Raw genomic sequence first — 217,224 nt, 5'->3', positions numbered from 1 at the left:
GGGGGGGGGGTAGTTTACTCCTCTACTCTCAACCACTGCCCTAGCGCTCTCTGATTGCTATGGTAATGTTTAAACAACCCTTCAAAATAGGATACAGACACGCCACAATGAAGTGTATTGTAAAGGGCTGGGGAGGGGGGATGAAGTAAAGGGCCGGGGGGGGGGAGAAGGCGTCCTTACGGGCCGACCTCCAATTAGTCGAAGGACCACATGTGGTCCTTGGCCCACAGGTTGGGGATCGCTACTCTATTGGACACTTTTTTTTAAATGATGAAAATGTCCTCGGGGCTGAAAGGTTAGGCATATTCCTAGTTTGCAGCAAAGGTCACATTTTACATCATAGGGGTATAGAAAATGAGATTGGTCATCATGATTGCTTATTTGAAGTAGCCCATTGGGAAACGTGTCCTCTTTCTTGCTTTTCAAAATTTGGGAATGCTAACCAGGCCCGTTTTGCATGGGTGGGGAGGCCGGGATGGCTACATTAATCTGGGCCGAAGACTTGGAAATGCTGTGCGATGCAGCTCTTCCAAGCTGTGCCAAGAATGAGTTGGAGAGACAAGGTTTTCCTTAGATAACGGCTTGCTGTTTTCTTCTTCAGCCATTCTTTACATTCTTTAACCGGCCCTTGTATTACTCCAGTGCTCAGGGCAGATGGCCAAAAATATTTTTTTAAAGTTAAAAAAGTTAAAAGAGAGCCAGTTTGGTATAGTAGTTAGGAGTGTGGACTTCTAATATGGCGAGCTGGGTTCGATTCTGCACTCTCCCACATGCAGCCAGCTGGGAGACCTTGTGCTCACTGATAAAACTGTTCTGACCAAGCAGTAATCTCAGGGCTCTCTCAGCCTCACCTCCCTCACAGGGTGTCTGTTGTGGGGAGAGGAAAGGGAAGGAGACTATAAGTCGCTTTGAACCTCCTTTGGGTAGAGAAAAGTGGCATATAAGAACCAACTCTTCTTCTTCTTCTTCAATCCTGAACAAAACCAGATCAAAACCAAACCATTAAAAACAAAAGGATTGTTGTTGCTGTTACCCTTCCTTCCCCATTGCTCCCCCCCATTGCCAAGTTCTACAGTGCCTTGAGTGAGGGAATCTATGCTGCTGTCTCTGGTAAAGACCCCAGATCCATAACTCTCAGATCCTGATCAAGCAATCTAAACACTACACTGTTCTGTTTAAGGAAGCTTGAAAAGGGGGAGGGGGGCAACCACATCTCTTGAAGACCCGCAAGAGCTTCCCAAAAGGAACTACTAAAAGGGGCCACCCCAAAACGAAGAGGAGGGCTGCGAGCCCATAATCTGAATGCAACTTCTGAACACATCAGCAAAACATTGATGATGATGTCGTCTGTTCAGTCGTGTCCTACCCTCGGCGATCCTATAGGAAAGTTTCTGCCACATGTCTCTGTCAATGACCACTTCTTTTAGTTGGTTCATGGTCATCCTTGTGTTGGCTTTGATGGTGTCGAAACAGTGGATCCTTTGCCGACCATGATTCCTTTTGCAGCTGACCATGCCGAGCATTAATGATTTTTCTAATGACTTTGATCGCATGATGTGTCCAAAGTAAGTGAGCTTTATCCATAATATCTTCCTTCTGGTTTACTCCTCTCTAAAACTGTCTTGGTAAATTTGGCATTAAAACTAGAACTGAAAACCAGTGAGCCCCAAAGTCCCTCCTTGGAGAACCTCCTCCTGAAGAAGTGCATCTATGTGCATGCACATGAGCTCCATATTCTGACACCATTCCCTAGCCAAGCATAGATGGCAAACACCCCTGGGCATCATGTTCAAGAAGCAGATTGCACAGGGAAGCTGAGAAGTCAATCAAGAGCCAGAGCAGAAGTCAATCAAGAGTCATTTTCTTGGCCTCTAAGGGTGAGGCTTGATTTGTTGTGGTGGGCCTGACGCTTTCAGCACTAGGTGCTAAAGAGCCTACTTCTAGCCTATCCATAGACCAGTCTGATTCCCCCTATGTTTTTTTTAATGATTGAAAAGCTTGTTGAGTTATCTAAATGGAAAGTAAATTAGCTTGTGCTTAATGACCCACAGTATTAAACGTTGTGTCAATCGCTTTCGTTCCTTTGAATCGCCCATGATGCAATATCCACACTGCTAATACAGCTCCCTCTCATGCATTCTACTCTTTTATCGCCCTGGTCCAAAGGCATCCCATCACAACACCTCTATGTAAAGCCCCAAGGACAAATCTTTCAGAGTTTCCAGGTTGGCTGTCATCAACATGCTGACAATACTCAGCGCAATATATCTTTTTCCCAACCTCCTGGCGATGCAAGATTGGTCCTGAATCCCTGCCTGGCTGCTCCAGTCAACTGGCAAAAAGTGAACATGTGGAGATTAAACTCAGATGAGACAGAGGTGATGCTGGCTAGGAAGGTTGAAGCTTTGATGGACATTGACCTACTGACTTTTGATGGAGTTCAGCTGATTCTTGCAAGACTTAGGTCAAAGCTTTGAGGGTCATACTGGATCCAGCTTTATTACCGGAGGAACGAGTGAATGTGACTGAAAAATTAATTTATATCAACTCAGCCTAGCCCACAAGATGGCCCCTTACCTTGCGGTGGCTGGCCCAGTTACATTAACACTGAAACTAGACTACTCTCTTTCCACAGATACTCCATTGGTTGCTCATCTGGGCTGTTTAAACCTGAAGGTTTTGGCCATCACACCCTTCATGGCCTTGGCCCCTCTTATTTGCGGGGCCACCTGTCTCCCTGTGTTCCACCACCACCACCACCACCACCACCACCACATCATTCATCTCAGCAAGGGCTTCTGCAGGTGTCAACCTGCAAATGGTCAAGATCTGCAGTTCCCCGTCCTTGTGCCTTCTCCGTTGTGGTTCCCACCTTGTGGGACGGCCTGCCTGAAGAGGTCAGGAAAGCTCCCTCTCTCCTGGCTTTCTGCAAACTCTGCAAACCAGACTATTCAGGAGAGCTTTTCTGCGCAGGTAATAGGATTGTCCTGTACAAAACGGTCCACAAACTTACTTGGATGATACGATAAGGAACCACCGTCTATACTGCTGTGTACAGAGTGTTGTAGGTAGGATCCCATTATGTAAATCTTGTGCCACTTAATGCGTCATGTTAATACTTAAGCTATGCTTCAGTTCCTTCCAGTTGGTTCTAGACTTCTAAAAACCGAATGCGTTGGTTACTGACTGTTCATTTTGTTGACCGGACTAACTCATGATACGTAATTCACCTTGAGCCCCTATGAGAAAGGCAGACTATAACTCACATTTTAGAAAATAAAATATTGCTAAGCTGCACCTTATACCCAGTCTGTACTGATATCCTCCATGTGCATCCTGAATTATTCCTAGCCTTCGCACACTAAAGCAGGAGACTCCTGATAGAAAAACGAGCAGATCCAGAATCTGAAAATTGATATCCGGCATGCCCTCTGCATCCTCATGAAGTAAAAGGAGTCAAGGGAAAGGAAAGCAGAGCTCTTATTGAAATGGTCAGCCAGTGTCTGAGCTTCAGACTTCAGACTTCTTGTGGAGGTCTCCATAAAAATAATTCCCTGCATCTAAAAAAGCATCTGACGTGCTCGCTCACTGGGTGCTGTGATTCTTCATAAGGAGGAGCATTAAATCCTTTGCGCTCCCACAGGCAACATAAAATAGTATGTTCATATAAAACATATAAATGCAGGTCTGCCACATTTAGGCCCATGCATTAGTAGATGAAGCACAGGATTAATCCATTGGCCTACTCAGCCTTGATTGGCTGATTTATAACAAGCCACATGTAGCTATAAGTTTGCAGATAGTGCCTGTGTGGCATTTATGTTCATTACAGAAAGGCATCAGCCATCTGTTCCTCTGGCAAAAGAGGGATGACGATGAAGAGTCACGTGACTTGTAGTGATGCAAACAGGGTGCGATTTACACTCTACCCTCTTATGGAGAAGAAACCGATGAGGGTTTTAAATGGGTCTCAAGCTTCTTGGAGCCATGCAGTTGGCAACAGAACGACTGCTCCTTGGCATGGTTTAACTAGGAGACTGGATTATGATTCAGAACGTGGAGGTTTCTCACGGAATCCCAGGTTATGAGATCTAAACAATTTCATGCTACCAATTCACTCATACTCACCTATATGACTTATAGCAGGGGTAGTCAAATTGCGGCCCTCCAGATGTCCTTGGACTACAATTCCCAGGAGCCCCCTGCCAGCATTCGCTGGCAGGGGCTCCTGGGAATTGTAGTCCATGGACATCTGGAGGGCCGCAGTTTGACTACCCCTGACTTATAGTGATACATGGCCCACATCTGCAGATATCTAAATCCACTGCAAATATCTAAAGCCACACGGACATGAAACAGATTTCTCTGCAAACCTAGGGGACACCTCAGGTTTGCAGAAAATATGAAACTTTAAAAATAATTATTTGGGGTTTAAGTTCTGCCTCCCCAACTCCTTCCATTTGTGGGGGGTGGATGCAAAGGTAGCTGCTGAGGCCTGGAGTAATGGAGAGGTTGGGTTTCCTGCTCCCTCCCAAGTGTTGGTAAGGAGAGGAGGAGAAGTGGAGGTTGGGAGGGCAGAAAGGAAAGATAAGAAGGGAGAAGAGGAGGTTGAGCAGGGACATGATGGCTCTCTTGAAGTATTTGACACGTGGTCACTTGGAGGGGGGCAGGGAACAGTCCCAGTTGGCAGCAGAGTGCAGTCATGGCTTTAAACTTTGTGCAGAGCAGTACTGCCTAGATATCTGGGGGAGGGGGGAATTTCACAGAGTAGCTCTGCAGCGGAATCAGCTGCCTAAAGAGGTGATGAGCTCGCCCTCACTGGTGGTCTTCAAGCAGCAGCTGGACAGATCCTTCTCCTGGATGCTTTAGGCAGATCCTGCACTGAGCAGAGGGTTGGACTAGATGGCCTGTATGGCCCCTTCCAATTCTATGGCTCTGTGGAAAAGGAGATTGTCAAGGAAGAGGTTGGGAAGAAATGAAAGGGAAGCGGACAGAGGAGAGGGGGAAAGAATGGCCAGGGGAGGGGTGAGAAAGGGGGAATTGTAGAGGAGGGGAGAGGGGTGAAGAAGCAAAGGGGGACAAAAGGCACCCTTCTTGCAAGGTTCTTGTGGGTCCCCACTTGTGAGTATTATTTGCACATACACACCTTCGGCGTTCAGCAGAGGAGGCAAGAAGAGTGTATGCAAAGAAAGGTCCCTTGCTTGTTTTTCTATGACATGTTTTGAGGGCAGGTGCTCTGAAACCCTAATTATATTTAATTTAGAATAACCTTTTTGTTTTTTGGAGCTCAGTGGGGATGACTTCTGACTACTCATGCCTCATTTCAGGCTGTACCAGTGCTGGTCTCCCAGCCGAGTGTCCTGTCTTTGTAGATTCCTGGGGTCCGGAAGGTTATCACAATCAAGGGCCCTTCCTCATGAAGAACTGGAAAGACACCATAGCAGCTTGAGACCTGCTTTTGCTGCTGGGGCCACCACACGTTCCACGTTTCAGTGCTTGCCAGTCACGTTTGCATCAGCCTGTGAGCCCTCCTGGGGCTTGATCAGCTAAAAGGCCAGCCACACATAAGCTGATCAAACACCGCCCGCCCTAAACGACTCCATCCATTTTATTTATTTGCTGTGTGCAGATGGCATGGTCTGCAACCCCTTTTTAAGCAACATAGATTATAGGCAGGAACTCAAATGTCAGTGAGATTCAAGAGGATCTCAGTGTATGCAGCTTCCCCCCCCCCCCCAGCCACAGCACAGCCCATCAATCTAGGCATACTTGGGGATTTAGAGGCTGCAAGTAGGTTTTTGGGGTTTTAGATTTTGTGCAAGTAGGTTTTTTGGGGGTGCTGTTGCTTTTGTGTGTGTGTGTGTTTTTGTACAAACCTGGGGGGGGATACTATCAGCAGAAGCCAACAGGATCTCGATCTGGCTCCCACTCTAATTTTCGAGTCAAGGATGCCATTTCAAAGCGGCAGTCCAGATGAAAGCCTTTCCAGTGAGAATAACCCTGTGATTTCCAGCCTGAGTCTCCCAGGGCAACACGAGCACCAGAATCAGCTCAGTTGTATTGCACAGCAAAAGCCAGCGCTTGCCCATCCACAAAGCCATGCTGCAAAGGCTCAGGGCAACAGGTGCCATGCTAACATTTCCGGGGAAACTAGTGACAAGGAGAGGTGTGCTGAGATTGCCTGCTTGGAGCAACGTGTCAGAGGTGGAGTGGTGTGCTGTGACCGAAGTCTGACGACCCCTGTTCTGAATGTTTCTAGCCCTGAGATGGTTCGCTGTGCCAGTCTTTTGTGGGGGGGGGGGCTCCAATCAACGGCTTCAACACAATAACTTAGGAATTAGGACAGTTTGTCGATACAGTGGTCTGAAAACAACATTGTCGTGCTGTTCCAATGAATGGCCAGAAAGCATCTGATGTGTTTGTTCCTGGATGACTTCTTGCACAGGATCCCGCCCAATGACACAGCTGGTCATGCCTGCCTAAAAGACTCTGAATTAAGAAGAAAAGCTGGTTCTTTGTACCCCACCCTTTACTATTCAAAGGTGTCTCCAAGCAGCTTACAATCACCTTCCCTTCCTCTCCCGTGAGGCAAGTGAAGATGAGAGAGCTCTGAAAGAGCTGACTGGCCCAAGGTCACCCAACAGACCTCAGGTGTCTCAAAGCGGCTGACAACCATTTAGCCTTTCTCTCCCCCCAACAGACATCCTGTGAGGGAGGTGGGGCGGAGTGAAAGATCTGTGACTGGCCCGAGGTCACCCAAGACAACTCCTCTTGCAAGCTCAGGGTCAGACCAGATGAGACACAAGAAGATTGGCAGCTGGATCATCCCTGTCCATTTCAAATGGACGCTACCATGTGGGGGCAAACCCACATGAAAATGGGAAGAGTGAGAGGAAGGGTGAGAACCAAAAGGGATACTGAAGAGAATCGAAAGAACTCCCAGGACTAGATAAATAGATGACAGTGTGACAAATAAAGTTCAGTGTCACTGTCAAATGATGCACATTGGAGCAAGTAATCCTGGCCTTATCTGCTGTTGAGGGAGGAGGGTCTAAACTGGTGCTGAGTGATCAGGAAGGAGATCTTGGGGTCATGGTGGAAAGGCTGATGAAAATATTTACTTGGCTGGGAAAGAGACTGAAAACAAATCAGCATTTACTGTAATAACCTGTGTTGTAATTGCACTGGGAATACAGTGTACAGTTCCAGGTGACATATTTCAAAAGGATATTGTCGCTCCAGAAAAGAACCACCAAAATGATTAAGGGGCCAGAGCACCTTCTCCAACAGTATTAGAACTTCTAAGCACTCAATGAAGTTGCTGGGTATAAGATTTAGGACAGGAAAAAAGGATCACATTTTTTCCATGAAAAAGTAATCACATGTTCCACTGGTGCAGGGCCACCACCTGAGTTAGCTTCAAAGAAAAATTAGACATATTCATAGAGGATAGGCCCACCAATGGCTATTAGCCACGATGACTAAAGGAATCTCCAGTGTTCAGTAGCCTTCTGCATCCCAGTGGTAGAGAAGGGTAAAGGTAAAGGTATCCCCTGTGCAAGCACCGAGTCATATCTGACCCTTGGGGTGACACCCTCTAGCGTTTTCATGGCAGACTCAATACGGGGTGGTTTGCCAGTGCCTTCCCCAGTCATTACCGTTTACCCCCCAGCAAGCTGGGTACTCATTTTACCGACCTCGGAAGGATGGAAGGCTGAGTTGACCTTGAGCCGGCTGCTGGGATTGAACTCCCAGCCTCATGGGCAGAGCTTTAAGATGGCTGCCTTACCACTCTGCGCCACAAGAATAGGATAGGGGAAGAAATTCCATGCATTTTTTGTAGATAGTCCAGAGGCATCTAGCTGGCTATTACAGGAAACAGAACCCTGGACTAGACGGACCTTTGATCTGATCCAGCACTATCTTCTGCAGGGGTCCAGCACGATAGAATTTCTGTTAGTCCCCACAATCTCCAGCAGAACTGTTCCTAGGCCTCTTTCGGTCCAAGGAGGCTGAGAACAGGCAGCAGTTCTGAAATGTAACTGGAATTCAAATCTAGAGCCTTTGGATTTGGTCCTTTTGATGTGTGGAGCCCCAAACACTTGTGCATCCACCTGCCAGTATGGGGTAGTGGTTAAGAACTGCAGGCTCTAAGCTGGAGAACCAGGTTTGATTCCCCGCTCCTCTGCATGCATTTGTTCCATGAAAAAATAATTGTAGAATCTATTCATTCGTGGAGCGGACAGCATGTCTACACAAATGCCTAGCCACAGTTATTTCAGAGCTCTCTCAGCTCTACCTCACAGGATATCTGTTGTACAGAGAGGAAGAGAAAGGTGTTTGTAAACCACTTTGGGACTCCTTTGGGTAGTGAAAAGCAGGGTATATAAAAAAACATTTCTTCTTCTGAGTTGCGATCCAATTTGTGATGTGTCCAAATTATGCCCCGGTTGCTGCATTTCTGAACTATTCAAGTTGCATCAGCTGGCTGCAAAATCCCATTCAGGGCCCAGCCATCAAACCTGCTATTTAATTAGGGAGGAAGCATAGATAATTCACTTTAAAACGAAAACTCTATTCATTAAACAATATGCCCTTAAAATATCCACGTAAGATATCAGACTAATACCCAGCTTGATAGAAATTAATTCTGGATCTGTTTATCTCCACTGTGAATTTTATTTAGCAACTTACTCCAATGTGGTTGGATTAATTACACTTCATAAATTATAAAGAACTGTACTTATTAAATATATATATTTTGAAAAAAAGACCGCGTGCACAAAAGGAAGCAGCCCTTTCCAAGCCTCATCATTAAAATGAATTCTGTTCTGCTGCTTAGGCCTTGGCCTCATAAGTAGTTACTATCATGGCGCCTGCGGAGCGACTAAAAGATGGTGTCTCCTCATCGCCATCTTACACCTCTCGTTTTCTAGTGACGACAGCATGCAGATCTGCCCAGAAACTCGAGGGCACAGAGCTGACAGCATGGCTACACAAGTGATGGGTGTGGTGGGATGGCGAGCAGATCGCTGCACACTGGCCTGCTATTGCCCCCCGTTTTGCGGGGAAGCTGGAGAACCAATGCAAAATGAATGCAGGACTCTATTTTGGCTCCTGAGCTAAATCATGTGCCCAGTGCCGTAGGGACATATCCCTATGCCTCACTCCAGAGAAGAAGTTTGAGTTTGATGTTCTTGCCTTATGTGAACTGCCCTGAGCCTTAGGGGAGGGCAGTATACAAATTAAATAAATAAATAGATAAGAGTTGGTTTTTATGCCCTGCTTTTCATTACCCAAAGGTGCCTCAAGGCGCCTCAAGATGATTGCCTCCCTTTCCTCTCCCCAGTTCTAACAGAACCGTGACTAGCCCAAGGTCACCCAGCTGGCTGCAAATGGAGGAGCGAGGAAACAAACAGATGAGAAGCCACTGCTTTTACCCACCACAAGCTGGGTCTGTTGTGAGTAGGGGGGGATAGCTCACCTGTACCTGTGAATATACCAAATCTTAAATCTGCACTAGTGGGCGTTGACTCTCCAGGGTTTTCCGTAGCCTTGCTGCCTGAGTTCCTTTAAATTGCAGAGGCCGCTGATTGATCTTGGGACTTTCTGCTATTGAAGTATTACCTCTCCGAAGCCTACCTTGAGAAGACCGCCCTAAGCATAGCAGCCTGCATGGGCGTCTGAACTGGGTCAATCGTATGCAGATTTCAAGCAGTACCTCTATCTAGCATAGGCAATAAGCTCTTTTGTATATTCAGATTCTTAAAACTTCGCCTGTTTGGACTTGTCAGGCATCAAGCCAACCCTTTGGGGATTTGTGTATCTGAGTGTGAGTTCTCCAAGAGCAGGATACTGCTTTAAAAAAAGGAGAAAGAACCAGAGTCCAAAGTAATCAAAACCAGCCATATTAATGCCAACCTCAAAGAGCAATAATCAGAGCGAGACAAAAATCAATGTGCAACGATAAAGGACAGAACAGGCCCGGAAAGAAGATTTATAGGAAAAAGCTCCTGAGAAGGAAGTGCATACGAAGACGAATAAAAATAGTACTCGTGTCCTTTCAGGGCTTTAATATTCAGCATGAAGTCTATGGCTAAGTGTCTAAACAGCCTCCTGGTTACTGTTGTTTAAAAATAAAATCAAAATGCTGAGAAGCTTTTAGCCGTACTTCTTTCTGCGGTGGGAGAGATGAAGAGCTTCGAGGAAGGGGGAAAACGGCAACAGAAAAACCACCCCTCTCACCCATTGCTTTTGGTAAGGAAACAGGCAAAAGGGCCAATATTTTGGAAAGCCAAGAAAACCCCAAAGGTGCTGAGAAGCCCGAGGGGGTAGCACACGGCTCCTCTCCGTAACTGGCAGCATCAAGGATTTCAAAGAGGCTCTTGATGGCTGAAGAATGCAAGTAAGGACACCAGGGAGAAAGGAACAAAGTCCATTAAGGGCACACCGAGATTGTAGAAGCATTGTAGAAGCAATCATTGAAATAGTGTGCAGGATTTTCTGTGCTGCAAAAACACTGTTTTGCACTGGCAAACGCACTCCTGTTCAATACTTCCTGCTGTGAGCGAGCTTCTTCAGAAGGAGTGTTGGAACACGTCTCCCAACATGCCCCCAGAAGAACACCAAGATCACCTGGTGCTAACATATTGTAAGTTAACCATGAGCAGGCAGTGTGATGCAGCGGTAAAAAAGGCGAATGCCATTTTGGGCTGTATCAACAGGGGCATCACATCAAAATCACAAGATGTTATAGTCCCATTGTATACGGCACTGGTCAGACCACACCTGGAGTACTGTGTGCAGTTCTGGAGGCCTCACTTCAAGAACGATGTAGATAAAATTGAAAGGGGCCAAGGGACCAAGCCCTATGAAGAAAGGTTGAGGACTTGGGAATGTTCAGCCTGGAGAAAAGGAGGTTGAGAGGGGACATGATAGCCCTCTTTAAGTATTTGGAGGAGGGCAGGTTACTGTTTCCATTGGCTGCAGAGGAAAGGATGTGCAGTAATGGGTTTAGACTAAACGATATAGGCTAGATATCAGGAAAAAAATTTTCACAGTCAAAGTATTTCAGCAGTGGAATAGGCTGCCTAAGGAGGTGGTGAGTAGTCTTCAAGCAAAGGTTGGATACACACTTTTCTTGGATGCTTTAGGATGCTTTGGGCTGATCCTGCATAGAGCAGGGGGTTGGACAAGATGGCCTGTAAGGCCCCTTCCAACTCTATGATTCTGTGATATTGATGGCCCCTGGGCCAAAAGAACTGTGCCTGGCCTCAACCAGGACCGGGGCCTTTTTGGACCTGGCCCCAGCCTGGCGGAATATGCTTCCTGCGGAGACGCAGGCCATGATGGAACTCCCAAAGTTCTGCAGGGCCTGTAAAACAGCACCAGGGCAAACAAATAAAACCATTGGGCCTCCCCGCTCCAGAAACCACCCGCTCCAGAGTATAATAACAACACAGGTGGCCTAAAGACATAGGAGTAAGAACGAGGCCTAAAAGGTGAGATGACTGGGGCACTCAGGTTTATCGTTTTATGGGTTTTGCTGTTTTTATCAGAGTTTATATTTATGGAGAATGCTAAAATGTTTTACACCACCCTGAGCCTATAAGGGAGGGGAAGTTTATAACTCTAATTATTATTATTATTATTATTATTACTACTACTACTACTACTACTCCCAAGATGCTAACCAAGGTTTTCTCAGCCGAGCAAGTAAGCAAGCAGAAAAAAAGAAACCCCCAAATTGCCAAGATTCCTGTGTGCAAAGGCCGATGGTCCCCAAACCATCTCTGTTGAAATGCCTACCACCTTTGATGTCTCACCGACTGGCAGGTGCAGATCTATTCCGTTTATCAGAATTCCTAGAAACAGAGCTCATGTCAAACCCTGTGTGGGCGGGTGCTAAGCAAAGAATTCTTCCCAGCATTAAAATAACCTCTATAATTAAAATCCTAAATCAACCCTGTTTTCAACCGAGTACATTTATGATCATGGACTGCCAAGATTTACAGCAAGTGCTCACTAATGCGGCTCATGATGTTCTAGTATTACAACAACTGCCCTTGCTTTTGACTTTCCCTCCCGTCTTCCTTTACAACCCACTCAGGTGTGCAGCAGTAACCCAAACACCATCTAAGGTGAAGGCAACAGAAGAGCTGTTTTTTTTGTACCCCGCTTTTCACTACCCGAAGGAGTCCCCAAGCGGCATACAATCACCTGCCCTTTCTCTCCCCACAACAGACACCCTGTGAGGCAGGTGGGGCTGAGAGAGCTCTGAGAGAGCTCTGAAAGAACTGGGACTAGCTCAAGGTCACCCAGCTGGCTGCTTGTGCAGGAGTGGGGAATCAAACCCAGCTCTCCATATTGGAGTTTGCTGTTCTTAACCACCACACCAAGCTGGCTCTGGCTGTGTTTATTATGGTCTTCTGTGGAGCCAGGGACAGACTCCCAAAAAGGGAATCAAGCCAGAACGCATTGTGGGGCTGCTCCGCGCTGTGTTTATGGTCTCACGATCTCTTGCCCAAGACACCAATCGACCCACAGAGAAACACACTGAATAGCAAAGGAGGGCATAAAAGGTCCTCTCTGCATTAGAGTTCATAGCTCAGAGAAGCAATGGGGTCCTCAAGGGTGTCATCTGACGCTAAGCTATCCGAAAGCAAGTTATCTCCTCCTTGGGAGCTGTCCATGGTACTGCGGAGTCTGCCAGAGACCTCATCTCTGTTCCAGGCTTTTATTTTTATTCCTGTCCAGCTGCTGGAAGGGACCTGGCTTCGTCTAAGATACCTTCCTTTGTGTAGAATCGACTGCCCTTGCAGCTTAGCTCAGCCCCTCAAGCTGTGATCAGCCCAGCCTGCGTATTTTCTTTTTCCAGCCTATTCTTTCCCTTTCTACTATTCCTTTTTGAATTCTCTCCTTCCTTCCCGATTTCTTTGTATTCAGGAACACATGCACAACAGCTGCTAATTTTGCTTTAAGGCAGGCGTAGTCAAACTGTGGCTCTCCAGATGTCCATGGACTATAATTCCCAGGAGCCCCCTGCCAGCATTCGCTGGCAGGGGGCTCCTGGGAATTGTAGTCCATGGACATCTGGAGGGCCGCAGTTTGACTACCCCTGCTTTAAGGCATAGGCCACAGTCCTTATCGGAGAAGCACAGGTTTGAATACACACTACTCTGCTAATGGCTGCATCCCGACGGTAGTCTAGCGTGCTGTGAAAGGCTTTTACTTGCTACTGTTGTGCCTGAGGAAGGACAAGGATTCCCTCATAGCCAGGGCAGTGCAGTGGTTCCAAAGTCAAACTAGGCTCTGAGACACCCATGCTCAAACCCCCAGTCTGGCCTGGAAGCTTGCTGGGTGAGCTTGGGGCTAAGCTCTCAGCCTAACTAACCTCATGGGCTTGTGACTATGAGAATAAAATGAGGGGGGGGGGGGGAATGGAGGCCGCTTGGAGTTTCCACTGAGGAGAAAGGCAGAGTCTAAATGAAGTGGTATTTCCATGCTCTGTGTTTGTCTAAAATTGCTTCTCGTGTGAAAATACATCTTTTTGCAAGGACGGAACTCCCTCACTGTCAGTTCTTTTTGCCGGTACAGAACTTTCAGACTTGCCTTTCAGACTTGAGAAGACTCAAACGTGGTACGAATTATTCCTAGGCAACTAGCATGGGAAAGTTTTGTAAACAAAGAGCTGGTTCTTCAGCCCCTCCATTTACCACAAATGGCTCATATTAAAGATGTACAAAAAGGTGGCCTGCTAAAGACGTGTGGGCTGCTAACTTATTTAAAACTTGTCCAATGGAACTACTATTATCCCTTCTGTGCCCAGCATTTATTCTCCAGTAAAAACATCAAGAAATCTAAGTAAAATGCGTTGGTCATCTCAGAGCTGTTTCCTTCAGTGTATCTACACACAGTGGGTTTGCTAGTTACGATCCTTGGCAAAGCTCTGCGGGTGATCCACAATGAGGGAATGGCCCAGTCCAAAGAACAGGGCCCCTTGAATCCATCGCCATCTTGTCTGGTGACATACAATCTCTGCTGGGGCAGACGACTTCAGGAGAAAGTGAGCTGTCCAGATGTGGCATAGTAACCAGAGCTGTCAGTGGAGAATCGCTGAGAGAGGTAGACTGAATTCAGCAGCACATCTCCAAAGTAGAAGTTCTCAAACAGCTGAAATAAAAGAATAAGGACTTGTGAAAGGTATTATAAAAGGCATTTAAGGTTTTCTCGCAACGTTCAATGTGGTGGTTCTTACCTCTAAAACCCTTAATATCCTGGGACCCTCAAACCTGAAGGACCACCTAACCTGGTACACATTCACATGCCCATTTAGGTCCTCAGAACAGCACTTTTTGTGCCTGCTGCTTGACAAGTGCAACCCTCCTTAAGCCAGGTGAAGAGGAGTGTTATTTACAGCCTGCATGTTATGGAATGGCTTCCCAGGGAGGTCCACATGGTGTGGGCCACGGTTTCCCTTTGAAGGCATTGCAAGACAGCCAATGTTCTGCACCTTAAAGGTAAAGGCATCCCCTGTGGAAGCACCGAGTCATGTCTGACCCTTGGGGTGACACACTCCAGCGTTTTTGTGGCAGACTCAATACGGGGTGGTTTGCCAGTGCCTTCCCCAGTCATTACCGTTTACCCCCCAGCAAGCTGGGTACTCATTTTACCAACCTCGGAAGGATGGAAGGCTGAGTCAACCTTGAGCCGGCTGCTGGGATTGAACTCCCAGCCTCATAGGCAGAGCTTTCAGATTTCAGCCTCATAGGCAGAGCATTTCTGATGCTTACTACTCTGAGCCACAAGAGGCTCACACTGCACCTTATGAGCCGTTATGGCAGTATTGTAATTCTGAGGTTTTTAATTCGTTTTAAGTAAAGTGGTCTGTTCAACGTTCTAAAGGCATGTAGACATGAAGAATGTTTGTCTATAAACTATAATCTATACAAATATATAAAATCAAAATGGGTGAAAAATCCTGATGAAGGATAATGAAAATGGCAGCACAATGCATACGAAATACACATGCCGTTGCTTCTTCAAATAGGCTCTGGTTAAGGCATTCCATTCCAAGTCCACAGAGAGAACTACTAAAGGGCAGATTATTTCTGGGCCAAACTAGATGTTCGGGCATCCACAGTTCTGGCCCATAGGTCTCACCACTAGGGTTGTGCACTCTGGTGCACTTCGGCGATCACTGAAGCCCGAAGCAGCCAGCGCCACAGCATGGAGCGGAGGGGCAGCACTGGTGGCAGGGTGCCAGCTGGTGCGCTACTGGCACCCCCTCCCCTCTGTGCCATGGCAATGGCCACTTTGGGCTTCAGCAATTGCCGAAGTGTCCGAAGCACACCGGAACGCACATTTAGAGCTGCTTGTGGGCTGTTTAGAAATGCCATGAGGGCTGGGACAGGGTCATAGTATGGTGGGACCAGCTGATCTTGTTTCCCCACCCCTGGGCCCTTTCAAGTGCGGAACCAGAGGCTGTTCCTCTGGAAGTGCCATGTCGTGGACCCAGTTAGGATCAGGGCCTTGTGGCATTTTTTTAGTGGCCGGAGTTCTTGTCCACAGGTCAGACCTGCAGATGGCATAGCATCTAGTTTGGATCTCAGCTGGTTACCCTTCCAGGCAACAATTACTCATGTGTGAAAGTCGGGACAAAGTTTTCATGACATGTGAATTAAAATTCTGTAGGCTGGCCAGAGGCCACATATAAGAGCTTCACATCTGGTCAAGGGTCATCAATTGGCCGTGAATTGGATATTTCATGCCTTTTGCCTGCAGATTTCAAGAAAACATATGGGCAAATATAGAGAGGATCACCACTCAGAGGAACTTGTGGCCCCTTCCCTGGTGTCTCCTAAATCCCTCAGCGCTTAGAAAAGCAGCTACAGATGCTGTATCATACAATCACAGCTCAATTACCATGTTCCTAGTAGAAAAGTTAGACATATGGTGGTATCGGGAGGAAATTATATATTTGTCCCTTGGAACTATAACTGAATTGTGGTTCTGCCCTGCGCCTTTGTTCTTCATCAGGTCCTGCCTTCAGCAAATATTTCAACTTGGTTGGATGGAGTTCTCTTTGCCGATACCTTCTTTGACAGATTAAAGCAAATCCGGTTAATTTAAGCAGGTTCTCAACCTGCAGTTTGAAACCTTTGGCCACTCGCGTCCAAGATGATAGTGAATCGCACAGAAAGTGAATCTTTGTCCCAGTTCTGAAACCATGCGCGATAAAGCTCCTTTTCGTTCAACGAAAACCTTTCAAGGGCACTTAAACACATACACAACTGAAACCTAATTCAGAAGAAAGCTGCTCCAGTCATTAACACTGTTCAGGAGACAGATGAAAATATGACATCAGAATTCATTAGAAAGCGAGTCCTACAATATTGCTGAGAGGCAGCATCACGTTCAAGTGTAAAGTGCTTTCCCCCATCCCATTAAGACGCAGGAAATGGCTGTGCCTTATAATGCAAGTAATGCCTTTTGGAAAACCTTTCAACCAACACACTCATTTCAAAGGCAGGTTAATGCTCTTGTGTCAAGGGTCAACTAGGGCTGAGTCGCTGAGGAACCTGAATTCCATCTGACTCCTCTTGCATTCTGTTCCTACAGACCTGAGCTCAATATGGGTACATCCAGCTCTTCCTGCCATTAAGGATGCCCAGTGACTTTGGAAAAAAGTGCAGGTTCTTTCAACTCTGTTCATCCAGAGGGGATGAGATCCAGTCATTCTCCTACAAGTAATCACTGAAATCCAAACTTGGCAAGCATAAAGTCGGGTTTCACCACCTGCCAGAAATATATTGAGCTCTCTCCTGGCACAGACAGATTCCAGATTCCTTTTGACTGTGAACATTTGTTTTGCATTGCCATGGCCCTTTTATGCAAATCAAGGTTTTCCTAAATATTCTCCTGACCCCATAACCACTGACAGGGGAGCCTGAGGGGAGGAAGACAGGATCAGGACAGAGGGAGTAGCTTCTTGGGTCCTTTGCTCATGCCATAAGAGTGTGGATGGGATGGGCAATGGACCCACAAGGAGGGAAGTACGGAATTCGAGCAGATTCCGGTGAGCTGAGCAGAATATACTGAAAAATGAGGAAACAGGTAGAAGGCATCTCAAAGGCACTCGAGTCTCCGGGGAGATGGGATTTGTGGCAAGAGGTGGACGGGCAGGCTTTGGAAACAAAAATGCTTTTAAAATGGAAGTGTTCTCACTTTTATCATTGCACGAATCCAGTCCACGTGGAAAGCCTTCTCTCTCAATTGTTCCCCTCTACAAGAGATACCAGCTAGGGGCAGCAAATGAGAAGAGCACTGTATACGCAGTTCTTTCTATCTATTACATTTTTGTCCTGCCTGTCCACCAAATAATGAGCTTGGAGAAGTGTACATCAGAGCTCGACAAATCCCAGGCCCCCAGTCTCCAGGGTGCTAGGAGACTTCATTGTGGCGCCTGGTAATCTCAGCAATTATTTAATCGCTGTGTCTCGCACTAATTCTCAGTTAACGTACAAGGCATATTCTGATGTGAAATGATAAACGTTTTGCTGCCTGGTGCAAAAGAAATGAACGTGTGGGAAGTTCTTGGCATTTCTTGCTTATATGTTCTCTTTACAGCATTCAGTCATGCTGTAGATTAATTTCTCAGCCAGTTTCATTCTACACTCTCTCCAAAAGTCGATGAAATGGACCTTTTAAAATTAATAATGAAATTGTCAGAAATTGGAGAGAAGTTAGTTTAGGGCTAGAGGTTAGCTCGGCCTTTCTCAACTTTTTTAACCGTTGAGAAACCCCTGAAACATTCTTCAGGCTTTGAGAATCCCCAGATGTGGCACAATCGTGCAGAATGGGGTTGGGAAGCACAGCTGTGGACACACCCACCCGGGTCCCCTCCCCTTCCCACCCCCTCCAGGCCCATCATTGGCTAGTTTGGGAGGGAAGGGTGGGTCGACATCGCCATATATGGTCATATCACCCAATAAAAGTTTAACAAATTTTAAAAATATATTAAAAATTAATTAATTCCCACCCATTCAGGAAACCCTTCCAGAGTGATCAAGGAACCGCAATTAAGAAAGCTTGCATTAAGCAGTACGAAACTTACATAACCGGATCCTACTTACAAGGTGCTAAAGACATCAGCACAGACTAGCGGTCCCAGTCATTTATTCCGCTAAGTTTGTGAAGCCACTCTGTACTGGGCAGCCTTATGTTCTGTGCTGCTCTTGAATAGTTCAGTTTCATACAGTTTGTGAAAAACCAGGAGGGAGGGAGCCCTCCTGGCTTCTTCAGGCAGGCTGCTCCTCAAGGTGGGAGCCACAACAGAGAAGGCTACGCACGGTCAGTCCTGGTTAGGACTTGGATGGGAAACCAAAAAGGACATCTAGGGTTGCTATGCAGAGGCAGGGAGCCACCCCTTTCTTTTCCTGCCCTAGAAGCTCATATATAACCTTGAGCAGCAGAAAATTCCTAGATGTTCTATTTAGAACCAAAAAAGGAGAAATACATATTTAGTTGCAGCCAATGTAATTTTTTTTTACCACTGAGTAAGAAGAGTACAGTTTTCAGAGGGTGAGGGTGGGGGATAAGTGGCTGCTTAATAGGGGCGTAACGGCATGGGGGTTGGTGCTGTGATCAAAAGCAGCAGCTTCTAATGTGGAGGGACATGTTTGATTCTCCACTCCTCCACATGCAGCCCACTGAGTGACCTTGGGCTAGTTATGGTTCTGTTAGAGCTGTTGTCACAAAGCAGTTCTCTCAGAGGTCTCTCAGCCCTACCTACCTCACAGGGTGCCTGTTGTGGGAAGAGGAAGGGGAGGTGATTGTATGCTGCTGTGAGATGTCTTTGGGTAGTGAAAAGTAGGGCATTAAAAAACAGCTCTTCCTCTCTTCAATTTTCCTGCGTGTGGAACCCCACTTTGCATTGAGTCCATGGTGTGCAGTGGGAAGGGGGTCCTGCTTTCTCCTCTGACATGATCCCAACATGATGGCTTCTTGTGTAGGCCACTAAGATACGTGCGGCTCCCAATGGGGCAAATAATGTCCCACAGAGTTATTTCAGGCCAGGAAACCCAGTCGGGAGCCTCTTCTCCTTGTGTCCCATGGTCCTGATCCAAACTGGGGCTCCACACATTTGAGAATGTTGTTCCTGGAGGGGAACTCGCAGTCTACTCCATGGTGGATACACATAATGTGGCCCTGAAGCCGCCATCACCATCCAAGATACCATGACATGGTGGGCCCCGAGCAGTCTGCACACTTGGGGGACTCGCCCTTCCTAAAAGTAATTCCAGGTGTTCATTTCACTACACCCCTCAAAAAGGCAACCTGGAAGATGCTGAAATGCTTTGGGGGTGGGGGGAGTCCACATGGCACAACTGTGCTGATTGGGGAAAGCAATCATGTAAACTGGTCCTGAAAGATGATCCTACGAAACCAGAATCACTAAAATAGCAGGCGTGTGGCTCACATTTAAGGAGGTCTAGCCTTTGGAAGTGTTAGAGTCCTAGGACAATCAAAGTCAGGGTAATGAAGGCTCTCCGTTTATTTGTTCTTGTTGAACTTAGCAAGGAGAAAACGTTATTGAGGTCTTGAAAAAAATAACTATTTAAATATCATATTTAAATCTGGGGAAATGGGAGGATTTTAAAGAAAGGCTAAAAGGTTTCTTTTACACACTTAGAAATATGAATCATCATCTGGAATGAGGCTCCAAAAGCTTACGTTCACGCATTTGAGATATAAATATCTCACAGATAAGCAATAATTGTATATACGTAGAGGTGCTTTTAAAAGAATCACTTTTGATTGAATGGAACGTTTAGAGAAAAATTTTCTGTAAACTGCAGCAGTTTTCACAGGGCAGGCACTGCATATTCAGTGGCGAGGGGGGAGGAGAAGGATTTTAAGACTACACCCGTTTTTATTTTCCATATAGTTTAAATAAGTAGCTCTCATAGGTCCTCATAATACTATCGTTCTGCTTTCTCAGCAAACAGGATGCTCCCTGCGCAGCCGACACAACAGGAAATAGTTACGGTCGGGTTGTTTGTGAGTCTGAAGACGCTTTTAAAGCAAGGAAACACGGGAGCACTTCTCTGCGGTGTGGAGAGTGGCTCAATTTTAACTTCTAAGAGGATTATCTGCCTTGATACAAGCTAGAGGAGGAAGCAAAATGCATGCTGGATATTGCAAATAAATATGGTATAAATAAAAATAAATATTTTTCAATATAGGCAGTTTCTCTGTGAAAACAGATTCATACACAAGCTTTGATACCTCAGTGGTGCTTATTACAGGACGTATTTTACAAAACACAAAAAATAAGCCGAAGGCGGCAAACAGGAAGGCTGCAGCGTTATGTGTTTTCGTGTGGAAAGATGTCTAGCAGTTTGTCAAAAGTGACAGGAGGTCCTGCTTTTTCAGCCACGTGGGAAGTATCTCCAAGGAGTTTTCTTAGTCGAGAAGATTTCGCCACCCGGATCTGTCATGAACGCACCAACAGGACGGAGAGCTGGTGAAGTTCACAGGCCGGGTGTGTCATTCCGAGCTGTGCGGTCAGATGCGCCCTCCTAGCTGCCTGATCGGAGACCGCTGGCCCATCCAGTTTACTACAGTGTAATGGTGGCAGGTCTCCTAGTCAGGGTGGCTACTGAGAGCCTATTCACTGAGCTACCAGGGGGCGAACCTACAAACTCTGTCTGCAAACCACATGTACTAGCATTAGACTATAGTTGCGTTTCAGCCACATTTGTCCCGCATCACTGCAGACTACGTGTCCCTAAGTGAGTGCACAATTATCACTGGGAAAAGGTATCTGTCTTTTTATGGAGCACCTTATGCTGCAACTGAAAACATGAACAGCTGTGTCGACATGCTGTGGACCAGTGATCAGGTGATACACCAAGAGTTCTTTTAGTGAACCGGTCCAGAAATACAACATTCTTGCTGTCCTTTGACATTTCCCCCCTCCCCCAAGTGCCCTGTATTATTTAGGACCTTTCCTACTTGAGCAGTGCTTTTTAAAGCTATGTCCTATCATCTGAATAAGAAGCTACGGTAAGTGCCGTGGCAAAATTAAAAGACGTGCTTAACCAGTAAAGCTTCATAAGTTTTAGATCTCAAATATCCAATCTTTTATACAACGTATGACATATACTACGCATCTATAAAGTCCCAAGGAAAAAAACATCCTCCTAAGATTACATTCACGTATTCATAAAGGCAGGAATCTCAGCATCCTTTCCCTTTCTGTGTCATCCCACCTTTCCAAGGCAAGGAACAGATATACTTACAAGTGATTTCAATACTGATTATGTCAATCATCTTCTCCCCATCCCCCACCTCATCTCGGGCTGGTTGCCTTGTTATTTTTTTTAAGTCTGACTATATTTATTCAGTCATGCCCATTATCTTCTTTAAAAGGAGGAGGAGCTGGGGGGCTTGAACCCTGCTTTCTACTACCCAAAGGAGTCCCAAAGCAACTTGCAATAGCCTGCCTGCCTGTGACAGCTGTACCACTCCAATAAAATCTTGTGTGCATGTCTAATCCCTGCAAACCACCTCAGCACTTCCAAACTAACCAACCAGTATGAAGGAGGGTTTCCTTCCAGTTCTACTGCCGTTGTCCCATCTCTCACCATGAGACTCTTGGCTAGAGAAGTTGTGATTCAGCGTTGCTAGAAGTTCAGCCCACCTAAAACATACAGGAAGTGACAGCCATGCTTCCTTGCCCGGGTGTTGTCCGAGCTAAACGCGCACAAAACGTTACGCAGAGGAGGGGGAAAGGAGCAAGACAACATAGAGAATGCAAAAATGATCACATTTGGATCACCGTGAACCATCTGTTCCTAAAGATGGACGCTACTTTTAACTTATTTAAAAATAAAAGAGTGAGAGATAGTGAGAGGGTTCAGATGCATTTCCGGTGGATTGATTTTGGGGGAAGTAGTTAGGTGTATGTTAATCACAAATGCACAACGAGATTTAAGGGAGCACTACGGCTTGTTTTATATGCTGGTCTTCACTCCAAGCCTCCCGCTTTTATTATCTCATCTCTTTGTTCCCTCAGGCTTTGGGGGATGGAAGTCACTGGAAACCCCTGAGCAGGAAGAGGAGGGCAATGGTGTAGTAAAAAAGGACACAGAAACTCTCTCAGACATGACCACGGAAGAGGCCTTTGGGAACACAGATGGCAGCCGCAGTCTCCGGCACCTGGAAAGGCAACGGCGGATGGAGCCGATGAAAGCCTCAAAGAGGCCTCTCTCTGAAGCAAGGGATCTCTTCTGCGGCACTGTCCGCAGACAGGCCTGCCACCCGCTTCATGCACAACGTGTTCAGGTAAGAAGCCCAATACATTTGGAGAAGAGGTTCTTTTTACAAACATCCCTGGCCCCACAAAAAGAAGAGAAGTGACAGGATGGGATGGAGAAGTCTGGAAAAGAGAGGTCTGCAGACATAGGCCAAGAAGAAGAGTAGATCTTTATACCCCGCTTTTCACTGGCCAAAGGAGTCTCAGAGTGGCTGACAATTGCCTTCCCTGTCCTCTCCCCACAACAGACACCCTGTGAGGTAGGTGAGGCTGGGAGAGCCCTGATATTACTGCTCGGTCAGGACAGCTTTATTGGCGCTGTGGCAAGCCCAATATTCTAGCTCTCATGATTTATTGAGGATGGGACTGCAGTATGTGGTGTACAGAAACCAAAAGGCAACTCAAACAAAAGCCAAAGACTTGTTATTTTTGAAATGTTCCTACTTATTAAAGCAATACTATGACATTAGGGATCGAACCATTACTTTTGAACAGCAGGGGGTGGGCAGCGCAACGGCTGTGGGTTATTTAAATGAGATGGGATGCAGCCATTGGCTCCAACCTCTCCTTGGCAGACTGTACTTCCCTTTCCTCAGTGCCGGGCACGAATGACACCAGCATTGCTATGAACAATCCAGCCTCTTCTTCCCCACAGATGACGTAAAAAATGTCAGAATGCCTCAAATGGAAGCCTGAATACCAGCAATGTCAAGAACACGTCACTGTGGGCAACTTGGCATTAAGAGGCACAAATCTATTTCCAATGTGATGTTGTGCTACCCTATTCTATAAAGAGGCTGCTGCATAGGCCGTGGCTTGACACGATGGCATCTTTGTGCTCTGAGAAGCAAACAGGAAGGTTTGCTATGCAGGGGGATGAAGAAGAACCAATCAATTTTTTGTTTGTTTGTTTCTCCTGTACTCACACCTCTCCTCCAAGACTCAGGGTGCCTGTGCACAACATGTGGAAGTGTCAAGAGAACAAAGCATGTCCTCCCACAGGCATCCGTGTCTCAAGTGAAGGATGGATGAAACATAATGCTTGCAGCAAGACACGTGCGCTCCCCTGTGTTTGCATCCAATGGACATCACTGAATACCCATTGAATGCCAGGCATTTGTCTGAGGCCGGGTGGTGGCCCGGGGGCTAAGATTGGGCCCCTCTCCCCGGAGGGGGAGGTCAGTATTAGACTGGCCTGGTTCCCCAGATTGTTCCATCCTATGCCCCATTATCCATCCACTCCCTTCTGCTCATCCAGTAGGCCTGTATAGGAATAGTTTTTTCTTAATCACCATCGAGTCATTGTTTATGGGATTTTAATGGGGAATTTTAATGGTTTTAATGTACTGTATTTGTATTGAAATATTGTGAACCGCCGCGAGCTGGTTTCTGAGAGTGGCAGCCATACAAATCAAATAATCTTTACACAGCCCGCGGCACCGTGGGCACCGCGGACTGAATAAAGCTGTAAGGGCTTAGGGGGAGGAGTTAGGGCGGGCTCTGTCCGGGATGAGGAAGGGTGCCGATTGGCCCCTTCCTCCGGACAGACCATTGGCCGGGCCAATCGCCCTGCCGACAAGGGAGCGTGGCTCGCAGTTGCTCCCTTGCCGGCAGCCTGACACAGCGAGATGCGCGAAGCGGAGCGCGGCTGCTGGGGGCTCCCTGCAGGGAAGGGCTAGCGCCCGTTGTATTTCTGCATACAATGGGCTTTGCCTCTAGTAAATAATAAATAATAAATAATAAATGCAGTGAAGTGCTGAAGAGCAGTGGCCTCTAATCTGGAGAACCAGGTTTGATTCCCCACTCCCCCCCACATGCAGCCTCGAGTGGGCTTACATGCCAAGTAGGCACGGGTGGGTGTGTGCAGTTAAGAGCTTCTTCCCCCCCCCCATGGGAAAACTGATTGCTGCTGCTGTGCCTGTGCTGACTATCTGCATGTATGCCAACCCCTTCGAAGATCAAGCACAAGTACCGATATTGGTTTTTTACATATTGCTTCCGCCACAAGCCTTTAGGAGGCCTACAAACAAGAGGTAAAAGGTAAAATGTTCAGACACAGGCTCACAGAACACTGCAAAAAGGTGGGGCTCCCACAGTTTTGCGGCACTGTCTTTGGCGATGGGCATCAAAGACGGTTCCCGGCCCTTCTTCTCTAGTCCTGCAGCCCCTGACGGGAGAACTTTCCCCAAGCGAAGATGCCACTTCTGTTTCCAGCCCAGTGCTTGGAACAGCCACAATAAATCACAAGGCTCACGCATGCCTGGCTACCCAGGGCAGCCACCCCTGCTGCTCCGTTAGCGAAAGCTTGGACGTGCCGCCAGAAGCGGATGCTTTTTAAATAGGCTTGTCACAAGCACGAGAAGCACGGGCCATGTGAAGACAGCTGCCAGGAAAGGTGCTGGGCGGCGGCAGGGCAAACGCATCTGGCAGCGAGGAAAGGGAAACAGAGGCACTTAAAACTTCCTTCACGTAATCTTGGAGCGGCCTGGCCTGGATTTCACTGCTGCTGTCAGAGGTATTGATCGGTCTCGAAGCCTTCCTTTTGCCTAATGTGGAGAGGCCAAAAAGCACCGTTTGGAATGAATTTTTTAAAAAGCAACCCCAAAGAAAACCCAGCCGTTCTGCTGAGAATCTCAATGCTCCAGGTCTGTGGGAACAACAACTCACTGCAATGCCTTGCAGTTAAAAAAAGAAACCATGCCACCAAAGAGCAGCATTATCATGAGATGAAATACACACACTCAACCCCCCCCCGCCCACCCGCACGCACACACACACACACACACACACACACACACACACACACGCAGAGTCGGTCCGTAGGGAGTTCCGTCTGCTCAGAAACATCAACCGCGTAAAACGCCGCCTTAGGATAAGGGTATTGGAGATTAACAGTACAAAACTGTCCCCCGTGAATCGGCACTGTGTAGACTAGCGGGGATCTCATTAGCCCAGAACGGCTCGTCCACAGGAGTGGCTCTCCTCCTCTCCCAGCAAGAGGGGTTCAGCCTCAAGGTAAGAACTTTTGCGTGTGGTGAGGCGGAGTGGAAAGCAGTAATCTGATGATTTGTAGGTCTTGCCAAATGCATCTACTGTACAGTCCTCACAGACTAGGTGCATAAACACACCCTCACAGCAATGGCTTTCAGGGCAGCTGCAGGGCAGCACATGAGGAGAATTGGTTTTCGTACCCCAATTTTCTCTACCCGAAGGAGTTTCAAAGCGGCTTACAATTACCTTCCCTTTCCTCTCCCCACAACAGACACCCTGTGAGGGAGGGGAGGCTGAGAGAGCCCTGAGATTACTGCACAGTCAGAACAGCTTTATCAGTGCTGTGGCCAGCCCAAGGTCACCCAGCTGGCTGCATGTGGAGGAGGAGCGGGGAATCAAACCTGGCTCACCAGATTAGAAGCCGCTGCTCTTAACCACTATGCTAAGCTGGTTCACAGCTAGACACAGAGACACATAATGTCCTTGGACAGTAGTACGGTTAAGTAAGGTGCCATAAAAGAGCTCCAGCCTCTGTCATACAAACAATCCTACGTAGTCCGATCCTAACCATTCTACTGGGAAATTCGCTGCATTTCTCACACCTCAGCTGGGCCACTCGTAGATGGGGGGGGGAGCTTAGCCATTGTAGGGCCCTGGGCAAAAGTCCTGAGAAATCTGGCCGTGACTCATCGAACTGGCTGAGATTGCAGTGTGGGCGCCAGAGGGCCTGCAGGAGGCTTTCTTGCCCTCCCCAACCAGCCAGAGAAGGTGGGGGCCTCAGGGTACCACACTTGCTGGCTCCATGTCCACAAGGGGATGGCTCTGGTAGGCACGCCGGGGGTTTGTCAGGCTCTGACCTGAGCCTCACCAGGGCCTCTCAGCTGTGTCCTCAGCGGCATTGTGGTTTTTATTTGTTTATTTTGTACTGATATGCTGCCCTTTCCAGAAGGCTCAAGGTGGCTCACAATCTCTTAATCACCTCATTTCCCAAGGGAAAGCATTTGCCTGAAATCTTTTCTGCCCCACTGAGTAATCCCCCATGTTAGCACGCCTTCCATTATGAAGAAATATGGATATTGATGAGGGTTTGTGACAAGTGCCATGTTGGAGAAGAGCTCCAAATTATATGCCTCGCAAAGGGGTGCCCAGCCTCGGTACATGCTCGTCGCGATAACAAATGCATCGTATCATTTGCGCTCTTCTTGCGTTAGACACTTAACTTTTCAAGATGGCGGCAGTGGGGGCTATACCTGTTGCCAGTAAAACTGTCCTTTATAACAAGATATTCTGGAAACTTTGAGTCCACTAACTTCATCCAAGTCTTGCAGGAGTATGTTGCAGGGGGCCAGCCCACAATACATGCGGAATAGGAGAGATTACGGCGCCTTCCGTCTGCCTCTCATGAAAAACAGTCAGATATTTCCTAATGAATGTTGCCAACGAAAATAATTTCTGAACAAATATGGCGTTATCTGAACTGCAAATACACCGGCACCACAGAAGTCTCTAACGCGTGAATGTCCTCCTTCCCCAAACCTGCCATCATGGAAAACTGAGAATGCAAAATATTTTTACAATATTAAAGGTCCCTTAAAGCAGGGGTAGTCAATCTGTGGCCTTCCAGATCTCCATGGACTGCCTTTAAGGCAGGGGTAGTCAACCTGTGGTCCTCCAGATGTCCATGGACTACAGTTCTCATGAGCCCCTGCCAGCAAATGCTGGCAGGGGCTCATGGGAATTGTAGTCCACGGACATCTGGAGGACCACAGGTTGACTACCCCTGCCTTAAAGGACCTTAAAAACAGTGCAAGCCAAGGGATGGGGAGGGAGATCTACACAGTTCACCCATCAAGCCTGCTATAATTGATCAAGGGAGACAATGTTTGTTACGTTAGCCTGGAGCTCTCGTGTAGCCTTTTTGCCCGACTGTCCACTGCAAGACAAAATTGATTTTGAACCAAAGAAGGGTCAGCAAGCATAAGTAAAGAACTCGGGCACAGTCCTGTGAGAACTGCACATGTTTAGAAACACTCTACCCTGAGACAACAGATATTGATACCGTTTGAGAGCAGAGCCTGGGGGCAGGGGCACAGTGCAGAGAGAGGGAATAAATCACCGGAGCCGAGAGGACCAAGAAGATGGATTGGTGCAAAGGGGTGAATTTCAGAGTTCATGAATACGTGGGAGGGCTCTTGCCAGCCGGATGAGGCTCTCACCCTCTTGCCCCACATGAGCCTCAGTGGCCCCACAGAACAATCCTGATATCAAACATGAAGGGATCTAATAAGCCTGAAGAGATCTAAAAGCCACTACACTCCCTGAGTCAAAGCAAGCCCCCCCTCCCCTGCTCCTGCAGTTTCAGACACAAGTCATGGAATTTAGGTCTGATAATGCCACAAAGCCCCCAAAAGGGTAGGGGTGACCAGGCATCCATCTACACACGATTAACTGTTTAGTATGGCCTTCCTCAACCTTTTTGCCCTTGAGAAACCTCTGAAACATTCTTCAGGCTTTGAGAAACCCCACAAGTGGCGTGATCATGCAGAATATGTCTGGGAAGCATAGCTGTGGACACACCCACCCAGTGACCCTCCCCCGGGCGGAGGGGAGAATTGACATGACCATAAATGGTCATATCCCCAGATAAATGCTTAACAAATTTTAGAAACATATTAAAATTAATTAACTCCCACCCATTCAGGAAATCCTTCCAGAGCTGTCAAGAAACCCCAGGGTTCATGAAACCCTAGCTTAGTGAAACATTGTGAGTCGGGGAGGGGGGGGGGCATCATCCACGTGTACTTTGCTTTTGTAAAAAAAAAAATGCAGATAGAGATTTGGTCAGGAAGTTTTAAGAAGCCCATGTGATTACCATGTGGCAATGTGTGACAGTTTGTATTCCCGGCTGTATATCTCGGAGAATCATAGAACCATAGAGTTGGAAGGAGCCATACAGGCTATCTAGTCCAACCCCCTGCTCAACGCAGGATCAGCCCAAAGCATCCTAAAGTGCTTGACCATTTCCCAGGTGATAAAGGTATGCACTGAAGAAGGCAAGCAGGGAACAAGGCTTTCCGTCTCCATGATGCAACAAGAAACACAACAGAGCTTGTACTGCTGGATCCTCCATACGGTCATGACAAGACACTACATTTGGCCATCCCCCACTGCATTTCCAAAGCAAAGCCTGCTTAGGGCGGCAAATGGTAATAATTACACTCTCATTAAGTCTTAAAGCTAAGAGGCAGTCGCACACAGGTGATTAGAACCATATAAACAAGTGAAAAATAAGATGCCACACATACGTGTCTCGAGTCAGACCCATACGTTTGTGGAAGATGGTTCATGGTGGATGAGAGGTGCGTCTGCACTGAGCAAGCTCTTCTGGCAAAGGAGACAGCGTGAAGATGTTGGCTCGATTCATCGATTTTCTTTATTTCTCATTCCACATTCAGAATGTTTCCCAGAACATTTGCGTGCCAAAAAAAAAGAGACTGCGTCTGACTCAAGTCCCTGCAATTACCTACCACCACTTAATGGCACCTGGAAAGTTTCCAGCAAGGACCGTGAAAAGAGCAGGTAGGCGGGGGCCGATCCAGAGGGGGTGTGTGTGTGTGCAAGGCATGCCACCTTCTGTCACAAGGAGAGTGCTGTTCCTTTCTAATCGGTTTTAAAGCAAGCTAGTCCAATTACGGGGAGAAAGCCCACTTTCATTATCGCACAGGTGGTGTGCGATTAAAATGTGCTGCAGGGGTCCAGAAAAAGCGTAAGGGACAAGGCAGGAGTCCTTGGAAAATCCTGGTCTCTCTCTCTTCCTCCCCCACTTACTTTTGAGCTACCAAAGTCTGTCACACCAGGATTCTTGCCTGAAACAAAGCTGTGAGATGACTGATGCCTGTTTGATTGGCTTGGCCGATGGCTCGTGCTAAGAACGGCTGCTGTTTGAATCCAGAAGGATTAGCGGCCCCCGGGAACGCCACCTCCTACGCAGAGGAATTACTGCGCAACAGCATTCCTCCCCTGCAGGCTGTTTGGATGAGCTCAAGCCAAAGTGATCCCCTAGATCAGGGGTGGGCAAACTGTGGCCCTCCAGCTGCCCATGGACTACAATTCCCATGAGCCCCCGCCAGCATTCGCTGGCAGGGGCTCGTGGGAATTGTAGTCCATGGGCAGCTGGAGGGCCACAGTTCGCCCACCCCTGCCCTAGATGGTTTGGTTTAAAAGCTATCCCCAGAACGAGGCATGTTATGATTATTTATTACTATAATGTTCATGATTATAATCATGCAATGATGAAGATTCTAGTACGAAGACGTTTGTTTATATTGCAGAAATTATGGTGCAATCACTGAGGAAGTGTCAGGAAAGCGGGTTTTTGATACCTAAGATCCCGTTCTGATTGCCGAAACAAAACTAAGAAACGCAAGTTGTTGGAACTGACTGATTAACAGCCTTTGGTTTAGGCTGTTCGCATGTAGCCTATATCGTCTGCCCCTGTTTTCCACCCTTGGCACGTTATGCTCTAGTAGTCCAGCAGTTCCTAAGTTGTACCCCTGGGGCTCCTTTCCAGGGGCTGAATGAGGAGATCAGAAATGGTGAATGAGCTCCCACGAAAGCCAGCCTACAGTTCTCTGCCCATCTCCCCCAACAATGCACACACGGGATAGAATCATAGAATCATCATAGAGTTGGAAGGGGCCATACAGGCCATCTAGTCCAACCCCCTGCTCAACGCAGGATCAGCCCAAAGCATCCTAAAGCATCCAAGAAAAGTGTGTATCCAACCTTTGCTTGAAGACTGCCAGTGAGGGGGAGCTCACCACGTCCTTAGGCAGCCTATTCCACTGCTGAATTACTCTGACTGTGAAAATTTTTTTCCTGATATCTAGCCTATATTGTTGCACTTGTAGTTTAAACCCATTACTGCGTGTCCTTTCCTCTGCAGCCAAGCCAAGTTATCCTGGGATAACACAGGATATGTTCCAGACCAGTGGTCCCCAACCTTTTTTTGGCTGGGGACCGGCAGGGCGATGGCCACGCCCGCGCAGCGCACATGTGTGGCCATGCCTACGCACATGCACGCTGTGCAGCCAAAATTGCGTGTGCGTGGCACTTTCGCGCATGCGCAAAAATGCCGTGCATGCACGATTTTGGCTGTGCAGCGTGCATGTGCACACGTGCGGCCCTTATTCCCTCTCCTCCCCCCCCCCCCAGTAAGAAGCTTCCCGGGCCGCAAGCTTGCGGCGTGGGAAGTTTTTTACTGCGGGGGGGGGGGACGGGGAGAGGGAACCGTGGCCCGGTGCCCTGGCCTTCGCGGCCTGACACCGGGCCGCAAACCACAGGTTGGGGACCACTGTTCCAGACCACACTCAGGTTACACTGATAAGGCCCGGAGGGCCTGTCCGGCTCCTTGCATGAACTTGACATTTTGCATACCCTAAAATATTTCCCCAGGATCTCAAACACGGAAAAAAGATTCCAGAATATACAGGGCAGCCAGTGTGGAAGTGGTTCTGTGAAAGTTTACAAATCATTATTTTGGCTCATGGGTGGGCTAGTCACTTAAGGAGAGAGCAGTCACCCTTCAAGCTATTAAGTGAAGTTTTCTACCTCTCACTTTCTTGACCTTCCCTGAAAGTTCCTGCAGCATTTCCTCTCTTGTCTCTTTTTAGGGGCAACGAGAAAGAGACACATGAATTCATGCACACACTTTTGTTCTAGATTTATAAAAATGACAGCACAGCACCCTTTCCTCTCCTTCTTCATATGCACCCTTGCATATAAGTAGGAGTACCCTACTATTTCTACCTGAACTGAGCCTATTTGTCTCTTCAAACAAAGCATAGGAGTAGGGTTACCAGTTCTGGGTTGGGAAATACCGGGAGATTTTGGGAGCAAAGCCAGGGCAGGGCTGGCTTATCCATGGTTCCTCTATATATCCTTATCCATGGTTCCTCTATATATTTGTAAAACAGCCTGGGGGTGGAACGTGTCCAGCTGTCCAAGTTGGAATAGGGCCAATCAGGGTGCAGCCTGATTGGCCCTGCCCCTGCAGCTCCCGCCTTCTATCCCTGCACCCTAGCCTCTTTGCTCTCAGACATGCCTCAGTGCCTGGAGCCAGCAGCAGGTAAGGAGAGAGGGCCCTGGGCAAAAGGTCATAAGTGGAGGGCCTACTAACAAGTGCCTCTTGCCTGCTAAGCAGGGCCTGCTAATGAGGGCCTCCCGGCCTGCTAGGCTGGGTCTGCTAAGCAGGCCCTGCTAACGACCTGGCCAGCCCCCGCCTGCCCCACTTGATCCGGCTGTGAGCTGTGGCCCAAAGCCATCTTAAGCTGCCTGGCCGGGGACCAGGGGAGGGGACCCTTTCAAGACCAGTTCTTAGGAACGGGCTTTGAAGCTAGTAAAGTCATAGAATCCATCCTCCAAAGCAGCCATTTTCTCCAGAGGATCTGAGCCAGGCCATCAAGAGATCAGATCAGTTGTAACACTTGGAGATCTCTGGGTACCACAATAGGCTGGCAACCCTAGATATCTGGGCAAATTACAGTTTGGGGCAGTGGATGTTTACTTAGGGAAAACAACCAAAGAAAAGCTTTCCCACCCAGGTATAGCATAGTTGTTCTGAAACATGGCAATTGTCTGTCCACGCCGCCTTTTTGTGGCAGGCTTCACCACCACCCAGCTACAAATTGGCGATTGCTAGCATCCAAGGCTCTTCAAAAAATTAAATAGCTCCCAAAAATATCAACTCTGCCATCCCTGATCTAGATGGTAAGTGTCTATCTATAAGACAAAATGGGACAAAGCGTACAGGATGCCAATTGAGGGAAGGAAGTCGACTTGACAGGCTACAGTCCTTTCCATTCCTTATGATTTCACAATTCCTACTTGTTCTTAGCCTTTTAAATAGATAAGCTCTGGAACTCAACACATATTTCATTACAAGCGCAATAAAGCATTTATGGGCCTCCTGAGCACGCACGGTTATTATAAAACACGGCCAAAAGTCTAAAAACTAGGCGTCTCATTCCGCAAAATGTATATAATCAGCAATTTACTGAAATTTCTGTAAGTTCAAGTTTATTTTTCCTTCCCTTTCATTTTTGTTAACTCTTTATGGAGGAGTGGTGATCTAACTGAACTTATTAAATTCTCTCATAATAAGGTAAACAAAATTAGGCAACAGAATTTGATACTCATCGAAATGATTGAGGCTGTTAATTCCACGTACATCAGCCTCGCAATCAAACCAGCAGTGCCTTCATTTGCAATAAAGTCTCATCAGAAAGCTACCTTTGCTTCATAAGAATGCGTTATATGTAAGAAGGACGGTCCTCATGAATGCAGAAATCTGTGGAATCAAGACATTAGATATAGCTGGCAGTAGCAGAAAGTACTGTAGGGCAGAGGTAGTCAACCTGTGGTCCTCCAGATGTTCATGAACTACAATTCCCATGAGCCCCTGACAGCAAACTCTGGCAGGGGCTCATGGGAACTGTAGTCCATGGACATCTGGAGGACCACAGGTTGACTACCCCTGCTGTAGGGTTTCCATGGCAAGAGCTGAACAGAGATGATTTGCCCTTGCCTGCCTCTGCACAGGGACCCTGGCATTCCTTAGTGGTCTCCCATCCAAATACTAACCAGGGCCAACCCTGCTTAGCTTCCAAGAACTGGTAAGAACAGGCTACCGTGGGCCATCCAGGTCAGGGTCTGAACTCTGAAGATCCAAGACATTTATTTAAGCATTATGCTCAAAGGAACATGTGATGGAAAGAGGTTTGTTGCTGCCAAAATCTATATCTGACCTGGAAATGCCATCTGACCTGCATTTGGTCCTCAGTGCTCCATTATCTTCAACACTCACTGCTCACAAACTAGTGACCTTCTCCCAGGACCAGAATCCAATTAGCCATGGTTAATGCTGGGGCAACTAGCTAGAGAGACACACACACACACACCCTGCGCGTATTTAGATGCCGTCCTTTTAATCAAAGTTGCAGCCCAGTTAAGAGAGCAATAATGACACCTGTTGAAACATGATGAATTAAAGAAACATCTGCCCGGAGCTCTGCAGCGCACTTTGGTGATGCTCCATTAACGTTACTGCGCTTCGAATGGAGACATGGAGGCCTCCCGGAGTGTAATGTGTTAATGAGCGTTTGATGGCTCCAGAAGTCGTAAAATGGATGCAAAATGGGCCTTACTGATACAGATACTGCAGGTTGTCTAAAGGGCCAGAAAAAGAAGCCGCTTTTCAAGATGCTTTCTGCTATGCCTTTCTGTATTATAAAGCTGGATTTGAGGCCAGCAGGACCTTAGAGACCAGAAATCTTGTCGGTCCCTAAGGTGCTACTGGACTCGAATCCAGCTCTTTTCCTGCAGATCAACACAGCTACCTTCAGACCTGCACTCTAAAGGCTGCATGTAACCCCCATCGCCCTTCAGAAAAGACTGAATTTTTGCGCCCGTAATAGTAGGTGTGAGGCTCCTTCCACACAGGGGATTTACTCTGCTCTGGCTCTCGGGTGGAGTCATAGAATCATAGAATCAAAGAGTTGGAAGGGGCCATACAGGCCATCTAGTCCAACCCCCTGCTCAACGCATGATCAGCCCTAAGCATCCTAAAGCATCCAAGAAAAGTGTGTATCCAACCTTTGCTTGAAGACTGCCAGTGAGGGGGAGCTCACCACCACCTTAGGCAGCCTATTCCACTGCTAAACTACTATGACTGTGAAAAAATGTTCCCTGATATCTAGCCTATATCGTTGTACTTGTAGTTTAAACCCATTACTGCGTGTCCTCTCCTCTGCAGCCAACAGAAACAGCATCCTGCCCTCCTCCAAGTGACAACCTTTCAAATACTTAAAGAGTGAGGTTTTTCAAAGCATCCACACAATGCTGTCCTCTAGTTGTGCTCCAACTGCAGCTCTCTGTGCTTTCCCCAGGTTCGCCCTGATGTTTCCCTAGCCTGCTTTGCTCTGTATCTTCTGGTAAGGTCAGAATCAAAGTGGGTTTATCCCATAGAGTGTGGACAGGAAAGTGCAGATTTCCCTGCCCGCATCCAGCACAAATTTCCTTCTCTATCATCTCACACCTGCCATTCCCCCCCTTTAAAACACCAGAAATAAGTACACTGCTTCAGAATCAGAACACAATATCAATAGGACTACTACTGTTTTTTTTAAACAGCCAAAAATGCCCTCTAGAAGTCCAGCGGTGGGGGGGAATGGGAGGTGTAAGGGGACAGGGAGGGCAGAATAGAGAATCCCACCCCCATGAGGACAATGGGTTGTAAAGGCATTCACAGCCAGAAGGAATTTCACCCTGGGGAAGTAGGCCAGGTATAGCAGGGGAAAGAAATATACTAGTCATCAAGTAGAAATATACTGTCTAGTCATCTTGACCTGAAATCAAAGAGTACTTAGAGACACTGGTGCACATGGCAAGGTGGATGTGCCATCACACAAATCCAAGAGTGCTTTCCGACAAAAAACAAAACACCCTCACTCTGAATGGCTCTTGCAATTATTTGGGCTACCTGAACGCTTTTTCCATTTACACACACATCTGGCTCTCGGTAGCTTTATCACATTTTTCTGGGAGTACCCCAGATCAGGGGTAGTCAACCTGTGGTCCTCCAGATGTTCATGGACTACAATTCCCACGAGCCGCTGCCAGCAAACGCTGGCAGGGGCTCGTGGGAATTGTGGTCCATGAACATCTAAAGGACCACAGGTTGACTACCCCTGCCCCAGATCATTTGCACATCAAGCCATTAGCTTTTATAGATGTCAGCACAATTTGGGCTAGATGGCGAGAAGCCGGGAAGTACCTAGAAAAGAAAAATTCAGAACAGCGCAATTGATGACCCTCTAGCAGGGCTGTGATCGTATAATATATACTGCATTAATTCACAGAGACGCTAGAAAGTCCCATGTCAATGAAACAAAGAGTCTAGATGAATCTTAGATGAATCACTTGCCTTCTCTCATAAATTTTTCCTCTCGGATGCATAATGCACTGGGCCTCTATGGTCCACTGACCGCTGTAAATCACGCTTTCTCTTCTGCCTCTGGAAAAGAGGCCCGGGCGATTGCTGCTGTTCTGGCTGAAGAGATGCTAAGACGGATAGGGATGCCCGAGGGAGGAAGAGGGGAGGAAGGAGTTTACAACGTGTGTTTAGCCGTCAAGGAACGCCCACATCCTTGCAGGAAGAGCAACTACTTCTCGGCTCAGCATCTTTTTAAAAATAATAATAAAACCACACTCCCAGTTGTCCTCAGACCAAGAGTTACATGAGTCTGCCGACACCCTTGTAGGTCTGGTGGGAAATAATCACGGGGCCCTGGCTTCCACTGAGCGCCTTGTTTAATTCTTTCTAGAAACCGCTCTCTGCTTCCCTCCCCCTTTTTTGCCTTATTCAGTCACTTTAACAAAAGAAATTTTCTTCCCAGTCTCTCTTTTGAATTTCCTCATTTCTCACCTTAGATCACTAGACCATATTCAGGAGAAGTGAATAGACCTTTTTTCCCCACTCCGAGATTTGATTTCTATTACTGTATTTATCCAGAGCCATCCAGCCCCTTTAATCTTCCTTTCTCCAGACAATGCAAAAGTTGATCTCGAATCTCTTTTCAGTCCCACAGCCTCCCACCACATCATCGTTCTAATAGTATTTTCATTCCCAGTATGGCAAAAACCTTTAATAATGCAGAGAGCAGAAACGGACACACTATTCTGCGCTGTGCAAAGTAGCATTATACATTTCCAATTAGGCCTTGGAGTCTCCTACACAGAAACTCTTAGTACAGTTTTTCAAAATCTGTATCTTTTACCAATGATGCTTCACATGTTCGTTTTCTTTCATCTCTCTTCCTTTGTTGCCTCTCTCTCTTTTTTTATTAAGCATGAAAGCAATGTTAATTTACAAGTGAACTGTCTTTCTTCAGGAGGAGCAGAGGAAGAACCCATAAATTACAGGGTCTTAAGAGGTGTGGGTATAATACAGGGCATGATCTGTGCTCTTACACACAGTCATGGGAAGACAGGCTCCCTCATTCTCAGGCATTGTTTCCATCAGAACAATGCCTTCTCATGCATCCATTCCCCCCCCCCCATCCCGCTCCCTAAAATCAAAATACAACTTTTCATTTCAGTTTGAAGCACACAGCGGCTGCCAACTGTGAGGCATGCTCCCTTTTTCTCAGTCTTCCACCAGCTTGTTTAGTCCGGCCTACAAACTCTACATGAGAACCACAGAAAACGGAACCTCCTCCTGTCTGGATAGCCTCGATTCTAGGTCAGATTTCTCGGCAACGTCAGAAAGGACCAGAATCAGGAGCAGGCTTTTATGGATGGCGAATCTTTGTGCAAAACCATGAATATTTGCAAGCCGAGTTCCCAATACTGCCAGTGAAGATTTGACAGTGCCTTAAGGTGTCATCCGCAGCACTCGATTCTGGCGGTGGAATTAATCCAAACAATCAAATTGACGGTCAGAGTTCAGCGGTGGTGCAAACAACTCGAAAATCATGCAAGGGCTGCAGATGAAGAAATCATCGTTAAGAAAGCTAAGCTGTGCCAGCTCCTCAATACTGTGACTGCTGCCGAACGCCATAAACACCTCCTCTGTCAGGATGTGGGACCACTAGTAATTAACTCTGCTCAGCATCACATGCGCTGCTGTTGCTCCGATCTATTGTATTTGGACCCAGGCAGCCCCCGTTCCCCCCCTCCCCCCCGTGCACACCCCCCATTTCATTCCACTTTAAATATATGACGATACAAAGAAAAATGGTTTGCTGAAACCGCTGTCTGGAAGGCACCAGGTTGCTCCTATGGAAATCGCAGCAGAGAATCTTGTCACCTTTGTGGACCATGTCTCATTAATTCTTGTTTGCCTCGCAATAAATAACCTTTGCCTCCACCTCCACCTCTCTTTCTCTCCCGCCTGCACAAGACAAATATCTTCCATCTCTTATTAAGCAGCTTTATTTTAACAGTGGGACCTCGAGCAGCAGTTGGCAAAAGGCAAGGCTGACCGTGCCAGGGGTTAAAGGAGCACAGCAGCAGGGAAGGGTTTAGGCTGGGGGCAGAGAGGCTCAGGCGGAGGAGGCACAAGGACCCTCATTTCCTCACCCACGCCCCCCCCCCCGCAACCACAACCTCTCCCCACCAGATAGGCCCGCTAGATATACCACAAGGCAACCTCCAGCCCAGCCCACCCAGCAAGCAATAGTTTATATTAAAGGGTTGGATGGTTAACAGGTCAAACGTTTATAATATTGATAAATGTTACTGAGTTTAATTTGCAAGCCATTTGGGGTGGTGGAAAGCAGGATATAAAAAAAAGCTCTTCTTTTTCTAAATGTGGAGGTTCCATTTAGTCACCAGGGCTAGTCGTCACAGAGCAATATAGGATCCCTGAATCTGTCTAATTCCCTTTTCAACTCCCTATCACTACATCTTCTAGCAGCGAATTAGACATTTTAATCCCTCGCTGTAGTAAAGAAGGATCCCTTTTCTTTTTGTCCTTCTCACACACCCATTTAGACTTTCCAGAATCAACCTTCTACAGATCCTGCTTCGGAACTAAACTCCAAGGGTAACGGGGTGCAAACAAGGACTCCGTTAGCAATTGTTCTACATTTGCGAAATGTGCTTTCTCACAGGTTCTTCAAACCTGCTTGGAAGCAGCATACAGTCTCCGACTCGTGTTGGCATGACGCAGCCAGAAATAAAAGCAGGCAGGGCGGTATTATGTTTTGTATTTGGATACACTTCTAGTCACCAACCTCCCGCACAGAGCTTCTGCTTCACAGTTAAATAGCTGTCTAGTCACTTTCCCCCTGCAAAAACCATAGTCTGTTTTGCTGCTCCTGGCAGTACATAAAAGAATAGCCTTTAGCATGCAAATGTGTCTCCATGCAAAAGTGAAAGGATTATGGTAATGCGATGATTGCCAGTGGTAATCTGACGCCACCCTCTGCTTTATGTAGTGTAATCTAAGGGCACGCTCCCACCTGATCTGCTTAGTCTAACTCTTAGTGGCTTCTCTAAGAGTCTGGTTGGAGGGCACATGATACAGGCCCGATCTTGAAACTAAGCAGGTCTGAGTCTTGTCTGTGCGTGGATGAGAGCCCACCAGAAAATCCTGAGCAGCGTGTCACGAGTTCCATGATGGAAGCAAAACAGGAAATAAACACAGCAAATAAGCTTAATTAATGTGAAATGTATCAGATTTTATCGCCTCTTCCAATGCATAGAAGCAGGTGCTTTACTGCTAGAGAACATGCTAATCTTCGGTCGAGTTTTACTTGATCAAGCAGGCAATATCTGATAAATCAGTAGTTTGCAACTACTAATGCCTGGGTCGACCAAGAAGCCCCCTTTCCCAGAGTGTGGGTTTCCAGATCTACCAAAACATGAACACCCACACACGATATTTTGGTACCATCGAAGGCCAAGATCTTGGTAAATCCCAGATATAATCCCAAACGAACCAGGTCTATACTTCTAAGGCAGGTTTAGACTTCACGATGCAGATTAAATAACTCTGAAGACCTTTCTTCTCTGTCTCACCCTGACATATCCATCCTAAATTCTAACCTTTTTTTAAAAAAAGGTATTCACTAATTTATCTGGCAACAGCCACTCTGGAGCTGTGGGCTGAAACCCGAAAGCGGTAAGCGATTCTCAAGGCCAGGAGGGACGGGGAGGATGGATGGAGCGAGCGGGGGAAGGGGGCTCCGTGACACACGAGGGCACATTAGCATGATGCGTGAGACTGCTGTGAAATGCAGTGTGCTCCTGACCCACGCTAGATATTTATGAATACTAAAATGCAAAATGAAACAGAAACCTTTTCAGTGCTAACTAGTATCAGATTCCTGTGTTTCACTGTGGGGAAGAGAAAAAGCAGCGTGGAGTTAATTTGGACCTGGAGTCTGGTAGGTTTAGAAGTTAGCCCCACTTCAAACAGGTTGAGGATCACTATGACCAGATTGTTCACCGCACAATTCAAAGTGCTGGTTCTTCTCTGGTGGGGGGAAGTGCCGTCAAGTTGCAGCTGACTTATGGAGACCCTGCAAGGTTTTCTAGGCCAGAGAGGAACAGAGGTGGTCTGCCGCTTACGGCCTCTGCGTAGCAACCCTGGACTTCCCTGGTGTCTCCCATCCAGGTACTGACCAGGACCCACCCTGCTTAGCTTCCGAGATCTGATGGACTGGGCCAGCCATGCCTGGGCTGTGCTTACCTACACGGTGCTAAGCAACTCAAGGCAGGGGTCCTTAGGGGACCACCTCTCCCCATAATGTTAAGCTTCTTCCTCCCAAGCAGCACTGAGACTGGCAATAACCAGAGATCAGAATTTTTACAGCGGCCTGACCTTGTCTTTGGAATGCTCTCAAGCCTCAAGTCTCACCTGGTACCTGCTTTACTGCTTCTTAGGTACCAGGCTAAAACATCACTGTTGGCTCAATTGTAGAAGCTGATGTTTTATCCTTTCTTTTAGCTATCCCCCCCCAAATATTGGCCCATATTATTCACCTCTCTGCTGTTTTATGGATTGTTTATTTGCTCCTAAAATGTGTTCATAGTTTTGGCTTTATTGGCTTCTGGCCTTCTACATATAAATCATTTTACTGTTAGTTGTATTGATTGTTCTATAGATGTATTGTTTTAATTTAATTTTTGTTAGCCACGTAGAGCAAATTTCTGGAGAGACCTTATACTAATGTTCTAAACTTTTGGATTTACGTGAGAGCCAGTACAGTGGTTAGAGCAGTGGTCCCCAACCTGCGGGCCGCGGCCCGGCGCCGGGCCGCAAAGGCCATGGCGCCGGGCCGCGGCTCCCTCTCCCCGCCCCCCCCCCCGCAGTAATAAACTTCCCAGGCCGCAAGCTTGCGGCCCGGGAAGCTTCTTACTGCGAGAGGGCGGGGAAAGGGAATCAGGGCCGGGCCACGCCCGCGCGGCCCACGGGTGCGGCCTGCGGGCGCGTCCGGGCGCGGCTTGCGGGCGCGGCCCGATCCGCGGGTGCGGCCGGGTGCGGCTCGCGGGCGCGGCCCGATCCGCGGGCGCGGCCGGGCGCGGCTCGTGGGCGTGGCCCGCGCGGTCCCTGCGGGCGCTGCCCAATGCCCTGCCGGTCCCCAGCCTAATAAAGGTTGGGGACCACTGGGTTAGAGTACTGGACTAAGACCAAGACCGTGTTATAAACCCTGCTCTGCCACAGCAGCTTCCTATGTGAGCTTGCACCAGTCATTTTCTCTCAGACTAGCCTACCTCGAAGGCAGTCATTGGGTTTGTTTGCCTGGTGTGCTAACACCCGATGCGGGACACAACAGGGAGGTTCCAGAACTTTATTACAGTAAGGGGGGATTTGGCAGCAAAGACCGGAGCATTCTGTTAGGAAGGCACCAACAATGCGCTTTTATACAGTATAACAAACAACTTTTTAGACATGCACAGGTGTCTGTCGGCTATCGCATATCTTCTTATCTGTACAAGGATATTTTGGTTAAATGTCAAGGATAAATATATTTCACCCTTATGTGGTATATTTATGGTTCTCTGCAGTCTTAGCAGAAATTATGGCTTGGCGGACGTAGTTCCCTTATCTTCTTACATTGACAGTTTTGCTTAGTTAGCTATGTTCCTACACATTTTGCGAGACAGTCCCACACACCATGTCCCCTTGCCCACTTGGTCACATCCTGCTTTGCTGACCTCGTTGCACAGTAGCTGAAATCACCCCCCAAGTTAAATTTAGCTTATAGATTTTAACTATGAAACTAGCTCAAGCTATGCACTCTTAAGAATTGCTCTACTTTGATCCATCGTGCTATCAGTTGTGAGAATAAAATGGAGAAGCGGGGAACTTTGGAATCCCCTTTCAATCCCCTTTTGGGAGAAAAGCAGGGCATAAATGACGTAAACAAACCAACGGTGAATAAAGTCATTCCTGATCTGAAAAAGAATTCTCTGCAACTGGCCTAACGCGAGCAGCAGAGGACAATCTTTGGCTTCTGCTCCAAAGCATTCCCTTTTTGCTCTGGATAGATGCATTCAGCAGTCAAGGGGTACACCAGGACCCACCGTGCTTAGCTTCCAAGATCTGATGGGACTGGGCTAGCAAAATAAAGCTTAGGATAAGGCAAAATATCAAATTTCCATCTCAAATTGTAAATTTCTCACTAAGCATGAAGTGGTTCTGCTGTATGCTCGAAGACTAACAATGCAACTCTCATACTCTTCTATGGCTTTAGACAGATCTATCTCTGTTCCCCGTCAGTTTGCATTTCACCAGTCTGCCAATTTGATCAATTTAATTGGCATTCACCTAATTTTACTTCATTAAGAAGGAGAATTGCTTTTAAGACTGAACAGCCCACTGCTGATTTTTGAAGCCATATTGACTCTGGTGTATTCCAACAGGAAAAATGAAAAGAAAATATTACATATGGCCCCTTCTATCAATGAATGAATGATTTACTTTAGTAAATTGGAAATTCTCACTCATCTTCCAATACACTAAAAAGCACTCAAATTAAGGCTTTAGTAACATGCAATTTATTTACACTTAGCTGATTAAAAGTCATTTAAATGATCAACAAAATATTTTAATCAGTGGAACATTCTAGTATTGACCTCTCACTTCCTGCTATAATCCTACGCCTACTTTCCTATTTTAAACCCTGCTGGACACAGTGGGATTGACTCCTGGGTAAACATGCCAAAGACTGTCCTGCATTTGTCCTTTCTGTCCCATACTTTTACGCATGGAAAATGCCTGGGTGCTCTGAACCTCAGGTGTTATTTTCACAAACATATTGATGACTGTGGCAGAATCAGTTGACGTTGGGAGACTACAACATTTGCTGATACAGGCCAAAAAAGTACAAGGAGAGTGACTAGGCCCCCAAATAATTTTCTGGGTATGGAACGGATGTAAACAAAAAAAAAAGAGATAAAATTAGTCTTGAGTACAATAATTTGAGGAGGATGCAAAGGAGCTGTTTGTAATGATGTACGCTGGAAATGGCCCGCTGGAGATGCAAAGACTCCCCGAATGACCACTGGTTGTTGATACTCCAGTAGCATGGTAGAACAAAGACTGCAGAGGCGTGGTTTTGTTTGTTTGTTTTTTAAGAATAAAGAAACACAGAGAGCATTTCTACCTTGCTGCTAAAAGGTCTTTTGGCACCTAAACCTGGCATTAACCTCCGTCTGCTTTTGGACTTTACTAATATACTTTAAATCAGTGGTTCTCAACCTTCCTAATGCCGCGACCCTTTAATACAGTTCCTCATGTTGTGATGACTCCCCAATAAAATTATGCAGGTGTTCTTTCACAAAAATTATACCGAAACTGACCCATGGCATGAAGATCCATTGTTCATGATTGTCTATAAATCGGTTTTTTCCGGGGTTTCTCAGTTCAGTTCTGCCTCTTGTCCCGCCAAGCTGTGCTGCTACCTGGAGCGGCTGGCAGGAGACTGTGCTGTGCTGGAGGCATGGCTGGAGCGGCCGTCGGCTGAGTGCAGGTGTCTGCAAGAGGAGCGGCAACAGTGGCGGCGCCCCCCACTCCGGCCAAGCTGCTCACCTTGCCGCAATCCCTGTGAAAGGGTCGTTTGACCCCCAAAGGAGTCCCAACCCCCAAGGTTGAGAACCACTGTTTAAATGGCCACGGAATGGTATTGCCGGATCTCAGAAACTAAGCAGGGTCAGTACCAGGGTGGGGAACCACTGAAGAAGATTGCAGAGGATGGCAACAGCAAATCACTTTTGCTTCTCACTTGCCGTGAAAACCCCTTCCTGGAATTGCCATAAGTAGGTTGTGACTTGACAGCAAATACATACATTGTTGTTCTTGTTGTTGTTAGGTGCAAAGTCGTGTCTGACCCATCGCGACCCCATGGGCAATGATCCTCCAGGCCTTCCTGTCCTCTACCATTCCCGAGAGTCCATTTAAGCTCGCACCGGCTGCTTCAATGACTCCATCCAGCCACCTCATTCTCTGTCATCCCCTTCTTCTTTTGCCCTCGATCACTCCCAGCATTAGGCTCTTCTCCTGGGACTCCTTCCTTCTCATGAGGTTGCCAAAGTATTTGAGTTTCAAAACACATACATAAGGTATGTTAAATACAACTTGTCTATGGATCATGTAGGACCATGTCTCTTTTAGAATTTCATAGTGAGCTCAATTCCTTCTGGTTCTCCCCCGCTCAGTAAAAGGGTCTTGTTCTTAGTGGGCAGGCTCTAGGCCTCAGTTATCAAGAGGCCTGGAAATGAGCCAATGCGGACCGCAAACCCGACCAGCGGGTCTTGTCAACTCCGGCCAGCTCAAAGCTAATGACTAATCAGCAAGCAGCAATTTGAAGCCAGAGCCAAAACTGAAAAAGCCAAAATTTCAGAGGCAAGTGTATACAGTCTATTGCACGTGGACAGGCAGGCAGAATGCCGCTTGTGGGCTATGCTGACAGTAATTGCTGCTGTTTTCATTACCTACTGTTGGGCTTCCTTCTCCAAAGCTAATGATGTTGCGTGGCAAGCAGGAGGAATGTTCTCTGTGAAAGAATGTAACAAATACCTGAAACGGGAGGGGGGAGATAGCCTAGCCCAGCCCTGCAAGGGCAGCAGGAATGTGCCCCTGATCGATGGCCGTTCCTGGCAGGGTGAGTTAGGAGTCATGATTAATTAGTGCCACCGAGTGCTGCTCTGGGTATTTGACAAGGAGGAGAGAAATACCAAGTGACCAGGGAGAGGAATGTGAGCGTGTGCGTGGGGTGTGTGTGTGTTGTAGGTGGGGGGGTTTTGCAGAAGAAGGCATTTCTTTCAGGAGGGCTTGCTCAGAGGCAATCGTTAGCATCCTTCTCATGCATCAAACATTCCGTGGCCCTTTTGGCTGCAACAGTAAAAAATCAATTAAAGATTCTTGAAAAAGGAACAACCCACCAACTGCTCTGCTTCACGTCTCGCACAGCGGCCAGACAAGCAATAGAGCTGGGCGGTAAAGAATAATGCATTTCTCAGCTTAGGCAGGTCTCCTATCAGGGTGCTGTCCGTCAAAACGCAGAGGGGCGAGTGGGGTGTGGTATGACCAGCAGAGGGAGGGCCTCTTATTCTTCGACAAAATGGAAAACAGAACCGGAGACCGGTAAAGTCTTGTGTCTACATGGCACAGTGTTTGTTATGTTCCCTATTTAATTCTTAAGGGCAAGTAGCATACTCGTGGAGTAAAGGACCAATGCTTAGCTTAAAGCAGGCCCAATAAATGCTGATGGGAACTGCTATGAATGGCCGTGCTCGTTCCTTATTGCTGCGATGCACTATAGAACTCGCAAAAAATTAAAATGCATTAAAACCCTAGTTAAAGGACCTACTGCAGCCAGCTCAAATCCTTGCTACCCAAGTCAGCCCCATACAAACAAAGTCTTACAAATCGCTCAAAAGGTTTTTTTGGCTCTGGACTTAGAAGATTCCAGCATGGAGAACAGTCCTGCAATCATAGCACAGCCAGCAAGAAAGTTTTTCTACATAACCTTGCATTTGAAACCTGACTCACAGCCTGTCTCTGCACTAGGCATGTTGTTTGGATTTGCATTTTTAAGGGGTCGAGTTTTTAATCCATTTCCGTACTTAAATTTTTCTTTTGAGACACAGACCCAAATTGCCCCCCCACTTGCCCTGCAGCAAAGGAATCTCCAGAGATCCGTTTTTTAGTTTTTGAAGCAGGGTGTAATGGGGTCTATTTCAGGGCTGTTTGCTGCAGAAATGTATGCATTCTTTTTTTGCGGTGCCCACCATGCTGAGTGCTTGGCACGCCCCTTCTCGTTCTAGATCTTGGGCATCGCCGTCCTCGTTCTTGATCCCCATTTCTTTCTTCTTGTTGTTGCTGTTGCATGGGCACCACACATTTCTCCCCAACGAGGACCCAATGCTCCTTACATTGTTCTCCATTTCATTCCCATAACAACCCTGGGAGGTAAGCTAGGCAGAGACAAAGTTAGTGTCCCAGGGTCACCCAGCTAGCTTCCAGGGCATGAGTAGGGATTCAGATCCCGGGCCTCCCAAATACTAGTCTGGCACTTCTCACTACTATACCACACTGGATCTTTACCTTGGAGTTCTCTCTCTCTCTGTCTCGCTCTCTCTGTCTGTCTGTCTGTCTCTCTGCCTTAAATTACCATCTTCATGCAGATGACAGTCAAGTTTAGCTTCTGCTCCTTCACTGTCTCCATTTGTTCTCTCCAAGATCACTAATTGCTTTTCTGCTATTTCTGCTTGGGTGACTTAGTGACACCTTAAAGTAAACACTGATAGACTTAATTAGCTAAACCAGCTCTTTCCTTTGTTGTCACTCAAGGCAGGCCCAATGGTCGCCTGTCCTTCTTTTGTGATGTGTAGACTCAAGGTGCATCTTTTAAATCCTTTTCATACATTCTGTTGCTAAGTAACTTCTCTTGCCCCCCCCTGCAGTTTAACATCCCTTAAATGTGATTTTGTTCTTTTTATCTACTTCTATGTTTGTTTATGCCCTGCCTTGAAAACTGTGCTTCCTTGTTCACTAGCTTCCCACCTTGAACTTCTTATTTCTTTCATTGATCACATTTTCCTTCCTCCATCCTTCTTCCCACTGGCCGCCAGTAAGTCATGTTCCATATAAACATCTTTGCACCTTCAATGCCTCTTCATGATGTGGCTCCTCCTCAGTTGGCATCTTTCATTCCGTCAACAGCAGCCCAGATCACGCACTATGTTGGCTTCACCCTCTGTTTCTGAGCCCTTGTTTTAGTTCTCCATTTCAGGGGTAGTCAACCTGTGGTCCTCCAGATGTCCATGGACTACAATTCCCATGAGCCCGTCAGCAAATGCTGGCAGGAGCTCATGGGTATTGAAGTCCATGGACATCTGGAGGACCACAGGTTGACTACCCCTGCTTCATTTCACTCGTTCTCGCTCACTTCTCCCAAAATTGCAGTTCTCTTGCCTCAGAATGACTCCTTTAAATATCTGTTCAGCTATTTTCCTGCTTGCTTTTTTGCCTTGTTTACTTTCCTGCCCTGAACAGTTTGCCTGCTGTCATTTTCTGTGTGTGTGTGTGCTTTAAAGCAAGCTGCTTCCATCACCTTGCAATTGTGATCCTATAATTTTTGAAAGTGCGTTGCCCGGAGTTTACATGGGGTAGTCAGATCTCCTTTTCAGTCATCTTCCCCTTTGCCTTTGTTGACTCATCTATATTTAGAGGCGAAGCCTTTGGGCAAGGACGTCATTTGTTTTAATTTTCTGTGAAGCACGCAGGGCGTTCCAGTGCTACAGAGCAGTGAGATGCCATATTTGTACCATTATTTTATAACCGCCACCTACAAAATTATGCAGGGCTTTTCTCCAGATGCCATTCATGGCTGTACAATTATCTTGGGTTATGTGCCTGTCTTCTGAACTCTGACAGGTCCTCCTCTACCTTTTTGCTAAGGCACTACTAGTGGGTTTCCCCTCCCCTTCTCCATTTACGCCTCTGGTTGTCAAAAACACATGGCATGACACAGCTCCATTAACGGAAAACAAATAGCAATGTTTTTACTCTGAAAACAACAGCTTCTTCATCCTGCTAGAGATGAGGTGCCCTGAACTTGAGGAGAACAGGAAAGCAGTGAGCTGAGAAGAGATGATGCCTTCCCAAGCAAGACTCTTTCACATGTCATAGTTACTATTCTAGCTCTTCCAGCCCTGATCTTATTTGTTTATTTAATCTAATCATGCTCAATAGTACTGAGTGCTGAGGAAAAGTCCGGCAGAATCAGTAAGGTCACACTCCCACCGTTTCTTTCCATGCAAGCCTTGCCCATCACGACAACTAAGGCAGGTCCATTTTTGTAAATAAAAGTCCTAAATCCAGACTGACTTATAGATCCAAGTCTCAGGGAAGGAAAACAAGTACAATATTGACACAGGTACAGAAAATCGTGAGAGTCCGAGTCAGAACAAAGACCAACCTTCCTAATCTCAACTTCACTCCCAATTATCTGCATTTGCTGGGTGCAGTCGCAGAGTCCCACTGAAATTGAGGCTCCCACAGAAACGTGACCCTGATTTCAATAAGATATAGCTATGCAGTTATTTCGGGATATACACATCTGTTTTTGTTTGTTCCTACTTCCAACCAATATATTGCTCCTATCTAAGGGTTTCAGCTCCCCTTTTTCTTTGCCGTTTGGCCAAACTGGAGATGGGGCAGTTCCGGCTACAGAGGAAATGGGACAAAAAAGAATGCGTGAGGACACATGTATCTCTAGAACAGGCTTTCTCAACCAGGGTTTCATGACATGTCTTTTATCTCACTGCAATAAGGACATTTCCTTTATCTCACTACAGATTTAGCTCCTTGCACTTTGGCCACAGCTCCTGCGTATTTTTTGCAAATGTAAGAGATTCCAATCAAACTTCAGTGTAATTTGGGCTCCCCCCCCCCAATATATACAGTCGATGTGCTCCATCAAGATGCCATACAGAACTTTCAAAATGCAACTCTTGAACAGTCATCTCACCCAAACTTACTCAGTCCATTTCATACTTACTTTCATTATGTTCCGGCCATCAAACGACTCCCTTCCCTTGAAAGATTTGCTGGTGGTTGCGGTGCTTTGTTCATCAGCTGCAATATAAACAAAGGAGGCTACAGTTTATGTTTCCTAGCCGATGGTTTCCGCACAGGGCATACAACTCTGCATATACCTTCTTTGTGAAAAAGAAAACCTGAAGATTATTTCCAAGGGTAAGCTGCCAAAATTCCTAGAGTCATCAGTATTGTTGCGAGGATTATGCAGGGCTGACAGCACAGTGTAATAGAATAATCTACGGGAAACCAGAGTCTCATATTCAATGTTCTGTCAAGGCATATTGCAGCAGTAAAGCATTCTCTTGTCTCTTGAATGACTGAGTCTGGCATCAAATATCCAATCATACTGCAGAGGCCATTCCTAAAAGCACCAAGGAAAATCAGGAAACCGTGCAATGCATCCTTGTACCAAAGGAGACAAATTAATTCTTAGCTAGGGCTATGCCAGCTCTGCACACCTGCCCGGTCTCTTGATGAGACTGCAAGTATCTATAGCAGGGGTAGTCAACCTGTGGTCCTCCAGATGTCCATGGACTATGATTCCCATAAGCCCTTGCCAGCATTTCCTGATCTATAGGACACAGAATTCAGTACTTGAAGTCTTCAAGTTTCAGTTTATTTCAAACAAGTTTCTAATCCACAAAATAATAAGGAACTATGTGAGTCATGAAGCAGTCAGAGACAGGGGCGCATGGCGAAGAGTTTCCTATAGAACAGCTGAGGGTCAGACACGATTGAACGGATGACATCATCATCATCATGTGCGTCATGGTATGGGAAGGCTGAGATACCAAATGGTCTGAGAAGGAACTGAGATACGGAATGTGTGGTGGGTTAACTGTACCCCACAAAGCACTCCATATCTTTCTCAATTTACTGATCCTACTATGCAGATCTTATTGATCTAATTTCCACATCTTTTCTTTTCTCCTCCTTATTTCATTTTTATATTTATCAATGGATGGATGAAGGAAAAGTACTGCTGACTACCCCAGTGGTGCGAGAAATTGATATAGTTTTTGAAAACCTGGACCTTCAAAGAAGACCTCACTGTGAAAAGTGACTGTGCAAAACAGCCCTGAATTTAGGCTTGCAAACAGGGACTCCTTGGTTACCAACAGAAGGTGCCCCTGATAAATCAGGTACTGAAACTGCACAAAAAGTTAACTATTCCTCCTTCTTCTAAGCTATCAAAAAGGTACACATTGCTATGATCTGTTACAATAAACTGTGTCATCTGGTCCCTTAAGACTAATCAATTCATTGTGAATTTGTTTTGTGAGCCACAGTCCACCATGTCAGATGCATGAAATGCAAATTCAGTTGGCAGAAATATATGTACCCAAATCTACCGACAGTGGTGGTGAGGGTATTACAAAGAGAAACTGGAAGGCCAAGTTCCCCAGGACACAGGTCTGTTATACTACTTTGCAGGGATAAACAAGATCTAGCCAAAAGAGTAAACACAAAAGAGTGGGTGTAGATTGCTTCCTTCTGCTGCCAAATTAGGATACATAAATCTAAAAGAAGGGTCAATTACCCTTTGTAGAAAACTCACCACCATAAGTCCCTATTAAGTCTGATAATATCAAATCTGTATATGAATTCCAACTCAGCAGCTTCTCCCCTCATTGTGTTGTGTAAAGACTGTCCAGTTGAGCGATATAAATAGCACTGTTTGTGCATGAGAGCACACATACTGTTCTAGCTGGTAGTGAAACACATACTCACTAAAGGATATGCAAGTGAAAAGAATGTGCCTCAGTTTGAAATTTTACTTATACAGAATTTAAATGATAGAATATATGATTTTTTCTTTTGCAGCCATTAAACAGCCTCGTATCCAGCTTCTTTCAGCCACTGAAATCAAAGCAGAATACTGAAACTGATCTAATCTTGAATGCCCTTCCTTTTGTCATTAAAACACGATGAATTTAGAAATGTCCTCATTTTCACCACGCACGTGATCTAAGCAAAGTGATGATACTGTGTGAAGAAATGATTTAGCTAAAACTGACTGAAGATATTCTCAGGATTTCACTAATATGGAGTGAAAATATTCTCTGGACTGAGCTGGTACTGAGTGATATTCTCAGGATTTAGCTAATACAGAGTAAAAATATTCTCAGGATTTAGCTGATACTGAGTGATATTCTCAGGATTTAGCTGATACTGATTGAAGATATTCTTAGAACTTCTTTGTAAAGTTAATCAGTCGTTCTTTTGCTTACTAATTTAGACATTCCATAAGAAAACTAGCTTACAGTATAAAGCAAAGGCACAAGTTATACACACAGCTATAATTTACAACTAGTCATGTCTAACGCAATCCATTTTTAAATGTCAGAAATATTGATGAAGACAATGGCACTCTTGTTTAGAAGGTAAAACGAGATCCCAACTTCCCTCCAGCATGAGAAGCAGGGACCAAGGGTCTGCTGGGCATAAAAGAGTGAGTTTAATACTTCAACTAAATGTCTTCTTCCAATTATAACTCTAGATACACATGACCCCGATGTAGAAACTCAAGTCCTCGTGAGGGTCATGAACCCATTATCTTCTGCCCAAACCATGACAAATGAGCACAGCAAACCCAGGAATCATACAAAATTCTCAAGAATCGAAACAGTTGCTCTATTTTCTCAAGGAGACCTTTACAAATGCTCACCACTGGGATCTCTCCGGAAAAGCGTATTCATAACAGTAGCATGGAGTTTCACTCTATCCCACTCTTTCAGCATCAGCCCTGAGGTCAGAAACCGATCCATCAATCTGTCTGCTATTTGCTGAAGCCTGCAAAAAGAAAATACAGGCAATCAAGACCAACTTTAACATTTCTATAACAACATATTTTAGATTTGGGATGTTCAAAACAATGGGTCGGATCCTACATAACCGGGAGTGCAAAGCTGCATAGCTCAGCTGCTTGTTTTATTTAGCTAGGATCCTTTCCACAATGGGAAAAAAGAAGGTAACGTTATCTCATGCTGGAGCTCAGAGCATGGGCTGACAGTAACTGAGGGGAGGAAAAACCCACAAAATCCCAAGGTAACAACATCAAAGCATCTCTCTTTGCCGTTTCATTTCTGCCTCAATATAATTGATCTCCATCGGAGGAACAGAACACCTTAAAGGACTGAAGGGAGTCTTGGTCTGGTTGAGAAATCCTGCCCCAAAACAGGCATCTGACCAGGGCAGTCAGAGCTAAGCAGAGGTTCTACCTTTGGCTAATTCTGACTTCTAACAGAAAGCCATCAATGGTCACGAGTCACAACTAGTTACTTCTGCGAAAGGAATCAAGACCAAGGGCCATTCCGCACTCGTCCAAAATAGCACAATGGTTACAAATTGAAATCGCTACTGTTTTGCTGCTATATACAACGTCGTTGACAATCTGCAACACTCCTGAAACTGATCTGCAAAAAGCGCTTTGTTGTAGCGCTTTCAGGGAAATCCCAAAAAGTGGATTCACCCTTCGGAAAGCGCTACACTCTTGCAACCAATCTGCAACACTAGCGGGAAAGTTCTGTGCGTTACCATTGTTGCGGTTTCTGCAAAGTCCCTCCCCCTAGCTCTCTCCTCTGATCTTCTGGCGAAGCGATCGCCATTTTTTTTCTCCGAGCGAGTGGGGATAAAAACACTGGTGAGCCTTCGTTTACCCAGCGAGGCTTCCCTGGCTGCAGAGCTGTTTTAAGTCACCAAGCACGAAACAACACACAGCCCCGTTTGCTGGTTTATTTTCCCTTTATTTTTCACTGTATTTTCGGCCGAAAATCGCGCCCGTGTCGGGGGGGGGGTTAATTTTTTTTTTCACTCGTGGGGAGCGTGGCAACGATGAAACGGCAGCTCAAACACCACCTGCTACCTAGATGGGTCTCTCCGTTGCAACGAATCAACGCAGATTCGTTGCAACGTTGTTGTTTTTTTTTTAACTTCCTTAAAGGGCAAGGGGCTTTTTGGGATCATGATAACGGCCGCCCATTGGCTGCTTGACGGCCAGGGGTGAGACGAGCTCGGCAATATCGCTTCCTGGCTAGCGATTTTTGCCGAGACCGGAAACCTGTGGGAAACGATAGAAACGCAACTGGATTCCACTACAAAGCCAGGTATGCATAACGACGAATTCCACAACTTAAAATGGCGTTTTTTCGTCCCGCAACCAATTTGCCACATAGATCCTGGTGCGGAATGGCCCCAATTATTAGTTCACTAGAAGTTTGTCTTCAGTCCCTGAGCTGCCACCGATGCATATTTTCACCCATACGAGGTTCTCCATATTAATATCTTCCAAAGATGAGGAAATATAAAGATTTTACACCTTCTTAAAAGCACATGCAGGATACCAGTTTTGACTATGACTGCAAACTATTTAGAAGTCATACTAAAGGACTAGGTAGTCTATCAAGTATGTGGAAGTTGGTTTTGCTGGATCTAGAATCATAGAGTTGGAAGGGGCCATAGGAGCAATCTAGTCCAACCACCTGCTCAACACAGGATCAGCCTAAAGCACGGGTAGTCAACCTGTGGTCCTCCAGATGTTCATGGACTACAATTCCCATGAGCCCCTGCCATCAAACGCTGGCAGGGGCTCATGGGAATTGTAGTCCATGGACATCTGGAGGACCACAGGTTGACTACCCCTGGCCTAAAGCATCCAGGAGAAATAGATGTCCAGTTGCTTCTTGAAGACTGCCAGTTTGGGGAAGTTCACCACTTCCTCAAGCAGACGATTCCACTGCTGAACTACTCTGATTGTGAACATTTCTTCCTGATATCTAGCTGGTACTGTTCTACACTTAGTTTAAACCCATTACAGCCAACAAATTGTTCCCTGCCCTCATCTAAGTGACAACCTCTCAGATACTTAAAGAGGGCTATCATGTCTCCTCTCTACCTCCTCTTCTCCAGGCTGAACATTCCCAAGTCCCTCAAGCCTTTCCTCATAGGGCTTGGTCCCCAGGCCCTGGATCATCTTTGTCGCTCTCCTCTGAACCCTCTCAATTTTGTCTATGTCCTTTTTCAAGCAAGGCCTCCAGAACTGCACGCATTACATCAGGTACAGTCTGACCAATTACCCCGCTCAGCTCCATGCATGGAACTGTGATGCCTCACTCACATTAGTGCTAACTTGTCAGCTAAAAGTGCATGCTAGGGGATGACCGCATTTTTAAAGCCGTGCAGTTCTTCAGTGCCATGTCTTCCTTCAAAGCACTGAGTAAAGCTCGTGGCCCAACAGAGACTATTCATTAAATCCAAAATCCCTATCCATTAAAATGAGAGATAATTACCCAAAATGTGAAGCCTTCTACCATTTTGTCGCTAAGCCCATTAGGAGCATAAATAGCGAGCTGGTTCATTCCTTCCCAGCTCTAGGTTGCCGCCTTGGCCTTTAAGGCCTACACAGAGGACTGAGGTTGAATAATAATTCTGCCTCCCCCTCCAGGCACCATTTGCTTGACAATCCCGGATGAGCTCATGCTATACAGCTCCGAGCTGCCCCTCTGAGGCGGTTACTGGCCAATTTCTCATCTTACTGATTGAATCCCCCCCTCCCCACCATCATTTCTGGTGATACATCAGTGGTTTTTAAAATTAGTGATGACAAATGAAAGAAGTATCATTACAGACGGTACTAAAACAAATTAACAGAACAGCTCGAGTGAAATGGTGTTTTATGATGTTATAAAATTAATCAAAGAAATGAGACAAATTAAAATGAATTACAGTGAGAGTCTTTGCTACCAAGGAGTCACCGGAGTACGACCTTGTCTCTTTCTGTCTTGCTCCCTCCACCCGGTCTGAATCAAAAGCCGAGAGGATCTCCTACATTACCAAAGCAATAGAGGGAAACCTGATTCTTCTGCTTTGCAGAATCAGCTATTTAGGAGCACACACAACAGCCTGGAAAGGACATCTGCCTCTTACATTGCCACAATCAGTTAACAGGGTACTTTTTTAGACTGATGATGAAGAAAGAGGAAGGCACTTTTCATCATATATCAGAGACTGCTTATGAAGGACGACTTTGGGAGGGGCTGAAATCTGACATGTTGCATTCATGCACCAATAAAAATTTTAAAAATTGCTATTGCACATATTTATGATGTAGGTATTCTAGAATGAATGAATTACAACCTCTATGCTATTTGCTGGTGGCCATAGCTTAGCCTAGCTAAAACTACGTGCATAAATCACAGGACAGGATCTAGTGGGCCTTCCTGAATCTTTTGAACCTCAGGGTGAAATGATATGTTGCTTCATGGTTATTTTCCCCCGTGCTTGTTTTATTTTTATTTATCTTTTGGCAACAAAATGGGGTGTGCTTTAAGGAGGAGTACTAGCAGCTATTTAATTCTCTATCTTCATTTCTCTATCCTCATCTCCTACCAAGAACCATTATCCTCAAGCTGCAGAAACAACAAAAACAGAGAGGGAGAAGACCATTTTTCCCTTTAACTAAAAGCCCTCCTTATATAAAAAACAGAAACAAGCAGGAAAAATAACCTGGGAACCTAATGTGTTGCTCCATCTTTAGGGGTTTTTATTTGTGTAGGCCAAAAAACACGTAGACAGGGTTTGCCAAAAGTTCAGCTATATGAGAGGCCTGAGTGAAACTCAACTGCTACGAGATGGAATTTCAGCACACCAAACAGCTCCTTCTCATTTTTCCAAGGTTGATTGTGCACTGGGGTTTTGAAGCTCATTTGGTTGGGTTAAAGAAAATCAATCTGCACCTGAGGCCAGTGGCCACTCTGATGCTGCTTCCCTCCCCCCCCCCCCCCCCCAAATCTGCCCTGCTCAGGATTGAACACAGAGTCACTCAAACTTATCCCCTGGTATATCTGAGAGTGTATTTTCTCTGCTTAATCGAAAAAATGTGCTCCCTTTGCACATTCTTCTGGGAACAGATGTACTGTCTCTTTTGAATTTTCTTCCCCCAGCCAAGCTCCCAGCACTGACGATGTGCTGAGGTCTCTCCTAATTGGTTTCAGCAGTGCTCGCCTTTTGCAACTTTAAGGGAAGCACTGTTGGCACTTCCGAGTTTTCCATTTTAGTGAATGGCTTTCCAGCTTTCATCCTGGCTAATAATTACAGAATAGAAATTTATTTTGCGTTATCGGCCCCCTCTTCTAAAAATCAGGGCTGAGTAAAATCGAATTGTTCTTTGCTATAGCTGCTAAACTTCTTTTAAATGCAGGCATTCCCCCATGCCTTAACTTGCCCTCCTGGATCATTCACTGATAGGGTGCAAGTTTGAGAAATTTTGCTGGTTTTGCTTATTTGGTCTTTCACCTGTTCATATTTGAATACTTTCAAGGAAGAGAAAGTGGCTTCCGAAAGGCTTCCTTCCCATTCCCTTTCTCTGTTCTCAAAACCTGCCAATATGTCATCTTCTTTAACATTCCAAGTAGTTGGAGGGGACATCTTCCCAAGTGTTCATGTCCTCATTAACAAATAAACCATGGCGGGTGGTGGTGAGACAGACAGATCTTTTGGGATTTGTCTACAGGTAAGGGTTGTCTCCCGAGAAACACATAAGAACTTGCAAGCCAGGATTTCATCAACCACAAGAGACCTGCCATTTCTCCTTAGTTTAGTAGATTGTCATTTCTACTATTTCTAGAGAAGGGCAGGGGGGGGGAGGTGGAGCATGAGTGAAGGAAGATGAGAGCAATGAAATGTACGTACTTGCCTGAATGTTGATTGACAGGAGACAGTATCAAGTCACCACATTTTTTCCTGATTTTTTTGACAATGCCGCTTACAGTACCAAAAGGAGCACTCAGTGATCATGCTTCAGAATCAGGAATAACAACATTTGCAGATCCAAGGACAGGACCCAAATAAGGATCAGTGGCTCTTATAACGCTTAAAAAATAGTGAGTACAGAATGTGCCCAAGTGTCTTCCCAAGGCTTTCTTTTCAGGACAAATGCAATTGCTGCAGAGTTCTTCCGACAAGAACATCAAACACTGCAATTAGTATACAAATTCCTGGAACTGAATATTTTGACTTCACACCTGTTGACTTCATTCTGGTCACAGAATCGGCGATTTCCATTTGGGGGCAAGGGGGGAATAAAGAGCTTGGGAGCTGTGAGCAATTAATGTTTCTCAATTTTCTTTCCCAAGCCTGAGGCTATGACCAAAAACATACAACAGCCACTTACAGAACACCTGCCGGACTTCTGGGCAGATTCTGACCGAGCAGGAGTGGTTGGGAGGCATGTTGCAAAGTGAGAGCACCAAGGGACCTGGAGGGACTGTAATAAATTTCCAAACAGATTTCGAGCAAGGCAGGGGGTGAAAACCAGCAAGCGACATGAATCTATATAATGTAAGCCTCTAATAACCACAGTGGCGCTAAGAAAAGCTAAATCATATACAATGCTAGTGGAGGACAGATTTGCATATATTAATTTTGCATGACTTATTCTGCTTCCAAGGTTCATATCTGCACCAAAAAAAAAAAGAAGGTTTTTGGGGGGCAAAGAACTGAGGCAGAAGGGAATAAAGAGATGAGGTAAAGACATGGACACTAGCGTTATTTGGAGTGGGTACTTGGGAAGAGGAAAGATACTGTGCAAAGGGGTGACCACAAAGCACTGATCCCCCCCCCCCTTATCAGCTTCTCACCGGACTCTTTAACCAGGCCCTCAATGGCAGCGCATCATTCCTTTTGAGCTGTCGTACGTTTCCAATAGTTCCTCTTCCAAAGTTAAAAGATGCTCTTTTTTTGGAAATGAATCTGCATGCCACATTCGTCTGCAGGTACTGAATGCTGCACTTACCTAGTGCGACTGTTCTTGCTAACCTGCTCCAAAACTTGCTTTCAAATCATAATTAGAGTAGAAACCTGGCGAGCCTCAGCCAATGGTTAGAGCTGGCAATTGTATCCCTTCCTTCTCCTTAAGGCCACTGAAGGAAAGGTGGGGGATTCATGCTAGAGGAAGATGGTGGGGAAGGGAAAGCACTGAAGGCTGGACTAGGAGCCCTTTGGTCCTCGTCAGGGGGGCTCATCTTTGGCTCCTCCATTTACCTGGAGCTGGAAACACAAAGCTGCCTAAGAACGGATCAGGCCCTTGATACCTCAGCATCGCTGTCACCTCCCCACTCCAGCCTCTCAATGCCACCTGACGCTTGCAGCACCGAACTTGTTCAGGTCACCCTTCCCTGCTTGCATTTGGTTTCCACTGCACACCACCTGAAGATGCGCTGCACCCCAGCCAACACTTGCATTGCCGTTTGTAGCCTGGAGGAGCTTCCTGAGCCTCCCGGTGCTTCCAACTGAGAGGCGGCAATATTGGCTGCGTTTGGGGAGGAAGGAGGGAGCGCAGTTCACCAAGCGGCATGGCTGGTCCCCAGGCCTGCCTTCACAACCCCTAGCAGCTGAGGCTTTTGATGGGAGATGCTGGAGACTCAACCTGGGACCTCCTGCCTGCCAAGGAGATGCTCTGCCACAGAACCACGGCCCCTAACCAATAATCCCATGGACTATTCTCTAACTGGTGAAGGGATGGTCCTCATTGCTGGCTGCGTCATCCTTACAGGGCTTCTTCCCATACGCTTCTGCAGGTTTCACAAGCACAGCAGTTATAAAGCAAAAGACACAGTAAACGTGCATTCCAGTGGACAGAAATGTAATCAAAGCAAAGGGTGATACAAAACTGTGTGAGCTGAGTAGCAGATGCATGCACACTGGCTCGCAAAGTTAATTCCTTCCAACCAGGTCCTTAAATCGATGGCAAGGTGAGAGGAAATACCTTCTGGGTTTTGGAACCACTAAGATTAAGCAGAAGCGTCCCAAATGGATGCTCTGCAATTATCCTCTTTCATTAATACCACCTCATCAGCTCAAGAGCAAAGCCATTACAGACCTATCTTGGTTGACGAAGAAATAGAAATAGCTCCTCGGTGTCTGGAAACACGTCCTTTGGCAGGAACAATCAAACTCTTGAGACGGAGAGGTTTTCTCATGGCATTACTGTTGCCAGTTCAAATATCATTCCATACCTTAGTGGAGGGAAAATGAACACAGAAAAGCAGAAGAAACATACCGGTTGGATCCATCCTTCATGGTAACTTTTGCATAGAGGACATCCATCATCGCTGGATCATCATTCATGTACTCTATTCCCGCTACTTCCACAGTGAGCGGTTTGCCTCCAGCAATTGCACTTCAGAAAAGGGGGAAGAACACCAAATTTTGTTCATATTTAATATTAGGAGGCCACTGCATATTTCAAGATCTCAAAGGAACGTGGCTAAGCTAATCACCAACACGGTTGCACTCCCATTTCTATTATGAAAAACAGCAGGACTCCCAATAGCATACCATCCAGCTTCCACCCTAGAAGACAGACTGATTGCTCATTGTTCAGGTTCCTGATTGTACCTACGGCTTCTTAATTTATAGTAGCCCCTCTCGTGCGACTTATACCCAGAAATATCCATCCTGCTCTCTATCACTTCAATACAGATTCAAGCAGGTCGCTTGATGCTTCTAGTATGCTCTTGGCTATTTAGAGCAGGACAACTCACACAGCACTACACAACCCAGATGTCTCCCATAATATTAAGCTCCCTCGAACCTTAGACACACATGGGTTCCAGCAACTCTGCTGTTATGTTCATCCTAGCCATTGTGCTGTGGATGGGTCAAGAAGGGTAGCTGTGTTGATCTGTCTTTAGCAGTGGAAAAGCGCAAGAGTCCAGGAGCGCCTTAAAGGCTAACAAAATTTGTCACAAAGTAGGAGCTTCTGTGAGTCACTGCTCACTTCGTGACTCAAGAAAGCTCATCCCCTGCCACAAGTTTTGTGAGTCTTTATGGCAGCCTTGCTCATATTTTTTTTGCCATTGAGAAAACCCAGAAACATTCTTCTGGCCTCAAGAAGTGGACCGATCATGCAGAAGACGGTTGGAAAGCATAGCTGTGTCCATGCCTACCTGGGGCCCCTCCCCTGCCCACCCTCTCCCAGCCCATCACTGGCCACTTTGGGAAGGTGCGTTGGGTCAACATGATTGTATATGGTCAATTTACCTGATAAATGTTTAGCAAATTTTTAAAAATATATGAAAAATTAATTAATTCCTACCCATTCGGGAAACCCTTCCAGGGCTCTCAAGAAACCCAGAGTTTCACAAAGCCCTGGTTGAGAAAGCCCGCTACTGGACTCTTGCTCTTTTCTACCGCTGTGGACAGGAAGAGCCAGCTGCTGGAGTCGAGGTCCCCCTGATGCTACTGCATGGCTCAGGGCTGTTCAGGCCATGGGAGCAGTCACAACAGCACCCAGCCAGCAAATAAGGCCTCAAGGGTTTACGATTCCCAACCAGGAGCTGTTCAGACAGCTGCTCCCAACTATGGTAGTTTCACTGACAGGGCAATCTGGTTCAGAGTTATTCCCATCTAAGGTAAAGGTAAAGGTATCCCCTGTGCAAGCACCGAGTCATGTCTGACCCTTGGGGTGACGCCCTCCAGCATTTTCATGGCAGACTCAATACGGGGTGGTTTGCCAGTGCCTTCCCCAGTCATTACCGTTTACCCCCCAGCAAGCTGGGTACTCATTTTACCGACCTCTGAAGGATGGAAGGCTGAGTCAACCTTAAGCCGGCTGCTGGGAACTCCCAGCCTCATGGGCAAAGCTTTCAGACGGCTGCCTTACCACTCTGCGCCACAAGAGGCTCTTTATTCCCATCTAAACCCACTGAAATCAGAAGGCACAGACTAAATCTGCGCCAGATTGCAGTAAGAAAGAACCACAACAGCAGAAAAGGACGGTTTTTGGACCCCCCTCTGGCTGATGGAGGCTAAGGGGATGAAACCGGTATCTGTGTAGCTTCCTGCCATGCTGCCCCAGAGTAGCATTACGTTCCCCACCATAGAAGTTACAATGCATTTGTTCCAGTTGTTTTTGTAGGTAGCGGCACAGGCTACATCAACAGCTCCATCAAAGGAGGAAAGAGAGCTCTTTTATAGGGCGAGGGCAGAGAGTCACTGAAAGAGGGAAATTGTACTCCCTTCTCTTAGGAATGCAGATTGCAAACCTTCTAGGCAGCCACTGCCGCATGTCAAGGTAATGCAACCGCAGAAGGCTGGCACGAAATAAATGTTAACTAGTAGGAGCTGCCGCAGAATCTCTTTCATGCACAATGAAAGACCAAGAGCATCACATGTTAAAACAATGGCTGAGAATTTCATCTACATGCGATTGTATGAATAACCACAGAAACCATGAGGCTTGCGGCTACTCTTTTCAGAGAGGAAGACTTCGGGTTGCTGCTTTTTTGTTTTGATTCTGCAACAAGAACAAAACCTTGAAAAGCACCGTTTGTGGTCCACTGTGGAGCCTTATTCTCAGCATACGCTACCACTACCCTGTCAGCGCAGGCAGACGATGTGTATAGCATAGTCAGGAGAGCCAGGCCAGGATTCTCGGCTTTTGGGCAAGGGATGTTTGGAGGGGGGTTGCCGTTGCCTGCCTCTGCACCATGACCCCTAGTGTTCATCGGAGGAACTCCATCCAGATCCTTGGAGGTCTCCTATCCAAATGCTAGACCGGTCAACCCTTCTTAGCTTCCAAGGTCTGATCGCATCAGGCTTGCTTGGGCTTTCCAGATCAAGGAATTTTGAACTGTAGAGGATGGCAATTCACAAATTGTGGAATCACTGATTTGGGGCTGTTTACAGTTTACAGGTCTTCAATGCTCTCTTTGCCCAGGCTTTCCTGAGGGAAAGCCTCAGGGAATCTATCTCAGGGAAGAAGGCAAAACAGACGCTTGTCAAAGACTGCACGTGAAAAAATGCTAAAGCAGTCCCACCTTCCTTGATTCTCTTGGGGGGGGGGGATATTTCTCCCTCCGCATACAAACAACACAGGCTACAGAGAGGGAAAAATAACTGGTGGATTTGTTTCTAACAATATTACAAGCCAAGAGGTGTTCCTAATTGGTTGGCATGAAGAGCAAAATACAATTAAGCCCTTGTTCTCGGTTTGTGCGCTCTTTTTGCTTGCTGCTAAGAATGGCTCGCTGGGTTGCTGCAAACTGAGACATATTTCTTATCTCTGTGCCATCCCCACCTAAACGGCCCAGGCTAGACTGATCTCATCAGATCTTGGAAGCTAAGCAGGGTCAGCACAGGTTCACATTTGGATGGGAGACAACCGAGGACCGCCAGGGTCCCTTCGCAGAGGCCGTCAATGGCAAACCACACCTGAGTGTCTCTTGCCTTTAAAATTCGATGGGGTTGCCCCAAGTCGGCTGCCGCTTGTTGGCACTTCCCACCACCATGGTGCTCTCTCTGCTAGAACCGGTTCCCTTCTGGCAACAGCTACAGCGGCTGGCAAAATAGCCCATTATCGACCCATCTCTTCTTTACTCACTCTGCAAACTCTTCTTTGCACTTCTGCAGAAGCTCCTGTGCTTTCTGGATTTCCTGCTCGTTCAGGAGCACCAGCGTCCCAAGGGTCATGTGGAGCTTGGCTGGGTTTTGGAACAGGCTGCTGCTGACACCGCAGTCCTGGAAAACAGGAGTTTAAAAACTGTTCAGGCGATGACAGCGCAGTTTAGAAACTCTGCTGTAGGCGATTAAAGCCCTTCATGGCCTAAGACCTGCATAGTTGAAGTGGTGAACCTGCATATCAATTGCATTCCTTAGATCTCCAAGTGCCTTCAGGGGCACGGTTGGCCATAAGTCATGCATGCTTTCACCACAGTTGCCCCACAATTAGGGAATGAGCGCCCCCTGGAGGGATGAGGGAGTGTATCCCTGTTAGCTTTCAGGAAAGCTATAGAAACCTTTTTCATTTCATAGGGCACGCAAATGACATTTCTAAGAAGTGTCAGACATCTGGACAGATATTTTGCATGTTGTGTATGATCTAACGTTTTAAGTAATATCTTTTTATGTTGATGCACTGTTATCTGTCTTGGGTTCTGAGGAGGAGGAAAGCTGAGTTATAAATGTTTTAAAATAAAATGTGGGCTGCCCTCCTCTCCCCCTCGACTTTAGGATTCCCCCTTCCCTCTGGGATATATTCCATTACTTCTACAACTCAAAATTGCTAGCTGGACAGTGGCGATTGGCAGAATGGCAGGCCACCTGCATGATTTCTCTGTGTTTTATTATGTTTTATTGTGTTCATTGTTTTAAATGCTAAAATTACTGTTGCAAACCTCCCCAAGCCCTCTCTTAGGGAGGGGCGGTCTGGAATTATAGATAAATAAAGTGCCACTGAAGAGTGCAATTCATAATGGATACAATGCATATTGAACCTTTCATATAGTTATGACAAGAAACCGGACAGAAAAAACTCAATGCACTAAAAAATATCTAGCCAAACATGTTCAAATTAAATAGCAACATCAGTCCAATTTTTTGACTGCTGAACTTTAAAGGCATTCGCTGCTGGGTTCATAGGTGCAGGTGGGCCATCGTGTTGGCCTGGAGCAGCAGAACAAAGTCTGAGTCCAGGGGCACCTTTAGGACTCTCAAGCTGTGTTCTTGTGTTTATCGCTACTGTAGTAAAAGCAATAATTGCCAGTGTGTTAGTTGTTTGCACTTTAAAAAGCTGAGATATAATGTACCCTGGGGAAACCGGGGGTGGCACAGGTAATCTCTACCTTTCCATAAGCCGCATTAGAAGAAACAACGCGGAACATCATGCCACACGTACAGCGATGGAAGTGGCAATCGCCTTCTTGCGCTGCTAAGGGCGCTGTTGGAACCTGAGCGCAGAGAGGACGCTGCACACCTTTGAACACTCAAGACGGCTTTCAAACAAGTCGCAAGGTTTTAGGCCGCATAAACACGAGGACAATTTCGTCTACTTCTGACAGATCCACCAGTATAATAATATTTTCCAACTTTCGTTCGGGGCATGTAATGGCATCGTTAGCATACCCTAAACGAGGGGTGGGCAGCATACGACCTGCCGGTTGCACGTGGACCACCAACATGTATAATGCAGCCTATGGCTCCCACCACTGATCTTGTGACGCAGCAGGCATGGCGGGACTCCATCCCCTGGATGGGCTGCCACTGTGAGCAAGGGGTCAGCTCAGCAGCATCGGGGCAGCTGGCTGTTGATGAAGCAGAGCTGCAAAAGGTGAGTGGCAATTCTTAGTCTTTTTGCCCAGAGGCACACATAGCTGGGACCCAACAACAAAGCAGGCAGACAGCTGCCATATGGTGCCATACATATTCATTCATGGTGCCATGCATATATAGTGTACATACACTGATGCCACCCTGACCTGGATAACCCAGACAAGCCCAATCCTTAGAAGCTACGTAGGGCTAACCTTGGCTACTCTCTGGATGGGAGACCTCCAGGGATTCTGGTGATAGTTCCTCCAAGGAACACTAAGGGCAGGCAATAGCAAACCACCTCTGAAGATCCCCCCCTGCCTGGCTGCCAGACAATCCTCGGATCTCCTGCCTATTCTACAAATGCCATACAATAAATAATTGACACACTCTTTTTTAAAAAAAGGAAGCCATTTCCCCAGGTGTATGCACAGCTAGCATTAATAAACCACAGCAGTCAGGCTGGTTGGTGGTGAAATCAATGGCACATCTAGGGGCACAAAAACTCAAGGGTCTCTACACACACAGAGACACGTATCCTGAATAGAGGTACATCTGAATAGCATTGATCTCTATTGGAAGTTTGACAGGCTGCCACAACAACTGCTCATTTTCTAGGTTTTTCTCTGTCATCTTGAGAAAAGCCAACTTAAAACATTAAATGCAGGTTTACAGAATGGGTATCCTCCACTGCTCTGCGACTGTAGCCCTGGCAGTTCTCATACCTACTGGGCGTGGACTTGGAGCCCTCTAACACAAACACTGTCCACGCAACTGGAAGACTGTTGCCACCAATGGCTGAGACTTCCCAGACTCCTGAAAGACCAAGGAGGCTGACTGTGAAATCCGAAACACGGCCACGCCCTTTTGTGCCCATCCAAGTCAACGGGCATAGAAGAACACGATGCTGCTTAGGACTGTTCTGCAAATCTGTTTATTCCGTAAATGCTCCCCTGACTTTTACGTACCCAACTAAAATTAAAGCAAAAGCTGAGGAGCTTCCATAATTTCATTCTTCCCCAGTTCTACTCATTTTGCCAATGACTAACAAAACAAAATGGAGAAAAGACCCTGAATGCCTTCTGCGCACCATCACTTTGAGGGTATGCCAAACTGTTTGCTGTTCTCATGAGTTTTTCTCTTTGTCTGGGACTAGCATCATTTCGTTTGTAGCAACTAAGGGAGAAGCTGGAGCCACGCCAAGGGGTGGGGTTCAATGGGTTTGATATGTCCCAACTGTTGGCGGTGTCTCATTTTAATTTATGTAATGTTCGCAGTTAGGTTGATGAACAAAAAATACATTAACGTGATAAATAAGCGGCTTTTGGGGAGAGCAGCCTACTCTAATCCTGGAGAGGCTGGGAAAGCAGAATGCACGGTATAATTACTATCTGCTGAAGCAGCTGAATTTCTCTTCTGCAGCGTTCCAGGAACCATCAAATGCATCTTGCAGGCACTGACAGCTTCCCACCCAGGGGCTGTACAGCACTGGGGAAGAGCTGAACAGCATGTGGAGGAGAGAGAACTGCAGAAAGAGGCAAAAATTCATATCCAGGATTCTTCCCTTAGATTCTCTGAGCCAGGGATTCCCAACCACGGTTCCAGAGAACCCTGGGGTTATACAAGAGTTCCCCAGGGGTTACGCAGCCTTTCCCAGAAGTTCAGATGGCTACTGACATCACTGAAGCCCACTTCCCCTGTTGTTCAACAGGCTTAGTCTCTTTCTCCACAATGGAAACTCTAGATTAATCCAGCTGCCAGATTGATTGGCTGGCTCCAGCATCTTACTTCCGCACCCTCTTCTCTGAAGGGGCATGGTACTACTTCCTCAAAGCCTGAACAATATTTCAGGTGTTCCTCCATGGTCAATAGTTGAAAAAGGTTGCCCTCAGCACATCATACCAATTGCTATAAATGTTTATATGCTGGTCTATGACCGTAATAAAACTAACTGAACTGAACTATAAATGTTTAATTCCCGTTTCGATCTCCAGCAACACACGTTTTGAATCTTGTAAAATTTCAACCAGATTCTACAAATCTAGCTCTCGCCCCCCCCCCCCCAAGCCTTCAGGCACAGCCATACCTCCAACTTTCACAGGTTCTGAACTGTACTTTTGCACAGACGCTTTAATGACTTCTTGGTATCTCTAGGTCACAACATACTTTTCAGCAAACAACGCAGTGCCACTGAATTGCCTTGACTATCTGATTTCAAGCTGCATTCAGCAACTTATTATAACTTTGGTCGCTTGAGTACCCAACCAGCCACAGACACAACCAATGGGCAACAAAGACCCAGTTTGCGTATCTCTTCAAGAAAGTAAAAGTAGTAAATGGAAAAGAAAGATCATAAGCCTAAAGGCTTCCAGTTTCTGCATGGTTCTTACCTTGATCTTATCATCCCACTGAACAAAGTTCATTCATTTATTCCTTCATCTGTTCGAATATTTACACCCCACCATATATTTGGATCAAGTCCAGTCTAACAAGTCTTTCTCTAACTTAAGTGTTTTTCCTCTTGCAGCAAACAGTGAGGTATCATGCTACAACAGCCCTTATTCAAAGCAGGTATTTTGCCTAATGGTGTGACCAGACACTGCCCTCCTTGGCACAGGGCTGCCAGATATCATCAACTCATCGTCACTCTATATGACAACACTATAAGGAACAGTAAGCGATTTCCATGAGTCAATCAAATAATGGCAGCAAAAAAAAGGAGCCTGGACATTCTGATCCAGTTCCATGTTCGACAGACTACTTTAAGGGCAGTTGTAAGTTAATTAATAGGGTTGACATTTATTTATACATTTATTATTACATTTATATAGTGCCCCTTTCAGGATTGCTGACTTGGGGCGGTTCACAACCACACAAAAATTACAATAAAAAAACAGTTAAAATATTCCATAATTGCCCCAGCCATGGGTCTGAGTTTCTAACTCCCCATCTACCAATTTGGGGGGTGGGGGTTTGACTTTGGGGAGAGCCCCATGCGACGATGTCAGTTTCCACTGTTCACTGGCCCCAACCAAATGCCTGGTGGAGGAGCTCCATTTTGCAAGCCCTATGAAACTGAGAAAGTTCCTGTAGAGCCCACAGCTCTTCTGGGAGCTCATTCTACCAGGTAGGGTTCAGGACCCAAAAGGCTCTGGTCCTGTTTTATTTATTTGACTTTTATGCCACTCTCCCAGCAAGGCCGGCTCAGGGTAGTGTACAACCAAGCATAGAATACAATCAATAAAATTCGATATAGACTAAAAACAGTTTAAATTTTATTAGTTGATGACAGTATAAATAAGTCAGCGAAAAACGACACATGAAAATGTTTCTTATGTGCTTCCCAAAGCTGGAATACAGTTTGGGGCTTCTTATCGGGATAGTAGATAATACATGACAGGTAATAGTGATGAATGAGACGTGATGAATGGGTAAGTCCCAATAGATGTTACTATAACATTGCCCCCAACCAAAAACTTCTGACCCTTTCTGAGTCAAAGTTAGGCTGCAACTAAATCCAGTTTGTGAACCTAACAGTGCCATTGTCATTCTCGTAGCAATTCTCCCCAACAAGGCAAACTCAAAGACCAGGTGAGGCACTCAGTAGTTTATTGAGGAGACTACAAACAACTACATAGGACACTTTGTTGCCAAAGCTAAAGACATACAGAAGTTTAGAGCAGATATAGAATCCCCACCCCTGCACAATTTGTTCCCACAGCCTGTGATCTTACAGATGCCCCTCTGATCGTCAAAGGCATGCACGATTTACAGTTTGACACCTAGAGGCAAGAAAGGGCAGCCATAATATTCAGGATGCGATAGAAGCTGGAAAGCCTGGGACACAGGGAAGGGAGTCAGCAGCAGAAGGGAACTTTTCAGTGGCCCCAAGAGGATCTTGGGACTCTGGTCAAGACAGCCATGGCAGGAGCCGAAGGCGAACATGACAGCTATTCTAAGTACCACTACTCCCTTCTAAATCTATTGAAGCTAATGGACTTAGAAGGGTGTAACCGTGCTTTGGATGATACTGTGCTTTGGATGATACTGTAACCACACTGAGAAGAGGCAAAGGGATGCTATATGCTCGGGGCAATCAGCCTCAATGAACCATCAGTCTGCAATTAATCAAAACAGACAATTCAGATTTTTGCACTTCATTCATTTCTCTTAGAGCACTTAGTACAATTTCCTGCATTGCAAAATAGAACAACTTAAGCCAGAGGAAAACTTATTCATGTCTCCTCTGATTTGAGAGCTGCTCAGTTCCTTTACCCAAATATACCTCCATTTTACTGGAATAACAGTCTCTGCAGTGACTGCAAGTATCGACATAAGCAAATTACTGTTCGTGGAGAACAAGAAAATACAGAAGATAGTACTGATTTGTATTGCCATTTAATTAATCTGTGATAGAAAGAGACAACACATTGTACAAGAATAATGGCCTCTAAAAGACGTCCGCTTCTCACATCATTGAGCATACTTCGGTGTACAGAAGAAAGTGAGTTCCATTTACATCTCTGTAATGTATTCCAAGTCCAGATGCTTAAGATTTGACATTTGGATTCATTCAAGAGACATTCAGTTTAGTTGCCTTCCAAACACTGCCCTCTGCTGGACACGGAGCCATTCAGTATCACATGAATTAACCATCGTTGCCCCATATTAACTGAATGGCCGAAGAGGGGGGAACTGATGAAGGAAGTGGAGGTTTAAAGTGAAGAAAGAACTCTTTATGCGGTTTTTGTGACATTACCTAGAAATATCTTCCTCATGTTTACACCGCAGAGAAAATGCCGGTGGGGGGATGGGACCTATGAGTTTTAAATGGATTGCCAACACTAAACAACAGCATCATGAATATTATGATCTCAGCATGAAAGTCACACACAAAATGTGTATTAGACTGCTAGCACAATCTTAAGGACATTTGCCTTGGAGAAAGCCCCATTAGTAGACGTGTGTAGGATTCTAAGTGGACCTGCTTCCGTAACTTTGCCTGGAGAATCTTCCTCTTTCTATTAATAAATGTTTTTTAAATCTCTCTTTTGCTTATAAGCAAAAGAGCACTGTTTAGCCCTTGAGATAATCCCAAAGCTCCAACAGCCATTACAGCAACTGAATTAAAACCCATAATATTAAAATTTCCTTGGAACGCAAAAGAAGGCAGAACATAAATGTGTGTACACATTTTCAGTCGATACAATACTGTCTGTGGCCAAAAGCCATTGCAATCTGACATATATAGCACAACGCAAATACAAACATCTGTATCAAAAAAACAATCTTTCAGCCATAGAAATCAAAAGCGAAGAGAAGAAATCAAGGTGATGGTGGCTGTGTTTTATTCAATTGCCACAAGGATGTAAATCTTTCAACAAAGTATCAAAACGAGCTCCTAGGTATACACCCGTTTTCGCAAGCTTCTTCAGTGACACTGTGCCAATTTCTTACTATTTCCTCCAACCTCAGCTGATAAAGATGACAATCTCTTATGATAAACTGATGTTTAATTACTCAAGTACTCTTTCAACTTGGTTCTTATTGGGTCTACTAGTATCAAGTTCACTGAGGCATAATCAATTTCAATGTGACCCAATTGATTACGCTGCAGTGAACTTGATACTAGTAGACCTAATAAGAATCAAATTGAAAGAATACTTGAGTAATTGAATATCAATTTAACAGTTGAATAAAACACAGCCATTGTCAGCTTGTTCTCTTCTCTTCACTTTTGGTAAATAAAACATCAGCGTTAAAACAATCGAGAACATTAAAAACAATCTAAAACAGTAAAGCAATCTAACCGGAAAGGACTAATCCAATAAAAACACTGCCCTTTTTAGATACAGCTCTAGCCTGTATTTTCCTGGCTGCTAAAGCAAAGCATGACACTCTATAAGTGTCAAGGGTCAGCATCCAAGAAAAGAAAGAGCAGCTTCCTAGAATCTGAAAAAGAATTTAAGGCTGTTAAACGTGCTGCGAAGAATCTGGTTCTAGGCTCTCTGTAGAGAGGACAGGATAAAATACAGTGAGATAGGTCCTCTGGGATTGAAGCTCGACAAATGCAAAGGTGTGAAGCCAGTGATATTTGGGAGGAAAGTCCACCTAGCAAGGCCATTGGCATGGGCTGAAACCAAGCTGAAGTAAAGGCTATTCTGAGATTATGGGGGGAGGGGATATTAGCAGGTAGGAATTTGCAGTCAGATTTGTTTTGACAAATTTCCTCACAGATCCAGCAAATCTAACATCTCGAGAAATGGCCAAACTAAATTGGAAACAAGGAGATTCCCTGATCAGAGTCTCCCTATTAAATCATCGGGTCATCGTAAGGTGGAAGCAATTTGATGGCACTTCACACACATACACTAGAGCTGGAGTAGAAAGATTTAATCAATGAAAGCTCCCCTTTAGGGGAAACACATAAGCACCTGTATGAGTTCCTCCTCTTAAGAGCAAATAGCAAGAATAGGAGAGGAGCACATGACTGGCTCAGGAGAAATAGTGCCAGGTTCCCCACCCAAGAACCGCAGCTGTGAGCCAGATTAGAACCCTTTAAAAGCTGATTTTAATGAATAAAAAGGATTTGAGATTGGATCTCCCTGAATCCTGGCTTGTTTCACCTGTGTTACCTGGACCGGATATAGAGGTCTTGGCCATTCAGATAATTAAAATTGTTTCTCTATGGCTCTATAGAATCGGCATAATGTATATATAGCAAATGTTCTTGATGGCTTAAGTTCTACCAGATACTTAACTACGGTTCTACTAGAATTTTCTGAATCTGCCCCTCAAGATATTGAGAAGCCATTAGGTGGAATCAAAAAGGAAAAATAAGTTAAATCACGAAAATAGATAGGAATATGATCCGTTTTACTAAAGTAAATATACAGTGAGGAAAAAAAAATCCAAACTCAGAGTGGTTTGTCAGAGTGGACTCAAAGTAAAGGGTCTTCTTTTAAAGTCTGAGATACTTCCAGTTATTCTACCTCTGCCAGACTTCAAATCCGAGACCTTTGAGGCAACTTGGGAGAGGTCCCAACGTAGGCTCTAAAATATGTCAAAAAAATCCTTTTGATTTCTTGCAAAACAAAGAATGTGAAATTTTCAAAGCCTAGGAGTTGCTAGGCAGTAATTCTAAGTACCTCTTTCTGAAAATGCATCCTCCAAATAATTAAAGCTATAAACTTGTTCAATGGCTTTGGCAACCAAGGAAGCTCTCGTGCTACATAGGAGGGCTCCCAAACTTTAACTGCATCTTAATTTCAGAAGATATTTAGCAGTTTACTCTGACAAGTCAGCACATAATATCTCAGTAGCCATCTCAAACCAACACGTCTAAATTCTAAATGACAACTGCCTCACTAGCAAGCAACATAGCCAGCAAGGGAAAAAACACAGTAATGTATAATTCAAAAATCAAATCATTTACAAACACATTAAACAGTAAGGGAGCTAAAAGGCATGCCTGCTTTGTCATAATTGTTTTATCTCCATCATTTCAACCACACTTCATTCCAGTTCATCACATAGCGCTATATAGTTGAGCCCCGGGTCTATATGCTAATCAGCTGGCACAAACCAAAATTTTGATCTATTCTCATTTAACTTTTCTGGACCTCCCTGAAATTATGTTTTAATGTTATGTTTTAATTATGCTTTAACTCTTCCCTCTTTGATGCTCTTCTCCCCTACGGCAGGTGTAGCGCAGGACTTCATAATCACTATGACAAGCATGGGGGCTATTCCCAGTTCACCCTACCCTCCACACACATATGCTTCATTTTGACCGAATTTCTCCAACAAGCCATTTCTTCCTCTCTTTCTAGGCACTTGATGAAAAAGACTCATTTGCAGACAAAATGGTCAGTACGGATGGTTCTAAAACATTTCAGATTTCATATGCTTCACTCAGTGTTTTGTGCTGATCCAATGCAGAATGGTAGGAAAGGGGCGGGACTTTGAACAGTTGTTTGCTTTGGTTCGCCCAGGGAAGGTTTAGAATTCAAAACCTCCACAAGGGTAGTGGACTGAACAAGTTGTTCAACTCTCAAGGGAGGTGAATCTGGATGGATTCCTGATGGCTTTTGGGCACCCTGATGGAGCCCTTGTTGGGCTTGTGGGTACTTGTGAAATTTTGGGAAAGGGTAGTGGGCACCATCACTAAGTGGCTGCCATTAGGATGTTGCCAGTCACAGAGTGCATGCCAAGGTATTGGCCAAACAAAAAAGGTGAAGAGGTTCCAAGATCCTCCTACCACATGGGCAGCTGCTTCTGAACAGGTACTCTTCATGGATGCAATGCTGATGCCTCCTGAGCTCTACTGAACTCTCTACTGAGGATTAGGACCTTTGCTTTGGTTAACATTCCCAAAGAGAACTGGGGGTTTCTTTGTTGAGCTACCATAACAAGAGGTTGCAAAGCCCAGACTATAGCCAAGCTGAGGGCATGTGACTAAGATGAGCTCAAAGCTCAAGTGGTCAGTCAGTTAGCAGGGAGAAGCCTGAAGTTCATCACCAAAATAAAAAAACAATTATTTATAACCCACCCTTATCTGAAGACTCAGGGCAGATGGCATAAAATCACAGAATCACAGAATCATAGAGTTGGAAGGGGCCATACAAGCCATCTAGTCCAACCCCCTGCTCAGTGCAGGATCAGCCTAAAGCATCCATGACCAGTATCTGTCCAGCTGCTGCTTGTGAGCATCGATGGAGAGGCATGGATGTACTAACAGGCTTTAAAAGGGATTAGACATATTTATGAAGGACAGGAGTATCAGTGGTTTCTCGCTATAGCGACTAAAAGGAACCTCCACGTTCAGAGGCAGTAAAGCTCTGAATACTAGTGCCAGGAGGCAACCTCAGCAGGGCCTCAGCCTATATGCCCTCACATTGGTCCTCTGGTTGGCCACTGTGTGAGAGAGGACACTGGGCTAGCCCTGATGCAGCAGGGCTCTTTTTATGTTCTCATCCTATCATTTTCAGATTACAGTCCTAGGATAGCCTTCCCTGGAACCAACTGGCTTGTGCAAAAGCAGGGTCAATTGCCCAGTGACCATCAGCTTCAAACTGAGGAAAGGAATCTACTGAGGCATCTCAAGTGATACAGGTCTGAAGGGGATTAATAAAAACCACCAAACGTGTTTGGGTTTTAATCTTGCCTCTCCCACGGCCAGCTTTTCCCGTCTAATAGTCAGTAGAATATGTCAGACAGCATTTGAACTTCATGGAATCCCCCAATAATCACAGCAGCGCTCATGTGATAAAATTCTATCCTTCTGCTTCCCTACAGAAGACCTGCAGTGAGAGGCTGTTGCTCATTGACCCCATTCCTGGTGCTGAAACCGATCTGAAAACTCCTGTGCAGCTTTGGACCGGTTATGCCTGAGGAAGCATCTTCTATTCAAGGAACCATTTGACGTAATTTTCGCGTATTTTACAGGTGTGGATTTGCACGCTTTTCTCCCCCAAATCATTTTTTTAAAAAACAAAAACAAAGTTTGATTGCCACTGCTGTCATTTTGACATTGCCTCAAGTTGCCCCTGGGAAAAAAAACCCAACAAGGCACAAATAAAAACCAGGAGGCCGATGTTAATAGTTTGCCCTTCCCATTTTAAAGACAGGTTAGACGCTTGGCGGGAAGGCTTCGCTCTGCAGTGTCCGTATTCATTTCCACATCTTAATACAACCTTTTGTGAAACCAAAAAGGGAGGGGAGGGGGGGCTGCAGTATTTTCTGACACATCAGACTACGGCAGGGTAAAGAATGGACGGATCGTCGCTATGGTAACAATTCTGGGGAGAGGAAAAGATTCTGTACCATTGCTCAGCAACCGGCAGATACGCTACGCTCAACACGTGATATTATTCCTTGAAAACGTTTTTTTTTTTAAAACCCCAAACCCTGGCAATTAATCAGCTTCATTTGAATACAGAGATCGTTAGCTGACTGCTCTGTTCTGAAGCTGAAAGCAGCATCAGGAGGAACAACCATCCCCCCTCCCTTCTGTTCTGGGCACACATTGCGGTGCCTCTGAGCATCCTGCAAAGCCCCCTGCTGTTTGCCACGGCTCTATGTGCTCCCCCATTGCACTGTCAAGCGCAGGCTTTCAAATACCGTTTTTTTCATTACTGATGTGCTTTCTGGCAGATCCCGCGGCGAGATAAAGTGGTGTCGGAACGGCATTGCTGACCATGAAATGACGGACGCGTCCGCGGAAGCAATAGGCTTCTTCGGCTTAATTGGCAGCTGTGTATCTTCGAGCCCGCATTCTACAGCTTAGAGGTAAGGGAAGGGGGAAATAACGTACCTTACAACCTCTAGTCCCTCTTGCATATCTCGCTTCAAGTGATATAGTTCTAGGCTCCACAACGGAGAGGATCTGACTCTTGATCAACCGAGTGACTATACAGATACGTAGATCTTCTGCCGGGTTTCCAGGAAACCAATTAAAAACCTCATAAATTAGATGACCTCCAAAACTGGCTTGTCGATATGTCTAATTCCAAAGGGGACCACAGTTGATATGACGGATAGATCTGCAGCATGGAGCTATGGACAGATGGGGGGAGGTTCCCTACAAACCTGAAGGAAATCTCAGGTTTGCAGAAAGATCTGTGGGGGGGGGGAATGCACAAACAAAATATAATGGGATTAGAACTCCCCCAAATAAAAAAGAACACCTGTGGCTTTAAGAATGCCTCTCTAGCTCCCTGAGGCCATTTTGGAGCTTGCTAGGGAACCACAGCCGTGATGTGGATAGCCCAGGCTAGCCCAATCTCATCAGATCTTGGAAGCTAAGCAGGATTGACCCCAATTAGGATTTGGATGGGAGACCTCCAAGGAACACCAAGATTATGACGTGGAGGCAGGCAATGGCAAACATCTGTTAGTCTCTTTGCCTTTAAAACCCGACAAGGTCACCATAAATCAGCTGTGACTGGATGACAAAGCAAAGGTGGGATGAACCATAATATTGCTGAGCCTTTCAAACCTGGGTTTCTCTCAAGCAGAGCAGGGCAGGGGTGGGGAGCAAAGGTAGATGTGGAGGTCAAAAGACCCCTGTCCCCATCATGTCCCCTGAGAAGGGATCATCCAGAACAGGCCTTCGCACAATCACCAGGGGCTCACCACCCATGCAAATAGGCCCGTTAGTGGCCACCACGGTGCAATTGCCCAACTTTCCCCCAGGTTCAGGCTGCCAGGGAGAGGGAAGGAAGGAAAGGGGGGAGGGCAGATGAAGATACATTAGGCAGTGGGTGAGAAGGAGAGGGTAGTGGGGACAGGTTGAGGCTAAAGTGCTGCTGAACAAGGGAAAGATGAAATAGTGGAGGAGGGACGAGAAAAAATGAGATGCCCCCTCGTGGGCCCTCTGCTTGCCTATTGTCAAACATTATTGAAACACCCCACCAATCCTGTATGGCAGTGGTCCCCAACCTTTCTGAGGCTGGGGACCGGCAGGGCATCGGGCCGCGCTCGCGGGCCGCACCCGCACGGGCCACGCCCGCTCATCAGGCCGCGCCCGCGGGCCGCACCCACACGGGCTGCGCATGCGCGATGCGCGGCCCAGCCCTGATTCCCTCTCCCCGCCCTCCCGGAGTAAGAAGCTTTCCGGGCCGCAAGTTTGCGGCCTGGGAAGTTTTTTACTGCGGGAGGGTGGTGGAGAGAGGGAGCTGCGGCCCGGCGCCATGGCCCGCAGGTTGGGGACCACTGCTGTATGGTGTCTGGGTATTTTTTTTCCCTGTTCTTTTAGCTGAGCTTTCAGCACTGGGCATCAGATGGCTGACTTGGCTACTCCGGCACCTTGTATATCAAAAGAAAACTGTATTGCTCTTTCTGTGTGAAATAATGTTCCCGCCAAATGCTGCCCCAATGCCCCCCTTCACCCCCCTTGCCCGGCATCTCTGTCAAGACTCCTGTCCAAGAGCTTATGTGATGTCCTGATCTTTGTCCTGATTCTCCAAATATGACTTTAACTTAAATCTTCATTCTGAAGCCAATTTGCTGGGTCTCAACTGCTTGGTTCCTGACAAGCTGCCCCTCCTCCTGGCAGGACACTCTTCTTGTGGGTCACAGCATCCTGTCAAGGCCACACCGTTAGCCCTGATTCAGGGAAGGGCCTCTTGCTCTGCTGGGTTCTCCCTCAGCAATGATGGTCATGCACTTGACCAAGACACAACTAGGCAGCTGCTTATGCTCATTGTTGGTATTATTTACTCAACTGCCGATAAAATTATTGGAGCTTGGTTCATCAAACCATTTTTATTCTGGCTGCTATATATGCAGGAATCCTGGCAGCCCTGGGCAAAACTCTTCCCAAGCTACCCGTTCTGCAAGTGATTTGGCTAGACTGTATCCTTCAGTTAAGAGAACTGATACGGCAGATAAAGAAATGGGTAGCATATCTGCAAACTGCCAAGGACAACAGAGTTTGCTGCCGCAGTGAAGAGAAAGCTGGGTGAAGGGAAAGACAGTCAGACAGTTCCATCTCTATTTGGGGTTCCTCTCTCACTTACCAACTTGGCATGTCTAACCAAAGCCTGGCTAGATCAGGTAGGAGGAGCACAGCTTTCCCATCAAAGTTTCCATGTTTTTGGGTGCAGTAGTGGATAGAAACTGTTATAAGATATTGGGCTTCCATTGCCTTCTCTTTGCATTCAGAACTCCAGTTTGCTGCTTATGTATATGTTGGGAACACTAGTCAATGCGGAATTCAAACCCCTAAGCCGACCCTGCTGCCTACATGAGCTGCTGGAAGGGATGTCAGGCTTGGTGTCAATGTCCCTGAGATCATTAGTCTTTGGGGACTAACTGAATGAACTCAAACTCATTTAACAGAGATCAAGACTTCCTAGTCAGCATGGCACCTTATCGCAAACTGTCTAAGACCATACCAATGTAGGGCCAGTCATAAGAAGGATTCAGGCGTTAGTCTGAAGCAGCAGAACAACATCTGAGTCCAGCTGAACCTATAAGACTAACAAGGTTTTGTTCAAGGGTATAAGAACTTGTGTGCACGCACACTGTATCTGACGAAGTGTGAGTGTATATGAAACTGCCTAGCCTTCCTTCGTCATATTTCAGCCATTACCTAGTAATGGTCAGGCTCATGAATACTGCCAGAAGAAGAAGAAGCTTGATCAGTGCTGTGGCAGGCCCAAGGTCACCTAACTGGCTGCATGTGGGGGAGCGCAGAATCAAACCTAGCGTGCCAGATTAGAAGTCCGCACTCCTAACCACTACACCAAACTGGCTCTCTTTTAACTTTTAAAAAATATTTTTGGCCATCTGCCCTGAGTGCTGGAGTAATACAAGGGCCGGTTAAAGAATGTAAAGAATGGTTGAAGAAGAAAACAGCAAGCCATTATCTAAGGAAAACCTTGTCTCTCCAACTTATTCGTGCCAGATTAGAAGTCCGCACTCCAAACCACTACACCAAATTTGGCACCTTTTAAAACTGAAAATTTACTCAAGGGGGGGAGGGATTGATTGTGTTTGCCAGAAAGTTCAACCAATCAGTGCCATGTACAACCTTATGGGCTGCACCTAGGAATAATGATTTTCCTCGGAGCTTGATACTGAAGAGACGTCTGCATGTTTTAAACAAAATGGAATGAATGCAGTTCTATGGTGGGCTCACAGTTTTGTTTGCCCCCTTAATTCTATCGAGACTCCTTCTGGTAGAGAAAAGTAGCATATAAGAATCAACTCTTCTTCTTCTTCATTATTTCCTGTTGCTAGAGGAGAAAACAATTCAGGAAACTGCCAGCAGAAAGTCTCATGAGAAGGGGAAAAGAAAGAAGCGTTCCTACATAATTAAGGGCCCTGTGACATAACTAATTCCTGTAAAATGTAGCAATTTTTCAGTAGCAGGGTCTGACAGAACAAGAAAAACACAGAGGTAAACATATTAGAGAAGAGTGGGGAATGTAGAAGGAAATCTATACAAAGGTCTAGTTTTATGTTCTCTTTTTTCAACAGGTTGAAGAGCAAATGATTTGGAGTGTCACAACGTCAGCGATCATCAGAGAAAATTACCCTTGTTTTGCTGCCAGATGACTAAGAGAGTCATTTATAACATGGCTATATTGTGCTTTAATTACGACTTACAGCTACAGAACACTTATTTCCATGGCCACCAGCTTCTCAACATCCCGGATCCTACCCTTCTGCCAACTTGAGCAACTGTCTTGCCACAAGCAACCTTTTTTATATTGGGTCTAAGATAAGATTAGCTCTTAGAGGAATCTGGCAGATCATCTTCCAAAAAAAATCCCAGGCACTATTTTGACAACTTACGTTTGAGCACTTTTCTAACACTTCTTTCTTGAACTGCAGAAACTTTTCCTGAATGGCAGGTTGGTTGAGTGCAAATGACAGAAAGTGCGTGAAAGGCTGTTTCTTGCGAAAGCTCTCCACGAGAACATCGATTCGGGTTCGAGCTGAAATGATACCACTCCGGTGTTGTCCTGTAATCACTGAAAGAAAAAAACAAATCAAAACACACTTCGGCACACCTATCTACGATCGGAACAGGATCTATGACAATGTGCCCGGGGTGCACACAAAGAATTAAGGACAGGGGTTGATTTTCCATTCTACCTATAAAGCAATTTCTGACAAGATAGCAGCTTCTTCTGCAGAATATTAAGGTCAATTTCACCATGAAACCAGGATTCTTCAAGTGTGAAATGGGCTTCCATGTGGAAGAATATAAATATTGTCAAGAAGACAGAAAAGCTACTGGATGTCCCTTCCACCAGCTCTGGGGGCACATATCTATCCTGTACACATTCATCTACAGTGAACTCGGAGAGCTGATCTTTTTTATGTCGTGCATCTAAGGATCTGAGGCCTGGATTCCACTATTTTACATTGCACGTGCCTTTTAATATTTGATTTTGACAAAGGATATTGCAGGTACATAATGTCCTTGAACATACTGACTAGCTCGCATTAAAAGGAAAGAAATGGCATTTCCCAACAGAAATGCTGGTTCTAATATGTTTGTTTATGAACATTCATGTATTACTAGATGCCAATGATTAACATTCTTTTTCTACTTCTTGTTCATGCATTAGACCTAAACAGGTCTATCCAGAATCCGACAAAAGTCTGTCCAAGGGGGGCTAATCCCAGGAAAGCATTTTTAGGATTGTGCTGTTGATTACCCAGATACATGTTGCATTTACTGGTACTCTATCGGGTTGATAATCTTAGTTACAGGACATACTGAATGTCTTTCTATAATAGATCAATTAATCCTCTTTTCTCTGTATACTTGAATAGTTCTGATTTTATCTTCTAAGCACTATTTCATATTTTATTCCCCGTTTTATCTGTATAATGCCATTGTTGTCATTTTTCCTATACAAATTGTTGTGCCTCTTAATGAATAAGTGATGTGCCCATTTTTAAACGAAAATTCAGTTTACTTAAATAGTAATGATTAAGGAGAGAAACGTAACTGGATTGCAAGTGTTCAGTCATATTTGGATTGCACGTATTCAATCATATCTGTTTTCTTTTTAAAAAAAACGAACAACTCATCATCCAAGTTCTTTATACCAGATTTGTCCAATGGTACAAAGCAGATCAGAAAGCGGCAACCCACTCCCAAGAGGAAGTAGATGAGAATGACAGTCCTCCTGGCATTAGCTCCATGGGATCTTTCTCCAGATACTTTTTGGCTCTGCTAAGAGTGTATGTGAAGAAATGAGACTTTATCCTCCCTGGATGAACTTAAAGGGTGTTTAGACCAGCCTTCAAGGAATCCCAGGAGTGATGTCAACTGGTCCCATCTCCCTGGCACACCCCCCAGAATTGACATTTCACTGGAAGTGTCATCACTGCCCACGTTAACAAGTAGGCTCACGGAGGACTGAGGAGGAAGAGACAGAAGGAGTAGGTATGTAGGTTCCATCCTTTCCCAGGTGTAGAAAGCATGAGAGAACTCACTCTCAGGAGGGGGCTGAGTCCATTAAAGCAGGAGGGGAAAGGCTGCAAGCCTCCTCCGGAGCTCCCATGAACCCCTGGAGTCCACTGACCCCTGGGTTGGGAATTCCTGGCTTAGACTGTGCTTCTATCAGTTCTCTTAAGTAATAAGTAATGAAAACCTACTGAACAGCTGTTCTTCAAGCTCAGCATTAAATGCAAGAAATACCTCAAAATACAGAAAGGCAGTATTTGCCTGGAGCTGTAGGACGGGGAAGGCAAGCTTAGAATAACTATGCCCCAGCCATGTATAGGGAGGGGGCAGCCAGGAAAGGGTAAGTGACATAAACAAGGAGTAAGCAGGGGGAAGAGCTCTTAGAATCTTTCCTGGGCACACAAAGAATTCTGAAGAGATGAAAGCAGGTGGGTTTCTGAATCTAGGAATGAATCAACCAAGTCTGAATAAGAAAAGCGTGAAAGAAGCAGCGATATAATGAGCAGCACCCCAAAGTACCACAGCATTCTACAATGCATCATCCCACCTGCCTCCCTCCAATATTCAGTGGCATTTCAGATTTGACAATCATTCAAGGAAAAAAATCTTTTCCAAACAATGGTCATCTCTCAGTTTTCCATAATCTCGGTCCATACAATGTAAATTCGTTTTTACAAGCATTGGAACTCACCGATCTCTCCCTCTGCTCCAGGTTTAGGAATACTGATTGCTGTTCGGGTTTCTGTCTCTAGTCTCTTTTTGGTTTCTCCTTTCTTTCCTATTATATACCTATATATAAGCATGGGGGGGGGGAGAGAGACTAGAGATTAAAGTGCAAACAAATGATTGCCAGACCAGGCATCATGAAGTAAATATCCTGCCCATTTAGGGGTGCCAACTCTAAGTTGTGGAATTCCTGGAGTTTAGAGGGGGTGGAGGAACAGATGGGTTTGGGGAAGGACCTCAGCAGGATATAATTTATTTATTTATAATTATATTTGCATACCACCTCTCCTGGTATCTATCTGCTAGTGGCAGTAACATCAACAATACATTAAATATTTAACACTTTAAAATTAAAAAACAAGCTAAAATACATTGTTCCACATCAGCTAAACATGATTTTGTTTCTGTACCCACCCGCCCACCCAACTCCAGGGGAGGGCCTTCGGGAGTTAGTCTTGGGGAGGGCCCATTTGGTGGTGTCTCTGGTCATTTACTGGCCACACCATCCATCCTCCAAAGCAGCCAATTTCTGCCTTGCCTGGAGATCATTTGTAATTCCAGAAGATCTTCAGACCCTTCCTGGAACTGGTGACCCTACAGCCAACTTGAAACACAACAGTCTAAGACAGACACCATTTTCTTAATAATTGTCTCATAGAGCAGTGGTCCCCAACCTTTTTAGCACTGGGGACCGGTCAACGTCAAGGAGGACGAGGAGGAGCCATGGCCCGGTACCGACTGATCCACGTACCAGGACCGGTCCCTGGACCGGGGGTTGGGGACCACTGTCATACAGTATGTCCTGCAATGGTAATATGATGAAAGGTTCCAGGTGTCAGAATCCCCCTAGTTTCTGCCATGATTTTTATATGTTCTTTGAATCTGCTTGTAACCATTTTGAAATGTATGTCTATAACCATATTTCCTGTGCCTGCTGTGCTGGCTCCAAGGCCATTGCTAGTTGCTCAATTATCTCCTTCGCCTGGGCCTCTCGGCCTTGCACCTGCTTTCCTATCTATTATGACTGCTTGCTATGTGAAACTTAACGGTTCTGGGGAAACCTGTGGAATAAGAGCTGCTGTTTGTGCTTGGTGGCTCAGATTCGTCTATGTGTGTCCAAGGAGTTCTGCTTGAATAAATTACCATCTTTTCACAGTGATGTTTATTTACAAGTCTGTAAACCTGACACCAGGTCTGGAAACTAATTTGAACCCTATTTGCTCATCTGCAGTTGCCACAAACCAATGGGTATAAATCTAGTACACAGACTAGGAACTCCAGACTTTCCCCCACCCACCCCTTCATCCTTTAAGTACCCCATAATAATGATGGGCAGCAAATGCAGAGACAGAGAGTGCTGCCATTGGTCAAAACTTTGTTTTAGGGATTTCATTGATAACTTGCCATTCTTCCTAATGGGAAGCAACGCAACTAACATTGTCCTCCTCTCCTCCATTTTATTATCAAGTAGGCTAGGCTGAGATTGTGTAACTGGTCCAAGGTCATCCAGCAAGTTTCCAGGGCACAGTACATGGGGCTTGCTGTGTATCTGGGGCTAGCATATCTGGGGGACCACCTCTCCCATTATGCCCCCTGAAGAGCAGCAGACCAAAATTTGCTCAGGGTCCCTGGCCCCAAAGAGGTGAGACTGGCCTCAACCAGGGTCAGGGCCTTTTTCACCCCTGGCCTGGGCCTCATGGACTGCTCTGCCAGCTGGGATCAGGGCCCTTTTGGGACCTCAATCAGTTCTGCACAGCCTGTGAGACAGAGCGATTCTGCCAGGCCTATGGTTGAGGCCAGGAATCATACAACCTAATAACATCACATTGGCTGGCCTCCCTCCCCCCACACACACCCAAGGAAACATCTACAGGGAAACATCCACTGGAGCACCAAGGGCGAACCATCAACTTGAAAGACGAAACATTCCTTAATGCTCAACCTGTATACTTTTGGGAAGTTCTGAAATGTTTTAATGCAATGGCGCTTTCATTGACTAATGTTCCCCACTCTGAGCCTCACAGGAAGAATATAGGTTTATAAAAGAATAAAGGTTTATTCATCTATCCCAGAACAGGAGCACATACAAAGACATAGAGCTCTTGACTGAAGCAGTGAGAGGGAGGTAAGGAGGCAAACATTTCCATAGGGTGGGTGAAAACTGAAAGGACGCTAGGGAACGGGCTATGTAAAGGGCCCTGTTTGCTGGACCACTCTTCTAACACTTCTAGGGCACTTTAATAATGGGCTCTATAAAGATTTTTAAACCTCCAATATCTTTTTTTTTATGGTGAATGAGTTAACTTGTTAACTAATGCAAAAGCCACCAACTTCTACATTCAATCAGGCTATTATGTGCCCACTGACTCACTTGTATAGAGGGCTGGGGACATCAACAGCACACCGGTAACCTCTTTCAGTCTCTTCTATCACAAAGGCATCACAAGGCTCATCTGCTCCATCCCCGAGGTCTACAAAAAATGGAGACAATTACTGTTAGAGACTTTCTTTATTGATGGTTCAACCAGCCTCTTTCTCCCAATATGGGAAACAACAGGTTCCACTGACAGCCACCAAGAGTTCTTTATGTTGCCTTTCTATCCATTTTGAAAAGCAAAATGCTGCTTTTAAATCTTGCCCCTGCGGAGCCTTCAGAAAGCAACAATTGCAGCCAACAACATAGCACTTTCCCCCTTCTCCTGGACGGGTTCTGCAAAATAACCTGGTAGGAATTCTCTCATAGACGCAGGACTCTGCCACTCATGCAAATGCCCATTTGCAAAACATTACACAGCAGTGGATGCAGGCTCTGAACACTGAAAATCAGGAGGAAAGTGATTTTGGAGTCCGGCCTCAAAGAGTAGCTGACTGTAAGAGGTGAGGAAATGAGGGAACCTCGGCTGAAGAAGAAAACACAGCAATTGTTTTCTGCTAACCAGAAGAAATAATAATATTAAATATCTCAGGCGTTTGACAGATCGTTTGTATCATGCCATTATCCAGCACTGAAAGATTTGTTAAGGTGGAACATGATTTCATTAGACGAAGCTGAAGAAGTAACTTAAAATGTATTTGCTGTGTGAGATAGACTTGGAGGGGGGAGGGATTGCTCAAGTAATTTAGTGCTAGAAGCTAGAAGTCATTTGCTGGAAAAGAACCAAAAATACAAGACACGGGGGGGGGGGGGGGAGGTGGATTGAGCTGAATGTAATATTAACTACCATATTCACAAGGGTGGGCCTCGGACACATAAAAAGACCGCACAAGCACTTTTGCTGTTTACTTTGAGGCCCCTTCGAATAAGAGCCCAGTGCCAGGGAAAAGCAGCTGATCAAAGGCACATCTTCCTTACTCAACAGAAATGTAGCCAGAAATTATGATCCACAAAGGGATTTGATTAGCCAATTGGAAGCATGCCCTTACCATGTTTTAGACCTCGTCGGACAGTTCTAATGGAAAGCGTGACTGAAAGCCACATTTTGCAGAGATGTATATATTTAGGATGGAGGTAGCCTTGCTTCTTTCCTCTCCTTTCAGCAAGGCTGAATGAGACTGGAGATGCTGTAGCCATCTAAATCCAAAGGACTTCAGCCGCTTCTGAAACAAGGGTGTTTTGCAACAAGTCTGAATTCCTTTCAGCGTTTCAGAGATGAAAGAGGGATGCCTCTTCTGTATCCGTGGGTGAGGTCACCAGCAGGATACGGCTATCTAGCGTAGCTGAGTGGACAACTGGGGGGAGGGGGCACGTGATCCAATTTTAGATGTGCCTCAAGCAGAAACTCGATGGCACCTTCCCAGATGGCACCATGATTGTATACTGTGTAATGAACACCGATTCCATTTTCCAGCTGAACAATCCCAAGAAACAGCCCCAGTCGTTACCCCAAGTTCAACCAGTGCTGCTCTTTTCATGAAGAACAGACATATACATATATGCGTAAACCCTAGATCGGTGGTCCCCAACCACCGGGCCGCGACCCGGTGCCGGATCATGAAGGCCCTGGCACTGGCCGCGGCTCCCCGCCTCCGCAGGACCGCACCTGCCCACCCGCACATGCATGTTTGCGCCATGCACGGCCGCAAACACAAATGCGTGGCTGGGTCACGCATACACTTTTGTACCATGCGCAGCCGCAAACACGCATGTGCTTCACTCCCGCGCATCCGCACATGCGTGGCATGCATGGCGATCGCCCTCCCCGCCGCTGCCGGTCTGCAACCTAGAAAAGGTTGCGGACCACTGCCCTAGATGACCACAGACCAAAGATCTGATAGATACTATTCCTTTGACAGATACTATTTTATTCATTTAGTTAATTTATATTCTGCTTTTCTCACTGAGGTTTAAAGCAGATTATGATATGACGTGGAGGCAGGCAACGGGCAAACTACGGCAAACTACCTCTGGACGTCTCCTTCCCTTGAAAACCCTGTGGGGTCACCCTAAATCAGCTGTGACTTGATGGCTCTATACACGGCCCCCTATAAACCAATTGTCTGTAAGGCCTCTGGGCAACACCCTTAGAAGTGTCCTGGGCAGTCTGAGAAATATGGATGATCATACATAGCACCATGTAAAAAGAAGGGAGCTCTCCAAAGCAGGTCACCCACAAAGTAAATCTCATTTTACAGTGGGGCCTACTTTCCAGAGAACATGCTTAGGGCTGTAGACAGTGTCTGTAAATTAAAGTAAATTCAGGTGTGTAGCCATGCTGGTCTGAAGCAACAAAGCAAAGTTTGAGTACAGTAGCCCCTTTAAGACCGACAACATTTAATTCTGGGTATAAGCTTTTGGGTCCATGCAGAATCAACCTCTGTCGGTCTTAAAGGCACCGCTGGACTCAAACTTTGTTGCGTAAATCAAAGAATACGTGCAGAAGTGTATATCCACAGTCTCCCTCTCACTTATCTACACTTCCCCCTCCCTATATACAGTAATATCTGCGCATGCAAATCTCCCTAGGGAATGCACAGTGTGAGACATTGTGCTATTCTCCCGCGGGGCAGCTAGAATGCACAAGTCTATTCCCAGCAGTGTTACTATCCTCAACCATCCTGTGCCCACAAAAATAAACCATGCTGATAGCCAAACATATTGCTTTCTTCTAGACTTATAGCGAAATGAAATACATTGACTGCCAAAGATATTACTTTCTTCTAGTGTCCCCAAAATTACTTGCAGTCTTTTCATAAAGCCAAGCACAGTACAAAACCAACTTCACAAAGTACAAAAAAAAAAAGAGGGGGAGGAGTGATGCCAGTTTAACTCTGTCCAGTTTCAGTACCTACCAACGCTAACTCCAACCACCTCCCATGTCTAAAAGTATGCCATAGCGGGTAATTAGGGCAACGTGGCAAATCCAGGAAAGGGGATTTACCTCCCTCTATCGCATGTGCAAGAGGTGAGGAAGTGGTGAGTAAACAGAGCTAATAACATATGGAGGGGGAAACGCGCTATATTCTTTTGAGTGCTGTCCCGCCCCTCTCTGCTTGCGCACCATTTCCTACTATGCAGTAGTTCAAGCGCCATCTTTATTTTTTGGGGGGGGGGAGAAGAGGAGTGGAATTGACAGGGAGTTGACAACCTAGATGGCGAGACAGCCACGGTAGTGGCAGTTACTTAGGACGACTGGAGATAAAGATGGCGGAGATAAAAATGTTATTTATTTTTTAAAAGATAACAAATGAAAAATTGAGGAACATACTGTGAAAATCAGGGCCCTTCAAAGGGGAAGGTTCAAATCTAGACACTTGTTAATTTGAAACACTTGGTGAATTTAACAACTTGATAACTTGCTTTTATGCACTTCCCTATTGGCTGCAGGAATTTCACATGGGGGGGGCAGTGGGTGATCTCCCAAAACAAGCCCTTGTTCCCCGCAGTTACTTCACAGCCTGATGGCAGCAAAATGGGGGAGCTTGCTAGGGTCATGTCAACATGTGATATCAGTTCTCATCATTTTGGGAGCAACTCTAGGATTCAACTCAAACTCTATTACTCAAAAGAATTTTGGGCAAATCCTAGGATGTCACCTGACTTGATTAAGTCACTTCCAGTTCTGTGCCGGAAGTGGCACTGAATGTGGGTCTGACTGTCCTTCCTTCCAGCATCTAGCCTCAAGCGCTAAAGTGCCGAGTCCTCTCTGTACATCTGAGCGGGCCTGCAGACAATGTTGGGCTTCATAATTGAGGTCATATTCTTGTAATTCAGTGCAATCACAGCCATGCAGATTACAGACTTCCAGAACGGAACCAAAGCAACTACTTTAGGAATACCCAAGAGTTGCTGCACCATCTTTGAAGGCAAGCTAGGCTCCAACCCCATATACAGAGCACATTTCTGTTCCTCTCTAGATAAAATCATATGGAGGAAACCAAGCACTACAAAGCACTACGATCGTCTCCTTCCAAGTGGCTGTAGCCCTCTTGAAAGTCACCAGTCAGCGAAGGTAGTCTGCTCTGAACCCAGCAAGAAGCCTGTAAAGAGAAAGGCAGACATCCCAATTTCACAGCAAAAGATTCTCTTAGAAGAGTGCTACTCTTTTGAAGGAAATTATGCACGCCTTTTAAAAAAGCATGACAATTCAGTTCAGTCCTATTGCCAACATGAAAAGGTTACATCTGCATTTCTAAAGGCAGGTCCTTCAACTTAGTTGTAAAAGCAATCCACTTATAATTAGCCACTATTCATCTCTTGGAATGGAAGTAACCCTTCATACAAGCAAATTTTATCTATCTGACAATACAGTCTGAAACTTTAACAACACAATAAAATGCTACAGCATTTATCTATTCTATGCAACTGATTAATGCTGGTATTTTTCAATTCCCTTTTGAATTTTGCCGCATCCTGTGAGTGAAGACTGTGATGTCAATGGTGACAACTGTTTTTCTTATAAGACTGCATATATTTCCAAAAGAAGCAACCTGGCTTGTTGGTTTAACAAGTAAAAGCAATAAATGACCACGGTTCACAAATAAGATGAATTCTCTTGTATCATTGTCTGCTTGGCTCAGTTCTGACTATGGTGCATTTTCTGAACGAGTGAGGTGCTCTTTGGAACTAAGTGGCTCCAATTAGCTCAGGGGTAGTCAAACTGCGGCCCTCCAGATGCCCATAGACTACAATTCCCATAAGCCCCTGCCAACATTTGCTGGCAGGGGCTCATGGGAATTGTTGTCCATGGACATCTGGAGGGCTGCAGTTTGACTACCCCTGATTAGATGGTAAGGGCCAAGGCCATGTTGACAAAGGGGAGTAATTCCAGTGGCTCTCTGAAATTGCAAACCAGCTTCCAAAAGGTGATGATGAGCCCTTTACTACAGCTATGATTCCTTAAGAGCTCTTGACAGAGTAACCCAAGAGGGTGGAGATCCTGTTTCCCCAAGGTGTAAACATATGACACTAAACCAATTGGTCTTTAAAGTCATCCACCATCTTTGAAGGTTCCAGTCATGCCAGTCATGAACACTTCTGGATTCTTCCTGGTTGCCCGGCCAATGGATAAGGCTTCCCAAAGTCTCACCAGCTATGATGGCTTCTTTGGAAATTCTCACAAATAAGGATTATTAGTCTAAACATCATATAACCCAAATTCATGTGGGTTAATTCCACTTTTCTTTACCCACTCCATTGACATTTATTTATTTAGAAAATATCCGTGTCACCTGTCCGGACAACTGAAAACCTACAAAATAAAACATAAAAACACAAAACACTGTAAAAGTTCTTATCAATAAATGAATTATGAAAAATCCAGCATCATATAAAGCCAACATCTTAGAAGTGCTAAGCTACATGTAAAGCTACATGAGGTTACAGCCCCTTACATAATAAAGCTTGATTCTTTACATCACAACATCACATACCTTTTACTGTATAAACAGTAATCTCTATACATACCTTCTCAAATCAATATTAAACAAGATCAGGAGGGTTGCCAGGGGAGAATAGTGACAACCCACCTACCACCTTGAATATATGAATCTTTGGAGCTTTGAATGCCACAGAGTACAGCTCAGGGCCATATAAGTCTCAGGGACCCTCTTGAAAATTATTGCACGAAAGAAGACGGTTCCCAGTTCAATCTCATAAAATCATTTCCGCAGTCAGTATTTACCACCTCTAGCTGACACCTACCTGATTGCAACAGCAAATCCCCTACTATGCATAGACTTAGCATTATACCTGCATAGAACTCCTCTTCCTCTTCGTGTTGGTGGGCCTTCTCCCGAATATGATGTTTCCTGTAAATACGTCCTCCAATTCGAATTAGTGTTGGCCGCATAACTTCCATTGTGTTTTCTCTTCTGATTAATTTTTCTGCGAGAAAATAAATGTTGCGCTAGAAAATATTGCTCTTGGGGTTTCATTTTTGCCTGCAGGACACTATAGTGGTGTCAGCCCACACACTGCACTTCAATGTTCCAAGTTTCAGGAACCCTCAGTACATTCCTATACAAAGCCATTTGTGTCAGTAGCCCTAAACCAACTCTGTGTAGGACTCCACTGAAGGTCTCTGCAAGGGCACATACTTATGCCTCTCTCAGTTACACTTTATTTACTGCTTATATTCAATCAAACCACTCCATGTAGGCCAGTGCAGAGCCCAATAACAGTCAACTGCTGGAAAGCTCACAAACAAAGTGAGATGAGGACAACTCTCCTCTATTGTTCACCTTCAGTGTTTGGTAATCAAGAGCAATACGACCTCTGAATACAGAGGTTGCACTTAGCTAACATGGCTCATAAAATGTGGTTTATTGTGAGTACCTGCATTTTCAAAAAAATGGGCCAGGATAAAAGGAACAAATAGAAGCTAGAATAGAATAGAAATAGAATAGAAAAACAGAAATAGAAATAGAATAGAAAAACAGAAATAGAATAGAAATAGAATAGAAAAACAGCCAACTTAATGGTTTAGGACAAAGAAATAAGGGGGAACTAGAAACTGTTCATGGCATCCGGCCCTCTCAATTCCTGGCAAATAGATGGGGAAGAAATGGAGATAGTGACAGATTTTATTTTCCTGGGCTCCAAGATCACTGCAGATGGGGACTGCAGCAAAGAAATTAAAAGACGCTTGTTCCTGGGGAGGAAAGCTATGGCAAATCTAGACAGCATCCTAAAAAGCAGAGACATCACCCTGCCAACAAAAGTGCGTTTAGTCAAGGCTATGGTATTCCCAGTTGCAATGTATGGCTGCGAAAGTTGGACCATAAGGAAGGCTGAGCGTCAAAGCATTGAGGCTTTTGAACTCTGATGCTGGAGAAGACTCTTGCGAGTCCCTTGGACCGCAAGGCGAACAAACCGGTCAGTCCTAGATGAGATCAGCCCTGACTGCTCTTTAGAAGGCCAGATCCTGAAGATGAAACTCAAATACTTTGGCCACCTCATGAGAAGGAAGGAGTCCCAGGAGAAGAGCCTAATGCAAAAGAAGAAGGGGAGACAGAGAATGAGGTGGCTGGATGGAGTCACTGAAGCAGTAGGTGCAAACTTAAATGGACTCCGGGGAATGGTAGAGGACAGGAAGGCCTGGAGGATCATTGTCCATGGGGTCGCGATGGGTCGGACACGACTTCGCACGTAACAACAAGAAACTGTTCAAGAACTGCATTCTGAACTGAGGAGACTGGATGCAAACAAGGTAGACCTCTTGTACTTTTTAAAAACTGTGTAGAAGGGGACCTTTTGACAGGTGTAATGTCATGTTGGAGCTGAGCACTTTCCAAAACGCCTTTCCGGACACAATTATTACAGATGCGAGAATCCTCTCCTTTTGTGCTGCATGATCAACTCTGTGGGTCTATATACGTTCTGTACGTCAGGGAACTGCAGTGGCTGATATTGTACTAGAAACTGCAGAGTAGTTCATGAAGCCGCTCAACAGAAAACCCACTATGGCAATCCTGAAAGCTTGCAAACACGCCACTTGTAGACAAGCTCAGCTGGTAAACACACACACTCTCTGCCGCAATCCTATTTTCTATCATCTCAAAAATGTGAATAGATACTTTACTCTGGAAATAACATCAGCATTTCCAGGGTAGGTTTCAGAAGGGACAGCATCTACCTAATAATATATTGGGGCAATGAGCTGACATACTCGAAGCAACTAATAATGAATGACCTGCCATTTTTCATAAAATGAGATTATGCCAGCTCACTTAAATAGCTTTGTAAAAAGGATGACACCTCAAAGGGTGTCTGCTGTGGGGAGAGGAAAGGGAAGGTCGCAAAGCAGTTGGCAATCACCTTCCTTTTCCTCTCCCCACAACAGATACCCCCTGAGGTAGGTGAGACTGAGAGAGCCCTGATATCACTCAAAACAGCACTATCAGGGCTGTGACTAGCCCAAGGTCACTCAGCTGCTCTTAACCACTGACTAGACCAAGCTGGCTCCACTCTCCAAAGCAGATGTTTTATCCATGGGAATTGATCTCTGCCATTTTAAGATCTGTTGTGATTTTGGGAGATCCTCTAGCCCAGTGGTTCTCAACCTGGGGGTCGAATGACCCTTTTACTGGGGTCGCGGCAGGGTGAGCAGCTTGGCTAGGGGGGGGGTGCTGCCACTGTTGCTGGTCCTCCTGCAGGTGTTTGACTACAGCAGTGGAAGTCAGTGAGATCGGCATAGTGGGACAAGAGGCAGAATTGAACTGAGAAACCCCAGATAAAAACCAATTTATATACAATCATGAACAATGGATCTTCACACCATTGGTCAGTTTTGGTTTAATTTCTGTGAAAGAACACTTCCGTAATTTTATGGTTGGGGGTCACCACCACATGAGGAACTGTATTAAATGGTCGCGGCATTAGGAAGGTTGAGAACCACTGCTCTAGCCCTGCAAGGAGACTGGCAACCCTACCCAAATCTAGTTGAAATACTCAAACTCTGTACGAAACAGATTAGCATGTGGGAGTATAGGAATCTGGCTGGCTCCTTTGTTGAAAACAAAATGCTGGTCTTCATGTCCAGCAAGGCAGCTTTTTGGTTCTTATTAATACATTCATTTATTTTACACCATTCACCTCAACTGTTAAAAGTACTGAAGACAATTTAAAGGAGAAAAATAATAATAGTTTACATAAAAATAAAACCAATTAAGCCACAGAAGCAAAACCATAAAAACAACTGGTAATTTAAAAGATGTACTAGGGCTAAATCCAATTTAATTGAAAGCCATAAAAAGCAGCAACAGTACCCACCCCCTTGCAATAAAAGAGCATTGATATACCAAACCTCTAGGAAAATAAAGCTTGGCAGAAAACTAATCTTTGGGGGATCATTTAGCCCCCTTCCCCAAGGCCCTTTGGAAAATAATTGTTTCATTAAAGAAACTTCCTACAGGGGGCAGTTTATGAATCTTGGAAGACTTTGTTTCAATAACCAGTGAGCTCATCCATGCACAGAATGTATAGGAACCATTTAACAAGGATTCAGACAGAGCAAACGGTTGGCTCCCATCAAGTTTTTTGTATCATCCCATCCTTTCCCTGTCTTTATTGCTGTCACTGTCTCCCATACGTTTTGTCTACATGGCACTCATTATCAGTTTTGTGGTCAGAAGGTGCCTTCTTTCTCCCTTTCCGTCCAGGATAACTTGGAGTGATCTAACCAATAACTCCCTGGCCCTGTTCATGATGAAATGCTAGCACAGTTGACAGCTTTCCCTACACTGTTTCAAGCATGCTATCCCTGGCCGGGATATCCAAGGCAAGTCTGATCTTGCCAAATTTGGGGAACTAAGCAGGGTCAACACTGACTAGTATTTGGATGGGAGACCTCCAAGGAACACCGGGAGTCATGCCGCAGAGGCAGGCCATGGCAGACCACTTCTGAACATCACAGGATCTTCTGGCTTCACTAAACTTGTTGTATGATAAAAAAAAAAATCAAGCCTGCTTATTCAGTGCATTCATCATCTGTAAGACACTCCATGCTTTACATAGTCCTGCATTTCTCCTGTCCACATCACAGCAAGCATGGAGCAGATACTGCTGTGCAGTGTTCCTAGTCCAGGCAGGAGCAGAGCTGATGCACAAGTGTAGCCTTCCCTATTCTAATATTCATAATCATCGTATTTATTCTACTATTGTCATGGAATCAGAAAGAGCTTGGGGTGGGTGGGGGGGAATTCGAAGTGAGGTAGAAAATGTGCTAGGCATAATTTTGACCGGGAGAGGGGGGGGGTGAGGCCCTTCTTGTGTCAATCACAGGAAGTTTCGGCTTGTGTTTCGAGGGCGACCTTTGTCAACTTTTTACCATTGAGAAACCCCAGAAGCGGCGCGATCGATGGTGCAGAAAAGGGTTGGGAAGTCCACCCTCTCCGGGCCCCATCATTGATCATATGTTGTCAGATCACCTGATAAATGTTTAAAACTTTTTAAAAAACTCATTTAACTCCCAGCCATTCGGGAAACTCTTCCAGGGGCGTCAAGGAACCCCGGGGTTTCATGAAACCCTCATCCCGAGTATTGCAAAAAGCCGAAAACAAGGGCTCGGTGACCAAGGCGCCAGCTGCATTGGTGCATCCCGCTCTGCCTCTTCATGAGAAAGAAATAGGTTGAGACCCCCACCCAACAAAGCGCCAGGCAGTTTAGATTTTTTGTTTATTTCAGAGCCATACTAAGGGCTGCTTTAACAAACAAAGCCATTCACGGCCGCTTCCCTCCAAGGCCTGTTGCTACAACCGTTCGGAGCCCACCGCACCGCCCCCCGTTGCCATAGGAACCAACGTCAAGCGTATGAGCCCTCCTACGGCGCATCACGCCGGCGTCGTTCCGACCTCTTTAATGCGCGCGCGTCCTCGCCTGCCTTTTGGGCACGCGCACGCCTTCCCCGCCAGCGTCGCCGCTCTGTCGCTGAGGTGAGAGGAGTCGTTAGTGACGGTGAAGGGGGGGGGTGCCGCCGCCGCCGTGGCGAGTAGGAGGAAGCGTGGGGTTGTTTCACTTACCAGGTCGTTGTAGAGATGGGTAAAGGCCGCGAAGGCGTCGGGCAGAAGCGTGCCGTTGGCCTCCGTGTCCCTTTGGCAAAGTAGTGGTGCGCATGCGCCGCCTGGGGACGCAAGCGCGGTAAGCGTTTGGAAGTGCTCTAGGCGCGCTGGATGGAGGAGCGCGGCCGCCATATTGCTGTTAGCAATCCGCCTCTCGGTCCATCGGATGCTTTATTCTGGAGTCTGCCGCCGCATGGTGTTCAGTGAGGCTTGATGCCAGGTGTTCGGTGGGACTGGCCCCTGAGAGAGATATAGGAATTTCTGTGGATGGTAGATTTGGGGCCAGCGAATCCCCCCGAAATAAAGGGGTTTGAGGAGTATAATTATGTATAGCACTAAGTTTAAGGTGACCAGACTTTAACATTGGTAAAGCGGGACACCATTGACCGGGGGGGGGGGTCTTGATTAAAAATAAATAAAATAGAACAGAGGTGGGCCAACTGGCTCTCCAGATGACCATGGACTACAATTACTTGGAATCACAGCTGTTCTCTAGATCAACGGTCTGCAACCTTTCGGTGGCTGCGGACCGCTGCCACGGGGTGGGAGAGAGAGCGACCCAGGGCCCCGTGCATGCGCGGCTGCCCCGGCGCAAACACACATGTGCGGACGTGCCGCGCACCCGCATTTGCATCCGGCAGGGGCACAAATGCACACACACAGCAGCGCATGCACAGAACTGCCATGCATGTGCGTTTGTGCCCAATTGGACGCAAATGCACATGCGCGGCAAGTCTGCTACTTCGGAGGGCCAAGCTGAGGTCTTCCTCTGATGTTGCCTTCTGGTGTTGGAATCAGATAATTACTGCCTCAGAATGTGAAGATTCCATTTAGTCACCATGGCTAGTAGCCAGTGGTAGGTCTATCCTCTGTGAGTCTGTCAAATCCCCTTTTAAATCCGCCTGTGCCTATGGCCATCACTACATTCTCTAGCAGCAAATTCTACATGTTACTTGTTGTGCACAATGTTTCCTTTTGTCTATCTCAAATCTACTGCCCATCAGCTTTCATAAGTCTAGTTCTAGTGTTTTGGGAGAAGGCAAGGATGTCCTCTTTGTCAGTTTTCTCCACTCAATGCATAATTAAAATGATGCATCCTGCTTTGTGTCCCCCTGCCTTAATTGTCTCTTTTCTGAACTCTTTGGCCTTCTAATCAGCTTCTCCACCTCATGCATAATTTTATAAACCCCTATCATGTCTCCCTTTATCCATCCATCTTCTAGACTGAGAAGGCCCAGACTGTCCAGCCTTTCCTCATAGGAAAGTACAGCAAGCCCCTAATCATTTCTTCTGTACTCTTTCCATCTCTGGATGTCATTTTGGAGATACAGTGACCAGAACTGCATGCTGTATTCCAAATGAGGCTGCACGATAGATCTGTGCAGGGGTATTATAATACTGGCTGGACCAGTTTCTAAGCTGTTAAGGGTGTGATGTTGGAGTAAGATTCTGGAGACCTGGTTTAAATACCTGCTCTGCCATGAGAGTTGCCAGGTGACCTGGATCACTTACTGACCAATTCACAGGTGGTGGTAGAAGTAAAACTGAGAACAATGTGTGCTGTGTTGATGTCCTTGAAGGAAGGGCAGAATAAAAATGTGCAACATAAATAAAGGTAAGAACCAGGAGTTTAAATTGTGCCAGTAATATATAGGCAGCCAGTGCAGACCTTTCATCACAAGGACAATATTGTATCATTAATCAATATGCACTTCTCCCTCTCCTTATAGTTCTAAGGCATGAGAGGGCAATCACCAGCAGTACAAATACAAACAACATTGACAAGGCAGTGGGTAGCCAGCAGGGTGCTAAATAGAGTGTTTAAATTAAGGAATGAATTTGCACTTACCTTTAATATGGCCCCTTCTCTTTCACATGGGAGTTGTTTCTGGAAACTAGTACAGAAGTACCAACTGGGGTGGAATGGTGGAGTTGGCTAATCCAAGCCAAAGAAATACCCCCAAAATACCTTATTGGTATATCTCAAGTATGGAGCCAGATGTAGGTAGGTAGACAGACAGACACGTATATCTTTCAGTTTTCGAAAATGGCTGAGGCTAAAAAAAACTCTGAATATATTCAGGATTTTTTTGAGACCACTGGATAGTTGAATTGCATTTAAAGAGCTCCCAGTCTCTTTAAACATTTCCAGAGTTCACTTCTCATTTCGCATTTAAATTTAAAAGGGACTGTGTTACTTTTCATTTTAAAATGGAAACAATGGCGGATAGGGGCGCTTCCTTGGGGCCCATAGAATTGAATCCCCTGATCCAATCTTTTTCAAACTTGGTTTGTGTGTGTGTGTGTGTGTGGAGAGAGGCACCAGTAGCTGTGCTACACATTTGGTGTCTCTCTGTCAAAAACAGCTGCTCCAGAGTGCCCCAAGTCAATTGTCTATTATAGCCTATGGGGACCATAATGTTTCCCATGGCTATCTTAGATCTAAGGAAAAAATCGTCATTCCTGACTATTCACCAAATCTGAATACCATACTGGGATTTAGGAATATTGGGAAATACCAATATTTTTTAGGGTCAATGCACCTGAACCCCAAAAATACCAGTTTGGGTTTTTTTTTTCACACTCATAGTAACAACACCCTAAAATAGCTCCATAGTCCTTTCTTTGATGGCCATACTAATAAAATAGATAAATACATAGTGGGGAGAGGGAACAAAAATATTTAGTTTCTGAATCTGGCTGTCACTTGGGGATGAAACACTAAAACAAAATAATATAGAAGAGGGCCATGAACATTACTACATTCTTCCAGGAACTTACTTGCTTCTCCCATTCTTCTGCTCTTCAGTTTGCTCTTTCATCAAACATGTCATTAAGAGAACCTGAAATATTGTGACACACACCCTTTGCTTGGAAGCTCCTCCCCTTTTAAGAAGTCTGTTGGATTTAGGTACCCAATATCTCCATTGTCTTTGTGCTAAAGTTCCTGGCAGAATTTGTCAAGGCATATTTGAAGGCCTCTAACTCTGCCAGTTTAAGACTTTCTCCGGGTAGCACGCAACACACTTTTACCTCTTTACGTGATGCTTTCATTATTTCATTATCTTGTAGAGCAATTCAAGTTATTCTGAGCTCTCTTGTATGTAAGTTATGAACCCAAGTTCTTCCAGAAACAGGAACACAGAAACCACGATTTGGTCTCTGCAACGTAAACCGTATTGCAGGAATTTCTGCAGAAAATTTGTAGCCCAAAGTCAGTAAGGTTGTTTGCTATCTAAATGCTCTGACACAAAGTGGTCTTCAAGCAGTAGAACAAAATAACACAGGGAAGAGTCTCACATGATAGCCTGTAAAGTGGATGGTGTCGTAAGTTATCTTTTCACTGCTGTGACCCCACAGCGCTTGACAAGATAAATGCCTAGCTCATCCCACAATTCAGAGCAGTAGCTTATCCTTGCCAAGAACTATCCGCTGACTAGGTGTTTGAAGACCCTTCCTGCAACTGTGCAAAGTTTTGATCAATAATTTAAAAGGTGCAGTATAAAGATAACAGCATTTGTGATAGAAAAGTTAATGGATAGTGTGAGGAATGTAGCAAATTAGAGATACGAACATCCTTTCTCCCCACAACAAACCACTGCTGTCATAGTGATGGTTCTTTTCCTTCCTCATGGTTGTCTGGGATATGCCTAATTTTACATGACATTCCCTTCAATCCAGCACCAGATTATGGTCTTCTCTTTCATTATCAGTCCTGTAAACTAATTCTTCCCTATTCTCATGTCTCAAGTCTCTCTGTTCAGTCTGATTTGTGTGACATATATTGCAGGTGAGGGTAGGGGAGCAGCAGAATCCTCTAATTCCTGGGACAAACATCTGACCTGAAATTGTTTAAAGGGGTAGGGAGATGGCCTGGACTGTACCATGGGACCTGCTCTTGAAAGGAACCTTTCCTTACAGTTTCCTCTTTCACCAGTGGTTCATCGTGGTATGTAGGATGAATCAACCCCACAGTCCATGACCCACTGTGGTCTGTACTCTTGGCATAATCAGTGACATACAGTCCTTTGTATTTTGCCGGGGGGGGGGGGTGGTCTACAATCTAATAATTAAATGGTGCACATTATATGAAAAACATTCTTGTTTTTTAGGACACGAGGAAGGCTTGCAAAGTTGTGTGCCAGTGTTAGTTTTAAGATTCTTTGTTTCTGGTCACAGCCCCAAACCCAGTCTGTCTTATAAAGACTCTGAAATAATCCTTGGTGTAAAATCTGCTGTGTCTCTAGTTGAGGGCTTGATTTTTGAGAGCTCATTTCAGTTCCCATTTTGTATTTGTAATCTAATCAGATGGTGTTAGGTTGGTGGTGCATTGATGAGCTTTTCTTAGCAGTAGTTGGATCCTTGGCTTTTAACCTTGAGTGGAGATGGGAAGGCCCATGGGGAAAAAAGAACCAGAAATGGGGATGACAACAGTTTGTTTCAATTTTTTCCAGAAAAATTGAAAACAATGTATTATGGAATATTTTTTACAGTGATAAATAACATTTATGACAAGATGGTCATATGTTTAATCCTCCAATATTATTTCTAAAAACTATGTAATATGAAGATTTTTATGTTGGGTTAGGTCATCTGGTCTTAAGGCCAGTTCTTGGGAATATTTCTGTCCTCACAAGTGTACTAAATAGGATTAAAAGAGATAAAATAATACCTTTAGTTCTATTATGTTGATGGTTTCTTTTTTTGTTGTTTTGGTTTGTTTTTGTTTTTTTTGGTAGTGGTTTTTGTGCCTGCTCTCATAAACTGGCAGAAGAGTTTCCTTGTAGTTTAGGCATCCTTTACCGTTCAGGATCTTGTAGCTCTATTTGTAACAAATAATTTTTTAAAGTAAGTTCTGTTTGTTATTTTCTGAATAAGCTGTACTTTTAATATATCAAAATCATACATTTATGCCATGCCAGTTTATGCATTTTATGTTCTCAGCGTTGCAAAGTGACTTTCAGTTTGTAAAGAGTACTCGTATTTTTTTCCAGATTTCCAGAAATTTTACATCTCTATCCCTGAGAAAACACTAAAAATCCAAAATGCAGTGACTCCCATTTGTAAATGTCCTTCTAGGAAAGAGGTCTGAAATATACATGATAGGGTACAAGTTTTATTTATTTGTGCCTGTATTTTCTTATAATGTAGACTCAGAAATGTTTGTGAAAAACAACATTGGAGCCTGATGCTTTGTAGGAGTCTCCAGTGCTTGAATATGGATAGCTTTTCTGGCTTGCACTAGATCTGCCCTTTAAAAAGGGAGCGTAGGGGGGGAAACAGTTTCCTTGATTGGATTAACTGACTCTCCCTGTGGTGTCAAGCTTTTGAAGATGCATTTCCTGGAGCAAACGCTTGGGAGTCTTGCTGAGCCATTGATCAGGTAGTCATCAGAGCAGGAGTTTACACAGATGAAATGGACAGCTTGGCTCATAAAGGTGGAAGGGAAAAAAACTTGCTTATAATGGGCAGTGAATCCAGAATAGATAATGAAAACAGTGGGGGCTTCAGTGGGAAAAGAGCCATCACTTGCACTAGTTTGTGTATGTGACTTCCCAAATGCTCTATGTCAAAGGCTTGAAATGGCATTTCTTTGGATCAAGTGAGTTGCGAATGCAGCACCACAGCAAGACTCTGTTCAAGGGATTTGTAACTTGTGGCTTCAAAACAGCTGCCCAGGACAGTAAAGGTGAAAAATACAGTTTTGAATAACTGTAGTGTCATGTGTGGAGTTGGGGCTGGTGAGTGGGTTGAGGGGGGAGTTGGGTTTGACACACGTTTAAGATCACCTCCCTTTTCCACACAGGAAGCGCTGTGAAGGAATAGTAGGCTGGTGCTTCTGTCGATCTAAGAGTGCTTTCTGAGAAGGACATTTTAAGGTATTTTGATGAGTTCTTATTAGGGGTGCTTACATTGGTTTCTGCATCTGTTCTCCCTTGTCCACCCCCGTCTGCAGGTTGAATGAAAGGTTTGTGTTGACTAGAATTTTCTATTAGTTTAAAAGGGTGTTTTTTCTATATTGACACTATAACTGCATTTGCAAGCCACTCAGAAGGTGTAATGGCATTTGTAGTGCCACGTGTATTGCAGCTGAAGAAAGCCATTGCACTGAGTTAACTGTTCCACTTCCCTCCTTACTACTCAGTTTTCACCAGGTGTTCAAATGCCAGATCAGATCATGTAGCCATGTTAACTAGACTGTAGTGGCAAAAACCCAAAGCTTTTTGTATGGAAGGAAGTGGTCTCCCGAGTACAAAAGGCACATGTGTCTCTTTAAAGGACTGACCTATACTGCTTCATAGGTGCTTCCTTCAAGGTGCAGGTAGGCAGAAGAGCATTGGATCTCTTGTTCGAATTTATTTTAAGGCAAGCCTCATGGCTTATGTATATGGGCATCATTTATAAATGATGCTATAAATAGGTTCTTGAGTACAAAATGCCCGAAAGTGTTCATGCCTGGAATTAGCTTATTCTTGGCATTGTGAAGGGGCTTGTAGATCGGATCAATGCCTCATTAGGTTCCCCCCCCCCCAATAGTTCTGCGGTTTAATGAATTAGTATGGGGAGTAACTGTGGCTTGGTGGTGGGGCATCTGCCTGGCATACAGAAGGTCCCAGGTTTGATCACTGGAATTTCCAGCTAAAGGTAGATTCATGGGTAACCGTGTTGGTCTGAAGCAGCACAACAAAACAAGAGTCCAATAGAACCTTAAGACCAACATTGGTTTATTCAAAGCATGATCTTTCGAGGGCATGCTCACACTTAGAATAAATGTTTATTGGTCTTAAAGGTGCTATTGGATTTGTATTTCCAGTTAGAATATTGGAGTGGTAGAAGCTGCTACGAAACCTTCACCAAGTCTTCTGCCGGAAGAGCCACCTCCAATGCAAAATAGATTGTGCTTGCCTTGATAGACTGAGGTCTGACTCCTTGAAAGGCAATTTCACCTCTTCAAAATGAAACTTCTTGACCTTTGAAGTACCACAAGACTTACCAAGGGTTAAGGGTTTCTAGGTTTTGGGTACCACCAAGTGGCGAAACTGTATATTGCATTTTATTTAGAAAAACGCAAATGTCTTGCAAGCATACTGAGCATCCCCCCCTCCCCCCCGCTCTTTGAATGCCTCTTGCAATAGGATTTTTTTTAAATCAAGAGGTAGAAAATGAGGTCAGCTCAGTGACCACATCGTACCACATTTATGTACATGCTGCAGCATTCAGGTGTGTGCAGCTGAATTGGGATCCAGAGAAGCAGAGGCTGTTTGTTAGATTTTCATCTGCTACCGTTTTGTATAAAGAAGTCTGAAAGCCCAAGCTGCTTTTGTCTGAAATCCCTTTAAGACAGTCTGATTTTAAATCAGAACCCCCAGCTGGATATGCACTATTGAACTCTGTCTTCCCCACCAGCTCTAGGTAAGCTTAGCTATATGTTATTCTAGGTGCACGGCAATATGCCTGGCCATTGCCTTTGATGGCAGGCACTTCCATGTCTCCCATGGAGAGTCCATTAGTTCCTCTGCTCCCCAGAGCTGTGGTGCAGAGCATGGGCCGGGTACAGGTGTTTCCAGCACTTGGAAGCTCCTAGTTGCTTCCGTAAAGGGGCATTTCGTCTTTCCTCAGTGCATTGTCTCTTGGGTGGCACATTATGGATTCATGACATGAAAGAAGAATTCATTTCAATCACCGTGGGTGGTGCCACTTCAAAGGGTAATTAGAAACACCACTTTGGTTGGTGGATGAAATCCTTCCTTGTCTGTGCCAGCTCTCTAGTGACATGTATATCCTCATTTGCTCTGTTGAGCTTTAACCAGATTGATTATGTTTAAACCATCTTTAGTCTTAACACAGACCTTGGGAGAAAAGAGCAAGAATCCAGTAGCACCTTAAAGACTGACAACATTTGTGGCAGGGTATGAGCTTCTGAGGGTCATCGCTCACTTCCAAATTGAAGCTCATGAAAGCTCCTTCCCTGCCACAAATGTTGCTCATCTTTAAGGTGCTGCTGGACTCTTACTGTTTTCTACTGCAGACTCCTTCCTATCTTGATCTCACTTTATAGTGAGTTACAGAAGTTGGATGGCAGCTTGCCATTCAACCTTGGCCTAGCGTCTGCCTTGCCTTGTTGTGCAAACACAGGCTTCAAGCCTGTGCCAGCTTTCTTGGAAGCGAAGCTGCTAAAACAACTATAACTTGCTTGGGATGGCCCTGTAACCTCTGGTTACGCCAGTCCTTGGGACCCTGAAAGTGTTCTGCCGTGTGGTCTTTGGGGGTGAAAAACCTGCCATTTCTGCCTCAAGGACACAGAGCTACATTATAATGATGTGATCGGTATTCTTAGGCTGCTCTCCTAAACAAGGCATGAAAGCAAGTCTCATTGAAATGGATAGACCTATATACAGTCAGAATGCCGCCTTGTAACTCTATGCTCTTTCTTATATTTGCAGTGTTTTAATCTGAGATGTTGGTAGAACAAGTGTAGGATAAGTATGTTCTCATCCTTTCAAACGCAAGGCAGGTGTTTTTTCCTGGAGGCTTGTATTTGACATCTAAGGCTATTGGTAACTATGAGAGCCAGTGTGGGGTCACTGTTAGGATGTTGGACTGGGACCTGAGAGCTGGGATTGAATCCCCTGCTCTGCTTGGGAGGCTTGCTGGATGTTCTTGGGCCATTCACACATACTCAGCCTATCCTACCTCTCAGGGTTGTTATGTGGGTCAAATGGAGGAGGTGGGAACAATCATAGCTTCTTTGGGGAGAAAGGCACTGTATAAATGAAATAATTTCATGAGGACTGGTTACACACTGCATGTTACCCCCCCCCCCAATTGCTTCTGGTGCTAGTTTGCTTCAAACTAAGTGTAGCATAATATAATCTGTTAATTTGAATACATCTCCAGTCATCATCATGTGAACAAAACATCCTATTTTCCCATGGCAGCATGCAGCCAAACTTTCCCCATGAATACCCTATGTGGTACACATCAAACTGTACACGTATGAAGTAATAAAGGATACGAATACACACAAGATAAACTGTTTCATTTGAACCCATTGTACATATTGTGTGTTTTGAGCACAGCTAAGCGTTCAAGTCTGTTTATATTTAGTTTAGTAGTTATGCTTGATAGTGGCTGCTGCATGGCTGTTCTCTCTAATCTGAGATTTGTCTCTTGCCTCCAGGTTCACACCAGGCAAAATGGCTGCCTCTTCTTCATCCTCTTCAGCCGGTGGCGTTAGCGGGAGCTCTGTAACTGGATCAGGGTTCAGTGTCTCAGACCTTGCCACGCCACGGAAAGCTCTCTTTACCTATCCCAAAGGAGCTGGAGAAATGTTAGAAGGTAATTTCTTTTCTTTTTTGTAATTACATGTGGCCAAGAGTCCATGTGGCCAAGAGGCCTCTGCTGAGTGTAAAATGTCTGTTCTTGTGCCCTTCCTCTGTGGTTTCTGGGGATCATTACAGCAAAGCAGATTTCTCTTTGTGCAGGCCAGGAACTGTCCATGTTAATTCTGCCAAGCTGCCTGTAAATCAGTACAGCGAAGAGGTGTGCACCAAAGGGGCACTGAAGTTGGATGGCATTTACCATCAGGACCCATACTGGTTGCTGTAACATCAGCAGAACAATGCAGAGAGAGAGAAGCTGGAATGTTAATCATGCATTGTTTGCCTCTTCCTCCTCCCAAGATTCACTGCAGTTAATTATATAGCACATTAACAAGGTCTGCCAGGTATTAGCCTGGAGACTGCCTGTCCCAAAACCTTAAAGGGAAAGCGTGCCTCCCCAGCAACTGCCGCTGGCATGAGCCTTCGCCCAGCTTTCTCTCCAGCCTGCAGTATCTAACAGGATTAGTGATACCAAACAGGATAGTGAGTGGAGAGAGGGGCAAAAGAGCAGAATGGGAGGCATTGTAGCTGCTGCCTGCTCTTTTGCTGCTTCTGAGGATCTAAGCCAGGCTTTCTCAAGCAGGATTTCGGGAAACTCTGGGATTTCTTGATGGCCCTAGAAGAGTTTCCCAAAGGAGTGGAAATGAATGTTTTATATATATTAAATATTTTAACATTTATGTGATATGACCATATATGGTCATGTAAAAAAAAAAACCCCGCTCCCAAAATGACCAATGAAGGACCTGGAGGGAGTGGGAAGGGGAGGGGCATGTACACAGCTATGCACTAGCTACTCCTTTTACCTCCCTGACACAGTTCCCAGTCAGAATCAGGAATATCAGGGGGTGCCTTTTGATGCACTGGATATTTACGCTCTGACACCAGAAATATTGGGCATTTTTTTAGGTTGGAAATATCCAGATACAAGCATCTACATTTGACATAATGGGTCTGGGTTGTTTTGATTTTGATATAGCTTTCCCTCTCACAAATGGTTCAAGGAAGAGGAGGAATCCCTTCTAGGGCTTGAGTTGCAGAGTGGCTATGGGAAGACAGATCATGGTGTAATTTATTACATTGTCAGAAATGGCTGCTTTCAAAGTTGTGCTGCCTTTACCTCTGTACGCCTTCATTGTGCCAGCTTGTTGTAGTGGTTAAAAGCATCGGCTTCTATTTTGGACAGCTGGGTTTGATTCCCTGCTCCTCCACATGCAGCCAGCTGGGTGACTGATAGGGCTGTTCTAACTGAACAGTAATAAGGCCTTATTTTACCTCACAAGATGTCTGTTGGGAGGAGAGGAAAGGGAAGAAGATTCTAAGTCGCTTTAAAGACTCTCTTTGGTAGGGAAAAGTGGCATATACGACCAATTCTTCTTCTTTGATGCTGAAGGTGTTTTTGTTGTCATTCTACCATCCCCCTAGCACAGGCTCTGGGAGCTTTCGCTATAGCCGGTAATTCACCCACAAACCCATCCAGCCGCAGGGTTTGAAATTCAACATTCTCTTTATTTTTGTTGTCGACAGCAGTTTCTGGACATCCTTATTTTTAGATGTTTTGGCCGAAATAATCCTTTCTGTAATGGCAACTGAAAAATACTGTACAAGTATGGTTTACTGACCGGAGTGCTGGTGTAGGACCTGGGATGACCAGATTCCTATCCCCACACTACTGTGAAACTCACTGGGTGACCCTGGGCCAGTCAGCTACCTCTCTAACACCGTTTACACACTGGGAACTTCACTGCCCCAGTTCCCGTGCAGGAGCACAAATCGGGGGTGGATGAGGCGCACCGAGCCAAATGCTCCCTCGTGTGGGGGCAGGAAGAGGTGGGGCAACCTGCCACAACTAAAACTCCAGCCTGCAGCCCAGCATGAAACCTCCAGTACGTAAATGGCCTAAGGGTGTTGCGGGAATAAAATAGAGGAGGGGAGAGAACACATACATCCCCCTGAGCTCCTGGGCAGAAGAGTAGTAAACAAGCAGCAAATAAGTAATTCCCAACCAGCTTGTTCTGCAGGCAGAAATGCATTGGAAGCCTTTGCCATGAGATAGTCAAACGTTTCTGCTGCCATGAAAATTTTATCTCATTTTTTAAAGTTGAGATGAAAGTGTTCTTTGTGTACAAGGCTTTGCAGTCTTAACTATTTACTGCTGCTGCTCCTTTTCTCATGACGTGTTGTTGCTCTTCTTCAGAGGTTTGTGGAGAACGGGGGGGGGGGGTGTACTAAGCCTGTAAAAATTATACCGGCATATTGTAAGAATATCTACTGTGTTCCCTGTTGATATGCTGCATTCATTATACACTGTGTCTCAAGCCTTTTTATTTTTTGTTAATGTGCACTGGCAGCTACAGCAAACTGTTGGAAAAATTAAGATGAAAGGCTTGTTCTCTTGCTTAATGAGCCCCTTGAACCAATTAAAGCAAGGAATTAAATTTAGAGTTGCTGGACAAATGGATGAAATCCACCTGACCAATTTAAGCCGTGTTGTATTTAGAAGGCTTGGAAGGACAGGAATGTCGTTTGCCCTATCAAATGATGTATGGGAAGCAATCCAGCCGGCGCTGCTGCTGCTGTGTTGTTGCCTGGAGACACATCAGTAGGCCTTGCACCATTGGCCTGCTCACATGGCAAGATGGGTGTGTGTTATTCTAATGCAATTCCTAAAGCAGCTGCTGTTTTATTGGCTCTATGGCCAATGCACACCGGGAGGAAGATGTGGGTGATAGGCAAGCAGGTGATATTTCATGATCAATCGGAGGCTTACCTATCTTTAATCTGTGTTGCAGTCAGATTCTGAGATGGGATCGTCTGGAGGTGCTGTTCGTATTCCAGCAGCGTGATTATTTCTCTTTGCAAAGTCTTGGCAACCTTCAGGGTAGAATGAGCTTGTGGTCTCCTGTAGGACTGCCAACAGGCCTTGAGAAAAACATCACAGCCCTTTAATAGAGACTTAGTGGGAGGCTCTTTACCAGGTGATGTTATTTATTTCCGTGCCAATGAAAAGCTTCACCTGCCCATTCCCATAAATTAAGCATCTCTTAAAGGGGCAGGGCATCGTTGCTTCAGGCTTTGGGCAGCCTTGGTCTCCTGGCATCCATAGTACACATCTTGTTGTAACCCACCGTTCTGAGAGGGCGGGAGCAGGAATGGAATCCTGGTTCCTCAGAATACCTCAACTTAAAATGCCAGCTGCAGCTTGGCAACCTGTCTGAAGGAACTCATGTTGTTCCATGTCATCATCTAAGAGAAGCTTTTATAAACCATTCTTTGCTTCCTTGGAACTAAAATATCTCTGATGACTTTCCTTTTGCACAGCACCACTACATTTGATAGCAATTCCTAGTTTTTCCTTCTGAAGTGTTGGTCCAAAGCATTTGCTATTTGCAGTGCAGCAAATGGATTGAGAGGAAGAGAAGAGCTGGGTTTTTTGAACCCCATGAAGGAGTCTCAAAACAGTTTACAATCACCTTTCCCTTTCCCCACAACAGACTTCTGGTGAGGTAAGTGAGGCTGAGAGTGCTCTCCAAGAACTGTGACTGGCCCAAGGTCACCCAGCAGATTACCTGTGGAGGAGGAGAGAGGAATCAAACCTGGTTCTCCAGATTGGAGGCCGCCGCTCTTTAACGACTATACCATGCTGGCTCTTAGCCACTACACCAAGCTGATAGGTACTGTTATGGCTGATACGTGACTTTATTCTGAAAATTTCATTTCCCTGGTTTTTCAGGAAATCTAAGGAGAGTGGCCTCCCCCCCCTTTTTTTTTTTTAATTCCCATTAGGAATACATTCCTAGGTTATTTTTTCTGCTGAGCAGGAGATCCAGTCCTGTACCTGCTGCTCAGAAGTCCTATAGAATTTAGAAGAAGAGTTGGTTCTTATGGAATTCAGTGGGAACTTCCGACAAAGGAGGAGGCCTTGAGGTTGCTGCCAGTCCTTTGTCCTCATACTGCATTGAGGTTGCGCTGATCCATTGCTTACTGTTCTGTGTGCCAAGACAAACACGCAATCGACAGCCACAATGATCCCCGCCAACCATCAGTCATGACACTGCTTGCTAACAAGGCTTACAGTGATGTTTGTGCCAGAAAGGAGACAGTCAGCATGCAACAAAGGAAAGGATATCTTGGCACCTGAGCAGCAGTGTGGTGTTGTGGTTAAAAGCAGCAGCCTCTGTTCTGGAGAACCGGGTTTGATTCCCCACTCCTCCTCCACATGCAGCCGGCTGGATGACCTTGGGCCAGTCACAGTTCTCTGAGGGCTGTTCTCTCCACCCCATCTACCTCACAGGGTGTCTGTTGTGGAAAGAGGAAGGGAAAGGTGTTTGTAAGCTGCTCTGGGGCTCCTTTGGATAGTGAAAAGTGAAGTATAAAAAACCAGCTCTTCAGCCACCCTGGAACACTATGCTGCTGGAAGAAGGGCACACTGTTGTCAGAGGCTGGCAAGGCTGAATGGTTGGTAGGATAGCTGCTGGCACCTGCCAGCCACAGTTCCAATGCTTCCCTAATGGAGGGGCCTGTATCCCACAGCAGCTGTGCAAACAGGAAGCATCTTGCTGGGACCAGGCAGGGAAGGAAAAGTGGAGCATGGGAATCCTAACAGCCTGCCTACTTTGTAACCTGGTTGGTACGGGGCCTGCAAGTGGGGTCCCCAGGAAAAGGCATTTTGCAAACTAGAGGGGAAGGTGCTAGTTAGACCACAAGGTATAAACACCATAGCAGCAAGGTCAGAAGTGTCAGCTTGGTGGGGAAAGATGGAATCAAAGGGAGAATGTGTTGGATTACCATTCTTGTTTGTATGGCTGGTTTATACCCACCTTTTGGGAGTTCTAAAAGATGGGGAAGAAGGGAGGAATCAGCATTATAACGTATCCTTCCTGCTCCTAAGTGACATCTAAGCCTGGTTGAAAGAAGACAGATAGTGACTTCTTAGATTTGGCGTGGAAAATTCTTAGGTTTTCCGCGTTATTCCGCATCTGAAGTAATCTAGCTTTAACAGAATTTAATTACAGATTGATTCCACAGAGGCAGAAATGCCATGACTTGCAAGAGGACTTATGGTGGTCAGGGTGGACAGTGTGCATGCTAGTCTTTTTCAAACATGCAAGGAATCACTGCATCCACTTCAAAGAACGTTAATACTGGAAGACTGACAGCGGCTGATTTCCAAGCCGAGCAGTTGGCTGGGCTCAGTTAGTGGCAGCGTTCTCAGCATGGAAATGTATGGAGCTCTTGTCAGCTGAATACTACAGAGTCATTTTATATCAGCAATAATAAAAGTGGGCACAGTCCATCTTAAAGTTGAAAACTAAGTCGTTGAAGCCTGGAATAACTAGATTTAAAGGTGCAGTGGATAGCTAGGTGGCTAATAATAAATTGTTAGGCATTAATGCCCTGAACAGCTTTGCTTGGCTGAGTTATATAAGTCCTGTCTGGCAGAAGCAAGATGTTTGTCCTTGGAAGGGCTTTTTTTGTCCTTTGGAACGTGCCTTTGGCAGCTTCTGGCAGCCTTAAGTGCATCATTTATCTCAGCTGTGACACTGCCCTTAATACTGTGTTGCCAAGTTCCTCCTGTCCACACACTGGAGGTCAGCGGTAAGTGGGAGTCTTTTAAAATAACAATTTTGTGTTTTACGAATTGGAAGGAACTCTGGAACAATATATCTAGAAAATAAATACTGTGATCAGCATCCCTCTTGTGTAGTGGTTAGGAGTGCGGACTTCTAATCTGGCATACCGGGTGTGATTCTGTACTCCCCCACATGTAGCCAGCTGGGTCACCTTGGGCTTGCCACGGCACTGATAATATTGTTCTGACCGAGCAGTGATATCAGGTCTCTCTCAGCCTCACCCACCTCACAGGGTGTCTGTTGTGGGGAGAGGAAAGGGAAGGCAGCTGTAAGCCACTTTGAGCCTCCTTCGGGTAGAGAAAAACGGCATACAAGAACCAACTCTTCTTCATTCCCCCTAAGAAAGAGCAGTATATGGGTCAGCACCCTTGCAGTCAGTACAGCTCTTCTCACTCCCACCAGGCCATTGTCAGGCTGCAGTATTATGAGCTTCCTAGATCTTTCCCAATGGCTTACTCTTCCTCTCACCCTCTGACTTACATGAGCTATTCATGAGGAAAACAAGGCACCTGGTATGTCCAAGCAGGATGCATCTGGTAGAGGTTGCGTGCTAAATATAATTCAGTGCTCTTTACTGGAGGCTAAAGCAGTCATAAACTGCAAGGCACAATGTTCAGGGACTTGCCGTTAGACCCAGAGTCCTCCAGTCCATCTTGGAGGCAGGGCCATACAGACTGGCTGCCCTCCTTCCCGGCTTAATAGTTTCACAGTCTGTCAATCCCAAGCAAGAGTGAGCCTGATGCATAATGCCAGTGGGTGCCTTGTGGGCTAGAGAATGCTGACAGGGCATGAAATCAGCTGAGCTACACATTACTCAGGAAGGCAGCATGCATGCTCAGCTGCCAAAGCGCTGTTGCTAAAGTTCAGGCTGCCTCCCACCTCCGAGTGCCACAATCAGGCCATGAGTGTGAAGCAAAACCCATCCTTCTCAGAAAACTTCTCAGCTCTCTAGCTGTCATTGCTGGTGGGTGTCTCAGAGGAAGAGACACAGAAGAAGAAATGTAGTGGTTTACAACAGAGGTATTTGGGTAATTTATGCCCTGTCTTTCCTTTAAGACTCTTGAGGCAGCTTGTGAATAATTTTAAAAATGGGCAGTAAAACTGAGCAGCAATCATAGGGAGGACATTCATGAAAACCATTTCACACCTCCAATAGTTTGGAGGCATTCTCCCCACCCCCCTGCCTCCCATCTCTGCTCTCTAGCTTTAATAAATTCTAGATCAGCTTAATAGTGGTTCACTCTGATTTGGTCTTCTATAACTCTATTTCCCTTCCCACCATGAGTTACTTAGCGGGTACTGTCCTAGCCTCCTTTTCCTCCCAAGCTGAACAAGAAGAATGTGCTGTTAAGTTGTGACTGACTCGTGGGACCCCCCCCCCCAGTCTTCCTTTGATACCTCCCATCCAAGGATTGATGGTGGCCCACCCAGCTTAGCACCCAAACTCTGACAGCCTTGGGCTATTTGAGCCATTTCAGGTAGTCCATTTAATGAATACATAGACTGTTCTCTCTTGGCCCTGGAACCTGAACTCCATAAACCTATGTGAAATTTTCCTGTACCAATAATCCTCAATCTTCTCTGGTTCGGGAGTCTATTTTAGCCCTACTTTGCATCATGGGACCCCTTCTGAATTTTTGGCTACATACGTTCCCTTTCTTTCTTCCTTTTCTCCATGTTACTCTTTGAAGAATCCTAAACGATAAATATGGTGGTGGTGCTGTGACCTGCTTTGAAGAGGGTGCTACCCAGTTGTGGACTCCAGCCCAAAGATCAGTGCTCTGAAGGCAACTCTATGGTAGTGAAGGAAGGGGCTGAAAGGCAGATGGAACCAAACCCCAGATTTAAGTGTATATGGATGATGACATGGGTATTCTTCAGTGGGTGTTGTTTCCATGGAAGTGTTCTTGGGATATTGACCTCTTCTGTGCAGGAGAGGCTGGTTTGGCTAAAGTTGACACTCCTCTTTAAGAGCTCTGTTTCCAAAACTGTTTGTACAACTTACAGGATTTATCCCAAGGATTCTATGACAGCCCGTACTGGTGGTGGTTTGGTAATGTAAAGATTAGAGGTCTGTGTGGGTTTGACAAGTACATGTCCTCCCTCAGCTCTCTACAGAGGCTGTATGTGCTGCCCACAAAACCATGGCTGCCGTAGCTGTTGACTGCAGAATTCTGCCTTGAGATGCTTCAATACATTATATCTGATTCTCTGAGAAGACAACTGGCTAGATGAGCCACCCATGACTTGTCTTAATGGCCATACCTGATAGAACAGAACAGATTTTCTTTCGGCTGAAATTTGCCTACTATTTTCTTTCATCCTGTTCTTGAGCACTTGACACGATGCTCAGCCTGGCACTTGCATCAAAGTCCCCCTTCAATCTTAATTGAAATCACAGGGTTTCAATGACATTTCCAGGAAACCAATGAATCGTTTTCTTTCGAGGGCATGGTGGTGTTGCTTTGTACTTTTAAAGGGATTGAGTTGAAGACAGTTGGCATAAGAAAGATTAGTTGAGAATTAGTTTTCTTTCCTTCGTAAGCTTGTGGGTGTTTGGAGAGGGTGTCAGCCTCTCTGCATTGCTTTGCAATGATTTGGAGTACTGAGCAGCCAAAGTGGCACGAGGAGTAAAGCCTTTGTTGTGCTCATTCTTCGCAGTATTCACAAGAGAACACTGTTCTTGTCTTCCCAGGGGGTGGCATGTTGAAGTGAGGCAAACTCAGTTCAACTTGGCCACGAGTTCTCTGGTTGGCCTTGGTACAACTGGGGAAAGTATTAACTTGCCTCACTCAATGGCTGTGGTATCCCTACCACTATAGAATTGGGAACAACTGCTGAAAGGATGGTTACAAACCACATACACGATTTCTATTCTTTGCTTATTTTAAAATTTATCCTTTTCAAAGTACTTTTCTATTTGCTTTTCTCCCCCCCAAAAAAGGACTTGTTAACTAGTTTAACAACTCTAATTAACAATACTAAAGCCGTGAAATCGCAGCTTAGTAGAGATCACAGCCACGATATGTGCAGTGTTCATTTAGAATTCCTGATTTGCTCTCCCATGTGACTGCAGCCTGGTATGTCACATGCATACTTCCTCAGCTGCCCCTCATACTACCAAGGAGGCTGTGGAGAGGTCACCATGATATACAACCTGGCCCATGTAGACTTCACACTCCAAGCAAGGAGAGAAGCCTGGTCTGCCTTGATTTTTATTTCTCACTGATGCGGCCCAAGGAACCTAATGAAACGTTCCTGAAACGTGCCTTGCTTCATGGCAACAGTTAGGCTTGGGGTCTCCAACCTGAGGCCTGCAGACCACATGCGGCCCCTGACCTCTTTCTGTGTGGCCCTCCAACCTGCTTGTATGCTACTATCACCGTTGGGGCATTTTCCCTCAGACCCATACTGTTCTTGCCTCAAGAGGCACCATCTTTTACTATTCATCCTGTCCCTTTCTTGCAAAAAAAAAAAAAAGACAATAGCAACATTGTTTGTTTTTTTCCACGGTTTCTTCTGTCATCCCCCTCTTGTTCTTATATCTTTCATAACAGCATTTTGGCCATTCTAGGTGCTTTGCTAGCCAGCAAAGCTGAGGCAGCCATACCACTCAACTTTTTAACTCCTCCTCTCCATGAATTACCATGTTGAAGCTATGTATGTGTATAAGGAAGGTAAAGTCACTGTATGTATGGGTCCAGGAGATGCAAAAACAAAAGCAGGAAAAGGACAGTAAAAGGCCTAGTATCTTTGCAAAAAAAAAAAAAAGGGGGGGGGATACAAGGGTTTTACATACTGAACATTTCTAGATGCTCCACCCATCAAAGCAAGTGGCTTCCGGAGTTACTGGTGAGGTTGCTGCTGCAAGCGAGTCTTCTTATAGATCTGTGATTGAAGGAGCTGATGAGTGGCCCCCTTGAATATTCTCTTAGCAGGGAAGCTTATAGCATCCCCCTTCTCACATCTTCCTCCAGCCAAGTTCCCCTCCCTCTGGTTGCCATTTTACTTCTCATGATTGAAGCTTGGCTAGCAAGCAGTGATGTGTATGTGCACCTTGCATATAATTTGACTTAATGTCATATCCTCTGTTCCAGGTGGAAGGCTGCCATTCACTCTATCTACTTGCCCTTTATTGGAGGGCCCCCAAATTTTAACTTATTAAAATTAAAAAAGAATTGAGGCTTTTGAACTCTGGTGCTGGAGAAGACTCTTGCGAGTCCCTTGGACTGCAAGGCGAACAAACCGGTCAGTCCTAGAGGAGATCAGCCCAGACTGCTCTTTAGAAGGCCAGATCCTGAAGATGAAACTCAAATACTTTGGCCACCTCATGAGAAGGAAGAAATCCCTGGAGAAGAGCCTAATGCTGGGAGCAATTGAGGGCAAAAGAAGAAGGGGACGACAGAGAATGAGGTGGCTGGAGTCACTGAAGCAGTCAGTGCAAACTTAAATGGACTTCGAGGAATGGTAGAGGACAGGAAGGCCTGGAGGATCATTGTCCATGGGGACAACAAAATTAAAATGTATTAGCAGGTGTATATTTAAACTTCAGTGGACTGTGTTTATTAAGAAATCTATCTGGTAGGCCAGATTCACTATCCGTTTTTGAAAAATTGTTCCTAGTCTGTGTATAGAGCCCCAGCTAATAGCAGCTAGAGTGGAGTGGATTTAATGGAAAAGGGAGGAGTTAGGCCCCTAAAATTATACTACTAATATTTTATTTTTATTTATTCAGGGATAACATTGAAACTGCAACTGCTGCTCTGCTAAAAACCCTGTAAGAACTTCTGTAAAAGGAAGTTCTGTTTCAAAGTAAGGAAAAATTGCAGATGAGCACCATGTCTTTAATGATAAATGGACTACTGAGTACTTCTTTGTTTTAAACAAGGATAAAGCAGTTTGCCTGATATGTCTTGAAACTGTCTCAGTATTAAAGAGCTACTCAATATATCAAGGAGAGCTATGAGTGAACAAGAAAAACTCTCCTTAAAAATCAATGTTTTTTCAGCAAAATAGTTTTAGAAAGCATGTTGAAGAGAACTTGCCTACTGTGAGGGCCAGCTGTCATGTTGCAAAACGTATTGCTGAGATTGGTAGACCATTCTCTGATGTTGAATTTGTTAAAAGGGGCAGGGTTAAATGTGGAGGAAACGTGCCCTGAGACGATGTGTTAGTTGTGTCAGTTTATCTGCATTTACAATCACCAGGCATGTTGAAGAACTAGGAGAAGAGCTGCATATGTCACTGGTTGTTAAGGCAAAAAGTTTAGATGAGAGCGATGACACTGCTTTAACTACTAATTTTTATCAGGGGGATAGACACCAACCTTTCAAACTCTGTGTGCACTGCAGAGTTTGAAAGTTACCAAACTGCAAAAAACATATTCTTACAGGTGTGTAATTCAGTAGAAAACCTTGATCTGAGTTGGAATAAATTAAAAAACATCACAACTAATGGTGCAAGAAATATGGTGGGAAGTAAAACTGGTATAGTTGCAAAAATCAATGAAGAGATATTGAGATTAGATGTTACACTTCCCATGCAATTCCACTGCATCATCCATCAGCAAGCCTTGTGTAGTAAGATTCTTCACTGGGAAAGCGTGATGCTTATTATTGTATCCAGCTTTAATTATATCAGGCGTCATGGCCTTGCTCATCATCAGTTTCAAAATTTGCTCTCAGTGATAGATGCAGAATGTGGAGATGTAGTGTACTATGCAGAATTCAGGTAGCTTAGCAGAGGCAAAGTCCTCAAACGTTTTTTTTTTTTTCCAGTCTTCATCATGAATTTGATGTCTTTCTTAAGGAGAAAGAATACGGTCAAGAAGCACTTTCTGACCCTGAATGGATTTCTGATTTGGCTTTCTTAACAGATATCACAGAGCATCTGAACACATTGAATCTAAGGTTGCAGGGGAAAGGAAAGCTTTTGTGTGACATGTATACTGAAGCAAGTTAGTGAAGGTAACTTTTCAAACTTCTCATGCTGCAATGGAATAAAATTTGAGAAGGATGGGAATTTACAATTCAATGTTAAAAGACACACCAAAGCAATGAACCTATTGCAGGTGGAATTTCAGAACAGATTCACTGATTGCCATAAGCTTGGAAAGGAAATAAGAATGTTACAGAATCTATTTGAAGCAGCACCAAAAGATGCAGGTAACTTTTTTCAGACAGAATTAATTGATTTGCAAGCCAGTGATCATCTCAGAGACATTTACAAAGTAAATAGTCTGTTAGATTTCTATTCTGGTCTACCTGATCTATTTATCAACCTAAAGAAATTTGCTGCAGGCATGTTTACAGTCTTTGGGACCACATACATCTGTGAACAAACCTTTTCCAAGATGAAAACTGTGAAATTGAAGTGTAGGTCAAGACTTACAGATGAATATTTACATGATATTTTATGAGTGTCTGTCACAAACCATGACTTGGACATCAATGCCTTGGCTAACAGCAAACAGTCACAAAAATCACACTGACTAGGTAAGCATATGCAACTAAATAAAAGGATTTCACAGTAAAATATTGTTCCAAAATGGATTGCATTAAAGTTAATATTTCTTCATTTAAATTTGAATGTTTACTTTTGATCTTAATAAGTAGCTTAATAATTTTATTATATTTTGGTTTAAGATGTAGCCCTCCTTAGGCACTGGACACGCTAATACAGCCCCCATGTGCCAAAAGATTGGAGACCCGTGGTTTAGGCTTAACCAGTGTTGGTTGGTTTCTTACTGCTGAGTCAACTGGTTCCCATATGAAGCAGAGGCAGCTAAGCAGTCTCTTTCCCAGAGAGCAGCTGAACATGACATGAAACCAAGAGTTGCCCAGAAAGTTCAGTGTGGCCATCTGTAATTTCAAAAGAGGAAACCTAGGAGGAGGAGGAGGAGGAGGATCTTATATGCTGCTTTTCTCTACCAGAAGGCGTCTCAAAGCAGTTTACAATCACCTTCCCTTTCCTCTTCCCACAACAAACACCCTGTGAGGCTGAGAGAGCCCTGATACTACTGCCTAGTCAGAACAACTTTATGATGACTGTGACAAACCTAAGGTCACCCAGCTGGCTGCATGTGGGGGAGCAGGGAATCAAACCCAGCTCGCCAGATTGGAAGTCCACGCTCCTAACCACTACACCAGTCTTTTCAGGATGCTTGGAAGTTGTTTGAGACAATAATAGAAACTTTTCCGAGAACGTATGCTTTGGTTGATGTTTGAAATATTTATCCCTTGCCTTTCACCACTGATCTCCAAAGTGGATTTCACACACCTCTTGAAATAGTATGAGAATGTTTTTTTCTGAAGTCCTATCAGCAGGTGGCTAATACGTTCTGCCTAATAATAATAATAAAATTAATCCAAACCACAGGTGAAGCTTTATTTCTGTGCCTAGAAAAAACGCTTACGGTACTGGGTGAAGCCAGGATGGGTGGTGGAGAGGAGGCAGAAAGCTGCACATTTCATATGGGCATAAACATAATGTGCAGCTTTTGGGGAGATTACAATAATGTCAGGATTAAATTGCTTTTCTCTTCTAGATGGCTCGGAGAGATTCCTCTGTGAATCAGTTTTCAGCTACCAGGTTGCATCCACATTAAAGCAAGTAAAACATGGTGAGTATTCAACATAGCAGAAAGCATCAGTGGCTGTTAACATCTTGTACAAATGACAAACCTCACAGAAAGGCATGCTAATTGATGACAAGGAAGGGGGGGTAAGGAAAAAACTAAGCCTCAAAATTAGATTCAGAACTTAAAGGTTAAGGAAATCCAGATTTAAGTAGCATGTCTGGAATGGTATACTAATAGAATACTTCCTATACTGGTCCACAGAAATATAGATATAGCATGGAGCCAATGTTTTGTGCCAGTGTCACACGTGAATTTAAATATGGCCTCTAAAATGATCACAGATATTGATTATAACCATTTCATCTTTATCTGATTTAAAAAATTGTTATTGCAATGACTGAAGCCATGTAATAACTATGCTTGACAACTAAAGAAGGTTATTGGTCCAAAATACATGTGTTCAGGGTCACTTTAGGTCTACATTTGATATAATTGTATGATTGTATTCAGATCTGAGGCTTCTATTTGGGCCTCTAACTATTTTTAATTTAATTGTAATCAGTATATGTATTTTCATATATTTGTCAATACATTGTTAATGTATTGAGACACAGCACACTGGAACCAAAAATTTGGATGTGCTAGTTTATGCCTGGTGAATACATCTTTTAGCAATAAGCTATTATTTTTTTAGTTCCATCTAGGCAGTCTAGTTCTTGAGATTACCTTGTACTAGTGGCAGACATTCTGTAGTCACACCAGGAAGTCTCAAGAGTGGCAATCTTGCCATTAATGAACACTCCTCCTCTGTTCTGAGGTTGGTAGTTTTTATATCAGATCAATGCATCTCCTTTCTGGCTCCTGTGGTGTATAGTTGGTTAAATGTTTCTGAAGTGCCATCAAGACTGAAAAAGATCTCTGTAAAGTGTTCCTTATAGTTTTGTGGCAATTGATAAGCCTGTTAGCTGGGAAGATTTAACGCTTTGGATATGGAACTAGATAATTTGCCCTTCCCAGCCACATTGTGTGGATCAAGAGGTTTGCCAAGAATCTTTCCAATTCAATCATTAGTCCAGATGGATAACAGTTTTAAAATTGAAGCTCCTTGTAGATCTTGAAAGTTGTAGTTTTGTTGTTTGCTTCCTTGAATTTTTAGGAAATGGATTATCCACATAAGCCCTCCTGACATTTAGGAAGTCTATTAGTATCATTTTTAATCTAGAGCCTTAGTTCATAAAGGGAGAAAGTAACTTCTCTTTGAAGACTTGAGGTATTTTCCCCTCCCTCTGAGGAACTGGGTGGGTGGTGTCTTGCCACTAGGGAGAGTGTGTTCGTAATAGAGATGTTAGTAATAAAGAAACATTGGGTACAGTTTAGGCATGGGGGAATGATCACGGTATAGCCAAATCACCCGAATCCCAGTTTTGGTACAGGGATTTGTTCTCAGGTAATTTGAATACAATCAAATCAATTGAGGCTCCAGGGCATTTAAAGGGATGTCCCTTTAAAAGCCTCCAAGCCCACCCAACAGCCCACCCCATCCAATCCAAGTTGGTAGCCAGCTCTTACAGGGTCAGGGAGGGCAGCTTCCCCCCCCTCTCTCCCCCCCCCACAGGCCTTTTGTAGGCAGTGGAGATCAAACCTCTTCTGCCTGGAAAGAATCTAAAGGGGAGAGGGAGGCATTTAAAGAGCCCTCCAAACATCTGTTCCTGAGGATCAGCTGTTTGGTGGTTCTTTGCCCCCTTCCCATGCAGAGAGCTCTCTGCAGCCTGGGACAGCCTGCCCAGGATGCAATTGAAGACCTCAACTAACAACTGATTGTCAGGATCAGCTGTTTAGTGGGATCCTTGCCAGTCAAACCCAAATCAATTTGGGCCTCTGTGATTCTGCTGATTTAAACTGATAGGATTTTTGATTTGGCTCCAGTAAGTCCAAAAATTATCCAAATCAGGATTGATTCAGGTACTTTTCTTATCCAAGCCAAATTGCCCATCCCTAGTCAGTAACATACTCTTAGAACTTTGGCCATCTTGATCTGTTTTCTGTGAAGGGTCTTGGCATGATACATCTTTTTGGCTCCCATTTTTTATAGGACACCAGCCTCATAATTAGTGTGGAGCTGCTTTGAGCCTGGGAGATTTGATGACTCTGATAATTTTCTGATCTGTAGAAGAATCTGATCTTATGGCTTCAGAATCTTACAGGTTTTGAAAGCCATATATTTCTATAGATTAGATTATTTCATGGAGGTAGGTCAGACCTGTACCATCTTCAGGATCCCAACTCACATGAGACAGAATGGTCATGAGGTCAAACAAATGACTTGAGACACTTGCTCCCCATTGGGTGCCTGGAACTGTAGCAGAAACTTCATTACAGCAGACAAACTATGTTTGGGAGAAATGACAATACAGAAAAATAGAATCATATGTGGAAAATCCTTAGCATGCTAAAGTTTCAGAGCAGGAGCAACATGAAAAATGTGGGGAGTAAATTAGTGGCAAGATTGGAGGTTATTCTGTTGCTTTGAAGTGTTCTTATAACACTATCGGTGTAACAGTATCAGTAAATCCGTATTACTTTCCTTGTTTCAATAAAAATGTAAATTCTTTTATAATATTAAACTGCTGAAAGGTTGAAACCAGCTTACTAACATATAACTGTCTGGTGCAAAAACTGAGCTGACTCACCTCTGTAAGAAGCATTTCATTTAGAAGGCTTACATGAAAGTTGGCTGCAAACCGCAGTTGCATTTTTTCCCCCTCTCCTTATAGATCAGCAAGTTGCTCGGATGGAAAAACTCGCTGGTTTAGTCGAAGAACTGGAAGCGGATGAATGGAGGTACAAGCCCATAGAACAGCTTCTGGGGTTCACTCCTTCATCGGGGTAAAAGGCTGCCGTTTACCAATGTGAAAAGATAAAACACTTGCAGAACTCTGTTCTAAAAGGAATTCTCCCAGCAGTGTTCTCAAGAATAAGCCATAGCGGATGTTTCCAGTGGACTGCAGCCGCGCAGCAGTTTTACAAAACCCTTTTGGAGTAGCCTTTGTTTCAGGAGGGGTGTGATTTCTGTAACTAAGAAGCGGCAATCTGTTTAGGAAAAGGATCTGTTTGGCTTCAGTGAGAGCTGTGCTAAGCTCTATTGAACACTGAGAGTGAATGCATGCTCCAGTCCCGTCAATGTAAAGCATCCTGGGCGAGAGGCTTGCAAGGTCAGTTCCTCAAGAGGCCCTATTGCCCCACAGGAGCTATGGCAGCTGATATCAAGAGCCACTCCTCAGAGTTCGTCTTCAAGCCCGGCAAGAGCACATGAACCTTGAAGGCTTGTTCGTGAGGCATTAAGAAGGGGCATTGGAATTGAAGGACTGCGCGCTGCTTTGTACAAAACACTCCAGAGGAAGCGGTAGAGCTAGTAAGGTGGGGAGATCAGCTTTGTTTCTTTCTTTCTTATATTTCCTCTGTGGTGTTCTCCTCTCTTTGCTGCTGTCTTTTTGTTTTCCCAGAATGCTGCTCTCAGGGACTTCCTTTCTTCCAGCTAACTACTCTTCCCACTTTTTTGTAATGAAGGCAAGGGGGGCTCTCAGCATCTCTCCTAGCCTAGATTGGGAGGGAGACCGCCGGTTCTTCCCTTCCGATCATAGATTGGTGTTTCAGTAGGCTTCCTTTTCTTTCATAAAGCACCAAGCCTTGTATGGACTTGATTCCCAAAACAGTCTTTCCCTTTTGCGGCAAATATCAGCAGGGTGCTAAGAGAAGCAGTGCTTATTGAGACTTGCAACCGAGGAGTCAAGCCGAGCCTAAAGCGGTTCTCCGTTTTGTCCTCGCAAAAGCCCTGTGAGGTAAGATAGACTGGGCCTTGGCCAAGGTTACCTAGCAAGCTTCCGTAGGGATGGTCCTCAGACCACTATGCCCTTCCACCTCTGGTTAGGAAGGACTCTATGCACCAGGAAGTTGCAGTTTATTTTTTTACAAGAACCTGCATTGTTCAAATCAAATAATAGGCAACGATGCATTCTTAGAAGGAAAATGTCTTATAATGACCAGAGGGTGGAAATCTAGGCACAGTCACCCATCTAAGAAGACCTTAGGCCGAGTGGCTGAGAAAATAATCAGGTTAAGACTATCAAATAAGGCCTACACACATTTCTCCTCCCCAATTTCAAATGGAGTTCAATTTCCTGCCAACTGCAGCTTCTTTCCTGAGAATGATTCATTCTGCTGGAGGATCTGTGATGGAGAAGGCGGTATGAAAACATCAATTTCAGCTATTTTCTTAAAATATGAGATGGCATTATCCTGTGAGGAGCTTAACATTTATTAGTGCAGTTTTCCTCTAAGGAACATAGGGTGGTGTGTGTGATTCTGCCCTCATACAATTTCTCTTCACAACAGCCCTGTGAGCAGCTGAAGCAGAGAAGGGCCAGGGTCACCCAGAGAGCAAGTAGGAATGTGAACCTAGTTTTTTCCTCATTACTGGTCTAGCACCTTCTGAGCTAATAAGAGTCCGACTTCAAAAATTCATCTGCTGGAGGTCCTGAGAAGAAACTGGCTAACAATATTCAAGACAAAAGCTGCTGCCCTTGGAGCCAAAAGATGTGATGAAATTAAGCAGGGGATCGGGGTAACATTCCAGAGGTGGCTGCTGGATCCTAAAAGGTTGGAGACCCCTGTTCTAAAACATGAGTTTATCAAGGATTTCTGACATTCCAAAAGATGAACTGAAGGCGACTGCATTTTGGTTTGAAACACTGAGCTCCTTAGAAGATAGCCGTTGCCTATTCCTGAAAGCTTCTGAAGAAGCAAGGAACACTTGCTTCTTCAAACAAGGCAGGGCCCACCTCAGCAGTCATCTTTTCCTGGAAACTTTGGTTGATGAGCCTCCTCCTTCCTCCTCCAAACCAAACCATTCTTCAGTATGGGGTGTGTTAGCAAAACTTGCGCTTGCAGGTCTTCTTGCATAAATATAAATTCTCTTGTGGCCTTAAATTCTTCCTGTTCCCTTGGCAATCAAAAATGACTGTCACAATTGGGGAGGATATAGCATTAGAATAAGCTCACTTACTGAAGGGTGGAGAAACCTGTCATTCCCTTTTGCTTTTAATTTATAAGGGAAAATAAAACATGAGCTTTTTAATCCTTTTGCATGTGCTTTATAAGGGAAGTATTAAAGCATTCAAAACTGCTTGAAGTTCTAGAAGAGATGTGGAGGTGTGTACATTCTGTAGTTGATGGGAACAGAAACTGTGTATAAAATGGAAGCTTCAGAATTAAACAATAAAATACCTGTCTTCTGTTTCAGACTCTTTAATTTTACTCTCTGTATAAAATGTATCTAACCTGGGTCAGGAGTGCCCGAATACGTCATCCAACCCACTTTTAAAAATTAGCATCCCAGCTGGAACTCAGTCCTGCTGAATGGGACCCAAGTTTTCCAATGGCTTGACTGCAGGCTTGCTGCCCTCTCTCCTGATCTTAAAGCAGCATCTTTCTGACCACTTTGGGCCCTCCTTGCTGTTCATGTTGATCTTCTGGAGGGCAGAGCTAGAAAGGTGTGGGGGGATTAGCCTTAACACCCTTCCTTTGAAGGTGGCTGCAGTGAAAACAATAGGGCAGGATATCTTGAAAGGCAGAAGAATGTTAACTGTTTCCTCTATTTAGATAGCCTGAGTTTTGCTGAGCTAGCGTCTTCGCAGTCTTCTCTGTTAAGTGTATGTGGAAATACTGGCAGAGGGTGATGATTATAAAGCACTGGAAGAGTGTGTCTGAGGGCGGGGAGACAGGGAATTGGCTGCCCTTTCCATTGTTCTAGTGCCTCTGAATTGTCTTCTTGCCAAAGAAACGGTTTCAATTGCTGCGGAGTCTGTTCTGATGTCATTTTCAAGGGCCTGGGAGCAGGAAGAATAGAAGTTGGCTCGTACTGACGTGAGATTCTGTGAAGGAGCTCTCCACATTTGAATAGGGTGCGAGCCCCTTAAAAAAATTAGCATTAAAAAAAACACTCTACCACCATGAGAACTGGCCTCTGAGCCTAACAGTGCTTCTGGTGGGTGGACCCAGGGCCCCGTAAAAATGACATCCTAGTTGATGACTTCAGGCAGGGATGATGCCCTCTTCAGTGCTTGGATCCTGGACAAATTCATCTTGCGGTTAAGCTGTCCATTTCAATCAAGGGCAGATGGATACCTTGTTGAGTATTCTACCCCATGAGCAGTAGAAGACAGGAGGACATCTGTGTATTGCCACAGTGGCTGCTGCTTTGTGCCCTGGATGCCAAAGATCCAGAAATCTCCGGTGCTGGAAGTTGCTCTGTTATTATCTGAGGAAGTGTGCCTGCACATGAAAGCTCACGCCTTGAATAAATCTTTGTTGGTCTTAAAGGTGTCATTGGACTCAAATTTTGTTATTGGGGCCGTTTTTCTCAAGAGCGGTCTAAACGTTCCATAGAATTGTGAAATCAGAAGCCCCTTCCTGGCTGGCTTGATGAAAGGCAAACCAGGGTATCAGCTGGAGTTGCCTTTAAAAAAAAAAGAAGAAGAACTGGACACTTAAAAACTGTGTAGGGAGTGGAGTTTTCCATTCCTACTGTGGCTTGGACCCAGCAGTGTGCAAGCAGCAACATTCACAGGCTTAGCAGATCTTGTGAAACACGCAGCACTTTCCTCCTTCTGGTGTCCAGAAATGGATTGCACGGGATCATCTGCAAGCAGAGACACAAACGGGTAGTGCAAGAAGTTTAGCTTTGGGCGAGTGGCTACTATCGCTGTGTTTTTCTTGGGTTTCCGCTTGTGCAGAGTTCTACGACTTAAATATAATGTGCATCGAAGGGGAGAGTGTGCGGCTCCCAGGGCACTTCTGTGCAAGCTGTGACTTAAGCCGCCTCCATTTTAAAAAAGAAACAAGCTGCTACTCCCAGCTTCCAGAAAAAAAGCATTGAAAGCATAACCAAAGTCCAAATTCATCATACGTGTCCATTCCCTACGGTTTTGAACCATTTCCAACCCCCCCTGGGAGCCGGAGCGTGGGAGTAAGGAGGCTACCACCAGGGCCAGTTACTCATCCTTATCTCTACTCACTGGCAGTTCTAACTTATCAGTGTTCTGGCAGGCCCCGCAGGTGCCGCAGGGTGTAGGGATGCTTCTGTCTTTGCATAGAGGGGCGGGGGGAACCACTCCGGCAACTCACTACTTGGTTTTAATTTTTTTTAAGTTAATGGCTGGCAAGACCAGCAATGCCAGGAGCAACTCAAGGGGCAAGAAAAAAAGACCAAACCGAAGCTGGAAGAGGAAGTCTCCCTCCATAGGCTCCCCCCCCCGGCCCATGCACGCTTGTTCCCTTGTGCAAGGATAGGGGAATCCTGTAAGCCGCTTTGGAAGCCAATCTGGCTGAAAAAAGAGCTATAAACTCCTTACATAAATGTTCGGTAGAGCCTCCTTTCCAGCCAAATATGCCTAGGATCAGCCTGCTGGCTTTATCTCCTTGAGGTTGCACCAAGCTCGAGGCTGGGGAGGACCAGATCCTGTGGCTCCTGATCTTAGGAGAGGCGCATTGACTCCGTGCATTGTTCGTGAAGCAAGCCATGTGCAGCCCAACTCACTGACCAGCAAGCGCTGGCTGTAATGCCCCAGCCTGAAGCATATCTATGCATAAATCATGTTGATTTCAGATTGGTGGCCATGTGTGTGTGTCTGTCTTCTAAGGCTAGTGGGATGGACGTGCAAGACTTTATTCTCTTTTGAATGCTGAGGGTTCCTTTCTGTGTTACAGCAAAAGACCACCTGTTAGGATTGAGTTTCAGATGCCTGTGTCTAATTTTCTTCAGGGCTGATTGGGGCTTGTCACTGTTGCAGATCATGGCGTCAGATTCTGTGGAGCCAAACTCTTTTCCATTGCTTTGTTCCTGATCATGTGTCCCTCCCCCTGACATTAACCAATGTGCTGCATACTACAGCTGTATGGAAAAAAATTATTATCCCTTACACCAAATTATATCTTTATTGCTAGCATTATTTCCAGGGATGCTCGGACACTTCTATGTGTGAATTGCAAATTGTATGCAGCCCTATCAGATGCCTGAAAGTGCTTTGGGAATGTGTAAGGGGGGGAGGGGTCATAAATGCTCAGTTTACACTGTTTCTTCCTGTCACCTTTTGTGTTTAAAGAAAAAAATTAAAGAGGAGCTTAAATCTAGGTGCAGAGAGAGGAGCATATGTGCCTTGTGCATTTGGGGTTCGTGTTCATCCAGTCTGCATTGCAGATAGTTTGGCCTGCTGGTCCCTTCCCTATACATGTGAATGTAACTCTCCGTGGTGCCCACTTTGCCTATACTGATGATGCTGGGAGGTCTGTGTGAACCCAAGGAAGCCAACATATGTGAATATAGATCAACAGATGGCCCAGCCAGCAATCTTCCCAAGCTGTCACTATACAGCTGCAAAACTACATTTTTAAAATTATGGGCAGATTGCCACGGTGATCCAATAAAGCGTTGGACTCAATACAACACAGGCATGATGAACAATCAAGATCAAGTTTCAGTTGGCTTTTCTGTGAAAATTATAGCAACTCCAATCAGGAAGCAGACTGGCCCCTTGCTAGTAATAGAGCTAGTTCTTCTGTCCCAAGGCATCTTCCTACTGAGGACTGAGCAATACATTGTTATTTCTTTATATAAAGAGAGAGAAAGATCCCATTTAGCTTTCATTACTAAGAAGACCACACAAATGTATCCAATGGGGAAAAGAAGAGTTCTGTGCAACCCAAAAGCTTGCTATCCTACCACTGCCTGCGATCCAATGAAAGTTATGCCCAAGAGTTCAGCCGCCTGGCCAGTTGTAAACATTTTCCCAGACGTCCTCAGGTGTCTTCATGCAGGCAAATTTCTTGCTGAGGCAGCCCCACCTGTTCCCCCACGCTCTCTCTACCCATAGAGTCATGCACACAGAGTCATGCAAGCAGCAGCAGTGGGGAATAGGCGCATGGAACCCCAGGCAGGAGGATCCGTGACTACCTCATCCCAGTTCAGGAGAATATTAAAGCTCTCCGGGCTCCAATGGGAAGACATGAGACATCCATGTTCTCAGTTTTTCTGGAGTGAGAGCATCATAGTTTTATAACGCTCAAGCTTTTGACTCTGTGGATTTTTGGAAAACAAAAATGCAACCTTGTCAACCTTAACCTCTGAACCTCCGCTGTAAAAAGATGCAGTCATTCTAGGAACTTTTCCCCTTCATTTTGACTGGAGGAAGTAATCGTCTCGTCCTCTGGCAAGACTGGTTTGCATTTAAAACGTTAGTCTCTGACCCACCCAAGCCCTGGAGATGTACTCTGAACAAAGTGCTCCATCGCCCTTTCTGAGTATTGGGAGAGTCATGGGACGCAGAAAGGCAGTCAGAAAGAGTTTACGAGAGGCGAGAGAACAAAAGGCCCTGTTGAGTGTGTTCTTGGGGTTTCCTGGAGGTGCCAGAGGAACATTTTGTCCCGGCGAGAAAGGCTTTTCTGCTGCCTTTCCCTCCGAGGTGCTAGAATCTGCACATGAACTCTAATTATGTACAAACAAATCTCAGGCCAGCACCAGATTCAGGCACCAGAAGGGGGGCGGGAGCCTTCTTAGATAACTTGGAGCAAATAGCACAGCAAATATTGCCAGGCGTAAACCAAAGGAGGGAAGTTCTGCTCGCCACTCTGACCGGGCTGGCTTTGCGGCACGCCTGCGTGCGTTTCGAACGCTGACAGGGGCTTGTTTTCTAACACTCTGAAACAAGGCAGAGCTCTCATTCAGGCAGCTGGCCGCTACCCTTAGAAACACAGCCAGAGCTCCCCTGTTTGTGCTGCAGGGGAGGCAGGTGTGGGGGGATGCGTTTCTGTTGTCACCCACAAACACACTGCAGCACAAGGGGCTTCTGTGGGTTGCCAAGTCACAACTGAAGGTCTGCCTTGCATGCAAATGCTGGGACCAGCCCAATTCCCTCTGCTCAGTTTCTGCTGCTTGCCCATCCCCTGAAGGCCCAGCAGCTACATCCTCTCTACAGTGGCAGAAATCATGGATTTCATTACTTACTTCATATCCTGCAGGTTGCTGGGTCCCTCCTGGCCACCATCAGGGGCTGGGGGGTGGGGTTGCCGGCTCCAGGTTGAAATGTGCCTCGGAAGGACAGGGATCTCCATGGGGTACAGTCCTACAGAGTCCACACTAAAGCTGCTGTTTTCTGCAGGGGAGCTGATCTCTGTCATCTGGAGATGAGCTGTAATCCCAGGGGATCCTCAGGTCTCACCTGGAAGTTGGCATCCCTAATACCTCTGCTTCCCCTCCCCCCATGCAGACCCAAATACTTAGGGTTGCCCATATTTTTTAACATGCTCCTCAGCAATCCAGCTGAAGAAGCCCAAATGACACAAGGACTGGGGAGATCTTTGCCCACTTAATTCACGCACATCAGGACAGAAATTTATGCCGAGGAGTTCAGCCATTCATTTCCCCCCAGTTTCCCCCAATGGTCGTTTTTAAAACAGGAGCCAGCAAGGAGGTGATTTGAAAGCAGAGAGCAGAAGGAAGGAAGTGTGTATGTGGGGGGGGGGGGGGAGCTGTTTTCCCCAGTGCTGCTTCTTGCTAAAAATTGCCTCTCTCAGGTTTGTTTTTGCCTCTGCCGGGATAAGGATATGAAAACTCTTAACCCCCCCCTCCTGTGGTTAAAGCAGCTGGAGGGTGGGGGCAATTGGGCATGAAAACAGTACTACAGCAAAGACTTAAAAACAGGGGCCCCCACCAGTCTTTCTCTTCCAATTGCAGAAGCAGCATCAAATACCTAATTTAAAAAAAAATGATCAGGGAACATCATAATTCCAGTCTGTTGTTCAGTACCCAGGAAGAGGGCCAGTTTTGGGGAAGTCTGCAGTCCTCTAGTCTTGTCAATAGTTCTTCCTGAAGTTTAATGAGCCGGTTAGATAATTTTCTCTTTGGAAGGCTGCTTTATAGGAAGTGGTGCAGACCCAGGCATTTGTGGAACATTTGCAATGCAAAACAGCAGCCAGAGACTGCAGCGCTTTCCCCAGAGTGATTTTAATACCATCTTGCTATGCGAGCCGGGCTTATTTGATCCTGGTGTTGCAAGAACACAGTTTGGATCACACTCTCCATCATAATGTGGGCAGGGGAGGGGCCTCAGCAGAGCCTAGCGCCATGAAGCCCCCTTCCCCTCCCCAAAGCAGCCATTTTCTCCAAGAGAACTGTTTTTTTAGAGATCAGTTACAATCCTGAGAAGTCTCCAGACCCCATCTGGAGGTTGGCAACCCTACTGGGGAGGCTCCTCTTTTTTCCTTCCAGGGCTCTGCCCTCAGGCCTCCAGTAATTTCCCAACCTAGCGCTGGCCACCCTACTCCCAAGGTATATGATAGGCGGAGGGAAAGGGGTTTCTCTGCATCCCCTGGATAGGTTGCAGCTAGCCTCCTCCTCCCCTGGTCATGTTGCCAGCCCCCAGGCAGGGCGTGAGGATCCCCTGGGATGACAACTGGCTTCCAGCCTCAAAGATCAGTTCCTAGAGTTGCCAACTTCCAGGTGGGGCTTGGAGATGCCCCGAAATTACAGCTGATCTCCAGACTGCAGAGATCAGTTCCCCTGGCGAAAATGGCTGCTTGGGAGGGTAGACTCCTTTCGGGCCCCTCCGCACCCCAAACCTCACCCTCCCCAGGACCCACCCTCAAATCTCCAGGTATTCCCCAGTCTGGAATTGGAAACTCCCTGCAAAGATCACTGCTCTAGGATATTTCACGCTGCCACCTCTGGAGTCAGATCCCGGGCCCTTCTGCTCTGACGCTGGGCAACCACTGCCTAGGCCTCTTGTGGGCCGCTGCCTGGATGGAGACACACCACACACTTCCGTAAGCGAGGTTTTAGTTTTGATTGTGCCACTCTGGAACAAACCCTGTAGTCTCGCTGCACAGCGAGGGCTTCCTCAGCCTCCAGAACAGAGAATCGCACCACTTAATTCCCAGGAAGGCCACGGGTTACTCACAGTAAGTGTCACCTTCAATTAACTTTCCCTAGTCCAAGAAGGAAATTTCCATGCACAGGGGGGAAAAATTCCATCCTTGCGCTCATGTTACTTTTTGCCGTTTCTGTATCAACAACCCAGTGAAAGAGCCAAACACAGACAGGAAAATAACTGGGCCTTCTTGCTTTATGCTGATCTCGGACAGTGCAGTTTTTAGATCGCTTTCTGGGGAGCAAATCCCATAGAACAGATTCAAGAAGAATTTTGAGGATTGCCCTCTGTGCCTCTGTAGGGGCTGTTGTGGCTTACATCTTAAGCACAAGGGCCCCAAAGCAGCTGAGATCAGTTGTGCAACTTTATGGCACTTTCCAAGGTTGAAGCCCAGGGTAGGTTTACCTGGGAACCACCTCCGAGGGCCATGGTGATGCTTCCTTCTGAGCTAAGTTTACTGGCCCTCTTCATGGGCCTTTTTGAAGCGGCTCCTATCTAGAGGTGCAGGGGCCCTTCCCCTGTGTGGAAATAAACACTGCAAGCTCCTAAGGGCAGGGAGCTTTCCATGTTTAAATGCGATATTGGCATAACTCACTCATGAGATGCTACTATCTCAGCACATCCCACCTCTCACAGATTTTCATTGGTTCGGTGATACTCTCATATTTTTCTAATTGGGTCTGCTTATCGTGTTTCTCCCTGACCTAGACCAATTTCCAGTTCATCCACGTTTGCCTATCAACCATTGGGATGGCCCTCATCCACTCCAAGTAGACTGATAGCCCATTCTGGCCTCTCTTTGTTGCTCTGAAAAAGCCACTTTCTCTGCTGTCTGCAGCCTTGAATGTAACTATTTCTACCTAATGCTGCCTCTTACAAAGGGGCTCTGACTCACAAAGGAAGACTGTGCTAGAACACTCTGAGGGACACCCACAGTCCTATTGGACTCATCCCTTGGGGGGGGGGGTGCAAAGCACTGTCAAGTCCCAGCATGGTGCTCCCCCCCCCCAGGGTTGTCAAGGCAAGACACAGAGGTCATTTGCCATTGCTCACCTCTGCATAGCAACCTTGGCATTCCTTGGTGGCCTCCCAGCCAAATACTAGCCAGGGCAACCCTACTTAGCTTCTGAGATCTGACAAGATTGGGCCCAGGGCATCCCTTGAGCAGGACCTAAATTTCCCTTGTTGTGGGTCAGTCTGTTTTTACAGGCAAATAAAGGCAAACAGTGTCCTCCTGCATAAGGAGCCCATTCAACATTATACAGCAAAATACCAAAAACCAGGTTTACCATTGAGCCAATGCTCAGCATCAGCCTACTGGGGGCTGTACGCATGCAGAGCCAGCTTGGTGTAGTGGTTAGGAGTGCAGACTTCTAATCTGGCAAGCTGGGTTCAATTCTGTGCTCCCTCGCACGCAGCCAGCTGGGTGACCTTGGGCTCCCCACAGCACTGATAAGGATGTTCTGACTGAGCAGTAATATCAGGGCTCTCTCAGCCCCGTCTCCCTCACAGGGAGATGTCTGTTGTGGGGAGAGGAAGGAAGGCGACTGTAAGCCGCTTTGAGACTCCTTCGGGCAGAGAAAAGCGGCATATAAGAACCAACTCTTCCGCTTCTTCTTCTTCAGATGCATTGCCTGCGTGCCCTGTTCACAATTGAAAAGTACCCGTGCACCGGAAAAGCACAAGCAAGCCCCAAACGCTTGTTTCTCTGATGACCTTTCCCCCGTGAAAATGGGGGCTGAAAGGGAAGCGGCACCCAGGGGCCTGGTGGGTTTCCTCTCAACCAACACCGAAAGTTCCGGGGGCTTTTTCGGGCTCTGCCAAACTCCCGCATCAGCAACCCGGGGGCGTGTTTTGAGAGTCTAGAACAAGCGCAAAAGTGTGTGAGGTGGGGGGGGGGGAGGTTTGCAGCCGCCTCCTTTGCTAGCCCGAAGCAGAGGCAATGTGAGGGCAGTGGTCTCCGGACGCCAGGGTGGGATTATGCCTGTGAGCTTCTAACTCTGCCGCTTCCCATGGATGGCAGCAAGCGTGGCAGCCCCCAGGCGTTGGAGGTGCGGAGGGTCCGGGATCGGCCTGTCTGGGAGCCGACTACCTCTAGCGACAGATGAAAGTCTTCCTGAGCCAGGCCGCCTGATGTGCTTCAGACCAGGAGGCGGAATAAATGAGAAACCACATCTCCGCTTTTGCAGAGACAGACGCTTTTCCTTTCCCGGATGCAGCCCTAAAAATAGTCGCTTGGAGTGAAGCCTGTAAAGAAACAAGTGGCAAATGCTTCTGTGGGTTGTTCAGGCGACACAGAACAAATTGGGGCCCAGGGGCACCTTGAAGGCCAACTTTTGTGTACCTGCCAGGGTTGCCAGCTCTGGCTGGGAAATCCCTGGAGACTGTGGGGCTGCAGCTGGGAGGGGGCAGATGTTGAGGCGGGGAGGGACCTCATTGGCCTATAATGCCCTGGAGCCCACCCTCCCAAGCAGCCATTTTCTCCTGGGGAATGGATCGCTTGAGTCTGGAGATGAGCTGAAATCCCAGGGTATCCCCAAGTGGAAATCTTTAGTGCTCGACAAGGAACATTATGAAGCGAACCGTGTTGGTCTTCAAGGAGCCAGTGGACTCGAATTCTGTTCTGCTGCTTCAGACCAATACGGCTACCAGCTGAAGCAACACAAAGCCCTATAAGATGGTCGCTTTTGGCTCTTCCTGAGCACGTAACAACTGCCTGGCCCTCTGAAATGTAGCAAGGTAAACTTCGCAAACTGAGGCAGATTGTGAGTGGGTGGGCAGGAAGGGTAGGGTCGCTGCTTGGTTCTTGTGGCCCTCCCTTGCATGTCCAGGGAAATGGCAACTTTGGGGGTCAGAAGGCGAATTTCCTCCAGACCAAGGATTCTGGTTTGGGGGGGGCATCATCGGAGCATGAAATTGGGGTCACTGTGGGTGGGCAGGTAGTTGTGTTTCCTGCATTGTGCAGAGGGTTGGACTAGATGATGCAGGTGGTCCCTTCTTTCCAACTCCATGATTCTAAGGGAAGTTTTTCCTCCCTTGGCCCAGAGACAAAGGTTGGGGAAACTTCCTCTGTTGAATCTGAGACCTTGAGACCATCACAGCAGTGCAGGGCCAGCGTCAGCATAGGTTGAGATGGGGCAGCTGCTGCGGCACAGGACCACTGCCCCCAGTTTCCTACCCACATACCTCTTCTGCTGCCCAGAGTTGCTGAGGAAAGGCATGTGGGTTGCTCAGAGTGGCAGCACTCCTGGTGGCCATGGCAACAGCACTCTCCTCTACAAGCCCTGGCCTGCGATGGCAGGGGAAGCAGTCAATGGAACGCAGAGAGTATCAGAGTTTGAAAGTGGAAGGAGATCACCTGGGCAAGAGGTGGGCACACAGGTGTGGGGGGGGGCAAAGGAGGGCATGAAAGGGAGAAGGAGTGAAGCAGGTGGAGCCCCCAGCATTGCCCAGGGCCCCAAAGAACCCTGAAACCGACCCTATGGCAATTAGAAACATTGGGGGAGGGGCAGATTTCAAAGGTGACCCTAGAAAGAGATGTCTGCTTGCTGATAAAAAGACAAACATTCTGCAGATGTTACATGTCACTACCCAACCTTCTTCAGTCTTCATGCCACTTTCATTCATCTGAAATGCTTATCAAGCAGTCCTTGATCTTGAACCTCACAACAATAGTGTGACTCAAGGGGAAAGCTCTTCTGCACTAGTTTGGGAAATCTGGAATCACGTCGTCCAGAGGAAACTGGAACCCCTTTATAGCACATCTCCTACATGGTCTGCAGCCTGGCTTAGTCCAAACCCAAACCACATTATCACTGCAATCCTAAACAGAATTGCACCGTTCTGGATCTACTGAAGTCTTAGGAAGGCTATAACTCTGCCTATGAACCATACATTAATTTCCTTAATTTAGAACCTGCCATTCTCCCCAGTGAGGACCGAATGGTGCTTACATCATTCCCTGTTACTCTGTTGCATCCTCACGACGACCCTTTGAGGTACATTTGGCTAAGAGTGTAGGGAACTGACTCAAAGCCACTCAGCAAATTTCCATGGCAAAGTGGGGATTTGAGCCTCAGTTTTGCAGCTCCTAGTCCAACACTTTAACCATTACACCATGCTGGTTCTTGTGTGTGTGTGAGAGTGTATACACAAACACATAGACACACACACATTGTGTGTCTGTATATAAACAAAGGGTAAGCCCAGTGCAGTGCAGTGGTTAAGAGTGGTGGCCTCTAATATGGAGAACTGGGTTTGATTCCCTAATCCTCCTCCACATGCGGCCAGCTGGGTGACCTTGGGGCACAGTTCTCTCAGAGCTCTCTCAGCCCTACCTACCTCACAGGGTGTCTGTTGTGGAGAAGGCAAGGCAATTGTAACCCACTTTAAGACGCCCCATTTGGTACCAATGGGGTACCAAAAGCCAGTTATTTTTCTCGGAAAAAAGTAATATCCATAAATGTGTATACATTATAGATTCAGGTGGGTCGCCCGTGTTGGTCTGAAGCAGCAGAACAAAGTATGAGTCCAGTGGCACCTTTAAGACCAACAATATTTTATTCAAGTTATAATCTTTTGACATGCACACGAAAGCATATACCTTGAATATAACCTGGTTGGTCTTAAACGTGCCACTGGACTCAAACTTTCTGCTTTGTGTACATTATGCTACTGTCCCACGTTTTCATCTGCAAAGATGTCACCTTGACATACATTTTTAAACCATCGTGTTTTAAAAAAGAATCTGCCGAGATATCCAAGTGATATACGTTTTTAAACTCTTACATGGTTCGAAGATCTTTAAAATGTTCATGTCCCTGGAACAAATAACTATGCTTTGGAGTCTTAGTAACCCTGAACCCTGATTCTGTCCAGCAGGTGGCGCTCTACCAAGTGAAGACCTGCTACCTTCAACCACTGGTCCATCTAGCCCAAACAGCAGGCAGTGGCTGATCTCTCCATCCCCCTCTACTGGAGATGTCTAGAATTGCTCCTTCTGCATTCCCAAAACATGATCACCAGGGTCTTGTCCCCTGCTGAAAATTATTATTATTATTATTATTATTATTATTATTATTATTATTATTATTATTATTATTATTATTATTATTATTATTTCGATTTATTTCCCGCCACTCCCAAATGGCTCGCGGCGGGTTACAATGTCTTAAAAAACCCATTAAAACTCCCATTAAAAGACTTTAAAATGTCACAACATGGCAGCACAATAATAAGATCCCCTTCCTACCCCCATTCCTAAAAAAGGGGGGGTGGAGGAGAAGGAGGTCAACGATGTTCAGGAAGCCCGAGGGAGAGCAGTCGATGTACCCCAGCAGCCCCAGCCTCAACCATAGACCTGGCGGAAGAGCTCCGTCTTGCAGGCCCTGCGGAACGTTAAAGGGTCCCGCAGGGCCCGCAGCTCACCTGGGAGCTCATTCCACCAGGTGGGGGCCAGGACCGAAAAGGCCCTGGCCCTGGTCGAGGCTAGGCGTGCTTCCCTAGGGCCGGGAACGACCAGAAGATTCTCACTCGCAGAGCGCAGAGCCCTGCGGGGGGCATAGGGCACTAGGCGGTCCCTCAGGTATGTGGGTCCCAGCCCGCGTAAAGCCTTAAAGGTTAGAACCAGAACCTTGAACCGGATCCGGACAGCAATTGGTAGCCAGTGCAGCTGCCTCAGCACAGGCTGGATGTGGGCCCTCCAAGGTGTGCCGGTGAGGACCCTAGCGGCTGCATTTTGTACCAGCTGGAGTTTCCGGATCAGAGACAGAGGTAGGCCCGCGTAGAGCGAGTTACAGAAATCTAATCTGGAGGTGACCGTTGCATGGATCACAGTGGCCAGGTGTTCGGGGGACAGGTAGGGCGCTAGTAGCCGGGCTTGGCGAAGATGGAAAAATGCCTGGCCGGCTACTTTCCTGACCTGCGCCTCCATAGTCAGGGAGGCATCAATGGTCACACCCAAGTTTCTAGCCTGGGACGCGATGGTAAGATGCGCCCCTGCCAGGGTGGGTAAATGCGCTTCCTGTTCCCGCCCCCTACTTCCCAGCCACAGGACCTCCGTCTTGGAGGGGTTGAGTTTCAGGCGGCTCTGCTCAAACCATTCTGTCACTGCTTCCAAACATCTAGCGAATGGTTCTGGGGGGGAGTCTGGGTGGCCGTCCATGAGGAGATAGAGCTGGGTGTCATCAGCGTACTGATGGCAGCCCAACCCAAAACTCCGTACCAGCTGGGCCAGAGGGCGCATGAAGATGTTAAATAGTGTGGGGGAGAGAACCGCGCCCTGTGGGACCCCACAAGGGAGTCCATAAGGGCGCGAGAGCTCATCCCCCACTGCAACCCTCTGGGTCCGGTTCTGGAGGAAGGAGCGTATCCAGCGCAAGGCTGTACCCCGTATCCCCGTACCGGCGAGGCGGTGGCCCAATATCTCATGGTCCACGGTGTCGAAAGCAGCCGACAGATCCAGAAGGACCAGCACGGCTGACCCGCCTCTATCCAGCTGGCGACGGAGATCATCCAGCAAAGCGACCAACACCGTCTCCACCCCGTGGCCAGGACGGAAGCCAGACTGATATGGATCGAGTGCCGAAGTTTCATCCAAGAAAGCTAGGAGCTGGTCCGCCGCAGCCCTTTCCACCACCTTGCCCAGGAACGCTAGATGCGACACCGGGCGGTAGTTGGCAGGGTCCTGCGGGTCCAGCGTTGATTTTTTCAGGAGAGGGCGAACCACTGCCTCCTTCAGCCGCTCGGGGAATTCCCCGGAACTCAGGGAAAGGTTGATAATATCCCTGAGTTGGCCTCCTATCCCCTCTCCGCTCCCCTTGAGAAGCCAAGAGGGACAGGGATCAAGGGGGCAGGTGGTCGCCCTGACCGACCCCAGCAACTTGTCCACTTCGGAAGAAGAGAGCCGTCTGAAGCCATCAAACCTCGCTACCAAAGACGGCCAACAGGTCTCCAGTTCATTTACTGTATTAATTGTGACAGGAAGGTCATGGCGAAGCGACAAGACTTTATCCGCAAAAAAGCTCGCTAATGCCTCGCAGCCAAGTGCCAATTGACTAATATTTTGGCACCCCTGAAGGGCGGTAAGGGATCTAACTACCCTAAATAATTGGGCCGGGCGAGAGCTTGCGGACGCGATTTCCGTGGCGAAGAACTCTCGCTTCGCCACTTTCACCGCCATCTCATACGCCCTCATAAGCGTGCGATAAGATGTTCTTGCAGCTTCGTCGCGAGTCTTCCGCCACACTCGCTCTAGTCGTCTCACCTCCCTCTTCTTTTCCCGGAGCACCCCCGTGTACCAGGGGGCCCGTTTGAGTCGAGGGCAGAGAGGACGCTTAGGGGCAATCTCATCTATAGCGGCTGTCAGACGGGACTGCCAGTCCTCTACTAACGCCGCCAGTGAGTTGCCAGGAGGCATCGGGTCCCGCAGAGCATTCCGGAAACCAATTGGATCCATGAGTCTCCGCGGGCGGGCAAAAGTGCGCCCGCCGCCCAACTGGGGAGGGGGTGGCATCACAAGCCGGGTCCGCAGGGCATAGTGGTCTGACCATGGCACGGCCAAAGCTGGCTCCAGAACCACCTCTATCCCGGCACCGAAAATCAAGTCAAGCGTGTGGCCGGCGTGATGAGTGGGACCGGCAACAAATTGCGAGAGCCCTAGTGTCGCCATGGATGACACCAGGTCCCCACCAAGTCCTGAAGTGGGCGAGTCCGCGTGGACATTGAAGTCACCCAGGATTAAGAGCCTAGGATTCAGGATATAGGGTCACCATCCTTAGAAAAGCAAAAAAGATGACATATCTCCCAACAGACTACCTCAAACAAGGGATCCCAAAGATAAATCTCATTTTAAATAACCTTACTATTTAAACTATGATTCTTTCTACTAACTAGGAACATTCCTAACCTTCCAACCTCAAAAGAGGACGTTTTTTTAAAGCCCAAAAGAGGACAGACATACACAAAAAAGAGGACGTGTTCTAAGAAGAGGACATCTGGTAACCACAGACCATACAAACCACATGGCTGGCATATTAGGGACGTGCTTTGCTCAGTGAATCAGCTTTCCAGTATATCCTTCCCAGTTCGGCTGGAGCCAGGCCAGTATGGGATTCTCACGGATATCATAAATCTCCATCCTAGAAATGTGTCTAGAATCCGTTGCTCCTTTTAGCAAGCCAGCATACCCTGGCAGCAGCATAACTATTTTGAGAGGTGGATCATCTATTAAAGATGCATTTGTTAAGCTCCTTATCTTTTAGATTTCCAGACCCAGAATGAGTGCTGCTTCTTTATCTCCCTAGCCTTTTGTGCAACCTGCTGCATTTGCACCTCGCACAATCTCACCGAGTTGAGACTACAAGCCTATAAATCAAGGGTGGCCAAACTCTGGCCCTCCAGATATCCATGGGCTGCAATTATCATGAGCCTCTGCCAGGATGCTGGAGATCAGGAGAACCACCGTTTGGCCACCCCTGCATGCCCTTACACAGAGGTAAACCCAGTTGAATTCAAGGAGACTCACTTCTGGGAAAACAATTGAAGGACTGCGCTTTATATGCACATGACAGAATCATAGAATCCTAGATTTGGAAGGGGCCATGCAGGTCATCTAGTCCAACCCCCTGCTCAGCGGAGGATCAGCCTAAAGCATCCATAATAAGTATCTGGCCGGCTGCTGCTTGAAGGTCACCAGTGAGGGGGAGCTCACCACCTCCTTAGGCAGTTGATTCCACTGCTGAACTACTCTGTGAAAAAAAGAATCCCTAATTCCTGGACGATATTGTCATACACATAGTTTAAACCAGTGGTTCTCAACTTTATTTATTATTTATTTATTTGGATTTTTATACCTCCCATTCTTTACAGCTCTGGGCGGTTTACATGGAACTTTCCTAATGCTGCAACCCTTTAATACAGTTCCTCATGTTGTGGTGACCCCAACCATACAATTCTGCAAGTGTTCTTTCACAGAAATTAAACCGCAACTGACCAGTGGCGTGAAAATCCATTGTTCATGATTGTATATAAACTGTTTCCCCCCCCGGAGTTTCTCAGTTCTGTTCTGCCTCTTGTCCCACCATGCCGATCTCGCTCTTTTCTGCTGCTCCGGACAGACGAACGCTCTATCTCGATCTACCCTGCAAGGCTGTTGTGTGGATGACGCCCCCCCTCCCGGCCAAGCTGCTTGCCCTGCCATGACCCCTGTGAAAGGGTGGTTCGACCCCCAAAGGGGTCCCGACCCCCAGGTTGAGAACCACTGGTTTAAACCCACACAAAAGCTTACACCTGAAACAAAACTTTGTTAGTCTTCAAGGTGCCCCTGGACTCAAACTTTGTTCTGCTGCTTTAGACCAACATGGTCTAAACATCTGCCTCTGGCTTGACAAGGTCAAAGTAGCAGCTGACCCTGCAGAGATGTGTTGGGATGATCTTCCCTCTCTCAGCATAGAATCAGCCCCCTCCTGTTCCCGGTGTGGTCTTGCTGACTCGCAAAGGAAGTGCACCAGAAAACTCCAGCTATGCGGCAGCCAGACGATTGCAACAGTCTGCAGAAGAAAAGTCCGGGGACATACCAAAAGAGCCCCCGATTTAGGCATCGACAGCAGCATAGAAACCAATCCGGCAGAGAAATGCCCTTTGCCCTTACCTTTCACAGTCTGGACGCTGCTGTGTTTTTTTAATGCAGCTAGCTGACTGCTTGTTAGGAATTAACATTCATGGAGACTGGTTTGGCAGCTATGGGGGGTGGGGGGTGGGAGGCTGTCTGTCTAGACTGGCCACTTCTGGCCAGACGCCCAGTTTTAAGTTTCCTCTCCCTGCCTTATGCTTTTGAGGATTTCTGTGGAGCCCTAAAGCAAGATCGAAACACTGGACAGGTCCCCCAGGACCTCTTTGCATGGTCTTTGCACACAAACACCAGATCCAAGCACCCAGCAGCCTAATAAAACTGGTCACTCAGAAGCAAGCAGCTTTCTCTGCCTCCCGGGTGTGCTACTAAGGGGAGAACGAGACCATTGCCTCTTTTTCTCCCCTTAATCTTTCCTGAACCCAGCTCTAGGACATGATGATGGTTTAGGAAATGATGCACAATTGGAGAATACAAGGGCTGTCAGGTGTCCCCCCACCCTGGTCACCAGTGGGGGATGCAGGAATAGGATTACCAGATCCAGTTTGGGAAACTCCTGGAGATTTGGGGGTGGAGCCTGCAGAAGACAAGAACCAGACTGGGGTAAAATAGTCTCAAGTCCACCCTACAAAGCACCCATTTCCTCTAGGGCAGGGGTAGTCAACCTGTGGTCCTCCAGATGTCCATGGACTACAATTCCCATGAGCCCCTGCCAGCAAATGCTGGCAGGGGCTCATGGGAATTGTAGTCCATGGACATCTGGAGGACCACAGGTTGACTACCTCAGCTCTAGGGGAATTGATCTCAATAGTCTGGAGATGAGCAGTAATTCTGGGGGATCCCACTGCAAAGCTGGCTTCCCTAGAGAAAGCGGATAGAGCAACTTTTTCTTCTTTTCCCTTGACAGAAGGAGTCGAGGCTCCCAGGGATGTTTTGCAGTGATAGACTCAGGACTAGGGTTGAGCGAGCCAAAGTGCTCGGCCCTACTAAGGATGGACATCAGGTAGTACCTGTTCACTTAATGAAGGATTCAGCAGGGGGGCTCACTGCAGTAGATGTAGTGGGGGCCACCGGCACAGATGGCTTTAAAGGGGATTAGGCCATTTTCAAGAAGAGAGGAGAGGCCCTTCAGTGATCACTAGACAAGTCGACTCAGGAATCTCCACATCCCGAAGCCGTGATCCTCCAAATGCCAGCACTAGGAGGCAGCGTCAGAGGAAGGCCTCCACTTTTAGCCTTCTAGGCTGCTGGACTAGACAGACCACTAGATTGCTCTTAGGCCTAAGGCAATAACCCACCTCGGGTCCCTGGGTCAGTTGAAGCATTATGCCATGGCTCATTGAGCACAATGATTAACCCAGTCCTAATCCTATCACCATCTTCCTGGTTTGGAATAGATTATAAGATTATTGATGTTCTCTGTCTGTTTTTTTCCCTTTTTTTCGGTGGGTGGGACCTCCCAGGCATCCTGGTGTAGAGGTTGACTTGGTATAGTGGATAAGAGTGGAGGTCTCTAAGCTGGAGAACCAGGTTTGATTCCACACTCCCCCACCTGCAGCCAGCTGGGTGACCTTGGGACACAGTTCTCTCAGAGCTCTCCCAGTCCCACCTACCTCACAGGGTGTCTGTTGTGGGATGAGGAAGGGCAAGCAATTGTAAGCCACTTTGAGACTCCTTTGGGTAGTAAAAAGCAGGGTCCCTCAACCAGATTATCTCTGTTCTCTCTCTCTCCTTCCTTTCCTCTAAATATTTCTATATCTGTGTCTGTTTTTCTCTTTCTGTCTCGGAGTCCTTCTCTGTCCCTCCGTGTCTTGTCCCAGAATAGGATCTCTGCCCTGGCAGTGTATTGTTCTATTTTTTCCTTTGGCACTTGTAGACATTTTGCTGTGCTTTTCCGAGCTCCCTCTCCCTTCCCTAGGTTCGTGATCTCCTGACCCCCACAGGAATCTTCTCTTTTTCTGCATAACATTTCAAGCACACTGGGAGTGGAGTAGCTCTGGAAGAGAATAGGGCCTCCCTGTGGGAAACAGATCCATGTCTGGGTCTGCAGCCACTTTTGAAGGCTCTGAATTGGATGCCAGATGGTGCTGGAAACCGGAAGAGCTGGAGCCCAACTCAGAGCCTCCGGGAGCAGATGGAGACCCAACGGGGTCCTCGTTCCCACGCTGCTGTTCTTAACGGTGCTCGGCATTGAGCCCTTGAACAATTTCTTGGGGCTGGTTAAAGTCTCTGTGGAGGGCCCTTTCAGCCCTGCTTCTACCCCCTCCGCAAAAAGAATCATTGATTCCTGGAATGGGCTCAGCTATAGCACGGGGCCTGCCCCCAGGAGGAATTCTGCACAGGACATGGGAATAGGATTGCCACAAAGCAAGCTCCAGGTGTGAGAATGCATGCAGCCCTGGCCTACATGAAGTTTGAGTCCAATGGTACGACTCAAACTTCGTACTGCTACTTCAGACCAAACACAGCCTCTACCTCCCTGGCCATCCTGTTTGCCGAGAAGTTGGCCCTAGTGGAAACGAAGTGGAACCCTTTGCGCCTCCATTTGCCCCTCCTCCCTTGCCCCCCTGCCCCATCCTTTGCTCACTTCCCCCAGTGTAGAAGCATCACTCCTGAGCTTCTTGGGCCGGGCCTGTTTTTTGGTTCTGATTCTCTTCATCTGCAGAGCATCAGTGCCACTGTTGCCGCAGTCACTCACAGGCCTGTCCCAACCTGTCCTAAGTTGCTGCAGGGGCCTTTTCAGTTTGCAGGGATTTTTTTTCAAAAAGAAAAGAAAGACTTAAGTGAAGGGGCGCGGGGAGGACTGACAGGTTTCCGCCAGGTCTCAGGGCTGCAGAGAGCCAGGCGAGGATTCTCTTGGCAACAGGCTCCAGATCATATCGAACCAATCAAACGGCAGCTCCGTGGGCTGGCCATTCCTCACATGTGCAATGCACTTTAAAAGTCCAGCTGCAAAAGCACCTTGAAAGTGCATTATCCAATGGGCGCATTGCAGAATGAGAATGGGACACCCTGAGCGTTGTCCCTGCTCCCCTGGCCTCCCCGATGGCCGCTTCGAGGCCCCTTGGAAGTGCAATAAAAAGTGCCTCTTTGCAAGTCTTCTTGTTCCTCTGGCAGGAGCTCCTTCATTCCCCCGTCCTGCAATCTGATCAACCCCAGCCCTTCCTTGCCCCTCCCCCAGCTTGCAAAATCACTGGACTCAGCACGTCTGCAGGACGGAGGGGCCCCAGTCTTTCCCCAGGAAAACGCTCTGCAAGACACGTTCCTGGCAGTCTGAGAGGCTGGGCTTTAAAAAAAAAAAAAAACACTTTTGCAGGGAGGCAGCTAAAGGGTGTGCTCCATTGCTCAGCTCTGTTTGATCTTCCCAGTTACCAACCAGCCCCAGAGCAAAGGACATGCAGATAAAAGCCACGAAACAGCCCATGTGCCTGGAGGCAAAGCCATGGTCAGGCAGAAGGGTCACTGCGTTCTCATTTTGACTTGCGAGATAGTGGTCGGTATATGCATCTGTGAGGATTCAGTAGGTCCACGCCAGGACTGGCGGTGTGCATTTGAGCACATCTCCGGCTGAGTGCATCTGACCACATGCAGAGAGCAATAAAGTGCCACTGGGGTTCCTGGCGGGGGAGGGGGTAGTACACAGGGCAGCATTCTGATGAGCATATGCAGAGTGCCTTTCCCAGGGACCAAAGCAGCTTTAAAAGATCTGCGTAAGACTACAGTACCTTGGAGTCAGTGCAGACTGCTTTTTTTTTTTTTTGAAGGGACATATCTACTGAGTTTTAAAGACATATCTTAGCAGAAAGCCAAGATATGATTCTATGATTCTGCAGTTCCCACCTAATTATAATAATAGCTCCAGTACAATACTGATAACCTTTTGTTTTGGCTTCACAACCTCCTTATTAGCAGCTGGGCAAGGCGCTAATAAAAATCAGGGCAGCGAAATCTTGCCCCCTGCCTTAGGAAAGGCTCACACTGGGGGAGGGAACACAGGATACTCTGTGGATTTTTTGGGTGGGGGAACAGGACCCATTACCTGTCCACACACAGGCGCATTTATGACTCACTGATTCCAGCGGGTTTAGGAGCCCCTGATGCTGCAGATGACCCTGCTGCAGTCTGGTTTTAGGGCTGAGCATTCTTCATTTAGGAATGTGTTTGCCAGCTGTGCAGTACATACATGTCAAAGCGGAGGTCCATGCATGTCCTGGCAAGTCCCAAAGAGTACATATCAGCTCAGATTATTCATATTCCATAATTGCTTTCTTTGACTGGCTATTCGAGCTGAAGTTGCCAATGTTCTCTTCTTTCAAGACATTCCCTGCATTTGGAAAGGTTTCCTGTTATCCCAGAACACCATAATCTTAATAAGGGACGTTTTAAAAGTTCACAGTGTGTTTTTAGAGGAGCAGTAAATTCAGGACGGCCTAGCATTTTCATTTAACAATTTCCAGGAATCCTGTCTTTTAAATCAAAATCCATTAAACTGCAACAGCTCCAAAAAGAGACGGGCAACCAAAAACATACCCAGTGGGCACACTGTCAGAAAAAAAGATTTACCCATTACACACTATTCACATAAGCATAAAAGCAGAAATGCCAGCATCGAGTGATTGTGATTCTACTTTTTCCAAAACGTTTGGAAAGGTTCAGTTTTGTTCTGCAACTAGAGGAGGACTGTCAACTTCTAAACCAGCTGCTGCAGCTGTGCCTTTAAAAAATGACTCAGCTCTCAGATGCTGTTGATCTTCTTGTTGGGAAATACTTACCGGGCTTATTTTTACTGCCTAAACCAGGGGTGGGCAAACTGTGGTCCTCCAGATGTCCATAGACTAGAATTCCCATGAGCCCCTGCCAGCAAAAGATCGCAAGGGCTCATGGGAATTGTAGTCCATGGACATCTGGAGGACCACAGTTTGCCTACCCCTAGCCTAAACTGTGCAAGAGCAGCACACACACACTCACATACCTTGAGCTGCTGACACATTTCTAGATGAAGAATGGGTAGCTTAAAAAAAAAGAAACCCAAATCACTTGTAGCATTTCAAAGCCCCTATTGGAGCCCAATGCTCTGCACTAGGTACACCTAGACCTGTTGAAATCAATGCATTCAAGCATGACGAACTAACCAGTAAACCTAACCAGACTTCACTCGCAAAACAGAGATGTATTTTATGACCAGACAAAAGTTCTTTTTGTGTAGTGGTCGAAGGCCCGAGGTCCTGTTGTCATCTTTGATCTATCAGGTTTTTCAGGTTTATAAAATGGCACAAACACCCATAAAACTTGTGAGGCCAAATCCCCTCTCAGTCGTCTCCTCTCCAGGCTAAACAGACCAAGCTCCCCCAACCTTTCTTCATACGTCTTGGTCTCCAAACCCCTCACCATCTTTGTTGCCCTCCTCTGGACACGCTCCAGTTTGTCTACATCCCTCTTCAACTGGGGTGCCCAAAACTGAACACAGTACTCCAAGTTGTTTTGGGAGAGTTGTTTTTGGTTTTTGTCTGCCATCTGCCTTGCTTTGTCATTCATGGGGTTTGACTGTTATGTTTTAAAATTGGTGTGTGTGTGTGTGTGTTGATTTTATTGTTTGTATTGTATTTCTTATTGTAAAGGCTGTTTGCCTTTAATTTGTAAGCCGCCCCGAGCCGACTTGTCGAGAGTGGTGGTGTATAAGCTTAATAAACAAACAAACAAATAAAGTGAGTCCGAACCAGAGCAGAGTAACAATGGCTTTTCCTCTCAACAGAAAGCCAGCACAGTAGGCAAAGAGCTAGGCTACAGTCTCTTCCTGTGATTTCTCTTTGTGGGGAGTTCTAATGTCTCAGGGCCTCTGAGCCTCCCCTCCCTTCCCCCTCAGGTCTGCCTTCAGTTAGATTCCTTCATGATACTTGTGTTGTATTAGTCAGTTCTCTCAGCTTTGTTTTCCAGAAGAAGAGCTGATCAAAGTTAATGTGAGTCAGGAAAATTAAAATTAAAACACTGATCATTTTGTGCTCCCACCAGGAAACTGGTTCTGGTGTTTTCGATATCATGATATGGGAGGTCAGTCAATCACTCGGAAATCGGAGCATGCTGCACGTTTCCAGCTTTTTAGCAAGAAGGTATGTCGCAAGCCTCCACGTTGCAAAATATGTTTTTCGTTCAAAACTGAAAGCTGATATCTTAAAGCCGTATGGTAAAGGGGCAGGGAGATCACATCTGCTGTTTGCGAGAAGCAGGCCTGAATTTCTTTGTATACTAAGAACTGTTGAGCTTTGCCTTCTTAATCTGTTTGCCTATAAGGTTGACGGAATTTGCAACCGTTGTGTACTCAGAATTCCTTATGTATTGTTTTAAATTTTGTTGCACACCTCTGCAGGAACCATAAAGCAACATACAAATTACTTTAATGAGGGGGAAACCTAAAATATTGTGGCATGGGGGTCATCGTTATCTTAGGGCATTAAATAATGAAGAAGACAACAAGGTTGGCTGCACGTGAAGGAGTGAGGAAATCAAAACCGACTTGCCAGATTAGACACCGCCCCTCTTCACCACTTATACCACGCTGCCACACACACCTCTCTTAAAATCAAGAAGTTCCGGGATAAGGAATATTTTCTTATTCTCCCTCCCCATCTAGGGTCTGGCTCTGCTTCTCCCTCACCGTCACCCACCCATGCTCCCATTCCACTTCCTTTCCCTCTCCTCTTCTGCTGATTCCTCCCCTCTCCTCCATTCAGACTCCAAGGTTTTGTAAAAATGTCTACATATGCATAGACACCATTCTTGCCATTTTGATATCACCCACACACATGTTCAAATCATATTCTGAGCAAACCTGTTCTGCAGATTTTTCTACCACCCTTTTGACTATGGAAGAGTCCCTGAAATATTGTTCGGGCTTCAAGGAACTCTAGAAGTGGTGACACACCCCTTCAGGGAAGTAGGTGTGGAAGGAGTTTGTGGGAGCCCGCCAATCAGTCCATTGACCATTTACAGTTTCCACGGCAGAGACAGGCCAGTAGAGCAACTGGGGAAGTGGGCGCCAGGGACATCTAGTGATCTCAGTAGCCATCAGAACTTCTAGGAAAGACCACGTAACCCCTGGGGAGGCCTTGTGTGACTCCAGGGTCCTCCAGAACCCTGGCTGGGAATCCTTGTGGTTCCCAACCATTTTGTCAACGCTGGACAATTTTACTAAGGCCCGGGAGGGGGGGAGTCTTTTGCCGAGGGATGTCACCACCGCCTGAGCCCCTGCTCCACTTGCTCTCCTGCCGGCGCCCCTGACTTCACGCCACCCACTGGGGGGCGCTGCCAGCAGCAGCTGCACAGTGCCACGCTGAGGGGGAGCCCCAGCCATGGTGGCTGCTGGAGATCACCAAAGGCGAGCCAGGGGCAGAGTGTCAGGGCAGCCCCCGAGGCAGCAGCTGGGGAGGAGGATGAGCTGCAGCCCGGTACTGACTGATCCACAGACCAGTACCGGTCCCCGGACCGGAGGTTGGGGACCACTGATCTATACTATGGCCAGCCCTTGGCTTATAGTATATGGATAAAGGACCTTCTTCCAAAGCAGTGTATTGCTGGCTATTTATTTCTGTAGCCAGGAGATCTGAGGGTTGTCAGGCAAGGGACATTCGGAGCTGGTTTGCCATTGCCTGCCTCCACATCATGACCGCTGGTGTTCCTGAGAGGAACTCCATCCCAATCTTTTGGATGAGGTCTCTCATCCAAATACGAACCAAGCTAAGCCTTAGCTTAGCTTCTGAGGTCTGACAGGAGCAGACTTGCCTGGGCTATCCAAGCCAGGGCTCTTGCTGGATGGTCTCCCATACAGACACTGAGCAGCCTCAGACCTGCCTACCGAGTCCTTCCAGACAAACTGATAACCTTTTGACATACTCTTGTGGGCAACCTTTTGCTGAGAGAAACCACTAAGCAAACTGCTTCCCTGGCAGCCCTTTGTACTGAGTACCTGCTGCTTCTCAAGCTATGGAGAATTGGACATTGCCCATCCTTGGACATGGGTACGTGCCCCTGAGCGACTGGCCAGGAAGCTCACAAGCAAGGCAGGCAGAAGATAGGCGACCCTGTGGAATTACCTGGCTTGCAGGACCCACGGAGAGCGCTGTGTGAACCTCCCACACCCGCCTGTTCTCCGCCCCTTTCCTGAACAATGTGCCTTCCAGGTCACCTATGCTGTCAGCAATGATGAACCTGAACCAAGCCTACCCTGAACGGTTGCCAGCTTGTCCGCAGTCAATATGGATGACTTTAATGGATGAAATCAAGGTCAGCGGCAGCGGACCAATTGTTCTCTGCAAATTGAGGTCAAATGATGTATGAGCCCCCGACAAATAATCTGCAGCCAGGGCAGGAATCATTGGCAAAATAACCATTTGAGCTTAATCTGCGCTCATCTGAAGGCTTTGCCTTGTCCCTTTTGCAGAGGCCAGGTATTTTCCACCCCATTTATCCTATAACCTAATTATCTCCGCTCCTTTGCGAAGGACAGTATTCCAGAGAGCAAGTTAAAAATATGTCAACAACACAATAAAATAGAACCAGCATGCCATGGTGATTGCAGAGGTCAGCCCAGGAGGTGGGAAACCCGTATGTTTCCCGTAGGGGAAACCCTGCTCGGCTGTGGAAGCTCACCGGGTGACCATAGACTTTTCCTTCTACCTCGCAAGGCTGTTATGGGGATAAAACAGAGGGGAGAACGATATTGTAATCTGTTTTGCTTGGAAGAAATGCAGGCTGTAAGTGTCTAAATGAATAAACATGTTATCTGTGGGTCAATTTTCCACTTGAACCCTAACTGCATATCACAAGCAGTGTACAAGCCCCAAAGAAACATTAGAAGGTGATGCTGAACATAAGGGAATGCCGTCCCCCATGCTTTATGGATTGGATCACTGGAAGAAAACCCAGATCATGATTGTTCCCAGGGGGACAGAGTCAGTCATTAGAATGGTCCACAAGTAGAAATGGCCAGCCCAGTTCCCGTATCTCTGCTGTGACCGGCTGCTTTGCAACAGGAGAGGGGTCCGTGGTCAGTCACACCATCTATCCAACAAGACCCACTCCCTAATTCTGAGAGTGAATATAGACTGAGATCATTTGGTGATGAAGGGCAAGGCACTCTACACATGCTCAGTGACACCTTTCATTATTTCATTACTACTACATCCTCTACACCAGAATTCTGGCATTAAAACCCTGCCTGGGATAAACTGACTCCCTAACTATGCCTTGACTTTGACCTGCAGATCGGTGTACCAAGAGTGGGGCACGAAATCCCAGGGAGCCTGATTAAAATGGGGTCCCGTGAAGTTGGGCAGGTTATGTAATCTGCTTTTATATGATACATGGGTTGGTACTGAGTGGTATGAAAGGGGTCCAATCTCTGTGTGGGAGTCCCAAGAAGAAGAAGAAGAAGAAGAAGAAGAAGAAGAAGAGTTGGTTCTTATATGTCGCTTTTCCCTACCCGAAGGAGGCTCAAAGTGGTTTACAGTCGCCTTCCCTTTCCTCTCCCCACAACATTCACCCTGTGAGGTGGGTGAGGCTGAGAGAGCCCAGATATCACTGCTTGGTCAGAACAGTTTTATCAGTGCTGTGGCGAGCCCAAGGTCAGCCAGCTGGCTGCATGTGGGGGAGCGCAGAATCAAACCCAGCTCGCCAAATTAGAAGTCCACACTCCTAACCACTACACCAAACTGGTGACTAGAAATATTTTCTCCCCTTAGTCAGAATGCTGCCACATACCTCATCAGTCCAGTTCATTTTCTCTGGGCCAATTTGCTTGTTACAGATTTTTCATACCCTCTGTGTATCCTGTTGACAGACATGTTCTGACCGTTCCACACTGGGAACTTTGTTTCCAGGCGTTTGGGCCCAGTTTGGACTGGGATGATGGTGTAGAGGGAGAGGGGACTTCCCCCCCACACACACACACCATTTTCCTGACTTAAATGCTCCAGGAAGCTGCTATTTGCCTTGCTGGGGAATTTGTATGTAGCCCAACTGTACAGACACGTCTGGGTGACAGGATCCATGACGGACACATGGGGGACAAGTAACTTGTCCTGGAATTACAACTGATCTTCAGACTGCAGTGATCAGTTCCTCTGGAGGAAATGGCAGCTTCAGAGGGTTGTTGCAGGGTTGCCAGTTCTGAAGTGGGAAAAATCTAGAGATTTGAGGGAAGGTGCCTGAGAATATATAATACCAGAGATTCACCTTTCCAAGGGGAGAGCCAGCATGTGGTGATTAAGAGCAGCAGCTTCTAATCTGGAGAGCTGGGTTTGATTTCCCCCCTCCTCTACAGGCAGCCAGCTGGGTGACCTTGGGCTCATCACAGCCCTGATAGTGCTGTTCTCACAGAGCAGTTCTGTCTGAGCTCTCTCCGCCCCACCTAGCTCACAGTGTGCCTATTGTGGGGAGAGGAGGGGGAGGTGATTGTAAGCCGCTTTGAGACTCCTTCCTGTAGAGAAAAGTGGGATATAAAAAGCAACCCTTCATCTTCAAAATGGTCATTTTCTCCAGGGGACCGATCTTGTCACCTGGAGATCAGTTGTAACAGGGGTATATTTCCAGCCACTGCTGGAGGTTGGCAAGCCTAGCTGGATAGAATGACATACCCCATGATCTCCCACTCCTCCCCATCTCTGCCCTCCACAAACACCACCCTCAAATCTGTAGAAGTGTCCCAAGCCAGAGTTAGTAACCCTAGACAAGGACATGGTGACATGTAAATGGGCCCTTTGCCTTTTTGAAGTATACACCTGTGCATAAGGGACTCAGGCCTCCTGTGTAAATGCAACATCCCCAATCATCCAGAGAGATACTTGGCGACTCAAAACATCATTTTTGTAAGCCCAGAAAAAAAATTATTATTCATCAGCTGGAGTAGCTTCAAGGACAAGAACAGTGTGTGCATGATGTGCCACGGACACCAGGATAAATGACTTGTCTAACATGTGAGCCCAGTTCTGAATTCACCTATAACTCCTGTCATCTGACAGATGTGCAGAATCTTTCTTCAGAAGTAAATCCAGCTGTATTCAATAGACTTACTCCACGTTTGCTTAGGGTGGCAAGCATAGATATGTATGCACACAAAACTCTTAGCCAAGTGCAAAAGTGTGCGCACAGCACCGACAGAGCCTTCAGAAGATCTAAGAGCATCATGGAATGACCTTGGGGCTCTCTCTAGAGGAGGGGAGATCTCTATGGCATCCTGAGAGCCTTAATAGAAGGGATGGGATAAAAACGGGGCAGATTTATCTACTAGACATATCAAGCTCTGTGCAAGCTGTATATAAAACAGACACACTGTGACTTTTTAAAAAGGACATACCGTGACTTTCCCCAAGATTAAGGATTCTTAAGCAATGGATCTGTGAGAGACCCTATCATGTCACTACCGGTTTATTCAGATCTCCAGTTTGTATGCTTTTTTGTGTATGCAATTTATTGATTGTATACTATGTGTGGGGCTTTCAGCACATATCTAGTAGGCCAACAAGTTCTTGTTTGGCTCCAGAAAATAAGGACAGTCCAATAATTAAACCAAACAGAGAGAAGACTCAGAGGTAGGGAGCTCTCTTTACTTATTGGGTTTATTGTAATAATTTCTTTTGATATTGTAATAATAATTCTTATTTAATGTTCAGGACTTGTCACTGATGAAAGAATCTCACTGAAAACAGATATTGCCTGGATTCCGTTTTGACAAAATAAAGAAATATGGAAAACTACAAAAAAGGACACTTTTCTTTCTTTTATGAATATATTTATTGTATTGCCATTGGATAGGTCTGTTTCTCTCTGTTTGGCTCCAGAAAAATGCCTGCTGTAGGATTCTTGTTAAAGGTCCGTATCCAGGTCTCATTATAACCAAGATGATTTTTAGAATGTTATGATATCCCATTGAGGGGGGGGGGCGGGACTATCGATCAGTTTGGTGATTTTTCTAAAGCTTCATCTAGAATGGTAAGAATGTTTCTGTTACTTGCTCAAGAGAGTCAGGGTCTCAAAACATCCACCAATTTCCATTGGGAATCTGCCACTTTTATGAGAATGACAGGCAGCTGTCACGAACGACCTGCAACAAGACATGCCCGTGCATATCGCCCTCCTTGGAGAACAATCCAGATGGGAAAGTTCAGCATGAGATGTCGGCGTGTCAATGCCCGTGTTATCCACGAAGATGGATCCCAGGGTTGTGTGTGCTGGACTCACAACCTTGGCATTCTGCTGTTGCTGCTCGGTTTCACAACAGAGGGGAGAGATGATACTCGCAGGCACAGAGAGGGTTTGGTGTGATAGGAGTTTCTGTGGGTTGACAATTTTTTGTTTTACGGCAGCCGGTCAATGGACCTGTACATTTCCATTCGAAGAGGTTTTCATTCACAGAGGTTAGGAAGAGGGAAGAAAGACTGATTCATGAATCCACCTACTTTCCCATTTGCTGTTCTAAAAAACCTTGCCCCGCCCCACTCCACTCCCACCAAGTCTCTGTAAGCAACACTAATTATAATTTGCACAGAAAAAAACAAAAAAAAACCCCACTAGGGAAACATGAAATGGAAGCCAGTGGCTTGCAGTCGCTACAAGGATGCCTGGTTTGAACGGGAAATGGCAAGGTACAAATCAAGAGGTCAACAATTTCTGCTTAATGGTATGCTTTGTGGGCTGTTTGTGAAAAAGACATGAAGCTGCGTTCTACCAAACCAGAACTTTGGTCTGTCCAAGTGAATGTGATCTATTCTGTCAGCAGCTCTCCATAAGAACCTGATAATTTTAGCTGAAGATGCCGAGGATCTTCTGCATACAAACCAGGTGGTATGCCACTGAGCCACAGTCCTTCCTGAGGTTTGGGTGTATAAAGTGCCATTGAGTTTCACTGCAGTTACACTTGTAAGGGCCCTGCATCTAAATTAATGAATTAACTGGAGATGCTGAGCATTGAACACAGCAGGTGCTCTACCACAGAGCCACTTGGAAATGAAAATTCAGTTAGACTTGTCCCTAAATCAGGATGTGTATCACTGCAATGTTAGTTATGGCCCCTCTGTGTGCAGCAACTGAACGAGTCAGTTCTGATTCCACCGTACAAATGCAACTGAGCTCTGCTGAGTGATAAGGTATGAAGAAGAAAAGCAGATTTCAGAGGCAAAGGTGATGGGTTCAGGCCTCATCTGGAGATACATCTAGGGCAGGGGTAGTCAAACTGCAGCCCTCCAGATGTCCATGGGCTACAATTCCCATGAGAATTCTTATGGGAATTGTAGTCCATGGACATCTGGAGGGCTGCAGTTTCCTGATCTAGGGCCTGCAGTCCGCCAGTCACTGGGATCACTTCCTGATGAGCTAACCTCAGTCCAAACTGGGTGAGCCCAAGCAAAGCACAGATTGCTCTTTTCAACCCTTTGACTGAGGAGGAACCCCTGAAATTTTTTTTTCAGGCTTCAAGAAACCCTGGAAGTGATGATACGGCTCTTCAGAGAAATGGGTGTGGAAGGAAGATGACTTAACCAGCCGAACAGATCAATCATTTACCATTTCCATTGTGGTGAAAGAGACTAGGCCTGTACAGCGACAGGGGAAGGGGTCTCCTGTGATGTCTGGTGGTATCAGTGGCCATCCAAACTTTCCGGGAAAGGCTGTGTAACCCCTGGGAAGCTCTCATGTAACCCCAGGGTTTCCTGGAACCCTGGCTGGGAATCCCTGAATGACTGGAAACGCCTAGTGAGACAAGGACTGAAATGTATATATTTCTAGACTGGCCAAGACATGTTTTGCGGGTGATACTGATTTATTGGGGGGGGGGGATTGTGCCATATGTAGGCCGCTGTAGGAAATCAACAACTATTGCTTCTTTTTTCACCATCAGATTGGAAGCGTGGTCATTTTGGGGCTTGCCTAGGCACACCAAGAGCTGGTGCAAGATAATGACTAAGTGTGCTGGCTGGAAAATCCCTAGCTGAAATCTCGCCTCCTCTAGAAACTCATTCAGCAGCCTGAGGCACTGCCTTTTTGTTACAGGGCCTTGCAGGGCCACTGGAAGCATGCCCTCTGAATACCAAAAGTGCTTTACAAATACAACATATTAGTAAGTTTAAAACCGAACTTCTCCTTAATTTCAACCATTTTTTACTCATGCATCGTGTTTTTGCAAACAGAGGCAAGCATTTCACTGGGGGGATCCTCAAATCCTCATACCCCTGTTGTAGCCTATTTGTCAAGGCAAGATGGGTTGTAGTTTGAGCATGTTCTGAACCCAGTCCAACGATTGCTTCCGCCTGTGCTCAGCCCCTGAAGAAAGAAAAAGCAGCTCATGTGAGTTCTATACATCCAACCCGACTGCAAAGACTGGCTCCAGTTGGGCGTTTCTTTTGCAGTTGCATTCCCACCCCCCTCCTGCTTTCTTTTGAGTCAGTTTGTCTCACCTTTTCAGTGGAAAAGATGTAATCTGGGATATTTCCCTCTTTTTAAAGATTCCATTCCCGCTATGCATTATTGGTTGAAATACTTGTACCGTACCTTTACTTACTTGTACATTTACATCCTTGTTTTCTCTTTCATCAGGGATTCAAAGTGACTTTGCACGTAGCTTCTCATTCCTCCACAATAACCCACAACAACCCTGTGATGATGGTTCAGATGAGAGATTGTGACAGGCCCAAGGTCACCTTGAAGCTTCCATGGTCAAGCAGGGGGGGGACTCGAACCCTGTCGTTCCTGATCCTAGTTCTACACTCTGTCCGCTAAACCCCACCGGCCCTCGCGCTGGAGTCAAAATGGCTGCCTTCACCCACCATTTCCTTCGCTTACCCACCTACTACTGGAAATGTTGGTAGACAAAGAGATGCCAGTATTAAAGGGCTGAAAAGGCCCCAATGTTTGCATGGATTTATACACGAGAACCAAACACACCAGGCAGAAGAAAAAGGAGTTTAAAGAACATTTGTTATGGATACAGTTTTATACCTCATTACTACATAAGTGATTTATTTGCTGAGGTAACACAATCCCCCTATTGTTAAAACTGAGGCGATTTAGCTAGTCTAGGGCCATTTATTTGTTATAATAATGTGTGTTGGCAGAAATCTGGGTTCCGATCTCCCCTGAGAAATGAAATCTGGGCCATTTATTCTCTCTCATTTAACATACCTCATAGGGTTGCTGTGAGTAGGGGAGAATCAAGTGTTGGGCCAGCAGTATGAAGCAGTGGTCCCAGGATCAGAAGAGGATATAGGAAACACAGCTACAAATCCCCACTCTGCTCTGGAAGCTTGCTGCGTGACCATTGGGCCTTTCACATTATTCTCTGCCTGACCTACCTTACCAGGTTGTTGTGAGGGTAACATTAAGGAGAACCAGGCCAGTCACTTTGGGGTCCCCACTGGGGAGAAAGGAGGGATGTATAGAAAGAAATGTACACTGCCTGGAGCGTCTCAGAACATTTTTTAGAATCCCTCACAGGCTTTGCCACTTTTCTCTTTTGTTTGGAGAGCTCTGTGGGAGCGCTGGTGGGGCTGAATGCAGCCGGGCCATCTGCTGCACTGGCACAATCAACAGATGGGTCCAGGGGTTGGGAACGGGGGAGGCACCCGGCCTGGCCAGGTCGATGCCACACACCAGGGGCCGTCCTTAGGGCTGACTTCAGCTCCTCAAAAAAAAAACCTGACCCAGGTGAGACCGGCCGTGCACAGGGTCGGTCTGGAGCCCCCGGCCGAGCTCCCCAACGCCGCCGCCGCCTCCCTCCCTTTCTGATGAAACGCTCCGTTTTCTTGCACGCGCGTCGGTTGCTTCCTCCTCCCCCCCCCCCCTGATGCAATCCCCGCAGCAGTTTGCACCGACCGACGGCGGAGTGGAAAGGCGCTAAGACCGCGCGGGTGCTTCCGCGTGAGAGCTCCGGCTCCCCCGGCCGGAGTCGGGTGTCTCCGCGCGGCGCCCACCGTCCTCCCGCCCCGGCCTCCCGCCGGGCAATTGCGGCAGGCGAGGAGCGCTTCTCGGCTCCGCACAGAGTCGCCGTCCCGAAATGCTTTCGAAACACACCCGGCGACGCGATCCGCGAGCCACTTGCGTCCCGGGGACTCCGCAACCCCCGGATCCGGTCGCAAGTGGTGCTCGGATGGCCGTTTGGCCGGCGCGTCGCTTGGCGCAGGGGGCCAAGGCAGGCGTTGCAAGCAGAGCCCCCGGCCCAGCCCCTCCCGAGCCTGGCCGGACGAGAGGGCCCGCTTGAGCGGCCGCAGAAGCAGGCTGTGCAGCGCTTCGGCCGCTCTCACTGTAACGCGATCCCCGGCCGACGCCGCTCTTGCGGCTCCTGGCAACACACTCGGGCGAGGAAAGGGCGAGAAACTTCTGGCACGCTCGCGCTCCCCCTCCCCCAAATGTCATTTCCACCGGAGGAGGAGGAGGTTCCGTGGCTAGAGCGGCGAGTTCAAGCGTGGGTCGGCCGACTAATCCACTAGTACCGGATCGTGGCCCCCTTTTCCTTGGCTTTGACGCAGCGCGTTCCCCGGCAGCAGCCCCCGTGGGTTGAGGCTGGCGTCCCAGGCCGCGGTTCTTCTGCGTAGGCGAACCTTAAGGGCGCTCACCTGGGAGCAAACCTCTCCGAGCGCAGTCGGGGGACGGATCTCCGGAGCAGACGCGCGCCGAGTGCGCACTAAGTGGGGAACGCTCAAGGGACTTACTAGGCACCGTTTCGACGTGCAACGGTCCGCTCGACGCGGGTTTTGAGTCCTCCAAGGGCTCCCCCCCCCCCCCCGAGTAACGAGTTTCTCCTTGTCGTCGGGGTGTGCTCACTGCGAGTCCCGCGCAGAGCCGGTGGCGACTGTCAAGCAACGAACCGCTTGGGGAAGGGAAGGAGGGCGGACCAGCGCGCCTCTCCGGGTTTCTCGCCGAGCAGGATGAGGCCTCCCTGGCTTGCTTTTGGGCAACTGTGGGCCCCAACAAGTCGCCTTCGACGGAGCCCGCGGGCTTGTCCTCAAGGGCCGCCATCCGCTGGGTAGACCCGAGGTGAGGCTGGGGTCCCCTCCGACCCCTGACAGTCTTGGCCCTAAAGGGACGGGAGCAGGAGTGAAGCCCAGGCTAGCCTGATCGGATCTCCTCGGAAGTTTTACCGGGTCGGCCCTGTCCAGTATCTGGATGGGAGACCATCAAGCAAGGCCAGAGGCCCGACACACAGGCAGGCTGTGGCAAATGACTTCGGGACATCGCTCGGCTTGGAAACCCCACACAGGCGCCCTAATTTGGCTTCAGGCACTTTCCATCCGCACAAGCTGGATAATGTGCTTTCCAGGCACTTTACACGTCGGTTTTCCTGCTTTGCATAGCTGTAATAGCACATTGAAAGTGCATTATCCAGCGTGTTCGGAACGCCCACGGCCATGTTTAGCGGAACAAATAAGCCCCCCCCTCTCCCCATCTGGAAACCACTTCCCCCGGGATCGGAATGTACTGAGCAATTGTCAGGATTAGGCCACGCTTACGTGGGAGTGGGCAAAAAAAAAAAAAAGGGAAAGCAAAATCCCTCAAAGCCCAGCGCCAGGCAATGCCCGTCATGTCTCTGAAGGCCGGGCCAATCCTTTTCGTTTTGTTGCTTTGGCCTCTGCCCAGCCTGCCGAGGAGCCCTTTGGGAACCCCCAGGCTTGCACGCTGCCTTGCGGAGGGAGGGCTTCTCCCTTTGGATTGCTGGACTTCTGACGTGCGACAGGCTTCGAAAAGCACCCTTCATGGTTTCCAACCCCCATCCCCCCCCCCCCCCCCCCATTGTCCCGCGGGCCCCGCTTCCAAGCACCGCTGGCTCCTCTGCTCCTTCCCCGCCCCCCTGCCGCAGCTTTCGCTCCAGCCCCCGCGCGGAACAAAAAGGGGTGTGTCTCGAGGCTGCTGTAACCGGGCAGGAAAGAACGTTGCGAACGTGCGCTCGCTCGCGATTGGCCCAGCCCCGCGCGTGCTCCTGGCCACTGAGCGGCGGCGGAGTCCGCGAGCCTAGGGGACGAGCGCCGCCGGGGGGGCGGGGCTCTCCCTGACCTGAGTATTTAATCGGCGGGGCGGCAGGTTGTGAGCTCAGTCCCAAGCAGAGGGCGAGCGTGGCGTGGTTGTGTTGCGCGGCAGCTGCAGGCTCAGCGGTCCTGCTGGTACTCCGGAGCAGTTCTGTATAGTCGCTGCTCTGTCTCGTTCCGTCTCCCCCGCCGCTCCGGCTCTCGTAAGTAGGCGTCGATTTGTGCAGCGAAGCTGTCGTTTTCCTCTCTCCCTTCCCCCTCCCCGCAGTGGCGTTTAAAGCGACGTGCAGAGCCGCCTGGCGCTGCAGCCTTTGCAGAGGGTTTGCTCCGGGGGTTAGCCGGGGGAGGGAGCGGACGGGGTCGACGTTCCGGCCCTTCATGCGTGTTTTTCCCTTGCAGAGCCTTCGATCCGGGCGCCAGTCCTTGGGCTACCGTCGGCTGGCCGCGGGAGGGCGAAGATGCCGGTCTTATGGGACAGCTTCTCCTCTTCGCTGCCCCCCATTCCGGAGCAGCGAGAGAACCCGCCCGCCTTCGCTTGGGAGGGGGGCGCCTATCAAGACGTTGCCGGTCGCGCCGCGGGGCTGGAGAGCTCGGATTGCGAGTCCCTGGACAGCAGCTTGAGCTCCGAAGGCGGTAAGAATGGGGGTCTTTCCGCGGGGGGCGGAGCGGGGAGGAAGGGGCGGCCTGGGGGGGGGGGACGGTAGGCTTTCCCGGCCGGGGCTGGGCCCTGAGTCCCGGGGCTTCAGCATAGGCGAGTCCTCCCTTGCAGTCGGACGCCCCGTCGACTGTGCGGGGCTGGAGGGAGGCCCGAGGTGGGCGTGGCGAGCGCGGCGCTGGCTGCTCTGAGCGGGGCTGGAAGCGGGGGCTGGCTGAGAGGTGGGGAGGGCAGGGGAGGCCCGCCTTTCTTCCCCGCGAGGATGCTCGCTCCGGCTGCCCATGACACCGCTGTCTTGTCTCCTGGGGGTACAGATGCGCAGGAGTACCTGGATGAAGTGTCCTTGCCGGACTTTGACCTGCTCAACGACCCTGCGGACGACCTCCTGTGCGCCAACCTGATGAAGCTCATCCAGCTCAGCCTGAACAAGGCCAAGATCCACTCGGGCCGCACCTGCAAGCTCATCATGCCCAGCCAGCTGGTGGCTCAAGTGGGCAAGGAGCTGCTCCACTTGGCCTACCGGGAGCCCTGTGGCTTGCGGGGGGCTCTCATTGACCTGTGTGTGGAGCAAGGGAAGGGGTGCCATAGTGTGGGGCAGATTGCTGTGGACCCCAGCCTAGTGCCTACCTTCCAGCTGACCCTGATCTTGAGACTGGATTCCCGCCTGTGGCCCAAAATCCAGGGACTCTTTAGCTCTGGCTCGGCGTTCTCTCCTGGGTTCAGTCAATCCCTGAAGCTCAGCACGGGCTTCAGGGTCATTAAAAAGAAGCTCTACAGCTCTGAACAGTTGCTGATAGAGGAGTGTTGAAGTCGGTCTCCAATGGCTCCCGGAGGATGGCACGGAGCGCTTAGACTCTCCTTAAGATGGTGGCCAGCACCGAACAAAACTGGGAAAAGGCATCTTACTTTAAGGGCTGTGGAACATAAGCTGTTTTTTTTTTCTTTTTGAGATGTGGGCCCACAGCCACGTAGGTTAGATTAGACAGAAGTTTGATTTACAAGGGTAGTAGGCAAGTAGTCAAAAGAAGAAGGCAAGACTTGAGAATAAAACTGCACACTGCTTTGTAGTAGTTCTGAACGGGGGAAAAAATGTCCACTCTTGACTAGGCCTGGACACTCTGCTAGCTTTAAAACTCTTGTCTGATTTTTGGGACAGTACTTTACCTGACAGCTGACGTCATAACAGCAGCCGGGCTGCCAATAAGGGTACATGAAGGTTGCCCCCCCCTTTTTTTTTTTGGTAAGCTTTTTTTTAAAGAATATAGCAGTAGCTAGTAATCAATGGATATCTGTGGGTGAGGTGAATGACTCTAAGTGTTAAGGTCGAAAGGGACCAAGAATGCGTAACATTGTCCTGAGCGGACGGACCTGAAGAAGCTCCACTACTGACACTAGGGCAGCTAAATAAGGACTTTGGAGTGAATGGGGGTGTCAATCCACTGTGCGCCGTCAGACTGTTCTGTTAGTTTGCTTGAATGAAGCCCGTGGGAGGGGGCACAGGGCACAAAGTGGATAGTGCCCCATTTATGAGTAGGAATCATGGCAATGTATGTCTGAGGGAGATGTGAAGGGGTGCAGGGAGGGATTGGGGGGGCAGGAACCCTCATGGTCAGTTTGTAGTGCTTCCATTGATTATGCCATTCACATGGAGTACACTTGATCAAGTTTGTTTTTGTGTTGTTTTTTGGGGGATGATTTCCTATGCAACTTTGTTTGTGGTTTTTTGTACTTTTCTAATAAAAATGTTTCTAATACGCTGCTGTTCCCTCGATTTTCGTCCATCCAGTATTGTTTTGGAGGTTGTGGGACTTGGGGAAGGAATGGAGTTGTGTTCAATTCTTTGATGGTTTCAAGAACTGGGGAGCAGTATTTAAGCCAGGCTGGGGCAGGGCATGTCTTCCCAAAGGAAATGGAACGCACTTTCAGGAAAGCAAATCTGTTCAGCCTTTGAGCGGCTGCCCGTTTCATTCATTCAAAGCCAAATGTCACTGAAATTCATTTGCTGAAAGCTCTTATGTCCACATAACCCCAGTCCTTTGATTTTATATATCTCCATAGCAAGCCATGCTGCCTTTTATGGATCTTTATGATGAAAGTACCATCTCAGTGAAGCATATATCTCATGCTCATTTTGCAATTCCAAGGTGATTTTAGTTTGGCCCCCAACATGGAGTTGCCCATACCTTTAAAGGCTAAGAATAATGTGTTCTTGTAAGTGCTTGCTGTAAGGCCTATTTTGTGTGTTGAGGATGGGGAGACATGGTGCATGGCCCTGGATTGAGGGCTCTGCAAGGATGTTAAAGGTATCCCCTGTGCAAGCACCGAGTCATGTCTGACCCTCTAGCGTTTTCATGGCAGACTCAATATATGGGGTGGTTTGCCAGTGCCTTCCCCAGTCATTACCGTTTACCCCTCAGCAAGCTGGGTACTCATTTTACCGACCTCGGAAGGATGGAAGGCCGAGTCAACCTTGAACCGGCTGCTGGGATCGATTTCCCAGCCTCATGGGCAGAGCTTTCAGACTGCATGTCTGCTGCCTTGCCATGTTGCGCCACAAGAGGCTCTCTGCAAGGATGTACGTGGCCTCAAATTGTGCTAGAACAAGCATAGCTTTACAAGTGGCATGGAAGTCTCACAAGAAATGTGGAATCTCCCCCCAGATCCTGTTGAGTCATGCATAATGCAGTCAGTTTTATAATGCTTACACATCACAGTTCAGCTGAAGCATAGGTTTCCTTTTCAGTTCAACTATGGGCCCTGCAGAAATGCTGGGGAGGTGGGCAAGCAGGTCCTAAGGAAGTAACACATTCTATGACAGAACTGGAGAACCCAGCACTCTTTCGAGGGTGGGGGGGAAGCATCAAGCTGTGCTAAGCCCAAGAGGCTGGTAAAGGTGTGCAAACTTACCTCTTGGTGAAATAGGCAAGATTCAAGTGAGGAATAGCAGAACAAAGTTTCAGTTTTCTCTCTCACAAGACAGGCCCCAAAGGAAATAACACCACACTGGTGGACACCTAGAGCTTTCAACTCAAAATAGTGCATCATCAGCAACTTATAGATTCTGCTAGAAAATGACCGTTCTTTCACAAGTATTTGGGGGGGGGACGTATTCTTGCCCACCTACAGCCCCCCCGATCTCAACTCCTCACCCACAATTTGTGGATTGTAATGTAGGAGGAGAAATGGCAGCGATGTAGAAGAAGATCTGGTTTTTATACTCTTGTTTTTCACTGCCCAAAAGAGTCCCAAAGCAGCTTACAATCACTTTCCCTTCTTCTCCACACAACACACACCCTGTGAGGTAGGTGGGGCTGGGAGAGCTCCAAGAGAACTGCTCTGCAAGAATAGCTCTAAGAGAACTGAGATAAGTGCAAGGTCACCCAGCTGGCTGCATATGGAGGAATGGGGGCTCAAACCCAGATTAGAGAGCCCAGCTCTTAACCACTAATACTATGCTGCCTCTTGTAGATGCCTATGCACATGGTGCCTGTCCACACTGGCTCTTGCACCTGCATGTCCACATGGTTTTAAGTACAACCTGGCTAGAAAGATCCTTCAAAACAGATTTGGGGGAAAAACAGTGAGGCATGGGAAGAATTCACAAGTGAATGACTGTAATATGTTGGGAGACAGTGTAGCTCAAGAGATGGGATTGAATGAGTCTTGGCACCACTGGACCCTGCAGCCACGGCCCCACAGAAGGCCAGACCTTTGGGTCTCCAAACCCTGAGCTGTCTTCCATTGTCCTGGAGTCTCTGAGATGCCAAGGCACATTTGGACCTCTTTCAAAGAGAGGGGGAATCTGTTCTGCAGAAGTCCAAGAACACACACGTTGATCAGGAGAAGAGCAGTGAAGAATGTGGTGATGGGCTGCAGGGGCAACCCAGAGAGGACATCCAAGTGTGAGAAAAGGACTGCAGGGTCCTCCTCCCAGGGTGGACGGAGTCTTCGCTGTCATGGCTTTGGAGGACAGGCCCAGGTAGCACAAGCCAAACATCTCCTTCTGCCTCCTCTCAGCTATTGCTTTTGGCCAGTGAAATCCACAGAACAGCCATGAGCAGAGAAGAAACCCGTGGCAGTGGGTTGCCAGCCTTCGACCTTGCGAGAAACTCTTTCCTAACCACATTGGGGAAGCCCTGCCCTTCAGGACCTGGGGACCCTCACTTAGGACTAAGGATCTGGCGTATGGGTTGCCAAAATCCAGGTGACACCTGGAGAACTCTCGCTGGTCCAGTTGGTCTCCAGATGGCCAGGATCAGTTCCCTGGGTGGAAATGGCTGCTTTGTAGGATGGACTCCATCACATTATACTCCACTGAGGTCTCTCCCCCCAATCCCACCCACTCCCAGCTCCACCCCCAAAGTATTTCCCAACCAAGACCTGGCAACCCTAATTTGGAGGCCTAGGATTTACCTTCACCCAAGATGCTGACCCTGGCTCTGGAGCCAAATCAAAATTGCACCTCAGGAACTTTGTGGGGGGGGGAGGAGAGGAGGCCTCTGTTGAGCCCAAATGGCTTGGGACCCGGACTACTGACTCCTCCGAGGGTACTCATTTGCAATTCATCAAGAAAAGCAGGGGGGGGGGGTTGTTTTTTGTTATGTTGGGTTAGCCATGTGGCATTCATAAAACGGCTGCAAAACTCTGCTGGAAGGCCTGGATCCTAGGTATGTTTTCCACAGATGGAAAGTACTTCTGCCAGCAGAAAAGGGGCAGATGTTTTGCTCATTCTCCCTTCCACTGTAGAACATCCCCCACCCCTGTCATTCAAGGGCTCTACTTTCCCTCAGGAGGACAGAAGTTGGAAAGTTTGACAAGTGTTGCTGCCTTCATGGACAAGGGGATCCAGGCCTCAGGGTTCAACAGTGCTTACTCCCAGGGAAGAACACAGCCACCTACGGCACCCACACATAGTTGGATATTGCACTATTGTTGTGCTTTAGAAGAAGAAGAGCTGGTTCTTATAGGCCACCTTTGTCTACCCGAAGGAGACTCAAAGCGGTTTACATTCACCTTCCCTTTCCTCTCCCCACAACAGACACCCTGTGAGGTGGGTGAGGCTGAGAGAGCCCTGATATCACTGCTTGGTCAGAACAGTTTGATCAGTGCTGTGGTGAGCCCAAGGTCAGCCAGCTGGCTGCAAGTGGAGGAAGACTGGGGAATCAAATCCGTCTCGCTAGAAGTCTGCACCCCTAACCACTACACCAAGCTGGCTATCAATAACAATGATTCACTTCTAAGGAGTGCACTATCCAATCATGCATGGAGGCAGCCTTAGATACTGAACATGTCATAGAATCATACAGTTGGAAGGGGCCATACAGGCCATAGTCCAACTTCCTGCTCAGTGCTCAGTGCAGGTTCAATCAAATGAGGCTTAGGCTTGCTATTTGTCCCAAGGAGAGGGGGCATCTGGGGCCCTTTGCTCCAGTGGAAGAAAAAAGCAGGGGGAGTGATGAATATCACATGATATTGCAATGTTATTTTTATTTTGTAAGCAGAAGAGACATTATGACGATCTAGGGATTCACATCTTTATGGTAAAGATGATTAAAAACAAGCCAATTCACAAAAATAACAAAAGCAAGACATTTGAACCCGGGCTCCTGTAATCCAACACTCTAATGGTTCAGGTCTAACCCAGTCATTCACAACCAGGGTTACTAGTAATCCTAGCATTACTCCAGTTGAGGAGGATTTATATAAAATTAAGTAGGATTGCCAACCTCCTGGTAGTGCCTGGAAATCTCCCAAAATTATAAGTGATCTCCGGATCAAGCAGATTATCTCCCCTTAGGAGAATAGATGCTTTGCATGGCAGGCTTTATGACAGCTGAGCCACTATGACAGCTGAGCAGAGAGCCAGTTTGGTGTAGTGGTTAGGAGTGCGGACTTCTATTCTGGCACGCCAGGTTCAATTCTGCGCTCCCCCACATGCAACCAGCTGGGTGACCTTGGGCTCACCACGGCACTGATAAAACTGTTCTGACCGGGCAGTGATATCAAGGCTCTCTCAGCCTCACCCACCCCACAGGGTGTCTGTTGTGGGGAGAGGAATGGGAAGGCAACTGTAAGCCGCTTTGAGCCTCCTTCGGGTAGGGAAAAGCGGCATATAAGAACCAACTCTTCTTCTTCTTCTTCTGAGTGCTTCCTTGTTTTGCCCAGGCAAGGTACTGCACACGCAAAAATGAATATAACCTTATTTTATTTCATTAGTGATGCCATATATATTGTAAGCATGTGATTTCTGGGGGTGTGGCAGGGAGGTGTGGCCAGCTGGCATCACTTCCAGGGTTGCTCAAAGCCTGAAGAATATTTCAGCCATTACTCCATGGTCAAAAGGTTGAGAAAGGGTGGTCTAACCAGTACTATTTATCTATTCACCCACTCACTCACCCATTATCTATCTATCTATCTATCTATCTATCTATCTATCTATCTATCTATCTATCTATCTATCTATCTATCTATCTATCTATCTATCTATCTATCTATCTATCTATCTATCTATCTATCTATCTATCTATCTATCTATCTATCCTCATTACTACACCAGACTGATGCTGTTGAATTTCAAATATTTCAACTTCTTGGAGGTAGTTTCATTCCAAAAAACCACGGAAATTATAGTTCCACAAAGGGTGCAAATTTTCAACATCTCCTCAAACTACAAAGCATTGCATGGAGGAAAACCTATGGTGGTTTGACAGAAAATAGGTCTAAATGTGCATGTAGATATATGGGTATTTGTGTTAAGTGCTGCCAAGTCACCTCTGATCTATGTTGACCTTGTGAATCAATGTTCTCCAAAACCACCTATCATTTGCGCCCTTGCTTAGGTCTTGCAACCTGAGGGTTGTGGTGGCTTCCTTGATGGAGTCCTTCCATCTCATGGTGGATCTTCCTCTTTCCCTGTTGCCTTCACCTTTTCCAAGCATTTTTATCTTCTTCAGTGACTCTCATCTTCTCATACTACGATGAAAATATGAGTCTCAGTTTAGCCATTTTAGCTTCTAAGGAGAGTTCAGGCTTGATTTGGTCTAGAACCCACTTATTGGTCTTTTTTGGCAGTCCACGATATTCATGAAACTCCTCCAACACAACAGTTCAAATGAATCAGCGTTCTTCATTGTCCAACATTCACACCCATACATAGTAATGGGGAACAGACTGGTATGAATTAACTTGATCTCAGTTACCAGAGAAAAATCCTCACACTTTATGGTCTTTTTCAACTCCTTCATGGCTGCCCTCTGCAGTTTCAATCTCCTTCTGATTTCTTGGGTGCAGTCTCTTGTTTGGTTGATGATGGAGCCAGGGAATAGAAAATCTTGAACAATTTCAGTTACTTCATCATTACCCCTAAAACTGTGTAATTCCCCAGTTGTCAATATTTTTGTCTTTTTGACGGCTAAATTAGCATTTCCTGCTTTAACCTCCAGCAGCAATAATTTCAAGTCTTCACAGTTTTCTGCCAATAATGTGGCATCCTCTGCATATCTCAGATTATTAATGCTCCTTTCACCAATTGTAGAGATGTGTGGGTGTGTCGGGGGCTATCTTATGGAGGTTTGCAGGCATGCAGAGCATACTTTGATCAACAGCACCGTGGAAAATCTCTATACTTTCATGTGGGTTATCTGATCATTTTCAAAGATCCTTTCACTTTCCCATGCACATTTAATTACTTCTCCTTTCTGGACTCCATTTTTGTGTGTTTGCCTTGTATCTATTGATGCAAAAGCCTTTGGGCTCCACAGCCTACTGTATAGAGCTGGTAATAAACATATTGATTTATTTAATATGTATGTATGCCTTCCTTTACCCCCCCCCCCCAATGAGGGCCCAAAGTAGCTCGCAACAGCATTCTGTGGTCTTTTATTTTATCTTCCCATCAGCCCCATGACATATGTTAGATGGAGAAAGTGACCATGGGATTTGAACCTGGATCTCCTGTACCCTAGTCTGAAGGTCTAACCCACAGACCATGCTGGCTTGGAGTAGTGGTTTAGGAGTGCAGACTTCTAATCTGTCAAGCTGGGTTGGATTCCCCGCTCCCCCACATGTAGCCAGTTGGGTGACCTTGGGCTTGCCACAGCACTGATAAAGCTGTTCTGACCGAGCAGTAATATCAGGGCTCTCTCAGCCTCACCAAACTCACAGGGTGTCTGTTGTGGGGAGGGGAAAGGGAAGGCGAATGTAAGCCACTTTGAGACTCCTTCGGGTAGATAAAAGCGGCATATAAGAACCAACTCTTCTTTTTTGTCACTGACGGACTTCCTAGGTGGCCTTCAGCTAGTCACTTTTAGGCCTACTACTAATCTAAAAAAGACATGGCCTTGCCTCCTCTTGTTCCATTAGCAGCAGAAGCATAAGTGAGCAGTCTATTAAGTAATTCACAGCACAGAGGTAAATGCCACCATCCCCTAATGTGGGGGCTTCATGTTCTATCTGCAAGGCCTAGCTGAAAAGCTGGCAATCTGTGTGAATGGTAACTTTCCGCAACAATAAGTTCCCACCCATATACACAACCCGAGGAAGAGAGGGGAAATGAACAACCAGGTGCAGCGGAATGAACTCTTCTGCTTGTCATAGACCTTTACAAGAAGGACATTGTATTCTTGGTAGATGAGAACAATTAGGAAGAACCTAGCAGGAAGGCAGACCAGGGATTTCAGACCTCTCCTGTCTTGGGTTTATACTCCCCTTAAAAGCCAGGGTCACAGTTGTGGAATGCTGCTTGACATGGAGGTTATCTTGGAAAGCCAGGGGACTACAGTGGCTCAGGGTGTGTTTGCCCAGCTCCAACTAATGAACCAGCTTGGGGCTGTCAGATCTAGCTACAGTGATCCATGTTTACATCTAGACTGGACCAGAGCAATACGCTGTACTTGAAGAGTGTTCGGAAACTGCAGCTAATGGAGAATGCTGGGGCTAGGCCGGGGGTCAGGGCCAGCTGTCGGGAGCATATATCCCCAACACTACAGCAATCACACTGGCTGCCGATCTTCTCCCAAGCCCAATTCAAGGTTGATGGGCTTGCCCTTTAAAGCCCTCCATGACTTGGGGTGGGGCATCTTGTCACTTGAAGGAGGCCAGGGAGCAGTTCCTGTTGGCAGCAGAGGAGAGGACCCACAGTAATGGCTTTAAATTATATGTAGAATGGTACCAGCTAGATATCAGGAAACAAAACGTTCACAGTCAGAGTAGTTCAGCAGTGGAATCAGCTGCCTAAGAAGGTGGTGAGCTCCTCCTTAGGGCTGGGCAGATCCTTCTCCTGGATCCTTTAGGCTGATCCTGCACTGAGCAGGGGTTGGACTAGATGTCCTGTATGGCCCCTTCCAACTCTAGGATTCAAGGATTCTATCTGCAGCAACAGCTTCACTCTTGGCTCCTGGATGGATGGAATTTTTTCTATCAAGCGAGAAAGGTACACAATTGAGCCATTACTATAGGAAAGTGTGCCTCACCTGACCATGGCAGCAAACTATCAAGAATAAGATCTCTGATTAATATCATTGCCTTTGGCCTCAGACAATCTTCAAAAAATTTCATCTTGATCAATTGACAAGAAATTATTGTTGCATTGTCATGTCAGGAGCCATTCCGTAATATCCTTTGTTTGACCTCTGAGGAAGGACACTAGGTTGAAACACACATGGCCAGTGGTCATTTTGGGTTGTTCTGTACAATTGGATTCTTAACCGAGGCGATGACCAGGGCCAATATCTGTTTTTAAAATTTACTTTGTAATAAATACATACATATTTTGGTATATCTGTCAATATTTAATGTTTTTAACCTGACTAACAGAATTATTGGCCCTGACTTAGGCAGTTTATTTAGGACTGCATTTTGATTGATTTAACGTTTATTATTAACAATCCTAACAGGAGTTTTTTAAACGGTGACTTTTATAGGTTTTATAATGGTTGCTTTATAGGTTTGGAGATTTTTTGAACAATGTTTTATTTATATTGAAAGCTGCCTTAAAAGGGAGAAAGATGACAAATAAATACTTAAACTTTTTTTTTATGATAGTTGCTGAAACATGCTCTCTGCTCCTGTCCTGTTCTGCATCTGATCTCTGCCAGAAAACTCCCAGGACAGTGACTCAACTAACACACTCCAGACCCCTGTATTTGCAAGGAGACTCCCCTGTTTCCTGTCATTTCTCCTTATCTCTCCCCCTCCTTTGAGTATGTTAAAACATTTAGTGCAAGTTGCCAGAGTAGTCACATGTCAGGGTTCCTCTCCCTTCACCGAGGATTTAGAAATACATTTTTGAACTGGGGAGCAGATCCCTCCTGCCTGTTCTGCCACACGAGGATCCATGTGCTCACACAGACCCCGGGGTGGTGTGCGCTCCCCCCCCCTCCATTTTTTTCACACAGTGGCGGGTGAGTTATATTTTGAACTGTTGATAACCTATTGTAAGGCCGTTTGGTTTTTCTAGTAAATCTTTAACCCGAAAAACAAACGTCTTCTGACTTTAAAAACTAGTGGAAAACTGGTTATTACAGATTAAATCAATACGGTGCGAAAACCGACTGAGAAGAACGCTCTAGCAGCGAGCAACTTTGTGGTGGGTGTCGGGGAGCTCCAAGGCAGTTTCTCTCCTTTTTTCATCTATGAAACATGAGTGGGTAGGCATTTCCTCCAGCCCCATTAATTTCATGGAAACTTGTTTCAACAGGAGTACCTTAGGCTCAAAGTTGCTATCTGCAGAGAGTGGCCATGGTTCCCATAGCTGACAGTCGTGTTGGTGGCTTTTTACTTAAAACTTGTCAGGCTTTGTGTTGAGAAACACCTGGAGATTTTTTGGGGGGGGCACCTAAGAAGGAGAGAGACCCCAGCAAGGTATAATGCCATAAAGTTAACCCTCCTAACCAGACAGAAATATGCAAAGGGATTACAGAGTTTTAGAAACTTATTCCCCCCCTCCCCGTACTCTTCGCACTGTGGGTACCAATCTCTTACAGGTCCCTGGCCACAGAGAAATATGCCTGGCCTCAACCTGGGCTTCTTTGACCCTGGCCCCAACTTGGTGGAATGGGCTCCCAGGAGAGCTGAGGGCCCTGATGGAGATATGAGTGTTCCGCAGGGCCTGTAAGACAGAGCTCTTCCGCCAGGTTTTTGGTTGAGGCCAGGTTCTTAAAATCACTGGGTCCCACTCAGGCTCCGCTAGGTCATCCAGTGGACCCCCTGGTGGCTGTTTGTAAAGAGAAGGGAATTTTCAGTATCTTGATGTTTTATTGGGGTGTTGATTTTAGGGGAGGGGTTTTATATTAGGGGTATGACTTTCCTGTAACCCACCTTGAACTTCAGAGTAAGGTGGGCTATAAAGTGAATTACGACAGACAGACAGATAGATACTGTGCAACGGGCAACATTAGTAGATATGCTTACAATAAAAAATTATTTACAAACAAAAACGGTCTTGCACTTTGTGCTTGCCGAGGAATTTTAGGATGCTCAAGGGAATCAAAAAGTAATTGTAGAGTTCACAAAAGAAGCTGATTGTTTGTAGAGGAATTCTCAAAGCAATCAGAAAAGAACTGTAAAGTTCACAAAGGGAGTTCGACCCGAAATGGATGTTTCCATTCACAATAGTCTATGGTTCAGCAGAACTTCAAAGATATTCACACTCTCAAATTTGGTGTGATAAGTTTCTTGGTTCAATAGAACCTCATTAAGAAATCACATCTTTAATTTGTGTGTAGTCTCACCATGACTCAGTCTATTTTGTCTCAATGGTTCTGAATAATCATTAAACTCCTTGATGAAGTCCCATTAATTTCAGCTTTGTGTTGGGAAACACCTGGAGATTTTGGGGTGGAGCCTAGGGAGGAGGGACAACCCAGCAGGGCATAATGCCATAGAGTTCACCCTTCTAACCAGCTGTTTTCTCCAGTGGGACAAATCACTGTTGCAATTGGAGATCAATTGCAATAGAAGGAGGTCTGGCAAATCTAGTTAGGTCAGAATGAGCATGTGAATTTTTCAACGCTATAACAACACACATTATCTGTTGCTTGCGCCTGTGCTTTTAAAGGCACAGTCAAGGTGTCCTGTTTGAAAGTCGACAACCCTGAATGTGAGAAGATTCTTGCGATATGGAGGCATCACTATCACCCAACCCTGCTAATTTTATAAACAGTTGCATGGGTCTCATGTGCAGACACTAGAAATGTATGTAGTCACTAAAAACTGGAAAGACTTCTGCAGATAACATTCTGTGAAATTTTAGAGAGGCTAAATATATCGAACTGTCTCCTCATGTACTGCCTCCCAAGTCCAGTTCTCTGTGCCCCACCTTTGGAGGGGCAGGGAGTGGTGTGACTAGAGATGGGGCATTTTCAGTGGTGGCTCCTCCCCTTTCGGATCCCCTCCTCCTTGAGGCTCCCCTTCATTACTGTCTTTTAGGTGCCAGGTGTTCCTTTTTCACCCGGGCTTTTAAATAAAGGGGTTTTAAAATCTTTTTTTAGCAGTTTTGTTTTCTACTTTTTATCTAAGCTCTGTTTTGTGGATATTTGTTACTCGGTACTTTGTTTTTAACTCATGACACACTGCAAACAGGATCCTGGAGAGGCAGGATATATATTAACGTGACCAGATTATCCCACTTTTGGAGGGACATCTGGGGGCGCCTGGCAAATGGTACTTATGTTGCAATTTAAAATATATATTACAATATTATTTTTGCGTTCTATGCACTCTATGAAAATCTTTGTTGCTCCATATAGACCAAATTTTTAATCAAGAACCCCCCCCCCCCCGGTCAATGGTGTCCTGCTTTACTAATGTTAAAATCTGGTCACCTTAATATATATTGTCCTAAATAATACTCTCTGTCTTGGTCACGGCACTACGGCGCTTACGAAGTACTAAGCATCGGGTATTCCTCTTCAAGTAGCTGCTTTTTGCAATTCAATTTTAAATATCATTCAAGAGCTCAGCCTTGCTGAGCATATCAGTTCTCCCTCCTGAAATCTCCTCCCTTCCCACACACAGCGCGGCAGAGGGATTAGTGGGAGAGCCTCCACTTTGCACGTAGAAAGTGCCAGCTTTAATCCTCAGCATCTCCAGTCAAGAGGAGGCTCAGGTTGCAGGTGATGGGAAAGGCCTCTGCCTGCAACCCTTGAGAGCCTCTGCCAGTCTGAGCAGATAACGCCGGTCTTTGCAGACGGAAGCTCTGATGAGGCAGCTTCATGTGTTCACATGCACACTGTGGTCTGACACGGTGCTCTGTGGAGACCCTTGGTTTAAACAGATGGAACAAAGAAGGACGTTGCTGCATTTTTTGATGTTGCTGTTGCAAATCTTCCGTTTTTAAGATCCTCCTGGGGGGAGAAGAAACCCCCTCTGGAGAAGAGCCGTAACTCCGACTGATGAATTGTTTTGGATTTTGCAGATGGGGCCAGGATTCCTTAGGCTCCTCCTGGCTAGCCCCAGCTCCCCTCCCGGTCCCATGAGCAATCCTAGCTGCTCACAGGAGAGGCGTCCCTACGATGACGTACAGCCATCACCTGAGGTGCAGTAATTACCGTCTGCAAATAGAAGACGCCGGGGACTAGCCTGTAGTCGATCTGGCCTTAATGACTGCATTTTCGTTTCCCCAGCTGCAAAGCCGAACCACTAACAACTCCCTTCTGCACAGTCTGGTGCAGAGACAAATCCAGAAAGAGTGTGCGTGTGTGTACACACGCTTCTAATAATAATCCCTGTGCATTTAATAATTTGGTGGCCCTTTTCCCAGGACATTTCTCACGGCTGTGTTTTAGAAAACAAACCTTGAAAGAACAACATTCCTTAAACTGGAAGGTTTATTTAATTATGTATGGTAATTCAGTCAATATAAATGACCAAAAAAGTTGGTTTCAAAGTTTTTTTAAGATGAGAAGGAGCTTGGAATCAAAGTTGTTGGAACTTGGCTGAAAAGTCTCACTATGACCATCCCTTAGACCTGGGCCCATTCTGCACCCAAGGGTTAATGCACCTTCAGTGCACCTTAGAAGTAGATTTTCCTGTTCTGCACAGGAAAATCCAGCTGCAAAAGCACATTGAAAGTGCATTATCTTCCAAGTGCAGAATTAGCCCTGAAGGGTTGGTGTGCTTTAACGGTGAGGGGAGAGGGCTGTCACATAGAGGATGGAGCAGAGTTGTTTTCTTGTTGCCCTAGAGAGTAGGACCAGAACAAATGGGATGAAATTAATCCAAAAGAATTTTCAGCTAAGCATCCAGAAATTCCTGACAGAGCGGTTCCTCGGTGGAACAGGCTTCCTCAGGAGGCGGTGGGTTCTCCTTCCTTGGAAGTTTTTAAGCAGAGGCTAGATAGTCATCTGACAGAAATGCTTATTCGGTGAACTTAGGCAGATTGTGAGTGGCTGGGCAGAGAGATTGTGTCCATGCTTGGCTCTTAAGGCTCTTTCTTGCGTGCCCAAGGAAATTCTGATCGCCGTTTTGAGGTTGGGAGGTGAATTTCCTCCAGGCCAGACTGGCCAGGGATTCTGGTTTTCTTTGGGGGGGGGGTGGTATCAGCTGGGCATGGAATTGGAGTCACTATGAGTGGGCAAGTAGTTGTGAATTTCTTCAGGGGATTGAACTAGATGACCCTGGAGCTCCCTTACAACTCTATGATACTATGATTCTAGGATAGCTGCCAGATCTGAGTTGTGAAATGCCCAGAGATTTGGCAGTGGACCCTGGGCAATGCAGGCATTGGAGAGGGGAAAGACTTCAGCAGACAGTAATGCCCTACAGTCCACTTTCTGAAGCAACCATTTTCTCCAAGGGAACGGATCTGTTTGCCTAGAGATCAGTTGTAATTCTGGGAGATCTCCACCAACCCTGGGAGACTGGGAACCTCACATCCTGCACGTCCTCTGAGAATTCTTCCCTCTATTTCATTTACTGGAGATCTGAGTGCTGTCCTTGAAGAAAAGGCCCATGCTCCTCCCTCCAGGAGGAGCTGAATGCTCTCCAGGAGGCCCTTCTGGATTTCCATGCAATGAGTGACACAGTTAGGGATGCCACAGACAATAATCCTCAAAAATTGCATCTGGGTCAACTGATAAGAATAAAACCAAAGAATCTGACCAACCCAAAGCTGTGTCAATGTTCCTGTTTAAATATTGTTCTGGTTGTTATATATGTTATGTTATGATTGTTATATATGTTGCAATGTTCTATGTAATTACCCCATGATGTTATATGTAAACCACTCAGAGCCATATGGAAGGGCGGTATAAAAATCTAAATAAATAAAAATGAGAAAGAATGGTTGCATTGCCATGTCAGGAGCTGTTCTGTGATACTCTTTGACCACTGAGGAAGGAAGGCCAATGGGCTAGGGATGCCAGTCTCCAGCTGGGACTTGGGGATCCCCTGGTTTTCCAGGCGACAAAGATCAGTGATGTTAATATTAGTAGACCCCTACAAATATGAATTTATGCAACCAGTTTGGGATTGAATTATATACCCAGGAAATTATAAGAGATTAAGTTATTTCTAACAAGCATGTTTAGAAAAGATTGAGTTATTACAATATTGAGAATTCACTGATGAAGGAAGCAAAAACGGAATCCGTTTTGAACATTGTGATATTTTGAACATTAAATCAATCCGCCATCACCAGCTTGTGACTTTTTCCCTCTGGAGAAAATGGCTGCTTTGAGGGTGGACTCCATAGCATTCTGCTCCACTGATCCCTTCCAGCCCCCAGTCCTGCCCATTCTCAGCTCCACCCCCAAAGTCTCCAGGTCTTTCCCAACCCAGAGCTGGCAACCTTGGGTTCTAGAGCACCCCAGGGCCTATGGAGCTCTGTTGCCTCCTAACAGCCTGTTGCGGGGAAGAGGTCAGGCAGGGGTTAGATCTGGCCATCAGCATAGTTGTCAGGGTGCTGTTGGCATGGGGACTTCGATGCTCAGTCCTGGGGGCTCTTAGAATGGAGCACTGGTCCACTAGATCAGGGGTAGTCAACCTGTGGTCCTCCAGATGTCCATGGACTACAATTCCCATTAATTGTCCATGGACATCTGGAGGACCACAGGTTGACTACCCCTGCACTAGATTGAGCTGTAAGGTATGAAGTGGGCTAGCTCTACTGTATGTCCCAATCTCTGTGAACAGGGCTCTGTGTGTTTCTATGTTTTGCATATTCGTGTACATCCTGTACTTTGCTAAATCAGGCACAGGATGTGACTTCCTGAGACATTCAGGTTTTCTTCTCTCTTTCTCTTTTCTCCAAAGAGCATCGTAGTGGCCTTTGCGGTTGTGGAGAAGTTTGAAAATGCGAGACTTAGTGCAGCAATAGAACTTGAGAAACCTCAGTCAACAAAGGGCAAACCAATGTTCATTGTATAGAGTGCACAGCTGGGGAGCTGTGATATAAACCTCCTGCTGGAGGAACTGGCCTTGGAGAAAGCACATCCAGCAAAGTGCAGTTGCCAATCTCCAGGTGGGGGGCTGGGATTTCAGCAGATCTCCAGCAAACAGAGAAGGGGATGGTAAGCCGCTTTGAGACTCCTTTGGGCAGTGAAAAGCGGGGTATAAAAATCAGCTCTTCTTCTTCCACATGCAACCAGCTGGGTGACTTTGGCTAGTCACAGTTCTCTTAGAGCTCTTCTTGCAGATCAGTTCTCTTCGAGTTCTCTCAACCCCACCTACTTCACAGGGTGCCAGGGAAGAAGATTGTAAGCCTCTTTGAGACTCCTTCAGGCAGTGTATAGCAGGGTATAAAACCCAACTCTTCTTCTTCGACAACAAGCCATGCGGCCGAGCTGCAGTGAGGAGAACGTTGCCCCATCCTCCATCTTCTGTCACCCAAACAACCGTATCATACAAATTTTAGTGCACCAAGTGTGTATAAGCATTGCTACATGAACATAAATATAATTAAATATTGATTAATTGTTGGCCACTCCGTTTTCATCAGTCATCTCTGAAATGTACAAATGCATTTTGTCTCATGCCCTGAATGCTGCGGGTCTTCTCTGCAACGGGCCATTAAAGTGGATGCGAAGCCAAGGATTACTTTGCACAGAAAAAGGAATTAGTTGCAGATAGCCAGACTGAAATTAAGACGTTTATTGCTGCAAGGCAAACTTAGACTCCCAAGGTCAGAAGGTAATGTGTGCACTCCCCTAGAAAAAATTATTTTTCTTATCAATGGATCATTTGTCCTATTTTTCAGTTTCGGGGGTGGAGATATGCTATCCATTTCCCTGGCAGGCTTGCAAAATTGATGCGCATATCTGCTGTGCTCAAATGAAATCTTAATTCTGAATCAGTGTCACCCAAATTCTGCCCCAAGAAAAGAGAGCTTCTGCAAATTGCAATCTGAACCAACAGTGCTGATCAAGCTCCTCTGCCTTTGAGAGTTCAGTAGTTGTAGTCCATCAGTTTCTCAGCCATTAAGTTTCTATCCAGGCAGTACAATTTAGATGTCTCTTACAGTTTATCTATACCACTGGCCCTCAACCAGCTGAAGTTTGTCACTGGTAAATTCCCATGGAACCAACAGAACTAGTAGCCTGGGAGTATCTGCATTGCTAAATCTCTTGAGGTGAGAGGAGAAGTGCAGGCAAGCAGGTTCTGATGTTCTGCATGGGACCAAATCACAGCACAGGCCAAGAAGATATTTGTGGGCCTTTCTCTCCATCTGAATTATGGGATAATATAGCAGCAGTTCTCAGACTTTAGCAGCCCAATACCTCCATTTTGATTTCCAATTTTTTATGGACTCTCACCAGCACTTCGCTCCTCCCTAGCTGGAAGCCACCATGCCCTTTTCCAGAGTGTACACAGACAGCCAGAGATACCAAACGTTCTTCATACCCTAATAATTTCCATTCACCCAATATCACTATTGATAATCAAGAAGAAAGAAAAATATGAAATACATACTATTATTTCATGCAGTAGCCTGGATAGCCTAAGCTAATTTGATCTTGTCAGACTTTAGAAGCTAAGCAGGGTTGGCCCTGGTTAGGACTTGGATGGGAGACCACTAAAGTAGTCCAGGATTTCTATGTGGAGATAAGCTATGACAAACTGCCTATGTTCATCTCTTGCCTTAAAATCCCCAGGATGGATTTATCATAATTCAGTAGAGACAATAGCACATTTTTCCTTAGCGTTTCATCATGGATCCTATTTGAAGGTTTATGCAAATTTCAAAATATTATGTGTATCTGGGGTCTACAATGCACATAGCCGGCTAGACTTGCAATTTCATTCATAAACACTATGAAACAAATCCTACGTAATCAATGACCTCCCCCTCACCTTGAAATTGTTTGCTGCTTTCTCCAACAATGTTTTTACTGCAGTAATGAGATTCCTAATGAAATCTACATGTCCTGTTGTATTCCGATGAAGAGGTTGCAGGGGGAAATAAAATACATACCTAAAATAGACGTTCTTTCTTTATGTTCAGTGTTCCAAAATGGCTGAACTACAGCACATCTCTACTATGTATAGAACATAAACTAACTTTTCAGAGTCCGGTGGAGGAACCTTCACTTTATCTATGATCCAGTTGGGCCCCAATGCCTGAAAACTTTCAGAATCACTGAGAGCATTCTAGGAATGCCTGTCTCCAGGTGGGACCTGGAGATCCCCTGGTATTGTAGCTTATCTCCAGACTACAGAGACCAGTTTCCCTGGAGAAAATAGTTGCTTTGAAGCATGGGCTCCATAGCATTCTACTCCACTGCGGTCCCTCCATGCCCCAAATCCTGCCCATTCCCAGCTCTGCCCCCAAAGTTTCCTAACCCAGTCCAAAGCTGACAACCCTATGGAATACAGACTTGCAAAGCACATCAGATTTGGCCTCTTTGGAAAGGCTAAAGATTGGCAAAGAAGAGTTCTGAGAACTCGAATGAAATGTATGTTCTTCAGAAGAAGAATCCTCTGAAATGGAATCCATCTCAAGTGGAATACAACTTTTTGTACACATTACAAGAATACAAATTATTGTACACACACAACTATAACATTTCTATCCACAGATTTTTCCTCTTCTATCCATATTTTATAAAATATGATATTTGGAAGGATTTTTGCTAGAGTTATCAGCCCTGGGTTCAGAAATACCTGGAGACTTTGAAGGTGGTGCTGGGGAGGAACAGGATTTAGGGCAGAGAGGGATGATGCTACAGAGCACATCCTCCCAAGCAGCCGTTTTCTCCAGGGGAACTGATTTCTTTAGTCTGGAGATGATCTGTAATTCCAGGCGATCTCCAGGTCTCACCGGGGGACTGGCATCCCTAATCTTTGATAGTAGATAACTAACTTCTTGTTCCTTTGTTGGAAGAGCCATTTCAAACATACTAAAATATTAGAGCATGTCACTTTAGGGTTCTAAAAGCTATATAGTTTTATTGTCTTCAATTGTTTAAGGGAAGATTACCGCTGGCCCTTGATATACCTTGTCAACAGTGTTGCTTACCCAGCTTGTCTTCTATCAACAATCCTTTTCACAGTCAGATAAAAGACCTTGTATCTGGCTCATGATAAGGATTCGTTCAGTCTCTTTTTTTCTTCCTTTCATTTTAAACTCTCGTCCTGTCTAACATGCAAGTTCCACTCCTTAGTTAAACAGTCTTAAGAGCTGAGATTTTAAATTGTGCTGACATCTTTTTAATGTACAGTGTTGAAATGAGAACAGAGATAAGATGGGGGCACAAAGATCAAATCTTGGCTCTGAAGTTTAAAAAAAAAAACAAAAAACCTAAAATACCCTCCGTTAGAAAGACTCTTCATATCTCTGGGTTGTACGAAACATATAAAAACACACAAAAGTGTGCTGTTTTATGTGTGTATGTGTGCAATTCAGAGGTAATCTGACTGCAGGAAACAACTGCCACTTCAGAAAGGCTTCATGAGGTTTTTGGCCATGATTGCACTCCTAATTATTGGCTTCCTGGCCCATTAATGTGTAGGGAAAAAATTAAGTATTTCACCCCCATTCAAAAGTGATTGTCTACACCAGAGGTAGTCAAACTGCGGCCCTCCAGATGTCCATGGACTACAACTCCCAGGAGCCCCTGCCAGCATTTGCTGGCAGAGGCTCCTGGGAATTGTAGTCCATGGACATCTGGAGGGCCGCAGTTTGACTACCCCTGGTCTACACCTCTATATCTACATTCAAAGCTGAGAGGTGCACATTTTGTATGGAAAGTGTTCAACCATCAACTTGATGATTGGACCAAACCCAGCCACTGGTCTCCTTGGCACCAAATGAGTCAAACTCCCACTGTTTAGATTTGCATTGCGTGGATTTTGACTTTTTAAAATCTGGTTTATCAAGCTGTATTTTTTGTCTGGCCTATGTCCCAAATACATAAATAATAATGATTTCAGAGTTTAGAAACATGAACCTCCCTGTTTTTAAAACCATGTTTTGGTCACACACGAGACCTGTTGATTCAAAAATATTTATTTATTTAGCAAACATGCATATGTCACCTCTCCAGAGACCTGAACATTCTCACAAGCAAAGCTGGACAATTGATCATAAAACCACAGCATAAACAATCAAGGGCATAAAACAATGTGAAAACATGTCCATCACTTTTAAGTGATAATCATAAAATGATTCTTCAGCCAGAAGCAGATAATAAAAACAGCTAAAAAGATGGACCTCCTCACTTAAAGGTCTGGACAAAAAGGAACATTTTGGCCAAGCTGCCTACAGCAGAGTAAGGTGGGTGCTCCGTGAGCATCAGGTTGTTAGTACAGTCGCGCATCTATAGGATCAGCACAATTTCATCATAATAAGAACCTCCATTCTGGAAATAGCATTTATAAGCTGAGCAAGATTTATTAATAATCATGTCAACACCTCAAGCTAAAAATGTAGAGGTCAGTCCAACCAAAACGAAGATCTTCAAATCCCATTCGGTTCAGCAAGGAAGATAAGCATATGCTTTGTGTGCATTCTTTGCTTAACTCTGTGGGTTTTGCCCCCCCCCCATGAAAATGGGCCTACTTAAAAGTCACATGCTGAAATGAAACAGAAACATTAGCCAGTATTAACCTTAGCAATGAATCATCACCAGTCTCAGCAGATCAGGAGGGCTAGTGTTATCCTAAACAGAGCTGTAGCCTTCTAAGTCCACAGACTTAAATGGATTTATAAGATGGTCATTCTACTTAGGACTGCACAAGGGGTGACAATACAGGAGCACTATGAATCTATGATTAGATGTACAAGCGTTTCAATAGAGAAGTATTTAATTAAAAAAATTATAGGGCATCACAGGCCCTTTAAAGTATGGAATCATAGAATCATAGAATCAGAGTTGGAAGGAACCATACAGGCCATCTATTCCAACCCCCTGCTCAACACAGGATCAGCCCAAAGCATCCTAAAGCATCCAAGAAAAGTGTGTATCCAGCCTTTGCTTGAAGACTGCCAGTGAGGGGGAGCTCACCACCTCCTTAGGCAGCCTATTCCACTGCTGAACTACTCTGACTGTGAATTTCCCCCCCTGATATCTAGCCTATCTCATTGTACTTGTAGTTTAAACCCATTACTGCGTGTCTTTTCCTCTGCAGCCAACGGGAACAGCATCCTGCCCTCCTCCAAATGACAACCTTTCAAATACTTAAAGAGGGCTATCATGTCCCCTCTCAACCTCCTTTTCTCCAGGCTGAACATTCCCAAGTCCCTCAACCTCTCTTCATAGGGCTTGGTCCCTTGGCCCCAGATCATCCTCGTCGCTCTCCTCTGTACCCTTTCAATTTTATCTATGTCCTTCTTGAAGTGGGGCCTCCAGAACTGCACACAGTACTCCAGGTGTGGTCTGACCAGTGCCGTATACTGGAGAAAGGGGATTGGCTGTCTGGCTTGATTGACAGGCGGGAGAGAGTTGCATATAAACCACATTGTTCTCTTCCACCATTTCAAGCAGGCATGAGGAGGGAGAGAGGCGCAAAATGGCTGCAGAGAAGAGCGAGACATCAAAAAGGTGAGGAGGGACTGGGAGGCACGATTATATTTAGTGTTATGCCATTCAGTTGGTGTAACACTATTTTTAACGATGTGCGGAAATGCCCTCAAAATCAAATAGGCTGCCCTAACAGCTCTCTGCCTTCATGTTTCAAGACAGCTAGTCAAAATCTGCAACTCTTTTCTCCAAATCCAAATGTATAGCCATCTTTTAATTCCTGTGACGTTCCATACCTTTGAGGTATGGAACTGTGTAGCTGTGTAGCCTGAGACAGGTACGGTCTTGCTGATTCTGAGGCCTTGGGCAAAAGTTAAACTTAGGGACTCCAGAATCACTGATATTACAACTACCTAAGGCAAGCATTTCACTATTTTTAACAGGTGCAGAAAGTGCTGGGACCTGTGGATTTCCAGGTATAAGTAGCAATTTTGCCCGGGCCAAGTCTGATCACTCAGGGTGGCTAATAAGAGAGAATAAACTTGTAGCAACTTGAGGAGGGGGTTGGACTAGATGGCCTGTATGACCCCTTCCAATTCATTGATTCCAAGATAGTTGGTAAAAGGGGCAATCGATAAGAACACGCTCTGTAATTTTTCTCCCCCCTGATCCACAGAGAATTCATGTGCTACAACTAACTGGCCAGATCCATTCCAGAGCTTCCTTGCTTTATCTAAATGGCTAATTAGCTGCCTTAAATTCCTTTCTATTTGCTTTTTGTTTGGAGTAGGCCCTGCTGACTTCAGTGGAATTGACTCCCCATTAAATGTGCATAAGCTGCAGAGAAGAAGATCCATCTCCTTCCCTCTTTTGGTAGACCGAATTTGACTGCTGCATGGTGTTTTAATGCAAGTGTCATGCTCCAGAGACTGTCTTGGATTCTCCCACATGCTTGTCACTCTGCTGTGACATCTTGGCATTCACAAGCAAGACTAGGACAGCCAAAATTCACCCTTGGGCCTTCCTCCAATTTGCTAGCCTCCTCTCTCCATTTTCTTCATGCACAAAAGAGTGAGTGAGGAGTTCGGAGCTTTTATTCCAACCCCAGATTGATTCAGTCCCTGCCGTCTACACAGAATGTGATTTCTGTTTGGATTTGGGGCGATTTAAAATTTCCTTCTGCAGCAAGAAGGATTGATCCGGAGTGACCCTACTTTTATTGTGCGATATCTTAGAGTGCTTTTAATCCGGAATATGCTATAAAATTGCATTGTTTTGAATCGGGGCTCTCCTCCGTGGTAGAGGACCCATGATTGGCCACAGGTGGTCATGTGACAAATTTGCCTTAAAGGAGAAGCCCCTAATTTCTCAACTTCTGTCGGTCCTGGATTTTTTCTCCCTTCTCTGCCTTTTTCGATCTTCTCTCCCCCCCCCCCCCCAAGAAAAGAGGCTCCCTGCTTGGCTCCTCTCCCCCACCCTTCAAGAAAAGAAAGAAAGAGGCTTGGCTCCCCCCCTTCTGAACTACCCTAACCACGTGCAGAACATTTTCCTGTTTCAATGGGGGGGGAAGAGGAAGACCCGAGTTCAAAGCGATCTGAATGCAACAGGATTGACAATGGAATAAACAAAGTAAGTGCAGACTCTGCCCTACACAGGGCTATCTAGAAGAAATATTCCAATCTAACACTTAACTTTGTTGTAAGCAACTGTGTGTAGAATGTTCCCAGCTTTGCAACCGATGAGCTTTAAACATTAGGGCCAGCCAAAATACTGTTAAAACGAGTCAGATTTATTCAAGAAAACAGATCAAAATGAAGATTCAGGGTGGATTCCAGCGAGACAGAATTCAACATGGGAGGACCACAGAACTTACCTATGAAAAGGCACAAAGTCTAACATGGCTTGCATGTTGTCCATAGAGTCAACCCTTCCCTAGCTGTTATTTTTTCCTTGGGGACTGACTTGTGGAGTCTGCAGATCATCTGCAATCCTGGGAGAATCCTGGGCTAATTGCCTTCTAGATGATGATGGAAATGAGAGTTTCTATATTAAACGCCATGGAATCAGGGTGTATGGCAAGCCCGATTCTGTCAGATCTCGGAAGTTAAACAGGGCTGACCCTGGCTAGTATTTGGAAGGGAGACCCCCCAAGGAGACCCCCCCAAGGACACTAGGGGGTCGTGATGCAGAGACAGGAAATAGCAAACCACCTCCAAACATCCCTTGCCTATTTACACTACGCACGTGATACGATAAATAAATAAATAGCATATGGGACTGAATTTTTGAGGGTGATATATTCTGTCAGTTTCACAGAGGCAGGTAGGAGGAGTCCAAGAAAGTGGGTGTCTAGATCCTGCTTACGTTCTGCTTATGAAGGAAAGAACAGAGTAACATTCTAGTCTCTTACAGGAATCAACTGTGTTTGGATTATTTGTAGTCCTAATGAATAATAGACATAGAGCTTGAAACAGTGAGAGATTTACCCAGAAAAGGGAAATTACAGTTGGAAAATATTGTTGACATAATTAAACAGCATTGCTGTCATTATGGATGGAGATATTTCTCACAGGAAATTCCAGACTTAGTTTAGGAGGGAAAGCAAAGACTAAATGAGAATTGTCTCAACCATTATTTATACCTCTGAATGAGGGTTTCAGCACCCCTGAAGCACCTCCCCCAAACATTTTCCTTTTGTCTGGGTTGGTTCAGCAGTTCAAGTCATTTAAACCTAGCAGCTGAGCAGGGCAGTCCAGTCATCAGCTGTTAGGTTTAAATGGCTGCAAGCTGATAAAAGGTACATATCTCTTTATTACGCTTCCAACAAATACTTTCTTTTGATTTTTTTCATTTTAAAAATCTTAGAAAGTGTTGGGTACCATTTATAAATAGCTGTCTCAACAACATGGTTACAAAGTTTAATTCACAGGACATACATGTTCATTTATATGCACCTATGAAGGTCATAATTCCCCAGAAGTAACTGGAACAACCAGAGATTTTGAATATGCCTGAATACTTTTCTACTACTTTGATACAGACAATGGCTTCCTTTCACAGAAGAAAAGTCTGAAATTGTCCTTATAGGAAGTAATCTACAAGTCTGACTTCATTTTTTTTGCCAGTTGCAACTGGAGGGATAAACTGGCAGAAAACAGACACATCCCTTGCAAACTTGCACAAACCTCCGCATTCATGGGCAGTCAACTTCTGAATACCAGTGCCAAGAGGCAACAGCAGGGGAGGGCCTCAGCCTCTATCCTCTATTGTTGGTCCTCTGGAGGTATCTTTTGGCCACAATGCTGGACTAGATGGACCACTAGTTTGATCCAGCAGGGCTCTTATTAAGTTCTTAGGAGCACTTGCTCACATGAAGCTTTTTCAAGAAGGAACAATTTCCCCTCTGCTTGCAGACCTCCAGGACAGAATCCCATTCTGTTCCCTGCTACAAGGAACTGTTTTTATGGGGGCAGGGGAAGTTCCAGGGACACTGCAGGAGTCCTGGGTCTGGAATTCTATTCCATTCCTCATTCTAGAGGCTCCAGACGTATGTCAATAAAACAAGAACAGCAACCTCACTTGTTTTAAAATACCCGGCCTGTGTCATGGAACTTGAGACCCAGCTTTCTTCTTGAAGTGGCAGGAGGAGAGGCATGAACTGCTGGTTGGTTAAGGTCATTGGCACAGGCCGCCGAGGGCAGCAAAATATTAAGGTCGGCAAAATATATAGCGACTGTTGAAAACGTGACGTCAGGACTGACAGCTATTTCCAAGTGTGATTGCTCAACACCCCTTGCAGCCATCGCTGGCTAGGCCCCCCACCGCAGCTTCTTTGATTGCACCACTTATTATGCTCCATGATCACTTCTCTTCTGCCAGAGAGGGCTTCCAAGGAAAGGGAGCACGTTCACGCAGGCCTAGCAGATCTTAAAAGCTCTTGTTCCTTAAGGAAGATTCATTTGGCAGATGAAGCAGGACAAATCTGTCTCCAGAGGCAGGTGAATATGAACACATGCTGTACTCAGTTGGACTTTGCATTCTGTTCATGGTGGTGGTTTTAGGATTGCCAGGTCCCCCCAGCCACTGGCAGGGGACTGGGTTCCCAGATCCAAGTTGGGAAACTCCTGGAGATTTGAGGATGGAGCCTCAGTGGGGTGCCTGCTACAGAGTCCACCCTCCAAAGCATCCATTTTCTTCAGGGAAGCTGTTCTCTGTAGTCTCTGTAGATGTGCTGTAATTACAAGGGACCCCCAGGCCCCACCGGGGGGTTGGCATCCCTATGGACTTTTCCTGTCCCAAAGCGCCTTTTGCACCCAAGTAAAGCTCCTTGGTAAGGGCAAGGCTACTGTTAGCTAAACCAATATGGTTTTTCTGACTGACCACTTAGGTCTGATAGGTTACCATGCTGCCTTCTCTCCCACCCTATGCTTAGAAGACTAAGCAGCAATATCAGGGCTCTCTCAGCCTCATCTACCTCACAGGGTGTCTGTTGTGGGGAGAGGAAAGGGAAGGGGATTGTAAGCCACTTTGAGACTTCTTTGGGTAGAGAAAAGAGGCATATAAGAACCAAGTCTTCTTCTTCTAATTGATAAGGCTGGCTACTTTCCCTCTAATGTCTCCCTGGGCTCGTCCCTGATCGTGTCATAGCCTTTTCACATGGAAACCTGCTTCCCTCTCTTTCCTAATGCCATGGCGCTCTCGGAAATGTTCTCTGAAACCTCCATGTAAAGCTAGAGATGTGAGTTTACTGTTGGCAGCCTGGAATGAGCATCAGATGCTATTTCTTCAAACAACAGCCTTTGAAAAAGAGATGCCGACGCTTGGTGGGACGCGTTCGGAAACAAATATTCCAGTTAGAAGCAAGCCTGCCTCGCCGCCAGCCTCCCCCCATTTATTTTCCATATTGTTGAAGCCACATGGTGGTCACAGTCAGCTCACGAGCTGAACCCTGCCGTCAATGGCAGGCGGTGGGGGGTGGAAAGGGAGCAGGCAACAGCATAAACAACTCCCAAACACTCTCTCAGCAGCCAGAACGCCGCCTAGCATAAATAGAGAGGAAGCCCCAGCGCCAGAGAGCGGCTTCAGTGACAAGCCTTCTATCCATCTGGCCACATTTGGAAAGCATTTTCCTCCAGGGCATTGCCCTAATCCAGAGGTTCCCAACCTTTCCTGTCTTCCGTCCCACTCTAGCAAAGAGCCGTGGCACAAACAAGAAGCTCACTTTCCCTAAGAAGGACATTACTAGGTTTACAGGCATTCTACAGTTGTGTTTTATTATTTATGTCATGGTCATATAAAATTTCATTTGAATGCTATGGGTTTAGAATTTTTTAAAAAAATAAATAATAATAATAATAATCCTGTTAGTTGCTCATCAGAGGAAAAGGAGAAACACCAAGCGCCCGAGGTCACTACCAGCATGCCCAAAGGTCATCAGTGGATACACTGGCAGGTAGAGTCAGAAGGGGGCTGCACGTCACCCTTGCAGCTAGACATAGATGGAATGTTCAGTTGTCTGTTTCATGTTCCAAGATACTAGAATTTGGGATAGTTCCAGTCCAGGTTTGCTCATGTACCAGAATAAGTTGTCTAGCAGAACTGCTGCGAAGGACTTTGGGAGGCCTTGGGTGCCTTCAATGATTTATCCTGAATACAGATATTTAGACCGAGGTGGGCCGCTGTGTTAGTCTGTCCATAGCAGTAGAAAAGAGCAAAAGTCCAGTAGTGCCTTCAAGACTCACAAAAAGTGTGGCAGGGGAGGAGCTTCCGTGAGTCACTGCTGACCTTATGATTCATGACTGTTCCTAACCAGCCCTAAGTTTTGTTAGTCTTTCAGGTGCTCCTGGACTCTTGCTCCTTTCTGCTTATTTAAAAGACGATCGACATCTTTCCGGAGGATTGCAGCATCTTATAGTGGGCATTCAGGGAGAACAAATTTGGAGGAATTGTTATGAAAACACTGCCGCTGAGAACCCCTGTGCTAGTAATTGGTGCCTGTGTTAGAACACAACAGGCACTGAACAAAAGGTCGCCAGCAACCGTGGTGTGAAGGCAGCATATTCACTTGAGAGAACGTGTAGACGTGCGATAGTGCAAATAGTAACACCTTATTTGGAAAATTGTGTGTGTGTGTGTAAGCTTAAGCCCCCTTCTCCTTGCTCACTAGGGTCCCAGTGCAAGGCAAATGTAATGTATCGCCAGGCCTTGAGATCATGGTAGTGTTGAAGACGGGTGTGAGACGTGGAATTCCCTTGGAATTACAACCAAAGTCCAAACTGCAGAGATCCATCAAGGAAGAGGTGGCTTTAGAGGACAGACTCTGTGGCATCACATCAATGCTGATCCATGAACTGTGCTCTCCCAAGCAACTGCCAATTTATGGCAACCCCATAGCATTGTCAGTCCTGACCCGGATAGACCAGGCTAGCACCATCTCCTCAAAGCGCCGAATCTCCTCCAAGGAACACGAGGGTTGTGGTGTGGAAGGAGGCAATGGCGAACCATCTCTTGCCTTGAAAACCCTATGGGATCCTCATCAGTTGGCTGTGACTTGAAGGGGGGGGGGCCAGGAGAAGTTTTCAGGACAACAGACAAATAGAGGTGGTTTACCACTGCTGGCCTCTGCATATCAGCCTTAGACTGCCTTGGTGTTCTTCCATCCAGGTACTCACCTTGCTTAGATCTGGCTTGTTTGGGCCTTCCAGGCCAGGATCTGCTCTACAATACTTATGGCAATGTGAGGTAGCAGACGAGGGTCGCTGTTTCCAACAGTGAATTATTTTTGAAAGCGTCTAAGAATCCTCCTCATAGTGTACCATGATAAAAAGAGTTTGGTTTCTGCTGTATGACTTGGAGGGAGTTTTTAATGTAGGGTGTTCTGTTTGTGGTTCTGCCGAGGACGGAACCTGAGGCCTGAGGCGGGATCGAAGCAGGCGATGAAACTGACCAATGTGCAGCTAGATTCCATCTCCTGGATCCAGTCAGTTTAAATTGAAATTGGTGAATAGCATGCACCGGCGGGAAGATCCATTGTTTGCTACTGCATATGAGTTGGTGGTTTTCAGGGGTTTCTCAGTTCAGTTTTGCCTCTCGTAACATCATGCTGAGGCCACAGTAAAGAGCTGATTGACTCCTGGTGGTCCCAGCTTCCTTCGAACCCACGGATTTAACACAGGGGATCGATTTAAAATGCCATTCCACTGTCTAAAATGCCATTCCCCGGTCTATTCTGCCACCTCAGGCCTCTACCATTTGTCTGGATATGAACATGGGACCTTAAAAACATTGTTCCTCTCCAGGCAACAGAGATCCGTCCCCCTGGAGAAAATGGCCGCTTAGAAGGGGGACGGGATGGCATCATATCCCATTATAGTCCCACCTCTCTCCAAACCCTGCCCTCTGCAGGCTCCACCCCCAAGGTCTCCAGGTTTTCCCCAACCTAGAATTGGGACATGAGGATCCAGGGTAGAACAGTTGGCTGAGGCGGGGGGGGGGGGGGGAGGTGAGAAGGCAGTGTCTTTTATATCTTAAGTGTGAAAGGGGACAGACGCAGCTCATTTCCCCCCCCAAAGAATCTTTCTGTGGCTTTTTGAGGAGGCACCCGCTGTTCTTTGTATTGAAAGGGTTTTATTTAGCCAGCTCAGCAACTGGATGAGAGCCAGAAGCTGCACAAGGTTGTTTTCATGCTGGGAGAGTTCAGTGGGAGGCATTTGATTGGCCCGGAGGCAAGAACAGGCACTTGGCAATGCTGACATCAGATTATTGGCTGAACACCACGCAAGAGACGGGTGCCAAGATCTCCTTGGCTTGGCTTCTCTGATGAAGGATTGCTCAGAGAGCCAGGCGTGTTTACTACTTGAAGCTCTGAAACATGAGACCTGACCCTGCCTAGGATTTCAGAGTGAGAGAGAGTCACAAAGAGCAGTGAACCAGGAATCAGAATCTGGTGTTTTTCTCCAGCAATCTTAAGAATTTAAGAGCTAGGATCTTGAACTTCCAGAAGTATTTGAGAAAGAGCTTTATAGGTTTGGATTCCATCAGCTTTTTCTGCAGATGCCAAATGGCTGTTTACAAGCAGTGGGCTGGAATAATTCTCCAGCCACTTAACTTGTCACGAGAAAGGGCTGGAGCCAAACCCAAATTCTGCTTTTGAGGAACTGAGTTGTGATACACATCCTGATTATTTGTAACGAGACCCACACTTTTTTCAAACTGTGCACTCTGCTACCCCCCACAAAAAAATTGAGTAAAAGTTGTGAGTTCAAAGTATCCCACAAGGAAAACGGTCAGGCTCCTGTGGCAGAATTATTCTTTCACACTCAATAAGTAAAACATTTTGAGGTGCAATAGAGAGGGGGGGGGGAGAAGCTCCTATTTTAATTCGAGGGAAAAGTATACCTAACTCCTATGAAGTGGGGCATATGCTGCTTTTAACTAGTAGATTGAGAAACTAATTAATTGAGCAACTAATTAATAAAAGACCTGTCAGGAAATGACTTCGCTTGAGAGCCATTAACAGGATTGTCAGTGCATCTAAAAATTAGAAGACCTTGTCTTACAGGAACAACAAGAACAGAAATAGCAAAGAGAGAGAAGACTAGACCTTCTGTGGGAAGTCTGGAATTTAGCAGAACTGACAAAGGTGACAGCTTGAATAAGATTTAGGAATAGATAGGGCACAACCCGCCCCATTTGCCAAATCTTTGTACAATTTGGAGTCAGGAAGAGTTTTCTCATATAATTAACAGCCCAGTGTGGATAACTGCATTTAGGTAGGAAAAACCAAATACACCAATATAGGATGGGGAGACTTGTCTTGGCAGTAGCATGTGCAAAAAGGATCTAGGAGTCTTAGTAGACCATACATTGAACATGAGTCAACAGTGCGACTCAGTGGCTAAAAAGGGCAAATGGGGTTTTGGGCTGTATCAAATGGGAGCGTTATGTCCAGATACTCTGTTTGATGGTACTGCTTTACTCTACTCTGGTTCAGCCTCACTTGGAGTACTGTGTTCAGTTTTGAGCACCACAGTTGAAGAGGGATGTAGACAAACTGGAGCGTGTCCAGAGGAGGGCAACAAAGATGGTGAGGGGTTTGGGGACCAAGACATATGAAGAAAGGTTGGGGGAGCTTGGTTTGGAGACAACTGAGAGGGGATTTGATAACCATCTTCAACTATTTAAAAGTCTGCCATGTAGAGGATGGAGCAGAGTTATTCTCTCTTGTCCTGGAAGGACGGACCAGAACCAATGGGATGAAATTAATTCAAAAGAAATTCCGTCTAAACATCAGGAAGAAGTTCCTGACAGTTAGAGCGGTTTCTCAGTGGAACAGGCTTCCTCAGGAGGTGATGGGTTCTCCATCTTTGGAAATTTTTAAACAGAGGCTAGATAGCCATCTGATGGAGAGGCTGATTCTGTGAAGGCTCAAGGGGGTTACAGTGGATGAGTGATAGGGTTGTGAGTGCAGGGGGTTGAACTAGATGACCCATGAGGTCCCTTCCAACTCTATTATTCTATGATTCTATGAACTGAAAAACCTGGTTGATGTCTGTTATGGCACTTTTAGAGTTTGGAAAAAGGGATGTGACCACAAAATGGCTGCCAGAGGAAGCAGGACTAATCATAAACGGACTGCCTTGGTAGCAAGCCTCTCATTTACCCACTCATGGCAGGGAATTGCCACCCTGCAGGGCCAATTTACACCGGCTTGCAGCAGCAATCATAGCTCCATCATTATTCATCAGCCCCTATGTTCCAGCCATCACTTCCCAGCATCTATTGCCTGTTCCTTTAAATTAGAGATGCCAAGGATTAAACTTGGGTCCTTTTGTATTCCAAGCAGATGATCTGACACTGAGTATTGCCACAATGTGGTGTAGTGGTTAAGAGCAGCGGACTCTAATCTGGAGAACTGGGTTTGATTCCCTCCTCCTCCTCCTCCTCCTCCTCCTCCTCCTCCACATGAAACCTTCTGGGTAACCTTGGCTCAGTCACAGTTCTCTCAGGGGTCTCTCAGGCCCACCTACCTCACAAGGTGCCAGTTGTGGGGACAGGAAGGGAACGTAATTGTAAGTCACTTACAGGCTTCTTGGGGTAGAGAAATATAAGGGATATAAAAAACAACTCTTCTTCTTCCCCCACCCTGCGCACATTTTGTCCTGCAATTTCTTTAAGGATCTTGTTCATAGTTTTTCCTCCCCTGTTTTCTTCACTCAGCACTCCAGGCTCAAGTTCAGCTAATGTGCTTTACGGCAGAGTAGAATTTTGAATCCAGGTCTTCCAGACCTTAGTCCAACACCTTAAGTACCACACTGCCAACATCAGGCAAACAGCTGGTAGGGATCTTTAAAAATGTAAGACAGCCCACAACCAATTTTATGGTTTCTTCAGTTGTTTGTGTGAAACGAGTAGTACTGATTCCTCACAGAAATGCTTTTTAAAAATCCTCAGAGAGGGCTTCTCATGGAGCTGGATTCTGATGTGAAGGGCCATGATTGTTACCACAAAATTCAATCAGCGAAATTAAACACAAAGCCCCAAACTGCTGACTTTGCATTCTTTTTCTTGTTCAAAACCAGAGATGCCCACCCCTCTTCCTGTCAACACACACACACAGAGTTCTCTGTCACCCTGCTTTTCAAATGTTTCCCCTCATTTTCTCATATGGTAGTTATTACCTTATTTTCTTCTTCTTCTGTAAAGAACTTGACTTCATTTTTCAGTACTCCACTGTGAAGAGAGAGTTTCTAATTGCTGTGTGTTGTCAACACATGAATGTATTTCTGCCATTTTAAATAAGTTCTGAGGGAAAATATTAAATCTTCAGGAACTTGGAATTAATTTGTGTTAAAATGAATGTGTACTAAGCATGGTTAAAATGGAGAAGGGTCATAAGCTACTTTGGGTCCCCATTGGGGAGACAGTAGGGTGTAAGGGCAGTAAATAAATAAATATTGCCAGTTAAGTAGCTGTCAGTGGGTCAAATCTGGATCCTAGGATTCATCCTCATGATTCATTTGTGTCTTTCTAGCAGATGAAAGAAGCCTTTGAGCTAAGGATGCCCGTCCCCAGGTGGGACCTAAGGATCCCCCAGTTTTAGAGCTCATCTCCAGACAACCGAGTTCAATTCCCCTGGAGAAAATGGCTGCTTTCGAGGTGGACTCCATAGCATTATTCTCCATTGAGGTCTCTCCCTGCCCCAAATCCTGCCCACTCCTGACTCCACTCCCAAAGTCTCCAGATATTTCTCAACACAGATCTGGCAACCCTGCTATGAGTACTGATTGGTCTCAAAGTTGGCTTGTGAGGGAAGAAAAAATTGCCAGACTCCAGTGGTTCCATCTTTATAACGTTGTTTCATGCTCCCTCTTTTCTGAGAAGAAGGCTCTTTTATGTGCCACCTTCTACCTACAGGATTGAAATCACAAACTCGATGAGCCAATCTGGTGTAGCAACTAGAATATCACATGAGGATTTGAGAGGGCCAAATTTGAAGCCCCAATCTTCCATGGAAGTTTGCTAGGTGACCCTGGACCAATAATTCTCTCCAACTAACATACTTTATAGAGTTGTTATTTTGAGGATAAAATACAGAACAATTCCGAGACTTACACTTGCATAATTATTCTCCGCTTTGTAGGTTCTTTCAAAATAATCTGATTGAAATCCGATCTAATTACATTTCCCTTACACTGTCGAATTCTTCCATCCAACACGTGGAGAACATTGTTGCTCTTGACCAAGGCTGATAGGCCAGTAAGTCTGAAGCATTCACAGAGTTTTGGAATGATTGTTATACCAGTCCTTAAGTCTCAGAATTCCTTCAACGGCTCCATGATTCCAGTTTTGCTGCATGGGGACTAACTCCCCCAAACAGTCTAGGGTCAGCTAGGGCCATGGAGAATGCAACTCTCCAAGATGTACTACACCACACCAGCTCTTTGTACCACCACTGGCTTTCTTGTGTCCAAGCTACACAAGATGTTGGCATTTTGTGTTAGGCTGGCAGCTTGTGAACTTCCCCTCTGCTTTGGGCTTAAAGCAGCCAAGAAAACAATCCTTTTATCAGGGACATTATGCAGAACCAAAGAGTTTAATCCCCTTTCCCTGTATTTCCACAGAATTCTGGGCAAAACCCCTATGAGGAGAATTAGCTTCTTAGAGTTGTGCCCCAAAACCACAGCATTGTCCCAAGGGTTGCCAGCTCTGAATTGGGAAAGATCTGGAGACTTTGGGAATGGAGCTGGGAGTGGGTAAGATTTGGAGCAGGGAGGAACCTCAGTGGAGAATAATACCATGGAGTTCACCTTTCAAAACAGCCATTTTCTCCAGGGGAACTGGCCTCTTTAGTCTGGAGATGAGCAAAAATTCCAGGGGATCCCCAGGTCCTATCCAGGGGATGGCATTCCTAATCACCCCCTGACATCACTGATGTCATGGCTTACAATCACATCACTGATGTCCTGACATTGCTTCTGGGTAACTTCCTGGTTATTCCCTCCCCATGCCTGGTAAGTCCCCCGGGTTTCTTAGAGCCTTAAAACACGAGGAGAGGCTCTAAAACAGAGGACCCCCTGGCCCCAACTGGGGATTGGCAACTCTATCGCTCCGCAGCACACCTGAGACAGAAGGATCAGTCTATTCCCCTAGCCTATTTGAAGGGAAGTTGTTATTTTAACTGAAACATGCAATTTCTCCACCTTCACACCGAAGTGCCACAGTGATCCCACAATGCTGTGTGTTTAGACCTGGCCTCAGAATGAGGTGTGAATGTCAAATGGACAACAGGGGATCCTATTCTGAAGCAAGCTCCAGCCACAAAAAGGTACTGCAAACAGAAAGCAAGAACTTTAGGAGAGACGTCCCCACCTACCCCTTTCCATGCTATGTTGGTTTTCAGTGTTCAAGGATTAAAAAAACAAAACATGCCTGCCAAAAAACATAGAAGTCTTCCACCATATCAAATGGAGCCAGTTTAAGAGTGTTGGACGATGCTCACTGATACTAGTCCAGGGGTGGCCTAACTGTGGCTCTCCAGATGTATGTGGACAACAATTCCCATGAGCCCCTGCCACCACATGAGCACATCCTGGCAGGGGCTCATGGGAATTGTAGTCCTTGCACATCTGAAGAGCCACAGTTTGGCCACCCCTGGACTAGTATCTGTGAGACCCAATTTCTGATTGCATGTTCTCTTTATTTTCATAACTGATACTACTGGGTTGATACAGCAGACTATTGCTGTGTGCCAGATGCCTGTCCAGGGCTGAGTCTGCACTTACTTTGTTTATTCCATTGTCAATCCTGTTGAATTCATATCAATTTTAATTCGGGTCTTCCTCTTCCCCCCTCCCCATTGAAACAGAAAAGTGTTCTGCACATGGTTAGGGTAGTTCAGAGGGGGGGGGGTGGAGCCAAGAACAGCCTCTTTCATTCTTTTCTTGAAGGTAAGGGAGATGATCGAAGAAGGCAGAGGAGGGAGAAAAAAATCCAAGACCGACAGAAGTTGAGAGAAATTAGGGGCTTCTCCTTTAAAGCAAGCTTGTCACATGAGCAGCTTTTGCCAATCAGGAGTTCTCAGAGCAGAGCCCAGATTCAAAACAGCCTGCTTTCTCAATTCGAATCTTAAAATATTGAGGGTTAAAAGCACTCTAAGATTAAAGTGACCAGATTGTCCCACTTTTGGAGGGACATCTGGGGGCACCTGGCAAATTGTACTTATGTTGCAAGTAAAAATATATACATTACAATACTATTTTTGCATTCTATGTGTTCTATGAAAAATTTTGTTGCTCCATATAGACCAAATTTTAATCAAGAACCCCCCCCCCCCCCCGTCAATGGTGTCCCGCTTTACCAATGTTAAAATCTGGTCACCTTATCTAAGATATCGCACGATAAAGGTAGGGTCACTCCCGATCAATCCGGCTTGTTGCAGAAGGAAAATTTTAATTGCCCAAAATCAAAATGGAAATTGCATCTGTGTAGACAGCAGGGACTGAATCGACCTGGGATTGGAATAAAAGCTCCGTGCAGTTTACAGGTTATCTCAAAAGTCTGGTTTGATTCATATGTCCTGCTTTAGATATAAACTGCCTGTGCATGGTTTTAAAAAGGACAAACCCAGCATCACTGCCCGCGGTGAGGAGTAGGGATTATGCCATATGTAGTAATTGGGGGGGGGGGGGGGAGAAGCAGGCAGCCCATAAGGCTATGCTGGAAAGCAATGAAATACTTTAAAATCTTCACATTTAAATGCTCATAGCCTCAAACTGGGCCTTACAGCTGAGTTAAGCAGGGGAAGTACCTACATCTCTTTTCTTTTAATTTTTTCAACCTCTCTCAATAATAGTAGCTTAGCCAATGGAACAGCACTTCCTCCCCCTCTTTTCTAAAATAAAAAAACACTGGAAATTGGCAAAAACATACACACACACACAAGCTTGAGCAAATGTACAGCAAGAACTCAGCCAAATTTATTACTGCTACAGATTCCTGCAAACTCTGCCAAGGAGTGCCAACTTGCTGGCGTGCATCATTTGTACAGGAACATTTTTAGCATTGAATAATTCATGAGGGAAACAATCTTACTTTGTAAAACGATTAAAGGGGGAAAGTCATATTTGGAGCTGCAGTTCTCTGAAGGAGCACATTTTCTTTTTTCAGTTGCTCATTTTACAGTCTCTCTCTCTCTTTTTAAGGACACCCATTTATTTTGATACTCTGTGGGTTGCAAAACTATTTGCCATTTGTGCTGCCTCTGAAGACCTTCTTAGTCATTGTTGTGGCACAGAGGGCAGGCTAGCTGGTCCTGTTTCAGAGGCCATATGTACTGGCAGAGCTTAAATTTGCAAAGAGGCATGCAGGCTGCTTAAAATAATATAATAGTTTTACCAGTAGGTAGTTATGCTGAATGTTGCAGGAAGCTGTCATTTTGTGTTTCTTTTCTTCTTTGTCTTCAACCGATCTATTTATTATTTCTCAGCCTGAATGTCCACACTGGACCCATAACCCTGTTGGCAGAGTTTAAATTTACAATGAGTGGTAGAGCACCAGGTGGCTTAAAAGAATAAAACAGTTTTGTTTAGAAGAAAAACAACTTTGTAGAGAAAGAGAAGAAACACTTAGCAGTCTAACTGTTCTGTTGTCTTCATACAGTCTGTTCTGTTCAGGAGGCAAACAGAGAGGAAGTGTGCCCAAAGGAGCAGGAAGTCTCCAATTGAGCCAATCCGGACGCTGGAGGAGACTGAAAAATATCCAGAAATTCCTGTTCTAACTATGCTAAATATACATCTCCTCTGATTCCCCCTGCAGGATATTCTTCATATCCTTTTGAATCATGTACACTACTTGCATATTCCAACAATATGAACCCCAAAAGATTTCTTGAGTGAAGAAGATGTTGAAGCAACCTTTTACTTTGGACAAACCTGCAAGTAGACTTTTTCAAAATTGGAAATGGCAGCAGTGGGGGAGGGGGAAGCTCCCTGAAGCAGAAGGGAGAGGGATTTGCTGTGTCCTTCCCTTGTGCATTATTTTCTTTAAAAAAACAAGCAACCTAGAATCATAAAATCATAGAGTTGGAAGGTATCTCCAGGGTCATCTAGTCTAACTCCCTGCACCATGCAGGAACTCACAACTACCTGCCTACCCACAGTGACCCAATTTCATGCCCAAATTACACCCCCCCCCCCCAACACCACCAAAAAATCTCCAGACTCCAGCCTGGCCTGGAGGAAATTCACCTACCACCTCACAGTGGCGATCAGCCATTCCCTGGGTATGCAAGGAAGGGCCACAAGAGACAAACACTGGCACATCCCTTCCTGCCCAGCCACTCACAATCTGCCTAAGTTCATAAAATCAGCATTTCTGTCAGATAACTATCTAGCCTCTGTTACAAAACTTTCAAAGAAGAAGAACACACCACCTCCCAAGGAAGCCTGTTCCACTGAGGAACCACTCTAACTGTCAGGAACTTCTTCCGGATGTTTAGCTGAAAATTCTTTTGAATTAATTTCAACCCATTGGCTTTGGTCCGACCCTCTGGGGCAACAGAAAACAACCCTGCTCCTTGACATTTAAAAGAGTCAACAAGTCACTCCTGGAGAGAAACATAGCTCCACATTTTGATATTTTGTGTAATAAAGGTTTCTGTGATTTTGGAGCGATAGTTTTTGAGTTGCCCTCATATACAAAAGCACACACACATACACATTTCCCTGAGTAAGCTAGATATAAACCAGATATTTTCCTGAGTTAAGGAGGGAGGAAGAAAATGTCTTGAGTTGGGATATAAGAACTTTAAGGAGAGTTGAGTGCAACCACGGAAGCCACAGCAGCAACGTAAAGACTGTGGAAGAAGATAGAGAAGGACTGCAAGTCAGGACATTTGGACATGAGTCGCTCGCAAAAGGTAAAGCAATGTGGGAAAGCCCAACTCCTGTGGCACTGGACTTTGCAACAATGTGGTGCGCCTTCTGCAACGAGAAGCAATCCCGTGCAACGGGAACCACCTCGTCTGCATGCATTGCATCATCATGACATGCTTACTCTTGGATAGTATCTCATTCTCAGAAGCGAAAACTCTGACTCATCCTGCTTACTAAAATCAGTGTGCCGGGCTGCAGCGGAGTGGGGAGGGAGTTCCTTATAAGGCACGTAGAATAAGATCCAGCTGTGGATCATATTCTGCTGGATGCTGCTATGGAAAGAGGACCCCCTTGAAAGAACTCACTGGCTGGTAACTGGAGCAGTGGGAGGCTAGGTTAGCATCTCCAGAATGCCAAGGTAATAAACGAGACATTTCCCCAAGTACGGGAGGAGGGGGGAGGAGGGCATGTGGGATTCAATGTGGGATTATTGTAAAGCAGTGAACCAGCTTCTAGGAGGGCTTTCCCTAGCCTTACGGGAGGAGTTTAATAGACGCCTTTGACCCCTGCAAACCTTATAAGCTACCACTTTCTGCATTTCTCATCCTAGTCGTTACCATCACTTGAGAGAGCAGAACTTTGAGAAGGTTCACTCCTTATGCAAAGAAAAGTGGGACATCAGGGAGAAAGCTAGGCTAGAGATTGTTTTTAAACAATCTGGGCCTGTTTGAATGCGGACAAGTCTCCATCTGTATTTTGAGGGTTACCTCCAGGTTGGTCATTCTAATGCCACACATACCTGCTGTACTCAAGATTTCTATTAACTCTTCCATTTAAAATTTCAGGTTTTGTTCTTGGATCACACAGATTTGGCATTCATTTGCCTGGTTTGCATTTGTTATGGATGCAAATGTTGGGTTTTGGTGTCTCAGGGATAGAAAGGGGTTTGATCATGGTGAATGGTAAAAATGTACAGGTAAGTAGAGGCCGTTGAGGTTTGGTGAATGCTGTAGCAAAAGAAAATGTGTCATCGTAAGGTTTCACTCAGCACTGATGGGCTCGTATTTCAGTGACAGAGTACATGTTTTACATAGAGAATTAGGATGGGCACAAATTTGGTTTGTGGTTTCTGGCATGTGTGGTTCATGATTTACAAACCATGGACTTTCTACAATTTTTGTGTGCGCTAGATGAACTGGTTCAGTTTGTGACATTTGTGATGCATTAGAATATCCCTCCCTGGGCATACTAGAGACACCAAACTTGCAGAGAAATCTTTGGCTGACTTTCCTCTACTTGTCCTCCAAGTTTGGTGAGGATTGGATTTATGGGTCCAAATTATGCCCCCTCCAGAAGGTGCCCCCAGGAAGTACTTCTAGTGAAACAACAGACATAGTCCAGGAGGCTCAGGCATGTACAGAGCAGATCCTATTTGAGATAGACACACCAAACTTAGAGCAGTTCCCCACCTGACCTCTCCTCTACCGGCACTCCAAGTTTGGTGAAGATTGGATTTACAGAGTCTGAATTCTTACCCCCCCCCCCCAAAAAAAAAAGTGCCTCACTTCCTTTGTGGTCAAACCAGAGAATTTTCGCAAGCCCAGAAAAGCTAATGCAATGTGCCCAGCAGAACTAGTGCTACTGTGGCAGTGCAAACCCAACAGGACTAAGGTCAACCCAACAGGGACTAAGGCAGGAAAGTACTTTGGGGGGAAATGTCAGGCTCAGGTTCAAGAGTGTGTAGAATGAAAGCTACACATGCCAGACTCAAAAGGAACCTCGCCCTGCTGCCTGCTCCTCTGCAATCTCCCCAGGTTGGAAGCAGATTCGTTTTTTTTGTAATTATGCCCCCCCCCCCCCCCGCAAAAAAAGTTCTCCCCAGTGCTTTCTCAGGAAAAGATAGCTGCTGTTCCAAGAGCCTATGGAATGGCTCAGGAATAAGCCAGTGACAGGCAAACACAGTGGGAAACTCTCCCCCCCCCCCCCCGCAGCCAGAAACCACAAGGAAAGGCATTTCTCGTCAGCCGAATGGACCAGTAGAAATTACAGCTTTCCACTCAAAGTGATTAGTGATGCCAGCCACAGCACAAAGAAAGGTATAGCGCAGGACAGGGGCTTCCCATAGTAAAGGAGGCTCCGAGATCTCTGGTGATGCCCTGCTAGGGGTGGGCTCTGTGGGCTGGCAGGATAGATAGGTCTGCTGCACAGGGATGGGGATCTGTGGTACACAGTGGGTGGAGGACAACACCCCCCCCCCCCCCGCAAGCACTGCTTGCACTTGCTTTCACCCTCATGGCACACAGAGAGGTTGGTTCATATCCAGGAAGAGTGGAGGGTATAAAATGTGGGTCCTCAGCTGAGGAGCCCAGAAGCTAAAGACAGGGTGGTCCAGAGCCCTGAGTCTCCTAACACCAAACCCCAGCAGAGGAGTTCCCAGCAATGAGGGAATCTGCCCTGCTAGTTTGCCTTTAAGAAATCCCCTGCTCTCTCCCTGTAACTGCGGACACCTGAGAGAGAAGAGGCTGCGGAGCTGAGTGTATATATAGAAATTTGATCCCAAAGAGCAGAATGGGAATTCTGTTATTGGCAGCCGAGGGCTGCTACTGGTGTTTCCAAGGCATGAGAATTTCACACACCCTTTCCCCCGCCCATTGCCTTGGAGTTTTGTAAACACGTTCATTAATCTGAGATGGTCTGTCTGGAAAATACATCCTTTTACAAACTGCTATGAACAGGACCAAAGTTCGTGGAATGTTCGTGCTAGGTCCCCTTCCAGGAACCGGTCAAAATTCATGAATTCATGAACTGGTTCATGCCCCCCCTCTCCATAGAGGGGGGACAGCTGTTCTCTGCCCAAGACCCTCTAGAGGAGGGGTGGTCAAAGTGTGGCTCTCCAGATGTCCATGGACTACAATTACCATGAGCCCCTGCCAGTTGGTAATTGTAGTCCATGGACATCTGGGGAGCCACATTTTGGGCACCCCTGAGCTATTGCAACTCAGAGCATACGATCCTTGGCAGGATGGAACCATGGACTGATGTGGAAAGGATTCTTAAATAATGTATTTCTTTGTATACATGAATTAGTGAGCTAGTGTGATATAGTGGTTAAAGTGTCAGACTAAAACCTGGGAAACCCAGGTCCTTATCCCCATTTCTGCCACAGAAGCCACATGCTCTCAGCCTACCTCACAGGGCTGTTGTGAGGATAAAACAAGAAGAGAGGAGAATGATATAAGCCACTTGGGGTCCCTGTTGGGGTGAAAGACAAGATATGATTAAAATAAGTAAATAAATAAAGTGAATTTGAAAAAAAAAACATGCAAGGCTGCCTAATACTGAATCAGACATCTGGATCCATCACAATAATATTCCTTATGCCAGGCTTTCTCAACCAGGGTTTCGTAAGACCCTGGGGTTTCTTGGCCGTTCTCAAATGGGTGGGAGTTAATTAATTTTTAATTTTTTTTTTTAATTCTTAAACACCCACGCTTCCCAAAATGGCCAGTGATGGGCCTGGAGGGGGTGGGAAGGGGAGGGTTCCCGGGTGGGCATATCCACAGCTCTGCTTCCCAACCAAATTCTGCATGATTGTGCCACTTCTGGGGTGTCTCGAAGCCTGAAGAATGTTTCATGTGTTTCCCAATGGTAAAATAGGTGAGAAAGGCCATGTAGATGTTCTACCACTGACCCATGGATCCTCCCAATGTAGACCAAGTATCCATAATGTTTTGTAGGATGTGTTACATTCAATTTGTTGGTCTGAAGTAGCACAATAAAATCAGAGTCCAGTAGCACCTTTAAGACCAACAAAGATTTATTCAGGGCGTGAGCTTTCGAGTGCAAGCACTCTTCATGAGTGCTTGCACTCGAAAGCTCACGCCTTGAATAAATCTTTGTTAGTCATAAAGGTGCTACTAGACTCTGATTATAGAATGTGTTACAGCCATCCTTCATGATTAGCCCTGGACTCCCACCTAGTCCCGAAAAGAAAAGAGTACAAGTCCCAAGAATATTGGCAAGTACTTGTTAATTTCCTCAATACATGAAGTGTGTGTGTCTCAGTGTTGGGAGAAAAAAATCCTGACTTCGGTTGGCAGACTGGCTTAGGCTCAGTCCTTTTTAAAGTGGAAGTGGGCTGGCGTCATTCCTCCAGCGCAAAGCAACTGAGAGACATCATCAGGACCCAGTTTTTCTAAACACTCCACAGACTTCACCCGCGATGAGTCACAGAGGCCTGCGAACCTGCCTGTGTCTGGCAGGAACTACAGTTATGAGGCAACTGTAGCAAAAAATAAACTTAGTAAGAATTTAAGACTGAAAAACAAAACTAAAACACCTTCCAGCAGCAGGTTATTGTAGGATGGCCCATGTGACACTGATCACGTTTTCACAGTGAGCTGCCAAGGCGCATACGCTTGTCCCTAACCCCATCTGGATCCAGTTCAGCAGTGGTGATGCGCTTTTAAAAAATGGATTTTTTTGTTCTCGTTTGCTTGATTCGTCAGGATTTGACAGATGTGTTAGGGAAAAAACACGGAGGAGAGACATTTCAAAATGGGAAGAGAACATAGCTGTGGGATATTGGTTTGGTGGAGAGTCTTGGCGTTGGCTCCACAATTTTGGCGGTCTTTGGGGAAGGTCTTCAGGGAAGAGGAGGGGGCTTCACATGGAAGAGGAGAGTCCATGTTCAAACAAAGAATTTTCCCATGATGCCTGTGATCTTTAAGGGTGTCATGTGCAGGGCTCTGGAAACAGGGACCTGAGAGACAAACAGGTAGGAGGAACTTCCATGCTCTCTAGACACAGTAGCAGTTTTCAAAAGTAGACCTTCTGGGTGGCATCCTCCATCCAAAAGACCCTGGACCAGATTGGAACTGGCACTGATTTTGCTCCTTGTTCATTGTATATCAAAATGTGTAATCACAGTTCTCCATAAATGCCAGAAATAAAGATGGGACCTGGTCACAACAGGGCTGATTCTGTACTTACTTTGTTTTTTCCATTGTCGATCCTGCTGAATTCAGATTGATTTGAACTCAGGTCTTTCTCCTCCCCCCCCCTCCCCAAACTGAAGCAAAACGCCTTCTGTACTTGATTGGGGAAGCTCAAGGAGGAGGAGAGAGGTGAACTACCTTTCCTGAACCAGCGAGGGGGGGGGGTTGGGTGAAGTCCAGCTGGCGTTAGTGCTTTATTTCTTCTCTTTTGTCTCCTGAGCCAGCAGCAGCCCCCCAGTGAATGAGGCAAATCTCTGCTGAGAGAAGTATGGGCTTCTAGAGCACGGTCACTTTAAAACAGGGAGGGAAGCCTTGCAACTGGGAATCAGGATGTCTTTGAACTGACACCATGGGAAGGCTGCTGGGTTGCATCAGTGTTGGAGGCACGGAGCAGGAAGTTAATTCGCAAAAAGCAGAAATCTACTCTTATACTTGTGGAGGTGTTTCAAATATCGAGGCTTATATCCGCTCCTGGATATCGCAGAGGAAAGGTAGGGTCAATGCGGATCAATCATTAATGTTGCAGAGGGAAAATTTAAGGTGCCCAAAATCAAAATGGAAATCAAATTCAGTGCAGAGGGGAGGGATTTATTTGGACTGGTAGTGGATAAAAAGCCCCATGCAGACTTGACCCTGGTCCCCAAATGACAGAGATCAGTCCCCCTGGTGAAAATAGCTGCTTTCGAATCTGACCTGCTATGATCCCTTCCTTAACCCTATTTTCCCCAGGCTCCACCCCCAAATTTCCAGGAATTTCCAAACCTGGACCTGGCAACTCTAAATAAAATACAGTTTGGATTAATGAAGGGTTCCACTTGAATATTCATGGGTGTTTCTGCCTTAGAGTCTCACTTAGCTTTCTGGGCACTTTGAGTGGAGTGGCATGGTTTCTTGACCCTGCTGAGTCACCCAGCGTGAGCATCCCCACCCAATTATTCAGACTTTACCCCGGGAACTGGCAAGATGAAGGTGTGGAGGAAGCCAGAGGGCTCAAACTCATCACCTGATCAGGAGTTCTACTATCCCTGGAAGCAGAAACCAAGAGCATCACCTACTAGTCACACTGTCACATCTCACTGCTAAGGGGCCACATTGGACTCAGGACCTTACCTCGTGGATTCCAGCCTGCCCCATCCCCCCAAGGCCTGAAGAAAGTAACAACTGCTCATCTCTTTGCTCTTTCAAGCCTCTCTCAAACCATCATGGCCAGCCATTTATGTCCTGTGTGGGTTTCCAGACTCTTTTTAGATTCCTTCTTCCTTCCCCTCAGGAAGTCCGCCATCTTGTTGTTGGCCCTATCAATGGTACAGGAATCTTGTGAGAGTCCAGGAAACCCCAGTAAGAAATGCACCACTTTTGAGAGACTTAAAGAAGAGGAGATGAGCAACATCACCTCCTGCAGGCAGGGGCAAGGGAGGTAGAAGGGTACAGAAAATGGGCAGGGGAAAGGAGAGAGGTTGTCACCCCTCCCCTGTCCATCTCCAGAAGTTACCACTTAGATCTTTAAATTTTATTTATTTGAATTTCCAGACTTCCCTCTCTGCAAAGCAGTTTCAGGACGATGAACAACATGTATACAGTACAGTTAAAATCACAATTCAGCATTTAAAAAACAGTTCTAAAAACTTCACCCACTTATATACTACCCAAATTTGGGGCAGACACTCAGCCTTGGCCTAGCCTACTTCACAGGGTTGTTGTGACGGTAAAATGGAGGAGGGAAAGGGTCCCCATTGGGAAGAAAGGTAAGGTATAAATTATGTAAAGAAATGAATAAATAAATATTTGATGCATTGGGCTTCAGCTTCAGGTTAAGAAGTTACTGCACGGGCATCCTCAGGAGCTTAATAATTAATAATAAAATAAAAATAATATTATTTATTTATAACATGCCCTTCATCAAAGGCTCAGGGTGGGTAGCAACAATCATGTCTTTAATAATGTCTTCTGATAAGGTTAAATGATCTCTCTGCCAACAGAAGATCAGAATATCCTAATGAAGAATAGTCAGTAGGACTCTCAGCTGGGTTGACCTCCCACTGCCCAACGGGAGAATTGCCTAGAGGCAGTGGGGGAAGCCCAGAGCAGGAGCATCACCCTCTGCTGTCTCTCCCTCCAGGCCCCCCACCCGAGTGGCTCTCTGGCCCCTTGCATTGTTCTTCCTCTTTAAAGATCTGCCAGCTCTGATGGGCCAGGAGGAAGGTGAGGAAGGGGTTCTTCTGGGATTTGTGTGGGGTCGAGGTGGGGGTGATGGGGAGGTGGGAATGTGACCGGCAACTGGCGGGGATCCCAAAAGAGAAATGTAGTGTGGGTGAGGGCAAGGGTCACCTGAACCCTAGGGTTCACAGATGCCTGCAGCAAGATCTCTGGTCTCTCCCATCAGTGGAAAAGTTGACGTAAATGCCCTCCATGGTGTGATGCTATTTTAAAAAATTATTATTATTTATTCAATCTATATACCACCCTCCCTAGTGTCTCAGGGCGGTGAACAACAGTCGTCCACTAACAACAATAAAATATAAATATTATACAAATTTTAGTAAAAAAGCATTGAAACTACAAACATCTCACTGCAACCATGCAATTTCTTTCAGATGTAAAATGGTCAGAAGTAATTAACCGTGTGTGTGTGTGTGTGGGGGGGGGGGTTATCCAGGGAGGCCCCAGTTGAACTATTCAGAAAGGTAATAATTAATTTTATTGAATTTAGAGACTGCACCCTCCCTGTAGAGCAGGCTCAGGGTGGCTGCCATCATAAAGTTCATTTATACGAGGATTAAAACCCACGAAATTATTATAAGGCATAAAAACAGCACATAAAACCAGTAGTAGTTAAGAGTATGAGATGGGAGCAAGGGCTCTGATAATTTATCTAATTACTCATGGAGGGGAAGCCGAGGGGAAAGGAGGAAGGCCCAGTTTGAGGTTTTGTTGCTCATTTTGGCCTCAGCACTCCGCAGACCTGAGTGTTCTTTCTTGCGGGTCACGGAAACCACACATAAGGAGACACTGGCAGAGTACAAATATCTAAATGACAGGAGCCAAGGGAACCAAGACAATCTGGAGTCCTGGGGCACCGTCACCTTTGGCAGTGGTGTATAAAAAGCACAAACAGCTAAATGAAAAACACACTGAGCCATGGGGGAGTGTTCCCCTCACGCCACAGAGACTACTCAGCCGGCTGGGAGGAATACCTCACACCAACCAAACCAGCCCTCCTTGAGTCAAGGCCTTTGCCACGCCTTAGGAGAAGGCAAACAAGCTGCGGTGAGGAAATTACTCACCGAGAGTCTGAACAGGTGATGACAAACGGATGAGTCTGTTCCCGTGCGCCTTCCTTCTCGGGCTCCCCCAGCCGAGGGTATTTGTGATACTTGCCAGGGCACAATCCTGAAGGAGATCAGAGGGCTTCCTTTTGGCTTAGTGAACTTTTGTTTTGTGTGGCAGCCTTCGTAGGGCTGATGAAACAGAGCTCAGCGGAACAGCACGTCCTGGGAGATTTCGGGTTTTTTTTATAGCCTGCCTTTCTCACTGACTCAGGGCAGATTACGGAATAAAAAACAATAAAGTCACACTCCAGTTTCCTCTCCAGAGGAACATGAAGCGGCTCAAAAGGCAAAGCTCCCCTCCTCGGTTGTATCCTCAACAATGCTTTGAGGGAGTTTAGGCAGAGAGAGAGCTCCTGGCCTGAGGTAACACACTGAGCTCCTAGGTAGAGGGGGGACTAAATGGGATCTCCCAGCTCCAAACCAGACACTAACCTGACACTTTCTCGGCTTTTTTACTGTTGAGAAACCCTTGGAACATTTGTGCCACGGAAGCTTCCTCGGTGACCTTAGGCCAGTCACATGCTCTCAGCCTAACCTACCTGACAGGGTTGTTGTGAAGATAAAATGAAGAAGAAGCCACTTTGAGTCACCATTGAGGAGAAAGATGAACAATACATGAATTAAATAAAGTTGAGACCTGTGCCCTCAGAGAGCCAGCGGGGTAAAATGGTTAAGAGCAGCGGCTTCTAATCTAGCATGCCGTGTTTGATTCCCTGCTCCCCCACATGCAGCCAGGTGGGTAACCTTGGGCCAGTCACAGTCCTGATAGAGTTGTTCTGACCAAGCAGTCTTGTCAGACTCTACTCGAAGGCGTCTCAAAGTGGCTTACAGTCGCCTTCCCTTTCCTCTCCCCACAACAGACACCCTGTGAGGGAGGTGAGGCTGAGAGAGCCCTGATCTTACTGCTCGGACAGAACAGCTTTATCAGTGCTGCATGAGCCCAAGGTCATCCAGCTGGTTGCCTGTGGGGGAGCGCGGAATCAAACCCGGCTTGCCAGATTAGAAGTCAGCGGTCTTAACCACTACACCAAGCTGTAAACCACTTTGGGCAGTGAAAAGTGGGATATAAAACCCAACCCTTCTTCTTCTTCTTCTTGGTCCTGGCCAGTGGAGTGCCCCATCTCTTTCATTTCCAGGAGCTCCCCAGTAAGCCAGGGTGCTGCCTTCCCATGAAAGGAGAATACAGCCAGGGACAATCATGTCAACAGCCACACACAGCCAAGTGCCTCTTGCAGAAACTGACCAGCATATTGAAGGGAAAGCTTGCCAGGACTGCAGCAACCCTGTGGCATCCTAGAGGTGGATCATTACGGAAACTCTCTGTGTGGCTTTTTCTGAAAGCATTGTTTTCGGTCATAGACTAGTTTCAAAAAGGTAGCAGCAAAACCAAAAAGGAGCCTTAATGACTCTCTAGATATTGTTAATATTGCAGATTATGCACAGATGGATAGAGAGACAAAAGCCTGATGTCCCCAAAAGCAATCTCCAGAAACCAACAGAACCCTAGATGAGCTACTGCTGACTTAAGATCTGCTGTTCTTAAGAGTCCAGAGACTGCAGAAATAGAATTTATTGTTTTTATTTGTTTTATTTATTTGTATTTATCCACTGCCACTCCTGAACCCACCTAGCTCATGGTGGTTTGCAATTAAAAAATAACCCCCCCCCATAAAAACAGCAACAACAATAGTCCTCAATGGCAGGTAAAACAAATCTATTTCCCTACCCCTACCCTGACCACCCCCAATGACACCAGGCCACAGCAGCCCCCAATAATCCACCATCATCCTCAGGAGAGGTGCCCATGACCCGCTAACCAAGGCCAAGGCCTCTACAGGGAAGGACCCAATCTTCCTGGCCTGGCCTCAACCAAATGCCTGGCAGAGGAGCTCAGCTCTTCCGGCAGCTCATTCCACCAGGTTGGGGCCAGAACTGAAAAAGCCCTGGCCCTGGTCAAGGCCAGGCGTGCCTCCCAGGGGCCGGGGATAACCAGCTAATTCATACCTGCAGAGCGAAGAGCCCTGCGGGGGGGGCGTAAGGCAGCAAGCAGTCCCTCAGATATGCAGGACCCAGGCTAAAGGTGGCCTTGAAGGTCAGAACAAAAACCTTGAACCTGATCCAGAAGCTCATTGGTAACCAATGCAGCTACCTTAGCATAGGCTGGACATGGGACCTCCAAGATGATCTTGTGAGGACCTTAGCAGCCACATTTTGCACCAACTGTAATTTCCATGTCAGAGACAAGGGAAGGCCCACGTAGAGCAAGTTACAGAAGTCTAACCTGGAAGTGACTGTTGCAAGGATCACTGTGGCCTAGTGTTCTGGGGACAGGTAGGGTGCTAATAGCCTAGCTTGGCACAGGTGGGAAAAGGCCATTTGGGCTACCTTCATAATCTGCGCCTCCATAGACAAGAAGGCATCAAAGATCACCCCCAAATTCCTGGCTGCAGGCACAGTCATAAGCTGCATCCCATCCAGGCAGGGGAGACACACTTCCTGATCTTGCCCCCTTCTACACAGCCACATGATCTCTTGGAGGGACTGAGTTTCAGGCGACTCTGCCCGAGCCATCCAGACACTGCTTCCAAACTAGTGGCAAATGTTTTTTAGGGGGGAGTGGTGGTCTAGCCAGCCTTCCATCAGGAGATAAAGCGGGTGTCATCAGCATACTGATGACAACCCAGCCCAAAGCCCCGGACCAGCTGTGGCAGAGTGCATATGTACATGTTAAAAAGCGTGGAGGAGAGTATTGCCCCCTGCAGCACCCACAGGGGAGCGCAAAGGGGCCGGGGACAACTCTTCCCCCACTGCCTCACTCTGTGTCTGGCACTGAAGAAAGGAGACCAGTCACTGTAAGAATGTCCCCCTAATCCCAGCCCCTGGGGGGCGGCCGGCTGACAACTCATGGTCGACCACATCAAATGCAGCCAGCAGATCGAGAAGCACGAGAATAGTCAAGCTGCCCCTATCTAGATGGCGCTGGAGGTCATCCATTGGGGTGACCAGTGCAGTCTCCAGCCCATGTCCAGGATGGAAGCCCAACTGGTATGGGTCAAGGGCCAAAGTCCACGCGGCCCTCTCAACCCCCTTACCCAGAAACGCAAGATGTGAGTCCGGGTGGTACCTGGTGGGGTCCTGTAGATTCAGCGATGGTTTTTTCAGGAGAGGGAGAACTACTGCCTCGTTCAGCCCTTCGGGGAACTCTCCCAATGTCAGAGAGAGGTTGACAATATCCCTCAGGGGGCCTCCTGTCCGTCGGTCGCCTGATCTGAGCAGCCACAATGGACAGGGATGCAAATGGCAAGTGATCACCCTCACCGACCTCAGCAACTTGTCCACTTCAGCTAAAGAGAGCCATCTGAAGCCATCAAACATCTCCTCGCATGATGACCATGGAGCTTCCAGTTTGCATTCTGTATCAGTCGTGGCAGGAAGGTCCTAGCAGAGCGACAAGACTTTATCCGCAGAAAAGCTCACCAATGCCTCACAGCTCAAATCCAGTTTACTACAATTTAAGTGCCCTTCCTTGAGGACGGTAAGAAATCAAAGTACCCTAAATAATTGTGCCAGGTGAGAGCTAGTGGATTTGATTTCGGTGGCAAAAAAGTCCCCTTTTGCCACTTTTACCACCATGTTGTTTGCCTTCAGAAGTTCTTGCCGCTTTGTCACGAGTTTTCTGCCACGCTCATTCTAGCCGTCTCACTTCCCTCTTCCTCTCATGAAGCTCCTGGATGTACCGTGGAGCCTGCTTGAGGTGGGGACGGAAAGGGCATTGAGGAGCGATCTCATTAATGTATTTATCGAGTTTTTAATTGGGATTAATTTTCCCCTTTGCCCCATGGGTTAAATTAGTTTAGCAAACCAAGGAAGATTGTCTTATCACCAATCACTGCTGTTACAAATTGCACAACGCCTACCTTATGCACATTTCGTTTATACAGAAATGTCACAGGTGGGTATCATTTGCATTTCACTGCTTTCCGACTCCACTGTTTAAAATATGTTTCCTCTATACCCATGTGTGTATATATCTATGTGTCAGCCAGCTGAAGTTGCAGTTCATGCCTCTGATGAAGCGGCATTGGTCCATGAAAGCTTTTATCGCAATAGATCTGTTGGTCCTTTTGGTGCCGCAAAATGCTTGTTGTGTTTCAGCACAGAAACTCTTCTTCAGACTCAAGTAGAGCATTTGTGCCCTTGGGTGGAGTTGCCAGTTTTTGAATGGGAAATGGAAATAATTTGTGGAAAGTGACCATAAAGTGCAGCCCTGAAAAATGCAACTATGTCAGTAATTTGAAGATGTATACCTGACTGCTGATGTTTTATACAGTGGTATGTATGCCGCAGTGGCGCTTTGAAGAATCATCAAAATACTGGCCGGAGGAGGAGTGGAATTGTACAAGGAAGTGATCTAGACCAGGGGTGGTCAAACTGTGGCCCGCCAGATGTCCATGGACTACAATTCCCAGCAAACGCTGGCAGGGCACTCATGGGAATTGTAGTCCATGAACATCTGGAGGACCACAGGTTGACTACCCCTGATCTAGACATTGTGCTTGTGAAGTTCAGATAACATTCAGAGAGGACATCGTGCTCCAGTTCCCAAGCGGTCCCTCTTGAAATGAGTGGGGTTACGCAGAAGGAAGCAACAGTAGTATTGCAACCCAGTGTATTTGCAGTGCTGATGTGTCCAGGAAAAAGCAATCATAAAACCTTCCCGGTGTAACATTAGCAGGTGAAATTCGAAGAGGTCTGGCCAGGACAAGGCAAGGAAAAAACTCCGGGCAAAACCTGAACTGACCTTCTCCTCCTTCCCCTGCAGAGGAAAGGGATTATTTCCCTTTTACGAAAAGGGCTAGTCCTAGCTGAAATCTATTAACAGTTCATTTTAATATATGCTGGTTAGCAAAACACCCCATTAATTAAAACCGAGGGCAAGTTTAAAGAATTCCCCTATATAAAGAATGCCCTGACATGGATAGCCCAATCCTGTCAGATCTTGGAAGCTAAGCCAGTCTGACCCTGATTAGTATTTGGATGGGAGACCTCCAAGGATTTGGGTGGTAGTTCCTCCAAAGAACACTAGGGGTCATGATGCAGAGGCAGCCAAGGGCAAACCACGACTGAATGTGCCTTGCTTGGCTGCCAGACATCCTTGGATCCCCTGGCTCATGAGCACCCATACCATAAAGAAACAATATTGTGAAAAGAATGAAGTGCTTCTGGAAAGATGAGGAGGAGGGGGAACGGGTAGCTGACAAGTAGCTCTTCCTGGGAGACACAGGGGAAGCAGAGCTTTTATAAGTCTGCAACTTACAAAGAGCCCTGCCAGAATGCTACAGAGGCGCAGCGGCTGCTGCTAATGCATTATCATTAAACAGGTAAGAGGGAACAGAGGGCAAAGGATTGGCTGAAAATGATCCGGGACACAAAAGCACTTTGCAAAACTTATATGCCCTTGGTTAGGTTTCGTGTAGACAAGAAAAAAAGTTCTGGGCATACGATGGACCTTAGGATCCCTTCCTTGTGGACTGGAAGAGAATTAGGTTGATAGAGATATGCTTGAACTTGCCTGGTCCCCCCTGACCGGGGAGGGGGTGGGGGCAGTGTCACCAGATCCAGCTTGGGAAACTCCTGGAGATTTGGGAACCCGAAGAAGGAAGTGATCTCAGTGGGCAACAAAGCCATGACGTCCACTCTGCAGTGCAAAGCATCCCTTTCCTACAGGGGCACTGAGCGCGGTTGTTTGAAGATAAGCCGTCATAGCGGCGGATGCCCTGGCCCCACCTGGAGTCCGGCCTCTCTATTAACTTTCTGCGTGTCCTGCTGCCATTAGTGGAACGAGCCTGGCGCTCGCTTCTACAGGGTCAGGGGCTAAGGAGGAGATAGCAAGTCGCTGGTGGAAATATCTGCAACAGACACACGATGAGGCCTTAGCCCTCCGGCCGAGTTGGCGCTTTCAGGCCTGGCGCTCGCTTCGGCGCTTTCTGCAGCCGCTCTTCCAAAGCGAGCTCTCGGCGGCATCCGGGGCGACCTCAGGCAAAGGGACCATCCGGGTCCGCACAAGCCGTTCCGTCCCGTCGGCCGCGGGGGCGCCGCGGGGCCTTGTTTGCTTCTCTCCCGGGCCGGAGACGGGGAGGCGAGCGCAGGGGCGGGGCTGTTCCCGCCGCCTTCTCCGGAGACGGAGCTCATGCGGCCCCGCTGGGGCGAGGAGGCGCAGAAGGGCAAGAGCCGCGGCCGGCCGCGAGAGCCGCCCAGCTAGGGGAGCTCACCACCTCCTTAGGCAGCCTATTCCACTGCTGAACTACTCTGACTGTGAACATTTTTCCCCCTGATATCTAGCCTATATCGTTGTACTTGTAGTTTAAACCCATTACTGCGTGTCCTCTCCTCTGCAGCCAATGGGAACAGCATCCTGCCCTCCTCCAAGTGACAACTTTTCAAATACTTAAAGAGGGCTATTATGTCCCCTCTCAACCTCCTTTTCTCCAGGCTGAACATTCCCAAGTCCCTCAACCTCTCTTCATAGGGCTTTGTCCCTTGGCCCCAGATCATCCTCGTTGCTCTCCTCTGTACCCTTTCAATTTTATCTACGTCCTTCTTGAAGTGAGGCCTCCAGAACTGCACACAGTACTCCAGGTGTGGTCTGACCAGTGCCGTATACCAGTGGTCCCCAACCTGCGGGCCGCGGCCCGGTGCCGGGCCGCAAAGGCCATGGCACCGGGCCGCGGCTCCCTCTCCCCGCCCCGCCCCCGCAGTAAAAAACTTCCCAGGCCGCAAGCTTGCGGCCCGGGAAGCTACTTACCGCGGGAGGGCGGGGAGAGGGAATCACGGCCGGGCCGCGCCTGTGCGGGCCACGCCCGCGCGGCCCGATCCGCGGGCGCGGCCCGATCCGTGGGCGCGGCCCGGGCGCGGCTCGCGGGCGCGGCCCGGGTGCGGCGCGACCCGCGGGCGCGGCGTGGGCGCGGCCCGCGGGAGCGGCCCGATCCGTGGGCGCGGCCCGCGGGCGCGGCCCGATCCGTGGGCGCGGCCCGCGGGCGCGGCCCGATCCGCGGGCGTGGCCCGCAAGGGCGCGGTCCGCGGGGGCGTGGTCCGATGCCCTGCCGGTCCCCAGCCTCGGAAAGGTTGGGGACCACTGCCGTATACAATGGGACTATGACATCTTGTGATTTTGATGTGATGCCCCTGTCGATACAGCCCAAAATGGCATTTGCCTTTTTTACCGCTGCATCACACTGCCTGCTCATGTTTAGGTTACATGAGAATTGTAGTCCATGGACATCTGGAGGGCCGCAGTTTGACTACCCCTGCTTTAGGAAATAACAGGCAACTTGCACATAAAATGCACCCCCCCATTGGTTCCATGTATCTTGTTGCCCTTACAAAGGGCATTAACGTTTCTTCAAAGAGATATTCTCCAGGGTGTAAACTGCACAGAGCTTTTATTCCAGTCCCAGGTCGATTCAGTCCCTGCCATCTCCACTGAATGCGATTTCCGTTTTGATTTGGAGCGATTTAAATTTTCCTTCTGCAACAAGCAGGATTGATCCGGAATCACCCTACCTTTTCCTCGCGATATCCAAGAGTGCTTTTAACCCTCAATATTTTCAGAATCGGATTGAGAAAGCATGTGGATCTCAGGCTGCTTTGCAGTTACCGTGGTAGAAAAGCCATGATTGGTCAGGGCTGACTCCCGTGGTAGAGAAGCCATGATTGACCAATGCTGCCCACGCTGTAAGCTTTTCTTAAAGGGGAAATCCTAATTTTCTCTCCCCAGAAGTTGCAGAAACAGTAACTTCTGTTGGTAGAGATTTGCAAGGTGTTTTTTTTTATTCCCTCCTCTGTTGTTTTCAATCCTCCCCCCCCTCCCCTTCAAGAAAAGAAAAACAAAGAAAAGAAAGAGGCACTGTCTGGACTTGGCTCCCCCCTCCCCTTCTGAGCCTCCCTAACTTCTTGCAGAACACTTTTCTGTTTCAATGGGGGGGGGGGGGAGGAAGACTGAGTTGAAATCGATCTGGATTCAGCAGGATCCACACCAGAAAAAAACAAAGTAGGTGCAGAATCAGCCCAGGCTTCCCGTCCTGCTGGACTTTCTGCCCCTTTGGGGGGGGCGGGGTGCTTTTTGAAAATCATCTGTGGTACTACTGCTAATCCTTTTGAAAGGCCCCAAGCCTGACAGAGCTGTGTGTGGGCAGGGGGGAATGGTGTCTGCTGTGGGCAGGGAATTGCTGAAATCCACACCTCCCCATCCACACTTTTCCCAAGTGTGCTTTTGATATAATCTTTCAGGAAGGGCAAGGCAACACTAAGTAAACAAATAAATAAGTACATAAATTACAGAGTCAACATTGTGCACCATGTACAATGTGTTATTGCTCCTTAAATTGCCTGTAGTACTGAATCCACTGGAGGTTCCAGAAAATGCAGAAGCAGCTGACAGCTCCCTGGGCAAAATTTGATCATGGATTTATGATTAGCCATGGGGGATGGGTGAGACAACAGATAAAGTGAAAAGCTCTTTGTTCAGAAGTGACACAGGGGAGTACAGAGGTCTCCGATCTTCTTAAGCCTATGGACACCTTTGGAATTCTGATACAGGGCAGTGGGTGCATGTGAGAGGTGAAGTCAACCACAAAATGGCCTTTGCAGGAGGTAGAGCCACACACAGACAAGTAAGAGTAGTAGTTTAAGAAAATATACTGGAAAAGGCTGGAAAAGAATAACACCAACACTGTTCTGGCCACTGCCAGTAAAGCAACATTATATAAATCTGTACAGCCAATCTATTCTCCAGTGGCCAATCAGAAGCCATGCTGGGCAAGAGTCTTGTTTGGTCCCACCCACTTTCTAAAAGTGTTTGGTAAGCTACCAGGAAAGGTGCTGGCAAGGGCCTTAGTGCCCATGGATACCACGTTGGAGATCCCTGTAATATCACAATGCAATAATGGTGATGTGGCCCAATGTGAGGGATCGACAGTCTCACTTGGTTTGTGCCTGTAGGGTTTGTATTTGAAAGCTGAAGGCTAACTAAGGGGAACCAGAAAGTTCAATATTAGACTTTTTCTTCTGGGAAGGCTGATCCATGGCTCTGGAAGAGTAGAGCTCATGTTTTGTATGCCTAATGTCAATGTCCTAGGATCCCATCCTAGCCCCTTCAGTTGTAAGTATGGGAAGAAATGAGGAGGCCCTGACACCTCAGACGGTTGCCGTCAGTTTTGTTGGAAGTGAAGAACTTTAGGCTCTCTCTTCACCTCAGACTTCAGAGGAGGAAGCCAAAAGTGATCAATAAGGAAGGTTAGGTCCTTCCTTTCTGCTTCTCTGATACTGTTGATCCCTATTCTTTGGGGTACCATCCTTCCTTGGAGAGAGGAAAACTGAGAGCCAGTTTGGTGTAGTGATTAGGAGTGCGGACTTCTAATCTGGCATGCTGGGTTCGATTCTGCACTCCCCCACATGCAGCCAACTGGGTGACCTTGGGCTCTCCACAGCACTGACAAAGCTGTTCTGACCAAGGAAAATAGATTCGGGGTGGGGGAGCCGTGTTGGTCTGCAGCAATATGGCTAGAATTTAGTTTGTTGTACCACTGGACTCAAACTTCGTTCCCCAATAATAATAAAAAGTGGCAACACATCATGCATATAGAAGCAAATCAGTGGAACTTACAAATGCCAAAAATTTTTGTGTGTCTAAATTTGAGTTCCCCTTTGAATTTGAGGCCCAGTCACACGGCTGTTCTACCCTCCCCCACTGGCCCTATATGCATGATGTGGTGGATCTAGTAATAAACATAGATGGGGACTGGGACCAAGTGTGATCCGCAATGTTTGACAAGCAAGAATTCACAATAGGGAGGCCAGTCCCCAGAACCCCGTTTGTGGTTCTAAGTGGTTGGCACTGCAAGATGCCAAACTGATGTCTCAATCTAAAAGAGATATGACCATAAAGATCCCTCACATGGACTGAATTCTTGAAAATATGAAAGACTGAAAAATGGCCTTTTGCCCAAAGCACAAATCCCACATACATCTTTATATCTACCACTCCCTGCCTTAATAATCAAAGGGCCCATCAATATGTTAGCTCCTCATATTAAAAAATGGCAGCATCTTCTCTATGATCCATTTACCTCCCCCCACGCACATTGTTGTCGTAACACGTAGTTCCACCTGTCAAGGAAAGTTATCTCTCTTAGCACTGTCGTTCAGGAAGACATCTGAGGTTGGCCTAGAGCAGGGGCTCATGGTAACTGTAGTCCATGATGTAGTAGCAGAGATTGATTATAGTCCTAGAGAGCCACAGTTTGCCCACCCCTGGCCTAGAAACTGCACCAGTCAAAAGAACCATGGTTACCAGCTGCTAGATGAGAAGTCGTCATCATGGTGTTTTTCTGCTTTCTCCTTGAACGCCAGCTGGCCATTAGTTTGCCTTGTGTACTGGAATATCTTCGTGCCTCATAGTTCTGCTTGTGAAGAGAGGATTCAAATATCTGGGGGAGCCAAGACAGACATAAATCATTCCTGTTTTGCAATCTGGTGAGCTGAGAAATTCCTAGAAAGATGCGGCAGCCTTTCCAATATTTTCACAAACACCCCCGCCTAACGGTTGTCCTCGGCTATCAAAAGCGCAGCCCTCCTCTTCCCTCCCCTCTCCGGCAAGTGAAAACACACTACCGGTTCCGCGAATAAATTTATGGCCCCGTTTGTGGTTCTTAGAATCCAAACAATAATAATAACTGGCTCAAGTAACAGGATCACGGAGCCAGTGGAATGACCTTTGGCTGGGTCAGCAAGGAATGCTGGGGGAACTTATGTCTTGCGTTGCCTTCCTGAGAGAGCTTGGAGTTCTGCATTCGGTGCTCTCAAGAGGTCTCTGCAGGAAGGAAAGGAGGCCGGGATCCGTTTCAAACGTCACAGCGAATTTCTACACGTTAGATTCAAGTCCAGTAGCACGCTAGAGAGCGACAAGATTTTCAGGGTATAATCTTTCAAGAGTGAAAGCTTGCTTTGTCAGATATGGGTAGGAATGGCTGTCTGACGAAGGGAGATTTGATTTTTCCACACTTATACCTTGAGAATCTTGCTCTCTAAGCTGCAACTGGAATCAAATCTAAGGCATTTTCCAGATTGCAGCCACTTTCCAGAAGTTTGTCAGTGTTGCGGTTTCGATGTTTGCGTTATCGTTACACACTTACATGCTTTCTTCATTTTCCCACACGTGAATGTTCCACCTGTTCACATTCACACTGTGCCCTGGTTTTCCACTCAGCATCCTCAAGGGGGCTGAGAAATCCCCTTCTGAAGTTCATTCCCTGCCCACCATTCCACACCTGAGTCATACCCGGTTTACGTGTCTCACACCTTATTGGTTGCCTCTTTCCCTGTGTTTTAATGTTCTCCCTCATTGGCTCCCTCCCAAAATTTGAATTTCGTGATTTCAAAATGGGGGTCCAGGAACATACTAGAATGTGTGAAGGAAAGAATGGTAAGGAAGGCAAATATGGGCTGTTCGTGTAGGCCACCCAATAGGACTGAACTTTTGTTTCATGGTGGACACCCTCCGGTGCTGAAACTTTGACGTGCAATTTTAAAAATATATATATTGCCACCCAAAACAGCCCTTCCTGGCTATCCGCAAGGTGGGAAAAACTGCCCAGATTTTGAGTAAGAGGCTAACTTGCAAATTCATTTTGCAGTGGGGAAAATGTATGGGGGAAAGTCGTTTAGGAAAGAACAGGGAAAACAAGGAAAAACTTGGACAGCATGGGGATGTAAACCAAGTGGTCTCGAAACGGTGATGGGTAGGTTGGAAATGGTAACATAGGAAAATGGAAATGGAATGTTTGGGCAATCGAGAATATGCCTAACAATTCTATTGCAGACCTCTGAAACTAATTTCTACATCGAAACTACTTAAAAGCCAGCGTGGGGTAGAGGTTTTAGTGGCAAACAAAGGGCTGAGCTACTTGCTGTATTTCACACACAACAACTGTTCCATTTGATAAATAATATTTCTCCCTGTAACATCAGTCCAAGATAAACTTCTATTTTTCAACAATTCAGATAATCTAATGTGCAAATAAAAGGACTTGCTCAACAAAAACTCTTCATGTTGGAATCTTCAGATACTTCCAGACATTTGCAAATTCTATGGTTGCAGCGGTGCTGATATTAAAAATAGGAATCCAGCACTTTTTAGGACAAGGTTCAACACAGTTTAGCAAAAACAATTCTGGACAAGGCTCTATTGTGTGTGACCCAGCAATCGATTTAAAGGGGCAAGGCAGTCTCCAGGCTTCAGCTGGCTAACCTTGATCCTCTTTTCTGTGTAGGAACTTGGTCCCCTATGGAATAGTCACAGGTACCCCCCCTTTCCTTTTCCTCCGCTATACGTTTGCTAGGAGACTCCAGTGACTGCAGCTGACTCCCGAACCGTATGATGAAGTGAGAATGTTTTGTGGGACCGAGCTGAAGAGTTGGTTCTGGTACAAAACCGAACAGAAACAGCTGTCATGAGGACTGGGTGGGGTGGAGATTGCTGCGATTCAGATTCTCGGTAATTTGGAATAGGGTAGTTCTGGGAAACAGCCTTTGTTCGACATTGTATAACCTTAGAAAAAGGCTAAAGGGAAACCATGAAGATATTTTTGTAGCCTTGCCCAAGTAGATGAAAACAGATGTGAGCTGAAGGTAACAATGAAGGTCATCTTGACAAGGCAGGAGGGCCAGGTCACCGTGGGAGGCAATCAAGCCAGGGAAAATATATCGAGGGCATATTCAAACAAACTGGAGCCAAAACCTCAGGCAGCTCCTCTAAAAATACATGGCAATTCTTGGATGTCATAAATGACAGCAATGAAGTTGGAAATTGGTCCCACGGTATGCCTCCAATACCCGGCAACTTTACTGAAGCGAAGTTGTTCTGGGGAGCCATTTTGGGAGCCTGAAGTAAGGCTCAATGAGTTCCTGAAAGGTGGGATACACCTGTAATAACAAAGATCAGAATGATTACTAAAAAAAAAAAGTTTTGCGATATAGGGTCTGGAATGTCCTATATAACTTGAAGCCCCGGAAGGAGTGAAATGTGAGGACGTTACCACATGTACAACTTACGGAGCAGGAGGCAGAATGTCTGGATCAGGTGTGGCCAAACTGTGGCTCTCCATGGACTACAATTCTCAAGAGCTGGCAGGGGCTCATGGGAATTGTAGTCTATGGACATCTGGAGAGCCACAGTTTGGCCACACCTAGATCAGGGGACCCCAAATGCAGCCCCCTTTCCTGGTACCCACCAAGTGTTTTCAGAAAGGGCCCAGGGCCAACTGTGGCTTTTGCCCAGAAGGTTTCTGACTGGCCACTGGAGATTTGATTGGCTGTGCAGATTTTTTCCCTAAGTTGCTTCGGCGGAATCTGCCCTCACAGCACAAGGCTCTGTGCGGTGTGCCTGAAGGCAAGCAGGCATTTTGTGGTGGTCATGTTGTGACTGTGCTCACCCCACCTCAGGAGCAGCAAAAGTGCCCGCAGATTCAAAAAGGTTGGGGGACCCCTGGTGGCCTCCCAATTTGCATTGTCATGGATGTCCTGAGGCTGCTGAATAAAGAGGAAGCGGGCAGTATTGTCACCCCAGGTGCCCGCATTGCTTCACCCTACCTGAGCCTGGTTGCAGATGCCTTCAGGTCCAGCGCAGGTCTTGGTGTGGGGAACAGCTGGGATTGGATCCTACCTGTGCAGCTCCTGATTCAACTTCGTTCTTCCTCTCTACCTCTCTTTCTTCATGCTGCAGCCATTTACTGGCTCTGCTGCCCTCTGGTTCCATCTCTGTTTTGGGAAGATTTCTTGACACGGCTTCTCTATTGACTCTCTCTAGTCACTTGTGGTCCCAATTCTGCTGGGATTTGCCCTCTGGCTCCCTGTGCCCCCCCCCCTTGTATGAATCAGTAGAAACCACCACGCAGTATTTGTGTTGTTCTAACAACCTTCTGGGAAACAAAAGATCTTAAAACGGAAAGAAATACAGTTAAATCTATACAACAGTTTTAATAGGCATTTTCACAGGCGTACAAAATAAAAAGGGCCTCTTTTTTAAAGGCATCATTAGCAACAACCCTGCCCTACACTAACGAAATAGTGTGGGAACAGGAGAAGCACCATTTCTACCTTTACACTTGTGTAGTGAGCTTTATGCATCAGGAATGGACAGAGGAAGCTGAAACAGGCTTCTGAGTGATTCTGGTTGCTAGGGAGACGGCTGAGGGGTGAGTGACAGGTGAGGCAGAGTGACATTTGAGGAAAGGGTGGGTTTGGGAGTTGGGGGGGGGAATGGGAGAGAGAGGAGATGCTGCAGGTCCTCGAATGAGCTGTGAATTAGGGTTGCCAGATTCCCCATTACCACCGCCAAGGGATAAGGGTTAGAATTGCTAGATCCAGGGGGAAGATGGAGGGGGCAGAATGGCGGGCTGGTTCATTGGGAGGGGGTGGCCACTACAGGCAGCACCCACTGTTAGCTGCCACTGCAAGCATACACCCATACCCTGGACAGTGGATCACACAGCCAAGAACAACAAACCTAGCCAACGGCAAGGAGGAGAGACTCAGCTAGAAATAAGCCATTTCCAACAAGCTGGCCAGCAGTAGGTGAGCATTTCATATATCAGAAAAACCAACCTGGCAGCCCAGGCAAGCCCGAACCTGATCCTGTCAAAAGCTAAGCAGGGTTGGCCCTGGCTGGCACTAGGAAGGGTGACCTCCAAGACATACCAGGGTCATGACATGGGGGCAGGTGATGGCAAACCACCTCTGAATGTCTCTTGCCTGGCAGGTAGACCATCTTAGGATCTCCTGGCTAGATCACACACACACACACCATATGATAAATAAATGAGAAATATATCAGAGGCAACAGAAGAACGCAAGCATGCTCCAGACGCCGAACCAGATGTGAAAGAATTTCAAGACTGATCAATTGTGCATCTGGGTGGATACTTTTGTGTGAAGGAGTTCAGTTTTTGAAAGAAAACACACTATTATAAATACCAAATGGATAGATTTGGTTATCCAAATTTGGTTTATTTTTTATTTTAATGTCCATCAGCAAATAAAATTGT

At 46.4% G+C, this 217,224-nt stretch overlaps 3 protein-coding genes and 2 long non-coding RNA genes across 22 annotated transcripts; 3 read left to right on the top strand and 2 right to left on the bottom strand.

The window, feature by feature from the left end:
* Positions 1-13,816: 13,816 nt before the first annotated feature.
* On the bottom strand, positions 13,817-92,753 carry ASCC1 (activating signal cointegrator 1 complex subunit 1). 5 transcript variants are annotated; one of them, XM_077350452.1, is made up of 10 exons: positions 92,632-92,753; positions 87,863-87,997; positions 82,046-82,145; positions 79,640-79,737; positions 77,319-77,497; positions 61,309-61,445; positions 57,985-58,104; positions 50,596-50,720; positions 47,887-47,963; positions 13,817-14,172 (listed from the first exon to the last, which is right to left on the bottom strand). In XM_077350452.1, the coding sequence occupies exons 1-10, from the start codon at positions 92,723-92,725 to the stop codon at positions 14,056-14,058; spliced, it is 1,182 nt and encodes a 393-aa protein (XP_077206567.1). In that variant the 5' UTR covers positions 92,726-92,753; the 3' UTR covers positions 13,817-14,055. The 5 variants fall into 5 exon arrangements, with proteins under 5 accessions (XP_077206567.1, XP_077206566.1, XP_077206568.1 ...); XM_077350451.1 differs by lacking the exon at positions 13,817-14,172 and adding an exon at positions 35,252-35,431; XM_077350453.1 differs by lacking the exons at positions 13,817-14,172; positions 92,632-92,753 and adding exons at positions 35,252-35,431; positions 92,041-92,147.
* On the top strand, positions 92,444-146,228 carry ANAPC16 (anaphase promoting complex subunit 16). Of its 11 annotated transcripts, XR_013233700.1 has the most exons (6): positions 92,444-92,544; positions 101,852-102,009; positions 115,233-115,307; positions 118,040-118,106; positions 142,881-142,978; positions 144,815-146,228. XR_013233700.1 is itself a non-coding variant. In XM_077350458.1 (5 exons), the coding sequence occupies exons 1-5, from the start codon at positions 92,471-92,473 to the stop codon at positions 142,909-142,911; spliced, it is 405 nt and encodes a 134-aa protein (XP_077206573.1). In that variant the 5' UTR covers positions 92,444-92,470; the 3' UTR covers positions 142,912-143,720. The 11 variants fall into 11 exon arrangements, 8 of the variants coding, with proteins under 8 accessions (XP_077206573.1, XP_077206575.1, XP_077206574.1 ...); XR_013233699.1 differs by lacking the exon at positions 144,815-146,228 and having other exon boundaries at positions 118,040-118,682; positions 142,881-143,720; XR_013233698.1 differs by lacking the exons at positions 142,881-142,978; positions 144,815-146,228 and adding an exon at positions 119,658-120,552 and having other exon boundaries at positions 118,040-118,682.
* Positions 146,229-150,999: 4,771 nt separating this feature from the next.
* LOC143843811 (uncharacterized) lies at positions 151,000-153,629 on the bottom strand. Of its 2 annotated transcripts, none has more exons than XR_013233697.1 (2): positions 153,563-153,629; positions 151,000-151,178 (listed from the first exon to the last, which is right to left on the bottom strand). It is a non-coding gene; the product is annotated as an uncharacterized LOC143843811 (long non-coding RNA). The 2 variants fall into 2 exon arrangements; XR_013233696.1 differs by lacking the exon at positions 153,563-153,629 and adding an exon at positions 152,311-152,639.
* Positions 153,630-154,898: 1,269 nt separating this feature from the next.
* DDIT4 (DNA damage inducible transcript 4) lies at positions 154,899-157,282 on the top strand. Of its 2 annotated transcripts, none has more exons than XM_077350449.1 (3): positions 154,899-155,076; positions 155,273-155,506; positions 155,843-157,282. In XM_077350449.1, the coding sequence occupies exons 2-3, from the start codon at positions 155,332-155,334 to the stop codon at positions 156,334-156,336; spliced, it is 669 nt and encodes a 222-aa protein (XP_077206564.1). In that variant the 5' UTR covers positions 154,899-155,076; positions 155,273-155,331; the 3' UTR covers positions 156,337-157,282. The 2 variants fall into 2 exon arrangements, with proteins under 2 accessions (XP_077206564.1, XP_077206565.1); XM_077350450.1 differs by having other exon boundaries at positions 154,930-155,080.
* An 8,531-nt stretch (positions 157,283-165,813) lies between these two features.
* On the top strand, positions 165,814-194,339 carry LOC143843809 (uncharacterized). 2 transcript variants are annotated; one of them, XR_013233695.1, is made up of 4 exons: positions 165,814-165,928; positions 168,943-169,062; positions 177,449-177,505; positions 192,740-194,339. It is a non-coding gene; the product is annotated as an uncharacterized LOC143843809 (long non-coding RNA). The 2 variants fall into 2 exon arrangements; XR_013233694.1 differs by lacking the exons at positions 177,449-177,505; positions 192,740-194,339 and adding an exon at positions 171,780-173,752.
* Positions 194,340-217,224: the final 22,885 nt, after the last annotated feature.

This window comes from Paroedura picta, chromosome 8 (assembly GCF_049243985.1).
Source record: "Paroedura picta isolate Pp20150507F chromosome 8, Ppicta_v3.0, whole genome shotgun sequence".
Lineage (NCBI taxonomy): Eukaryota > Metazoa > Chordata > Lepidosauria > Squamata > Gekkonidae > Paroedura > Paroedura picta.
Note: the sequence above shows the minus strand (reverse complement) of the source record. Positions and strands in the feature narration are given on the sequence as shown.

Coding starts and splice junctions, on each gene's coding strand:
- ANAPC16 (XM_077350457.1), top strand. CDS start 92,471: ATGCGCGCGCGTCCTCGCCTGCCTTTTGGGCACGCGCACGCCTTCCCC. Junction 102,010..115,232: donor AGCTGGAGAAATGTTAGAAG/GTAATTTCTTTT, acceptor TTTCTCTTCTAG/ATGGCTCGGAGAGATTCCTC. Junction 115,308..118,039: donor ATTAAAGCAAGTAAAACATG/GTGAGTATTCAA, acceptor CTCTCCTTATAG/ATCAGCAAGTTGCTCGGATG.
- ASCC1 (XM_077350451.1), bottom strand. CDS start 92,725: ATGCGCACCACTACTTTGCCAAAGGGACACGGAGGCCAACGGCACGCT. Junction 82,146..87,862: donor GGAAGAGGAGTTCTATGCAG/GTATAATGCTAA, acceptor CATTTTTTGTAG/ACCTCGGGGATGGAGCAGAT. Junction 58,105..61,308: donor TGCAAAGAAGAGTTTGCAGA/GTGAGTAAAGAA, acceptor CCTTTTCTGAAG/TGCAATTGCTGGAGGCAAAC.
- DDIT4 (XM_077350449.1), top strand. CDS start 155,332: ATGCCGGTCTTATGGGACAGCTTCTCCTCTTCGCTGCCCCCCATTCCG. Junction 155,507..155,842: donor CAGCTTGAGCTCCGAAGGCG/GTAAGAATGGGG, acceptor CTGGGGGTACAG/ATGCGCAGGAGTACCTGGAT.